The following is a 288,358-nucleotide window of genomic DNA, read 5'->3' on the forward strand; positions in this document are numbered from 1 at the left end:
CTGTGTTGTCATTTTGGGTGAACATTTGAAACAATCCTGTGTTCCCATTTCTTCAGCTTGTGGCCTTCAACTGCTTTTCTCAACTAGAAACTTAGAAGAGGACCCGAGTCTGCACATAAATCATTGTCATACAAAAGCAATGCAATCAATGAGAAAATTTTGTACAAAATAGTAACAGAACTGGTGTAATGCACAGCCTGGTCTCCTTGAGCACACATTACATCACTTTAAATGGAAGGCTCTGCCAGGGAGCAGGTGCACTCACCTATCGACTTTTAGGGTGTGCTAGCATGTCCACCAAACATACAGTACTAACTGAACCTGGGTATTTCTTGTCACTGAGGTGGGCCTCTCCTCTGACCACCTGCTCCCCAGCATATAGATCAGTGCCTCCTAGGCCCCTTTCTAGGAACCAGTTCTGAACTCTCGGCCCATTCCTCCCTCCCCACTGTGACCAACTCAGCCATCTCTGTGGAACTCGTGACAGCAGTCTTCACAAGTCTTGCCCCAGGCGCCTTTATTTAAACAAGTATATCCCGTAAGAAGATCAACATAGGAGCCCCAAAGTGTCTGAAGACCCTTCCTAAAGTAGCATGTAGAATCATAGAACAGTAGGGTTGTAAGATGCCAATAATTTGAAGACTATTGCAGCAGATCTGCTTGCATATCATTCATAGATGCACACAGTTATGGGGCTCTTATGAAACTCTGAGCAAACAAGTACAATCCCATGATGAATTCACGCTTGCCTATACATAACAGTAACATCAAATGGTGCCTTGCATATCTGAAACAATTCCCAAGCAACTTGTATTCAAAAGTATACTGCCTTTGAAAGAGAAGGGACAACACAGCCATTGTGGCCAGTAGCCATCCATGGGCTTATCCACCATGAATTGGTCTCTTTTAAAGACATCCAAGTCGATGGCCATCAGTGCCTTTTGTGGGGGCAAATTTTATATGCGCTGTGTGAAGAAGGTTATTTCAGTGTCTGAGATGGGTTAAGCACAGTTAACATTTCTCCTTTGTTGTAGAACCTTTTGAGGGCTTTAACTTTGCATGCACCAAAGTCTTTACGAGCAATATCTCCTGTAGATTAAATTAATCCTCTCGCCTCCTCTCTGAGCCTTATGACTAGAGGTTTAGATTACAACCTGAAGCACATTCCAATTCAGTCTCTGTTTGAGGGGTTTTTTTTTTTGTTTTTTAAGGGGGGAGAAAAAACAAAGACCCCTTATTTGAGCTAGTGCATGCCCTCTGCAAGAGAATGCGACTGGTATAACTTGCATAACAAAGGAGCACAATGTGCACACTGTGTTAGCAGGGTGCAATTTAATCCATACTTGCTTTAGGCATGAGTGTTGCTGGCACACCGTCCTTGGCCCTTGCAGCACACAGGAGCTCCTTTGATTGTGTCCTGCAAGGCAGCCCCATCTATAGAATGAAAAGGGCTGCAGGTGGATTTGCCAGCAGTCCTGCTGTGATTCACATCAGCAGTAAATGATGGGATTAGAGGAAATGTTCCATAATAGTGTACTGACAGGGAGAGCTGATTGAGGGCATACTAAGGATCAGGGTAAGTGACATCATTTCTCCAGCGGGAGTAATGTTAAGATTTCCCTGTAATTTGGTTTTGATAACATAAGGGGGGGCGGGTTGGTGGGAAGGGAAGTTATTCTAACAAAAGGGAATGTGCACTGCTGGGCCCAGTTCAAGGTGCTTGTATTAGGGCCCTGAATGACTCAGGTCACAACTATCTGAAAAAGCTACCTCTCCTCAGGCCTTTTCAGCTCTTGGTAGTTCCACTGCCCTCAGAAGCTGGGTAGTCATTCTGGCATAGCTGTCAACTTTTCCCTTTTCTTGCGAGGAATCCTATTCGGAATAAGGGAATTTCCCTTTAAAAAGGGGGAAACGTTGACAGCTATGCGTCCTGGGAGAGGGCATTCTCTGTGGCAGCCCCTAAGTTGTAGCACTCACTTCACACAGGCAACTTCAATATACAGTTTTGGGCAAATGTTGAAGATGCTCCTCTTTAGCCTTTGACACCTGAGATGTATATTTACAAGGCCCACTATTTTTCTGGTTTGGGGTTTTTTTATTGTAATTTTTAAAACTGTAATTTGATTTTTTAAAAAAATTAATTGTAAGTTTAAAAATTGCTTTAAAAACCAATTGAGTGACTTCAAGGGCACAGTCTCAGAAGAGCAGGATGTTGGATGAGATCCAGCAGGGTTGATCTTAGAAACATGGAATTGTAGAGTTGGAAGGGACCGTGAGGGTCATCTAGTCCAACCCCCTGCAATTCAGGGATCTCTTTGCCCAATGTGGGGCTCGAACCCACAACCCTGAAATTAAGAGTCTCATGCTCTACTGACTGAGCTATCCTGCTGCATCGTCTTACGCTGCACCACAAAGTGCAGACTTCCATGAGTATGTGAAACTGAGGGCGGTGGGGTTTGACTGTGCAGAATGCAATTACTTGACTTACTGACCAGTTCAGAAACATTTTTTACCCTTCTCAATACTGGGATATTGCCTTTTTAAAAGCATCACCCCCTCCTTTCCTGATTGCAGCTGACCAACAGTTAAACAGAGTCACATTTAAAACTGAGCAGCCTTCTCGCCTGGCAAATGTGTGAACAGAATGTGAAGGCTCTGAGACAAATTCTCTCTCATTTCAAGAACACTTCATTACAATCATACCAAATTCAAAGGGATGAGAACAGAGATAGCGTTCAATTTGACTGAGCTGATTAGTGTCAAGGCATCCCCCCAAAAAGTTCAAAGGCATCATTTGTCCAGGGCCTGCGATAAAACTTTGAAGGGAGGTTTTGAAAAGCCAAAGAAAGAATCCTCTCAGCTTCCATCCGGCAGATAAAAAGGGGATTACAGGCCCTTGCTGTCCTTTGAACCTTAAAAAGTCCTGCTGGCAAACAGAATAAGACAGGGTTCAGAATAATCTGCCGCTAAAAGCTGTTGCTTCGCTGACTTCATTTCACTTCTTCAAAATTTATCTACTCATTTGCAGTTTTTCAAAAGGGCTTCACAAGCAAAAGTTACCAAAGCGGTGCACGAAAAAATAAGACAAAATACGAAAAGTTTGCAAACTCAGTAAACGAAAAGCAACGAAACCTTTTAGCGAATGGTGCTCCATAAAAGGACTAGGTCCCACTTCCAGGAAAGTCTTCTTGCTAATCTCATAACGGTCCTGATCCCAAAGTATCTGAATGCAGCAGATGCAATGCTTTAATGGACCTGTGCGTGGGTTGGTGTGGATGGGCAAATGATGTGCCCACAAGTAGTAGGAGAATACACATTTCCTTCTGCATTAACAGATCAGCATAAAGAATAAGAATTGATATCTTTGTTCTCCCCCCCCCCAAAAAAAATACTATGCAGCTGTCCACAAATGCAGCCTACCCATGCCCACATACTAAGACCTTTTCCTGATGATCAAGTTAACAGTGAAAACGCCTAGACATCTGGTTGGTCATTGTGATAACAGGAGGCTGACCTTTAATCTGATTCAGCAGGACTGATCCAACCAGATGCCTATGGGAAGCCTTGCAATCAGGACAGGAATGTTACATCTCTCTCCTCACTTCTGATTCCCAGTATCTGGCACTCGTAAGCATACTACCTCTGGCACTACATTTACTCAATGGTTGAGTGATCCTCGTTTCCAAGTAAGTGGGTTTAGGTTTGCAGCCTAAAATAGGCATTGCAGCTTTAGAAACACCAGTATATAGAAAGCTGCCTTATATTGAGTCAGACCCTTGGTTCATTTAGCTGAATATTGTCTACACTGACTGGCAGCAGCTCTCCAGGATTTCAGGCAGGAGTCTCTCACAGCCCTAACTTGAGATGCCAGGGATTGAAGCTTCTGCATGAAAAGCCACTGAGCTATGACTCTTCCCTGTAACTAAAGCTTGAGGGCGTTGCTCATCCATTTCTTCTCTGGGAGTACTGGGCAAACCATGCCTGTCCTCATAGGCCTTCCAGGTCTACCTGCCTGGAATGGCTGTCTGCAGAAAGTAACTTGCATCCTTTTCCCCACATTGCAAAACAGATAAAGGAAGACTAAAATGCTCATATTTTCTCACTGGGAAAGTCCAGAAGCCAACAAATTGATGAGAAAGTAGAGCAATGTTAGACTTCTCTCCATTCCAAATAAGTCAGAAAAGAAGAAATCCATCAACAATAAATCTGTCTGCCAGATGATGTTTCCAAAGTATGTTGAACAAAGCTTGTTCTATTTATAGGCAATTGTCTTCATTAACCACCCTGTGTTTTCTCCACCCCTTTTCTTATTGTCAGCCATGCCGTCACTGCCTAGCGCATTCCCTTACAGTAGGTGCCGGTTCAAAAAGAAACATTGGATGAACTGGTCAATCAGTACCCAAATTACACGCAGTGTTGTTGCTTTTTTCCTCACAAGCTATGAGTTACAACATGTTACCTTTCCTTTCTGCAAAGACATAAGCGCACAGTGCAGATTACTCAGCTTCAGAAAAATTATATATAATTGTCCCCTCAGGCCTGGAAATCCTGAAAGATGCTGAAGCACACAAGAGCTTGCTCTTTGCAGAAACACCCAATTTAATTTCTCCCTGGAAATAACAGCTTTGATATACTTTTGTGCATCGTGTACCTGTGATCCTGGAAACTGACTCCAGGCTCCTACTGCAGTGACTGAAACATACTACCACCCAAGGAACGTTGATATTAGGCAGCCTCTGTAAATGCTGTATACAGTAATACTTGAAATCTAAAAGAAATAGCTAAAACCAAAAGTTACTGCTTTTAGCTAAGCCAAGGAAGCCAATTAGGATTCATGCATTTGCACCTTGCCAGCGCTGTCATTCACATACACACGCGCACACACACACAGAGAGAGAGAGAGACGTAAGTTTACTTCCAAGTAACCAGATACAGGATCCTAAGTACCAGGGTATACAACCGCAGCTGCAATTAGGATGCAATTCTGTACTGACAAGTCTCAATTGATTCTGTGGGACTTACTTCTGAGTAACCTATGTAGTATTGCACTGGCGAAAGGATTGCCAACAATGGCCCTACGGACCTAAAAAATTAATCAGGGAAATGGCTGTTAAAGTGATACAAATGTGCTTTAAATGTGTGGTGGGGGACGTGACATTTGACAGTATTAGAGTGCAATTCTCATCTATATATTTGTGTCATGGATGAAGAATGGCTCATGGATGAGTTCACCCCTTTGCTGAACCACCACTTGGTACATTCCACCTCAGTTCCAGCTGGAACTGATCAACAGCTTCCACAGACACCTGGGCTGGTGTTACAAGCAAAGGAGGGGCCAAAGTGCTGTTGCACAAACCTCTTGAGTGCATATAATGCCTGAATAAAGACCAGGGCTGTCTCAAGGCAGTTTGCTGCCTGAGGTGAAGGACAAGATGGCAGCCACCACTGTTCCACATACAGAAGCCGTTTGGAACAGCAGTAAAATCTTACTTCAGTCCTGGCAATGTGCTCCACTGTGCCTGAGGGCTACAGACCACATACAGCTCTGTCCTCCAACAGATGAGTATGAGTCAGGGGGCTCAGGACATGCAGTTTCCCCTGCCCCCCTTACCTCACGCTGTCTAATAGTAGGGCTGGTCCTGATAAAGAAGGAGCGTAGAGGATTTTGAGGCAACAGGGGAGAAAGTTGGAGAAAAGAAGTCTCAGCTGCCTGCTGCCAAGGTAAATAATACATCTTAAGTATATCATACAGATGTGATTCGATATCTCCTTCTGTTGGTTCAGTTTACTGCTTTTGTGGCCTGCCTTCTAGAATAGTGTAGAATGTTCTGGAGTAATATTTTTTTTCTTAACCAGGGGAGAGACAGAGAAGCACCACTGTAAGCAAAACAAAACAAAAAAGATGAACCTCCAGCGTGTTGAAAAATAGTTCTTGAAAATGTTGGCTTGAGGATGGTGAACTTTCCCTTGATTGAAAACCAAAAACTTACTATTTCCCCTGGGGAACAGCACTGCTCAAAACATGTCAAGCACAAATGAGGTTTTTCTGAACCTACATATAATTGCAGCCTTCCCTTTACCAGCATTTCCCTACATTGTGGGTGCAGGTGGGGAGTGAAGTGGAGTGGGGAGAGAGAGAGAGAGAGAGAGAGAGAGAGAGAGCTGTGGGGCTCTGTTGTTCTTTTCCACACAGTTACAATAAGGTAGGGAAACATCTGAAATAGGGTACATTTCCATCTGTGAACTGGACTCCGATAGCCATGTGTTCAGCATCCTTTCTGGGAGACATCTGCTTCTAACTAGCAACTGCTGGGAACTGCTGGTGAATATAACTGGCTTGCCCTTACTGTGAACTTCTCTTGGGCGCTGCATTGGCTACTAGCAGCAGATTACTGAGGTAGCAGACTGACTCCGTGGCTTTCATCTTTTTCTAGTTCTAGAGAGCCTTTTACTACCATGACTTTGGTACCAAGAAACCCCGGGGAAATCTGCTGAGGAAACTTTGACTATTGCAAAGAGCTGTGAGACAGGATGGAAAGGAGGTAGGGTGAGATCTAGTGATAGATTCTGGGCAATCAGCAAGGGTTTCTGATTCATGATTGTGTGAGGAAAAACAGCAACAACAAAAGAAACGACAGTAAGGCTCCCATCTAATCCTAAACTAGATTGTTAAAATGAAGAAATGAGAAGCTGTGAAGTCAGTTCTGCTTAGGGGTGGGTAAATTTGGATTTCTCTCATTTTGCCATCTTATGTTTAGTTCTCCACATTTCCACATCACTTTGCGATATTTATTTTTTAAAATTCCACATGAAAATCCATTAGCAACTTAATGCTAATATTACCAAACTATATGCAAATATTTTCCCTAATATAATGCATTTTTTTGCATGTTCTCTGTGTTTTTTTATGCATACTTGTACACACTTTTTATGCATACTTGTACACACTTTTTATGCATACTTGTACACACTTTTCCTACACACTGCTTGGCTGGGGAACTGCATTGCAAAATTTAAAGAAGTGCAAATTTTGAAAGATGGCTGAGTTCATGCGTTGCTTTTGGAATGTGCAGATTTGCTAGCTTCACCTTCAAATGTCAACTGAATTGAATTTCTCCTTTAGCCCTAGGTGTGGTACTGAATACAAAAAGGCACCCTTTTCGTTAATTCCGTGTTGCATGCCCTCCTCTCTCTGTATTTTGCACCTTACTCTGGCTGGAAGATTTTGGGGGTCAAGTAAAAAGACAAGATGGGGGTGCTGCAAGCTTGACATCTGCCCACTCCTGTCCTTGGATTTTTGCTGTCACCTTAACATGAACGGAGTGTGTCCTTAGAAGGCCCCCAGCCTTGTGCATTTCAGAGGGAGTTGGTTGTTGTCGCTGGGCAAGCTGCCTTTCAGTAAAGCCGTTCTACCATTACTGATCTTTCCACTGATGAAGGAACCTGGAACACATTGTGAAAACCAGTACAGTATTCTAATAAACACCTTCTCTGTGTTACCTGTTGGGGCAAGCCACAATACGGATTATCCTATCGTTTTCTGTAAAGTTGCTGCACATTTTCTGCTCAGCTTGGTGTGCCAAGAATGCTACAGGCTGACCTGGGCAGGTTTTTAAGAGACCTCTTGCTGCTTATTGCCACAGCTGGTTACATTAAGCCAGTGTGGTGTAATGGTTAGAGTGTTGGATTAGGACATGGGAGACCAGGGTTTGAATCCCCACTCAGCCATGAATTTCATTGGGTGACTTTGGGCCAGTCACCATCCTTTAGCCTAACCTACCTCACAGGGTTGTTACGAGGATGAACTGGGGAGGGAAGGGAACCATGTCCACCACCTTGAGCTCCTTGGAAGAAAAAGGTAGTATATAAATGCAATAAATAATAAATAAATAAAACTTATAATACTGGGGGTAGTGAAGGTATTATGGGTAATGGAATTGAGGCCAATGCTGGCTCTCCAAACCCTTCTGTCTTGCCCTAGGGCAGTGTTTCTTAACCTGTGGGTTGGACTACAATTCCCATCATTCCTAGCCAGCATAACCAGTGGTCAGGGATGATGGGAGTTGTAGTCCAACAACATCCGGGGGCCCACAGGTTGAGAACCTCTGCCCTAGGGGCTTTTGCTGCACCACACAGTGGGAACTCTGCAAGCTCCCTAGCTGTTTTCCCCTCACTGTAATGTGTCACCGAACCTCTTGCTTCCCTGGATGGAGAATGCAAGTCCCCACACTCCTCTCTGCTGCTAATAAGCAAAAACCACAAATGTAGGAGCTGCTGCCAATCAGTTTGGGCAATACTGAGCTAGAGGGAGCAATGTTCCGACTCAGAATTAATACCCTTCAACATTTCTCTGATGAAAATAGGGACATCCTAAGGAAAAGCGGGACATTACGGGATCAAATCAGAAACCAGGATGGCTTCTGTAAATCCAAGATTGTCCCTGGAAAATAGGGTCTGATGCCACTTCCTGTCTGTTCCTGTGGCCTCCTAGTGCCAATTACAGAATGTTTATTCATGCTATTAAAATAGATTCCGTTTTGATCGTATGTCCCTTTTGGATGGTGAATATTAGAAATGGAGAGAGCTGGGCTCGGAGTCTCCTTCTAGCTTTCATTATGCCTTTCATAACACTTCAATCAAACTGTGTTGCTCTCTGCTGTTGATTTAACCTTTGTTGGCGCTAAGAGCTTTAATTGGCTGCTCATTTGGCCCTTTTCTTAGAAGCTAATGCACCATTACTGGCGTAGGAAGAGGGGCTCTTTGCCAGGTTAAACAGTTGGGAGTTTTCAAAGTGACAAAGCATATTACCAATAGTTTGTGCTTTCCACACAAAGGGCCCCTTCATAGGTTATTCCCAGGGCCAAGAAGCAGCAAAAGACCTGGATGTCTCAGCAGCATGTTCACCTTGTTCTGCTGGTTGACACATCACTGATGTGGTCCAAAGGAAAGCAGAGCAATACTTTTGGCACCAGCTTGGCTGAAGAAGTCACCAGAAGTTGTATAAGGCACCATCCAAGCATCTTAGGGACTCCACTCTGGATTTGTGTAGGGTTTATTCCTTAGCCTTTTCTTCTCCCAAAGATATCCCACAAGGCAGCAGAGGTTTAGGATCAGAGCTTTCCTTGTCCTGGATGGGCTACCTTCCCAGGTTGACGAGCCCCATCTGCCTCTCACTTCCCTCTACAACATGTGCAGAAGCCACCTTCTTGACCGTTGAACCCACTATTGGAGCCTGTCTTTGCATATAGGAGAAGTCCCTAACTCACTAATGGCTTAAGACGCATCAGCTCCCCTCGCCTGGTTCAGCCAGCCAGTCGAAGCCGTTTCCCAGAGTGTGGTCGCTGTCACATGCTAACAGCTTCTAGAAGCCACAGGTGAGAGCTCAGTGCAGGGTGGGGACCAAAGGTGGGGAAACTGCCCTAGGAGGAGCATGACTACCCCTCCCCTAACACCCCATACACCCCAATCATGTGTGTGGATTTCATAGGAGCCATCTCCTAGGGGGCAAGGTCCCATAGATTATTTGAGGGGGCTGGAGGCCCCCAAAGTTCATGGGCATTGCCACTCAAATAGTGTCCGTGAGTGATCGCATCTTGTGATCCATTATGCAGGGTAGGGTTACCTGCTGCTCCCCAATATTTTATTCAAGTTGACACCCTTGGGGGACGTTAAATAATTCTCCCTTGTCCCCAAAAGGCAAATGAAGAATGTAAAGCCTTTGCAAAGAGTCATGACTCCTGCCTCTTTGCAAAAGTTTAACATACTTAGGGCCATTTACCCACCAAGAAACTTGCCTGGCTCCTTCAGCCGCTCAGAGATTGGGGTGGCAGGCCACAGTATTATTCTGCTCTGCAAGAGTTGCATATGTTCCACATGCCTCTGGAGCCCGACATCTCCCCATAGGAGAGAGACATGAATTGCCCTTTGGACGTTTAAATATCCGTTTTTCACTTTTCATTGCACTATCTGTAGGGCGAACCCATAATAAAGTGAGGAGAGAGTGAAGTGATGGATGATCCGCCACTCCAAATCCCTGCTGGCTTGTTTTCCGGAAGCAGATCTTTGCATTCTGAAATCCACTCCTGTTGAAACCAATGGGCACAAATTACCGTATTTTTCGCTCTATAAGATGCACCAGACCATAAGACACACCTAGTTTTTGGAGGAGGAAAACAAGAGAAAAATATTCTGAATCTCAGAAGCCAGAAGAGCAAGAGGGATCGCTGCGCAGTGAAAGCAGCAATCCCTCTTGCTGTTCTGGCTTCTGGGATAGCTGTGCAGGCTGCATTTGCTCCATAAGACGCATACACATTTCCCCTTACTTTTTAGGAGGGAAAAAGTGAGTCTTATAGAGCAAAAAATACCGTAGCTACGTAAGCTCCAGCCTTAATATAGTTGATGGGCCTGATCCTGGGGCCTCTTGTGTGAATGAAAGAAGCTTTGGCTCCAGCAGATGCAGCAACCTGCACTAGAATGCCTTGTTTGGGGGCTTACTGTTTGTGGAAATATTGCAAGGGGCAGGTTTGCCCCTGCCGAGCTCTCTGCAGGCATACAGAGACCCTCTGCAATGAGTGCACACAGATACAGTGGTACCTCAGGTTACAGACGCTTCAGGTTACAGACTCTGCTAACCCAGAAATAGTAACTGGGGTTACGAATTTTGCTTCAGGATGAGAACAGAAATTGCGTGGTGGTGGCGCGGCGGCAACGGGAGGCCCCATTAGCTAAAGTGATACCTCAGGTTAAGGACACTTTCAGGTTATGAACGGACCACCAGAATGAATTAAGTTCTTAACCTGAGGTACCACTGTACATATTCATGGAAGGGCAACTACAGAAGTTGCCCATGGTGCCAGATTTGGGGCAGCAGCATTTTCCTGCCTTGCCACTTACAGGCTGCCCTCCTCCCAGACTAGATATATGCACAGGAAGGCATACGTTGTTGTGCTGCTGCTGCTGCCACCATTGCCATTGAATAGGAGCAATTTGTCTCCAAGGTTGAAGCATAAAATTACCCAACATGCAGTAACACACATTGCATGCTGGTTGACTTTGTGCCCAGCTACCACTGGGCAAGGGATGCCGATCACTCCTATTCCAGAAGGGCAGCGACTGCACTGCACACCTTCCCGCCAAAAATAATGGCGAAGGAACAAGTGGCATAGATCACTTGCTTGCTCACTCCTGTTCGAGAGCATTGAGAGTGGAAGGACAGGAGCTAGTGGTGGCTTTTGCATAGGCTGGTAATGCATTCTCTTTCTTCCCTTGCCAGAGTGATAAAAACTCCAGGGTTCAGGCAAAGAGGTCCAAGAGGATCTCCTCTCCACCCCTCCAGGACAGCTTGCTGAAGAGTAGGGTCTTTGATCTTTGAGATCAAAATGTGGCATAACACTATTATAAAACCTTTATGGGAAGGTCATCCTCCCCTCAAGGCCCCCAGAATGCTCAACTTGGCTCCCACCCTTTTAAGTGAGTAATTCCACAATTGGGCGTCATGCCACAGTTAAGAACTGCAGCTAACTCCAAAGGAAGTTGGGTTTTTTCTGGGATTAGCTGTAGGTGTAACCTGTTATCCTTGTTTCACCAGCCTTTAGCCATCAATCAGCAGATGAGAGAGAGGCAGCCTTCATTGAAAAGGACTCATTTAAAACTGAAAATATGAACAGAGAGTGTCAGCTACTGCTTTGGTGTCTTCTTTTTTTTAAAAAAAAAAATAGATCACTTTAAAAGGGTAGGATCGCTTTCAGTGTGTTTATGTTTTGTTGTGCTTTTACTCTCTTTTGTATTTGTGTTGCATCTCTCCCCTCCCCCCCCGTAAATTACCTAAAGACTTTTCTCTGTATCGTGATGAACAAACAACAATAATAACAACAATGCATTGTAATTATTAATATGACCACTAATGGAAATACAATAAAATAATAATATTCATAATAATGTATATGGGTATATGTATATGGTGGTTCCCTCATTGCGAGAAGTGAAGTTACAGGGAACCAGACAGAGGGCCTTCTCAGTAGTGGCTCCCACCCTGTGGAACGCCCTCCCAGGAAATAAGCAGCTATATTATTTTTAAAAGACATCTGAAGGCAGCCCTGTTTAGGGAAGTTTTTAATATTTAATGCTGTATTGTTTTTAACACTCAATTGGGAGTCGCCCAGAGTGGCTGGGGAAACTCAGCCAGATGGGCGGGGTATAAATAATTTATTGTTGTTGTTGTTGTTGTTGTTGTTGTTGTTGTTGTTGTTGTTCATTCATTCTTGCTTACCTCCAGAAGGTTGTCCTTATTTGCCTGAACCTCTTACATACCCCACATTTTAATAGCTCTGTTGTACATTCCAAACATACTAGGTGAACATTTGCTCCTTTTAAAGATATAACATCAGAATATAAATGTCATAAATTGAAGGATATGAGGGAGACATCTAAAAGACATCTGCAAGCCTTCACAATCTCCCATCCTATCTTCTTCTGCCTTTAACACGCTTATTTGAATACAATTTTCCTGACTTTTCCTCTGAAATGCTGCATAATATATATAGAATCTTAGCTGTATCTCTCTGATACATCTTGAGATGTTTTTGATTCACAAGCAGAGAAACCCCTTTGCAAGTACTGCTGAGCTGCCTGACAGATTTAATTAATTTACTGACAAGGGCAAAGACAATCATTGTGTGTTGAGCAACTTAATGAAAGCTGGATTATGTGACTGCTCTCGGGTGGGTTATATTGATGCCTTTTGCACGGGGGCAAGTCAAGCAGGAGACCTTTGGCCCTGGAATCCCTCTTGGGGGGAATTCCTGGGGTTCTTCTGATAGCTGGAGAGGGGACAAGTAGTGACCTGAGCTCTTGCCTGAGGCCATCGCTTTGAAGAGACTGAACGTTTCACCCCTGTGTGAATCCAAAGGGAACTGGCCTCTGTTGGAAGGTCTCAGAGGGTAGCAGATCACTAGCACTGGCAGATTTGACTAACCAAGTTGACAGTGGCCACAAGAGGGTTTCCTCTCTCCCCTCCAGGATACGATGTGAGGGCTTTCTATTAACTTTACATCTTTCATAAATACACACACACGAACACACACACACACACACACACACACACACACACACAGTTATACAGTGGTACCTTGGTTCCTGGACGGCTTAGTTTACGAACAAATCGGCTACCAAACGCCACAAACCTGGAAGTAAGTGTTGCGAACGTTTTTCAGAAACTGAACACCCGTTTCGGCTGTCGTCATTGTTTCCGGAGCCAATCAGAAGCCGTGCCTTGGTTTGCGAACATTTTGGAAGTCAAACAAACTTCCAGAACGGATTGAGTTCGAGAACTACCACTGTATAGTTATATAGTTATAGATTTAGGGTAAACCCTAGAAATTAATAAATTCTAGGATTGTGATTATTTGGGGTGGGAAGGGAGAGATATAAGCTGAAGAAGAATTCCTGGCTAAGCTGGCCAAGCTGGGGCCATTGAGAGGCCATTGTGAGTTGCTATCAATGCAAGAAAACTCCCCACACCTGCTCTGAGGTGTGTACAAAGACAGGGTTTAAAAGGTTTGAGAGGTGATGTGCTGTGCCTATGAGGGGACAGAAAAAGGGTTTCCTGGGAGGAAGAAACAGGAAGAAGGGGTGGGATCCATCTTGGGGAAGGCTGGCAACAGGCAGCTTACACGGCTGCCTCTGGGAATGACTATGCCGTAAGATCTAGACTCCCTCCATGCAGACTGAAGGTGTAAACAGGTGAATAAACTGTATTTCTTAAAGCACGACAGTCTGTGCTGTGTCTTCTGTTCTCCAAAGTGACACAGACCCCCGTGTGTGTTTGTCTGGGACCCCATGGGCTCGTGCCACCCACCGCTTGGTGCAGAGAGGAGCAGGCACCCGGTTTTCGTAACAATATCATGCAAGAAGGAGCTAGTAATATGCTCTGTAAGGTTCATCCACCAAAACAAAACTTCCCTATTCAAGGTTGCCTTCAAATATGCCGCTGGTTGAAAATTAAGATAGGAATCTGAGCTGAAGGGGGTGTTGCTATGCTCGCTGTGGGCTGCTGTTGCAAACAGCCGGTGTTAATGATGCAATTGCGAGTCCTGTACAGTCTCCACTTAATTTCCTTCTGACGTTTCTGACCTTTCTGACTCCACACACACCAACACTTAAACTGCTTTACACTTTCTTACTCTTTAAGATGCCACAAGATAACCTTGCTTCTTCAGAAAAAGAAAAAAAAACACATTTAGGAGTTCATACGAACATTGACATCAACATAGAAAGCCTGTACAGCCAGTGCTATTTTTCTAGAAAAAGGGGAGCAGGAACTCACAATGGAAGGCCTCCCTTGTCCTCTTAGAATGGCAATGGCGCCCACCTGAGAGGTGCCAGAACTGAGTTTTCTGGCTGGGGGGGAAAAAGCTCTGTGTGCAGCGTCGCTTGGCTAGCATATAAAGCCATTGGGTAGAAGTGGGGAGCAGTGTGCCACAAATGGGGAGCAGGGACAGCAACACAAAGCAGGTTAACTTCCCCAGTCTCTGCTTTCAACAGAAACAGACACACTTTGTTCCCCAATCTCTGTATTCAAGGCACAGGATGTGATGGGAGTTGCAGCCCACCAAAGTAAAAAATGCAAGGATCCTTTCTTCACACCAAGAACACACCTTTTCAAACGCCTACTTTACTTACAGACATTATTTATTTCCCAAGCTCTGCATTGTTTGTGAAGAGTTTCTGGGAATTGTAACTCTTGTGAAGTATAAACCACAGTGCCTGGAATTCTTTGAGGGAAAGCATGTGTTATAAAGCAGGCTAAAATGTCTTGTTTCCAGCTTTTGGAGTGGTTCCATCAAACAGTAGACCACTGCCGTTCATGCATAGAATGAGTCACAGCATAAGACAACCTATAAAACATTTAACACCAGTTCAAGAGGATGGAAGGGCGTGCCTGCAAGCCACACCTGTGTATTATTTACCCAGACTTGTGTGGATTCCTCCCCCGCCCTGGTTTCACTTACAATTCAAAAGTATCCAGCAGGCAGGAAGGCTAAAGACATGGAGAGAACGAGCATCTCCAAGGCTGGCTTTGAACTTAGCAGCCCCTCTCCCTGTTCCCGCCCCCCTCCGGCACTATCAATAAGCAGCAGACATGTGCAGTTAAAAGAAGAAAGGTATAATTACCAGTCCCTCTCCCTATAATCTGTCTCTCTCAAGGTGCAATTGGTTTATACCTTGGTATGTAAATTACTGGTTAAAGACGTTTAAACTGGTCACATCAAAGATCTTGCCTAAAAAGAACATCAAAAGAGACTCTTTCAAAATTAGTACTAGAATGAGATGTTCCCTTTTAAAAGAAAAAAACAAACAAGGAAGGACTTGATCCCATGAGCTGCTTCCTGCTTGGGCAAGTAAAAATGCAGGGTAGAATATGCCTCCACAATGTGTGGGTCTCTGGACGTTGAACAGAGCCTACTAGCCACAAAATGTACTAGCTCGCCAAGGGGCTGATAAATGTCATATGTTTTCTGCCTTGCAAGGGAGGGTGAAATAATAGTGTTCCTTTGGAGAATTGAGACACGGCGGAGACTGTCATAGTTTTAAGAAATACAGCAGTATCTCGGGTTAAGTACTTAATTCGTTCCGGAGGTCCGTACTTAACCTGAAACTGTTCTTAACCTGAAGCACCACTTTAGCTAATGGGGCCTCCTGCTGCTGCCGCGCCGCCGGAGCAAGATTTCTGTTCTCATCCTGAAGCAAAGTTATTAACCTGAAGCACTATTTCTGGGCTAGCGGAGTCTGTAACCTGAAGCGTATGTAACCTGAAGCGTATGTAACCTGAGATACCACTGTATGGTTTATTCGCCTATTTGAACCTTCAGTCTGTGTGGAGGGAGTCCAGATCTTATAGCATGGTTATTCTGAGAGGGACTTGACATGGAGTCGATGGCATCTTCAGCCAGCCAGCCCAAGACAGATCCCAGCCTTTTTTCTTCTCTTCTTCTTCCCAGCACACCTTGCTCTAAAGACTCCATTTTCCTGTCATTGCAAACTCATACCCCATCACCATGGCAACCTCTGATTGCCCAGGCTCTCAGATGAGCCATCAACACCTTTTGTCATGTTAATGCCTCTATCCCAGGTGAGGCCCTGGCTTGGAAAGGAAGCTTAGCCTGTGCTTTTCCACTGGCTTCCAGTCTTCCCTTCAGTACTCCAAATAATCAAAATCATTTATCATTTATTAGTTTCTGTTGTTGCCACAATACATTTGCTGGACTGCAATGGTCTCATTGGGTCATAAATTGGCGTGGGGCTCGGTTGAAGGCTCTTGTGTGGATATACAAAGTCCTGAACAACTTGTGTCCAAGATACCTTACGGACTGCCTGGGCTCTTATATCCCATATTGATCAACAAGTGCTGCTGGTTGTCCTCCATATTGCAAAGGCCCAATCAGCCTTAACTAGAAGCTGGGCATTTAGTGCCTCTATCTCAATGCTGTTGAACACTCTTCTAGCCGAGATGCATATCCTCCCTTTTGACTTTCAGACAGCTCATGGAGATTTTTTAATGCCTACATGCAACTGTTTAAAACCTTTTGATCTACTGGTTATTTTAATTATTACTTTCTTCTGTTGTTAATGGCTGTTTCTTAATGGCACACAGCTTGTTGGACACCGCCCTGGTATAGTAGCTGCTTTGTGCGGTCAGACACCCCATTCGGGTGGATCTCCTCCTCCTCACCCAGGTGAGTGGAGAAGTTGTTGCTAGGAACAGTCCTGGGCACATGTTGGAATTCCTGCAATCAAATGGCCTGATTTATAAGTTTTGGGAAGTGATCTTTTACACTGGGATTTTTGTTGGCATCCGTCTGCCTCGGGAGACAATGGAGGAGTGCACCTTTGGGGTGAAATCAAACTGTTGGAAGATTATGGTGCCTGCTGTGGCTGTAGAGACCGATAGGGGAGAGACATGTTTTGCTGCAGCTGGGGCAGATGAAGGCATCCGGTTGTGCTGCTGCAGATGCACCATGGCGTTTCTTCTCTCTGTGCTCCTCCCAGCGGTCATTCCTCCTCTGGTCACTGGTGTGGATGTACAGCCGGACTTGTCTATCTCCAGGCCCTGCAGTCGTCTACAAGGGATTCCCACATGGCAGGGTTGATGTTGCCAGCCTTCATGTCATGTTTGCAGACATCTTTATAACGCAGAGCTGGTCTGCCTGGTGCCTGAAGCCAACTCTCTGTAGAGCACGTCCTCGGGGACCCTGCCATCTTCCATTCTGTGGAAACATCACTAAGTGGGCTTGTGAGATCACATCTTTCTTTGAGACTCTGTTCTGCTGTGTCTGCCAAATCTTCCTGACACAGTGCATGTGGAAGGCATTGAGGCGTCGCTCTTGACGGTTGTAAGTTGCTCATGTCTCACTTCCATAAAGCATTGTGCTCAACCCATAACCTTGGTAGACCTTCTTTCTTGGTATTAGACATTAGCATCACATTCCTTTGCAAGGCAGGAATTCCTCCTCCTCCTCCTCCTCTTCTTTACAATGCCATTATAGCTACTGTATGTCAGTTCAAGTACAGTGGTACCTCGGGTTAAGAACTTAATTCATTCTGGAGGTCTGTTCTTAACCTGAAACTGTTCTTAACCTGAGGTACCACTTTAGCTTACAGGACCTCCTGCTGCCGCCGCGCGATTTCTGTTCTCATCCTGAAGCAAAGTTCTTAACCCGAGGTACTATTTCTGGGTTAGCGGAGTCTGTAACCTGAAGCATCTGTAACCCAAAATACCATTGTATCTTGCTGCACCATCTCATTCCCCCCCCCCTTTTTAAATATAATTTTATTAGATTTTCTTTTTTACAATTTAGAATATTCATTTATACAACCTTAAAATATCAGTGACTTCCCTTCTTCTCTTTCAATGGTTTATTTTACATAGCATAAATCCCTGCATACATTTTATATAAACTAAACCATTCAGTATTCCATTATTACTTCTATCAAAATTTATTTACACTGTTGAATTTATCTTAATGCTGCCAACATTTTCAAGAGTACACAATTCCCCCCCCCATATATTCCGTAAACATTTTCCAATCCTCTTTAAACAAATATTTCCTTGTTCTCTTATTCTATACATTAGATCTGCAAGCTGCACATATTCCATCAGTTTAAGTTGCCATTCTTCTTTGGTTGGGACCGCGCTCGTTTTCCATTTTTGGAAACAAAACATGGGCCACCATAGTGGCATACATAAATAGCCTTTTTTTGACACCTGGGAATTTCCATCTGAATTATTCTCAGCAAAAAGGACTCTGGTTTTTTGTTGTTGTTTGTTTGGAAAGGTGCTTTTAAACATTTTTTTTTTCAATTTGTTTAAAATTATTTCCCAATACTCTTTTACCCTTTTACAGGTCCACCACATTTCTCATAACATTCAGAACTGGTGCCTGGGTTTGCTTGCATTCCTCTTCCCTCCTCTTCCCTTTTCCCTTTTGTGTCAGGTCTTTAAAAAAACATTGTAAGCCTGAGGGCCATGACTCTTATTATCTTCATCAATTCATAAGTCATGGTTGAGAGCTTTTCTTTCTGAAGAGTGTGGTAAAAATGCTCTGAATGAATGAATGTGTTACAAGGTTCGCATTCCAGTGAATTGTGTTCTCTGCTTTGATTATAATTACGTCTGCCAGCTTTAACTGGCTTATTAAGTGGTTTGAATCAACAAAGCTAATTTATCAGTCCCGATTTTAATTGGTTCAGCTGTGAATTAAGGACACAACCCTAATTTCCTAAGCCGTTTTTTTTTGTTTTTGTTTTTTTGGTCCGTTATTGAAGTTGGGCATGAAAAATAAAATCGTTAAGTGAATTTTCATTTGATTGCTGTTGGTATCATTTGACTGCTGTTGAATTATAAATGCTTTTGACACTTCATTCAGGATCTCAAAAATTATGCCTATTTGGGTATAATACAGTTTGATTTAAATTTAACCCATTAATGAAATAACCCATCATCTGAAAGGTAGGCAATTGATCAACTAAAATATTCTAGCTGAGTGACAGCTCCAGTTACACTTAATTGATTTTTTAAAAAATTAATTAAGGCACAACCCTTCAATTTAATTTAAGGAAACATAATGTAATGCCCGGTTCCCTCCAGCTAGTTTGTAACAAAAACATTTTTCTGTTTTAAACAGTTTTATTTTTATTATTATTCTGGGATTCAGGGTTTCCTGGCTTAGATCTAGGGAGTGGTTCATTTCTTTCATTGTCAGGTGCACTCCTGAGTAGGTATTAATCAGGGCAGGGAATAAAAAGCCTGCCTATAGGCAGGAATATATTTGTGTACTAATAATAGTTCTGGCATTACTTGACAAAAACCAGGGAGAGGAGAGGGATGGAAATCCAAGAGGAGCACAACTTCTCTGGCCCTCTATGCTTTAGACTCCCCCATTGCATATACATATTGTTAACTTTTCTGTATTTGGCACTGAAGTCAGACTTCCTTCTCCAGTAAATAATAAATAGGGGGTTTCTCCTTTCTAGTTGACAGTGGGTGAGAGTAGAAGGTAGATCTGGATCTACTGGTAATAGATCTATAGGCAATTTTCAGGAAATCAGCAAATATTTCTGATTCCAACTTAGCAACGCCCAAATTACTCCCTACCTCTTAATTATACTGCTGAAAGTGTTGGGGTCACTAAAAGTTAACTCAGTTCAGTCTTGGTACTCGGCATGAATTCTTGGACTTGGGATTCCTCAATTCTAATTTTGTCTTTTGCACCAAGCACTGTTCTAGTTAAATCAAAGAAACCGCAGAAGCCTCAAGTCTGACCACCCCTAATCTAAGCTATCTTGGTCCTATTCAGATGTCCAGTTCCTGTTGTGGGTGCCAGATTTAGTCGTTGGAGAAATCCGACGAAAATGGAGACAGGGACAGGAACTGTTGGGGTTCACTTATTTGTCCTATTCCCAGAATGGAAATCAATTCAGCTAAATTGGTTGAGCTGTGATTCCTGCATTGCAGTAGGCTGGACTAGATGGCACTTGAGGTTCCTTCCAAATCTACGGTTCAATGAATACAATTGGTATTTGCAGTGATGGTTGTTTTCCATCTGCAATTGATGCGGAATTGATTATTTCCTCCTCTTTGCAGTGTTTCATTTGCATTGAAATGAATGCTACAACAAAACAACGTAATACTAGCGCAATTAAAGATGTAGAATTCTGCCATAACAGATGAATAATGTTGTTTCTGTTGGAAGCTGAATTGCAGTGGAACAGAAACAGTGCTGCATGTGGTGAACATGGGTCAGAATAGAAATCAGTGCCCTAAGGCTAAGATAGCTCAGTCAGTAGAGCATAAGACACTTAGAGAGCCAGTGTGGTGTGGTGGTTAAGAGCGGTAGTCTCATAATCTGGGGAACCGGGTTCGCATCTCCGCTCCTCCACATGCAGCTGCTGGGTGACCTTGGGCTAGTCACACTTCTCTGAAGTCTTTCAGCCTCACTCACCTCACAGAGTGTTTGTTGTGGGGGAGGAAGGGAAAGGAGAATGTTAGCCGCTTTGAGACTCCTTAAAGGGAGTGAAAGGCGGGATATCAAATCCAAACACTTCTTCTCCTTCTTCTTCTTCTTCTTCTTCTTCTTCTTCTTCTTCTTCATCTTCTTCATCTCAGCGTTGTTGGTTTGAGCCCCATGTTGGGCAAAAGATTGCTGCATTGCAGGGCTTTGGACTAGATCAGGCACAGCCAAACTCTGCCCTCCAGATGTTTTGGGACTACAACTCTCATAATCTCTAGCTAACAGGACCAGTGGTCAGGGATGATGGGAGTTGTAGTCCCAAAACATCTGGAGGGCCAAGTTTGCCAATGCCTGGACTAGATGACCCTCATGGTCCCTTCGAGCTCAACAATTCTATGATTCTTGCATCCTTAGTGACAAATGTGCAAAGAAGCAAGTGAGAATAGTTGAGCTACATCCCATGAAAATAACAAAAGCCTTGGTTTAGCCTCTTGGCCATCTGCATGGTGCCACTTTGAAGGCATGAGAGCTTTCTCTGCAGGGATGGGGACCCTAGTTGAGCGAGGCAGACACCTGCACCCTTCAAACTGCTGCCGCACAGGCACCAGGTGTTATGCATGACATTCTCATCTGCATGTCCTTCAGTGTGGTTTCCCTTGGAAAATCTTACTCAAAAAAACAACAGGCCTCCTCATGCTTCTTTCACTTCCAGCCTGCAAAGAGAATTTGAGGAGGGAACAGTTGGTGCTTCCTTGTTCACGCAGCATGTTTCCCCCCTGAGGATGGGTGGGGAGGGCCTTCCCCTGTATCTGCATTGAGTAAATTAAAATCCGTCTTGATTTTAATTTCTGGAGACTTGGGAGGGAATGGGAGCCTTTCCAGCTGTGATGCCTTTCTAAAAGGATTAGGCCTTGAGCAAGCCTAGGGCTTTTTACTGCTCGGTGCGTTCCCTCGTTCAGACGTCCCAGGGCATGCACACGACCCAGCCAGTCTCTGTCCCACAAGAAAAGGCTCCTTCATAATTTCCTTTACGCTGGGGGGAGGAACTTGAGGAATCAGAGATGAGGTTTTGATGAGTGGAGCCATTCCCAACACTCCCCCCCACTCCTCCTGACTCTGCTCGCTCACCCTTAACCCATGTCAGGTGCCCGGCTGTAAAAAGAGCCAGGTCTGGTTTGAGGAAGGAATCTCAGCACCCAGTGCTTTTCTCCTCTATGCATGCCAACGCTTCACACTTACCAAAACAAAAGAGCTGCTGCCCATTTTTGCATTTGATCATTCCAGTATCACAGCCTTAGCACCACCACCCCATCCGTTCCTTGCACTAAAGCAAAGTAAAAATACCCGAGCTGCAGGATTCCCAATTCTGTGGTCTGTATATTATAAGCAAATTGGCACGGTTTCTCTTTACTTTGCACTAACTGATTCTGCAGTTTAAAATTGTTTTTTTAAATTAAATATTCAATAAAAACAAAAAATATTTTTTTAAAAATAACCACCAAAAATAATAATAATAAAAGATTTTATTTCGCTGGAACATCTAGCTTTGTATTGTCAGCTCTAATTGGTAGTGGCTTTCCAAGGTCTTTCGCACCCCTTGCTACATGACACTTTGAATGGGAGATGCTGGGGATTCAGCCTTCAGCCTTCTGCATGCCAAGCACACGTCCTAATTCTTATACCACCCGTATGGTGTGAAATGGCACGCTTAGTGTCCATGCACATGCATTTATACCTATTTGTAGTAGAGACGGGATTAGGGTTGCCAGGTCAGGAGCATCCCTGACCCTGAGATTTCAAAGCCCAAACTTTAGACCAGGCATAGGCAAACTCAGCCCTCCAGATGTTTTGGGACTACAACTCCCATCATCCCTAGCTACCAGGACCAGTGGTCAGGGATGATGGGAGTTGTAGTCCCAAACCATCTGGAGGGCTGAGTTTGCCTATGCCTGCCTTAGACCTAGGGGAGGCCCCATGTGATGTCACGGGAAGGTGACTGAAAGCAAGGCACTATCATCAGCACTGTCAGGTGCATGACATGTCTACCTTGGGACCAAGTTGAAAGGGAAGAATCTAATTTTGCAGATCTAGCCATGACTTGAGTTCAAACCATGGCAATGAGGGAGCGTCTTCCTTGTTCCCACAGCTTGAATTACCTCTGCAAAATTAGAGGGTGCTCCCAATGCATCCATTTCCATTTGTCCCCAACATTTACTGCTAGGAAGAGTCCCATGGATACAGGAGACAAAATTGCTTTGCTTAAGGATTGTCCACATTTGAGCATTATTTAACTGCTAATCCACCCCCTGCCCCCCCAATTCGGATTAGGCAGTAGCAGTCCACACCCGCATTTTTGTATTTGTATATGAGGAGCAACTTTGATCCTTCCTGTTCATACCAGTAGGCTTTGTCTTTTGTGTTTGTCGCTGCCTTCTAATCTGATTGTTCTATTATGCCTGTTAAATAACAATAGGCATGAGGACAGATAGCTGTGAGCGCATATTATTAATTTATTTATTTAGATCCACCCCAAAACATGTGCAAAACCATTGCAAAGTTGCATGTGCAAATCTGTGGGCTCAAAAGAGGGATCAGTTCAGGAGCAAACCAGAATTACCGTATTTTTTGCTCTATAGGACTCACTTTTTCCCTCCTAAAAAGTAAGGGGAAATGTGTGTGTGTCTTATGGAGCAAATGCAGGCTGTGCAGCTATCCCAGAAGCTAGAAAAGCAAGGGGGATCGCTGCTTTCGCTGCCCAGCGATCCCTCTTGCTGTTCTGGCTTCTGGGATTCAGAATATTTTTTTTTCTTGTTTTCCTCCTCCAAAAACTAGGTGTGTCTTATGGTCTGGTGCGAGCGAAAAATACGGTAGTTCACGATCACAGCCAGAAAGGAAAGCCTTGAGGAAGTAGTGGGCATAGAAGGGGGAGTGGCAGAAAGTGATGATGGATCCACTTACCCCAGAACTCCACAACAAGGTAGGCTCAGTCGGTAAAGCATGAGACTCTTAATCTCAGGGTTGTGGGTTCGAGCGCCACATTAGGCAAAAGATTCCTGCAATGCAGGAGTTGGATTAGGATCCTAGTGGTCCCTGCCAACTCTACAATTCTGTGGTTCTAAATCACCTGTGACCCGAGTGGGACAGTTTGGAGCCCAATTTCTCCCATCTTATTATTATCAGGTAAACCCAGGTTTTAAGAGAGGGCACTCAGATTGTGCTGTTTGAAGGTAATATCATGTGGACCACACAAAGTAAATGTGAATGCAAACAGCTGCAAACACACGGTAAACTCTGGTGTGGACACTGGACAACTTTTCTACTGGGGCAGCCTCTGTACTACAGCTATTTCTTTAAACTGAAAATTCAGATTTACATGTTCTGGTGGTGGTAGCCAGCACACAAGCTGTGTGAGAGAAGGATGATTTCAAAATTATAGCTGCGGAACAGGACGTCTGTGGATGATGGAGGCGTTAAACATAACAGACTTTTACTGTAGCCAGTAAAAGTCTAGTATTTCTTTAACTAGCACTCCCGTTGCCCTTAAGCATGCAAAAATATATACAGGTGCTTGCTTGATTTATATCCTTTCCAACAGGCTATTCGCAAAGCACATAAAGCTGAGCAGCTGTTTAAATCTTTGCAGGATCTTTGCCATTGTTCCCTTTAGCTTTGCAGCTGTATCAACTGATGGCAACAGAAGGGATTTTTAAAGATGTTAAAAAATGACCCCACTGAGAAAAAGCTTTACCAGTTGGAGGGCTTCAAAGCACTTCTAGAACGTAAAGAACAGCAACAGCTTTGAAAAGCTGCATGAATCATAATATTCCTCCACAATGTTATTACACACATATAATTTACTTCATTGCAGAAGAGCTTTGAATCCCCTTTCTCAGTAGCTGTTCCCAACGAGAGTCCGTCTAATGAAATCATGGTGCCAAGCAGGAAAACTTTTTTTGTACATACTTAAAGCATATGTCCATAAAGAAATGCAGTGAACTCAGCTGATTACCCTTTCCTGTAAACGCCGTTCATGGGAAAGACTGGCAGGACCAAGAAACTTCCCAATCCCTGAACTGTTTTGCCAGCAAGAGAAGCAGGTAGCAGGTAGGGTGAGCAGAAACTGGCTTGGTCTCCCTTTTGTGACTTTTTTCGGGAGCTCGAAATCACTAGGTGGTCCCACAACAACCGAGAGATAAATAGCAACTTCTGAACATCAAATATGCTGTTAGTAGGGGCAGAGGAGGATTCTGTTTTTAATGTATTTATACACAGAATTGGGTGATTCTGACCAGTCGAGCTAATAATATGCAAACAATACATATATGTATCAGGGAGTTATAATGACAGCTACACATACATATTTTAATACAGCTAGATGCATTGTTGTATCTGTTTATGTGTTGGCTGCTTGAGAAAACTTTATAGTGTCAATGCATATAAATATGGTATTTTTATTATTATTTTATTAGTTAACTTTGTATACCGCCTTGAGAAGCTGGTAACCATAGTAGCTAACGAGCTCATTGGCTTTTTTTGATGCTGCCGTTGAAGCCCAAGTTGCAAAAACCCATTTCCCCAATGTGCTGTATGGGAGATGATTTCTGGTGGGTGGGCTGCAAGCCATATTATTCAGATATTTGTTTTATATCATTATGGAAGGTTCAGCCTAATTTATATACAAGAGGTAGGACCCTCTAGCCTATGCCATTTAGGGCAGTTGCTCTACTCTCTTTGCCCAGTGTTTTTTCAAAGGCCATAATAAACCATAATGTAAACATCCACTCTGCAATAAACACCTTTTACCACTGCCTAGTATCAATTAATCTGATACAACTTATTTTATTGAGGGTTTTAGTGTGGCATAAAAGTTGTTAGTTCACCTGTATTCCCCAGAGGCTCCAATGGAAAGTGTTGCAACAATTTTCCTTCTGGATCTGACACTTAGGCATGGTATATAGGCTGCTGCAAAAATACATGTCCTTTCAAAGGACCTTGGAGACTTTTAAGAGCATGATCCAGCGGTTTAAAATGGAGAGATTTAAGCATTTGATGGATGATTATCCCACTGAAATCACTGGGATGTAAAACACACACGCAGACCCAGCAGCTTACATGCAATTCCAAGGTGACACTTACTGGGCCAGATCTGATTCGTTTAAGCAGCAACCTTAGTTTAAGGTTATCCTTCAGATTAATATATGATCTGCACAAAATTTGGTGGTCAGCAGCAACCCTAACCCCACTTACGTGAGAGCAAGACCCATTGAATTGAATGGAACTTAGAAGTAGACATGGTTAGAATTCATCCTTAACCATTTTTAGCCCGTTTCACCTGCTGTTTTATATGGTTGGGTTATTGAGAGTGCTGTTACTTCTCACTGCTGTTATTTTAAGATTCCTGCTATTGCTTTTATCGGTTGTGATATTGGTTTCATAATTTTAATAGATGACTTGCATGTTTTGATGTTGAGTGTTTCATTGTTTGCCCTTTTTCATGAAAAACTGCATTGAAGAGCCCTTTGCACCAAATGGCAATATTAAAAGTAAAGGACAGTTATATAAACGCCCTTCTGAGAACCCAACTGAGACAATAAGACAGGAGTGCTACAATAAGGCTCCTTCTTCCACATGGTGCTATTTGCCAAGAGTTGACTGGGCAAGCACAGACTGTGGGAGAGATTGCTCCCAGGTCTGTAGGTGTGCTCACACTTTCATGGGGACACATGTAGTCGCTAAAAGGCTCATTTCTGAGAATTCTCAATATTACTTTTAGGACATTTACTGGAAATGATTGCATACGCACAGAATTGCATTGACCTTGATGACTCTGCTTAGTCTGGATGATTAAAATCAGTATTAGTGTGCTTGCTCCAGAGGACCAGCAACAATGCTAGCACTGCAACCTAAATTAATAGGTGTGAATAAATGTAAACTGGGAAAAGATGCAATCCCCCATCTTACACCAGTGCTGACTAACACAATAAGAGCTTGCCTACCCACCACAGTGATACCTGGATTGCAGTGGTTCTCAACCTGTGGGTCCCCAGATGTTGTTGGACTACAACTCCCATCATCCCTGAGCTCTGGCCTTGATAGCTAGGGGTGATGGGAGTTGTAGTTCAACAACATCTGGGGACCCACAGGTTGAGAAAGGTGGGCTTAGAGGAAAGCCAAATCTCACACACCATTCTGGGGCATGTGCAGAGTTTCAACTGAATGGAGCTACTCAGTAACATAGTATGCTTACAATATTATGAAGACTTGGTTAGCATGTTGTGGGAGATTTTGCAGTCAAACCTAACAACCCATGTCTATGCTAGCTAGTAAATGTAGGTGTTAAGGACCAGAGCTGTAAATTGCTAGAGAAGGCTCAGCTTGGTCATGACCCATCAACCTCAGAGAGGGAGGACATAAAGTTTTATTTTTCTGTTCTCTCCCTCTCTTTTCTTCTTGAACCATGTAACTAACCAGACGTATTATGCTTGAGCTCCCATGCCCAGACTCCATGTTTAAAGATACTTTTTGTATTTTGTACTTAATAAGTTTTTACTTGTGTTGTTTCTGCTGCAGCATTGAACGATGCTTGTGCTCTGGAGGATAGGAATCAAACCAATGGCTTCAAGTTACAAGAAAGGCGATTCCTACTAAATATCAGGAAGAACTTTCTGACAATAAGATCCTTGTGGTCCCTTCTAACTCTACAGTTCTAAAATTCTATGATGCATGAGTGAGACCTTTGATTACTGTAAGTAAAGCATTTAAACTTACTTAAGTTTGTAGTCTATTCACTGCAAGAGGGATAGAGACGTGGGGAGCACATTGTGAGCACTTAATACTGGGACACTTAAAAGGTCTAACAACCTAGATGTCCTGCACTTTGCAAATGCTGCATATTTGAGTGCTGGGAGTTCTTTTGACTAGAGAGTGAGTCAAACACCACTCTTTTTGAATTCAAGCAGTCAGCCATTTTTTCTTTTGTGGCTTCCCACACATGTGGGGCTTCAGAATTAATTGGTATTCCCTAGTTATTTCCCAGCATATGTAGTATGAAGACCGTGGCTTGTTGCAAATGGACAGCTTGCTTATGCAGGCTGCTCATTCACACACAACCCCTTCCTCCCTGGACTGCATAGGAGACAACCTAGAGCTCTGGCTTAAGTTACATGCAAGCCACTGCTTGTTTCTCTCCAAACAAGCTGTGAGTGTCCGTTTGCACATAACACTAAGCCAATCATCTGATTTGTTTCCACCCTTGCATTGCATGGGGGTGGGGGCAGGAGCAAATGAACAGCATCTGTCAACATACTGCTCATTTGCAGTAAGTCCTTCAAAAATGGCTTTTTGTTGCATGTTAACCAAGCCAGTTTCAGTGATCTCTGTAAATCTGTACAGAATAAATGGCTAACGTAGTTATGGCATCCGAACAGCTGGAAGCATTTTTAAAGCTAGCAGATGACGGAGAAATCTTTTCAGAATACCATTTCCTTTTGAGTAAGACAACAAAACAATACATTAGCAAGGGATTTGACCATAGTTGCTATTTAGTTGGTGCATGTATATTTCATAGATAAAAATAATTTGAACTGACAAATCTTTTGTAACATTTGAAAGATCACAGCATATGGTCCTGAAGCAACCTTGCTAAAGTTAAGCAGGTTTCGGTCTGAGTTAATGCATGGGGAGAAGACCATCTGGGAACCTTCTGTATGCCAGCTTAAGCTCCATGGAAGAGAGGTGCATATAAACGTAGATTTTAAAAGAAACATAATAATAATAATAAATAAGCAACACCTATACACAAAGCACAACCAGCTGCAGAGCTAAACAGCAAACCAGTTGGATGGCACAAATGGTCTAATACTGAAGGCCTGATGCCACATGGTCTACACCATCTTCCACCAACTGGAAAGGGACTAGCCTAACCTTCCATACATGAGAGTATAGAGTTTGGGTGCTGCAGATGAAAAGGCCTTGCCCTGTATATTCATCATTTGTACTTCAGACTATAGTAGGAAGTAAAACAGAGCCCCACCTCTACCATCAAAGAACTCATTTTTTTTTCAGGTGCCATACATTCATGTGGAGGAACATCTCATAAATTGAAAACTATAGATGTAGAAATCTCAATAAAGAGTTGCTACTTTTTTCTAAGCCATGGCTTCTTTAATAAGCCATGACTTAACCACAGGTAGTCTCACATATGATCAAAGAAACCATGGTTTGCTTCTCCAAAGTTTGGTTTATTTTCCAGCTGTACTTGCCTTGTCTATGGGGTGAGGTGGTGAAGCAAACATGTGATGCCAAGGCAACTGAAACCACAAATTGTAAGTCAGCAGCAAACCACAGCTTCAGGCTGTGATTTGTTGGAAGTAAACAAACCAGAATCAAGCTACTTGTAAGGGTTCACACAAAACACTACACAATGGTTTGATCAATTGGTATTTAGAAAACCATGGTTTTATTATGATGTGCAAACCAGGCCCTAGTATATGGGCTCTTTTAATAACGGTTGACCTCGATCAACTTTCCTCCTTCCAACAGAGAATTACAGAAATTAATTTCTCCAAGAGCAAGGAAAAGCCCTGGGTTAATATTCCAGTAAGTGAGATAATTCATTTTCTTTATCTTTATTGTAACAATTCTTTATTGGCATCTTAATCCAGAGCAATTAGTTTAGAGTTTACTGTTCATAAAAATGTAATGCCTACAGGATGATGCAATCTGATGACTTTTCCACACTCGTGTGGTTAGAGCCAAACAAAATGCAAAACATTAATGTGTCAAATTACATCTTGGTTGCAGGAGTTAGTACTGGCACAGTGGTCGAAGCACACTCCTTAAATGTCTGATAAATGTCTGACTTTTTAATTAAAAACACAAAGGAAAGCAAAGATGGTTTAAGGATAGCACTATAACAACTGAAAAGTGTATCCTAAATTATTCTGCTAATTTTTTTTTATTATGCATTTTAAAATCCCAAGTTCTTTGGGAACAAAGACTGAGGTATCTTGAGTCTATTGTAGTTTTGCCTACTGGCTCCTGCTTCCAAGGTTTAAACAGCAGTTTGATACACAGACATCAGCAATAAATAATGCTTATCTTATGCTATGAAAACATTCACTTCCTGATTTTGTTATATCAACCTCTCCTTAAAGGTCAGGCCATTTTTGTTCCTCTTTTCTTCTGACTGGCTGGCAATTCTTCACTTCCCATTTGCAAATGTTACTTGCTTTCTGTTAGTTTAAAAATCATGGGTAAACAGACAAAAGAGGCTTCCAGTGTAATCACATAAGAGGTTTGTACCCTCCCAATGCATTCAGTGAACTCACAGAAGGGTGTGGGATAGTACGCATTGGGCACTTCTCCATGGGCAACCCACTGGCCATGCCCATTACAGCACATGCCATTAGAACCTACATAAGGCTGTCCCATGCTATTGGTAACCCTGGCCTATCAGCTGTCACGTGTTCATGTAAGGATACGTTTTCAAATAGGTTAACAGGAATGCAAAGCATACCTGTTTCAAAGCCTTGGCTATGACAATCTTTCTGTAATGAAAAAGCATCCTGCTCTTCAGGTACACCATGTATTTTACCCAAGCACTCGTGAGGATGCAGCAATGCAACCCACAAGAGTTCTGTGTACACCGTTGATGGTACATGCCCTTTTCAAAATTCTTCATCGGAATGTTTACTTTTCTTCTCTTGCTATTCAGAATCCATGAAGAACGTTTCAAAATCCTGATCCAAGTCTGAAACAAGGGCATCCACAAAATCTTCCACTGACGGACGTTTCTGAAGCATACCTAAGGGTGGGAGTGGAAACACAGGTCAGGGGGAAATGGCTTTCACAAGCAAGGCAGCCCTGAAGTGGAAGGAAATTGTGACGCGTCAAACCACTCCAATATAGCTGTCAAGAGCATCTGCCAAAAAACATGGAATCAGCTTATATGGGAATTGATTTAGAAACACCACATGATCAATCAGCACTTCACCACTCCCCTAAGTATGAAAGGAACAATGTTTCCATTTGGAAATGCCTACTTATCCAATAAATGTCCAGCAGATATGTACAGTATATCTAAACAATACACAGATATGAAGTCATGCCTCATGTTACATTTGCTTCATGTTACGTTTTTTCAGGTTGCGTCCCACAGCGACCCGGAAGTACCAGAAAGGGTTACTTCTGGGTTTTGCCGCTCGCACATGTGCAGTAGCACTAAATTGTGCTTTGCGCATGCGTACAAGCACCAAATTGCGCCGCGCACCTGGGCAGATACGGCGCTTCAGGTTGCGGGCTTTTCACGTTGCGCATGGGCCTCCAGAACGAATCCCGTTTGCAACCAGAGGTACCACTGTATATGAGAAAGCATAACCTATGTTTGTATTTACCTCTGTGGTTTTAAACAGCCATTGATGAATTTGTGTGTACGCTTTCTTTCCCAAAGGGAAAAAATATACAATTGAATTTAACATATGTATGCGTGTTTTTCATGTCATTTTAAGTGTCAGATTAGGAAATTTCCAATATTGTTTTGCACTGGACAAAGAAAACACTCTGTGGAAACTTGGCTCTTCTTTTAGGTAAATCACTCTCAGAAGTGCCAATGTAAATATAACCTTGCAATACCCTTTTATTGTAGTACAAAGACTTTATACTCCTAACATGCCTCCGTCTATTTGGTTTCCATTGGAATAAAAATAACAATACTTGCTGCATTTAGGAAAACTGAAATCTTTCACATGAGCCTTTTAATAAGTTTCTACAAGAGCCAACTGGTTTGATTAGGTATTTTTTGATGTACAGTTACAGTTCCCAAAAAAGAAACACCCAATCAGGGAAAGAAAGAGTCCAGATCTTGAGGCAATTTGAAGCGGTTACTATAAGAGTTCCTTGCTAGGATCTCAGCGCATCGTGATTTTAATTAAGCCTAAAATATGTACACTGCAAGTAAGAACAAGAATGCCCTTAAAGAAAGTTGATGAATAGTGCAGAAAAGGAAAAAGGAGAATTAAAATTTAGTCAGATCATATTTCATCATCAAAGGCAGTATAAGAAGCACCCTGAACATGGGCCATGCTTGCTACCTTGCCTTTCGGTAGAATAAAAAAAGTTAATACCTAGATGATTAAAAATATGGCATGCTTTAATACAGGCATTTAGTTATCTGAGGAGGAATATTAAGGGAGCCCGTATTTCTGAAACACAAATGAACTGCAATAAAAAAGACGGGGAGGGGAATGGACTTGTGAGATTTTTACAGAAGCCGGCTGCCTGCATCACCTATATGGCAGTGATGACTCTTTGGACCCCCTTCACTTTTGCAGTCTTGACAATAAATTTCCATTTGACACGGAATAAACAGTTTTATAAGGTTTCCAAATACTAGTTCTGCCCACAGCCATTCTCCCGCTTTCTCACAATAAGCCACTTCTCTCCTGCCCCTGAAACCACTGCTCATTGCTCCTTGTTTCTCTCTAGAAGAAAAAATCGGTAACAGAGTTTACAAACACAGCCAAAATGAGGACGTCTTGAGCCCTGTAGTATGTGTGGGACGAATGAGAGGGAAGTTGTGGTTTTTTAAAAAAAATGAATGAAATTTTTAAAAATTTAAAAATCATACTGAGTTCCAGGTTAAACAGCTAACTGCAGGTATATACTGTAGTATGTCATATTATTCGTATCAGTGATAAATTTATCAACATAATCATTTTACAATCCTATAACTGAACTGAATTAGTCTCTTGTCAGATATACTTAAATCAAACATTTTCTCCATCTTATCTTAATTGCAGCCTCCAGTTATCGAACTGCTGATAGCATAACATAGTTTTAACAACAGTCCCTTTGGGGAATTACAGGCAATCCTCATTTTGCACAGGGGCTATTACCCTTTCCAAAACATGAAATGGCCCAAGGCAAACACTTCCATTGTCTCAACAGAGAAACACTGACAGCAATGAACAGCCTGCACTATAGTCATATTTACGAAACACTCTCTTCAGTCTTACAAACTTAGGCTAATGTTACAAATTCATGATTTACCAGACACATAAAAAAATCCACACCCTCCAAGCCGACATTCCCACTGTTTGAAAACACAAGGATCAAATGACTACAGTAACGACAATAGTTCCTTAGGGACTATAATGTATGTGATATATACAGAATACATAGCTCTTGAGATCTAACAAAGGCAGCTGCTGTTTTTAAACCTGTGAATTTATTTTAGGCATAGGTCTGACTGTAATTTTGACTCAGTCCCTCCCAAGCCTGGGGCAACTATGGAAATTGCCTCCTTTGAAGTACTGCACCTTCCATATTACAGTACTAGGGTTAACCACACCTTTCCTAGCCTTCAAACACCAGCAATTGGAATACTGTAAATACCATGGCAAAATGTGGCTGTCCTGTTCCTTTCATTACTTCATAATGATTTTGGTTCCGTTAACTTGTTTCGTTAAGTTGGTGTTATAGCAACTTACAGCTAAGGCTGCAATTACCCATTACACCTGCAAATAATATTATCACATTGAAGTGACTATTCACTTAACGTCTAACATGACATTACTCAAAATTGTATTAATTCGCTTTATCAAAATATCGAGGACCAGTTAGGGGCCAGCCCCCATATTCAGCTTCCTCTAAAAGCAGATAGCTCCATTCATTCCTCAGCAAAGAAGAGTTTGAAGAACTAGATGGCTGTATCATGTGTGCCCTTTAGCAAATGCTATCTAAAAGAGTAGCGAAAAGGGCACAGTGGTAAAGAAATTTACTTTGCAGGGTTTTGCTTTTTTAAGTACAAGCAGTAGTCTTTGTCCAAATAAGTGTACTGGGGGGAAAACCAGTGTGACAATATTTTATATTACCTTGAACCATGAGCATGGGTTCTTTTCCTCCACCATGTGCTAGCATTTCTCTACGGTAACGTTCACCCATTGCCCTGAAGGAAAAGATGGTATTGTTATTACAGCCACCTGCAATCACAACCAGCTCAGATTCCTGTCACACCTGTCTCCGGATTCCTTGCAGATAACGATCTAATGAAGCCTGTCGCTTCAAACTCACATGTCCATTTCAGAAACGCACACTATAAATAAAGTTACACTGGAGCAAGCTAAGCTTGAAAGATTGGAGCTGTAACCAAAGCAATATCTATATCTCATATCATTTTGTTGGTGTTGCCACTCGCAACACATACACCACACAGTAAGCTTTCATTGTTGAATTGGGAAAGTGTGACACGTCTGTGTTATCTTTGCTTTACAGAATTGTAAGAAATTCAGAGGCTGAAATTTCACATTTCAGTACACAATCGTATCATTCACACTAAAATAGGCAGCAGAGAAAGGACCTGGACCAGTTCCAACATTAATAGTCATGTGGTTTTGATTTTAAACACTGAGATGTTACTCACTGACAGGAAGTTCTTTAAATGACAGCAACTTATCCCCTAGAAAAATCCAGGTTGAGTTAATGGGATTAAGAAGGAATGGATGATTGGCATGTGCATCACCACATGGGAACTGCATTTCTGTAAGCAGATAGGCATCCAAGCAGGTGCAGGTTTCCATGCTATGTCAAGGGTAAAGTCAGAGAATCCCAATCTACCTCCAGAGCTGGGAAAACATGCTGCTCCTAGCAGGAAGAGAGGCCCCTCGAACATGCTCTTCAGACTTCCTTCAAGCTTCTCAACTCCCTGCAGAATTCTCTACCTGCCTCAAACCTTCATTGATTTGAGGCATTTCCCATCCATTTGGGGATGTCTCCTCAACAAGTGTGCGCTGATGAGTTCTGATGTGGCGAGTTTAGCTGTGCAAAATATGTGTCTTTGTTAAATGAAGTGGAACAAGCCTGTTTCTTAAGAGTCCTAAAGGTCCACGGGTTAGAATGGCAATCTCCACACGGGACAAACTTCCTACAGTATTCACAACTGACTGTAATGGAGGCATGCAGCCTTTCAGTAGGTGCTGCTTTCGCGGCTGTAGTGCTGCAATGGCAGCCACCTATGAAAAGCACAAGCCTGAGAAGGAACGATGTATCACGTATGGCGGGGATGCAGGGAAATTAAAAAATTCTGGAGTAGTATTCACGAAGAATTAAAAAAGATGTTTAAAACATCATTCGAGAAAAAGCCAGAAGCGTTCCTATTAGGTATAGTCTCAATGGACATCCCTAATGACAAGAAAAAAGTGTTTTTATGTGCTACAGCTGCCGCCAGAATATTGATTGCTAAAAATTGGAAAGGGGACATGGTCCCCTCAATAAGGGAGTGGCAAAACAAACTCAGTGAGTATACAGAATTGGCCAAAATGTCAGCAGCTATTAGATTACAATCCAATCAGAAACTGAGGAAAGAATGGGAATGTGTAGAAGAATTTATGGCAAAAGATATTGATATGCACTGATGGAAGTTCGTAAATTTAAGGTTAAAATATGGAAAGATGGTTATTGGGGAATATGTAAACAATATGTATAACACAATATAAAAGTAATGAAAAACAAAAGAAGCCAAGCTTGGGTGGAGGGAAGTCACAAGGATAGGAATAAGGAAAATATATAAATGTGGAATGTCTTGTAAAGAAGGATAAACTGTGTAAATGAATGAAACAATGTAAAAAAAAGTTAAAAAAAAGAAAAGCACATGAGGCCTGTTCAGAAAACAATCAATCAAGCGTATTGAAAATGGTTTTATTTCACAATGGCAACTACCCAACCTTCTAGCGGAAGGCAATCCATAGCACTCTATTGTCATTAGCTGTTCTGAATCATGGACAATGGAGGGAGGTTTATTCTCTGGTGCTCCCCCATTCCATCATACTCTGCAAACGTCAGAACAAGAGGTACAAAAGGGTTCTGATGGGGAAGCAAACCTGGTGGCAGAGGTCTAAGCTGACATCTACCAAGAGTGCAAGTATGGTTCCCTGGTCATCCAGAAAATGCTCCTGCTCTGCTGTGCCCTGAATGTGTGCATACACTGGCTGAGGTTCCAGCCTGCTTTTCCTGCAGTCCTTACCTACTCATAAACACAGACAGGAAGCTGGAGAACCCAATGCATTTGCAATTCTTTAAAACAAACCACTCCTCTCATCTCTCCACATCTGACTTCTGCCGAGAATAAATTATCTTTGCTTTGCTGTGTTTTACCCCTGAATTTCAAAAAATGCTATCGCAAGTAAAAGAACCATGTTAAAGATGGAAACTGCGCAGCAACACGCCTTTATTTATTTATTTTTTTGTACCTGTCGAAGGGATCCTGTACGAAACATTGTTTCCAAACCATGGATGCGACAGCCCTGGACATGAGGTAGGAATAATACTTGGCCCCATAGCCCACAAGATGGTTGAATCTGAGTTGCCAAGCCTGTATGCGAGGGGAGGAAAAGAATAAACCCTGTCATCCTTCAGAAAGTTTGTTATGAAACTAAAGCATCAGTTTAAAAAATGTTATATTACCCTTAAGTCTTTTTTTAAAAAACAAAATGGCAACATCTCAGCTTTTCTAATCTTAAGAAACTATTATAAACAGTGCAAAAGGTACCGAAGAACAATTGGCTTGAGAACTGCAGGTGCATTTCATTATATCCATCATTGTTTCTTTTGGGGGATTAAAGAAAAACCACAGTTTACATGTTATAAGTGTCACTATGTTTTAGTTTCCATCTAGGTACATATAAGGTTGCACCTGGAAAAGGTAAGCCTGCAACAGTCTGCCAAAAACAAAATCACAGCAGAGACATGTCCTGTTTTCCAGAACATCTTCCCACATGTCAAAATACAGGCTCAGAGGTAGGCGAGATGCACACACAACATGCCATTTTTCATTGCTTTGTTTGTATATTTAAAACAGATTACCATCATCTGTAATTCTGCTGCTATTTGTCCATAAACTGTCAGGGATTTATGATTCATGCTTTGATTTTTTCCTCTAAGTACTGTTGTTAAATAGCACTGAGTGCTATGCTATTAAAATGAGTAATATCTCTCCTGGATTGTGACTTCGCAGAGTCCAGCAAAAAGGTTCATTGGCTTGCCCAAGTTTCCACAGAATCCAAGTGGAAACAAGGAAACTGGCACCCAAAAAATTGCACACAGGCTCCGGAGCTCTTTGAATCACTTAATGAGGAACAGAGACTGGAGTCGATTTTCAGAGATGACTGGTTAGAATTACTGTTGGCGTTTTCTTTTCATAAAAGCCAGAAAGGTAAGCCTGCAGCAGACCACCAGAAACAAAACAAAACAAAACAAAAACCAGATTGTCTCTCAAAGCATGTTGGGTATTGACAGAATTTTAAGGAGCCTGTTTTCAGCACATTTAGTAATGATTTATAATAAACCTTACTTGGCATTTATAAAGAACAAATTCATATATACATTTCAATGCACTTATTTGGTTTTATTTTAAATCCTGTTTGAAGCTAGCTGGGTTAGTATACTAGTCAATTCATTCAGCATTTATTTTTCTAAAACAGAATAGATATTTAATACATTATTATTTAGGTGATGTGAAGCACAATCCTATGTAGATTTAACTGGAAGCAAGTCTGATTCTATGCAGTGAAGCTTACTCCTAGGTAAGTATGCACAGGATTGTACATGCTAACAAGCTAGAACTCAGTGTCTCTCAAATAATTAATGGGAAAATGTATCTCTTTTCTTCCTACCAAGCAAAATTCATGCTCTGCCACAAAGGGACTAGATTATTCCTATAATTGTTTGCAGGTTATATGCTACACTAGAAGAAAAACATGTAATGAAAATGGTCCTGTAGCTTTTAAATTAAGTTACCAGACTTCAAGCTGTACCCTAATTCCCTCTAAACTAGATCTGAAAAGGAGTTAACCTTCAAGTCCGATTATTCTACATACAGTGAAGAAGTATTTTGGCAACAACATTTGAACTTAACACCCCCCCCCCAAAGAAACCACTCCCTTAGCTATAATCCACCACACAAAACACATTTAAAACATATTGGGAATATAGGCTGAATTAATAAAACATGTTGGTTTTTATTATAGTCTATTATAAGTCTTTCATCTGAGGATTTGAAGTTTCAGCTTGAAAGGTTTCAATGGAACCATTCTTTACATGCCCAGGATCTGAATTATTTCCAAACAGACATTCTTACCAAAGTGTGAAAGAATATAGATGTCTTCCCTACTATTTCAGATTTCTCTCTCTCTCTCTGTGCCTCTAAAAGAGGATTTTTCTGATCTTCTAGTGCAGTGGTTTTCAGCTAACTAGTTTGCAGGAACCCCTTTCAATATTGACTTGCCTGTGAGGAGCCTCAGCATATCTACACTCAAACAAGCATTGCAGAAGATTCTTGGGGAGGTGTATGCATGCTCAGTTAACATAGGACATTGGTTGAGTCATGTTATCACTCTGGATACACATTTTTTGAAGCTGGGCCCTTCTTATAAATTGACATTGATTTATGGGGGAACACCCTCCCATCCCTAATGTGGTGCTTCTCACTTAATGTGAGAGACTGTAGATTGTTATTAAAAGGCATTGGAAAGGAGTAGGAGTGCCACCTCCTTCTCTTCTGGGTTAGCTTCCTTTTTCTTGACTAACAATAGGACCACAGGTTTGCTGCTATATGCACTGACTGGAAAGACAGGAACTGATCAGCTCCATACTCCAGTTAAGAAGAAGAAGAAGAAGAAGAAGAAGAAGAAGAAGAAGAAGAAGAAGAAGAAGAAGGGAGTACCTATCAATTGCATTCCATTAGCAGTGGATCACTTCTGAAGTCCTGGCATTTGTGACTTCATCCAACTGATTCCAGACAAACGCATTCCCATGAGGAATCTTGATTGCAACCAAGCCCTCAGAATGATTTCAAGGGAAGAGCTTTTGGCTTGGTCCTTTGATTAATGTGAGACAACACCTGTTTCACTAGTGTGAAATATGAATGTGTTGCAAGCTGAGTCAGTTTGGGGCACCGTCAACAGTCAGAGTCTCCAGATGCACCACAGTGATATCGCACAAAACTGTTGTATTGCATGAAACTAGGTGTAGACATGGACACGGAGAGGATGGGGATCTTGCACGTCACAGCATCCTAAAGGCATTGTTTACCATCACAGAACTTTTTCATGCATGTACTTTTTTATTATAACCAGTCATTTAGAGTATGGCAGATTAATGCTGCAGGATTCACTTCCCTCACTACACAGCTGCAGGATATGATGCTAATGTCACCATGATTAGGCAGTCAAGAGCAAGCTGTTGAATCACATACTTGCTCCCACCTAGCTTAGCACTGAAAAGTCTATAGAGCTGAAGGAGGAAGTGTGAAAGAGTGGTGTTCTTCCCATTTCATACTTTAACTCTCATTTCAATTGCGGCTTATAATCCACATTTCTGTCACTGCACAATATGATCTTTTCAACTATAAAAATAACCCTCATGTTTCAAATTCCATTTGGGAACTCACCCAGCCTGCAGCTACATGCAAAACCTACACCTTACTGAAGGTCATGTTTCTAACTTGCAAGCAAGTTGATGAAGTCTTCAACTACATCAACTGCTCCAGTTAAATATGTAATAAGTCTTGAAAAAGCTGCAGGAAAACATTCCAAGAGTTTATTAAATCGTGATGTGCTCTATAGCATAGCCCAGAGGTTGTGATAACATGCCATTTGCAGGTCATGTTCCTTCCTGTTTTTTTCATATAGTATAAGAGACAGAAATAAAGGTGCATGACTGAGCTACAAAAATTAATACTTAAAGATGCCTGCTTCCCATCAACATACCATCAATCCACCAATGATTATCTTGTCTGAACGTTTTCCAAAAACCCCATACATGATTTTTATTAGAAAGGATGAAAAGCTAACTGCTCTCTTGTGGCCAAGAGTCTTAAATAAAACACACATTTGTTATATTCTAGGACTATAAAACATAATTATAAGTGCATTAATACAATACCCTACATTCAATTTAGCACACAAAAAAGCTTTGAGGCAAACTGCAGCCATATGCTATCTAAAGGGGTCAGTTAAACTTTAAAGCTGTAAGCAGTCTGAGTTAGTCAAATCTTGATGGAATTATGGAGCAAAATGTTGGAGATCACTACATCAAATTATGACCTAACATTTGCAAAAGCAGAGAGATTTTAAAGGGAAACTTTAGCTGAAGATAACATGGTAGAACTTAATACAGACCTACTTAGGGGCTGTGCTGAAAGTACTAATTGCTTTGCATGAGTCTTTTCAACTGTCAGAAAATGATGTTTGGTAATTTTCTGATTCCTTCAAGTGTATGCCTATTCAGGAAGCACTGCTCTCACTCAATTGGCTTGAGAATTTAGGGGAGGAGAGACTTGCCTGCTGTGATTTTAGAACCCCAAAGCCAATTATTTAAAAACAAACTTTTTTTAGCCAAACATGTTTGTGAAAGAGTTTGCTACCCTTCAAGTTATAGAGAATTAGTCTAGAATGAAAAAAATCTGTTAATTTCAGGTGATCCAGAATGCTTTTATATGGAAGCAAATCTTTATTCACATCAGTAGAATGTTTATTAATATGGACAGAATGGGGCTTAACTATTTAAGCTGGCAGGCAAATCAGAAGTAACAAGACTGTAAATCAGAAGCTATAATTTCTCCTAACATGACATTTCCCTATTGATCTTCATTCATAATGAAAACTTCAACAATATCCTTAAAGGGTGTCCTGGGTAATTACAAAAAAAGTTACTGTACCACATAAAGTATGGTTTAAAGAGAAAGGCTTTGCAATCGGGTGTATAGCCTCCTTCAGGATAATTAATTGTACGTCAAAACGTTTTGATGCATGAAAATGTTTTGGGGCTAGTTTACTGTTTTCATTAAGGAACAGGTAAAAAGGTACCCCTGCCCGTACGGGCCAGTCTTGACAGACTCTAGGGTTGTGCGCCCATCTCACTCAAGAGGCCGGGGGCCAGCGCTGTCCGGAGACACTTCTGGGTCACGTGGCCAGCGTGACATCGCTGCTCTGGCAAGCCAGAGCCGCACACGGAAACGCTGTTTACCTTCCCGCTAGTAAGCGGTCCCTATTTATCTACTTGCACCCGGGAGTGCTTTCGAACTGCTAGGTTGGCAGGCGCTGGGACTGAACAACGGGAGCGCACCCCGCCGCGGGGATTCGAACCGCTGACCTTTCGATCGGCAAGCCCTAGGAGCTGAGGCTTTTTACCCACAGCGCCACCCGGGTCCCCTAAGGAACAGGTAACATGATAGCAAATGTAAGGACAAGCATACCAGCATGTGCCAGCAACGTAATACTATTGTGAAGCCTGTAGAATACTGTGGGTGATGTTGAATCAAGTTTTACTCAGAGTAGACCTTTTGAAGTTAATGGACATTAGCCACATTCATTAATTTCCATGGGTCTCTTCTGAATAAAACATAGTTCAATACCTCCCTGTGTTTTGCAATGCAGTGCCTGCAAAGGGATGGTCTGTTTTACTACATCTTGGGCTGTAAAGAGAATTGTATTTCATTAAAGGTAACCTGGCCCTGTTTGTGATGTACGGAAAAGGCATTCTAGCATAACAACTTGAGATGAATGCTTCAAACTCAATGAAATTCATGAATGCCATGCTTCAGAAAGCAGGAATGAACAAGATGAATCAGACCAGAGATACATGCCTTAGGCAAGTGAACTAATAAAGCAAATGCTGTAAAAGCAAGTTAAGTTACAAGTAAATAAATGATAAAAGCCACGGTTGCTGGCAAGGGCCGCTTTCCCAAGCCAAAAGATGGCAATCTGGTAGAAAGTGAAGCAAAACCTATCCACTGAACTACCTACCCACCCAGAGTGAAAATGTCCTTGAGTCTCCTAGAATCCCACCCTGTACAACATTCCATTAGACTAGACAACAAGAAAACTGCTTCCTGGTCTCGGATTGGGGGTGGGGGGGGGACTTAAGGTTGCCTCTGATGCTATCACTCTCTTTGTGTGAATGTATGGGCAAACGGCATTATTAAGTTATTGCAACATTTTATAATCCCCTGTGGGTCATCCTGTTCTGTATGTTTATGAAGTGGTAAAGATTTTGTGATTAGGTTGCTCATTCTCCCTGAGAGTCTTCTTGGTAACTCAAAGAAGCTTACATGTTTAATGAGGTACCTTCTCTTAGCTATTTTATAAGCCAAAGGTGGCGATAAGCGCAGAATATCTTAAATAATGCCTTGTTTTCCTGTAGGGAAAGCAATCTACTCACTGGGATTGTTTCTAGCCACGGTGGCCATATGGTACAAGAGTAGGGGAGGGCTGCTGCCTTCATGCCCTGGTTCACAAAAGCATGGGGTTGGCCATTGCAGGAGAGAGGATGCTGGACTAGACGGGCCTTTGTTCTGTTCCAGCAAGGCCCTCCTAACATTTTTATGTCCTCTTGGTCATAGACAGTGGATTTAAGCCTCCATTTAAGCCTTATGGGAGAATGGGTCATCAGCAACCGCCTCAAATACATATGGCCCCAAGTATTATTTTCCATTTTCTGCTAACTTGCAAAATTGCCTTTTAACAGTGCAAACCTATGCATAGTGTTGGACTATGACCTGGGGGGGGGGGGGACTAGGGTTCAAATCCCCCCCTCAGCCATGAAGCTCATGGGGTGACCTTGAGCCAGTCACTGCTTCTCAGCCTAACCTACCCCACAGGATTGATGTGGAGATTAAATGGGGATGGATGGTCCAAGAATGCCACCTTGAACTCCTTAGTGAAAAGGTGAGATATAAATGCAATCAATAATTACATAAATAATTTAAGTCCAACTCTAATGTGAACGTATGTGAACTGTGCACACACAGGTAAGTGTGTACAGTTGCAGCTTAAAATAATACAGGAAGGGGGTATTCTAAAGTCAGGAATAGGAAAGTAAAAAAACCAAACAAAAAAAGCACCCTGAGATTTTGAAAAGTGAGTCAAACGAGAGATTAAAGTTTCAATTTATAACACTCATAAATAAACCCAGCAAGACAAGGGATATAAATATTTTTTGTAGTAGTTTATATTGGAGAAGAGGAAAGGAATTTCACATTCAATTAACCACTTAGGTGTTTCTGGAAAGATACCATATGGTCCTTGAATTATTAATTATAGCTTTTTAATGGATTATTGCATGTCAGGGCTGAAAGAGCAGTGGCTCTTGGGAACTGGAGTCTTCCCAAGGCATATCACATGGCCATAGTGCCCAGGAAGAGTGGCACGCTGGGACAAGGCAGAGGGTCCTTCCTTCCCAAGACCTTTTGCAGTTGCTGCGGCTACAAGTAAAGGAAGGAGAGGAGAGGTCACTTTGGTAGCTAGCATGGAGAGACTAGGAACTCTTCTGTAACCCAGATATTGATCCAGGTTAGCAAAAAGCATTGCAGGGAGTAGTCCAGGGATTCCTAAAAGTTAACGTCTCCTCGAAGGCACGCTTTTAAGTATCCTAGAAATTCATTTCCAAGCCAGGCTCTGGCAAAATCTAATCACATCCCTGGTCCTATATATGCTCACTGCTATATGCGGGTCAATGAGGTCTGCAGGCTTCAGAAGAAAGCTCCCAGATTGTATAGAATGCATATTGACTTGTGTCCAAACTCCCCATACATTATGGGGGAAGGCCATTCAGTCACACAGAAAGTAGAGGATGGGGACCCCAATTTTTTTCCACAGGCTGCAGACTTTGTGCCACACTACACAGGATCCCAGGAAATTCCAGCCACCCTGAGCGACTCTTGAGGGCAGGGGGATGTAGTCTGAAGGGGGAAGCCAGCAACCCCTCAATGTGTAAGCAAAATGCTACGTTATTACCAAAATGGCGCTGTGGGTTAATCCACAGAGCCTAGGGCTTGCCGATCAGAAGGTCGGCGGTTCGAATCCCCGCAACAGGGTGAGTTCCCATTGTTTGGTCCCAGCTCCTGCCAACCTAGCAGTTCGAAAGCACGTCAAAGTGCAAGTAGATAAATAGGTACTGCTCCAGCGGGAAGGTAAACGGTGTTTCCATGCGCTGCTCTAAGTCGCCAGAAGTGGCTTAGTCATGCTGGCCACATGACCCGGAAGCTGTACGCCGGCTCCCTTGGCCAATAAAGCGAGATGAGCGCCGCAACCCCAGAGTCGGTCACGACTGGACCTAATGGTCAGGGGTTCCTTTACCTTTACCTAAAGTAAAGGTAAAGGACCCCTGGGTGATTAAGTCCAGTCAAAATCCAGTCACACTATGGGGTGTGGCGCTCATCTCGCTTTTCAGGCCGAGGGAGCCAGCGTTTGTCCACAGCCAGCTTTCGGGGTCATGTGACCAGCATGACTAAACCACTTCTGGCACAACCCTATGACTAAAAAAGCACTAATGCTACAGTCATAAAGGGCTGAATTTCATGAGGTCAGTTTTTCCTTAAAAGCTTCAAGTGGTTTACAATTTGACAACTTCCAAACATTCTGCTTCAAGAACTGTGAATAGCTGGTGGGAAATGTTTCCTGAAAACTGTTGGCCTCACTTCAAAGGAAGATTGTTGGCTTAAGCTCTACTAAATTAATAGCTCCGGTTAGTCACAACTAACTTGCCCCATTGATTTCAATGGGACCTAAGTGGGATTCAGTTTTCTTGTGATCATTATCTGTAGCTTTTCTGTTCAAATGAAGAAATGAAAGGGCTTCTCTTTAAAAAAAAAAAAAGAAGCAATCCAAGATTCATGAGCTGGTTTTCAAAGTACTAACTTTGTTATGGTTTTGAAATGAATGCTGAGTTTATGAAACCACCTTTATAAAACAATAACCAGAGACTATTTACAGAAAAATCCACAAAGGGTTTGTTACATATTCATTTAATTTTCCTCTTCCTACACGCAGTCTCGTAAAACCTGGTTTTACAGTGTACTTTAAGATGACCCAGTTGAAAGTTAATCCAAGGGTATACAATTTGTATAAACAAATGGGTTTTCCACTTTGGCTGAAGCAGCAAGTTACAAGCATTCCAAAACTAAAGGATGTTTTCACAAGCGTCTCTAAAATCTGAATTTTTGAATTTTCTGGGTTTGCAAATTGAATGAAAGAGCCACACTGACCACAACATATATTTTTAATATATATACTTAAAAATGACCCACTTCTGCTTTCTGTACAACATTATAAAAACACTCAGAAGTTCTTCAATGCATATTTAAACTGTCTGTAGCCTCACTTGTGTAAAATGCACGCAGGCTAATGATTACATTATACCCTTTAGGAAATTGAAAAAGAAGTAACAGCCAAACATTTTGAAGTAGTCTCAATATTTTTTCTATGCTTTGCAGTAAGCCTAAACTATGCCTGGGGTCCAGACAGCTACCTTAGGTGCATCCAAGTCACTGGTCTTATTCAAGGACGTTTTTACTTGCCCCTCCTATTTTGAATGTTAGACTCCTCACCTCAAGCTATATTATTCAACATCTTTATCAACGACTTGGATGATGGACTCAAGGGCATCCTGATCAAATTTGCAGATGACACCAAACTGGGAGGGGTGGCTAACACTCCAGAGGACAGGATCACACTTCAAAACGACCTTGACAGATTAGAGAACTGGGCCAAAACAAACAAGATGAATTTTAACAGGGAGAAATGTAAAGTATTGCACTTGGGCAAAAAAAATGAGAGGCACAAATACAAGATGGGTGACACCCGGCTTGAGAGCAGTACATGTGAAAAGGATCTAGGAGTCTTGGTTGACCACAAACTTGACATGAGTCAACAGTGTGACGCGGCAGCTAAAAAAGCCAATGCAATTCTGGGCTGCATCAATAGGAGTATAGCGTCTAGATCAAGGGAAGTTATAGTGCCACTGTATTCTGCTCTGGTCAGACCTCACCTGGAGTACTGTGTCCAGTTCTGGGCACCACAGTTCAAGAAGGACATTGACAAACTGGAACGTGTCCAGAGGAGGGCAACCAAAATGGTCAAAGGCCTGGAAACGATGCCTTATGAGGAACGGCTAAGGGAGCTGGGCATGTTTTGCCTGGAGAAGAGGAGGTTAAGGGGTGATATGATAGCCATGTTCAAATATATAAAAGGATTTCACATAGAGGAAGGAGAAAGGTTGTTTTCTGCTGCTCCAGAGAAGCGGACACGGAGCAATGGATCCAAACTACAAGAAAGAAGATTCCACCTAGACATTAGGAAGAACTTCCTGACAGTAAGAGCTGTTCGACAGTGGAATTTGCTGCCAAGGAGTGTGGTGGAGTCTCCTTCTTTGGAGGTCTTTAAGCAGAGGCTTGACAACCATATGTCAGGAGTGCTCTGATGGTGTTTCCTGCTTGGCAGGGGGTTGGACTCGATGACCCTTGTGGTCTCTTCCAACTCTATGATTCTATGATTCTATTACTAGTGGCATTTATTTCACTTGCTAATTGCTTCCCATGAGTCATCCCAAAGCAATTTACAATATAATAACAGATATAAAACAGTTCCACAGATAAAAAACTTTTTAAAATGATAACATAAAATCATTTGGGTGGCAGTCAACTAATTGTTACTCAGAAATTAATGAACATGACTAAGTCCATTAACCTTCGTTTTCTTTTAAAATATCAATCCGCATGAAATATGGTACTCACAGTATTAGGAACATACGGCAATCCATAGAATTTCTCTTGTGTTTCCTTCAAAATCTCTGTGGTTGACTTCTCTAGAGGATGTTTCCCATGGTATATTTGGTCCAAGACAGCATAAAAGATCTAGATAGATAATATATATATATACTGAGCTGTGGCTCACTCTTGCTATTCAGCATGTGGTTAACAAATTCAGACATGCAGCAGAAGAAAAGAGATTAAAATACATGCATTCGCTTGCTTTTCTTTATGAGAGTAATATAGAATAACATTCAGAATAATACTAATTTTATTATTATTTGTACCTTGCCCACCTGACTGAGTTGCCCCAACCATCTGGGCGTCTTCCAAATATATAGGTAAAAGGTAAAGGACCCCTGGAGGGTTAAGTCCAGTCAAGGGCAACTATGGGGTTGTGGCACTCATCTCACTTTCAGGCAGAGGGAGCTGGCATTTGTCCACAGACAGTTTTCCAGGTCATGTGACCAGCATGGCTAAACTTCTACTGGCGCACCGAGGACCGTGATGAGTGCCAGAGTGCATGGAAATGCCATTTACCTTCCCACCGCAGTAGTACCTATTTATCTACTTGCACTGGTGTACTATTGAACTGCTAAGTTGGCAGGACCAGGGACCAAGCAACGGGAGCTCACCCCGTGGCGGGGATTCGAACCACCGACCTTCTGATCAGCAAGCCCAAGAGGCTCAGTGGTTTAGACCACAGTGCCACCCGCAACACACACACACACACACACACACAAATAAAGAAAGTCCCTGGCATCTCCGAAAGACCTCTGTCTGTAAACTTGGACAGCTACTACCAATCAGCATAGATAACACTGAGCTAGAAGGTGATCTGATTCTGCCCAATAAACCTTCCTACGATGTTCCCCTTCTCAAGTCTTGGGTATGCACAAAAATCCTGCTTTTTCAAAAGGAAGCCGCCATACATCCATAGGACTTCAGCCTGATCCTTAAAAGATACCATACTGTTGCATCGGGTAGGTATGCACATGTGTCTTATAGACTCTTGTATTACAAAAGCGTCCTCCACACAGCCCTCAGGATCTTTATTTCTGCACAGCTGTTACAAAAGGATACCTGAGCAAATCTAAGGCTTCCACTTCTTCCATCAGTACTAATTTCTAGCTAAATACCTGGAGTTAATAGGACCAAGTCAGGGAGACAGGAAAGCAGAGGAGAAATCAAGCACTATGCTGGATCCACCAGCATATTTTTGCAGTGTTATTTGAGCAGCAGCTAATATATTGAAGGCACGCTGGGACATATGGCTGGTTTCTAGCCAAATTTTGATTGAGGCCATCATTGATGTGCTATTTATAAAGAAACATTGCAGAAACCGGGGGGGGGGGGGTGTTACTCCATTTTTTGCTTTTGACATCTTAATAACTGGTCTTATCAATCAAAGCCTAGAGTAAAGTTATAAAGAATCAAATTATAATTAATTTGAGTCATGAATGGTTGCTGTACATTAAAAATATACTGTCTTTTTTTTTTTTTAACAGGGTGGCAGTCATTGTCCCCACTGCAGTCTTTGTGGGAGTGGCAAGATGTGGATTCCAAACCATGAGAAGAACATCTTCATGAAAAACCAAACCCCAGTATTGTACCACATAAATTCCCATGGAAAACTATAGTGGTGGGGAGAATTCCTTTCCAGGTCCTTTTCAAACTAGTCTTAGAACATAAAGACAGGGTTCTGGTGTCCTCCCAGTACTGCCACAATCTCTCATCCCACAAAAGAGCTCGCACAAGAAATTTGGATGGAAAGTAACATTTTGTAAGATAGTGTATCTAAAATGAAACGAGAGGATTGATTCACCAGAGTTACCGACTTTCAGGTCTCATGTGCTTCTCTTTCCCAATTAAGGCAACATGGCTGAAAAATGCTTAATACTGATTGAATTGCACCAAGGTATTTCTTGGCACAAAGAACCACCGATTTATCAGCCCTGTGCTCTGTGGAACTTGGCACAGAACATTATAACATGACCTTGCCACCCACTTATCTCTCATCTGGTGAGAGGCCTGTAAAAACTCAATTACTATGAAGCTCTACAACTTTTATAGATATGCCAGTACTTTTGCCTGGAGGCTCCCTTATTCTGCTTTTTGGCGGAGCAAAAATTAAATTACTTCAGATTGCAGGAGGGTTATTCTATTTTGGACCACCTCATCTGTTTGTTTGTTTTTTAAAAGATCCTTGCACCTAAAAATATAACCCATGAGGGAGAGAGCTGGACTGTGTGCAATGAGGGTTTAAATGCAACTATCCATGTGAAACAGTACAGTTCAGAAAAGACTCTAGCGATATGTGAAAGAAGAACTAAGAGCCTCTACCCTAGATTTGGAATTCCAAATATTCCCAGTCAAACTGTGGGTTTGGAGAGAACTGAAGGGGAAAGAGCTAAGAATTTAAAGTTATAATTATCTAAGCCTTGATATCCTGTAGAGGCTTGGAGGAGACAGACATTTAACCACAATTATGTTTCAGACTGTCCTTGTTCTTTGTGGAATGAGGTGGGTGACCTATGCATAACTCTTAGTCACCCTGCAATTTCCAAAAGCAAGCTTGGTGTTGGAGAAATTGCTATGACTGCCAAGGGAGAGAAAAGTGACTGCTATTACAGCTCTTGATGTCATGACAGAAGGGCTCAGAATGTTCCAGGATGGTATATTTTTTAAGCGGCAAACCTGAGAAAAGACAGGATGGTTTTCTCCATCACTGGGACCTTATGATCCACTCAGAGATCCCCCTACCAATCTCAGTTCAGATAGCATACTGCAAGGGCACAAGAAAAGCACTCTATGTACTTGCTCTCCACTTGTTTCATTCATTCATTCATTCATTCATTCATTCATTCATTCATATATATTCTTCAAGCACTGTATCTCATGTTAAGGGAAATAAATGAAAAGGGAGATACCAGGTGATTTTCTTACCCAATAAGCTAGAAGTTCTAATTATTTTGTTCACTGATTAATCTCCCCAAAAAGAGCTCTTTTAATAATCTGAGAGCCATAAACAAACCAAATGCATTTTCATTAAAATAAACACAACTGAAAGCTTTATTCAGTATTTTCTTAGAGATGAACTTCCTTGGGGAAGATTTTTTATGATTAAGCCAATATGTTATGTGCGTAAATTACCTAAAATAGAATCAGTTCTCATTTAGAATGTTCAAATGCATTTCCTCTTTAGAATAAATTAGATTTGGGTTCATAAATAAATAAATACATTTACATACTAGATTAGCTCGTGATTTCCCCTGAAATGCATTTATTTGTTATAGATTTGTTCTGGCTTATGCATTTATCAGAGTCTTTAGAAATAAGCATGTAAACATTTCTAACGGATTATGTTGCTTCTGTTAGAATGATTAGTTTTTGGAAAAGCACATGGCAACTTATGAACCATTCAAGTCCATTGCCAGAATGAAAACTTGGCTTGCATGCTCTTGTTCTGCATATTTATATTTTAGGCTGACAGTTTCCAGTGCCTTTTATTTAATGGATCCACACGAAAAAAGCTGCAACACCATGCACGCTTAATTTGCAGACGTCCCACTGAAGTTAGAGGGACTTTTATTATAATTATATATATTTTATATCATATATATATATATATATATATATATATATATACACACACACACACACACACACACAAAATTAACCAAGAAAAAAGAAGAAACAAAAAACAAAGAAACACAATTTGGCTTTGATAAGGCCCCACATTATTTGGCCTTATCCTCCAATCCAGAGGTCACAAGCAAGACATTTAGATTCAGGAACCCACTATAATCTATCATAAGGAAGCAGGAACAATCATTCTATCTGTGCACCAAATCTAGAGATCAAAGGCACATCATGGGGCTAGTGCAGATGTAATGCTGGCTCTTTGTTACCCATGACCAAGAAAAGTGGGAGGCAGCTATCCTCCCATCTTCTCTTCATTCCCACTCTGCCTTAACTAGAGTTCAGATAAATATTGGCACTGACCTTCAACCAGTTCACACTAACCAAGTTTGCCCTTAAACTCGGATCTGAACCCCAGTTTAAACTGCAGTTTCAGATCCTGATTAAAAGGAAACCTAGTTCAGCACTAGCACTAGAGGCAAGTTAAGGCAGAGGGGAATTCACGCTAGTGCTTGGAAGATGTGCTTCTGAAGCTGGCTGTCTCTTTTTTAATTGAAGTCAAGAAGAAACCAGAGTTAAAATCCACATCATTCCACAGAAGTAGGTTTTCACTGGCTGCTGCACAATGTAGAAATCTCTTTCCCTACAGAGTTCCCTGAACTTTTTCTAACAGCATTGCAGACTTTAAAAAGCTTAGATTGACTTTTGACTGTCAAGCTTTAGCTTTAAGAAAAGTTTATTTGGATATGTATTACTTTCAAACTGCAACTCATTCTACACTTAAGAGTCGATGACATTAAAATCCCATAAAGTTTTTAAGTAATTCATTTTAAGTATTCAACAGTTGTACAAATGTACCAAAGAATCTGCATCACTGAGTCATAACTTTAAAATGATGCTGTGCTAATCTTAAGATCTTTCACAACTTCATAGTAAGGTTAAAATCACATAGAAGCAAACAACATACCTGAAGCTGCATGTCGGCAGCAGCACAAACTTTCTTAGATTCGCAGAGTCTTGACACCATATGTTTGGGCAATGGCTTGAAAAATAATAAAAAAAAGAAGATGGGGAGATGGAAATCTTTTAAACAATTTTTAAATAGACTCAACGAACAGACAAAGTAACAGTCACGTGCAAGTAAAATGTGTATTTAATTGTATGCTGGAAAAGAACATGGCTCAGGGCTCTCTGTTGTTTCTACCACCTATTTCGCATCTTGATTGTTTAATGAAAGGACACTTGGCTTGGCTTTCCTTGCTGCCTTCTAGTCTGGAGAAGGTAAATGGTTGTGCAAGTAAAAACATAGCCAGGTGCTCGCTTAGGACCTGGAGAAGAAGTAGCAATAGTTGGATCAGCATGTCACACAAAATATCTTCTTCCAGCGGAGGAGAAGAAAAGTTAAGGTTTTCCTCTTCTCACAGAAGAGAATAAAACCAGCAGAAAAAGCAGGTAAGAAGAAATGGAATCTCTGCTCCAGATTTTTTGGGGGATGAAGAGGTAGGAAAAACACAAAGGAGAAAGGAAAGGAGAAATTCAAAGGGGAAACTTGAGATCAAAGGCAGATGGGGGGAAAGAGAGAATCCCTGTCTGCTTTGGGCAAAGGCAGACAGGGGCAGAACTGAAAGAGAAGCTACAGGAAATCGATCACATCACATGTTCCTTACTTGGGCAAACCATAAGACACAACCCATCATGTGGATATATTGCATGCCAGCCAGGGAAAGTCTAGTTCTCTTCTTGTTACAAATCTATACCACGTCAAGAGACACAGACAGGTAAACTATTCCAGGCAAACAAACACTCCGGTTTATGATAGGAGAAAGTATCTATTGTTAGCTATGAGGAGAAAGGTAAGAAGAAAGATGCTTCATTTGATATAGCTTCTCACCTTAAAAAAATGGAGCGAGAATAAAATAAATTAGAAGTCTGAAGACAAAACTATATGCTACTAACAACACTGTATATCTTTTTGTCCAGTTTCCCCCTCTCCTCTATAATATAGCCTATCTCCTGGGATCATCCTGATATGTGTTTACCTGGCCCTAACAACATGAAGGAACAGATTAAGTTTTTCTACACAATATACAGCGAAGTGCGAAGACTGAACACGGAATGCTTCTTACTAATTTATACTTGTGCCCTGAATGTCAGTGTGACCAAATCCTTCAACTTGTTAAAGAGCCTCTGTAGCTTCAAAAATGAAATACAGATGTCTGGCATTTACAAACAGCTCTTCAATCATGCCTGAAGCTTTACAGTTGAAGTGTTTAAGAATTGTTCTATCAAAGAATTGTTGCTATTACAAAATAGCAACATGGTCAGGTTCTGTTCTAATTATGACATCTAGAAAAACTACTCATGTAAGTAGAACAAAAGCAGCTGCATCAAAGTTATTGAGAACCAATGAAAACATTATCAGCAAATTAGATGGAAGTGAAAATGGGCAAGAAATGCTCCTAAACTGAAATGCTTCCCATGGTAGTTAACCACACAAGATCTATAATTTTCCCATCCAGAAAATAGCAGTATAGTTTTGAAAACTTAAGAATATCCCGTGTGCAAAGCTGTAATTTAAATTGCACCATTTAAACAGCAGACAATTATTCCACACTGTAGTACAACTGCTATTCTGGGACTTAGCCCCCAGACATGGACCCCTTGATTAGAATGATTTCTAAATGAGAAAAAAGCAGATCTCTTTCCCCACTCCCTCCCACCCAAAAAAAACCCCGGTAAAGAATACAAACATAAACATATAACAGACATAAATGTTAGACCACACACAGGCCTAATCAGCACCATTGCAGATAAAAGCAAGACAGGTGGACCCAAGGCTTTCCTCTTCTTAATAATGAAAGAAATGTTAAACTGAAAATATAACTTAACTCTCTGAAGCTGGTAATTGCTACTTTGCCAGTTAATCCTTTACTCCTCTGAGCTCCAAAGCTGTATCCCAGGTGGCATCTAATGCTTAAAGGTGGGGGGGGGGGGGAGAGAGATAAGAGGCTCAAAGAACACTGCATCAGCTCATCCTAGGATTCCCCCTAGACCACATCTGTATAACACAAGATGAGCAGAAGCTGTGGATGAGTGGTTCTGCCTATTCTGGAAGGCAGGAAAATTTAATATGATAGTGAGAGGGGCAAGTCCAGAAAGCCCACCTTTAGGCTGAGCAAAGCAGCCACCTCTGGAGGCCTAAGCTGAGGGTGTGTGGGGACTGCTGCCATTGCCTGCCTCCCAGGGCATTTCTTCTACTTCCCTCTACTGGAGAAAAACTGTAGGTGGGATTCATCTAAGAAGCCCCATCAGCGGAAGTCCTGAGCAAGGACTTCCACTTGCACAACAGGGTTTTCCCCTCTCCCCCTGGCTCACGGGGGGTGGGAGAATCCCCAGAACATGAGGGGAGACGAGGGCAGAGTGTTCCATCCGGCAAACGGAAATGCCTGCACAGACTGAATGTTCCCAAGGGTGCAATGCTGAATCCCCACCCTTTGTGTGCCGCACTAAGAAAAGCTTACAAAAGGAACCATTTAATTAAATGAATAAATCTGCTGGCCACTGCTGGAAACCACGTGTTAGCTTGTTGGGTCTATAGTCTGACTTGGCAAGGCTCTTCTTATGTTCTAAACCAGGAATGATGAAGCCAGATGTTAGTGGACTACAACTTGCATCAGTCCCAGGCATCATGGCTACTGGACAAGGATGCTGGGAGTTGTAATACTGTGACCTCTATAAGGATACAGCTTCCCCATTCCTGAACAAAACTTCCTTCTTCCCAGTCATGACCCATCACAGCCACTAAACACCTGAGAAAGGGTCCCCATTTACGCATTCAATATACTCAGTTGTTGGGTTTTGTATTTTTTTTAAAAAAAGAAGTCTACGGTACAAAATATAAACATTTAAAAACTTGGCAGGAGGGAATGGTTTTATTTTATAGGGCTCTAATTTTTAACACAGTTACAGCCAAATTGGCTCTTCTAGTATAACTTTACTTTTTCTGCAGTTTTATACTTTGGCTGTTTCAAATCACATCAAACAGAAACTGAGCCTCAGAGCTGTCAAGTGGTATCCTGTTTTAAACAGAACAAAATAGCAGAACCCTGCTAATTGGTATTTTGGTAAACCACAATCCCACAAATCCTCGCTGAAATGGAAATCCAGGTTTGCAGTTCAGTGAAGCATAGAGCAGGAAGCCCTTTGTTGTCAGGGAATGAGAAACACTACTAACCATGCACCTCTCTGGGATAGTAGAGGGGTGAAAGCATCCCTCCTGGCGCAGTTAAAGCACCACTGCAGGTAACAGAACAAGGGAGCACAACACATATTTCCCCTCTGAAGCGGGGGGGGGGGGGAGTCCCAGGCCCAGGCTCAAATGTGGCTCTCTAGGCATCTTCATCCAGCCCTCAAGACTCTAACTGAGACATACCTCTTTCTTAGGCCTCAGCCCTCACTAGGCTTGCTCTACACCCTTGTAGACTGTTCCTGCCTGCCTGGAATGTGTCTTCAAACTTTTCCTTGCCTGGTTGGAGAGATGTGTGTGTGTGTGTGTGTGTGTGTGTGTGTGTGTGTGTAAATCTCTGCTTTTGGCCTGACCAGAATATACAAAGGTAAGAGTCAACTTCATCGCTGGCAAATTACAAATTAATGTGTCCCTGGGGCCAGATAACTTTCACCTAACTGTCTTTGAATCATTGAAATGTGAACTTGCTGAACTTGCTGTTTGTTTTTTAAAAAATGCAACTTATTAAAATTAGCCATCTTGCCAAATGATTAGAGGGCAACCAACTGGACACTATTTTTTTTTTTTTTTAAAGATAGTATCTGGAACCTATGGCCTGCTAGCCCAGAGGTAGTCAATGTGGTGCACTCCTGGTGTTGCTGAACTACAACTCCCATTATCCCTGACCACTGACCATGCTGGCTGAGGCCAATGGGAGCTGCAGTCCAGCAACATCTGGAGTGCACCACATAGGCTAGCCCAGGGTAGCCATTCTTCTGCCTCAGGTAAATGGATTATTAAAGCTAGCATTATTAAACCCTTGCTGAGAATTAATCCACATGGTTTCTGCAAAGGGTACTCCTGCCTCAGCAACCTTTTATAATTCTTTAAAAATGTCAACCTGTGACAACATATCACTATTTCTAACCGACAGCTCAGATGGCAAATGCCAACATGACTATAGCCAAAACAGGGCTACTGAAGAACAAAGGGAGAGGGGAGTTATCCGCATGCTCAGGGGAACCTTGAGATAAGCAGAAGTACAAAAGTTCTTTTTCAAAAAAACAAAAAACCTAAAGGCATCTTCCCAAACATTACAGTGGAGACTAGCCTTACTTTATAGCCACAGTCTCTTGAGAATTGGCTGGAAAATGAAAGGGGAGAGGAGGAATGGGAACAGCCAATGAAGAGGACATGGCCACAGAAGTCATGGGACTTCAAAACACTGCCAGTTGCTGGTGGGCAGGAGAAGGCTATTTGATAGAGACTGCAAAGAGTGCAGAGGGGATAAAGAGAGGAGAGGAAGATGAGTGGCTATTTCTATGTCTTTTCCAGAGACTCAGTTAGGAATTGTTTGTGTGTGTGTGTGAGAGAGAGAGAGAGAGAGAGAGAGAGAGAAATAAACAAACAGAGGTGGATGGAGATGTGAGGTCATGATGATTTTTAGGTCATCAGCACCTAACATAATCAATCAGTCAATCTCTCTCTCTCTCTCTCTCTTAAACACCCACACCCACACCCACACACCCCTGCCTATCCACCCCATTCCCTCTTCATTTTCTCTTCCTTTCTCACAAAGAAAGTAACTGGGAAAACATATTTTAATGATATATGTTGTTGTTGTTGTTTAGTCATTTAGTTGTGTCTGACTCTTCGTGACCCCATGGACCAGAGCACGCCAGGCACCCCTGCCTTCCACTGACTCCAGCAGTTTGGTCAAACTCATGCTGGTAGCTTCGAGAACACTGTCCAACCATCTCGTCCTCTGTCGTCCCCTTCTCCTTGTGCCCTCCATCATTTCCAACATCAGGGTCTTTTCCAGGGAGTCTTCTCTTCTCATGAGGTGGCCAAAGTATTGGAGCCTCAGCTTCAAGATCTGTTCTTCCAGTGAGCACTCAGGGCTGATTTCCTTAAGAATGGAGAGGTTTGATCTTCTTGCAGTCCATGGGACTCTCAAGAGTCTCCTCCAGCACCATAATTCAAAAGCATCAATTCTTCAGCGATCAGCCTTCTTTATGGTCCAGCTCTCACTTCCATATATCGCTACTGGGAAAACCATAGCTTTAACTATACAGACCTTTGTTGGCATGTCTCTGCTTTTTAAGATGCTGTCTAGATTCCACTAAATCAGTGAATGTTCAAAAGGCACCAGACTTTTCTGGTTAAAACCTAGCCTCAGTTTTTTGTTCTATAACAAAAAAATGCTTGGTGAAAGCTTTTTGCTTACGTTTTACTAAAGCTGATATAATTGAGAGTGCCAAGTCAAAGCAACAGTTCTCTGAGAGAATCAAATATGGCTAAGAAAGAGAGTAGAATCTGGTCCACCTTCTAAGCACATGAAAACAAGCTTCCTCCAGACAAAAAATGTCACAACCAGTTATTAACATAGCAAACAACAGGTCTGCTCTCAAACTCCGATTGCTCATATTTGTATTCAAAATTACAGGAAATAAAGCATTTGTTATCGAACCCTTTAAAACCAATCCCCCTTTAAAAAAGAAAAATAGACAGCTGAGTCAAAAATAATTTTTAAGCTATTCAGAAAGGTGAAAGAAATGCACATTCAGAAACATGACAGCAAAACAGTCGTTTAGGCTCAAGTCCTAATCCCACATTACATTTTATCCTGTCTGCAAGGATGAATTAAAGCTGACTCAATTACTTCCTGGTACACAATGATTCTATGCCAAACGGCCTCCATCACAAAACAGGCCAGGAATATTTAAGGAATGGGGCGCACAGTGCCTGGCTCCAAATTTGTGAGCTAAAAGGAGACAAGGTTTGTAAAGTATCTGGAAAATAGAAGTAGTATATTATACCCTTAAGGCTGCAATCTGAGGCACACTTACCAGAAAGTAAATCCCACTGGATTAGTGGGACTTACTTCCAAGAAAGCGTTCTTAGGATTGCATTGTAAGTATCTTTCTTAAATGTATTTCTCCCTTAAGCCCACATCATTCTATAAATCAGTTCCACAAGGCTAGACAACAGAGCTGACTAAAAAGAAACAAAAGCATCTTTTAAAAGTCAGTATTAAATGTTGAGGTGCCCATGATATTTTCAACTCTGCAAAATAAAATTAAACAAATAAATTCATTGAAATGCACTGGGAGCAACCATCCCAACCGCAACTTTCTATCACCAAGGAATTGCGTGTTACTGATTCTTCTAAGTGATGGCAGCTCCTTGTTAAACACTGAATATCCTGAATTCCCACTGCTGTTTGACAGATTTGTAAGCTCTTAGTTCTTTGAAGAATCATGTAGCACACTTAGGACTTCAATACAATTTTATTGTTCTAGCCAAAGGCCATGACAAACCTGCAGCAACAGTACCAATAAAACAATACGGATCATGCAGTCATAATATGAGCCAACATCCATGATGTAACAGAGGAGTTACCAGAGACACCAACAAACTCAAATCCAGCTTGATATCAAATTAAACCTCTGAATCACCACAACAATTTATAGCAATCCTATCTAACTCAGTCAGGGACTGGCTAGATGAAAAGATGTGGTGAGAGGCACTAGCTGGGGGACCCTCAAGAGAAACCCCAGAGGAGGAAGGCTCAGAACCAGGAGATTGGTGGTGGGATGCTGAGAAAAGGTCAGAGGAGAAGATGGGGAGCAGGGGCTGGATGCTGAAGGGGCAACAGGGTTTAGTGAGCAGAAAGAGCCTGGGACAGGGAGCAGAGAAGGGAGCAGAGAAGGGGAGTCAACAGGCTGCTGAAGAATCCAGGGAGTCTCCCTCTCCTGCCGCACCAGGCTCCCCTCCCTGCTGGTCTCCAAGAACATGCAGAATAATGAGGAGAGCAGAACAGAGGCGTGCAGGCGCAGTTTGAGACTGCTTGGGAAACATCTGAGAGAGGAGGAGTCTTAGAAAGTGTGGAAAACTAAGGCTGCTTCGTAGAGCAAGACCTACTAAGAAGTGTCACTGGGGTTGTATGCCATTTCCTTGAATAAAGAGTTAACTTCACTGACAATGGAGCCCTGCGTCTTTTGTGCTGACCTGCATCTGACTCTAGCCCTGACACTCCCTTTTCCTCAGCATCCCTTTCTGCATTGGGCCTCACAGAGGGGAAGGGAAGGAAAGCCAGGAATTAGGCTTTGGAAACAGCAGCCGTAGTAGTAGTAGTAGTAGTAGTAGTAGTAGTAATAATAATAATAATAATAATAATTTATTATTTGTACCCCACCCATCTGGCTGGGTTTCCCCAGCCACTCTGGGCGGCTTCCACAGAAACCAAAAATACACTAAAATATCACACATTAAAAACTTCCCTGAACAGGGCTGCCTTAAGATGTCTTCTGAATGTCAGGTAGTTGTTTATTGCTTTGACATCTGATGGGAGGGCGTTCCACAGGGTGGGCGCCACTACCGAGAAGGCCCTCTGCCTGGTTCCCTGTAGCTTTGCTTCTCACAATGAGGGAACCGCCAGAAGGCCCTCGGCGCTGGACCTCAGTGTCTGGGCAGAACGATGGGGGTGGAGACGCTCCTTCAGGTATACTGGGCCGAGGCCGTTTAGGGTTTTAAAAGTCAACACCAGCACTTTGAATTGTGCTCGGAAACGTGTTCAGGCAGATTCCTGGAAACCTTTACAATCCTTCCAGGTCAGGGGGGCAATGGACCACTTGAGGAGGAAGATGCACTGGAGTAGGTTTTCTCCAACCTGCCGCCCTCCAGATGTTCCAAACCACAGCTCCCATTAGCCCTATCCAGTACCAATGGAAATTGCTGTTCAAAACGCCTGAAGGGCACCAGATTGGGGAAGGCTGCCCAAAAGCTTGAGGACACCCCACAGCACTTAGGACTTAATATTTCCAAAGGCTCAAAAATTAAGTTTTTAAAAATAAAAATAAAAATGGCAGTCTCAACCATTTTGTTTCCATCACTCAGTTACTTATGGGAAGATACATAAAGGGGGGCATGAGGTATGAGTCTCATGACAAAATATTTCTCCACCTAGCTTCATACATCTGAATCTATTCTGTTTCCCGCCCCCCCCAAAAAACCCCCCAACAACCCAAAACTCTTATGTTATTTACAATCAGCCTGCTTTTTAGTTATCCTACCTGACCCGTTTTATAGTGCCTTGCAAATTGGTTCACCACTCGATAATCATTTGCAAAATACTCCATCAAGATAGAGGGAACTTCAGCAAAGTCTGTAGAACATCTTGTCCCTATAGAAAAGAAGCAGAAGCATTAACATGCAGGTAGCCATAAAGTTTACATAAATTCTTCTGTCTTCCCCCAAGTTCCTCTTAGCTTTCCATCTGCACTTTTGATGAACTGTGGTAAATCATTCATTAAGTAAATATTTCATTTCTGTAATGTTATTGTACATACTGGCAGAAAAGCTAAATTATAATCCTACATGTTTTACTGCAAATCACAAAGTAAATACAATATTTGAACAGCTGGGTGAGGCACCCTATAAAGCTATGGCTCACACCCTTTATAAACTTAAACCAGGCTACAGCCAATCTGGCCCCACTTTAAACACTAAATCCTTAATTGTCGTTACTTTATACCTAATTACAATAAAAATATCAAACTGTGCTTAAAAATTTAATCCCATTTACAAATATTATCATCCCATCTGTCTGATGAGCTAGCACAATTAATGTCCATATTTGCTTTCCTTTATTGTTCAAGTATCAGTCACTGAAGAGCAGCTTGTTTTGGGGGGGCAGTTACCTCAAGACACCTTATGGTGAAATAACAATTTACAATTAAAAAATTAAGTCCTCATATCTACTCTCTTCTCCCTTGTGATCAGTGGGCTTCAAGCTTTTATAGATTGTCACTTTCTGGAGCTACAAATATTTGCATATTACTATTCCTTGTATGGCAGGGGGTAGGGAACTAGATCCAGCTGGTTGATCAAGTCATGTAACATAAGGTGACATCATATAACATAAGGTGATTCAAAACTCAAGCTGCAATGGAAAATTCAATCTGGGTATGAAAAGGACCTTCCTTTGAAGTTGCAGCATGTTCAGACCACAGCTGAAAGGAAGAACCTTTGCATCCTTGGCATGAATTCAAGCCGAGGTTCAAAAGAAGGTTTTTCCTGCAACTGGCGCCTATGAGAAAGGTGGGTGTGATTTGCCCAAAGCCACTTGGCAAGCCAGCCTCCAAAACCTGGCAAGCCTAATTAGGCCTGCGGGCTGGAGGTTCCCCACCACTTTGTACGCAACCTGGACTTCTTTCCTCAAATGTTACCAAATGGGGGGTCTTGCATTTTTGCAGCGCTCAAACCACAACATGTTGCGATGTTTTGTTTCCTTTGTTGCTAGCAGATCCATTGTGGTCTGGGAGGCTGTGTGGAACATGAGTGTCATGAACATCTACTGAATAGTGCCAGTTGCGGGGGGGGGGGGGGGATGCAGTGTACATTTCTCACTCCTAGCGCTTCTTCATGAAGCTTGTAGTTAAGCTATAAAATTTGATCCCACAGGAGGTGGTGGTGGCCACCAACTTGGATGGCTTCAAAAGATGATTGGACAAATTAATGGACGATAAGGCTTATAGTGGTGACTAGCCATGATGGGACTAGGGACGTGGGTGGCGCTGCGGGTTAAACCACAGAACCTAGGACTTGCCGATCAGAAGGTCGGCAGTTCGAATCCCCGTGATGAGGTGAGCTCCCGTTCCTCAGTCCCTGCTCCTGCCAACCTAGCAGTTCGAAAGCACGTCAAAGTGCAAGTAGATAAATAGGTACTGCTCCGGCGGGAAGGTAAACAGCATTTCCGTGCGCTGCTCTGGTTTGCCAGAAGCGGCTTAGTCATGCTGGCCACATGACCCAGAAGCTGTATGCCGGCTCCCTCAGCCAGTAAAGTGAGATGAGTGGTGCAACCCCAGCGTTGTCTGCAACTGGACCTAATGGTCAGGGGTCCCTTTACCTTTTTTAGCCATGATGGCTATGTTCTACTTCCACTGTCAGAGGTAGTATGCCTCTGAATACCAGCCGCTGGGAATCGCAGGTGGGCAGAGTTCTATTCTGCACTTGCAGGCTTCCGACAAACACCTGGTTGGCCACTGTGAGAACAGGATGCTGGACTAGATGGGCCACTGACATGTCCCAGCAAGCTCTTCTTATGTTCCCCCACCCCTTGCACTGGATGAGAACTAGTTTAACTATATCATTTAAAGGTGGATAGGAGGAGGAAGAAGCGAAGTAACAGTGAAACTGAGAAATCACAAAGGGTCTGCAGGAAGGTTAAGCACAACAGAATTGGGGGAGGGAGCTTCTGCAACATACCAACATTCCTAGCTCACCACTTCCTACTGATCTAAAAGATTTAACGATCTATTAAATTAAATTCAGAACTATTTTGATGCTAGCAAAATCACCCTTGACATGGATGCTACTGGAATGGAAACTGAATCTGCTCCCTGCCTCTGCTCACTACTCCACCTATCAAGAATTAAGTCTGTTCCTGCATAGTACCATCCTCGTTTCTGCTCCTTATTCACACAAAGTATGATGGGCAGTTGGGAAAAGGCTTATATGTAATATACAGAAGATAATTTGGAGTAGTTTTTAAAGGCAAGTAAGTAAATTGCTCTCAGCTGCCTTAAAGATAAGACTAAAACCTCTACTTGCAGTACAACCAGATACACCATGTGCAAACTATGAAAGGGTTGCATGTAAAAAATGAAGTACTTGTTTGAACTTTAACCAGTAAGCTTACCAGTGACATGTTGGTATCGAGTCCTTCCCAGCATAGAATGCATGGCATGTCCCATTTCATGGAAGAGATTCTCCATCATCCCAGGAGTAAGCAATGTTGGCGAACTACTAGTGGAATGGGGCAAACTTAGCATAAGGACAACAACAGGAAGCTGGTATTCTCCATTTTCTTTTAGCCTGCCTCCACGTATTGTAAAGTGGCAATCCTATAAATATATATTTAGATCAGAAAAAACACTCTTTTTCATCAGTACTTCACCATACTAATATAATTTAAGACATCAGCACAGTTTCAAGCGGTCTCAGAATCTGCTTACAATTATAGAATTGTCTGAAATCAAGCTGTTGCACCGTACCGGAACAGATGGAGTGGCTAAGCAAAGTGAAGCCCTTTGGTTTAACTTGATTGTTTGGCATTCTGCTTATAAGTTTGTTTATCAGTTTATTTTAAATGTGGCAATTCAGTTGAACATGGAGATACCAGGACCAAATTGGGTGCATGCTTTCAGGGCATAATTCCGCTTTTGAAGCTGAAATACCAACTCAACCCTTTGAAGATTTTCCATGATCTCCCTCCACTAGCAGCCCCCTAGTTCCCTTTTCTACACCCCTTACAAAGATCTCCTGACCAGAGATGTGTTTGGAAGGGCACAGCAGGCTGCAGGGTCATATTTTGAGGAGAAGAAAAAAGGCTCATAGCGTTTGTAATGTTAGGGAATTGTTACCTGATAAGGCTTGTCTGGTCTTTGAAAAAAATCACAATAGATGTATCCCAATAATCCTTCTTGTTCATGGAAAACTGCCTAAAATAAAACAGGAAAGTACTAAGTGAAAGGCCCAATAACCGATGATGTGCTACTGTAGGCTTTATGGGGGGAACATTCCAAATCTGACCATTTTATATGATTTTACAATTTTTTCCCTCTTTGTTGTAGAATTCAAACTACTACTAGGCGATTCAAGTCCCATTCACAAGATTACTAAAGGTTTTAATATACAAGTTCTACCCCTTATCCAAATGGATGACTCATGAAGCAATACAAAAATAACCAATACCTTTTAAAGCAATATTTGAGTTTTAAATCTGTTTCACACTACATATATCACAATTAAGCAATATGAGCAAAGATCTAATAGGAAGCAGTTATGAAATATGAGACAGGAATAGTTTATCCACTTTACAGATGTTTGATGAATGACAGCTCCTGCTGTTACTTGGACTTTGAAGTATAAGTGAGAAAGATGACCCACTAGCAAGCATTAAGAAAAGGAAATAAAAAGAAGTGAGAAAGCCAGCATGCCCTGGACCTGATAAAACTGCTTTTAAATCTTTTCTTAGACACAGTACTGATTTTATGTCACATTTTCCTACATGAATGTTTTAGATTTTGGAAATACCGTAGAGAAAAGAAAAGCAGGATACAAGTTCAAGCATTAAGAAATAAATTAAAGTTGTAAATATTTAATTTGTTTTGCAAATTTGTTTTCCCATGATCTCCTTTAAAGTTTGTTCCAACTCAGAATCTGAGGTTGGTTGTTGCCCATGAAAGCTCATGCCATTTTGCAATAAAAAGCTTATTAAAAGTTAGTCTCAATGTGCCATCAAACACATTTTCTTTTGAAGTTTGTGCAGCTCATTCTTAGGTCTTGGCTCTTTCAACTTTACGAAATTGTTGCCTGTAGCCATTTTCAAGCTGCTTCCTTAAACATATTTGTAAAATGCAAGGAGGGAGATGTTGCACCAGAACTGAGCCCTTCCTCAGTGGCCTTGGGCAAATATTTATCTCAGTCATCACTGGGCACCAAGGAGAAGGGAACTGCAGTCAGTTCAAGCTTGAAAACTCACACCCAACAGCCCAGAATCCTCCTGGCCCAGGAAATCAGATATTACCAAATGTCCAATTGTTTACTGCCATCTGACCCAAAATTCCCAGAAATGCTGCCCTTCCTTGATCTAGGCAAGTTCTAGATAGTGCCACCAGAATCCACCTCTTCATTTTGCTGTCTGTTCCCTCCCTTTGGCCTAGAAGCCTGACATATTTCTCCTTTAAAATCGAAACAAGAGAGATATACTTAAGCGCCAACTTGGGTACAAACAAAATAAAGCCTTTTTGCATTTATAGGTGCTATACAAAATGATTGTCAACGTTAACAAAGACGATGCAGGAATTAAAAACAAATAGCTATGAATTGCCCTACAAGGTGTTTTTCGGTGTAATTCAGAAAACTTCTTTTCTAAGCATCTTGTGCCTTGCTTAACAGTGAACTAGATTTACACAAGGGACCTGAAAGTCAGGACTTTGAATTCTTACCAGTTTGCGAACATCCTCACACCACACCTCTCCCTTCACGGTCTGTTCAGCATAAAGAGAGATCCCTAAGAGTTTATTGAACAAGATGTTCAGGCCTTCCATACATGCTCCAAGAGAGAAAAAGGGGCAATACAGGCTGGGTTCAATATTATACCTAAAACATACAAAATGGAAGGAAATGAATTGTGAATACATACAACATTGTCCCAATTTAAACAGTTTATATCACGCAATCCACAATTAAATGCATTAAAACATCACACTTGCTAGAAATAGGGCATCTACTTGGTTCAACACTTAGGCAGAAACATGGTCTCATTCACGTGGCATGCAAAGGCAAACCTTAACTTAGCATGTCAACACAAACATGTAGATTCAAAAAATGAGCTTGCAGCTGCTTTGCTTGTCCCGGTCCCTTTTGCTGCTGAGTAGCCCTAAGCTATGCCAAAGTTTGGCTTAGCAGGTCATCCAAACCAGGAGACATGGCTAAGCTCTCTCCTTACTAACCGCAAGCTGTAGCCAATGTTTGTTCTTCACCCTAGAAGGTGGCCTACAAATATTTTCAATAAATAGATCAGGTGGATTGCACATGTAGCAACACAATTTTATTTTTCCTAGATAAGGCAAACGATTCCTGTGTTCTGGGGTTCAGCTACAATATTTGATCCTAGCTACAGTATTTTACGATCGTGAAGCTGAGGCTCCAATACTTTGGCCACCTCATGAGAAGAGAAGACTCCCTGGAAAAGACCCTGATGTTGGGAAAGATGGAGGGCACAAGGAGAAGGGGACGACAGAGGATGAGATGGTTGTACAGTGTTCTTAAAGCTACCAGCATGAGTTTAACCAAACTGCGGGAGGCAGTGGAAGACAGGAGTGCCTGGCGTGCTCTGGTCCATGGGGTCACGAAGAGTCGGACACGACTAAACGACTAAACAACAACAACACAGTATTTTACATTAGGAAAATGACTTTTAAAAAAGCCAGCCAATATCATAGTGTGGATATACACATCTATAACGTGACCACACATGGAATACCGTATACAGTTCCAGTTGCCTAAAATAAAAAGGGTATTGTAGAGATGGGAAACTTTCAGAAAAATGCAGCCAAATGTTCAAGGATTTTGAGCAAGTCCCCTATACAGAAATGCATTGTGGCTTTGTTCCACTTCCACTTTTGAAGGTAGTATGCTTCTGTGTACCACTTGCGAAGGTTTGCAAGTGGAGAGAGTGCTGTTGCACTCAGATTTTACTTGTGGGCTTCCCAGAGGCATTCGGCTGGCCATCATGAGAACAGAACGCTCTGCTAGATGGGCCTTTGGTCAGATCCAATAGGGCTCTTCTTGCACTCTTATGCTAGCAGAGAGGAGTAAAACAGTCCAGACAGGTGAGTTCAAAGTAAACCATTAACTATGGCTCACCATAACCCACAAATTGAGCCAATGAATACATGTAACAATAGCCCCCCCCCCAAAAAAAATTCTATGCTGCTAGTACTCAAAAAAGGCACAGTAATTAAGTGCTATGAAGTGCAGCAAACAAACAAATGAAAGTAAGGAGACTGCCCCACCATTCAATGAATTATCTCAAGCATTTTTGTTTTTTTAAAATCAAGCAACAACTGATTGTGATGCAACCTGAATTGTACACAGGATACAGCTAAAGTATACACAGTTTGCTGACAGTTTTTCTTGCTCATAAATATAAACATATTTCATACACCAGGTTCCTTCCAACTCCTTGGTCTCTAGAGGCAAAGCCTGATATGTTACATCAGGATTGCCATTGTAATAAGAGGTCCCCCCCCCATAAGACATTTCACAAGAAGGTAAATGTAGGATTGAGAAAGCACAATAAATGTACTAACAAAGTTGATAAAATGATAGCGGGCACTGGGTTCTTTATTTGATGTGAAATCCTGTTTTAGATTAAAAGGATGAGTTATGGGAAGAAATCCAATGGCCTTAATCATACAGCATTTGATTTACTAGTATTTTGAAAGGCAAGACACCAAGCCAGCTGCTTTAAACATGAAGTTAAATGGTACAATGAGGTGTTCATTATTCTTCATGAACAGCACGATTCAAATTGAAAAGAAAGTACTGCTAAAGAGCAATAGATGTAGTGTGCCATTGTAAACAATTATTTCTAAGCCTAGATGGCTTCATTCAGTCCAAATAAAATGAAGGAGTATAAAACGGCATTCATTTAAGTTGTACATTTGGAAAGAAGTTAAGACTCTTGTGTATTATGGCTGTCATCAACTTTATTCAAAATCTTTTTGATAGACCTAGTAATTAAAGGAAGGATTATATTTACTCAATATCATTAATCACTGAACATTCAGAACTGTAGCTATCACACGGGGAAATAATGTCTTGCAGCATTCCATAACCATAACATATGCCAATTAAAGGGGGAAATATAATATAATTACCCCTATATAAAACAAATCTTGGTTTTTTTGTTTGTTTGATTGTTGAGCATTTTGAGATTTTGTTTTAACAACCAAAACACTGGAACACATTAGCCAAAGAAATGACTCATTTAAATCATTTCTAGCATTAACTGCATGCCAGACAACAATACTTACAGACTTACAGCTTAGTCCTAAATAGGTGTAATCATTTATTTCTCATATTCTGCATGTCTATGCTTTCTCCAAGTTGCTCAGGGCAGTGTACATGGGATTACCCATTTTACGTTCCCAACAACCCTGTGGCATAACGCAGAGTAAGAAGCAGCAATTGGCTTAATACCACCCACGGAGTTCTATGGCTAAGGGGTGTTTTGAATCAAGTCTTCCCAATCCAAGACCAACACTATATCTGCCTCACATGCTGGCTCTCCTAGGTGATGAGTACTTCAGATTGCAGTCCTGAACAGTTATTTGAAGAAAGAGACAAACATGGATTTAAAACTTTCAGATTGTGTGTGTGTGTGTGTATGTGTATGTGTATGTGGATATGTGTGTATGTGGTGGTAGTTCTGCCCACGACTGGCATGCACCCCCCCCCCACATGAGGTTTGACCAAGATGAAATGTAGTCCTTGGGCAAAAAATCAATCAATCAATCAATCCTCACCCTTGAGCTAAACAAAACATACTCCCCCTCAAGAATACCACTGTAGTGTACTTGATTAGGATTTTAATATGTACTAACCTTGGATTAATTTGGATAAGGAAATATGATACTGGGAAGATACTAGGTAAGTGATAGGCATTATCAGGTTTTTGAAAACTGAATTGAGTGTATAATTACCAGTCCCTTTTTATATATGATATGCAGAATAATTGAACTACTGTTCTCCATGCTTACATATCTTGAACGCATTACATAAAAAAATGTATACATAAACAAAATGTGTTTTGTAAGCCCTCAAGTGATTGGTCTTCCTACTGTCAACTCAGATTCACTGGATTATATTTGATCTCGCCAGCTTCCTAGTTGCAGCCCTGTCTAATAAAAAGAAATGAACAAATTCCATATGGTTGACTGCCAGTATGATCCAGAGCAATGAAAGTTGGAAGAAGACAAAGGAAAAAGCTGGTTGGCAATTAAGGGTTAAAAGCAGTGAGCCAAATTACAAATATATGTAGCAATACATTTCTATTTCGTAATGTATTGGTATTGTTTTAGTGTGCAAGGCTGGATGTGATGTTTTGTTTTTATCATGATTTCAGTGATGGGGGTTTGTGGGTTTTTTTGTACAAATGACGGCCCTTGACACATTTCAGAATTTGATATCCAGTGTTTCAAACACGCACTGACGTATTCGTCATGTCTGTATAAATGATATGACTACAAAAACATATAGTCAACACAAATGCCACATCACAGACAAAACATCATTTTAAATGACATATATCTAATCATAAAATGAAAACTATTGCTGTTCTCTGACGGCAAAGTTAAGAGGCAGCTCATCTTTCCAAAAGAAAATTTGACAAAGCTATGCAAAAAAGGTGGCAAACTGATGTAGGAGCTCCCCCTGGTGTTTACAAACAGAAATGTTACTATTAATAGGCCTGAACACAAAATCCTGCTGTACATGTGGGAGGGCCTCAGGCTGTGGGACACACCTGCCCCCCCCCCCTTCATCTGTGCCCCCTGCAACCCTGAAAATTGGCTCCAAGGAATCAAGATGCCTTCCACCTTAGTTTTAGGGGAGCTGACGATGGTGGGAGGTGAGCTGGTAGACTTGCCCAGGGCAAACACAAGTGCTTTCTGCTTATGTAGTGGAATCTTTAAATCACATTGTTAATAATAAACATTAAAAGCACCAGTAAAATCAGGGCCGAGGATATTACGGAAATATATTTCATTATGCACAGTCTCAAACCACTGATTACATGGCAGATTCTTATATAGGGTATTTGAGGTTTTAAACTAACAGAAATGGTATTGACATTCAAACTATTGCAAATGACTATTCATAACAGGAACGGGAACATGTACTGAGACACTAGAGGCAGCCCCCTGTTTACACACGTTCAATTTGCGTGCAACTGAACCTGGAAGTGACCCGGAAATATCATAAAGATGCCGCTAAAAAGTTACTAAACGGGCAGAACGGGGGTGGAATGGAGTGTATGCAGGCTTTTTCAATGGGTTTCAATTATATGTGATTTCACCAATGTGCACAGTGTCACCGCACAATTTTATTTCCTAGAAATATGCTTACGTAGTCTTTGCCATTATATTATTGCTGAATAACTATGTTCACTGACTGTAATGTGTCTGTTATGATGTAAGATGATAAACTAACCACAATATTATTTTATTGCAATAGCATAAGGTATCACAATGCCTCTCTTTAAAGATCAACTGAGGAAATGAATTAATTAGGAATAATTATTGACATGTACATGGTACATGTGTGTTTTGCTGGCTTCAGTGTGATTTTAAAAAAATGTATGTTCAGTATTTATAATGAATATTATCTGGGAAGACACGGGCACATTTTACTTTGGGAGGATTCAGTTACGTATATCAAATAAAAAATCCAACAGATAGCAGAGGGGTTTAAATACTTTTCCCCCCAGAACACACATGGTTTTGGAGAAAGGTGACCAATACAAATAGATTCCTAGCCATACCCTCCTCCACAGAAAGAAAACTACAACCTGGTAGTTATCTCAGCTCTTATACAAAAAATATATACATTGAAAAGTTGTGGCTGGCTGCAATGCAAGCTCAAACAAAAACACACATTTCAAAACAATACAAAAAGGTAAAGAAACAGTGATTTGCTACAGGTATATGATAACTATAGCAGAACTTTTAACAACTAAAAACGAAGTATTACAATGCAAATAAAGTGCTAGATACACCAGTTGCAGAAGAAGGCCATAACACTGACCTCTCAGCACGTAGGACACCACTGTGGTATGGATGATCCCAAGGCATCAATTTCTGAAAATTAAAGCATTCACGTTTTCAAACACATAACACAAATCAAACGAAACAAGTCAGATACAACAGCTTTCTTTCCACAGCAGAATTTCTGTAATGACTGTTTTCACAGAGGTTTAGGTGCGATCTTACCTGCCCTGTACACAACCTGACTATTCGGCTTATGCACGGTGCATGGAAATACAATAAGTTCTGGCCATGTTGTTTTTCGAACGTATATATCACTTCATTGGCAGTGTTAAGGTTTTACATAAAAGTGTATCAACAATAACACAACAAGAAAACAAACAAAAATAAAGTCCAAAGCAAGAATTAAGCAAATAATCCAGCTAAGCACGCTGCTAACATCCTAATATTTTAGCAAGCCAAACGCCCCTTGAAAAATTATGGTTTCCACCTGCTATCAAAAGATGAAGAAGGATGTTAGCAGGTGAGCTTCTCTAGGTACAGAGTTCCTTAACTGGGTGCTAACACTGAAAAGGCCCTACGTCTTATAGCCACCCCTGTAACAAATGAAAAATATGTGACTAAACACCAAGCCAATAACTGGAAGCACATGATACCTGTGTTTCAGTGATGGCAAGGGCTATCAATGACATCAAAGGCAAAATTCAAGATGTTTTTTTTTTAAACAATCATCTCTTTAGTACAGTAACTCAAACCACACATCTCCTCCCACATGCATCCGCTCTAAAAGAGGCATGTTCAGTTAAGTATCTCCAGTTTTCTGGAGCGAGGAGAAATACAAAGAAATGACGATCAGGAAAGAATTTACCTACCACTTCTGTGTATTTTACAAAGGAAAGCACAGATTTAACACATCTACATCATTTACAGATGATATGACTGCATCAAAGTACAAAGCAGCAAGTGAAAAGTGGCGCTAAGTGAACTTGCCTTGAGCATTCAGGAGGCAGCTAGAAGATTTAAATATAATCAAATAATGTGATCTAAGACTTAAAAGCCTTCAAGATGTCCACTTGTATTTATCCAACCAAACTTCATTGAGGGGCATTTGAGGTCCCAAATTATACATTGGGAGGCAGAACTATTAGAATAATCATGCAGCAACCCAGTTATTGGAAAGACCGTGGTTTCTGAACAAAAATACTGGAGCCTGCCAACACACAGGCGAGACACATGCAGTTTTTCAAATCTGGCCTCTGCCTTTCCAAGCTTGCAAAAACTAATTGAACAAAATGTTTGACATACTCAAGAGAAGACATTACATTTTCCATCTTAAGTTTTGGCTACCACATAAATCACTGTGTTTAAACCAATATCTTCTTTTAAGTGGTTCGTTTCCCTTAGAGAAAAGAGCCTTGAAACCCAACACCGTTATAATACAAAGCCAAGAGAAAGAGAAAGCTTAGATTACGTCAACATAATTCTGAAATTATAGAAAGTATTTTCTCAAACTAGCATTCAACTCATTCAAGTTGAGGAAAAGTAAATGCAAAATATAACTTACTGGTTTTATAGGATTTAGTTTCATTTTCATGCCTTTCATCATTTCAAAATCCTTTAGAGTACTGAAAAACAATTTCACCATAATATTTTGTTAAAGTGCTTTTCAAAAGACTTTGTAGTATAATACAATTACTAGACAATCATTTGTCCATTTTGCAAATAAAAGTATCTTTCACACAAGCAAACGAACAAAATGTGCCATAAAGATTTGTGATTCTTCTCTGCTTTTTTAGAATAGGTTTTTCAGTAAGGGATAATACTTTCCAATATACAGAAAATATTTGGCTGGTTTCCCTCTTTACATCACTGTAAAGGACCTTTTGGCTGGCAGTGAGACATCTACCATTCAGAATATTTTTACAATTACATTGTGACCTTAATCTGTAGTTGATTAGATATAATCCTTTCAATAATTTTGCAGAATTAAGATGGGAGAATTAATTATGAAATCCAAGTGTATTTTTTATTGATTCTACTAGTAATGTTACAAGATTTTTACCTTGCAGCAAGGCAAATTTGTTCTCCTTTTAAATCTTATTAAAAAATAAACTCACCGACTGAATAACTTATCTGAAAGCTTCTCAAGAAATTGCATTACTTTCTCTAAAAAACAGAATGGAAGAAATATTGGTACAGTAGGCAGAAAGAACACTTAAGAAATAACTTATATACAGCTGTAAACTTTCATCTAGCTTAAAGTAATCTTCTAAACAATTCATAATTCAGAAGTGAATTAAGTCATAGTTTTAAAAAAAGGCTGAATGTAGTGGTTATCTGTTTTATTTACTAAAGAAGCCATTAAGCAAAATTAAACCTGAAATTTCTGACTCTCTGGAGACATTAGTGTAGGTTCATTTCCAGCCCTACAAGAACTACAGTAGGTCATAGCTGAATAAACAGAACTGACTAGTGCAAGGTTTCTGGTTTCCTAATCTTAAAACTGATTGATAATAATTAAATTGTAATGCAGAAGTTTGAGTATTCAACTTTATTACGGCTGAGAAACCTGTGGACCAACAGATATTGTTTGACTCCAACTCCCATTAGTCACAGCAAGGATGGCCTGGGTTGGTGAGAGATGATAAGAATTGTAGTCTCAAAACGTCTGAAGGGCCACAGGTTCCCCATGCAAAGTTCACTGGAACTTTGAAACAATGCGAATATATTGAATAAGGAAGTTCTCTATTAGCAGCAAATAATAAATACTCATGGATGGTCAACATAACTAAAATAACAAGCAGCAACATTTCTTTAACACAACAATTTCACTGAGACATCATTCTATGCAGTGTATTTCGTATGTAATATATTTAAAACATTCTGACACTGCATAAATTAGTCTTTGACTGCAATTTCATGTTCCTTGGGAGAGTGTGCCAGGACCAGAGGATTCTCTGATGTCCCCTTTCAGAGGATGGAGAGAAACAAAGGTCCACCTTTGGAGACAGAGATCCAACCTCGTACGCCTCCCCCATGAGGCTGTGAAAAGGTCCACATAGTGCCCCTTGGGTGTTGGGAGAGGGGCATGCCAGGGAAGGCTGTAGATCCACAGGATCCAAAGGCATCCCACTGATCCAAAGGCATTCCCTGAAACAGAGCTAGTGTTATTTCCCTCCCATTCGAATCAATATGAGAGAAACTGTTTCCAGGGGAAGGGGAAATTGAACACGAAGGAAAATGCTCCCCTCCCACTTTTCTCTCCTCCCATGTACTACTAATCTCTTGTAACAATCTGCACAGCCTGCATTTATCCTGGCATAATTCACAATTAGCATTACCTGGAGTTTTGGCCATTGTCCCCTGAAGAGCCCGATGAGCAAATGTATCATATCCTACTAATTGGGCCAGAAGGTTTCTGCTGGTAAGAAGTTCCTCTAAACAGTGTAATTGCTGAGCATTTGGGTACAGGAAAACCTTGTAGGCAACTTCACGTACCTAAGGTTAATTCAAAAGAAAAGCAATATATGGAAAACTACAATAGCAAAATGCAGAAATTGATGAAAAGACATTTATATTACAGTGGTACCTCGGGTTAAGAACTTAATTCGTTCCGGAGGTCCGTTCTTAACCTGAAACTGTTCTTAACCTGAAGCACCACTTTAGCTAATGGGGCCTCCCGCTGCCGCCGCGCCACCGGAGCACGATTTTTGTTCTCATCCTGAAGCAAAGTTCTTAACACGAGGTACTATTTCTGGGTTAGCAGAGTCTGTAACCTGAAGCGTATGTAACCTGAAGCATATGTAACCTGAGGTACCACTGTATACAGTATCACCCATTTGCAAATGAAGGGAAGAGACAATAGGAATATTCACTTCTTCCCTAACTGGTGAATTTCTGAATCCCTTTCCCCGGTCATTAGATGGAGCATTAAAAAAGATAGCATTTGCAAATTTAGTCATCACACGTATGGCTTAGGTGTGGGGTATACAGTTAAAAGACCTCCATGCAGACAAATGGATATAGTTGAAGGTTTTCTTCCATCTCATGTACTTAAAGAACCTAGTTGAAAGTTGGAAGATCCCAGACAGACAAAAAGAAGTCTTCTTTACATAGCACATACTATGGAATTGTAGTGATGGTCCCCAACTTGGATTGTTGGGTTTTCCCAGTGTGAAAAGAACTTTTCAGCTCCCTGCCTTGCTTGCTTGGCAAGGCCCACTCAGCATATCGGCTCCAGAAGGCTAGGGATGCTGGCACAAGACCTCACAGGAACAAGGATGACTCCAAGAGTTCTCATGAGAGCATCCTAGAACCGATGTGCCAAGAGGGCCTTGCTTGCATTTAACTTGTGGATTTCAACCAAATGGCCTTCAACCACATAGGGTTGAACTAACATGAGTTAAACGCTTGTAAGATGTGATCGTGCTGTATATGGTGCTGTAACGTACTTCATGTATACATACCAGATCATCAGGACTATCAGCACTGAGACCACTGATTTGGGCATAATTGCCTTCAACTGCAAAATGATGCCGAATGTGTTCTGGTAAAATGTGCTTGTCAACCTTGTTTGGAAGATGAGATCCTATGAGAAATTCATTACACAAATCCAATATTTTGACATTGAGATTTACTGCTCTCCTTCGCTGCAAATGAGAAATAAACAGAGTAATAAATATTTCTTTAAAATATAGTTTCTGTTCACATCTTAAAAAGCTTTAGTTGAGATTCCTGCACTGCATTGGTTCAGCAATCTGTGGGAATATTCCCATGCACACATATTCCTTATGAAATTAAGATGTTTTAAAAACTAAGACCATAGTAACTTAGCTGTAGAAATTAATACCATGCCATTAAGGGTAAGGATCATTGTAATCTGTAAATCTTGATTATGGTGGTTAATCAGCATATTATGCTTGGGATAAGGGCTTAGTTTCTAGAAGGCTCAGCCAATAGCCTTTCTTATAATGGAAATAACTTACCTTTTCTTCATCCAAATGAATACCACTGATCTCAAAATCAAACATGAAAAGTTCTGCTACTCGCCTGAAATAATAAAATCACATTAACTCCAGGACATGTACTGTTATAGACTCATCCCTTTTACAGATATATATTACATTTTGCAGATTATTATGTTGCAGACCAAGTTCTAATTTGTCAATGCAGGGAACTATCAATATAATTTATTCATTATTTAATATAATTTCTATCCCACTTTTCACCACAGGGCCCCAGAGCGTGTTACAATTATTAAAATGCGTAAAAAAGATTCAAAAGCAATAGAAATTCAATTTTTAAAAAAATCCTCCATCACTATTTCTGTACAGGCAAATTGCCCTGAAATATCCAAATGACCTGGAGGCAGAGGAAGATTTTCAGCTGGCACTGAAAAATGGATGGTATCAGTCCCAGCCATGCCTTAGGGGAGGATATTCCACAAACTGAGTGTGGCATACAGGAAATATTGAAAATCAATAACAATGACAAACCAGCTGACTTCGCAGTCAAGTCAGCAGAATCATGAACTATGCAATTTACTCACTAATTGCCTGGTGCTGATGAAAACAAATAATAACATGGATCCAAGCTCACAGCAATGGAACATCTTTTTTAAAAAATGAAAATAGCTTTCCATATGGCATATGTACAAAACAATCCTAACCATGTGCTCCCAGAAGTAAGTCCTGTTGAATTCAATGGTGCCTACTCCCAGGTAAGCAGGGTTAGGATTGCAGTCTCATGGAACTAAGTGTCATAGGGTGTTGCTACATTGATTAAATAAACTAGATACAGACAACCTTCATGTACACAAGGAAGACAAATATTTGCATTGTTTAATTCCTTCTAACAATAAATATTATCATGTTTTGCTTGCAAACTTTTTTGTGGCACACTGACCATAAGTCTGATATAGCTCTGAGGCCTTAGACAAAAAAAGTCAAAAGGAATTTAAGATGACCATGATAATTGGGGTGTTAGGGTTACCAACCCTGACCAAACCATGGAGTTTTAAAATTTCCAGAGGAAAGCACAGAATTTTACAAAAGTCCCTTCAGTTTCAGAGTAGCGAGTAGATTCTGGATTGAGGAATGTAGATGGAAGCATGGTAAGTCTATCAAAGGACAAGTCTGGATATATTGGATCTATATTTCAAAGCATGAAATGGCACTTGTATCCATAGGTTACCTAGACCACTAACAAAATGTTTTCCATAGTTAAAGACTGGAATTAGACTCACAAATATGGTATACTATGAAAATAATTTCTCCGTGTTTTGAACTACCTATATTGTAATAAGGTATGTAGAACATTAAATAGCCAACATTCTGAGTATCATGAAGAAATATCTACTGAAACAAAATTAAAAATGCGTACCTTGTTTCTGGATCAAGGGACGCCATTACACCTTTATCAGCCAACAACTTTCTTAGACTTTGGCACAAATCTACATCTGTATTTAATCTAGAAATACAGAAGATTAAAGGATCAGTTGCTACTAATACAATTATTTCACAGTACAGTAACAAAAACATTTTTAGGTTTACTATTTCTGCAGAATTTTTCTGTCGTGTCTTTTAAACTGTCAGGTTGTTTTCAGACACCATAGAATGTTAACATCACCATAATCAGTGAAGTGTAGATGAGAGCAACAGATCAGTCAACAAGTACTTATTCACAACACAACAATGAAAGTAAGTAGCGTATTAAGATTGCTGCAGCCATAAAAAGAACTAACAGGCAGCAAAAAACCCCAACCCCAACCCGTGTAACAGGGGCCTTGCTGGGTGTAAAGGTTTTGCTCTCCAGCAGTCATTTTTGGGGAGGCAGCCTTTCCCCTGCACCATGCAAGGCTATTTTAGCAAGAGACATTATAATAAGTGGCTCCTCCCAATAAACACTTCCCATCTTAGAATTGTGGCATGTAGAGTTGGAAGGGACCCTGAGGATCATCTAGTCCAACCCGCTGCAATGCAGCTCTCCCATATGGGGATCAAACCTGCAACCTTAGCATTATCAGCACCACACTCTAAGCAACTGAGCCATCCAGATGTTAGGCCTGAACTTCTCATTCAAACAACTGCTCAGTACTACTTCTTTTCTTTTTTTAATTTCATGCTTAAATCAATAAGCATTTTGGAGCTAATTAAATAATTGGGGTTTTTTTTAAAATGGAACTCTTGGATTTCATTTTTCTTAAATGACCACTCATGTAACATGGACCATTGCTTTCCCCACCAATAGGATGGTGTCCTTCTACTGGTATGGAGAGAACATAGAAAAATATAAAACATTGTAAAAGCACAATATCTCAATTATAATTAGTAACGCTATTAGATGTCAATCTGGAAACAGCCCTAGTGGTTAGGAAACATGTATTTAGAATTAGAGTATCAGGGCTGTAATTACTATAAACTAAAAAATATTTTTACCTGATTTCTTAATTGGAAGAAAGATTCTCCTTGTTTCCATAAAGACTTTAGAACACATAGGAAAACAAAACACCTTGTTGTCTACTGTTCATAGCAGCATTCAATAAACAGATAAACGGTAACATAATGAATAAAACATACTTTTCTACCATAGTGCCAATGCTTCTGCAGGCTTCCTCAGCAGCCTCTCTGAAAGCAAAATCTGGATGGGCAATTTTCACAAAGTCAGCCTAAAGCAGTAGAAAAAAAGAAACCATAATAGTGATAGGGAAATGTTTATTTTGATATTTAAAGAAAAGTTAGAAATTCAAACTTAAATTGCCATGTGAATCTTTTTTCATAAGAGCATCTTGTGTTTCATAGCAGTACAATCTATTGATACTATTAAACATGGCATTTTCCTCACACAGCCTCAGGAAAAAGCACATTTAAATTATTTTCATACACAGATGAACATGAGAGGAGGAAAGTCTTTGTACCACCCTGCTTGAGGATCAGCCACATGTCTATTCTACTGTCTGTATACGTAATGGGACGCCATAATTAGCAGTGGGTTACCAAAACATGCAAAACAAATACGTGCACAATCTAACACAACGGCATAATCCCCAGTAAATAAATTACTGCCTAAAAGCAATGTACTAACAAGCCCAATGGTCACTATATTGGGCACTACATTTTAAAAAAGAAATCAAGGAGTTAGAGCAACAGGCTTGTCTGTTTTAGCAGGAAATCTCATTTAGTTTCATTGTTAATTATAACTTTGATATAGTTCCCATTGCATTTGACAAAATTTACGAAACTGGAATCTACAAGTGCGTTAATTCACAAATGGCAATTTCAAAGTTTCAAAAGTATCTTACCAGATCTGCTACTCTACACAAAGCATCTGAGAGCTGATCAAAGATCATGACTATCTCCTTCCCAGGCGGTGTAGTACATGCTTTTTGTACTAGTCGTTCTGTTTCTTGCAGTGATTTTTCTTGAGCTTCTTGAAATCCTTCTGGACAACTCAACTCTGGTACACCAAACAGACCCTAAAACACAGAGAACAGGTCCCATATAAATAATAAATACACTACAACTTTTCCTGTTTCACAGCAATGCTATAAATTATAAACCCGCTTTTTACATTTAAGCTGTATTTGTAAAAAGACATGAAGTGTTTCAGCACACTTGATTTAATCACCAATTCCACAACACAGCAATTATGTTTTTATTTGGGTGCCCGAAGTAGATTCCTAAATTAATATTACAGCATCTTGTGTTTATGGTACAAGTGGGAATCACTGGTATGATTTTCAACAAAATGTTGTTGCTTGGGATGCTGTTACTCAGTTCAGCTGGTGAGCCATGCCGCCTTTTAGGGTGCTCCATTAACCCCATCCCATAGGCAGTCAGCATCCTGTATCACCTGAGCTTATTCAGTTATAGTGATGTTTTGGGGCTCCCCCCATAGGTTTATATATGCATGTGTCTGCAACATATGCGTTCATGTGTCATATATATGTGCAAGTGTCTATGATGTACATTATACATACAGAGTGGTACCTCAGATCTCGAACGTAATCTGTTCTGGAAGACCATTCGTCTTCCGAAACGTTTGAAAACCAAGGCACATCTTCCCATTGGTTGTAACAGCTTCTTGCACTCAGCAGAAGTCACGTCGCACGTTCAAGTTCCCCAAAAAATGTTTGAAAATGGAAGCATTTACTTCTGGGTTTTCAGTGTTCGAGAACCAAATGGTACAACAACAGAGGCATTCAGGAACCGAGGTACCATTGTACACACATTTACATCTGCACGCATACACAAAACCTCAGTATTTACCCAAGCCTGCAGATTTTTCTCTCTGGAGTGTGGGGAAATTCAGTGAAGACCCCAGACACTGTGAACCAGTGTGGTGTAGTAGTTAAGGTGTTTTGGCTGCATAAGGAACTACACTGAGAACTGAAAAACAGAGTACTGTATAGGATAACTTGGAAACTGAGATGCAGTATATACATTAGTGATCTCTTACACCAGGTTACCATAACTTGCTAAACACTTTCCCAAAGAAACAAAACTCTTGAATGGTCACTAATTTCCAAATTCCACTATTAAGCCTAACGTTGTTGCCTTTTATGGATTGTTCCTGTGTTTTACTGACAACTCTCGCTGGCTTTTCAGGTCAACCATAGGGCTGTGCTATGTGACACATTGATGATCCAGGATTAGTTCAGAGTTAAAATTCAGCTCACCCAAAACTAACAGTGGGTACATGGAATTTACTGAACCCTTATGCCAGTGCTGCAACTTAGCAGAACAAGGAGTGTGCAGGTATGCTTTAAGAATGCACAACAAGCAAAGAGCTTGTAAAGTTTATCTTAGCATAAAGCGACAGTGGTGAAAAAAGGTCCTGCTGGATTTCTAGCTGTCTGAGCTACTATGCCATGAAGCTCTATGGGGTGAAGGTGTTCCTAACCCCACAATTCAAATCAAGGACTATTCTGTGGGGAAAGTCAGTGAAGACCCCAGACACTGTGAACCAGTGTGGTGTAGTAGTTAAGGTGTTTTATTCAAACCTGAGGCACTTTGGGTCAGATCTCCACTCCGCCACAAAACTTAGGCCAGCTGCTTAACCCACCTCACAGGGCTGTTTTATTTATTTAGGAGCGGTAGTGGATATAAACCACTTTTTAAAAACCTTTAAGTGGCACACAATAATGCAAAACAATTATGCACAGGTATGAAACAACACACAGACAAACCGCTGTGGTGAGGATAAAGGGATGGGTGGTTGCAGCTATCTATTCCTTTTGGAAGCAGGCAGAAATAAAAATAAAATCCTGGCCGTGCACAGCCTTCGCATCGCTTGCTCCGGAGTCTTGGCACCGAAAAGAGGTTCTGGGGCTCAGAACAAGCCTTTCTCTCTCCGACCCCGTCAGGGGGTCGCCCCAGCCTCCCCGGCCCAGGCAGCCTCTCACCGTTTTCTTCCCCAGCTCCCGCCGGTGCTGCTGCTGAGCGTTAAAGGCAGCGCCCACCGGGGACCAGCTGGTGCTGACCCATCTCTGGGGAGCGGAGCCGCCGGCCCGGCCGGGCGGGCCCCACCTCAGGCCGGTCGCGGCAGACCGCGCCACACGACCGCAGCCGGCCAGCATGGCGGCCCCGGCCGGCCTCCCCGCCTGCCTGCTCGGCCTGTACTCTTTTCTTGAGAGGGAAATGCTCCCTTCGCTACACGCCGACCAGGCCGCTAGAGTGCCTCGGCCTCGCTTGTTCCTGGTTCCGGCGGTGACCTCTTACGCGGCCGGGCCGTGAGGAGGAGCTTCGTCGCCTCCCCTCTCGCGTCCTGGAGGCAGACATTCGCCCCGGTGTGGCGGCAAGAGGGATTTCCGAGCCAGGTGGCGTTTCGGCTTTCCGTGCTTATGTTTTCAATTATCCTTATCCTCCGAGGCGGCGCCGGGCAGCTGAAGGAGATGATGGTAAAGATGATGATGCGCCGGCTCTACTTAGTTTTTGAACGGTGTTTTAATAGGAAAAGCGAATGAACTAGTAAATAATGCAAGCAAGCAAGAATCCTTACAAAAAGGGGGTTGCAACTTTTCACGCTGCTCTAGTGTTGCAAGGCATTTTGTTTGCTGCCTTTTTTTCTTCCTTTTTTTCACCCGAAAGAATATTTAAAAACGACGCCCCATCCTTGCACCTTGCATGGACGACATTATTTACAGCTCTACCACTTTTAGGTGTAAATACTACACCCGAGCCACAGATTGCTGTGCAGATTTCATCTGAAGTGGGAATCTTTCTGAGACGAATGGGCAGCCCAGGCCCCATATATAAATATAAAATGGCCTCCCCCTCGCCGCCCAGGAAAAGGCCTGAGTGAAGATCATTCTACATCCACAAGGGGGTGGGGGAAGAATAAAGTCCCACATCTGGATCTGCTGCCCCTGCAGATCCTGCTGCCTGAAGCGGTTGCTTCACCTTGTCTCATGTGTGGATCGGACCTGCTGATGGGTTTTACACCCCAGAAATGTGAATTCGGTGGAGTGGTATAGTGGTTAGAGCGTGGGATTCAGAGGGAGAGCAGGCAGCTTCAAATTCAGTCATGTAACTTGCTGGCTGCCTCTGGGCCAGTCACACTCTCTCGCATGCTTCCTCAGGAGCTCTGGGCAACATTGAAGCATTTCTCCTCCTGAGAGGAAGCATGGGGTGTAATAAATAAGGGTACTGTACTGTGTATTACTAAATAAATGAATTAAATAAATTCGGATAGCAGTCTTATTGCCCTTCACTCAAATTTGGCATCAAGGAATATTCCTCTCCCCTCTGTCTGTCTCACACATTTAGAATTCCAGTGTAATGTGAAATAAATTTTTATACCCCAAAAGATAAGACACTAAATAGGTAAAAGTATGCTTTATTGCAGGCAAACATTGTCCATTGTTCAGAAACATTGTAGCATGTTAGAGAAAATGCCAATTACAGCACCAACCATAACAGGGAACCTGAATTTGCTTGGCTCGTCACCACTGCAAAACAGAAAACCCAAGTTCTACAGACTAAGTGGGAACTTGAGAGGGTGGGGAGTGGCAGAAATAGGATAAATTTCTTCAGGTCCTGATGCAGCATCTAGCAATCAAGTTCAGTGCATCTTGGCACAGGCATACAAAAGTAGGTTGTACAATTTAATCCAGGTCTAGCTATTCTGGCAAAAAGTATAGGATCTTAATCTCCTCATTTAAAACAAACAAACAGCAACACCCCCTTATCCCAGGGTAAGATAATTCTCCACATTTGTGATTCTGAGGGTTACATATGGTGTTGCAGACAGAATTTTGCATAAATTGAGATATGGACTAGTTGGCCTAGTTTTCAGATTTATTTTTCAAAACCAACAAAACCGCTCCTGGGAATATCTATAAAATGTTTAGCATCAAGGACTATGTCACTGACCAGGAGCTATTAATATGCTCTTGTGAGCTTTGTTGCCATACAAATCTCGATGTGAGAAATAACTAATAGTATGTATAATTGGCATCACATTAGAAACAAAACAGATCACAAACCAAGAAGTGGTATAGGCGCTGCTGTCTCTGAGGTACTAAATATAAGGAAGCCTGTGAAGGTTGTGTCATCATCAGGGTCTGCAAACAAACCATTAGAAGTCCCATGGGTCTGCAGCCAGATCTGATCACCTTTCTGCAGCTCCAAGATGGTCGCTCCTGAGGCCTGGTCTTCACCACTCTGGTAGCTGTCTGCGGTGTGGAGCATCCTGTTCCCATTTTTAATCAGAGCTACCTTAACGTTCCTTGAATAGACAGTGATGTGGTAGGTGAAGTAATAGACACCAGGAATCTGGCAGGTGAATACCCCAGTGGCTGTGTTATAATGGTTTAAACCGTTATACATCACTTTGTCAAATTTGATGGGAACGTTGAGAGGAGGAAACTTAGTGGTGAGACCTACACTGAAGGCACTTCTCGGGATGACTGGGGTACTACCAAGTTTCCCCTTTTCTCCCCTGTCTCCCTTCCATCCCCTTTCTCCCTGGATTCCTCTACTGCCCTTTGGACCCGGGCCTCCCACCTCTCCTTTTGGACCAGTGGGGCCAATTGGTCCAACGGGACCCCTTAAGCCTATTTCGCCTTGGACTCCAATTTCACCTTTAAGTCCTTTTGGGCCAATGGGCCCAATGTCCCCTTTTGTCCCCTTTTGTCCTTGCAGTCCTAGCTCACCCTTTTGACCTTTATCACCCACGGGACCAGGAATTCCCTTAGGGCCAAATTTCCCAGGCCAGCCTCTTGACCCTTTATTTCCTTTGTTCCCTTTCTCTTCAACTCTGCCATCAGCTCCTAAAAGCAAAGGAGAAAGAGAGAGAGAGAGAGATTTCTTTTATTTAAAAGAATGGTTTAATTATCTAGTGTCAGGTTGTTAGGAGCATATGTGCAAGATAACAGGAAAAGGCATTCATCATTCTTGTATTATCTAACACTGCGTTGATAGGAGATGAGAAGGTCAAGGACGGCCTTGGAATTTTCAGAGCACGAGAGAAAGTGTTGTGGGAGAAAAGAGATTTTCCAGAGCTGCAATTTAGCTGTCATTTGGGATATATATATATCCAAACATATAGAAAATGGGAGGATTCCAGACTACACTTTAATTATGATGTGCTCAGTGAAGTGCTTAAGACATACGGTGGGAGACAGTGACCTCTATCCTCCAATAGTGGCACTTTTTAATTCACTTGACATTACTGCAAATTAAATGCCCCCCCCCCCCATTAGGTAGGTTTGCATTAAAATCTTAGCTGAACCTCATCCCTAACCCATGAAGATTCAGCTGCATTTATCCATATCCCCTCAGGAGCAGGTAACAAGCTAAAATGTTTTTCAGCGAAACCACTTTTTGCTCTCACCTGAATCTCCCTTTTCTCCGTTTATGCCATCTGTGCCTGACTTTCCAGGATGTCCTGGTTCACCTAGCCGCAGAAAAAGGCAGTGTCAGTTCTGTTAAGTATTTCATTCTAAAAAAGGTGATGTTTAAGCTTTCTGCTTTTGGACTGCAAAAATGACCTCACATCCTGCAACAACATACAATTCTGTTCCATCAGGGAGAAATGGAATGCACAAAATCCAAGGCAGTGCAAGATAATGTTCCTGCAAGCAGTACCACTGGTTATTGCTTGCACAGGTACAGCCATCTTGAGTAGGTGCATTATATCACCTGTTCATATTTTTTACTGATCGATTCTAAGTTAATGGTTGGGTGACTTTGGTCTTCTGTCATTAGCCAAATACTGCTTTCCCATCTCTCACCAGTGTGGTGTAGTGGTTAAGAGCGGTGGACTCCTAATCTGGGGAACCGGGTTCGCGTCTCCACTCCTCCACATGCAGCTGCTGGGTGACCTTGGGCCAGTCACACTTCTTTGAAGTCTCTCAGCCCCACTCACCCCACAGAGTGTTTGTTGTGGGGGAGGAAGGGAAAGGAGAATGTTAGCCGCTTTGAGACTCCTTAAAGGGAGTGAAAGGCGGGATATCAAATCCAAACTCTTCTACTTCTTCTTCACCTGAGAGATGCTCACAGCAGGCTCTCATCGGGGAAGGGGATAAAACTTCTTCCATTCATTAACTCCCAACCACATAATTGTACTACGCATAGTACTGCACAGCCACAACTCCTGACAACCCATCAGCATTGGTTGCAGACACAAACATTAACCTCACGCCCAAAGTAGCCTTGAAGATCACCGTAAACTCAATTGTTACAGTGAATCAGTGGCTCTGCTCTCCTCTACCTCAGCATATTTTGTATAACTTGCTCATGGGGTTCTCGTGATGACAACACGTGTGATACCTGTGTCTCCTTTTTCACCCTTTGGTCCATCGCGTCCATCACGTCCTGGTATGCCGTTGTGTCCAGGGTTCCCAGGGATCCCAGGAAACCTTTCATTGCAACTGTTCTGCCTTTGTATTTCTTCTGTGCTGACTGCAACAGCTAGCAGAATAATCCAGAGTTTCATGCTATCTAATTTCAGCTGAAGGAATCAATATATTTAAAAGCAAAAAACCAACATAAAACAACCAGTGAATAGCATGCTTTGCAAAATAAATACTATGTTTTAATCATAAAGTTGTTGTGCATCTTCATCTTGTTTTAAATGCATTTGAGAGTTCCTAACACATGCTGTCAATTGGGCACAAGGTTATATAGTGTGTATGTGGGGGGGGGGGTAAAATTCATTTAGATAACAGAGGAGGTTACTGTGAACATACAAAGTTGTATTATACTGAGTTGGACCATTAGTCCAGCTAGTCCGGTGCTCCGTACTCTGTATAGCAGGAGCTCAGAGATCTCAAGAGAAGGAATCAGGGTTTTTTTTTGGGGGGGGGGAGGGGGAGAAATAGAGATGCCTGCATACAAAGTCTGTACTTTGTCACCGAACAAGTCCTTATAGGTTGCTGTAGTCCATAATTCATTTAGGTTAGTAAGACTTCCTATGGGAAGTATATAAACCCCTTAATCAAGAGCTAATTTTAGCAGCAAGCAAATATTGTAAGAGAATACAATTTAATAATGAACTGGTGGGGGGCGAGTGCCAATGCTTTTTTCCTAAAATTACATTTGTTCAGTTTGTCACTGCTCATCTCATTTGCCTATGGCTCAGAGCATATTTCTCATTGTTCTCAGTTGCTTTTCCATCCAGAAAGCTGGTAGGGCCAGGCTACCTTTGCTCCAGAGGCAGAACTTGGATCCTGTTCTCCAAGTGCTTGGATCCTGTTCTCCAGGTGACCAGAGGGAGCCTTCTCAGTGGTGGCACCCCTGTATAGAAATCCATCCTCAGGGAGGCCTACCTTGTCATCTTTTGGGCATCAGCCAAATATCTTGTTATTTTCAGGAATTTTACTCTCTCTGATTTAATGTGTTGTGGTTATGTCTTAATAGTTTATTTTACTTGTTTTATACTGAAAACCGCCCAGTGAGGCTCAGATAAAGGCCACTTAGGGCTGGGAAAACCTCCCCCCCCCCCCATTTGAAAAGTTGCTGCTAGTCCATAGACAATTCCTGAGTTGGGGGGACCAATAGTCTCACTCAGTATACGACAGCCCCTTTGTCCCTAACATACATGGAATATTTTTCCTAACAGGAGACTTTAGGTTCAACCTCTACATATTTGCTCAACTACTCCCCAGGCATAGTTTGCACCCAAGTCTTACCTTTTCCGCCACTGCCTATCAGGATATGTTTTTGGGTATCTTGTGCTTAACACTCAGGCACTGTATGTGAAGCTAAAGCAAGGGCAGCTGGGGAGTAGGTTACTAAGTTCTCAAAGCTGTTATCCAGTTTTCAGATACGCTCAATGATTAATATGGAGGCAGGTGCCAAGATATTTATGTGGAATGATTCCAGCACTTAAATATTAATCACCAGTGTACAGTGTTTTGTCAGTTTTCCACTTGAACCCCCAAAGTCCGTTCTTGTTAACTGCACAGAGCTTTACCATGGTGTCATCTGCACTATGCATTTAAAGCAGTATCACATGACTTTAAACAGTCATGACTCCCCCGCCAAAGAATTCTGGGAACTGTAGTTTGTTGAGGGTGCTGATAGTTGTTAGGAGACCACTATTCACCTTAACAGAGCTACAATTCCCAGAATTCCCTCTGAAGAGGGATTAGTGTTAAACCACTCTGAGAACTGTAGCACTGTGAGGGGAATGGGGTCTTCCAACAACTCTCAGCACCTTTAACAAACTACAATTCCCAGGATTCTTTGAGGGAAGTTTTTTTTTTTAAGGGTCTTCTTTTAAGATTGAAAAATCCCTGCCCCACTTTCAAATAATGCATCCCCTCAACGTCTCCCATTAATAATATCACCTTACTGTATTTTACTCATCCCATGAATAGTTTGCTTCTAACAATGGAACCTTTGGACAATAAGTGGTTTAATAATTTTTGGAAGCTTCCTAGAATTAGAGAATTGTAGAGTTGGAAGGGACTGTGAGGGTCGTCTAGTCCAACCCCCTGCAATGCAGGAATTTTGCAATTGGGAGAGGAATAATTTAGTGGATTGAGGCGATTTCTTTTAGAATAATAGAATTGTAGAGTTGGAAGGAACCCTAGGGGTCATTAGTCAAACCCCAGCCATGCAGGAATCTTAACTAAAGCATCAGATGGCCATCTAACCTTTGCTTAAAAACCTCCTTGGAAGGAGAGTTTTGGATATTTATGGTGTGACTACGGGGCTGTCAAGAGAATTGTGATGGAAACAGGAGTGGAAAATGCCGGTGTTCACTGATTTGTCCCACATCCGGAACTGCAATCAAGTCTTGTGAATGTGGTCAGTATTCACTGTTGTTTTCAGCCCAGAAACTATGAGTAACGGTACGTAATTGATCGAGGTTTCCAATTTGCATTGCATTTACTCTTCATTAAAATAATTTGTGTGGGAATAAAGTAATGATTAGGCAATTGTGTAACATTTCCCCAGAATGGCCGGCGAGAGAAATTATGTACCGGTAGTTTTTGCCAGAAGCCAAAGTGCAGCAGAGAAGCAAGTGTTATAGGTGAGCAACACAGAGTGGAATGGAAACCAGTGTCTTCTTGCATCCCTATCTGTAGACCAAATAAACTGAACTACTGCTATATTGAGGTCATTTTCTGTCTTACAGGGAACTCTGCAAACAAAACTCCCTCCAGCATGAAGTTCCACGGAGCATTTCTTGTAGAATGGAATTCTCTTCCAGGTTTGTCTTACTGGCCAGCTCTGGGACAAACTAAATGATACGTTAAATAAATGTTCACATTTGCATTTTTCCGATCTTACACGTTTTTCTATATTAGCCTCAGGCAAGCCCAGCATCAAAACATTTTCCAGGTGACTTTCCCTCCCTGCATCCCTGACTGTTATTTGCCCTGGGAGGGAAACTGCTATGGACATAAATAACAGTTTCATTATGAAGTATGTATGAACAGGGGGTGCGGGTGAAGCTTTTTGGTTAGAAAAATGGCATGGGGACTGCCTGCCCCTTCCATCCGCTCACAATATAATCCTGGTCTTTGGGGGAAGGGGGATGAAATGTTATCATGTTTTTGACTTATATGAACCATTTAGTTGCTTTCTTGGAATTTCAAATTTACTTGTTTCTGCAGTACCAAACCCTTCTAGCTATCATAATGCACAGCCAAGTGGTCCATGTGTTCTTTCTGAATGTATCTTTAGCCAGCAATTGTGTCTACTTACATTTGCATGAGACATTCGGGCAACTGTACCCACCCACAGATAGACATATGCATGTTTTTGGCTTGTGCACAAACATCACATACAGTGACTGAGAAAGCAGCCAACCTTTCCACCTTTCTCAATTTGCCCTCTCTTAGAAAACGAGTAAAAGATGCAATCCTATTTACAGAAGCGGCAGCAGCAACACCTGTTGGTATCTGCCTTGGATCCAAATTGATCTTACGTATGTTTAGTTTTTTTAAGCTGTTTTTATCTGTTTCTTTAAAAAATGTTATATGTGCAATAACTTTAATTTTTTAATATATGTTATTGTAAATTCCTTTGGGATAACTCATGCAAAATGAGAAGTTACGCAAGCTAAATGTTAACTAGATGTTGCGGGGGGGGGGGGAGCCTTAGGTTCGTAGAGCAAGATTATAAATAGACAAAATAAACAAAACAAATGATATTTTGCTGTCAGATAATGTTCAAATATTTAAAGCTCACATACAATATTTTATATGCTATGAACAAGTCACAAACATTGAAACTGTACAGTTGAAATTATGTAAGACACAGCTGAGAAATGTTAAGTTATGCACGTTCTTAATCAAAACATATAAAGTTAGAGCAAGGTACAAGGAATGTACGTTTGTAGATTCATTCCCAGAAGATATTTTTTAAAAAGATATAAAACATACAGAATGCAAATAAATCTGGCAACAAATGATACAGCAAACAACATATGAAGGTAAAGAGATCCTATACATTATACCTTTAGCTGTCAACAGCCAAGTAATATTTTTTTATGAAGCCAGGAATTCTGGCTTGAAACATATGTAGCAGCGCAGAGCTGTTAAGATGCATAAGAACATATACAGAAGGCGGGGAACTGTTAGAGAACACTTGTCAAAATATACAAGCAAGTTGAACAAGCAGGCCTAATATTTATCAACAAAGTTAAATCACAGAATCATTCAGAAGGTGTCTTCAATATGCAAATATACATTGAGAAAGAAAAGGCAGTCAACAGAAATATACCATTTATTTATGGCTAAGGTCCTTTGGCTCAAACTCCAAGCTAAAATCTACAATATATTTAAAAAGTAAAAAGAATGCCCCGCGCAAAAAAATGTGAAAAATTTCAGTTAAGCTCCTTCACTTTTGTATATTGAAACACAAGCCACTGTAAAACCTAGATTATTTATTTGCTAAAAGATGCTAGCAGCAAGCCAGAGAATTAAGAGTTTGGCGCTAGTTTAGTCCAGTAGAAACAAGAAAAAGTGTGCTTTGAGGGTTATTTGCACAAATGCTGCGCTTTAGCATTATGAGGAACTTCATAATCAGTGGTCATATGAGAACATGACAAAAAAACAAACACTTACAAGCATTGCAGTAGAAATTAACAGCAGTTCGGTTTAGACTGGGGTGGGGGTGTTATGCAAATTTAAACTCAACTATGTTATTTAATTTGATGAAGCTCAAGGTCAGCTTGTGGTGACCTGCAAAAACAATACTGTATTCTTAAAGCCCACTTCCCTACAGACCCAGGCCAGGAACTAAAGGCAATGATGGAGGAGCTTGTGGTCTTCCAAATATTGTTAGACCCCAAGTTCCATCAGCCTCAACCAGCATGGCCAATGGGCAGGGAAGATGGAGAGTTTGGAGTCCAGCACCATTGTGGAGGGTGAGAGATTCCCCACCTCTGATCTATTTTGGTCCTGTACAGTGGTACCTCAGGTTAAGTACTTAATTCATTCCGGAGGTCCGTTCTTAACCTGAAACTGTTCTTAACCTGAAGCACCACTTTAGCTAATGGGGCCTCCTGCTGCCGCCGCTCCGCCAGAGCCCGATTTCTGTTCTCATCCTGAAGCAAAGTTCTTAACCTGAAGCACTATTTCTGGGTTAGCGGAGCCTGTAACCTGAAGCGTATGTAACCTGAGGTACCACTTTATTTCATAAATAGCAGGTCTCTAGGGTGAAATTGGAAAAACAACTTTTGACCCAGTTGCAGATGTCTGCTGTGATAAATCAGTTCTTAAAAAGAAATAGTGTAAAACGGGAAAAAGCCAACTGAGTGAGATCAAGCCTTTGGACTGGTCTGAAATGGCTCTTTGGATTTTGGGCTGCGCAATTTAGCAAACCCATTCCGCTAGCAGTAGCCAGTGTGAAAACTTCCACTAGCACAATGAGGATTCCCTCCTTCCCCAAATCTGCTCTGAAGGGTCAGGAAACACCCCTACCAACAGTGTGGAGGGGGAGGGGATATTGTTCCATTGGGCAAGCAAAGATGCTTGCTGTGACAGAACAATCTCCTTAGTGCTCCATTGAACTCCACCCACTGAATTTCCAGGATAATTTGAGAGCATGTTTAATCACAACCCCAGAGTCGTTCGCGACTCAACTTAATTGTCAGGGGTCCCTTTACCTTTACCTTAAGCCCAATCTATTCTTCCAGCCTTCGTATTTTCCAAAATCAAAACATTCTAAACAAAGTTATTAATATTAAAGCAGCCCCACAGCCTTAATATGCTGCAACCACTACCACCTTCACGCAAAGCAAAATTTGGCTGCAAAAAGGGGTCAAGGTGAAGAGGTTTGTTAAATAAAGCGGCTTTGGTGTGCAAGGTACTGTACACAACATTGTTCCTGAGTAACCTGAATAATGATAAACATTTCCCTCTCTTTGTAATGTTTTGAGTTTCCTGAAGGGAGTAACATCAGTGCATCTACAAGCAAATCCAAAGCATTCTGCTCCATTCCAGTGCTAAAACAGCAGTGTTCCCTGGGCACAATTCTGCAGATATGAGGGCAATGAGTGTCAGCTATAGCGGTCCATTCTCATCCTTCTGTCTCCTATCAAGCTGCCATAATGAAGGTACACTTGTCAGCCAGGCAATTTGTGTCAGTGGGAGGGTCAAACGTATCTAGCAACACCTGGAGAATCTCCTGGGCGTCTATTCCCTGCTGTTGTAGAAGCTAGGGTCATTCAATGCAGTGAAATAAGGGGAGAGTCAAGTCAGACAAGAGGAAATACTTCTTCACAGTGCATTCTCAAGCTGGGGAATTCCCTTCCACCAGCAGTACTGAGGGCTGCCAACATGGCTGGCTTAAAAAGGGGGATTAGACACATTCATGGAGGATAAAGCTATCAATGGTTGCTAGTTGCAATGGATACAATACATCCAGTATCAGAGGTGGTATGCCTCTGGGTACCAGTTGCTATTGCATTTATGTCCAGCTTGTGAGCTTCCCATAGTCATCTGGTTGGCCACTGTGAAAAGCAAGGTGCCTGACTAGAGAAGCTGCCTAATGCAGCAAAGCTCTTTTTATGCTCCATAGGCCAGGAAGGGCCTATGCAGAAGCATTGATGCAAATTGCCTGGTTCTGGCAGAGAGCAGACAACAGCAGCAGCAGCAGCACTTCAACAGGAGCAGAGAATAGACCTTGGCGACCACCGTTCTATTTACCCTGCTTTCTATACCCACAGGGTCACAGGACTACAGCACTGAACAACAGTCTGAACAAATTCTTTGTTATCACGGCATAGGCACCTAGACTATGGCAGACACAGCCATGTGAGTGGGTCCATCCAGCTTTCTCAAGTTTCTGGTCGTGCAATGATAAATGTGAAAAGGTTTTAAAACTGTAATCAACCCTGGTGCAGGCACAGTGGCCAAAACAGAACCACTGAAAAACTAGAGAGAGGTGGCAGCATGCTTGAGGAAGCTCTGGGGTAAGGAGAAGTACCCAAAATAGATTTTTTAAACTCATAAACCTAAGGGGACAACACCGCTGAGAAACAGCCCATTGAGGACTGAGCAGTAGCTGCAGAGTGCTGTCAGTTGGAAAAGAAAACTGGAAAACTGGAGGTTGGGAGGAGGGAATGGCTGGCTAACACCCTCCAGCTACAATAGAAGAATGCATTGCAATGTTTTGCTGCTTGTTCCAGTTGTTGAAAATAATTTTATGCCACATTTTCAGAGTGAATGGAACAATATAATGTAATAATAATAATAATTTATTATTTATACCCCACCCATCTGGGGAAGGGAGGCTGTGCCTTCAAAAATCAACTTGCAAAGCAGGTGACTACAAATCAGGTGGGCTATCAAGACAGTTGTTTTTGTCTCAGCTGAAATGCTTTTTTAAAAATACTTTAACAACCGCTATGACTAAAATGCCAGTCTGTAATTCCATATATCCAGTTCTCAACTATTTCATTTGGGGACAGGAAAAGAATATTATTGAAATGCAAGCAATGAGGTTCACAGCATGCTGGGCAATCCAGTTTAGCATCAGTGTCTTTTTACAATCATTGCTAAGCTATGTACAGAAGGCATATCTAACATGACAGTCTTCGATGTGCTACTTCCACTTGCCTGTTAATAAAAGATCCATTTTCAAAAAGATGGAAAATGCAGGTACAAGATCTTAATTTACCCAGTGCCATGCCAAAAATTTATCCAGTATCAAAGGCAGATCTAAGGAAGTATGACTGGTATGGCTGCCCTGGGCACGGAGTTTCTGGACCACTGTAGCAGGTGTCGCAACTATAAAGTCCATCGGAAAGCAAGAGGCAGGGGGTGCAGGATTTTGGACTCACACAGGGTGCCACTAAAATTTGAGATGCCCAGGTCCGTGACTGCCTGACAGTTTCTGTTGTGCTTATCTTACTTTTGAACTAATCAAGGGGTGTTTGCAAGTGCCCTTTCGTTCATCCTACAAATCATCTCTCCAATGGTTTGCACTCTGCAGCCCTCCCAGATGCCTGCGCTTCAATTAAACAATCTTTTTTTAACAACACACACCCTTGCCAAACACCTGAGTCTCACTGAATTCAATGCATGTGTTTTAAGCATTCCCATTGAAATTAATGGGGTTTAAAGGTGACACACTTTTGCCAGAGTCTATATGCTCTATGTGCTGGTGGCAGGGAGCAAGAGAGAGAAAAGTGGAAGTTAATAAATCGCCTACTCCTAACCACATCTACCGAGAGGTAAGGTCAACTGATTTACTTTCTAGTAAATATGCTTAGGATGTCAGCCAAAGGCTTTATATTTCACCCTGTAGTTAAATAACCTTGGCTGTAGCCCATTGTCCTTCATATATTTTAACAAATTTACCCCCTTTCTCTTCCCCCGCCCCAAGTTGTATTCACAGTAAAAATAAATAACTTTTAAAAATCCTGAATCAACCTTCATTATCAGATAAAGTTCTGGACATCAACATAACTGGCAATTGGATAGACTGGATATCTTTTGAAAAACAACCTTTGAAATAGAACTGTCCCACTACTGAGTCGATAATACTTAGGCTAAAGTTGCATTAATATACAACTACTGAGATAGGGAAATAGTAGTGTGTGCCATAAACTTCAATTTATAACAGCTTTCTCGGGTAGAATATTCTGTAAATGCTGTATTAAAAGCAGCTTCATATTCACAGAACAAAGCAAAGCAAAACAAGAAAACATAATTTTAATAAGCCATAAACCGGCCACATTTGACCTGAGTTTTGATCAAAGTTCATTTCTGATGCCATTAAATGTTCCCTTGTGTGGAATCATTGTGGCTGCAAAGAAACAATCCCTGAACGACCCTCTTGGCTTGGCTGCTGTAGGCAAGAATAATGAAATCAACAGCATTTTGGAGATATTCTGAAGGTTTTTCTAGGAGCCACAGAAACCAGCTGGAATGATTCTATATTGACTGCAGGGGTGGGGAACCTGTGGCCCTCCAGATGTTATTAGACTCCCAACATCCACCAGCCCCAACCAGAATGGCCAGTGGTCAGGGATTGTGGGTGCTGAAGTCCAGCAACCACTCAAGGACTAGAGATTCTCTGCCCGATTTATAGGAGAGTGACAAAAATCTCCCTTGAGTTAACAACTGGATTTCTGTTTCTCTTATTCATTAGTTGCATTGGCGCCATTACGAACAGAGAACACTTCAGTTTCTCATAGTGTAAAAAGCAGGCATACTGGAAAGCACAGAGGCAATTTTCACAGGCTAAAACAGCAGCAGGTAACAAAATAAAACAAAACCAGTTTCTTGAAGTGCATTCAATGCATGCAGCAAAGTACCGCTTTTCATAAGGATCCACCCAAGATGCATTGGGCTCTTCCTTCGTCATTTGCAACAGCACGTAAAAATGCATGTTTATCTATTTATGTCACCAAGTGAACATTTTCTCCCATTTTTGCCAGGAAGATGCTAAGGCCTTGCAGGAAGTCCTACTCCTACTTGGTTAAATTAACAAGAAATAAGGACAGTGAAATAAGAGAAATAGGAAGGACGGAGGCTCAGCAGTTCTTGCAGTGGCAGCTAACCTGATCCCAGAGATCCATACGCCTGCTTGGTGCTCACACAGAAGATGGTACCTCTTTTTTTCCACATGCTGCGCCAGTGGGAGGTGGTTGGATACTATCCTTCCTATTTCTAAATTTGGCCATGAATTTATTATTAAGACAGGCAAAATGACCTAAGATATTTAAACCATTCCTTTGGTGCAAGTACAACAAGCCTGCACCACCGTTCAAGAGTAGCAGCAATTCTGCCCTTGCGACCAAGTGGTGGGTTTCTCATTCAGCAATGTTTATTGACACAAGTCAACATTTGCTTCACATCAAGCCACAGCCTTCTCCACTAAACCGCCGGCAAGTCCTTCTCACTGAAGCAGAGGAAGATCAGGACTCCTTCCCTCCAGAGTTTTCCGGCTGGACCAACCAATTCTTTGACGGCAAGTGGCTCTTCCTTCGCCTTGTAACCTTCTATAGTCCAGGGATCTTCCAGCCACTCATTTCTTGAATGGGGTCAGCTTGTTAAAAGTGTGCCAAAAAATAGAGGGCTTCCGTTTCGGTTCTGCCAGGGCAAAGACCTGCTGTTGTGGGATGCTAGTGGGCACGGTGATGTGACGCTGGTGGATAGGATGTAAACTCTGGTGAGGGGGCGGCATCGGGCACCCACTGTATCCGACACCTGTAGAAAGAAAGTATTGACACCAGGGGTGAGACTTTTGTGGGGACAAAGACTGGGGTGGTGTAAAGTTTGCACAAAGAGGTTTGTTTCTGCACCCAAGCTATTGCAAATGTCCACAGTCATACACACAGTCGTACACACAGGTAGATAAATGGTACATGCAAAACGCCACAGTTACAGCCAGCAGACAGCATTGCGATTCCAGGCACAGAAAGCATGGGAACTGCTGTCACCTGGATCTATAATTGTCTGGTCCATGGGCTACCACCTTCCCCACCATGCCCAAGGACAGGCAGGACTCCTCACGAGAAGGAGAAAAGCTTCTTGTGTGAATTAGCCTTTGGTCGGGGTGGGGGTAGCGAAAGAGTCACCTTTCATCTTTCCGTGTCTTGACTTCCGTGCATTTTGCATGGCTTGTTTCTTTTGGTTTTCTGAGATCTCCATTCCTACAATGGAAAAACAAGCCATGTACTTTTAAACACGTCTCAGGTTTTTGACTGCAGGGAAAATAATTTCAGGGTAAAATGTCACACAGGAACGGTTCAGTTTAATGGTGCATTCAAAGGAGAACCTCAGCAGTACAGCACATGCTCTGCATAAAGAAGATTCGAAGTTCAACCCCTGGCATCTCCAGGAGGGTCTGGAACAGATACCTGCCTGAAAACTGGGCGAGCCACTGGCAGTCAGCTGAGAGCCAACCTTTCTGACCTTTGGATCCCAAGATGTTGTTAAGCTACAATTCCCATTGTCCGCTGGCCATGCTGACTGAGGACAATGGGAGTTGTAATCTAACGATTATCTGTGTGGCACCAGTTTGGATGTAGAACAGTAGAAGGTGGCTTTAGAGGAATTTTAGAGCCTGAGACAATAATGAGCTAGCTGGACCAACTGTCTGAGTAAGTAAAAGGTCTCTTCCATTGTTCATATTCAGGAGGTGCAAGGTTTAATTCCCAGCACCAATTTTTAATAAGAGATATGGCAGGATGGGGATTCTGGAAATCACAGTCCAGTTAGCTTAGCGTCTGTCCTGGGAAAACTGGTGGGAAATATTGTTGAAATAAAATAGCCAAGCATATAGAAGGGTAAGCCTTGTTGAAGCAGAACCAGCATGGCTTCTGTAAGGGAAAGTCCTTTCTTATTAGCCTATTAAGAGTTATTTACGAGTGTTAACAAGCATAAGATAAAGGTGATCCAGCTGATATATTGTATTGGACTTTCAAAAAGCTCTGGACAAAGTGAGTTCCCTGAGACTGCAGTCAGCTTTGTAAGCTGTAGGTTGGATGTGGACCTTATCCGGATAACAGAAACTGTACCTTGTAAAAGTATCTCAATTTAAAATAAAACTACTGATATCATAATTCCGTTACACAAATTTATCGTTCAACCAAATTCGGAATATTGCAGAGCTGGAAAAGGTGGTGGTAGTGGGGGGAGGGAGAGCAAATAATAATAATAATTTATTATTTATACCCTGCCCATCTGGCTGGGTCTCCCAGCCACCCTGGGTGGCTTCCAACAAAGTATTAAAATACAGTGGTCTGTTAAACATTAAAAACTTCCCTAAACAGGGCTGCCTTCAGATGTCTTCTAAAAGCCTGGTAATTGTTCTTCTCTTTGACATCTGGTGGGAGGGCATTCCACAGGGCGGGTGCCACTACCAAGAATGCCCTCTGCCTGGTTCCCTGTAACTTGGCTTCTCGCAGTGAGGGAACCGCCAGAAGGCCCTCGGCGCTGGACCTCAGTAGAACGATGGGGGTGGAGACGCTCCTTCAGGTATACTGGACTGAGGCCATTTAGGGCTTTAAAGGTCAGCACCAACACTTTGAATTGTGCTCAGAAACATCCAAAGTAGCATTTGGAGTCCAAGATTTCAGTTGGGAATGAGGTTTTAGTCCATATTTTATTTAGCCTCCCTACTGTTTGGCGACGTATCCAAACCCCATGAATGAGAGGCAGGTTAAAGACTGTGTCATGTGCTCAAAAATCCTATACAAGGTGTGGGATTGTGAATGACAGCTGCAGGCAGAGAATGTTGTAGAAGCAGCCATGACTGTAGGGGCAGGTGCTACTTTTCAGCAAACCATCCATCAGTGAGGCTGAAAATGTGAATGACTGTTGGAAAGTAACACCTATTAGTGAGGTTGTCGCTAATTCATGTGCTGCTTTGTGTTTGTGTCTACAACTTCAGAGTTTGTTAAATGGCACTGCTGGCTTGTTGAGATAACCCACCAGAACTCAAAAGCTTCTATTTTGCAGCAAATTCCATTTATGAGGCTGGCAGTTGGTTTTGTAGGACCCACCTCTTTTGCTGAATTTACACTGTTCTGTTTAGAACCATGTTATTCATTCTTGTAACAGTTTTAATGTTGTAACTCACACCGGACCTTATGGTGAAGGGAGAGTAAAAAATACTGTACGTCAATCAATCCATCCCCACCCACCCCTAACTCCCCCAAGCCAGCTTCCCACTGCTCAGTTCCAGTGGTAACTGTGAATCAGTAAACTTGCTTATACAGCTGAACCAGGGTTTCCACAAAGCACAGAAATAAGAGAAGTCAACGGAAGACAATACTTGCCCATTTCTTTGTCTTCTTGCACTCGCCTCCTCTCATTTGCAAAGGCCTCCAGCCACCTCTTCTTGTCCCCTGGCTTTTTCCCACAAAATAGATGGACTTCTTCTGTGGCACTATTTACAATTTTGAAAGCATTTTTGACATTGATATTGAAGTCCTTTTCTCTACCGTCCTCAATGTCCAGCACTTCAAACTCATCCATGTCCACCCGGCCCTTGTAGTACAGCATGTCCCTTCTCAAGAGATCTTTCTTACAGAACACAAGCTGGTGGTCAAAGAGAAAGAAAGTCCTTTGCTGGCTCTTGCCTTGCTTGGAGATTTTGGTCAGCTCTCCTGAGTGGATTAGTTCTGAGCTTCTGCCTAAAATGTCTTGCCCCTGAAAATGTTTGCAGCAAACAAACAAAAAGTTACGAACTCAATAAACTAAAAGCAACAAAACAATTGCTACAATTAATATTCCATAATATGTCTGGGTCACTTCAGGGAAAGCCGCCTTAAAAATGTCCTCAAAAGCCACCTAAATATCAAGAGGCTACATGCTTGTCTAATTTCAGTTGGTAACTAATTCCAGGTGGCTGGAGCTTCAACACTAAAAGCCCAGTTTCTAAAGCACATCGCTGGGGTATGTGATATTTTTCAGCAGTGCTCCATCTGAGGATCACAGTTGCTGGACGGAGATATATTGGCATTTTTTGCATATGGATATCTCTGGACTCTTTGGTCACAACAGAATTAAGCATGCCTATGTTCCCTGATAACTAGGTTTAAGCAAACTCAGTTCCAGGTTGGGTGGGGCTGTCTTACTCATGTCTTCTCAGTTTCATGCATAGGATTCAATGACTACAAAATAACATAACCTAAAATTATGGAGCAAAGTATTTTCAGTAGTTGCCCCATTGATGTAGAATTGCCCTCTCCCTGGAGACTAGTTCGGCCCCATCAATTGCTCTCTTTTGAAAAAATGGTATAGAAAAACTTTTCTATACCATTGGGCATTTTTGAGTGTGACGGTTCTGTTCACTGAGATGCTGCTTTGAGAATCCATAAGCTGCTGTTTGTGATTCGTTTTAGTGTGTTGATTGACCAACTGGGTTTATCCGTTATACTTTTTGTTCCTATTAGTTCTGTTTTGTGCCGTAAACCACTTTTTGACCAATTGTTAAAGAAACAAGCATAAAAAAGTCTGACATTATCTGGTGGGTAATAGGTTAGCCACCCCGTCTGTCTTAAGTCCCATTGATTATAATGGATGTATTCTAATCCCAAGACTGGACTTTTGAGATGAAAACCTCCTGGAAGTGCACCCTTACCTCCCAGTTGACAATGGACACTTGCCAGCGGGCCATCTTGTCTATGCTTTCTAGCCTTCGCTTGCGTTCATTGATCAGGCAGGCTACGTTCTTCATGGCTTCATATGCTGCCTTTATATCATTATAGTCGCTGCAAAATGAAGGCAGGCATGGGTCAGTCATTTTATCCTCTTTGAACTCGGCTTGTGATAGCCATGCAGCTAGACATCAGCAGAAACGAGAGCGCCAGGCCACAAGGGTTTGGGTACGATTCAGAAAAGCAGCACTCATGTCATGATACAGTGAGCATTAAGGTGCATGGAATTCAAGCCCAGTATAAATAGCATCATTTTACTTCTGACTTTTCCCAACCACAGTACAGGCTTATGCTGGCATGGTCCTTAAGCGTAGCTATGCTAACCAAGGTTTGCTGATAAACCAGGATTTCAAATGCCATGTGTGCCCTCGCTCTATTTCTCTAAGTGTTAAGAGGATAAAAAAATCTGTTAACCTTTGGGCTTGAGCATACCCCTCCTCTGAGTTAATAATGCAATCATTACCCTAGGTTTAAGCTTTGTGTGATATAAAGGTTGAGGCCATAAGAAACTGTCTGAAAACATTTGTTAAATGAAAGTTTACACACACACACACACACAGAGAGAGAGAGAGAGAGAGAGAGAGAGAGAGAGAGAAGCATGTGGGGAATGGTAGGGGGGTGACAAGCAGGAGCAGGGTATACTTTGGATTAACAACTAGAGTTAATAGGAACTGTAGTCCAAAGCATTGGGAGGGCACCAGGCTGGCAAAAGCTTATATATATATATATATATATATATATATATATATATATATATACACACACACACACACACACACACACTCTGTATATATTCCGAGAGTATGCAAATGAACCACTCCATTAGAGAGAGAGACCTGGCCTATTTTCTTCATGATGCTAGGATCACCCTTTTCATGGAGATTTCTAAGACATTAATGAATAAATACTGGAGAAGCAGAAGGAGGAGAAAGTTGAGGACGGAGGCAGACAACAAAGGAGCTCCCGCCCCCACAACAGTCCTGTTCAGCTGAATCAGGAGCAGGCTGGGAGGAAAAATAGAGCTAATGAAAGGGATTACTTTACTGAAAGAGAGTGTGGCATCAGCAGTGTGACTTCCTGGACTGATTGCACATAAACCAAAACTTTATGGGATCACATGCTTAATTGCCTCAGTGTCCAGACCCCTCCACATTAATTTTAGGTTTCAGAGCAGGTTTTTGCTGACCATCTCCCCTTGCTGGCCACCACACATCAACATCAATTGTGTGATACACATTCTTACAGCTGAGGCAGTGCAGCCCTGTCACTGGACTTTTATCATATCTGCATGTACAGAGGGTATCATTAGTTTGAAAGTGCTAAAAGCAGTTATTGCTGTCATGTTGGGTTTCCATATGCAGACAGACAGAGATGCGGAATCTCTCAAGGACACAATCAGCCTCCTGGGTTCCTGGGAGAGGACTGTACCACCTCAGCAAATGTCGTCCTGCACTTACATTTCAGTTACACCCACACCGAGTTCAGAGATGGGAAAACCACAACATGACCATTACAATCGTTGTCTGTAAGCCCAGACAACAGCCTACAGACAATGCACAGCTTGCATCTTCCCCTGATTTGTTTCAGAAAGCTAATATGTGCTCGGTCAGATTATTATTCAGACATCCAGTGCAGTGTTGTCTACTCTGATTGGCAGCCCCACTGAGCTACTGTCACTCCATATATGTAGTGCCTTTTAAACTCACAGCAACCTTGCAAGTTTTTACAGGGTTCAGCTGTCCTCATATTATCCAGGCTCACAGAAGCACTTTTATTGTGAAAATGTTAAACTAAAAGCACACAAAAATCCTGCCCAAGACAGTGACGAATAAACCCTACCCTAAAGGAAATGCATGCAGATACTGGCCATAAATATATAACTGAAGGCCATAATTAACTACATGAGTGTTTGTCTACTACATTTAATCTTATCCCCTTGCAATTCTGTAAAATCATGTTCCTCTTTATTTGACTACTTATATATTCTACACTAAGAATAGGGGAACTTGTACTAGACATACAGGGCAAAAAACATATCCTAACCGATAAGGTTATGAGTCATAAACTACTTAAAACAGAAAACTTGCACTTAAAAATAGCCAATCCCATTGACTTCATGTGGGCTAAGAAAAACTGAAGTGATTTGTGGCTGAAGGATGCTGTGTCAGGGAATTATGTTGAATAAAGTAGACATGGCCAGTTAATATGCTGAAGCTACTCATCAACACAATTTAACCACTTCTGTCCACTCGTGAAGTGCAGAAGCAGTATTGGCCTTCTTCCAATGTCACTGATAGCTCATATTTGAAAAGGATATACAAATCTGAGCTAACGTTTATGGAAATAGAGTAACAGAACTGGAAGGAACCTCAAAATTCATCTGTTTAGTCCAAGGAAATACAACTACTACATTACTAAAGGTAGCAATAAAGTAGCTTAAAAACATCTAATTAAGGACAGTCCACCACCTAGCAAGGCGGTCTGTTCTACTCTTGGAACAACTTGTGTTGCCAGAACTAGTTCTTCCATAGTTTAGCCTAAAGCAGGGACCACCAATGTGGTACACCTTCCAGATGTTGTAGGCTACAACTCTCATCATCCTTGACTACTGGATATGCTGCCTGGGGCTGATGGACGTTGTAGTCCACAACATCTAGAGGACACCTCATTTGCTACCCCTGATCTAAATCCTTCTTATAATTTCAGCCCATTGGTTTTGGTCCTCCTCTCTGGAGCAAAAACAACCACCTCAAAATTAGTTCACCATCTATGTGAAAGCCTTTTAATCCTCTCTTTTCCAGGCTAAAGGGAATGAACTAAGCAGAATGAGAGGGAGGTAGTTGCTGTAGGTTAGTTTGGAAGTGAGTTTGGGGAGGTCCCCTTGGCAAAAACATAATGTTCGCCTTACCTATGTTCCTGAGTGGTGTACTTGAGCAATTCTGCAAGCTGCAGGGGATATTTACAGATTTTCTGAACAGGCGTGAGAAGGAAACCATCAATGGCGATGTCAATCATTTGCTGAAGCAGGCGACAAGCCTCAAAGAAGTGGCGGTACTTGCCCTGCTTCATCAGGTTAGACATCTCAATGCAGGCACTGGGATGATTGTTGCAGTACTCAGAGTAGATAGCAAAGCCTTCTTGCTAAAATGGGATGGGGGAGAAAATAAAAGCAAAACTGTGGTTAAAATATCAAGGAAGGGATTGGCATGCCCACTCCTGTAGCCATCCCCTTTTCCAATTGCTCCCTTCCATATGCCTTGAAACTGCTCAGAGTTGCTTGCCTTAAGTGCTGAATTTAAACAGCTGCAAATGCAAACCTTATTTCCAAGAAACAATTGGGAGCCCATGTCTTAGGAGGGCACTCCCAGTTGTTCCTTTGCAACATAATTTACATTCAGTGCTCTTCAAAAACAGCACCGAAAGCAAGCCCAGATACAACTGATGTCACATGACAGCAGGTGATTGACAGGCGAGTGGACTCGGTCACTGGTCAAGAGTGGCCTGCAGAAGAGTAGCCGCTTTTTGATCCAGCCTGCCAGACAAAAGTGGTTCCACATGCCTGACCTAAACCATCACAAAGATTTCTCAGTGAATGTAGGAACAAGACTCATGGTCTTTAGGACAGACTCAGTGGCAGATTTCTCAGATTTCTGCAGCAACAGTTTCTCCCAAATATGCCACAGAGTGCACCTGCATACCACTGCTTCACACTACACATTTCCCAATGCCATCAGGCATCTGGGGTGGTTCATATGAGAACGTGGGAGTGGGGTGGAATAAAAAAAAAATGGCCAGACCTCAAAAGGAGCTGAGAATTTAGCATATTTCCATATCACTGATTTGAGGTGATAGGAGGCTGAAAGCTTAATCCGTTTGGTGTTCTCATCCATTTTCCAATCACAGCCCCTTCCTCTGTAAAGATCTTACATAGGAACAGAAAACTAAGTTTGAGACTTATCATAGCTGTTCCAGAAGGAACTATCATGTGTGATGTTGACATCTGTAACAGTATGTGAAGGAATCAACAACGCCTGTTTGGATGGTGGTATTGTAAAACTGAGGATCTGCCTTATGGTAGAGGCAGGGAATCTCTCTATTTCTTTGCTATGAAGGGCAACTGAACAATGAGAGAAGTGAATGGAAGGTGATGCTGCAGCTGATGGAGAGTTGATACAGGGTCAGTGGTAAGCATAACCAAAGCATTAAGGGGATGGAGTTTGCAGCACTGCAGGTTTGTATAATATGTTCTCTCACTCTCTTATGCTACCCTATCTCTCCCCCCACCCCACCCTACCCCACACACCCCATATCTGTATGTATAATTGGGCTATGGGTACATGCAATCTATGGGCCTTAAAGGATTATCCTAGCATTTAATTCTGTAGTGTTATCACACTGTTAGCTGCCCTGGCTCACATGACTGCATTTCTGGCATAACATTCATTAGCTAATCAACTTAATGCAGTAGAATTACCCAACTTACATGCTGAAGAAAGCAGGATCCTATTTCACTCAAATGGGGCTCTTCTTTGTTGTATTGCCTCTCTAGATCCTTCAAGAACTTTCTTTGGAATTTGTAAATGTCTTCAATATTTCCAAATATGGTGCTCAGTTGGGCCCCAGTGAACATTCCTGTATGTTTCCGACACTGCCGAATGTACCCCTGGAAATGACAGAGCAGGACTCTTTGGTTTGTCAAAGATGAAGAGATTGAAAATAAAATGTTGCATCAAATAATCAAGCTTGGTAGTCAACAAAGGAAAGTTTCATCTTAAGACTTCCTTGTCTCTCCCTTGCAACCCTTATTCATGAGGAGCAATAACCCAAACCCAAGCTGCATGGTCTGAATTCCAGTACAAAATAGAACCAATCTGACTGTAAGACCAGAGCACTCACTCGCAGAGAAATCCTATAGATAAGCCATCATTTTGCCATTCAGCCAAAGCAAATAAGTGCCCCAAGAAAGCAGCTAAACAGTTAACAACACTCAGCTGCCAGGGAGCTGCACAAAATTTCCCAGGCCAAGAAAGTGAAGTACTGCAGCAACCCAAGAAATGCGGCATATGCCCACCTTAAGTTTTGTGAAGGCAAAGTTCGGCACCATAGCCCAGAGGTAGAGCGTCTGCTTTGCAGAAAGGGTTAGGAAAGTTCCCTGCCTGAATCCCTGGATATCCGCTGCTAGTCAGAACAGACAATACTGAGCTAGATGGACCAGGAGCCTAGCATCCTATGGTCCCCAATAAACAGAGCTGTTCCCCCCCCCCCCAAGCAACTCCTCTCCAGCATTTTGCAGCTTACTTCACAGATGTCCTTGAGATGTTTGATATAGATCCGCTCCGTGTTCATTATTTCCTGAATCACGTTTGTTCTCATCTGATCCTTGTTTTCAGCAATTTTTTGGCGGTGCTTCACAGGGTCTGCATTGGGTTCTTCGTCTTGGAGGCCGCCACCGTTTTCTGCAAGTTCTTCCTGGTTGACCCGCAGCTGGAAACATAAGAAAGGAGAAAGCAACTGAGTTGAGGAAGCACAGCTGAGTTGAAGAGCCCTCCAGAAGGTTGTGGGACCTCCAGAAGAGATGCGGTGGAGCGGGGTGGGCACCAAGCCCTCCTGGCACAACCCTGGAGATAATCCTTTGTGCCTATGCTACCTAGTATGGCTCAAAGCTCCATACAGTTGGAGAGGGACCACAGTTCAGTGGTAGAGTCCAGGCTTTGCATGAAGAAGGTCCCAGGGAGACTCCCTGGCATTCTGCTTTTAAAAAGCGAGCAGGTGATGAAAAGTATTCTGGAAATCCTGGAGAGCAACCATTGCCTCTCAAGTGAGACAATATCAGGCTAGATGGGCAAATAATCTGATTTGGCACAAGGCAGCCTCCTTATATTCTGCGGAAAAGCCCCACTGAAATTAACTGGGATTTCTCAGCATTTAGCTTACCCATATTATGTAGTCAAGCGAGTCCTAAGAACCAACTTAGAAGAGAGTCTTATGCAACACAGATTAACTTGGCGAGTTACCGTTTACAAGCCTGGCTCTGCTCAGCTTGGTGTAGTTATTATTACAGTGAACAGGGTTCCCTGAGAAGAATTTCATCATTTAAACCAGTGGCGGAAATGAGGCCCTCCAGATGTTCCTGGACTATAAGTTCCTGATCCTTGGCCATGCTAGCTGGGGATGATGAGAGTTGGAATCCTACCACATCTGGAGGGCCACATGTTCCCCCTCCCTGATGTAAGCTCTGGGCAAGGAAGTCCTTTCTTTTAGGTGCAGCACACTCCTCTTACAGGAAATGCATCGGACTGGACTTTCTCCAATGTAATAGGAGGAAAAATAGGTAGAGGTTTTAAATCACTGCCATCTAAAAATGAGCATTAAGAGATTGCGTGGGAATGGGCAGTATCAAACAAATGATCCGAAGAGCAGTTTCCAATTAATATCAACCTATCATTTATAGAAAGCCCTTTCAACCTTTGCACCGACTCTGTTGGTCTTTACAATAGGCTTTTTAAAGTGATACATTATTTATGCCTTAAGTTAAAAAAGAAATAGCCCCAAGAATAGGAAGCGTGGAATGCTGAGTGGCTGCGTATTGAGCTGGCACAGAAGAAACTGTGCTGCCCATTTCAAAAGATTGCTGTGGGGGAAGACAGGAGTTTGTTTCGGCCTTTGTCTGACTGAAAACATGGTTAACTCTTACTGCGGTTGTTATAAGAAGAGTGTGATGTACTCAGGGGACCTCAAGACTGCAGTGTGTGCAAACATGTGACACTTTGTGGAATAGAACCGCATAGTTGTTAATGCAGGGAGACTGGTGTGTGTTTCTCACACTGGCAAAAATTGGGCAATTCAGTAAAGGTTTTTTACAGGCCGCATGGAGGAAGGGCGATACCAGTCTGAAACTACTGACTCATGACCCTTTCTTCTTCTTTTACCCATTTATATCGTTACAGAAACAGAAGTACGATGCAGACTCACACATCTCAATGCCAGACATGAAGCCTGATCCCATGCTGCCTTCTGGGGATTTGGAGCACGGTGTCATCAATATGTGGATAACACTCAGCTCCCTCTCTCACTCCAGTTCATGTGAATCAGGAGAGGCAGTTCAGGTGCTGAACAAGGGTCTGGAGGCAGCAATGGGCAGGATGAAGGCCAATGAACAAAGCTAAATCCTGACAAGACAGAGGTCCAGTGGGTCAATGGTGCTAGATTCAGGAACTGGGACTTTGGGCCTGTTCTAGACAGGGTAACACTCCCCTTGAGAGAGCAAGTACATAGCTTAGGAGTAATCCTTAATTCTATGCTGTTTCTAGAGGCTCAGGTGGCCTTATTTTTAACTGAAACTGAATATGTATGTTGCATTTCATTGTAGCAAAGAACGCATGACCTGAAAAGTGGAATACAAATCTCTTCTTAAAACAGGAATCAGATTCCTATATTCTTATAATCGCTTTTAAGGACAGAGAAATAAAATGCTCTATGTGAATTTCTTCCTCCAGCTTTGGCTGGGTCCCCCTGTAGTCACAGTGCGATTTGTATAGCAAAAGCAATGACTGTAACCTGCAAGAAAAAGGAAGGAGAGGAGGAGGACATTCTGGACAGCAGTGATTCTAACAGTTTGACGTAGATGAAGTTGGAAAATTAGGACTGAAAATAATCACTGCAATCTACGTGTTGCAGTGGGAAAGGAAGTACTAGTAAACTTGAGCAATGCACCAGCCGCCCAAGACCACAATATTGCGTAAAGAGGTGGTTCAGTAGTTTCCGGAAGAAGAATAAAATAACGTGAGTTCTTGCTTCACTCACCCTGACGAAGCTTGCCGGAAACCAGGCTTCCTTCTCCTCATTTCTGCCCCACCACCAATCCTTGTTGGAAGCCTCAAGGACTTGGATGACGTCCCCAGCTTTGAAGGCCAATTCCTGGTCGTCCATGGTCACGTGATCCCAGAGTGCCTCTGCATAGACCATGCTCCCATCGCTTATCAGCTGAAACAGAAACGTTTTGTGAAGGGCAAGGTTTCTGTAGGGATGGCCAAAGACAAATGCTTTAAGTAACTATGTGTAGATGCAAGAAGCACCTGCAGCAACAGAGATATCAAGCCACTTTTCTGAAGCTTCTAGGTATTATCCATGGAGATGGTCAAAATGGTGAAAGATAAACAGTTTGTAATTTGGAAGTTCTCCAAAAAGAAGAGGAGCTGATTATGGGCCCACAGATCTGATTCTTTGTCCAAGAAACTCAAAACAGTGGACCTTCGGGGGGAAATCGTGCAACAAAGTCATCGCCTCATTTACCTCATTAATGGCTAGCTGCTCCCCTCCGGGCTGCAAGTACCTAGGGCTGGCTTGGCAGAGGTCCTCATAGCTGTAATCCTCCTCGCTACCATTATCATCCACTAAGGCAGAAGATTCGGTACCTCCATCAGTAGCACCTGGCAGGGACAGTGAAATATTGATAAATTATGTACAGTCAAAGCCCATCTCTGTGACTTTTTAAATTAAAAACATTCATACTAATAAAAAGACATGGAGCCTGATTTACAACTTCTCACATCCACTTGAATAAACCATAAAGTATCTGTCTGAAGGGAAATGTTAGAGCAGAGAAAAATCTGAACATACAGTAAGAGAAAATCCACGTATTATACAGAGCCAATGAGGCTTGCAGTTGAAACTCTGGAGTGCTCCTTGTTTAGTGTTCCAGCAAGCCATGCCTTCTGTCATGATACTCCATTCCATTCCATTCCACTTCCCTGTCCGTTTTCCAGTCCTCTACACTACCTACACTTGGATAATGTGTTCTACATTACTATGTAGGACAAGCTGGTGGAATTGCCCCTACCTAAAGTGTGGAACAGTCCAGAATTTTACCTGCTCTGTCTATCACGTCATTTTTGTACCACTCAGACATGGCAACTGGGCTGGATCCCTTTATATCATGCAGACTGACAAATTAAAAAAACCCACAATTTTTTCCCTCCTAAACAGAAGTGGGTCTCTGTTTAATTTGTGCATTTAAAGCTTTTGTGGATGACTTTTCTACCCAACACAGCATGGAACATTTAGAATGGGTGAAAACCATTATAGCCTATGTTTTATCAAACACAATTTCTGACATCAAATGTAATTGACCTGTAGATAGGACTCTGAAAACAAAGTTGCTATATTTACCTTTGTTGTCCATGAAAACCATTCAAGAAAAACAATTAAATATATATGTATTCCACCTAAAAGCCAACTACAGCTAAAACAATCCATTATCAAAAGCAGCCATGGCATTATATGAAGAAGCCAACACTAATGAAACCTCAAAACTAACACCCTTCCAGGGTAATTAGTGACAGACACCTGCCCATGCAGGAAGTCGGGAAGATAATATGCTTCGAACCAGACCATTGCCATAGTGCTGTGGTAGAGAAGGTAGAACTTGTTTATTTTCATTTATTATTATATTTATATCCCACCTCCTCCAAGGAGCTTAAGGTGGTGATAACTTGGTTCTCCCCGTCCCTATTTTTTCTTCACAACAACATTGTGATGTAGGTTAGGCTGAGAGACTTATAACTGCCCAAGGTCAATGCTGAGCTCCGTGGCTAAATGGGGAATTAAACCCTGTCCTTCCAGGTCCTAGTTCAACACTCTAACCACCACACCCCACTTGCTTTTGCAGGACCAACAGAGCTGTACAGAGGTGTAAGCACTGTAAAGGCTTCCAGCTGGGAAAGGGTGGTGGTTAACCCAAATGTAGAAATACATAGACGTACCAAGCAGAGATATGGATATGGTTGACTGCAAGTAGCTTAGAGAACTCTTACTCTTTTCCTCAAGGGATGGAGGAATGTGACTTTTTAAATCACATTATCATAATACAGTGGAATCTTGGGTTGCAGACGTAATCCGTGATGGAGGCACGTCCACAACCCGCAGCATTCGTAACCTGCAGCACCATGTCTGCGCACGCGTGTGATGCGATTTGGCGCTTCTGCGCATGCACAAAGTGTGATGTAGTGCTTCTGAGCATGCGCAAGCGGCGAAACCCGGAGGTAACCCTTTCTGGTACTTCCAGGTTTCCCGCGGTCCGCAACCTAAAAATACGTAACCCAAAGTGTTTGTAACCCGAGGTACCACTGTATATAGGATTTTGGTAATCCCAATAAGAAGAGTTCTTGCCTTCTCCTAGCATGCAATTGTGCAAATCCTAGCAGACAACTGTGTAATGACTGAGTACAATCTGACTTGCTAGATCATGTACCACAAGAAGCACAGGTAGCTGGACTTCAAGGAAAGCTAAGGCCAGGAGCAGAGGGCCTGAGAGCCAGGCCTGTATTACCTGCCTTGCTATAACTATATGGATACTGGCTCTCAGACTCAATAGTCTAAGAACAGCCTTTACCAAGCAGTGTCCTCCATATGCTTGGCCTACAACTTCCACTGTCCCTGACCACTGGCTAATGGGAGTTGTAGTCCACAACATCTGGAGGCTGGCAAAGTCTGGTGTAGAGGCAAAACCACACCAAACCAAAGAAGAGCTTAGTACTGACTATGTTAGAGTGGCAGTTATATGGGTATGCCAAAAAGTTGGCCACTAGGTTCTCATGATGACACAGCATTAGAAAAAAGGGTGTTCTATGCACCCATATTATCCACGTCCTGGTTTTAGAACTTGAAAAATGCAAACTTTTTCAAGGCTTTGCCTTTTTTTTTTTTTAAGGGAAACCTAATTTTCCAACTTAAACAGTGAGCTGATTTACCTTCTAGACCTCATTGCTTATGAAGGCAAGTCTGTCTATTCTGATCAACACTATTTCTTAATTTCAAACTTTATTTAAAATGCACTATCTAAATCTCCAACTATATCATAACAGTATTGCTAAATTTCCCTTTTAGGAAATATTCCCAAAATACAGTATTGCAAACATAAACGAAGGTTGAACAATTTATACAAGAATGCACATTTTTACAATGCAATTTTTACAATGTTTTTACAAAACCACTCTCATAAATATCTGTAAAGAACACACAGCCTAAGGTTGCATTTGGAAAGATTCATCCCCCACTCTTAATTTTTTAAAGCCACAGTAAATTGTGAATACTTATATGCAGATATTTTAAAAGGAAGCACCTATTAAAAACAACCAACGGGGAGTTGAGTCTTCCTTTGCAATATGTAAGCTTGGATTCTGTATAGCTAGTTTTTTCATCTCTTGTTCTTTGTAGCCATTTCTCTATTGTTTACTGCCTGGAGTAAGCAATGCAGACATGAATGAGCAATTCTTATCTCTCTAATGGAATGTCAAAAATCCAAAAGTCGATGTAGTACTTAATCTTATTCTTCCTGTGCTGGTCCAACTGCTAGTCTTGCTAGTATAAGCATTATTTTAAAAGCAAGTCAAGCCCCATGATTATAACAGTTTAAAACATAAAATGCCATAGAAAATAAATGGAGCTTATCTCCTACTCAAACATACCTATCTGAAGGCTTTCCAGGCTCCAAAACCGGGCCATTTCCCCTCTGGCTACCATCCTGGCATCCAAAAAAAAAAGACCATACACAATGCACAGCTTGGTTTTTAATCTGTAAGTCTTAGTCCTTTTAAAAAATAATAATCACGGAGGACCAGGGAGAGGCTGCAATCGACTGGAAATGCAGAAACAGCTTATTCATCGCTTTGAGCTTCTGTTTCTGCAGTTCAGGACAGAGAGCTACTTGGAAACTGACAGCTCACTCCCTGTTCAGCGTAGCTGTGAGTTTGTTGGCATCATGGGGTACCCTTAGGGAGGAAGTTATAAAAAAGAAACACCTGCCCCAGCGGACACACAGCTCTCATGCACATACTGCATGCACAGCCAGCTCAGGACTTAAGTGCCTATAGTGCAGATTTATTCTTGTTATTCTCAATTAGGCTTCTGCTGTGCATTCAAATCTATCCCTCCTGCTGTTTCGTTTGTTTTTTTAACTCCAAGGTTCCTTTGCAAATTGCTGGAGTCTTCTCTCTCCCCCCTCCCCCACTACGTGTAAAAATAAATAAAATAAAATGCATCACTTGGTGCAAATCGTGCAGCCAGAACATTATGTCAGAATGTAAATGGCAAATGCTAAATTCGCAGGTACTCCCTGTAGGTGGTTATATGGCACTGTGCTTGCTTTGTGTGCATGCTCTCTCTCAAGACTGGCCTTCAAGAACCAGGCTCCCTTTCCTCTTGCCTCCTTGGGATGCCTGACAAGCTGAGTGCTGTGGGTCAAGGGTGTCATCAAATCTGCAGTGCCAGCCGGCCTGAATACTATCAGCTGACCCCACAGGCCAAACCCTCTCCAGTTTTTAAAGGCCTTTCCTCTGAGCTTTGTTCTCAACCATTTTCTGCTTACTCTCCTGCTCCCTTTTCTGATCCACTGTTTCAATATTCGAGGTTGCTTCCTTATATCGTGGCCTAAGTACAGCAGCTAGAAATGTACCAGGGGGAAGGCACCTCCCGAGTAGGTCTCCTGGTTTGTCTCCAGGTAGGTCTAGTCAGAGCCAGGCCCAGGAGCTAGAGCTATAATCCAACATGAGCTAAGACCGGATGCTGCAAGCATAGCTACCCCACAAAAGAGAGATGCACCAATAGGGAAGCAGCTTTTGTACCAGCAAAGGTCTCTTCCACCCACCCAGATTATAGACAGATTCTCTGATAATAGTGCAGTCAGGTCATTTTATTTATCTTTATTTAACAAGATGTATATTCCACTTTTTTTAAAAAAACCTATGCTGTTTAGATAAAATAGTATAAAAGATTCATTAAAGATAGTGATAAAAACATATATTTAAAAGAGCAGTCATTCATTTTCACACACACACACACACACACACACACACAATCAACAGTTAAATATACTTAATGACATGTCTGAATAGGCTAGCTTAAACTTTTAGTAGTTGTCCAAAACAGTACAATGAAGGCGCCTAATAAGCCACACTACAATAGACAGCTCGATGGAAATGTCAGAAAAAGACCAATTAAACAGCACAGAATGGGAGCATATAAAGTAGCAGCTAACTACTAAGAAAAATTCAAGAGCTGAGTAACAGCACCAAGGGAGTTTAAAATGTTGGACGGAAAGTGTTTGCACCAGAATCATTTAAGTAAGCACCAGGCAAGCACCCTTAGGGAGAGACTCCGAAGGCAAGGCGCTACAAGGAGTAGGCCTCTTTCCACCTTGGCTTACTTCAGATAATGTTCATCATTCATCTTATTAAAAAAACTTCCCCCTGAAATCAGTTACATAACTGCTGTTGGGAGAGGGGTGGGGTAAAGAGAGTTGTATGGCTCCAAGAAGCAACCACAAGAACTGAACTGCTAAATGAGCCTTGCTGGCTCTTCTGAAAGGAGGAGCTGAGGTTTTCTCAGTTCCAGCTTGAGGGGTGCCAAAAGCCTACGAAACCAATTTAAGCACAGACTACAGGAGGGCAGGTGGGAAACGTGCATATGCTGCGGACAAGTGGTGCTATAACAAAACCACCGCAACCACTTCGAGAATGTTACATCTGCATACACCAGCAAGCACAGGAACTATTTCTGCATCCTGTTGACTTACATGTTAGCTACAGCATGGCTGTTCTGTGGCATACAAGAGATGGGGTGGCAGGGAAAGAGATAGGACTCTATACCAGCCCCAGAGCTGAAATGTCAGCTTTCACACAGCTGAGTCAAGCAGACCTCAACGCATCAGAATGTGGCACATTTCTGTAAAGAGCTGTTCCTCAGCACGGGGAACAGCAACACCAGTGCAACATGCAGGGTCTTGACTTGTATCTTTCCAGTGCTTGTACTGTGCCCATCCGGCATAGGTAAAGGTAAAGGTACCCCTGCCCGTTCAGGCCAGTCTTGCTAGACTCTAGGGTTGTGCACTCATTTCACTCTAGAGGCCGGGAGCCAGCGCTGTCCGCAGACACTTCCGGGTCACGTGGCCAGCGTGACAAGCTGCATCTGGCGAGCCAGCGCAGCACACGGAACGCCGTTTACCTTCCCGCTAGTAAGCGGTCCCTATTTATCTACTTGTACCCGGGGGTGCTTTCGAACTGCTAGGTTGGCAGGCGCTGGGACCGAGCGACGGGAGAGCACCCCGCCGCGGGGATTCGAACCGCCGACCATGCGATCGGCAAGTCCTAGGCGCTGAGGTTTTACCCACAGCGCCACCCGCGTCCCTTCATAAAAACCTCAGAATGAAGAAGAGCCATAGTTCGTCCTGTTTTCCAAGAAATCAATGCAATTACAGGCAACCATGATGTACCCTCCCCCCAACTTGCCCTTTTGAGCATGTTTGAGGATGCTGACATAAACTTTTAGAAGACATCTGAAGGCAGCCCTGTTTAGGGAAGTTTTTTATGTTTGATCTTTTATTGCTTGATTATTAATAATAATATTCTGTTGGGAGCCGCCCAGAGTGGCTTATTATTATTATTATCATCATCACCTGTTTCTGGAGGGACCATGCTGGTGCTGATATCATATATTGGTACAATAAGATTTTAAGAAACAGCCTTTTTAGAGAAATTAATGTATATATTATGGGTTTCTTGAGGTCAGAGTAAAAAAAACAAGTTCATCTCAGTGTGGCTTAACTTTATTATGCATGTAAACAAGACAGAACATGGTCAAACTCCACCTCCTGCATATAAATGGATTTCGTTAATACAATAAGACTTGTATATAGTCTTGCTGATCCCTTCCCTAACGCAATAAGGGAACTTAGTTAAAGCTGACGGTTTTATAATAGTGCACTGGTACACATATAAATTCTCTGTTTATGTAACGGTCAGTTGTATGATTTATAGATGATGGTGCATTTGTTACTACTATTACTGTACTATTTTCTTAGTCTGTTTTTGTTATAGGCACAGATATGTATTAAGTTATGTCTGAGCACATAATCTCTGTAATGTGTTTAAAAGAATTTGATGTTTGTGACTATATATTAAAATCCAATAAAAAGCATTTAAAAAGAAGAAGAGTCCTAGATCAGTAGTAGAGCATCTGCTGTGCATGCAGAAAGTCTCAGGTCCAATCTCCAGGGGGCTGGGAGAGACTCCTGTTTGAAATTCTGGAGAGCTGCTGCCAGTCAGTGCAGACAATACTGAGCTAGATGGACCAATGGTCTGACTCAGTATAAGGCAGCTTCCTATATTCCTAATATGTGTGGCTTGCCCTTTTTATTTTTCTGCATTTGGGATTGCCTATTAAAAAATAAATACCGTATATACTCGAGTATAAGCCGACCCAAATATAAGCCGAGGCACATAATTTTAGGACAAAAAATTGGGAAAACTTATTGACTCGAGTATAAGCTGGTTCACCACACCACAAACCTGGTGGTGGCAGCAGCAGAGGGGGAAGAACAAGCAGCCCCAAAGGGCTGCTTTTGGGCTGGTCGCTCCTCCTCCGTCGCTGCAGACAGGGGCAAAGGTGGAGGAAGGAGCAGCCCAAAAGGGCTCCTTTTGGGCTGCTCGTTCCTATTCCACTGCCGCCAACAGCGGCAAAGGCGGCGGAGGAGGAAGGAGCAGCTGCTCGTGCCGCCGCCTCTGCCGCTCACAAGAGCAGACATAGGAGCCCGGTTGGGAGAGGCACAGTGCAGTGCAGCACCGCTCCCAGCCGCAGCTCCTGTGCCTGCCCTTGCAAGATGCGAGTAGCGGCGGAGGGACGAGCGGTGAGAAAGGGCTCCTTTCTCGCCACTCGTCCCTCCGCAGCCACTCGCCTCACTTGAGTATAAGCCGAGGTAGGTTTTTTCAGCATAAAAAATATGCTGAAAAGGTCAGCTTATATTCGAGTATATACGGTAATATCTGGTACTGAAAGAGCGTTCCACTCATCCATAAAGCGCATTCAATACCAGCCTGACGCATTTCTATGACTGGCAAAACTCTGGTCTTGTTTCTTTTTCAGAGACAATGCAGCTCAGTTATTTAGCTGAGACATTTCCAGGCCCCACATCCTTACACTATTGACCAGCTCAAAAGACCCAGACCCTGGAGGCCCCTGCTGCACACAAACAGCACCAAACAGCCACAGAAGTCACATGGCTTCCTGAAAGCCGCTGGCTGTAATGGAAAACAAGAAGCCAGGCATTAAATGAAAGTCTCTACCCTTCTTGCTGATAAGAATCTGCCTTTCTCTGTCATTTGAAAGCGGCTGCCCAGTCATGAAGATACCGCCATCTGTCCTTCTGTATCAGCAGACATGAGCACATAGAAAGAGCCCTGCTGGACCAGACTGAGAATTCACCCAGTATCCTGATCCCAACAGCGGCCAGTTAAATGCCTCTAGGAAGCAGGGAACAGAGGAAACAGCCCTCTGTTCAACTTCAACTTCAAGTTGCTTGCATCCCCAGAATCTGGTATTCAGAGGGATACTGCTACTGAAATATGTTTCACTTAACTATCATGGCTGTTGAGAAACTTCTCCTCCATTAGTTTGTCTAAATGCCCTTTAAAGCAGCCATCCCCAACCCTATGCCCTCCTGATACCATCAGACTGTTAGGATATTTCCGTTCCACCTTAAAAGGGAGCAGGATGTTTGTGCCACAGCCTGCGTATTTCCTGTTTCACAGGATGTTTCTGTTGTGTCTTTGCTTTCGTTTCTCACTCTCTCGGTGCCGGAACACTGAAGCAGGCAGTCATGTTTTTCTTTGTTCTGATCAACGCAGAAATAAACTTGTAAATAATGCTCTCCTGAGTGCATCTTTCGCTGTGCATTATCTGCTGATAGAGTGTGCACGGCTCTGGAATGTGGCAAGCTATTTCTGGAGCTCGTGTCGCTAATTGCTGATACTGCGTGTCTACGGGAAATCAATGGACGTCCGGAGATGACGTGGAGTCATGATGGACTTTGTCTCCCTGGCAGTATCCCAACACAGACTCTGAATATTCATTGGTCCCAACCAGGCAAGGAGGATGGGTGATGTGGTCCAAAAGCAAGTGGAACACAATACAGTGGTACCTCGGTTTCTGAGCGTCTTGGAAGCTGAACATTCCAGTTTTCGGATGCCAAAAACTCAGACGTAAAGGCTTCTGTTTTTTGAACATGCGTCGGAAGTCGAACAGCTACTGCTGCGTCCCGTCCCCCCCAATTTTCTCCATTGACTTTGCAGGCCTCCCTTTGCGCATCAGTTGTCAAATGTTTCGGAAGTCAGTCTTCCAGAACAGATTGCATTCGACAACTGAGGCACCACTGTACTAGGTTAGAAAAGTCATCCTTATCCCAAGAAACGGCTGGCTTGCTTGATAAACACAGCTGGAGAACAAAAAGCATACGCCTGCTTCATTCACAGACTGATACATCAAGGGACCATCCCATTCAAACATCTGAAAACCAAGGCATAATTCTGCACACAGCTGGGCCTCTTAAATTTCATTGCATTGGTGAGATTTAAGCCATGCAGAAGATTCAAGATCAAGTTGCCAAACAAAAGCATGACTTTATTCAAGTCCTTAAGGAACAAGACCTGATGTCCAAGACATAACACACCTCATCCTCACTGTTGGGCAATGGTGGGGTTTAAATCTCTGTGTGGTCTTTTTCTGTGGGAAGTGGCTAACCCCATTATAAGCCTCACAGTGATGATATTAGGGTTTTGCATGGGGGAAAATGAAGAATTTCAGTGTAACAACTGCTATGACGGTTTTCTCATTTTTAAGCTTCACAACAACCCTGTGGGAGAAGTTAAACTTGCTTTATTGCGATATTTGCTTTACTGCACTGGAACTGAACCCAAAGTATCTCTGAGGTATGCCTGTATTATTTTAACCAAAATACACTAAAACCAACACCATAAACCAGGGATCAGAAAACTTTTTCAGCAGGGGGCCGGTCCACTGTCCCTCAGACCTTGTGGGGGGCCGGACTATATTTTGAAGGGGGAAAATGAACGAATTCCTATGCCCCACAAATAACCCAGAGATGCATTTTAAATAAAAGCACACATTCTACTCATGTAAAAACACACTGATTCCCGGACTGTCTGTGGGCTGGATTTAGAAGGCGATTGGGCCGGATCCGGCCCTTAGTTTGCCTACCCATGCCATAAACCACGAAAAAGAATAACCGTACAGGATACAGATGACCCAAATTTTAAGAACCATAAATCAGGTAATATAAAGCAAACATAAATCCAAATGGAAGGCTAATCTGCCAGAGTAGATGGGGCTGGGCAGGCCTTCTTTGGGAGAGAGTTCAGCAATCTGGGTGCCACCACCGATTAGAGCAATCATTGAATAACTTGCAAGTTTATTTTCCATTGGCCTCCTGTGAAACTCACCATTGGATGCTCTCATTTGCCGCTTACATCCAACTCTATCCAGACCGATGGGTGTACTTTGAGAAAAGGTAAAGGGACGGAATCTGGCTGAGACAGCTTTATAAGGAGGAACCTGATGTGCTGGTACCGGAGGGCGTGCAACTGGCTGAAGAAAAAGAGGAAAACAAGGAAAGCTTGTTACAAAAGAAATCTACCTGGAAGTCCAACCAAGTTGTGCAGAAAACACAGTTTAGAAATGAAGTAGTTTACATAGGCAAAAGAAAAGTGTTCTCAGCACTATACAGTACTGCAGTAAATCAACATTAGGATTCCATGTAATTGTAAACGTCCATCATTCCTTCTATTTCTGATGTTTGGGGGTGAGTGTTGTTGCTTATGCAAAGCAGTGGCTGGGGCAGTCAGATGAGTGGGGTAAAAATAAAATTAATATCATCATCATAATCTGTCTCAGCAGGCTTTGGGGAAACCACGAGGTTTGCAGAAGCAATGCCTTCTCTCCCCCCAGCAAAAATCAACAACCCATTTTAGGGGAAATAAACCCTAAGGGGTTTACAGCCCAATGTGTGCTGAGCATGCTCAGGGGGCATAGAATACTAACTAGGGAAGTATTCTACGGGAAGAACAAAAAACCAGGGGTGTGTGTGAATGGAATGCAATGGCGTATTACAGAGGACAGAATGGCTGGCTGACTCAGTTAACCAGCACTCAGAGCTAAGGCATTACAATTGAAAAAGCTCTTTCCCTGGTGACCACCTGCAGGTGATGGCGAAACTTGAACAAGCTGCCTATAGAGGTTTAGCGAAGTTGGAAGGGAAAAGGTCTCTGGGTTTTTATTATGGGCCCCTCTATCTTTCTCCCTATATTAAAAAGTACTGATTAGGTTTATAGATGCACTTTTAAGTAACACATTCCATGCAACTGATTCTCTAAGTGTTTAATGTAAGCACTTTGATTATTTTCTTATATTATATAATATAATATGATGATATAATAAAATAAATGCTGTTCTTTACCTTTCCCCCTTACTTGATTGCACTTTCTAAAGTGTTTGTTCCCAGTCACACTTTACATTAAAAACCTTCACACTAAGCTCTATTTGCTACTCTCTTCTTCACATTTTCACAGCCTTTCAAGCACATATTCCGTCTCAGAAGGCTATACTAGTTATCAAAACTTAAATGCTGCCTCTCTGGAAACCTTAATTGACCCTCCAGCATGAAACAAGGATTCTTATAGAACAGAGTTTTCCCTGCATCAAATTCCCAAGCAAATAAAATAAAGGTCAACAAGGGTTTTGCTTTGGGTTTTCTGACACTCTGCTGGAGCTTGTGTGTTTCCTCCTGATTTCTCTTAAATAAATATATCATCTTAACAAAAATCTCCCTCAAGCAATTCTTTGATTGCTCTGTTTTATTATTGATGTTTAAATGCATCATATATAGTGATTCATATAAATCACTTTCAATTCTCTTATCTAACCAAACAGTTCAATTTAAAAAACAAACTAATACCAGTTTTCTACCGGTCTTACTTTCAAGAAAAAGCTAATTTATTGCTTGTTGTGAATTTGTTTATACTTAGGATATTACCAAGTGTTTCACTTAAACTCTTCTTTAATTAATACATTTGTGCTGAACAAAATCCAAGCTTTGAGAATTGATTCCTCTTCTTAGCATCAGTAATAATAAGAATATACCTACCTTCAAAGTGGTCCGGTACCTTTGAATTTGTCTCCAGAATTTCAGCAAAGTATAATTTTACAAGAAGATTAAGTTTTAAAAGTGCCAGTACAACTGGCAGACTTGCTGAATGCTATCCAATGAGAACAAAATATGGGTGATACCTATATAAGAGGGTTTATCCACATTTACGTTTCGCCCCATTCTTTCCAGGAATGAAGGTCCACGCTTTAATGCTCCGATTTATTTTACCTTGACCTGCAAAAACCTGCTCTTTAAAGCTGATTCGTAGCAAATGTCAATTCGGGTTTACCACAGATTGGCGTTTGTGCCTATTGAGCTTTAAAGAGTGGGGGGTTTTTTGCATGAAAAGCTCTGGGGAGGGTGTGTGTGCTCAGATATAGAGCTTTAAATCACAGACCATGCCCGGAAAGAGAAGAGAAAGTTAAGTGTGGATAAGCCCAGAGTCAGACTCAGAATAGACTATGCTGTTAGGAACAGTACCTCTGGATAGCATCCTATGTGGAGGAGAAATCACAAGTGTGAAGAATTTCCCCCTTAAATACACTGCAGAAAATCTGGATTAGGGAGGAAAGCAAATGTCTCGCCTTGCTGGAAAGCTTATTAAACAAAAAAACAAAAAACAGTGAAACAACATTCCCGGAACATCCATAGTAAAAAGACTCAAATTCTGGTAATCTTTTCGCGACAATCTGGTGATGAGAATTATTGTAAAGTATGAAGCCAAAGACCCATCACAAGAGAATTAATAAATGCCAAAGTGAAAATTCCTGGATGCCATGCAAAGGCCTTTCTAAAACAAAACTTTTTTTCATAAAGGAAGAACAAGACAATTTTTTATTTTTAGAATATTTGAAGGCTAATGGCACATCTGAAGCTCTCCGCATATATAAGATGTGTGTTAGAAACCCATTCATTTTCACAAAAGAAACGATACAGCTCTCTATCGTGGTTTAAATTAGTGAGAAGGCTGTATCTTTGTATGAATGTTTCCTTTTCCCACTGTTAAAGAGCTTCCCAGCAGGAGGCGTTGTGCTAAAAGGAAATGGAAATGTCTATATGTCAGAACACTTGATAAATAAAAATAGGGTACATTCTTTTTAAAGTTTCCAGAATGTTAGAAAATGAAATTTCAGTTAATTCTGTTCAAACTTCATTCATTTACAAATTATATTTTGTATAACTTGAACCAAAGTCATTAGTACAGCAAAACAGGCTCCTTGTTAAAGAGTCACAACCCAACTATCTACAGACCATCTTTTAAGAGAAGTATTAAGTTTATAGCTTTAAAAGATGGATCAAAATACACATTTATACTGTGGTAGTCATGGACTACCTATTCATTTTCCACAAAGAAAGGGCAAATTTAGATGTTGCTTTTTTCCAAGACAGAGGCAGATATGGGACTTGTGCTTCTGTACAATCTCTAAAAATGTTACAGTATTCAAATTTAGCTAGGTCAATGTCACTTTGAATAGCGTGTAACATTCTTTGCTGGTATGCAGAGATATAATTGCAGCTATATCTGGGGAGAAATAACCTAAGAGCTAATTCATGTCTCAGGCCCAGTTCACACAACCATCTCAGCCTGTGCATGAAAAAGCTAGCCCACACTGAATTCCTGTCCACTTCTGATTGTGCCATGGGATGAAGGAAGCTTTTTGGCATACTTCTGCAAGCTATCCTAAGTGTCGGTTAGTGGTAAAGAGTCTGAAAAGCTGAATCAGGACAGAGCTAGGCCCACAGTGGTATATGAACACAACTGGACCAGAAGTCAAGATGAGTCAAATTTCACATATGTTACTGCTCCTTTCTGCAACATGTCACCTAGTACTAACTCCAGAGACAGGTACGGTAGTTATGTTAGCTTGCTGTAGCAAAAAGAATGAAGGTATTTAAGGTATTTGACATTGTATTGAAGATCAATACATTTATTGTGGCATATGTTTCTGTAGAGTCCATCAGATACATGCATCTTCAGCTGATTGGTCAGGACTCACTAGTGGATCATGGCGTGATCTAAGGTGGGCTCTACAAATATACCATAACAAAATGAAGAAATGGGTCCCTGGGTACATGCATGGTGGATCTGGGTCTGTAAATGTGGATTTGGGTATGTAAATGTTGAAGTCTGCTACATCAGAGTCTTAGGATTGTTTTTTAGATTTTACTGTTGTGTTGTCTGTCACTTTGTTTTTTCTTCTGAATGAATAGCAAAAAAATAAATGAATTGGTAGGTTGTTAGTACTCAGGGGCGATATATGCCTGCATGGTTATAGGATCCTTTTATGTATCATTCTGTTCACAAAAGTTTATACCACAATAAATGTGTTAAGTCTTTAAGGTGCCACAAGCCTTGTAGTCACTAGATACAAGGCACTATCTCTAACACTCTGGTTTATAGGAGAATCCCTTAATAACTCTATTGCACATTTCCCTAAGGTTGTTGGGCAAATGCCAGAATTAGTGCCCATAAATATTTCTAAACTAATACACACTTTCAAAGGCCTAAGAAACACAATTAATACACATTAATACTGAAATTTATATGCAACAACAACCTGTATTGTTGATTACATAGGTCATACTTAGATATACACAGAGATATAAATATTTCTAAGCCTCAAGTATCAGCATCCAGAAAGGAGGAAAGTTAGTGTACACCACAAAGGAACAATCATCCATTGAGAAGTATTAATTAGTCTGATGTCATGCTTTTTAGAAGAATGATGGTGATTTGGGATAAGCAGAAGGAAGGAAAAGGAGGTGTCCACTAATTCTAACTTGAAGGTTACAGGCAAGGAAGGAGGAGGAGGATCTTTTGATTGTGCATTTTGTGTCTTACTTGTGTAAGGAGGTCTGTTATTTCTTCTGTTTGGTTCTCATAGAAAGTGGCCCCACCAATGACAGAGATGGGTCTTCTTTTGTGCGCTCTTTGACTGGCTACCATACAGGTTCCCGGCGCAGCAGAAGGCGATCCGGGCTCAGTGTCAGCATCCACACAATCCATTTTCTGAGACTCCATAGCAACGGAATCTTCTGGTATTGAGAAACTCCTAATTGCCAACTGGCCGTAATCTGAAAGGGGCCGAGGGCGGGATCTTTTTCCAGAGCCCCATCTTCTGGGTGTGATCTTTTGAGTGTCTGTTCTTTCTTCATCCTGGTATGGGGCCTTCTTCCAGTGATCATCAGTAACAACCTTTTTTAAACGTGAACAGGTCAAATAAACCAAAAGCACTTAAAAGACGTAATAAGCTATATCCTTCACATGGTACAACACAGCCTTCCCCAATCCGGTTCCCTCCAGACATTTGGAGCTATTTATTTGTTCAAGTGATTAGCTGCCCTTCATCCCAGGATGCCATACAGTGGCATATAATGGAGCCACACAAACAATAATTGGAAAGTTAAAACCCCACACAAAGAATTGTTCATAAGCTAGAAACATAGGAATTAGCTGTATACAAACTCAGACCATTGGTCCGCCTAGCTCAGTAGTCCACCAGCTTGCACAAAGGACTAAGCCAAACCATGGTTTATTGCAAATGAACAAATATGGGGCTCCCAGACAGATCACAGTTGCTCTGCTGCTCCTCTGTTGCTCTGCTGCTATGAGCTAAGCCATTGTTTGGCTTTGTGTTATGCCCCAACTCATCGTTTATCCCACTCTAGATAAACCATGAGCTGTTGCCAAGGGAGCATCACCTGTTGGACAGTGCCTTCAGAGAGTTCGGTCTCCTGGGAAAGGGTAGCTGCCTGCATCTCCCTAACCGACGCAGTTGCCACAGATGCTCTCATTGCTTGCACTAGGCAACAAGGTGGAAGTTAACTCGCGACTATGATGCTGTGAGCAGAAAGCAAAGGGCTGCTACATTGCCCTCTAGTTCAGAACTGCAGCAAAACTGCCCGCAATGAAACCTAAGCACAAGGTTAAATCTTGAACGGTCTGAAGGTGATTTCCTTCAGAGAAAGAGAGATCAGATACAGCTCCCATTGTTTGTTTCCACAATGAAAGTGGGTCAAACATACACATAAAATTCCAATGTAAATGAAGGCGGAGACATTACTGTCCAGATCGAGACAAAAGAAAGAAGTGCATACATACAAGGGAATCTACCAGTAAACTGGTAGAAGTAAAAGCGTCGATGCATCCCAGTGTCTGAAGTTACTATTATTTTGCAATTACTATTTAACGCTGACGTTTGTCGCTTTGAAGGGTGCCATTACAGAAAATGAGAAGTAGACTCCCACTCATTTCACAGTTTTGCAGATAATTTACTTCTCCTTCCCAGAGCATTAATACCTTGATCATCCACAAATTATTCTGTGACGGCTACTATACTAAGGAGACTTTCTCTTTTTTCTTTTTGTACTAACCACACCAGATCCCCTGGACTGCAACCCTCGGTATTAGTTGCAAAGTAAATATTTTTCATGTTATCCTAAAAGTTTAACAATTAAAAACAAAACTGCAATATTTACTATAATAGGAAGCTGCTCCTCTCGCAAGACAGCAATGCTTGCAGCATTCTATATGGCAGAAGCGGGATGGAAGCCAGAAGAAGACAGCTCTCACCTTCACTACCTTGGGCAATGGAATAAAAACCCAGGTACAAGACATCAGGCAACATCCTGACCCTACAGGCTGGCCCAGCCCCACCCAAAGTACAATACTTAACTTGGCCATTTCATCAAATCTTTATCAGCTTATGAACTATCCATTTCTCTAAGGTGTAACATCTTACAACCTCTGTGATCAACAACATTGCCCCTACTTTATAGCCCTGATATTGGTATGCCAGTAAGATTTATTAAATTCTGGCTTAATTCACTTTGTCTTATTTTTGACTTGCAACATGCTGGGATTGGAAAAATGGGTAAACTAGCAGATATAAACCACAGCTTCCATTCTGTGTTGAAATGAGTTTTAAATTAAGATTCTACGTGGACCGTAATTGGAAAAGAATTAATTTTGGTCAGTCACCTGAGCTTCCTACACCTCCCCATAGCATCTTATTATGCCATATATTCCATCAACAGTATTTTCATGACTAAATCAGTCTCACCCAACCTGAGGCTCTCCAGATTTTTTGAACTACAATTTCCACCATCCCTGCCAACTGGCCATGCTGGCTGAAGCTGAGATGCATAGTCCAAAAACATCTGGGGTGCACCAGGTTGGGAAAGAGTGGCATAAATATTTAGAAGATCAGAAACAAAGTGAAATACTTTGCACTAAACAATACAGTAAACAGTGACAGTGAGTAGCTGCACATATAGCAACTAAAGGTGTGTTTTTTAAAATCACAACTACCAAGGCTGCAATCCTAAGCACACTTGCAAAAGAGTAAGCCCTACTGAATAGTGGGACTTACTTCTGAGTAAACATGTGCTATACGCTGCCTAAGCCTGTGCATGTTTACATATAAGCCCCACTATGTTCAAAAAACTATGTTCAAAACTGCAGGCAAGCGCATTTACTCAGAAGTAAGTCCTTCATTCCGGAGTGTTAAAACATTCAAGATAGTGAAAAGCTGACTGGAGACATTCTTGTACCATCTTTAATTCATTTCATAAAGAAGTTACTCAGACTCAATATTTTTGTCGTATAAATCCATATTGCTGTCTAAAATCAGAGTAACCCTACTGAATTTAAACAGAGTTGCACATTGCTTCACACCAGTTAAGGGCTTGCCCTTACAATTATATACCCAGGCAGGAAAATCATATACGAAACCATCAACTTACTTTGTCATTGGACACAGACATAAGAGCCCCGCACACACATTGGGACATCAAAGAGTTGACTAAAGTCATTCTTCTGTCGTTCCCATTTAATTTCACAAATGAGCTGGAAAGACAAGCACAACTCACAGCGTAGCTTAGCCAGGCAAAGTGTTCATTTCCATGACCTTGTACCTTAAAACCAGGGAAAGGACACGTCACATGTCCTCTTTTTGTGTGCTATTTATTATTGCCCTGTCTTAAGCAATAAAACCTGGTGAACAATCAGAAGAGATTATAACCTGCCCACTCTGCCCAAACCACAGAAGTAGAGAACAGCCTGTTCTGAGTTGGCTGCGCAGAAGTCCAACTTTCTTTGATTTCTGTATTTTACTCAGAAACATTTGTATATTGCTCAGTGTAGGGACATAGAATCCTGTGCCCTCCAGACATTGTTGGACTACAACTCCCATTGGCCATGCTGGCTGGCGCTGATAGAAACTGTAGCCCAAATCTGGACAGGACAAGGGTTCCATATCCCTGCACTAAACTTAGTGGCTACAAGACTGAGTTAAGAAATAAGGGAACCCCCATCTGAATTTTTCCTCTGCCATGAACTCACTGGGTGGTTTCGGGCATGCCACTCTCAACAGCTGCCAGCCACAATGGTTGTGTTCTACTTCCACTGTTGGAGGTGGTATGCCTCTGAATGCCACTCACTGGGAATCACAAGATACATATGCACGCATGTATTTTTTTTTCAAAAGGAGAAAGTGTACATTGGCTAGGACTCCGTTTGTGCTAAGGCTCCCCTGACAAAAGGCCTATAAGATACATTCAGCACCAAAGTCCTACAGTATAGGAGAGGAATTATCTGAGAGCATGTGCAAAGTGCATTCCAGTCACTACTGAAAGCTTATCCACCTTTCCTCCCAAATTTACAGCTAAAGAAGCAGGCTTACAGGGCATACAGCATGACTCTCACACAGACCTGAATTCTACCATCTCTCTTTATAAGAGATTAAAGATCCACTCAACCTTCTTTGCCAGCCAAACTGTAGAATCAGAGAACATGCCCATGTGCAGAAAAATCCACTTTAGGTTTCTCCCCTTCTTTCAAGGGGCCCATCACAAAAGCGCTTCCTCCGGCAGGCAATTTATTCATTCAATCCCCCCCATCCATTTTCTCCATGTCATACATAATTTTATAAAATGCTATCATGTCACCCCCTCATTTGCCTTTTCCCTAAAATAAAAAGCTCCAAATGGTGCAACCTTTCCTCATTGGGGAGTTGCTCCATCCCCTCGATCATTTGGGTTATTAATCATTTGGGTTATTCTGAACCTCTCCCCAACTCTGCAATAACTTTTTGAAGTGAGCCAACCAGAACCGCACACAGCATTCCAAATGCAGTCACACCATAGATGTTGGTATTTTGATTATTGCTAGTTTTATTTTCAATTCCTTTCCCAACGATCCCTAGCATGGGATTTGCCTTTCACAGCTGCCCCACCCTGGGTTGACAGCTAAAGGGAGTTGGGAGCCCAACACATCTGGAGGCCAGAGGTTCTCCATCCCTTGGAGAAGCCTCTCTCAACCTTGGGTCCTCATGTGTTGCTGGACTACAACTCCCATCAGCCCTGACCATGGATTAGCCTCTGCTAGGTAGGAATGAGGGCTTGTAGTGCGACAACAACTTGGGGAACCAAGGTGAGAAAGGCTGTCATGGAGAATTAAGCTATCAGTGGCTACTAGTATACTCCACCTGGCAACAGCATTCTAAGGTTCTTAGGCAGGGAATTGCCAACCTGAGATGCTTTTACATGGAGATACCAGGGATTTAAAAATGGACCTTGAATGATCTGAGAGAGTTCTATCTGTGGCAATGCCATTGCCAGATGCTGCAGGCATTCAGCAGTAAACATGTGTTGAGTCAACCAGTCCCAAGTGCTGAATAAGGGAGTTACAGGCATACATGTATGATCAAAAGATCCTGCAAAGAGTTCAAAGTTTTAAAGTCCTGAAGAACTGAAAGGTAATAGCTGTGAGGTGACAGAATACAGTCTGCCCACAGCTGGCTTTCTAACCTCGCAGAAGTCACTTAAGTCTATCACCAAAAATTGCGCAAGAAAACTTAAAATACCACTTACTTTCCTTTTAATTCCTACCCGCAAGAGAGAGAAAGGAATACTCAGTGTACATGCAGAGTTCTAATGTGTACCATTCATGTGTGTACAAAAGCAAATTGGAAAATGAAACACGTTCCTCAATGCTAGATTGGCTAATCTTTCGAATATACTTCCTCCATTGTGCAAGAAGAATCGGCAACTTACACAGGGCTTCATTTTAAAAGGAAATTCCTGCTGAAAGGGTCTAAAAGTAGAGAAAAAGAACAGCAAGAGGTAGGATATTTGGAAAGGGTTTTTTTAACAAAGAAATTAAGATTGAATGTATATGTAATTATGCATAACCTGAAAATAATTTTATAGAACCACAGCCTATGATCAAAGCAAACTGGCTCCCACCCACCTTCCCAGTGCCAAGCTTAGGATATTTTCACACCTGAAGTGAAAGAACAAAATTATCCATGCATCTCCCCAACCCATTGTCCACCTGCTGTAGAGCTAATACACACATAGAAAGAGATGGGAATCAGGTAGCAAAAAAAAATAGCACTCTCCCTATTAAGTCTACAGCCTGCTCCTCCCTCTTGAGACTTTATATAACTGCCAAAATTCTGCTCGCCTAAGTAACTAGTAAGAAAAAAATCAATGAACACTTGCTTAATTCCAGATACGCACTACCTGCTATGATGAAACAGAATACCACTGCTAATTCTGTGCCTGTAGCTGGTCAAGAAAAGAACAATGTTTTGCAGGTATAGCCTACCCTGACATACATCACATCAAAGATATTATTTCTATGGTAAGCCTTACAGAGACATCATCCTTATCTTCAGCAGTTCAACCCCACCAGGACCCTTAAATCTTAACTCATCTTATTAGGGAAAATTGTCAACTGACATCTTGTAGCCATTACCTTGACAAGTTTTTGTGGCCAAATCCGCTCGGCTCCAACTTCTGCTTCCAAACTATAAATGCTAAGTTCTTGCTGCTGGTATTAAGCTGAATTAAAAGTGTTTCATGGTTATACACGTAACTGGCATCTTCTCCATCTGACTGTGGCTAGGTGGTCATCAGAGTCCTTTAGGTGATTTTCTTTTTAAAGCCAGGATCACATCCACCAGCGTTTTTCACGGCACAGCAAAGTGTCAACATATTTTGCATTCTTAGACAAGGCTAAGTCCCAGGCTAGGTCCAAATTACCTGCACACGGCCTCTTTAGGCTCTTCCAAAACAGGACTTTTATGCTTTGGAATACCAGTTGCAACTGAGGAAGAGTGGGGTTGTGCTCAGCTTCCCACAGGCATCTGGTTGGCCACTGTGGGAACAGAGTGCTGGACTAGATGGGCCTTTGGTCTTTTCCAGCTTCAGGGCTCTGCTCTCCTTATGACTTCCCATATCATCATCTCCCTTTATTGCCTACTTCTCTGGGTTCTCCTGCTCAAGTTAGCTTGTCACTGACCACTTCCCTTTTCAGCTTGCGCTCATTCCAGTTCCCATGCCCATTTCGTTGGCGTTTCTTGGGTGATAGCTGTGCCAAGGAATGCAAAGTTCTTAACATCCAAGCTGGCTAAGGCAGTTTGCGAGAAAAGAACAATGCTATCATTAATGGCCCAAAGAAGGTTTCCCACCCTCCTTTGCTTTGGATACTTCTCTAATCTCCTGAGACTGGAACTTCGTTATTACATTAATGCCTTTAATGTTTCATTTCAGTTTGATGAGAACAAAGAATGGATAGAATGATTCATAACCCAAGTTGCAGCAGTGGCCTTGCCTCCCAATCTCAAGTTGTTGCTATGAGAACAGTTGCTTATTATGCCTTTAAAAAATGCTTTTTAGATAGTAGGCAAATTATTTGATGATAGCTGTTGAAATCTTTCCCACTTTACTAAAATATTCAAAGCTGTTCCACCACCCCCAGCCAACATAATCTAAAGTTGCAATCTTGAGAACAGGTACTGCGGGATATGATTCCTCTTTTTGAAATCAGTGGATTTATTTCTATATGGATATGGTTTTTAGTTTTTAGACTGTTGCTTACAGTAGTATTAAGTGCTCACACAGGTATGCCAACTACGTATTGTTCAAAACGTATGATTGGTCTAAAAAAGATACAATTGTCCACATCATGTAACAGAATAGTAACGGGAATAGTATAGCAGTTATAGATATACGTCATGTTTCATAAGTTCATAAGCATGACAACTGGGGCAGGGGGCAGAGATTTTCTATCTCCTGGTAACATAGGGGCAACTTTCTGGAAAACATAACCGTTGGGTTTTCTAGTGGTTCAGAAACCGAAATAATAAACCCAAATAAGCCAATACACTACAGTGGTACCTCAGGTTACATATGCTTCAGGTTACATACGCTTCAGGTTACAGGCGCCGCTAATCCAGAAATAATACCTCGGGTTAAGAACTTTGCTTCAGGATGAGAACAGAAATCGTGCTCCAGCGGCGCGGCAGCAGCAGGAGGCCCCATTAACTAAAGTGGCGTTTCAGGCTAAGAACAGTTTCAGGTTAAGTACAGACCTCCGGAACAAATTAAGTACTTAACCCGAGGTACCACTGTATTTCAAATTCTCAAAATGAAATAGAAAGATTCAAGACCTATCCTATTATTTATTTTATTTTAACTATGTATATTGTACCTTTTAGGACAAAGTCCTAGCCAGTTACACATTCATTTACAAAGTACATACTAGAAAGGTAAATGTTTCCTGTGTAAATTTTTACTTCTCTTTTTGTAGAAGTAAACGCCCAATTGTGGGATGATAAACAAACAGAAGCATGGTGGCCATTAATAAGGTTATGTTCTTGCTACCATATCACAATAGTACCTGGATTTTTTTGCTGCTGATGTTGTGAGCTGCAATCCTGCAACCCCAGAGTCATCCAACGAAGCTGTATGGTGGTGGGTGGGGGTTCAGGACAAACAAAATGGAGTACTTCTTCACATAGCCCACAATCAAATGATGGAATTTGCTTCCAGACAATGTAGCAATAGCCACTGACTTGGACAGCTTTCAAATGGAAGCAGACACATTTGTGGAGGATAAGGCTCTCAATGACTCTTCCATCTAGATTTCACCAGTGGGGAAGCAGCAAAAGGAGGGAAGGAACTAAAATTCTTTCTCCAATCTTTGACTGTAATTCTGAGAACTAAATAAACTACGCCTGATCCGACCCATCCAATAGGATTTTAGGTAGTTAAAAAAATAAAAATAAAACTGAGCAGCTATTCCAGATGCTTCATATCAAGTTATGGGGAGTTTCAAAATTCCACACTGGAGTCTCAAATTACAAAAGCAAAGCATGATGTTGCGCATATCTAAGGGAGTTTTCTGGATGGCTGATAAAACTCCAAACTGAAAATCAAACCTGTCAAATATGCATGGCAAGTTCTACTCTAAAGCATCTCACCACTAGATGGCAGGTTGAGAACACAGACAGACTGTTTCAAAGGACCCTGGTACAATATGGAAGAAAATGTGCAGTGTTGTTTTCATTTACCTTGGTTTTCCTATCCATTTCAAAGCATGACTTCACATGTTCACCAAGTATGAGAACTGCATAATAATCCAGCAGCCTCAAAAGGCTGCAACTTAAGTCTTCTGCATTTTCCTGTGCCAACATAGGTCTTCTTTTGGTACTTTGCTTCAGAATCAGGAGCACGACTTACAAGCTTTCATTCAAACGTTACTAGCTCTCAGGAAGGCAGAACATGCAAACTCTCTTCCAGTCAATTAAGCTACAATATAGTGGTACCTCTGGTTAAGAACTTAATTCGTTCCGGAGGTCCGTTCTTAACCTGAAACTGTTCTTAACCTGAAGCACCAATTTAGCTAATGGGGTCTCCCGCTGCTGCCGCGCCGCCACCGCACGATTTCTGTTCTCATCCTGAAACAAAGTTCTTAACCTGAGGTACTATTTCTGGGTTGGCGGAGTCTGTAACCTGAAGCGTATGTAACCCGAGGTACCACTGTATCAGTAAAGATGCAGACTTACAACCCAAATATTTGGTACAGAGCAGGTTCTGGGTCACAGCAAAGCATGGGGGGGGGGGGAGAATGTGAAGCCATATTACAATGTGTTGAACCACCAAGTGCATTTCTGTCTATTTGCTAGCTAAGTCTTGTACACAGCCCACTCCTGACCCTGCTACTTGCTATCCTTTTTGGCTGTAGGTGCCAGGGACTGAAATTTGGACCTACTGGATGCAAACTGAGATTCCTGCATTGCAGGGGGTTGGACTAGATGACCCCTGGGGCATCTTCCAAATCTATAATTCTATTATTCTATCACTGCACTATGCCCAAGCAAAACGCCCTGCCGCTGCCCTCATGACAACCTCCTCCCCAGGTCGCCTTCCCTGCTCCCACCATTGCACCCATGCAGCTGTGAGGAAGGGGTCAGATCCACAGCCTGAAGCAAATGGCTTCACCTCGCCTAATGCAGGCGCCTCCCCTGTGCCCAAGGGACTATATTTACATACTTAGTTTTTATTTTATTTTTTAGTTTTAGTCTCTACCTCCATTGTTCTGCCCGGACACTGAAGTCCAGTGCCGAGGGCCTTCTGGCAGTTTCCTCCTTGCGAGAAGCCAAGTTACAGGGAACTAGGCAGAGGGCCTTCTTGGTAGTGGCACCCGCCCTGTGGAACGCCCTCCCTCCAGATGTCAAGGAGAAGAACTACCACCAGACTTTTAGAAGACATCTGAAGGCAGCCTTGTTTAGGGAAGCTTTTAATGTTTAATGTTGTTGTTGTTTAGTTGTGTTCGACTCTTCGTGACCCCATGGACCAGAGCACGCCAGGTACTTCTGTCTTCCAATAGGTTATTGTATTTTAGTGTTCTGTATTTTAGAGTGGCTGGGGAAACCCAGCCAGATGGGCGGGGTATAAATAAATTAGTAGTAGTAGTAGTAGTAGTAGTATTTCATTTTATTATCACATTTATTTCCCTTGCTTCCTCAAGGAGCTCAAGGTGATGTATGTACATAGTTCTCTCCTTATTTATCTTTACAACAACCCTGTAGAGTAGGTTAGGCTAAGAGGCAGTGACTTAACCCAAGATCGCCTGCTGGGCTTCATGGCTGAGTGGGGACTTGTAATCCTGGTCTCCCAGGTACTGCTCCACACCACACTGGCTCTCTTCACATAAATGTTCTTATGCAGATCTCTACCGTTTATTCCAGTGACAGAATCTGTGTAGGATTTGCAGTGCATTTTGAAGCTTTATTACTTAACAGCCAGAACTATTCTGACATTCTTTCATCCTTCCATACAGTGGAGCAGTTTGCAAGAGGTGAAATATGGACTGTTTTTATTCCTCTTTGCCTGCCACCATGTGATTCAGCTATTGTGCTAGAGGTGGCTTTTCCCTTCGCACATCTGCAATATAACATTTTAGATACATGTTGTTCCAAAAGAATAAAAGTATCTAACCAGTTACAGCTAAGTATTACAAAATACAGTACAGGAGGTCCAAGAGATGGAAAACACTGGGTGGTATTAGACTTAAGTTTTACTCACAGCAGACACATTGAAATTAATGGACCTAATTTAGTTATGTTCATTAATTTCAGTGGGTCATCTCTGAGTAAAGCTGAGTTGAATCCTACCTTTCAGATTCTATAAAAGTGGCCACAGAATGTTTGGGGAAGGAATGTGATTTGTAGAATTAATGAAGTTATGCGAAACTACAACATAAAAAATTAAGCTAATAGAAGTAGCCTGAGAAAGTGAAACACGCACACACACACACGTTTTGGTTTTACTAACTGCTACTTACAGCAAGTAGGTGAGTCTTGCTGAGCCACAACATTTCTGCATTATTTTTACACCATTCCTTTCACTCGTAGCAAGTTTTAGCCTAAATTGTATTTAGAAGTATGTATCATAGATGCACTGGGAAGGTTTGACATAGACCTTCAGAACACCAACAGCTGCTTTATATTTACACCAGAAAGAGATATAGGAATTTTACCTAATTAACCTCCTTGCAATATTGCAATGATGTAACTGCCGGTATACGTTGCAAGTTAAGAAACAGGAAGCAAAATAAGAAAAAGCATGGAACCTGAGTGCAGCAGAAAGCCACAGAGAAGTGGTTCCTTCCCTGCTGCTCCACAAATTCTGTTCTCAGCTTTTGCTAAAGATATAGCACTTCTGTGGCTCAATATCTCACACAATTACAGGTATATTTGTGCTGTTGGGATGCGCGGGGAATTTAACACACTGATGTATTTACTTAACATAGTTCTGCTCCCAAAATTTACTTCTTTTAAATATTCCAGGAATGGAATTCCCTAACAGGGTGAGTGTTGGGGGAAGAATACCTTTGGCCCTCCAGATGTTGTTGGGCTACAACTTCCATCACTCCTATTGGCCATGCTGGGTGGGGTGATGGGAGTTAGATTCCAACATCTGGATGGCCACAGGTTAGCCACTCCTGGTATATGGTGTCAAAGGCCAATGAGCATATGAAAAGAGAGATAGGGGTTGGTGGACAAGATAAATGGAACAAGGTTCTATTGCAGGACACTTAAATCCTTTCTGGATCGAAGTTCTAACCGACCCACCAAAAGTTTTGAACTTTCTTTTAAGTTATTCTCTGCAAACCAACAGGACTAGACGTCTGCATGTTATGTGCATATCTTAACAACTATAATAATGACTGCTACGACATTCAAGCGCTATACAGAACAGGGCTATTGAGACAAGGATTACAGATGAGGAATACATCTGAAATGGTTAATAAAGTGGAAATCAATCCATGGGGTCACTCTTAATTACTGGAATCATATGTCACCCACAGCTGCCAATTCATAAACAGAGCTCAGTAAAGAATGGATTCTTTTTGAAATATGCCCCTAACTGCGCCTTTAAATAATGTACCAACACATACCACCGTTCAAACATGGTGGAACTGCAACAACCTGTTAAGATCTGTGTATGCAGCTCCTGTCATGGTGAAGCCTTCTGTATAATTTTAGCATGCTTGGGAGTGACTTCAAGGTCCCTTAACTGTTTAGCACAATGGCCACTACCATGTGGCTCACACTAAGTGTCTTTTGACAAGGCTCCAGCCATGGGACTCACCTAGCTGGATCCTGCTTGGTCTTGATCCTGTCACAAGGTGGTAAGGTTGCAAATTGCAACGGTGCTGCCCTCAAAAATGTACACAAGCCATCTCCCTTCCATGGCTTTCTTTATTAATGTGCACAGGAGGGCAAACTACTCCAGTTTCACCTTCGAAATGGAATTGTTTACACACTTCTTTGCACACTTACTTACTTCTGAGTAAATATGCAGAGAATATAACTGCAAGAGTGGTTAAAACATACACACAAGTTATCTAAGCCCCCTGACATTACATGAGTAGTAGTAAATACTTAGTTAACCCCAGAAGTGGAGTATCACTCCTTCCTTACAGGCACGGGGCTTGCTTTCCTCCTTACCTCCTCCTTCTTTTCATCAACACTCACAGCTAAATTGAGACTCAGCTGAGAGTGGCTGCTGATGCCACTGTCTTCATTTGTGTCGTCAAAGAACACAGCTTGCACCGAATCCTGGAAGCAAACAGGGCTCTTCCCTAGCTTGGCAGAAGGCCCATCCCCTCTTCCCTCGCTTTCCACGGAGCTGAGTGACAAGGTGCTGTTCCTGTCAGGACAACGGAAATCCATATTGCACTTGAGGTTTTCGGCACAAGGGCTCTGAGGCTTGGGGATGGCGGGTCTGGCAGGGGTGGCAGGATGCTCAGTGCTGCTGTATGTAAACGGGCGAGAACTTCTTGGCTCATCAGAGTCTCCGTAAAACACTTCATTCGCGATTGTCCCAACATCCTGAAGTGGAGGCGGCGAAGACACCGAATCTGGAAGGTCACAGGACGACATCCTGAGGCCGCTGCCTTCGAAGGTTAATGTATTAGCCGCAACATTGTCATCCTCAGAACTCTGGACACTCGATGTGGACACGGTAGAGTCTGGGCTGCTCCTGGGAGGTGCACACCTCCGCCTGTCTTTCTCAGTGTTGCTGGAAACCCGACGTGAGTAATCATCATGCAGCCGACTGTTTGATCTAGTCCTCTGGTTCGGCTCATTAGAAGATGGGATTTCGTTCCTGGGACCGTCTTTCTTCAACGCAACGTCAGCAACGTTGCTGACAAGTTTCAAAACTCTGTCGAAATCCTTCGCCCTGATTGGGCTCTTCCAGCGTTTCGACTGGCGCTCCGAGTTCCTGCTGGCTTTGTCAGAGTCCGCTGAAGAAATACTTGTTGTTCTCTGTGGAGTCTGCTTTTCGTTCACTACTTTGAGGTCGGTGAGGTTTGAGGTCGACTTCCTTTTGAATGAGCTCTTTTTCAGGAAGTTCAGGTTATCTGTGCTTTTGCTCCTCCGGTAGATGACTTTGCTGCTTTCAGAATCTTTCACTACTATTTCGCAAATCTGGGCCTCCTGTATGACAGGGGATACCGTCCTGGTAGCATCCTGATGGCCCTGGATTTTATCAGTGTCTAATAAATTTATACGGCCAATCCCATAGGCACGCCTGATGCTGCGTGACCTGCGAGTGTTCCTCAGGAAGGAATCATCGCCTTCCTCCCCGTCAGAATGATCAGAAACAAAAGCATTGTCTGTTGTGCTTTGCGAGTCATGTAGTGGCCCTGAATAAGAATACCTGTTTGTTTGAACTCTCACCAACGTATTGTTTGGGACACGCTTTCTGATATTATTCTCCAACACGCTATCATTTAAGGTGTCAGAGTCTTCCTTGGCTGGCATTCCTTGGAGAACGGAGGATTTTAACTTCTTGAAAGATCCTATTTTCCTAATGGAAGACAGGGCATTCCATGTTGAGGGGTTCCCCATGACTATCAGAGAACGAGGCCTTTCCACATTGGAGCCAGATCTTTTCTGAGGAGTGGAGAAAAAGTGCATGAGTTTGGAAGGGCTGACTTTATCATCCTGGCCTTCATTTTCATAGCCGTGACTTGTGCCACCACTCTGACCTAAAGAGGTATTGCAGTGCTTCGATTCCTTAGTATCCATCACCATACAGGTAACAGAGGTGCCGTTTCCACAGCCATTCTGATACGTTGTCATATTTTCTGCGTAAGCATCGGGATATATGGGGTTATATCTCACATCCAAAACCTTGTCTCCTTCATTCTCACCAAACCAAAGCTTTTCTTCAGTGGTGCATCTTTTGGGGTTGTTGTTTTCACATCTGTGGTGTGGATTTAGTTCTCCAGTAGTCTGCACTGCCTGCACCAAGAAAACAAAGCCAGCATTTAGCATGTTTTTTCTCCATAGAAAAAAAGGATTCTTTTGTGTAAAATGCAAGGATTTCTTAAACAAGGCTCTCTCGTGGAATTGAGAAATACTTTTTGAGGACACAAACATTATCTGAGTTATTAATTATACCTCGGGTTACAGCCGCTTCAGGTTGCGTTTTTTCGGGTTGCAGACCACCGAAATCTGGAAGTACCGGAACAGGTTATTTCCGGGTTTCGTCAGTCGTGCATGCGCAGAAGCGCTAAATTGCGCTTTGCATAGAAGCGCCAAAATGCAACCCGCACATGCGCAGACGTGGGTTGCAAATGTGCATCCCACACGGATCACGTTCTCAACCCGAGCGTCCACTGTATTATAAGGGGGGCATTTGCTCTGCAGGCTTGGGATACTGATATTAGAAAGAATCCAAAGGGCCAAAAGAGGGTCCATCAATGGAATTTTTCCATGGATCAGGATCCAGCTCAAGTTCCCATTGGATTTCCTTCACGCTGCTGTATCAATGGGGCCTAATTCTGTAGTCAGTTTTTCCTAGGAGACCTATTTCTCAGGATTCCTGTCTCTGCCCCGCAGCACTCTTTGCAGTATTTCTCCAAAAGCACCTGATGAAGGGTCCTGTGCCTGCCAAAAAGATGTTTGGGACTCTGACCACTGGGACTTGTTGAAAGGAGAAGATAAAGAATCCTAAAATAAAAATAATAACATAAATTTAACTAACACGTTCAGAATTCAGAGCTTAATAAATATTAAAGGGAGTGAAAAATATGAAACATGCCTCAGCCCACATACACAAGTAACAAATTAAGCTTCTGTGTGGATTACTGGAAATTCAAAACACCCAATAAGTTTTTCAGTCTAGTTTTAATTTCTCCCTTAGAAGAAAAATACATTGCATAAGCATTATCTAGTACACGCTTCCTAGAAATTCCTAGAACCCTCCTCCTCAAGCTTACCCCAGCCTTGTTAAGTCCATCTTTTCCTTATGTAGGAGTTTTATTTTCTTTTATTTAAAACTTGTGCCACAGTAGGAATAGTGGGAGTTTAAGTGTGGGCTCCCAGGAGATGTTTTAACAACTCTTGCAATTCCATCCTCCCCTGTTACCCTATTCCCATATTCACAGCTTAAGTGATCATACTGCATAAAGGGTAATTCACATGCTTGAACATAAATATTTACAAAGAGCTGCTTTAAATGGGGTTAGAACAATTTTTCAAATAACTTTAGAGGGAGTTCAGAACAAGGATTCCCATCTCAGCATCCCTTTAGTTCTTATATTTAAAAGTAAAAATGGGGGGAAGGGAATTGGGGGGCTGGATTAAGTCAAGGACTCTCACAGAAAAATATGACAATTGTTTTTAAATGTGCAATCCTAGACACCCTAGGGAGTAAGCTCCATTGAAAACAGTGGGGCTGACTTCTGAATAAACATGTCTAAAGTTGTGCTGCAAAGTCATATTGCCCCCAGAATATATATATATAAAGAACAGTACAGACAGGAAGTGGGTAAGTTAGCGCTTAAGATGCTGCATTATAATACAAATCAGTACCTGTTTAATTGTACACACTTCTTTTTTTAAAAAAACCACTATGGGAAGAAAATGCAGAGGGGAAAAATGCACATAACAATTGCCACTGAAGAGGATGATTTTTAAAAATGCTTTCAAGGAATCGCTTCCCTCACTGGCCTGCAAGTCTGCCTAGTCTTTCCCCCTCTCCCTCTTAGCTTTCCGAAGTTTCAGACTTCCATTTCCAATGGGGCACCTGCTAGGCTCTGGTTTTCTTTCTAATCCGAGGAAAGGAAGAAAAAAAGAGAGTCCCCAACAGAGCAGATGTGCTCCTATAGCTAAGGAAGCCGGGGAAAGCCATGCGCTCGCCGTCCCTCCCTCCCTCCCTCCCTCCGGCAGCTGCGGTTACCTGGCAAGGAGGACTGGACTAAACTTTTCCGCCTGCACGCCGGACAGCAGATCACAGCCAGGATCGAGAGGAGGAGGAGCTGGATCACCTCTGATCCTCTAAAGGTAGCCTCTCCCCACCCCCTTACACCGGAGGGGAGAAGAGGACGGAGAAATGAATGTGGAGCAGCGGCAGAAACCTCCCACATAAACACGCCTCCTAGTCGCTGTGGTGGCGGCGGCTGCCTCCCCACCCCCACCCCTGGTATAGGAGGCTAATCTGCTCCCAAGCATCACTATGGCAGCAACCGGAACAGAGAGAGGGAGGGAGGGAGGGGAGAGGGAGAGGAAAGACCTTAGTAGCAAGCTGGGCAATGAGGGCAGGGACCTGACTAGTATTGGCAGGGTTGGGGTGCCCGGCTAGCCTAAGCGCACAGGATGGGGCGCCAAAGGGGCGCAAAAACACAACTACCACCACCTACGGTGCATTTACACGGGTAGCTGCTGCGAAGATCAATAAAAGGCCAACTGCACTGGTGTGGAAAATAAATGCCCACAAAATTTTGTCCTCGCTCAAGGAGCCACGTTACCAAAGTCGCCCCTGGGGACCCCCTCTCGCCCAGGGATCTGCGGATAGGCCCTTAGCGGGCTGCCTTTGTTTTACTAAAAAAAAAATCCTTCCAGTAGCACCTTAGAGACCAACTAAGTTTGTTACTGGTATGAGCTTTCGTGTGCGTGCACACTTCTTAAGTTTCCTGGAAATCTACCGAGGACCCTGAGTTTGGTGCAAAAGGATTATTAACCGAGGAACTTGTTTTTAGCACCAGGGCTGAACAGAGCTCGCCCCCCTTCAGCACCAAAGTCCACTCCGAGTTTACCCCAGCAGCAGCTGTAAAAACAACTTTGCGTTTTTATACTACCCATATAACCGATGACTCTGGCCGGTTTGCAGACTATTAAAGGTCCAACGCAGCACGCATGACGCGAACCTATACCAGTCACTTTAGAAGTCCTGTCCCGTGGACGTGAATGGGACTTAAAACTCCCTGACATAGGAGGGCAGCCTTAAAACGCTATCTTAAACGCCACCACTAAAACCAATTATAAATCCATCAAGTGGAGTGGTGGTGTCAGAAAACCTTGCCCGGTCTATCGCATCTCTATTCTTTCCCATCAATTCCCCACCCCCTCGTGGTGAGAGAAATTACCCTTGTCTCCTCAGTGAAAGAGGAGCTGATGCCCGTCCTGTGGCCCCTTCACCCTAGAGGCACAGTCCATGCTCCTTTATCTATAAAGATACAACGAAAGTTGACCCGGAGGGGAGGGCTGGGGGCACGGGATAAAATAATCACGCATCTCACTTAAAACAGGGTGATTTACATTTGGGCAAACACTCATTAAGTGCCCCTCCCCCCCCCCGCCTTTCTTCCGACTCTGCCAGAGACAAAGGGAGGCTGTTTGGCTCTCCGTTTGGATTTCATTATCAATTGAACAGCCGATAACAAGAGTAGCAGCCCAGCCAATATAAATGACAAAAAGTGAACCAGGACAGCCAGCTTTCTCCCTGGTGGGGGTCGGGGAACGGTGCTTTGTTTTGTTTTTAAGATACCCTCAGAATCTAGCAACATTAGAAACATTGCAAGATTTTATTTTAAATCATATCGAAAATGAATTTTGCAAAGCTTCTTTAAAAATAATATTAAAAACTCAAGAGTGTTGTGTGGTTCATATTACCCTGCAAAATTGCTACACCTAAAAAAAAAATCTTTTGAAAAAGCAGCAGCCTAAGGGTGCAATCCTATACCCACTTACCTAAGAGTAAGCTTCACTGAAATTAATGGAATTTACTTCTGTGGAGACTTGTATAGGATTGCACTTTGAAAAAATAACCCCCCTGTAAAATCTTGCCCTTATCGCAGTTCCTGCTGAGTCAATTCAAGCTGGTTGTGGCTTAAGAAATAGCCACATTGGAGGAAGAGGAAACTGAAGATATTTTAACATATAAATTACCTGCTGTTAATTGCCCATGTACTGTCAACTGCACAACTGAGAACTTTGTGTTCTCATTTGCAGAAATGTTTTACTTAAAACCTGAAAATTAAATAGCCTGTTCTGAGTTCTAAAATTTCACATGTTCTAATGCAGTGGCTCTCATATCCCCACCCCGACCAACCACTTGATAATCACAAAGGATCTAGCCTATCCAATGGCAGGCAACTGATAGGTTTTTATACCTGTTTTAGCAATTGTCATATTATAGTATTTTCTGCATCACAATATGAATTCTATGAAATAAAATATAAGAAATAAAAGAACCAATAATGTACAGTTCAAAACCATTATGTGTATTTAATGCAACTGATGTGTTGTGTACGATGACAAATCCACAGACATGCTGCAGGACAACTTGAATGAAGTTCATGGACCCCTGGTGGTCCACAGACCACAGTTTGGGAACCCCTGTTCTAAAGGGTAGTCGAGACATTGGTGAATATGCAAAGTTTCTATACAAGTACATGGTGGGGAGTCTTGCTCATGCATGTTGAAACTGCCTTCTCATTACACACATTCAGGATAACTTCAGAAACAATATATATTGTATATACATATATCATACATACAATCAATTTGTGCAGGCTAGCTCAGTTGGTTAGAGAGTGGTGCTGATAACACTAAGGTTGCAGGTTCAAGGTAAGGGACAGCAGCACAGTCCTGCATTGCAGGGGATTGGACTAGATTATCCTCAGGATCCCTTCTATTCTATGATTCAGGCTCTGTACATGCTATTGGGAACCTGGAATATACTTGGGAATCAGCACTCTGAAACCCTGTCTCTTTCCTCGGTAGTGTTAACTACAGTGCCAGATTACACATGCATTAACATAATCGTTTACTGTAGTTTGCTTTCAAACCAGAGATTGAAACCAATTTCAGATCTTGGTTTCAGTCTCTGATTTTAGAAGCAAACTATGGTTAGTGGTAACCATGGTTATAATGGTTCAAATTTAAGTTGAAGCTAACCAGGGGAGGGGACAGGAGAAGCAGAGGAAGGTGTGAGTCTATGAGCACCAGCCATCATCAAACCATGGTTTGACAACTGGACACAGGTTGCAGGACTGCACATACCCTTCTTCCACCTCTCCCTTCTGGGATGGGAATTTCTGTTAGCCACTGTTTAACTCAGGCTAGGCATTATATTGATAGTGATGACTACCAGTAGGGGTTGAAATTAGGATTCAAATCCTGGTTGCAAAAACCCTAATTTGAACCATGGGGAACTGCTGATCATCTGTGGTGAAGACCGATGGCATCTCCTTAAGCGGGAGGCAGGGAAGGAATGTGTGATACCCCTGACAGCTCACAACTGCTTAAGCATGGTTAAGTAATGTCAGGAGGGTTATGCAAGCATTGCACCTAAGCAATGGAGGTACAAGAAACTGAACAATCACTTTTTGTAGGTTGTTCTAAAAAGCTGCAGTTCATTCTTATTATTTGCAACCTGTTCTTTTGTCCCCAGCTGAACAATAACATATGTAATTCAATAAACCCTTCTGCAAACATCATAAAGTGTGGGAGAATCAAGTGCAGACATTAAAAAACAGAACAAGTTTGGAGAACAAAATCCTGATTGGTAAAGGGCAAAGGAGCTGTTAGTGTGTGTTAATGATGGTCTCTGGTATTTATAGCAACAAAAAGAAAGGCATGTTTTAAAATTTTAAATCTCTGATTTAAAGAAGGTTTAATATGCATGTGACAAGGAGTGAAGAGGATTACAAACTGAAGCAGTGTGTGAAATGATTACAGAAAGGTGACGGGAAACAAGTTATACTGAAGGGGGGATTCTGTCTAAAAGAAGAAAAAATAATTTTAAAAATGCAAATGTGTTTTGATATTAGCAATTCATATTAATCCCTAGCACCGTAAATACTTTATATAGCACTTCTAATTTGCAATGTACTGTTTAGCTTTTATTGTGTTCACCTTTCAAAAACCTGTGCAATAAATCTTTATTATTCCCCATTTCACAGCGAGAGACCAGAGTCTGACAGACAGTAATTTACCAAAAGGCTATATATCTGTGGTAGAGCAGAAATATACATAAATCTGCTTGAACGGTTCACGCGGGTGACGGGCTGAGAAGGAGCAGAAAATGGTGGCGGCTGTGGCAGTTTCGGAGGGCGGTGCCAAGATGGCGGAGGCTGGGGCCTTGGCCGGAGGAGGGATGGCGGTGGTCAACGGGGCTGGCAACGATGTCGGGGATGGCGTCCCCAAGAGTGAAGGCGAACAGCCAAACCAGAACGAGAAAAGGAAGGAGAAAAGTTCCAAGCGTGGAGGAGGGAGTCGCTTTGAGCCCTATGCCAGCCCTTCGAAAAGATACCAAGCCTTCCTTACCAACATCCCCTTTGATGTGAAGTGGCAGTACCTCAAAGATCTAGTCAAAGAGAACGTTGGTGAGGTAACATACATGGAGCTCTTAATGGACGCCGAAGGAAAGTCAAGGGGATGTGCTGTTGTCAAGTCCAAAATGGAAGAGAGCATGAAGAAGGCTGTGGAGGTTCTCAACAAGCACAGCCTCAGCGGGCGGCCCTTGAAAGTGAAGGAGGATCCTGATGGAGAGCATGTGAGGAGAGCCGTATCGAAGGCCATGGCCGCATTTTTGTGAGAAATCTTCCTTTTGATTTCATGTGGAAAATGCTGAAAGACAAGTTCAATGAGTGTGGCCACGTCATGTATGCAGACATCAAAATGGAGAACGGCAAGTCCAAAGGGTTCGGCGTGGTCCGATTTGAATCCCTGGAAGTCGCCGAAAGAGCCTGCCGTATGATGAATGGGATCCAGCTTCGTGGCAGGGAGACAGACGTACAGATTGACAGGAATGCCGAAATTTTGTTTTTTGGCACAGACGTTTTTAAATATGAAGGGAGAGCGCTTGGGGTTTGTACTTTCTTGTTGGGATTTTTAAAAAAATTTGGATGTGAAGATGGTAAGACAACTCAGTTGCTTTTTGGAGTAATTTTAGTTCCTTTTTTAAAATAAGATTTGTTTTCCCCCCCATTTTACTGTCCTGGGTTTTTGTTTTTGAATTGAAACTGTGTTTTAACATGAACAATCTGGTTCTATGTAGTGGTGTCGCATTACACTATGTCTTTGGTAAATAAACGCCAGTGGCGGGTGGCTATCAAGTCTTGTTCCCACCCTTTCCCTGGTTAGAGAAACTCTTTGGAAAGACTCTCTGAAGAAAGAAGGTAGTGCTGATAACTCTGTATCTGTTTCTCCTATGGGAAATATTCCACCTGGGAACTTCTGTGAATGTCTGAAAAGTTTTTTTTTTTGGGGGGGGGGTTTCTTGGAAAATGTACAACTAGACCATGAGTCGAACCAAAACCACATGTCTTGTATGAAGTCGATGTCTATATTAAAAGTGTTCTCTTGTGGATTACAAAGGGGGGGGGGGGAATCTGCTTCAACCGGCTCAATAATCCCAGTCTTTCACATTATTCCACTCTGAACAGTAAACTGCCTCCCTTCCCTACAGCTTTCTTACCACTTTTTCATCTTTTCTTCCATTTGCATATTTGCATTTGCTCTGTGCACTTTCACCTAAGTTTCTTCAACGAACTTCAGTATTCTTCTTCTCTCTTTGGGAGCCCATATGTGACGGAGAAAAAATGGGATACCAAACCGACAGTAGGTATGCTAAGAATCACGACCTCTGGATGAATATAATTGATTCAGGGTTTGATAACAGTCCTCAAGCTCCAGACGTTTGCAGAAAAATAGGTTTGGGGTCAGAAAATGCCCACTCGGGGAGAAAACTTCAGGACTTTCCCTCAGTACTTGGTTTCACGCCACAGCTGAGAATGTCCAGGCCCACTCTCAACATTCTTGAAACAGGTAACAGAGGCCACTCTCACGTCTCCAAGGAGAATGGAATAAAAACAGCCCCAGCTGGTGAGATTGTTCTGGAGTTGATCTGCCACAAAGCTGATTTATGCCTTCCTCACTTCTGAATTTACTTGCAAGGAAGCTACCTAGCCTGCTGTGAAGATCAACAGTTTGGAGTCTGTCCCATAAAATGAAATGAGATGACACTGAGGGGTTGGGGATGAGAAACAGAATGAAGATGTTTGGATAAGGGAGAAGATGGAAAAGGAGACAGGTGGTGAAGTATGCTGAACTGGGCAAAATGGAGTGCGGGAACATGACTGTGGGCAAGAGAATTCCTGTGAAAGTGCCTCCTCACATATGGTTTATTAAAGCAAGCTAGCTTCATGAACCACAGTATAAAAACGTCTCCTTTCAGTAAACCACGGATTTGCAACCCATGGCCCTTCAGATATCGACTCCAGCTCCATGCATCCACTTTCCCCATCCTTGCAGTAAGCCATAGTTAAGACTAATCACAGTTTGTTTGGTTTTGCACATAAAGCTAAGCAGCAGCTAGTTAAAAACAGAAATGAAGACTTCTGATCTTGTCTATGCTTATTTTGCGATTAAAACATTTTTTGCTATGTCCTAATGCAGTCATTAAAAGCAGATATTTTTCATAACCCCATCTCTTAAAGAGCCACCTGTTCAATTCTGGAGGAATTGGTAAATGTGAAAAATGAGTTAATAATCAGCCTTTATGAAATTGCCTGATTGCCCTTTTAAATTGAAAGAAGTGTGTAAAAAGAACTTACTAACTCTTTGCTAAAGATCCCCAAATGTGCTCTCAATTAACAACATCCATGAAGTCAAGGTTAGAAACTAACTAGTCCCCGAGAACTAATGGTTGAAGTGCAATGGAGATTTTATCCTTTTTCAGTACCATGCTTCTTCATATTTGCAGAGAGCTTATTGCACCCCACTCCGCTTGGCACAGAGCTGCAATTTAGGTTGGGGAACAAAGGCCTTGTGGAGTGACACAGTCTGAGAAACAGGACCTCTGTGTACCAGGTTACCATTATATTCTGTCAGAGCTGCTCTTACCCACCCACCTTCACCCGTGCAGCTGCATGCAACTTAATGGTGGATTCAGCCTTTCAGTCTGGAAGAAAGCTATTTATACCCTCCTTGAGCTTGCTTGTGACACTATTATTGTTCTCCCATCCTCAACAGGCATTATTCAGGCAGCCTGACATGAAGAAACGGTCCATACTACAGAAGAGCAGTTTCTAATAAATAGATCATTGTGTCTCAAATATAAAGAAAACTTCCTGTTTCTAATTAAGCAGACTGCAACTCTACCTTTCTTTCCTTTTTTTTTTTTTGTCTCAACTTATGACTTAATGCTTAAAAACAGGGAAGAGAAACCATGCATGTAAAAGAAGAAAAGAAACAGATAAATGGAAGTGGTCGAGTTTCTTCAAATTTTAATCTCACAGATTGGTTTTCCATAACCGGGTTTTAAAAGCAATTATGGCTAATAGGTTTCATGCTAAACGAAAAGCATTTTCAGGTTATGGGGAATCATGTTACAGATGGAAAGAGATAGAAAGAACAATAGTAACTGGCTCTTTCTGATTTACATGGAGTTTTGGTCTAATCTAGCAAAGTTATATTTCTAAGTATTTGTTTTAGTTTTAAACTTGTCCTATCCCAGGAGACGGGAAACAATGTTCCAAGTGAAGGAAGAGGGGGCATATAAGGCAGGTTCCTATCTTGAACGCCCACAGCCTTTTATTCTAAGTGTTCCTCCTTACCACTCTTTGCCAACCTGGCGCTCTCCAGATGTTTGGGACTTCACAAATATTTTTGTAGTCCAAAACATCTGGGGGCACCAGACTGGCAAAAGTTGCACTATACAATGTATGTGTGGAATTATTTGTAAACTCCCCACATTTTGAAGGTAGAGCTGTGGGTTAAATCACAGAGCCTAGGACTTGTCAATCAGAAAGCCGGTGGTTTGAATCCCTGCGACGGGGTGAGCTCCCGTTGCTCGGTCCCTGCTCTTGCCAACCTAGCAGTTCGAAAGCACGTCAAAGTGCAAGTAGATAAATAGGTACTGCTCTGGCGGGAAGGTAAACGGCGTTTCTGTGCGCTGCTCTGGTTCGCCAGAAGCGGCTTAGTCATGCTGGCCACATGACCCGGAAGCTGTATGCCGGCTCCCTCGGCCAATAAAGCGAGATGAGCGCCACAACCCCAGAGTCGGTCATGACTGAACCTAATGGTCAGGGATCCCTTTAATTTACCTATCTTTTGTCCAGCAAACACATCTCTTAGGTTGTATACACACTATATACATTCAGCATGGTCTGGTTGGTCATTATGAGAACAGGATGATGGACTAGATGAGCCATTGGCCTGATCCAGTAGGCTATTCCTATGTTCTTACCTTTACACCACATTTGAAACATATTCATTCCCTCAATGAATTCTGGGCACTGTAGTTTAGCCCTCCAGAGGTACGATTCCCAGAAACCCTTAGCAAACTACAGCACATCATTCTTTGAGTGAAAGAATGTTTCAAATGTGTTTTAAAGGTATAGCATGTATGTAGCCTAAATGAGCCATTCTTATGCTTAACTAACAAATTATTCTCTAACTCAGCCTTTCCCAGGCTGACATTCTCCAGGTGCTGTTGCACGACACCTCACATCATCCCTGACCTTTAGTCATAATGGTTGGAGCTGATGAGAGTTGCAGTCTGAAAGGCTGCTCAAAATTGCATACAAATGTGTGCTTGCTGAAAGATTTGCAGTTTCTTTTCATGCAATATTGCAGCAAGAGAAGAACATTGCAGCAACACAAGCATTTTGCAACATCATAACTGCTCTTGTTGCATGATGCAACAAAAATACCCCAATGAATTTGGCAAGAAGCTGGTTACCTTAGCTGCCTCTGCGGTTGCTATGTTGAAAGGCTCTGGACAATTAGATGTGTACGAAAAGACACAGCAAAAGTTAAATCCCACCAAAATCATGTGCTTAACTGTGCACTTTGAGTTCCATTTACAGATGCAGGGATACTTTCAACTGGGTTTATATTTCATCTATTTTCCTTGACATGAGCTTTGTCACTGGATGGGGCAGCCCCTGCAGGCGGAGTAGCTCTAGTCATGCATAGTAGCTCCTACCATGTCCATCATCTCTCCCTCTAAGCCTCTTCGGCTTATGCAAAGGTAACAGGAAATGTAAGAGTTTCACACTGCTTGTTGCCCTGTATCTCCATCTGGTGTAAAACAGCTTTTATAGTGCAATCCTGAGCATGTGCTACTCAGAGGTAAGTCCCACAAGTTCAATGAGACTTACTTCCTGGTCAGTGAGCATGCGACTGCAACCTAACAGAGAGATGGACAAGCTGTGACCCTGTATCAGGATCATGTGCAGCAGTCCCCTCAGCATGGAATATGAAAAATAACTTTTTTTTTTTGCACAAGATGGAAATGCAGAGGAACAGGAAGTGTGACACAGTCACATTAAAGTCTGACAAACGGAACATTTCCTGTTCCCTTTGCCCCATTTTAACATTCAAAGCCATTCACAACAAGGAAGACTTGAAAATTTCAACCAGTAGTTTCTCTCCTCTGTTATGGAAGTTTCCAGCCTTTCAAGTTTCAATGAGTCTTTACTACCTTGACTTGTCTGTTGAGAAACCCCTTCATGAGGATAGTGGTGCAACGGGGTTACACTCTTCCAGTCTTTCCCAACCTTGGGTCCCCATAAGTTGATTCACGACAACTCCTATGAGTCCCAGCCAGATGACCCCAATGGTCAGGAATGATGGGAATTGTAGTCCAACATCATCTGGGGACCTAAGGTTGGGAAAGACTACTCTAGTCTTAAAGTATTACCAGAATACACACACTGGATTTAATGGTCTTGGGGGCAGCACTTTAGATGGTAATTAATATGTGTTACTTCACGTAATATGGTTTTACAGGGGAAGGGATCTTCAGATAGTAATGTGTATGCCAGGACTCTTGCTCATTCTATGGACTTGGGGTGGTATTCAATTAAGTTTTGCTCAGAGGAGCCAATGAAAATAATGAACTTAGTCATGCTCATTAATTTCAGTGGGTCTACGCTAAGTAAAACTTAGTTGAATACCACACCAAGTCTGTAGAATGAGCAAGAGTGCTGGCTTACCTTATTTTTAAGTCATACACATTACTATCTAAAGATCCCTCTCCCTGTAAAACCATATTAAGTGAAGTAACACAAAATACCTGTCCCAAAGACCTATCCTGCTGGTACTACTATCTTAGACAGGGATAGCCAACATAGGGCCCTAAATAGGTCACTGCACTACAACACCCTAACCCCAGTTAGCATGGGTTATGGGCCAGAGACTATGGCATATGAGGTCCAACAACATCTGGAGGTCACCATTGGGTATCCCTGGTCTAGGGAGTGCACTCAGTTCATGGAAGGCCCAGAACAGGCCTGTTTGGCCTTACTATAGCTATGTACATATTGAGCTTGCACCGTACGTGAACCTACATATCAGGGAAGATACATCTCCAGCAAGCTTGTCCACCACTCCTTCTCACTGAGGAATCTCTCATGAGCTTCCAAGGAACCTGGTGTTTCCCAGAACAGTGCTGGAAAACCATTACTCCATTCTATGTTCATTAACTATTGTTTTTTTAAAAAGACTAAAATCTCTTTTGTACAATGATCTGAAATGGTTTAAATGTCAATCTCATTAAAACTCTCTTTGATGTCCCAATGACTAATTCAGCACATATTTCTCAAGCGTTCAACATTGTGAGATTAATCCCACACTTGCATTTTTAAAAAGGCTTCTCTGCTTAGCTTCTCTAGCTTTGCAGATGCTCCATCTCACGCCTCTGATTTCTCACAGACTCTACATGGCCAGCCACTGTGCCATGGCTGTGCCAATGTTACGTTGCCATAGTAGAGTTGCAACCTAATGCACTCCAAGCAGCAAAGAAGAAAGCAAGACAATGCCAATGTGAAGAAGAAACAATGCAGCAATACTGCCCACCAATCCACACTACTACTAGTGACTCTACCATTGTCCACCACTCATGACATTGCCCTCTACTCACACCAAGCAGGGAAGGCAGAAATACCTATGTAACACCTAGGTTGCACCATGGTTAGGTATGACACTTGGTGTCAACAGAACCCATTCTCTATTTCCTCCCATACACATGGGATGCCCTCAGAAGAAAAGAGTCAATAAGGGCTCACCCTACCACAAGACTCCTGTGTCCTAGGCATTAGGAGAAAAGCAACCACAGGTTCCAGGGCTCTCCTCTGATGGGGGTTCAAATTCCTTGGTATCCCCTGGGATACCCCTTTAAATGCAGGGATGCAGAATCTTAGACTCAGGGGTCAAATGTGCCTCTGCACACCTCTCTATCAGACCCTCAAGAGTCTCCCCAAGCCCCACCCCTTACCTTCAGGCCCCACCCCTGCTCTGTGTCCTCCTTGATTGTTTTTGCCTGACTGGTATATGTCTTGAACTCTGGTGCTGCCTCTAGCTTGTCTGGATTTATTTATTTTATACTCCACCCTTCTCTCAGTGCAGGGCAGCTCACAGCATAAATTAAGGCAAATGCAAACCACACACAGACACAGGCAGGCAGGCACACACACACACACACAGTATAAATATTAAAACAAATGGTAACCCTGTTATAAACAGCACTGAAAACACATTAAACCATTTAGAAGCGCATGCGCGCACACACAAAGCACAACACCCTCAGAAGACCCTGCTGCAACAGCCAGCTTGGTGGCCAAAGGCCTGTTGGAACAGAAACGTATTTGCCTGCTGGCAAAAGGAAAGCAGAGAGGTGGAAGGGAGTTCCACAATCTGGGAGAAGCCACCGAAAAGGTCCTCTCAGATGGAGAGAGTTATATGTATAGGCAACGCAGTGTAGAAAGATAAGCATCACCTGCATTGCACCACTCATTTTTACACCTGGCCCCACCCTCCACTGGCGTGTGGCCCTGTGGACATTTCTGCCACAGAATGTAACCCTTGGGCTTAAAAACATGTACCACCCCTGCTTTGGTCAGGAAAATAGCTAGGACCAAAGGAAGGAGTGCCAATTTATCCACAACAAGGTCCCTACAACATCAAGAATGCAGAGAGGGAGCCCATGGCAGTTCAGTACCCGAGGTGAAATGCCCCACTGGGCACAAACTCCATAAGGAGACTCCTCCGCCAGGAAGCGGTGGGGAGATCTATTCCCAATCCCCCCTCCCCTCCTACCTGCCAGCGGGGCTTTGTATGGGCTCCTCCATTCAGAAGAAGCTGGTGCAAAGCTCCATCACACTGCTGGACACTGCTGGGCAGGGGGTGGGTAGGAGATCTCCTGCCTAGTGGCAAAGCTGAGTGGCAGAGTGCCTCCCCTCTCACCGACTCAGCAGGAGGGGAGGCATTCTGCATAGCTTTGTCACCAGTCCCTCTCTGCCTCCAAAGGCTGGGGGAACCAGCGGTAACTCTGGGCAGCGAAACAGGATGACACCGCTCCGGGAGGGTGACGTCTGCAGAGGCCACCTCACCCAGCCTCACGGGTGGGCCAGCTCTGAGAATGTGCACAGATGTCTTTTGTAACATTTCACACAATAGGTATATGTTGGTGTCTATGTTTAGGGAACAACCATTTAGCCAGGGGGAGTGGAAAAGAGCCACTTGGACAGGGAAGAGTACACATTACAAAAGCAAGCTCACAGAAGGAAACACATCCAGCCACTTAGCAATGCAGTAGGACAGAGCAATGCAGTGTAAAAGGAGAGGTGTGGATCTGATTCCCGCACAGTCAGTCAGCCTACAAGGGCTGTGATGATGGAAAGCCCAGTGCCCTCCTCCTCCTATTGTGAGTTTCCCACAGTGAAGACGCTGGACAGTCATCAACAGGACAAAAACACAGCGGACACTGGCACAAGCTTTTATTGAACAGTTTCAGTGTTGAAGGGAGTTCTGACAGCATCCTAGCAACGTGGGGTTGCTACTGGCTATAGGACTCCTGCCACTCTGTGTGACACGACGGGCAGTAGAGCAACAAGGGCAGCTCAGTGCATCCCCATCAAGGGTGCTACTGCCCCTACTGCATTTCTGTCTGTCATGTGCTTCTGAGAGGCACAGGAGCCCAGGGATACTTAAAAGGCAGCAACCCCACGTAGGAACACAGGTTTCCCACTGGTTGCTGCTGCTGGAGGCCTGGTGTTCTGCACTGGTAGCGGTAAGAAACATCCTTTCCCCTGTGCGTGTTCAGTGGCTACTTGGTGGCCTGTGGAGAGACAAGACAGACATGGGCGTAGGAACAAATAACGAATAGCTATTGCAACAGATGAATGAGTGGGTGCTCATTTGGCAAATGCATCTTCAAGAAGGAGTGCGGTATCTCTGTGCTCTTCTGCTCCACATTCCCCAGCCCCCATTCTCCTATTGGCACCCCCACCACCACAGCTATCAGTGGGCTGCATGGAATGCTAGTCCTGCTGAGAGCAGACTCACCGAAATTAATGGGCATGACTCACTTAGTTCCATTAATTTCAACGGGTCTACAGAGTAGGACTTCATTGGCTACACCTCAGATTTTGGAAATTCAGCCTGCTGGAGGAGACAATATAGCAACTGAGCCAATACTCACCCATGAAATATAATGAGCTGCACTGGTACCCCCTTCTCCAGTGACAGCTTTTTCTGCTCCATGTGCCCTGGCTCTGATCCTGTAAGGAAGAAAGAGTCGTGAGTGATTGGCCAACAATTCCATTAAGAAGAAGGGAGTGCATGGTGTTCACTGCCAATGTGTTCCCCACAACCCACCCTAACCCATGTAAGTTGTATTCCCTGGGTTGTGGCTAGCAGCCCCCTCTCCCATGTCCCCACAGCACTTATATGCCTTGCGTCCCTTTGAGCAAGAAAGGCTTGTTAAACCAGTGCAGTTTCCCCACATTGCAAGGCAAAGGGTATGGGAGGAGACACTCTGATCCATGTCTGAGTGCTCGGCATACTTTAAAGCGAGGAGAGGGAGATGGAAGAAGTTCAGGAAACTGGCAAGTCCCTCTTGCTTACCTGTATGGAGCAGCCGGTCCTTGCAGTCACTGTTGCGGCAGAATTGCAATTCCATAGGGTATCTGCATCGTGTCCTGCAGCAGTACACCTGCAAGGGTCCTGAGATGTGACAAACATTATCCATTTGCCCCTCCTATATTTGCTGTTGACCATGACTGTTTGCACAACTAGCAAAGTGTTCCTTCTTGCAGAGTACTCCCTTCCGCTGGAGTTCTCCATCCAAAGAATTCCTCCTTGTGCGCTTTCATAACTGCAGTTCTGAAGACATGGGACTTTCTGCTGCGCAGAGTGATACAGCCTCATGACATATAGGCTGATCTGCGATCTGTTGCTGGGAATTATATGTAAACTCCCGGTGCTGTATTTGGCTCCTGAGATGGTTGGAATATTATCCTTTATTGACTGTGATGCAAAAGCAGTATGGGTGGGAGTCACCTAACCAGGCCCATCAGCAGGAGCTTTGATGTGCACAGGTGCTAAGCATGCATGTGTGCATGTGAGCACACCCACCGACCCATTCTCTGCATTGGCAGTAAAAGGCATTTAGCTATGTTTTAATAGGCACAACTGGCACTGTAACCTTTGTTAGGACCTTAATAGCAAGTACTTGTAAAACCTGTTTTCGGATAGAAAGGAAAGCCTGATTCATCTCATTCTAAACGTACAGGTGCTCCCACCCCACCTTTTCAGCTCTATGTGCCACAGGAGTGCCTTACACACGGTGGATCCAACATTTGCTCCAAGGAAATGAACCAGAGCCATTGAGAAGCAATGCTTGGCAGATTGTGCCTCTTGTCAGATCTGGGTAACTTTTCACAGCACAGGCGAGGCTTGTATAAAAAGGCTTTCATTATAAAACAGTGGGAAAAATCTTTTTCACAGACTGTATTGGAAGCATTGCTGCTTTTCCCACGAAAGAGTAGAAGCCCGGCAAATAGGAGAGTAAAAAGTGGACCATTGTAACAAGCGGCCCCAGATGACAGAGACATTATTCCAAAAGCATCAAGCCAAGAAAAATATGCTTAATATGTTCAAAAGCCCTTTGCAATTTAGGGGTTTAGGTATTACAATTGAGTAGTCAGCCCAGGTGGCAGATCAACACTTCCAATCACTTATATTGCAGCTCAACAAGTCACACTAAATAGTCGCCTCAGCAGTCTATATTCATAATGCTCTGACATTTGGAATTATGAATGCTGCTGAGGAACAGTATGTCCATAGTCCTAGTAAATTTATGCTTTGGGAAATAATTACATTTCAGCACCATGCTGTAGTCTTTCCAAATGCCTGCTGTACCAAAGTCTAAAGGTAAATGGAACTTAGAGAAAGTTTTACATACCCTCCAGTATATAACACTGTGTTAATTTGCTCTTGGGGTTGTCAGGGAACTAGCATATAGTTTTACTAATTCCCAGATGTGGGTAGTTGCAGCTTTCTTTGCTTGGATGCAGGTCGTTTTAGCTTTCTGGGTTGCAAACCAGTAATCCTAAAAACAAGTTTTCCCCTGTAAAATGTTGCAACCTAGAAACCCAACATGTTCCGCATTAAGTAGCATGGGATAAATAGAGCAACACTGATAATGCCACACAGAGTAGTCACTCACATTAGGACTAGTAGTATGTCACAAGTAATTTTTTTTAATGACTTTGCATGATATGCATTCCCTACGACACACAATCAGGATGAAGGGCAGTATATAAATTTAATAAATAATAAAGATAATAATAGGCAATTTAGCAACTGGGTTTTTATTCCGCTATGGCGGGTTCATGCAGAGAAAAGTCCAACCGGCTACAAAGCAAACTCCTATTCACATGGAGGAAGCCTAAAAGGCCATTAACTGTTAATAACTCATTCTTGAATTGCCCCCCTTAAAAATCAAATTGCCCCCCTGTGGGGTGTGTACCCAATGTTGCCATACAATCACATTTACAATTCATGCTTTATTCATTTAGATGTTAAAATGAGATATGAATGTATTGTCAAAGCAACCCATCTATTTACACAAAACAAAAATATTAATATTTAACAATATACAGGGCAAAAGAAAATTAATATTTTACAATAAGTTGGTTCCATTAGCTACTGCCATCCCAAATAGATTATTGGCTAATAGGAAAAAGTTGCTTCCCACATACTCATGTATGGAAACTAGTGTTTGCTCTAATCTTACAGTAAAAAGATTGAGGCAAGCCTTTCCTTGTTACTAAGAGCCTCCGCTGTTTATACAAACTTCCACTTATATCCTTGACTTCTTTTAAGCCGCAGCTCAGCAAATCTAACTTCATATGGATAAAAAGGACTAGTTGTTAGACTAGCCAACTGAAGCTTCAGCCACCCTTTAATTTTCTCTCATTTCCAGCTCCCATCCCTACCCCTGCCACAGTGAACGCACCTTTTCAATAAAAATCCATCATTTGACATAGCTCATTCCACACTGCACTCTATTTTCATAATTCGTAGGTGGATCCTACAAACATAACTGTGCATAACTTCACATTCCTACAACAGGTAAGTCTTGATTCATTTATTTTATCACATTCATTTATTTTATCACATTTGTATGCCACCAATCAGTGCAATTAAACTCACCCGCCATATCTACCTGTCACCTAAAGACTATTCTCTACCCCGGTTAACATGGAGGTTTACAAAATTTGTGCAGAGTCTGGAGAAAGCGGCTTGAGAGAGGATTTTCTCCCTCTTGTATAGCTCTAATATTGCTGCAACACCAAGCAGCAAAACAATCTTCTTCTAGAGGAGCTTCAGAATACAACACCCCAGTACCACTTCTGGACCGATTAAAGTAAGTGGGGTGGTTGCAATTCACTTTACTGCTTTGTTTTCCTGCAAGTGAAACAGTGCATCTGTTTTTTAAGAACTATTTCGTAATGCTGACCTTTTAAACATTCCAGTCTCCAACTTTCAAATGTGGAATAAGGGAGCAAATTCTGGCAGTATCCAAGTTCCCTTGACTTAAGTTGGGCACAAAACTGAGAGCACTTTGTGTGGTAATTGTGCTTGTTTCCTGCAGCAAATATCCAAACATCATAGGGAAATATAAGCACCTGTTAAAATACTCTTGGCCAGACATCAGCGACCCTAAAGCAAGAAAGAAATTCAAGCATTTGAGGCAGAGTTGGGAAACCTTTTTCAGCTCAAGGGCCACACTCCCTTTTGGGAGCCAGATTCCAACAGTGGGTGGAGCTAGGGGAAAAAGTGGATGGAGCAGTGAATATAAGATTTACCTTTGAGCAGTAGGCTAGTTCTTACACACACACACACACACACACACACACACCTCTATCCTCCATGCAGACAAGCAACAGTCATCATCATCAGAGTTCAAGGACATATTCCAACCAGACAAAAGCACTCACAGGGGATGTGACACAAGGCTGGAGAGTGGTGTGGCATGGGAAGAGTCGCTAGGGACAGATAGAGAAGGCTAGAGGACCACATTTGGGCCACTAAACTGAGGTCCCCTTCCCCTGATTTAAGGACGGTCATTCACACTCTACATGTGCATTGTAAGAAATACCACACTGGTATTTATCTCTGTAGCAGATACTACCGCTGCATGAAATAACAGTTGATTTGCTTTGTGTGTTTTTTAAGGCATGAAGTTATTATCATGGTGACTCCTGTGCAAATTTTAAAAGATGTCAGTTTAGCAGACATTGGACAAGAACAGTGGTACCTCTGGATGCGAACGGTATCCATTCCGGAGCCCCATTCACATCCTGAAGCGAACTCAACCCGCGTCCACGCTTCTGCGCAAGTCGTGATTCGCCACTTCCACGCATGCGCGTGACGTCATTTTGAGCATCTGCGCATGCGTGAGCAGCGAAACCCAGAAATAACACGCTCCATTACTTCTGGGTCACCGCGGAGCGCAACCCGAAAATATTCATCCTGAAGCATATTTAACCTGAGGTATGACTGTACAGTGGTACCTCGGGTTACAAACGCTTCAGGTTACAGACGCTTTAGGTTACAAACTCCGCTAACCCAGAAATAGTACTTCAGGTTAAGAACTTTGCTTCAGGATGAGAACAGAAATTGCGCGGTGGCGGTGCGGCGGCAGCAGGAGGCCCCATTAGCTAAAGTGGTGCTTCAGGTTAAGAACAGTTTCTTAACCCGAGGTACCACTGTAATGAGTGAACTTGCATTAAACCAGTCCTGAGTTCAATCCACACATACACTTTTTCACAACATTAAAGGAAATGAATTTGGGGGGCTGCTACTGCCATTTTTCCTCCTTAGAATTGGATGTGAGCTTTTAAGAGCTACCAACTGGGCATCATTTAGCAGAAGCTCTCCCCATCACTGCATACCCATGCTGGGAGAAAGGTTCATCAGTAGGAATTATCATGCGGCTGTCAAAAGGCAAAAGAGCCTTCTCCATACCGGGTGAGCAATTATATATTGCACATGATATTGTTGGATCACGTACATGCACTCAACACACATGTGTGGAGAATCCCAGGCTCAGAGTCAAATGTGGCCCTCTAGGGCTTTCTGTCTGGCCCCTGGGACTCATCCCAGGTCACACTGCTTTCCAGGCCAAGCCCCCTCCTCCCATGCTGCAGTGGCCCAGCACTATATCCTCCCTGAGTGCTTTTGCCGGCTGGAATATGTCCTTGCACTGTGGTTCTGCCTCTTGCTTGGCTGGCTGGAGGACAGAGAGATGTGTGTGGGAAGTGACAGTGCATGCAGGAGCCTCTGACTTTTGCACCACACAACCAGAGCATCCAGGAAGCTGAAACTTGGCATATATGAAGCCGTTCTGCACACATAGCCCAAGAGTCGCCTACTGCCAGGAAAGCCTGAAAGGGAGACATTTGCAAGCCTCTCCCTAGAAACAGCGGCAAGAATGATAACTCCAAAGCATGCCCCCGCCCCGAAAGCAGAACTTTGGCACATGTAAAAACAAAACAAAACCCAAACCCCACACTGCTAAAAAAAGAAAGAAATTAAAACAGAACGACTGAGAAGGAAATAGTAAAGCTCTGAAACTCATTAAGTTATGCTCTACATAACATTTTTTAAATCTTCAAGACAGCAGTGGAGTGAAAGTCTACTGATTTCCTCAGGACATGGAAGTATCTCACAGCTGCAAAATGAACCCTTCTCCACTGGGAGCACAAATTTTGTTTTGTTTGGCTTCTGATCATTAAATGCTCGCCGTTGCCTGGGTATTCACTGGCTGAAACTTACAAGGTGATGAGGACACAGGAGTCGAGAGCCTGTCGTTTCTAGCAGTAGCCCTGCGTAGATGTGAAACCTGAGTTAATGCGTAACACATTAGTGCAAACCGGTGTATTAGATCACCAAGTTAAATATATACTTACAAAATCGCAACATCCAAAACAAACAAAGGCGAAGCCCAGCATAATTTAGGATTCTATTTCATAAATTATTATTTTTACGCTAGTATCACGTACGAGAGGACAGAACACATTGTTGTACACATTAAATTAAATCCACAGGAAAGGAGGGGTGAACCAATCAATTCATTTAATTAAAGGGATTTGTTGCCTCCAGATGCCTAGTTAAATATTATGCAAGTTGTGAGTGGCTCAGGCAGGGATGGGATTATCTACTAATTATGAAGAGCTACATAGAGAATATAAGAAGCTGCCTTCTAGACTACTTGTCCACCTAGCCCAGTAAAGCCTACTCAGACTGGGAATGGCTTTCTAGGATCTTAGGCAAAAAAGTATTTCCCACAACTTGCTACCATATCCTTTTATCTGGTAATGCTAGAGATTGAACCATGGACCTTCTCCACTTGCGCTCTGGCATTGTTGCTGTAGCAGTGTGAATGAGCTGGTAAAATTGCTTAGTTGGAGAGGAATTACAAGAGATCCTAGCCAGGTGCATTTTCAGTCAACCCTTCCAAAAGAACTCCACAGACACCTGAGAATTAAGGCCACCCAACTATTAGACCAGTTTGAATGGGCCAACCAGTCTCTTAAGTGATGATGGGGGAAACAGTAGTAACCCAAACAAACTGAGGAGACATTGCCTTGCCTCTTGCTACCTTTTCTCATGGTTGTGTGACAACACTAGCGAAGATTCTAACTGGGGAGAATGTTTTAGCATGAGACCACTAAAGATTTTCTTACTGTTGCTTTGATGGGTTGTTTTCTATCTACAGTTGGAACAAAGTACTAAGTCTACCATTAACAGACCAAGGAGCCAGAATACCAAAGGACATGATGTCGAAGTGGTTGGTTTCCTCTACAAAGGGCTGACTTCTCTCTGGGACATGCAGATTAAGGAGGTGAAATGATGAGATATATTTCCTAAAGCAGATGGGAATCGGTTCCACAAACTCATTCATTCGATGAAGAAATAAATATAGAAGTTTAACTTCTAAGAGGAGAAGTAACCTTTGTTAGGATTTCATTAGATAATGAAATGGCATCAAGATAACACTCCAAGCATTGATTAAATACTAACATTTACTGAATCCAGGAATTTAGGGTGTCTAGCATCCACAAACTCATGACACTATGTTCTACTTCCACTTCTGAATATCGGTTCCTGAAAACCGCAGGACGGGAAAGTGCTGTTATGCTCAGATGCTGAATTAGATGGGACCCCACCCAGCAGGCTCTTCTTGTGTTCCTATATGGTAACTGCATCTTTCATCCTGACAAACAAGTCTTCTTGGAGGGCAATGATTTTATATGGTCTTTTTATTTTAACAAGACAACTGTCCTACAGTTTCAGTTCTGAATATTAGAACACTTACTTCCTAACAGAATCATAGACTTTGGTTTTCTTGTGATACATGATAGTATGGTTTATGGAATGGTAGCATGGCTAGGGAATGGAAAATGCAGCTTATTTTTATAGGTTTGGACCTGTTCCGGCTCATGGTTTTGACAAATAAAGGAATGGGACCTGACGATCCTTGTTCTCCAATATTCCAACACCTATTTGCTCCTCTCTACCTGGCTTGCAACTGCTTACATGTGCTATTTTCATTTTTCCTAGATACATCTGATTATGTGCAATGTGCTGCTCTCCCATTTTTAATAACATCCTTTATCTTCTCATCTTAACAGCTGTGGGATTTAACTGCTGAGACAGATGAAAGATAAACACTTGGGGGATGCTGCAGAAATATTTAGGCAAGGAAGCAAAGTACTCCCCCTCCAAGGACTTTAAAAGAAGGCTAAAATCCTAATTGGAATAGCTTTAACTATGAAACCCTCTACTCCTCAAATTTACTGGGTAATTTTTTTAATTAAGGCAACAACTTGTAATAACAACAAATGTTCTTGTCACTTATTCTGTATGACAACAAGCAGTTGTGGAGAGCTAAGCCTAGCCTTCCTTTTTATAAACAGAGTAGTCTAGCCGTATCTGATAGCACTACTTAGATGACTGAGTGAGGAAGGCAAGACTTTGGCCCACTGTTGTGGAGCCTTGTCTTAACAAAAGGCTCTCTATCTATTACATGCCACCAAGAGACCAATTTGAGGCTCTCTGTGGACAAAGTAGTGTCTGATAACAGCCTACAAAAAGAATATTTCTTCTCAGAAGTACCTGCAAACACAGTACAGACAATCCTCTTTGGGAGCTAGCCCAGGTTGGGGTGTGTCCAAAAGAGTCTTAGACACTGGTTTGAACAAAAAAGGTTTGTCTGGTTTTAAAAGACATACATTTAAAGCACAGACATCCTGCAAAGAACATGGGAACTCTAGTTTACTTTTCAAAGCTACAATTCCCAGAACCTTTAGCAAACTACAGCTCCCACAATTCTTGGAGGAGGGGGAATAATGTGCTTTAAATGTATGGTGTGTAAGTAGTCCGGTGCAGTGCTGTTTTTACTAGTATGGTTTTAATAGATTTTATATATGTATGTAGTTTTAATTCCATCAATGCTTAATTGTTTTTTAATGAATTTTTTCTAGGTTTTTAGCAGTTCTTATTTTCATCTGTAAGCCACCTTGAGTCCCATTTGAGAAAAAAGGTGGATAATAATAATAATAATAATAATAATAATAATAATAATAATAACAGCAGCCCAATACTAAACACTGAAGGGGAAGTATTGTAGTTACATTCACATTTATGCTTAACTTTAATCATAAACTATTTAAGAGTACTTGTCACAACAAATGAGCAAAGTTCAGTAGATGTTACAAACGTTTGTATGTCTGTACACTTAAGAAGTAAAAAATATTCCTTCTTTGCTGTGTGCAAACATTTTTGGGGACTTAAGAGTTTTCTCACAAAGCTACAACAGTAGCCTCAGGAATAAGATCTGAAAATTTTCTCAATAGAGATCAGTTCACAACACTGCACACTGCTGTCAAACATAGTATTCTATTAGTACGGTTGGCACCCTCTTATAACCCTTCATTAGTTTGCACCTTAAAATCCATAGAAAGGTTCCCCCTTTCATTAACACCACCATTACTCTGGAAGCTAGAATGTGGCTGAATGGAAAGAATTAATGCTCCAAGATATTGGGTTTCTCACTGGTAGCCCTTGGCCCTCTGAGGCCAATTTAACTAATAGCCTAATAATTATTTACTCAAGTAAGCATTAACCACCTTATGTCATGGTGCTTCTAAACAGCAAGAAAGTAAGCACTCTTTCTATGCACTCTCTTTTCTATGCTGGGAAAGATGACCAGTTGCTTTTTCTATCACAGCATGGAGTAGGCTTGCAGATTCTGCGGAACTCAATTACACAGAGACAGAGGACAGATGACAGACACCCTCCTAGACTTTGGTGGGGAACACATGCCACCCATCCACCAGGTGCTGCTGGACTCAAACTCCCACCATCCATGACTATTTGTCATGTTGGCTGGGACTGATGTAAGCTGGAGTCCAGGAATACCTGGAGGGTCATAAGTTCCCCACCCCTGACCCAGACTACTCTTCGATCTCACTCCTGTATGTGAAATTTGCTGTTACTGCCTGCCTGCCAGGTCATCCAAGGCCACTTCTCAGGCAGTTTTGTGTCTGATGGGTCACTACTACCATTCTCTGTTGGCAGCTGAAGCACAAGACACCAGTTTCTACAGTTTCTTGACAGGTCTCTGCAAATAAAAGGCAATCTGCACATGCTCAGAGGCACTTTTGTCTTTTTGAAAGCTTGTTTATTATTGCAAAGGAATTTTACACATGCTCTGAGGCATTCCATCTTAGATGCCAATATTTTTGTAAACAAAAGGTGGCTATCCCACACAGGTGACAAGTTTCCAGAGGTCAGGATGACTCTTTTGTCAATAGTATGTGCTGTTGGCTCACAAATCATATCTGGCATGCTTCTAGAAAGGACTGGATTCTGGAGTTTTCTGGGAGACCGTAGTAATTAGCATGATTAACATTGCTCTTCGTTACTTCTCTAATAAATTAGTGAGCGCTTCAAATACCTGAACAATATCGATGTAGTTTCCTATATCCTATATAAGTTTTAGTAAGCTCTAGAAACCTGTGGGGCTAAACTGAAAATGGAAGATACCTGCTGCAGAATTTGGGTCATCATATACAATGCAAAACTCCACTTATGCAAAACTGCAGAAAATCTGTTTATGCATCAGTTCCAGGAAAATTATGCTTACCTTGAGGTCACATTGCAAGATTTGCAGAAGCTATTGTTTTTCCTCCCTAGTCAAAACAGAACTTTCAAGGCAATACTGTGCTCTCATCAAGCGAGGCATGTAATACTTGGTAATGATGCACGTATTTTCCTCCCTAAACTGGCGCTGCTTGCCAGCTAGAACAACTTCGTGCAGATAAGGTGGCACTTTTTGTATTGCACAGACCATCTGTTCCAATCTGCCTTTCATTAACACTCATACTCACTTGTAAGCGGCATATCATTCAGTGATAGACAATCTTTCTTAACTACAATGGAACTCATTAAGGGAGCTCTGGCTAATGCAAACACCTTTCGGGAAGTATACATGTGCAGAAGAGTAGTATTTTTGTACATTAAGCAGTGTCAAACCTCTGCACGTTCCTAGCACAAACCTATATTTTCATCTTTTAGTATTTAAAAATAAAGCTGTCAATCAAAGAAAGATCATTTACTTGTTCAGGCATCTCGCCTTTTAGACTACAGTTCTATTTTTCGCACAAACTTTTATGGGAGTAAGCTCCATTTCATTAAAGTGCAGCGTCAACATGCATAGGTTTGTACCGTTAATCAAGGTTTGAAGCCCTAATTTAAAGACATTCACACTTTAAAAGTCCTCACTTGGACACAATTCAATGACTACTAGCCATGATGGTTATGTTTTACCTTTTTCGAGAAAAGTACTAAGATGCATAAATATTGTTTTGGGGGGAAATATAAAATATTTTCAGAGGATAACATTGTTTTAAACTATATATCAACTATATGGGGTTTGACCACAATTCAATGTAGATAGACTCTCTGTGCCCTTACTTCTGCTAAAAGACTGATATTAATTCACTTGAAAGATAATACCATGGTCCCCTTCAATCAATGAACAGAAGACATGACAACTCTGGCAACATACAACAGATTGCTTTTAGACACAGATTGTGTATGGATAAATATAATTATATTTGGAATCTATTTATAAAAAGTATAATGTCTTGTTAATACTTTTACATTTTTACATTTAATGGGGAAACTGCTGATTACTTATATACCCATATACTCTATTTTATCACAATTTCAATTCTTTGTTTCTTCTTTCTTTTCTTTCCCATTCCTCTCTCACTGATTGAATACACACACATCCCTCCACTGTCAGAGGCAATATGCCTCTGAATACCAGTTTCTGGGAATCACAAGTAGGTAAAGTGCTATTTCACATAGGTGCTGCTTGTAGGCTTCCCATGGGCAACTGGTTGGCCAAGAACAAGATGATCTTGGAGTAGAAAGGTCTTTGGTCTGACCTCCTTATGTTCCCCTAATGTCAATGCAAGCAGCCTTTCAGCATTAAATCTGAAAATACAGTGGAAGCTCGGGTTGCGGACCGAGAAACGTCTGCAACCCGCATCGTTCATAACCTGCAGCACTGCGTCTGCGCATGCACGTGACATTATTTGGCGCTTCTGCGCATGCGTGAGCAGCGAAACCCGGAAGTAACCCTTTCTGGTACTTCTGGGTTTCCCGCGGTCCATAACCTGAAAATGCATAACCCAAAGCGTCTGTAACCTGAGGTACCACTGTATGTTGTCAACATTGTACTAAACACCCAAAACAGTACTAAAACAACATAGTTTGAATGATTCACAATGAAAATTTGAGTTAGCTTTATCTACGTTTTTGTAAACCACGCTTCTCATTGCATGTTGCGTTGTACGGATTGTGACAGCAAGATCCTTTTAACTGTGGAGGCCAGTGTTTGAACAGCTAGTGATTATGTACACTAGTACAGCAGGACACAAAACTATTACACAGCATTAAAGTGGGCAAAGAGAAAAGGAAAAGAGCTGGAAACAATTCATCTACATGACATCTTCCCCAGCTCTGTTGGTGGGACTCTCTGTGACTGACATATAGAAAAGTAGTCTGCATTAGCTGTTTTGCATTTGGTTTGCACCTGAATGTGCTGTTGATAACTGTTAATAGTCCGTACCATGCTGTGTCCTTTCTACTGTATCAAAACTTTCTCAATAAAAGAAAAGTTATCCCCTATCAGATACCTTCATACAATGTCTGTCATGCATGTTTGGGCCTACATCTTAGAGCAGGAGTCCCCCACAAGCTGCCCAAGAAGAGAGAGAGAGAGAGAGAGAGAGAGAGAGAGACCAGATTTAATTCTGTGAAATGGGTATTTTATAGCGCCCACAAGAGTTTATTAGATGTACTCAACCATTCTTTCTCCACTTTTTCTTTTTTTTAACTCTACATGGACAAGTCAACCCATACAACATTTCCTGCTAGAAGACACCTAACTCCTTATAGTGGGGTAAACTAGAGTTCCCCAGGATTCTTTGGGGGCAAGTCATATGCCTAAAATGAGCTTTAAATGTATGCTGTTGGATGGAATGTTAAGAACCGATGTTCATATATGGTATATACATATGGGAAAATATTTTGTGCTTGTTTGCTTGTTTGTTTAAATCATAGCTTTATGGCGCTGAAATGGTTCATACCTGCCCAACTTAGTAATTAATTGAACCACAGCCCTGAAGGACAGGAAATCTTGTGAACGTGCTGTCTGTATCTGACATCAGATGTAGGAGGACGCCTACTTCTCAGATGGACTTGGCATGTTTCTACTGCTGCATATGAATGATATTTCAGGCTGTACTGGGCGGCAAAAGACAAAGTAGTTCTCTATATTTTTCAGGGTTCTTCTCTTTTCTCTGATCAGTGAGAATGGGTAGAACAGTAAAAAAATTACTTAGCAGAGGTATAGGCCATAGGGAGCATCTGTTGAGTCGGTAGAGCATGAGACTCTTAATCTCAGGGTCGTAGATTTGAGCCTCACATTGGGTAAAATATTCCTCCATTGCAGACTGGGAATAGATGATGCTTCCAACTCTACAATTCTATGTCTATGTCTATATCTATGTCTATGCTTTGAATGCAGAGGGTCCCAGCTTCACTCCCCAGCATCTTCAGGTGAGCATGAGAGAAAACTCTGTCAAATCCTGGAGAGCCAACTGCCAGCCAGTGCAGGCAGTACTGAGCTAGATTACCCAATGGTCTGTCACCATATGAGGCAGCTTCATATGTTCCTATGATGGTTCCCATGGGATAAAAGAGAAAAGGTGACCTGTGACTCTCTGGGTATTTTTAAGACTGCACCTCACATGGGAAAGTATAGGCAGAACATTGATGCTCTTTTAAAAATATATATACAGTGCTACATTTTCTTTTTAATTATTGCCAGAATCAGAATATAAAGAAGTCTGAAGTGTAGAAAAGCTGCCAGAAGCTCATTTTTATTTTAGGGAAACCAGTGTGAATTTTGCATTAGGCGTTTTAAAAAAGAGTTGAAAACAATCCCACACGCACAAGCTTTTGTTTTATAAGCTGAAGCATTCATTCGAAGCTAGGTGGGGACCTTTTAAAAACACTACAAGGAGCCGGATATACACGGCTTGAGCCATTAAAATGTTATTAAAGGCAGCAGGGTCCAATTTAGTTCTCAACGAAATGCCTGACACAGCTGGGCAGTGGCGGTTCAGTGGAGTCAAGCAAAAAAGGTAGGGAAAAGTGATCCCTTATTACTGCATTGTGTGCTGATTCAGGTGTTACTCGTAGGTGTGACAGGTTGATTAATCTTACAAAAATTGGACTTTTGTCACCTTATGCTGACAGATCAACGATTAGAATATGTTTCTGTGTATGAATAACCACACAGATTGCTAAGATCAATTAAACCTCAACACCACAGTATTTAAGAGTTTGTCTGTACCAGTGCTTTTTTTGAACGTGCAGCACAATCCTGTGCATATTTGTTGGAGAATTTTTTTAACCAATAAGCAGTTGATCATTTTTATTTATTTTAAAATTTAATTTAAAAGCAAGTCACACTCTGTCCAGTGGAACTTACTATCCAGTGTGTATGTTTACAACTGTAGGCCTAATTCCCCTTTTCTTCCTGTTTCTATGGTGGGTCTGCACCAATGTCTAGTGTTGCATTTTGTCCCAGTAGAATCATAGAAACATAGTGTTGGAAGTGACCCTGTGGATTATCTAGTCCAACACCCTGTAATACAGGAATATGCACCCACATGGGGATCAAACCCGTGACCTTGGCATTGTCAGCACTATGCCCTAACCAGCTGAGCTACCCGGCAAGTCAATTACCTAAGCATTCCAGCCCTGGTCTCTACACATTTTCCTTATATGTGCAGGCCACCTCTTGGCCAAGAGCTATTTTTTTGAGATGTTAGTTCTTTGGAAAATAAAACCATACATCTAATGTTAGCACAGAGATAAAGGGTTGTATCTGATTATTCCTATGGAGGAAAGTCAAGTGTTGAGAACAATGTTGTGATAGCCATGAGCATCAACAGGATTATCCTAAGGGAGAGCAAACAATGCCCCCTCTTCCTGTACTCAAGGGACACAGTGACATTATTCTGAGACACAAGTCAGATTCATAGGAGAGGAGAGGGAACACAGCTTCTTGGTTAGGAGGAGAGAAAGCTTCCTCACCTTGAGGCCATGTTCATGTTTAGAGAAACAGGGGCTGAGGTGATTTGAAAAGCAGGCCTGATTTGTAAACAGGCTCTCTCCCCTCCCAGTTATTAAATAATGAGCAGTAATGAACTGCTCTTCATCTTATAAAGGTGTGGTGATCTCTAACTTTTCACCCATCCATCGCTTACAAGAACTGTTGTGTGTGAAGACTAGTCCTGAGTCTATCTGATCCTAGATGTACAAGGCAGGTGTTGTTTGGCTAGCGATAAACCTGAATTAGAATCTTAGGGCTTATCCACACTTACCTTTCCTCCAAACCACATCCTGCATTTCCAAGCACTCTGTTTTTCACTCTAGAGCTTTCCCTGTGAAAACCTGCTCTTTACCTCTTGAATCGGAGCAAATGGCAATCTGCGGAGAACCTGAATTGCCATTCGTTGCGGTTTGAACAGGGGATTTGGGGGGACGGGACTCTGGGGTTAAAATAAAGAGTGCTGAGACACAAAGCTTTACAGTGTGGACTGTGCCTGGAATAACTGAGGGAATGTACGAGTTGAGTACTTCTTGGAACATATTCTGTAGCAAGCAGAGGCAAGGAATATCTATGCTACTGGAGAAAGTTCTAACTACACCTCATTACGCAATCCCCAAGCCTCTTCTTGTCTGTCTTTCACAGAGGCTGATACTGGGAATTTCTGTTCTTCACCGGGAATGAAGAAGCCCTTGTGGTAACATGTAGGCTGCCTCACCCCTCACTCCCCCCTCCCCACTAATACCTTATTCATGTCAACCAGGGGTGGGGAATTTGTGGCCCTCCAGATGCTGTTGAGGCTACAGCTCCCATAATCTCTGACCATTTGCCATAATGGCAGTGGCTGATGGGAACTCGAGTCCAACAACGTCTGAAGAATCATAGGTTTCCCACCCCTGATCTAAATGAATACTCCTGGCAAAATCTTTTTCTGCACAAAATTAGTATCCTAATTATTTCAGTAAGGCAAATAGATTCAAGCCAAATATAAATCAATAGGTAAGGTCTTAAACACAGTAATGTATCTCCTCGGCAGCACATTTCTCCAGGCTCTGATAAAGTGAAAAGGTAGTACATTATGGAGCATAACGAATGCACCCAGCTTTGGTTGTTGATAGAAAGGGAAAAGAAACTGGGCCCAAGTTGAAAGCTACATTGCTCACAGGATTTCTGAAATCCTGAATAAACTGGATGCAAGAATTACAGTAGACCCAAACAGCCTAACATTGTATAGCCTGCCAACAATTGCACAGGAGATCACCTAAGGTCTAACTGGCCCTGGCAGGTTTGCTGGAGTTATACTTTCACATGGATAAACTGTTCCTGAACAATTTCTACAAAGCAAGCTTTCATTTACCATCATGCCTTATGCCAACTAACATATGTGAAACCACTAAAATTTCAAAATAATGCTCTGTGGTCTCTGTCATGATGTCTTTTAAGGAACCACGGTAGAAAGCAGGAGAGGTGAGAAGTAATCTGGAGGCCCAACCTCTGTCTCTAAGAGGTCTCTAAGAGAAAGGCGAGAGAACATCTCCTGCCAATTTCATCAGGCCTCTATTTTGTTTGTTTGTTTGTTTAATTAGTTGTATACTGCAACTTCATTTTTAAAATATCAAAGTGGTTTACAATAATTATACATGCACACACACTAAAAGCCACATAAAATTAAAAACCTAGGATCTGTGGCAAGGAGCCACTGTGTCCTTCACAAGAGAACTACCCAAAAGCACATGAGCACTGTCTGCCCCATCACTCAATTCCTCTTATGTGGGGAGACTGACCATGGAGAAATAATACTGCAATTTGTAGAATTAGCTGGGAACATTTACCAGTCTTGCCCTGCTAGCTGTTCTGTTTTATTGGGAGCAGGACCAATTAAAAATCATGAGGGTCTTGCACCAAAAGATATTCTGGCACCCCTTACCTCCAACATGCCATACACTTGAGAGAAACAGGGTCAAATACATTATCCCTGCTCCCAACTTGCATATGTTCCTGTTAGTGTCAGCAAGGGCCTATACAAATTGAACTGTACATATAGCGCACATGTGCTGGAAAAGCAGGATGCCTGGTTGCATGGATTACATCTCAAGCTTTTAATAAAGATTTTCAGTTATTTCTTGGGACACATGAGCCCTGGTTAATGGTACAGAGGCTGCATATGCACTTTACATTTAAAGTACATTCCCACCCCCATTCCTGGAAACTGTAGTCCACCCCTCACAGAGCTACAGTGACAACCCTTAGCAAACTACAGTCCCAGAGCAGTGTGTCCCTTAAATGTATGATGTGTACCTGATCTAAACAGAGCGCTCAGCTAAGAGCTGTGAAGTTAACTTGGGGAAGAAGGAAGGAGCAGACAGGTCGGTGGGAGGAGTTAGAGGGATAGAAGGGAGACTACTGAATGGATCTGCCCTGTTTTAAAACTCAGCAACATGTTTAAGCAATGTTCTTATGTTCCCCTATACTTTGTTGTTTCATCAGCCAATCCATTCTCCCCACTTCACTAATTTAACACCACATGAAACATGACTGTCAAAGGAGAAGTGGGAATACTGGGCATGTACATTATCAGTAATTGCCTAACACACAGGTGGTGTGTTCAGTTTTTATCAAGTAGGTACAGTACATACAGATAATCCACATCATAAATATTCAGTCATCCAAATCCTATGTTATTCATGATGATAAAATTTGCACAAATCGCTTTCCGCCCATTCATCCTATGGCCATGAAATCAAGGTATTCTTGAGTAAATAACACGTAATTGAACATGCCATTTAGTTTTTTTAGAAGTTACTAGAGACATTGCACCCTAATCCTGAATACATTAACTAAACACCTTGACTGCCGCGGATTCATTAACACTGGAGGAGTTTGTGTGTGTGTCAAATTGTTACTCCCAAATAAGTGAGTACTGTACTGTAATGGCATTGTAGCCACAGGCACCCAGACATACATACAAATCCATATTCCTCGTATATCCATAAATTCCGAACTTTGGAAGATTTCAAACTGCATCAATGATCAAAATTAAGCATCTGGACCCGAATACACCACTGCAAGCTAAGTCTGCTTCAGTCTTTTAAAACCTCTTTCCGGTTTGTTGGCTTGTTTTTTAAATAAAACTTGTATTTGTTGTAAAGATTCAGCACCCGCACAACACACCTTCCCTCGAGCCCTGCTAACTGAGCACACGAAGACTTGCTTTCCAGTGAGCGCCCTCGGGCTTTCAGTTTTTCTCCATCTCCGCTGTAGATGCAGCACCAAGCACAAGCACACTATTGCAACAGAACTTTTAAAAAGCTCTACGCGTTTGGGTGCAAAAGCACCCGGCTGATGCAGCTTGATCGCCACACTCAAACCACGACTCGTGCCACCGTGAGCCCACTTCGCCTTTTAAACGGCTGCAACACACTTCCAGAGAACAGCAAAAAAAAGTTAGAGGTGGGCAAACACCACAGTCCTCTCTTACCTGTCTGTGGAGAAGGCAGGGAAAACCCCAGGCACCTGCAAGTTCCTCACAGCAATACGGAACGGATCCCGAATTATTTCCTCCCCAGCAGCATATCAATAAAAGTTACTGTTTCAGCCTCTCCTCTCCCCCGCAAGCCCTAAACCACCAGCTAAGCTTTCGGGTCCTGTGACTAATATTTACCCTTCCTAAGCCTGGGCGAAGTGCAGTCGGTATCTCGAGCTTTTTAAATGGATTCTGAGTACGGAGTGCACCTCGCTGTTTCCAGCAGCCAGTCTCCTCCGCCAATCAGCGGCCTCGGAGCCGACCTCTCCTCCCTCTTTCGCTCCCAGTCCTGCCTCCCTCGCCTCGCTCCACCGTAGGCGGCGGCAGGACTGGGAACGGAGTGTGAAAGCACGAAACGAGCACGCTTCTCAATTTTGTTGTCCTCCCTCTGCCATCTTAAGACTTGCAGCCTTCTTTCCTTCAGGAATCATAGACCCAGTTCCCGTAATTTGTTGGCATAGTAACCACCCCTGGGTTGTTTTGGTTCCCCTCGCCTTCTTCTTTTTGTATGAACACGATGGAAAGGAAGAACGCCTCGGCCTGTAGCAGTCTGTAGCTACATGCAAAACATAATGAAATAAAAGGCACAATTCTGAGAACTGCAGGAGGCTAGGCCATGCCAACCCTCCCAATTATTTTCTGTGGGGACAAGGGATCCTGAGGTGTCTTCACATTCTTCTCTGCCCCAGCATAATGAGGGGGCAGAGGAGATAGACATAGAGAACCCCACATCCCTATCCGGGAATCGGAGAGGCCATTACTTCCCCAAATTCCAGAATCATGCCAAATATTTTAATTATTTTTGCCTTTCTTTACAGGCACACCTTCCTACTTCAGAATACCAATACCAATTGTATTGTTTATAGGCCACCACAACCCAAAACTCAGAAGTTGGCAGAACATCCAATACAATTACAACGTCGTCAATATTCCCCTTACCAATTTTTATTTTTCTCATGAAGGGAAGGGTAGGTTCTAAGAAATAATAATAATCCTCCCCACAGGGAAACTTTGGGCTCTGAAATTTCAGCGGTACCCTGTGCGACACTAAAATTCAGCCCCCCCCCCCCACCTCTCACTCTCTGTTTTACATCATTGTTGTGGTACGTCATGTGGAGCTGGCACCCAGTGCGGCTGAACTGGTCATGCCAGCCCAAAATCACTTCTCCCCACTCTCTACAAGTGTTGTATTTTAAACTAAGAAATGTTGGGTCATATCCAGTGGTGGCTTTGTCTTACTGCAAAGTGCTTCCACTCAAGCACTTTTTGCTCATCCTTCCTGCCTACAGAAGCCCACTGCACCATATCCCATATTGTTTCAGTGGGTCTCCCTGCCCTCAGGAGGAGCTTTTCATGGAGTGGGGTTCAGCAGGTAAGAAGTATCAGTGAAAATTGGGCGCCTACATGGTGCAAGTAGAAGTGCTTTCTGTGAAGGCAAAGCCACCATTGAACACAGCCCACTAAGTATAAACTTTAGAAACAGACTACAAAAGAAAACAGAATAAGCACCAGCAGATAAAACCAAGTTCATCAGCCAAATTCATCTGATTCAGAGATGAATACATGTCAACTCTTAAAATGTCATGCTGAAATAAGTTTTAATCATGAAAACCAAGTTTGTGCAAAAGTATAATGAAATTTGGAACCCATTTATACAAAATACAGCAGGTTAACATTTGTAATTGTTACCTGTTAACAATTGTTATTGTGATACATAGCTGTCAACGTTTCTCTTTTTTTAAGGGAAATTCCCTTATTCCAAATAGGATTCCTTGCAAGAAAAGGGAAAAGTTGACAACTATGTTGTGATGGAATATAGCCTTTTTCCTTTTTCTTCACTTTAAAGCACTTTGTGTTGGATTTAAATTTAAAAGAGAAAGTCAAATTTGTTGCCTGTGCTTTTCCAAAATCACCATTATACTCACAGTCAAGATGAAAAGTGGATTTATCCTTTCCCCCCACACAGGTTCCTCCTGAGGGTGGCTTGATTTATTCCCCATAGCATGGTCTTTTTTCCTAATCCACGCTGGTGAATGTAAGTATGAAAGCGGATATGTGTGCATGTATGCGGCTGTTCTTCTCAACTAGTTAATGTGAAGATCAGAATGTGATCTTATACATACTTTTTTAGCTGCTTAGGAAGACTGTGTCCCTAACCTCTTTGCATTCATACTCAGAATTTAGTCATATTTGGCCCAAGTGCAATATAATTTGCAAATCTAAATAGGGTAATCTCCTGCACCTATTGTGGGGTGGTGCCCACAATTTTTTGTGATGACTCTGGATGCTAAAAACAGTCAATTCAGTTTTGGAATAGTGCCACATGAACTCAGTCATTCAGGGTAATATTCTTAAACCCTATTTTGTTTAACAGATTTCTGCCAATCTCCACAAATGACTTCAAGTGTGTAACAAACCATTGAATCCTTGTGGATGCAGAGAGGACAGGTCTCAAAAATGGACAACAAAAAATATGTATAATGGGACCTTTTTTTCCTTGAGCAAAAAAAGCAAGCAGATTAGTTTCTTTTCAATGGCAGGATGTCTGGTGGATACAACAGCATTTACAACAACAGAGTACATTTTCCTGGATTAAAATGGGCAGCATACTCTTATGCCCACTATAGACCTGTTCTCCCCTTCCCTCCAGGTATTGACTCAACATGAGGGAGGGGGAAAGGGGTGGTGTTTGCTAATCTGCATATTCTCATATCCAGAACTTTTTCTCAGCTGGAACTGACCAGAACTCAGTTCCGGCACATCTCAGGTGGGCACCATTGCCATTATAAGGGAACAATGGAGGCATTCATGGTGAGTTCCGGCACCTCTTTTTCTAGAAAAACAGCACTGCTCATATTTCTTTTGCTGGGACCCATCTTCCCTGCTGCCTTCCCTCCATTTAAACTTATTTTTTAATATAGTTTACTTTGGTTACTGCAGCTTTTGCCAACCTTGGCCTCCCCATTTTGGCAAAGACTGCCTTATAAGGTGATTGGGCACACCACTAAGTGTACTGTTGGCACAACCCCATCCTCCACCCATCTTAAGTGACCAAGAGGCAGCTATTCATATAAACTAGCATATGCAAATATGTGCCATTGGAACTTTATGGTACCCAGCAACACCCCTGCTTCTGGGATTTTCTAGTTACTTGGGCTGGGGCTGGGCTGAACATGAAGAATCCTGGCATATTCATATGGGATGATGTTTCAGCCCATATATGGGCAGCCTCCACGCTGCACAGGGTTTTCCTGGCATGTATTGAGGCACCTTATGGGCATAGAATCCACTTGCATTATAATGTGCAGTCACCTATAAAGATGATTCAAATACGAAGAGTATTACTTTTTTGCGTGACATACATCCGGCGCTTGTGCGGCACACCCTCAGGAAACACGGGGGTACAGGTAGGGTGCCATCAGAGGCATAAAGCACAAATGATGCAAATCTCTGCAGTTCATTCTGGATACTCATTTGTGCTGCTAAGCATCTCAGCTAGTCAGAACATTCTGTCCACCCTGCAATAACCATTTCCTTTTTCTCTCTCATTAAGCCTTCCTCTCACCAAATGTAAGTATTTGAAGAAAAGTTGCCAGCTCCTGTTTGACGCATCCATCTGTCATGCAGATATGTGAGCACTTCCAAGGAATGAAGGGCTAAAATTATACTGCTGCTAGATCACTTTCAGATTCGGATTAAAGCCATTTGCCTTTGTAAAAGGTGTCAAGTGTGTTTGATGATGCGAATGGGTGTAATTACATGCTGGTGGTCACTGCAGGTAGAAGCAGTTGTTGAAAGGTGGTGTAGCTGGTCGAAGTCTGAGCTGTGAGTCTGGAATCCCTCTTTATTATGTGGGCATTAGACAGTGGTAGGAAAGCCACTATCTCTCAGACCCAATCTACCCCTTCCATCCACAATATGGGGATAATATAGGCCTACCTTGCAGAGTTGTAACAATAATTTTTAAGATAATGTATGTGAAGCGCTTTAAATATTTCAAGTGGTATGCTAGTATCATTATAACAACTTCATAATCTTCCTTTAGTCCACCATTTATTAGGTAGGCATGATCTAAGCAGTTAAACAGTTTTGAGTTCCATTGAGGTCAAGGAAAAAGACTAGGAACTAGTGTAAGGTAAAGGTAAAGGTACCCCTGACCATTAGGTCCAGACGAGGACGACTCTGGGGTTGTGGCGCTCATCTCGCTCTATAGGCCAAGGGAGCCAGCGTTTGTCCGCAGACAGCTTCCGGGTCTTGTGGACAGCATGACTAAGCCGCTTCTGGCGAACCAGAGCAGCGCACGGAAATGCTGTTTACCTTCCTGCCAGAGCCAGGTACCTACTTATCTACTTGCACTTGACGCGCTTTCGAACTGCTAGGTGGGCAGGAGCTGGGACCGAACAACGGGAGCTCACCCCTTCGCGGGGATTTGAACCGCTGACCTTCTGATCGGCAAGCCCTAGGCTCTGTGGTTTAGACCACAGCACCACCCGCATCCCCAGGAACTGGTGTAGCTAGTGGCTAAAAGATCAACTTAGGAATCAGGAGCTGCTTCTTTGCAACTCAGCCTGTTCCATGAATTTATTTCAGGCAGTCATTGCGCAGGTGCAAATTACAGTGCATGCGCAGATTAGAACTTCAGTGAATTGGAGTTTGGTGTAGGGAAACAAATTAGGTTTCGAGTGAATATATCCCCACCCTCTCCCTGGTTTGTACAGCAATGCAAGAATGTGAGTTGAAATGCAGCAGGTGAGAGAGGGCAACCGCACTGCGTTTTGAGCCGCTAAAGTGTACATAGCCCAAGTGAGACAACAAATGCAACTCCTCTGACTCGTATTTTATAAGATACTACTAGGTCTGCTTAACATACCATTCCTAGTGAAAAATACATACCGGGAATGCGCTCAATGTTAGTTTTGCTTATCTAGAGCAGGTTTCAACCAAAATATTGTACTTGTGGATGTTTACTTTCTTCTTATGAGCACCTATGGGCATAGCCAAGGGGGGCAGGGAGGGGCAGCTGCCTCTCCATCAATAAACATCAATAAAAATACATAGCTAACTGAGGTTCTGCCTCCATCCTAACAAAAGCCCTGCCCCCCCCAAAAAAAAATCCTGGCTTCACTCATGTGAGCACCAAATAATAAAATATCAGTAAGAATCTACAGACTAGTTGTGGAAACCTTTCATGAAATCTGGTGAGGAAAGATGTTTGTACGTATATCTATAGGTTCTAAAATTTACAGCTTGCAGGACTGAATCAAACTCCTTTTTAAATAGAAAAACTTTATCTTATAAACATATTGCAATAAGTTAGAATACATTCAGTATTTAAATATAAGATTTAACATATCTTGAGTACTTGCAGGACCGAATCAATTCTTATAAAATCCCAAGAGGCCAAAAATATTGCAAGCGCCATCCTTCCATGTTGTTCTTATTGAATGTTGGGCATTGCTTTGGGGGCCTTTGGGCCAAAAACCATAGTAAACACAAACAATATTCACAGTGCAACCATGTCAAACTTTCCCCACTTTCACATTTTGCCTAGTTAATAGAAGGGCGGTACAAAAGTGAATTGCAAAAGCAGCACATGCCTATAGGCTGTATGGTTCTGTGCCTCTGCCAATTAAAAAACATGCTTGAGGGGTTGCTAAACTCAGGTCAGGGGAGTTGATGACACTCAGGCAATTAAGCTATTACTTTCTGATTACAATGTCCTCACTGTGTTTAGATTCACTACCAGGCTCAAACACTTTTATGGAGGTTCAAATGACTGATGGCCAGAATGATGGTCTGTCCTACGATTTCTTGTTATTTTATATTACGTTTTGTGCCAAGTTGTTAATGTTTCTTGAAAGTTTAAACCTTTTCGGTTGACTAATAAACTAAACTAAACCAAGACTGAAAATTGTATATGTCGTGAGTAAAACACTTTTATGAGCTTAATCTTAGCACTGAAATTAATGGGGCTTTGGTTTTAAAAAAAAAAAACCCTAAACATTTTTTAAATACACTAGCTAGTGCTTATAAGCAGCTGCCCAAAGAAGCATGTCCAAATAGGAAAGGTAGACCTAAATGGACAGTCTTATTTGCATTGTCATGAATTCAAGCAAGCAACCTATTTGGTCAAAGCTCACAGAACATGGCTGATGGTGTTTCTTAGGCTCTTTTGTATTAAGGAACAAAACACGTAAAAGATTTCCTGGCTACTCCTAGCTCTTTTATTTAATGGTTATATTAGCATAGTGGATTAATTCTCATATGGTTTCTATACCTTTTCAACAAGTGCGTCAGAACTATAATTAACATTTTATCAGGTCAAAGCAAATATAAATCCCACATCACTAATAGCCAAAGAGAAAAGCCAAGGAGAAAAGAATGATGTATGGACAGCCAGACCAAGACAATACTAACACTGAGTATGAAAAAAGAGGGGGGATATATGAATGCAATTAAAAGTAATGGCTGCAATCCAGATCCCCATATGCTTCCATGCTGGCTTTCCCAAATGGTGCTCTGGGAGCCCCCAGGGCTCTTCCCCATTCTGTTGCCAGCAAAGAGGAAGTCTGTCTTGCAGGCATGGGGATGCTTATTTGGATTGTGGCCAATGCCTTTAATATCTGAACAATGGTTTCATCAATCCAAACTGCACACTTAGAACCAGATTAATCAAAAACATTTTACCATGTAGTTTGAAGTGGATGGGATTTAAACATATGCTAAGTGCTTGGTGAATCACAGATATAGAAATTAATGGGAATATTTATCAGACACAAACCCACATAAAGTCTTGGGAATGTATGAATTCTGCTTTATAAATCTTCTAAATAATGTTGCCTTATAGATCCTGCAGGCTGCATAAAGTCCAAATATATGCGTCCCTCTACAATGGGCTGGGAAAACCCAGCCAGATGGGTGGGGTATAAATTATTATTATTATTATTATTATTATTATTATTATTAACACCTCCCAATACGTAGGTAATTAGTCCACTGGTATCACAGCTAGTCCCATATAAGGAAGTCACACATCAGATAGTTAACTCTTTATTGACAAGAGAAACACAGCAGCTTCCACAGTGCTTCAGATAAACAAAGTGCTTCTATCCTCTAGGCATCACTCCACAGGTCTGGGCCCTATGCAGCAGTTGCAGCGGCAGAGGGTCCCTCACCTCCTCCGGCTTTTATACCATCCTCTGATGGGTTGCGTACCCACAACTTTAGACTTCCCTTTTCCTGCCCCTCCTGGTTCTAGGAGACAATGGGGAAGTAGAAGGTGGGAAATCTACTGACCTGTCCCTCGCTTAAACCAACTCTCCTTCTTCCACCACATCCTCCACCTTGGACTGCCCTGACTCTCCTACCTGCACTGGCTCCTGCATCAAACCCCATAAATTACCGGACCCTTCTCCTGGGTCACTGTCTAGGTCCCTTGCCTCCACCACACAAATGTCAAAGCCCTGCCAGTCTCTGACAACTGGCATTCAAAGCCCAATCCTACATTCAGCATGAGGCCCCCTCCATGCCAGGAAGCTCCTCACTGCAGTGGTCAACAGGTGGACACATGTCCTCTCTTGTCCTTCCGCCCCACATCTTATAAAAGTCTGCTATTGGCACATGGGTGGGTAAGTGAGACCTCACACACAGAGCAGGGAGAGAGGCAGGAAGAGACACCAATGTCCCCTATGTGGAATCCACAGAGGAATGGCAGCAGTGTTGTGGCTGGAGGAGTGGGCAGCAGTGAGGTGGTATTGTGCCCATGACAACTGTTCTACCATGACTTTAACTCTACAAATACAGTACGAAATACAGCAATAAAACTGAGAAGATTAAACTATTCAACAAGGTAAAAGAATCCCATAATTGAAAGTGTCAGGGCAAATTTTTAAAAAGTTTTAACCTGGCACCAGAAATAATACAATATTGGTGCCAGGCATCTCTCTCATAGGAGGGCATTTCACATTTAAATGTTAAAAAGAATGGAACACTGCAGGAACCTGCAGCTCAAATCACACGTGTCTGAGTAGAAACCCTGCAATTTCTGCTTTTGGAAAGCAGGTAGCCTCACTTCAGCAGAGGCTTAAGGCATGTGCATTCCGTTTTAGTTTGTGATTTATTTAACTTAATGTGTTAACACTCCCTTTTCCATGGCATGAATCCAATGAAGAAGGCAATTGCCTACCAAAGTTTACACACCTCAAGAACAAACAAGCTCCCTTTAAAGTGTGTTGTCCCCCCCACTGTGGTTCACTTCCTCCTATTATGGCTTAACACCAGCTCTTCTGGATCATATCCCATGAAAGAGTTAACTGCTATACGGGCACAACTTTGCACCACTCAGCAACCAACTGTGAAATGGCTTCAGGCCACAGTTCTGCAAATGAGAACATATTCTGATGATGTAATGCTTGTAACTTGATAACCTGCTGCCAGGAAGGTTTGCTCCTAGCATTTTCTGGGCAACAAAGGGAGCCAAACCTGTTCCTCCCAGACTTCTTTGTGCAGCTTCAAGTAAGGTTGGTTGCATCAGTATTTGAAGAAAAACAGTTATTTGCCCCAGGAATCTTAAATTTCTTAAGTACAAGCACAATCATTCTTATTTTATTTTATTTTATGCGTGTGCCACCAACAAAACAACACTGTCATTATTATACCTGGCAGTAATTAAGTGCCAACAGAGAATACTTCAGCGGAGGATAAAAAGAGTTCACCCAAAATGTGAAAATGAAAATGCCAACATTACAAATGTTCAGCTCTTTCATCTCACACTTTCCACTTTCATGGGGAGAGATGTCCTCATCCTAAGTTTCTTATTCCTGTCAATAAATTTAGTGCTGAAATAGATAATTTTAATGACCTGTTGCAGTCATTCTAGTCTTAGGTATTTAGGGGCGGTTGTATTTTCATTTTAAGGAAAGATTGTTACTCATGTGACCTAAATGGCACAATCCACCATGCTCTCTTCTATTATTTGCAACTTCTATTAATTTTAATGATGCTTGCGCAGAACATAACAATTAATTTTAATTGCTACTTCTGCTGTTTTACTTTTCTAATGTTTTACACATTTACTTGTTTCCACTGTATTATTTTACGCCAACCTGAGAGTTTCTACTGAAGGGTAGCATGGGAACGTCCTGAATAAATAAGCAACACAGGATAAATGAGTTAATTACACTTTACATTGTTCTTGAAACTAGCAAATGGGCCTTCATACCTAATTTAGCACTGTTCTGTAAAATCACTGAACACTCTAAACTTTCTAAAGTCAACATGAGAATGCTGATCTTGTTCACGTTTACTTGGATGTTCTACCATGTTTAATAGGGCTTACTTCCAAGTAAATGTTTGTAAAATTGCCATCCGGGTTAAATATGTAGTAGCTGAGGCATTCAGAAAACGTCTGCCTTCCATGCCACTTGCCAATGCAGGCAAGCAGCATAGGAAGATCTCTGCTGAATCAGACCAAAGGACCATTTCATCCAACATCCTGTTCACATGATGACCAACCTCATGTCTATGAGAAGCCTGCAAGCAGGACCTGAGTGCAACAGTGCTCTCTCCACTTGTGATTCCCAGCAACTGGTGTTCAGAGATACACGGAGGGACACGTGTTCCCAGGGACTCCGTGGTGGTGAGAGAAAAGAGAGAAGGCGTTAGCACTGCTAGTGAGCACAGTCATCAAACAGGACCTGATGATAGCATCCAAACAGCAGAACCCGTGTTTACTTTGGCTTGCTAAAGGCTTAAGGGCAAAGTCTGAAGGGTGCTTTAAAAAACACCTCTGCAACCCCCACTCTAGCAATGCAACTGTGTTAATAATTAAATAACTGTACCCAAGAGCTGCTTTGGGAAGCACCTATTTTATTTTATTTTGCTACCTTTTTAAATGGTATATGCAATTGTTGAACAAGCGGCTGCTTTTCACTTCTAAATAGAAGCTGCAAAATACCCGTTTTGGCGGGGGTGTTGCGGGAGAAATTCTGTAATGTAAAAGGCTCCCTGGAGTGTGTGTTTCTGACCACGGGCCGCTTCTCTGCATGATCTGTGCAGAGGAACTCATTGTACCCTCCCCGTGCTCTTGCAGGAACCCTTTTCATGAAAATTAAACCACCCAATGCCTTGCCACTGCAGTGGAGCAAGGAGAGCGGCCACAACACTATAGTACAAAGCTGCATATAGACAAAGGGTTTGCAATCGCTGGAATCTCCTGTTAAAAAATATCCAGCAGGAGATGTGAAAGACCACTCTCTTTGTCTGAGATCTTGAGGAGCCTCTGCCCATCAGGTACTGGGATAGACGGAAAAGCAGGTACTGGGCAAGAGCCTAGTAGAAGAAGAAGAAGAAGAGTTTGGATTTGATATCCCGCCTTTCACTCCCTTTAAGGAGTCTCAAAGCGGTTAACATTCTCCTTTCCCTTCCTCCCCCACAACAAACACTCTTGTGAGGTGAGTGGGGCTGAGAGACTTCAAGGAAGTGTGACTGGCCCAAGGTCACCCAGCAGCTGCATGTGGAGGAGCAGAGACGCGAACCCGGTTCCCCAGATTACAAGACTACCACTCTCAACCACTAGACCACACTGGCTCTCATGTCGGATGTGAGAGAGCCTTTAGGATTCCATCTGAAAATACTACATGCATTAGGGCCATCTTGAAGGATTTAAACCTTTAAAGAAATGAAAGTCACCCAAATCCTGGAAATTACCTAGCTGCTCCATTTGACTTGGTTTGCCTGTGAAAGTCAAGTTTTAGCTAAGAATTACATGTAAGTTTCATCCTAGAGATTCGATTTGCTAATGGAATGTGAGAGTTGTCTAGACTCTTCACAAGAGAAAATCCCCTTTTATTCTTCTGGAACATTCATGCTCTGGGGCTCTTGCCCAGTTGGCCTTAGAAGTGGTAGGACCTGTTTGTGTTTCGTTTCGCTGGTGGGTTGTAATATCTTCTTTTGCCAGTAAGTCCGTACTGTGACTGAAACCAGCCACCGCAAAGCTGCTTTTTTCAGATTGTGTGGTTTGCCAGGCAGAACCTGCTGTGATCCATTATTACCTTATGAGGGCCGTATCATTTGTTTAAAAATGTTCTTCCTTACTAGGATTCTTCCCAAACTGGGGCCAAACCATAGGCCCTTTCAAATGGCTCAAGCAGAAGATTCAAGCATTTCTGTGATGGAAGCTAAAAAAAATTTTGGGGGGTGGTCTCCTTCTCGGTGAGAAGGGCTCATCTTCAGTATCCACAAAAGCAGGACCCAAGTGAATTGAGATACATCCCAAAATGAGACATGCGTCAATCAGAATGCACTCCCAGGTGAGTCCCATGACCTGCACTTCACTCTCGTCCCCCCCTCCCAAGTGATTTTTTCGGGTCTAGATCCTGCATGGCCCTGAAAAAGTGCAGTTTTCAGGGCAAGAATGCAGCACAGACTGGCAGTGGCAACTTCTGGGTAATCTCAATAGTGCTGAAAAGCAAAGGCAATACTGTGGAGGGGGAACAAGCAAAGTGGCACAGCGGCAGAAAGAAGGGGCTAATGTAGACATGGATCTACTGGATCAGATGTGCTATGTTGTAGGGGGCCTTCACTGCAAAGGGACACAGAGATTTTGGGTCAATGCAGAACATATATTTGTAAGACTGAGGCTGAACAAATTGTATGAATGTACATGTATCTGGGAGGTTAGACTTATACAAACAGTAATGTAAAGATGAGATGGTTGGATGGTGTTCTCGAGGCTACCAGCATGGGTTTGACCAGACTGCGGGAGGCAGTGGAGGACAGGGGTGCCTGGCGTGCTCTGGTCCATGGGGTCACGAAGAGTCGGACACGACTAAACAACTACAACAATGTAAATTTGCTATTCCCCGCCCCACAATGAGAGTCATGTTCAAGAGTGTATCACTACTACAGGTCCCTATCACTTTAACAGGACTGACACCAGTAGAGAATTTTAAATAGGGAACGAATAATCATTTCCTACAAATTCCAAATAGTTTTTTATTCCCTTTTTAGCTTTCTTTGTATTTAATTCAAAAATTATTTTTTGCCCATCCATTCGAAATACGTCTATGCTGCTTTTCAATGCACGTTTACAAAGCGGTGTACAAAAATAATGAAAATTCAACTAAAATGATTTTTAAATATAAATACTACTGTCTGATTCAACTAATATTACAATTGCCCTTCAGTGGAGCTTCCAGGGCAGTTTACAGAATCAGGATAGACTATTATAATGAATATCACCACTGAAATATTTATTTTGCAGATTATTTCAACACCCTCACTTCACCAAGCACTAGTAGTAAATATATTGGTATGACCATAGCATTGAAGGAACAGAAGTACTTTGCATAATTCACATTCCATGTTTTGCAAATACTTATTTGATAGCAAGGTAGTCAGATGGGGACATGGCATTCTCTGTGGAGAACCCTCATCTTGGGAATTCAAAAGCCAACTTAGTCCATCACAGATCTGTTCTGTGGATTCTTCAGCTTCCTACGTGGTGTACTTTTATGAGTGGTACAACAACCTCAGGCTATGCAAGTGTCATAGACACATAAACTTTTGAGGAACTCCTAAAGTATCGGTTTAAATTACTCTTCTTGCTCAATCTTGAAGGATGGATTTGTCTTGAAAGTTAATGTGCAAAAAGAAGAGTTTGGATTTGATATCCCGCTTTATCACTACCCTAAGGAGTCTCAAAGCGGCTAACATTCTCCTTTCCCTTCCTCCCCCACAACAAACACTCTGTGAGGTGAGTGGGGCTGAGAGACTTCAAAGAAGTGTGACTAGCCCAAGGTCACCCAGCAGCTGCATGTGGAGGAGCAGGGAATCGAACCTGGTTCACCAGAGTACGAGTCCACTGCTCTTAACCACTACACCACACTGAATGAAAACTCTACCGTTTGCTGATCAGGCTTCTATTGTATTCCGCACTTTGTGAATTTGTATTAAGAAGGTAAGAGGAGCCTGATGGATCAGGCCAATGGCCCACCTAGTCCAGCCCCCTCTTCTCACAGTGGCCAATCAGAAGCCTGTGGAAAGCTTGCAAGCAGGATTCGAGCGACAGATCACTCTCTCCTCCTATTGAAAAGCAGTCTAGAAATTATTGTAAAAATCAATCAATCAATAGAAGAAATGGCTTTTGGAATTTAATGTGAAGAAAGCTGAGGTATGATTCACAAGGCTGCAGTCTAGTAGTGAGTAAACCCCATTGCACACTGTAAGATTTGTGAGAAGACATGGATAGGAATGCACTGCTAAAGGCTTCATTTGTCTAAAGACAAGTTCATCCAAAGTAGGGGGGGGGGGGACTTCAGATGTGAGGATCTCTGCTGGTCCTCAAAACTCTCCCCAGGCCCCACCCCGCACTGGTGCAGCTTCTCACCCCAAGTGGTGTTGCCTGGCTAGAATGGATAGCTGAACTCGATTAATGCTTCTTGCATCTTTAAAGAATGTACACTCTTGAGCAAAAGCAGAGTGTGGACAGTTTGGTCCTCCTGATTACAGCCATTGAGATTCCTCCCTTGAGCTCAGCTCTGCTTGGCACAGCCGTGGAAGGCAGCCAATAATATTAATCTTGCATGCCCTCCTTGCTTGTCAGCAGAGCATTCTAGCTATGTACATGCAGCACATTAGTAGCCTGACCATCTGGAAAGTCATGCCAGGAGCAGTGGAAGGTGGATGGGTAAGCACTAATACATGGCTAATAGCTCTGCACATGATACACGTTTTGCTGAGATGTTGTGTGGGTGTTGATGCCCCATCAAGCATACCAAAATAACTGCAGACAAAGAGAATTGCAGAGACATTTCTCTCTCCAAACAGACAGCATGCATACACTTTGATCAGGCTTTTCGGGGGCACAAAAGCTGCTGCAGAAGTAAATATTCATTTGAAGAAATATTTTTGAGAAAGTGAAAGAAGGCTAAATGAAAAGCACAATTAATGTGAAATCACAGCGAACACTAGAAAGATGCCTAATCAAAAGTGGGAAAGTTGCATTGACCACTGACTTCTCCCGAAACCTGCCTTTTTTGTGTTCCCCTGGAATTTGACTTTGGACCATGACCTGGCCTGGCCTTTCTGATTGTCCTTGTGATTGGCTTTGGGACAGCTGGCTTCAAGGTCACATGAAACAGGACAATATGCAGAGGGTCCCTGGTTTAATCCTTGACATTTCTAGTTAAATATCAAGCAATAAGTGATGTCAAACCCCTGAGCCATGGAGACAACCTGTTGCCAGTCAGAATAGATAAATTCTAGTAGATAGACAAATAGTTTGCATTACTGTATCTATTTAATTTATATATCTGAAGGGTTTTCACTCTTCAGCCAAAAAGGCTCCCACTGCAGCATATGTTAAGATCATAACAAGAAGATGGTCCCTGCCTGCCAGGTTGCAACCTAGCTCACTCTTTATCCTAAGAACCCAGAGAGGGGCAGAAGCAATTAAAATCTGAATAGTTCCAATACTATCAAAAGAACAAATAAAAAAAAACCATGACAAATCCTCAAGATTGCCATCTATAAAAATAGTTTGGAGCCACACATGGACTCATTTATGGGACTGATGTCCAACGAAAGCCTGAACTATTTTAAGACTTTAACTGGTGCTGAAATGACAAAAAAAGAGAAAAAGATAACATATCTGAATGCCCAATATATCAAGCAGGCAAATATAATCCTGTATTTAAGTGTAATGTATATCATCATCTGTCAGCAAAGTCCTTCTGTGTTGTACACACCAAAGAACCAGTGGATCCAAATTTGACATGAAAATGGCAATATGCATAAGCCAGTAGAACAACATTTTTCAATCTACCTGGGCACTCTGCTGCTGAACATGAAGTGCCCATACTTGTGCAAAAGAATTTCAAAGGGACACTTCAGGGTGAGACTGCAAAATTACAATCAATCAAGAAGTTAAACTATTCATCTTGGCCTGAACAGAGAAGCAAGTTTTCCACTATAAATGTTAACTAAATTAGCAAAGCAATCACGCTTTCTTAAGGGGTCACTTTCTGTGTTTTGCATGCATTCTACCTCTGGTTCAATTGTCACTGTCTGTAATTCTTGCATTTCATTTTTCCCTGATCTCACTGCTTACCACTCCTACTGTTGCTTGCCACCATTTTTATACTTCTGATTGATTGTGGATCTGATTGGCTGTGTCGTCTAGGGAAGTTTATGCCAGAAAGTTCAGCCTTTAAGGAGTCAAACGATTCTGTATTGTTTTTAGAGCAACAGTCTAACATGGCTCAGCCTCTGGATATTATTATGTTATCAGAATTCTGTTAATAGAACTATCACTGTGGGTTTGCCTTAAGGTAATGCCTGGCCATAATCTTGGACTTGGCAATGGAATGTTAATAGCCTGAGATATTCAGGTGCTATCTCTCAATGGGAACTAATTGTTAGAAGATTGCTCCTTGATATGAACATACGAGCCCTGAGGGATCAGACCAAAGCCTTATTTTAGTCCAGCATTCTGCTTCCACAGTGGCCAACCAGATGCCTATGAGAAGCCCAAAAGCAAGAAATGGGTACAAAGGGACTCTGCTGCTAAGAATTCCCTAACGGAGGACCACTCTGCAGTGTGTGTGTGTGTGTGTGTGTGTGTGCACGCAATCAAAGAAGGTAGTAGGGCGGCCATAGGAACATAGGAAGCTGCCTTATACAGAATCAAAATATTGGTACACCTAGTCCCAGTATTGTTTATCTTACCTGGCAATGGCTCTTCAGAGTTTCATTCAGGGGCCTCTCCCAGCCCTATCTGTAGTGGTTGTGCCACACTGGCCCCAGAAAAAGAGTAAACTGTGAAGCTAACCTAAGACACACTGTTTGTGAAATTCTGTAAGCTTCTGAGTTACACAGAGCTCTTCTGCAGGGAACACATGATATGAGTAAATTGTGGATATTTATTTAAGTAAAGGCTAAAGGTAAAGGACCCCTGGCAGTTAAGTCCAGTCACAGACGACTATGGGGTTGCGGCGCTCATCTTGCTTTACAGGCCGAGGGAGCCGGCGTTTGTCTGCAGACAGTTTTTCTGGGTCATGTGGCCAGCATGACTAAGCCGCTTCTGGCACAACAGAGCATCGAAACCAGAAAAGTGCATGGAAACGCTGTTTACCTTCCCGCCAGAGCGGTACCTATTCATCTACTTGCACTTTTTTGGCATGCTTTCATAGAATCATAGAATCATAGAGTTGGAAGAGACCACAAGTGCCATCGAGTCCAACCCCCTGCCAAACAGGAAACACCATCAGAGCACTCCTGACATATGGTTGTCAAGCCTCTGCTTAAAGACCTCCAAAGAAGGAGACTCCACCACACTCCTTGGCAGCAAATTCCACTGTCGAACAGCTCTTACTGTCAGGAAGTTCTTCCTAATGTTTAGGTGGAATCTTCTTTCTTGTAGTTTGGATCCATTGCTCCGTGTCCGCTTCTCTGGAGCAGCAGAAAACAACCTTTCTCCCTCCTCCATGTGACATCCCTTCATATATTTGAACATGGCTATCATATCACCCCTTAACCTCCTCTTCTCCAGGCTAAACATGCCCAGCTCCCTTAGCCGTTCCTCATAAGGCATCGTTTCCAGGCCTTTGACCATTTTGGTTGCCCTCCTCTGGACCCGTTCCAGTTTGTCAGTGTCCTTCTTGAACTGTGGTGCCCAGAACTGGACACAGTACTCCAGGTGAGGTCTGACCAGAGCAGAATACAGTGGCACTATTACTTCCCTTGATCTAGATGCTATACTCCTATTGATGCAGCCCAGAATTGCATTGGCTTTTTTAGCTGCCGCGTCACACTGTTGGCTCATGTCAAGTTTGTGGTCAACCAAGACTCCTAGATCCTTTTCACATGTACTGCTCTCAAGCCAGGTGTCACCCATCTTGTATTTGTGCCTCTCATTTTTTTTGCCCAAGTGCAATACTTTACATTTCTCCCTGTTAAAGTTCATCTTGTTTGTTTTTGCCCAGTTCTCTAATCTGTCAAGGTTGTTTTGAAGTGTGATCCTGTCCTCTGGGGTGTTAGCCACCCCTCCCAGTTTGGTGTCATCTGCAAATTTGATCAGGATGCCCTTGAGTCCATCCTCCAAGTCGTTGATAAAGATGTTGAATAAGACCGGGCCCAAGACAGAACCCTGTGGCACCCCACTAGTCACTCTTCTCCAGGATGAAGAGGAACCATTGATGAGCACCCTTTGGGTCCGGTCAGTCAGCCAGTTACAAATCCACTGAGTGGTAGCATAGTCAAGACCGCATTTTACCAGCTTCTTTACAAGAATATCATGGGGCACCTTGTCAAATGCCTTGCTGAAATCAAGGTAGGCTACATCCACTGCGTTCCCTTCATCTACCAGGCTTGTAATTCTGTCATAAAACGAGATCAGGTTAGTCTGACATGACTTATTTCTCAGAAATCCATGCTGACTATTGGTGATCACAGCATTCCTTTCTAGGTGCTCACAGACTGTTTGCTTAATGATCTGCTCCAGAATCTTCCCTGGTATTGATGTCAGACTGACTGGGCGGTAATTATTTGGGTCCTCTCTTTTCCCCTTTTTGAAAATAGGGACAACATTTGCCCTCCTCCAGTCTGCCGGGACTTCGCCTGTTCTCCAGGAATTCTCAAAGATGACTGCCAGTGGTTCTGAGATCACATCTGCCAGTTCTTTTAATACTCTTGGATGCTGTTCATCTGGGCCTGGAGACTTGAATACATCTAAACTAGCCAAGTATTCTTGTACTATCTCCTTAGTTATTCTGGGCTGTGTTTTCTCTGCTGAATCATTTGCTCCAAATTCTTCAGGTCGGGCATTGTTTTCTTTATCGGAGAAGACTGAGGCAAAGAAGGCATTGAGGAGTTCGGCCCTTTCTGTGTCCCCTGTTTGCATTTCTCCATCTACTCCTCTGAGTGACCCCACTGTTTCTTTGTTCTTCCTTTTGCTACGAACATACCCATAAAAGCCTTTTTTGTTGCTTTTAACCTCTCTAGCAAGCCTGAGTTCATTCTGTGCCTTAGCTTTTCTGACTTTGTGTCTACATGTGGTGGCTATTTGTTTGAATTCCTCTTTGGTGGTTCCCCCCTTTTCCATTTTTTGTACACATCCTTTTTTAATTTTAACTCAGTTAGAAGTTCTTTAGATAGCCACCCTGGCTTCTTTAGGCACCTTCCATGTTCCGTCTCATTGGTATTGCCTGAAGTTGTGCTTTTACTATCTCCCTCTTAACAAACTCCCAGCCATCATGAACTCCCTTTCCTTTTAGTATTACTGTCCATGGGATCTCACCCAGCACTTCCCTAAGTTTTATGAAGTCGGCTTTCTTAAAGTTAAGAAATTGAGTCCTAGTATGCTTGGCTGCTCCTTTCCGCTGTATAGTAAACTTCAGAAGAGCATGATCACTCGCGCCTAATGATCCTTCCACTTCTACCCCACTAACCAGGTCATCAGCATTGGTTAGGACCAGATCTAAAATGGCTGTTCCTCTTGTTGCTTCTCCCACTTTCTGGACAATGAAGTTGTCTGCAAGGCCAGTGAGGAATCTGTTTGACCTTATGCTCTTGGCTGAGTTTGACATCCAACAAATATCCGGGTAACTGAAGTCCCCCATTACTACTATCTCCCTTCCTTTTGCATGCTTGGCCATCTGTTCCAGGAAGGCATCATCTATGTCCTCTGTTTGGCTTGGGGATCTATAGTAAGCTCCCACAATGAGGTCACTGTTATTCTTCTCTCCCTTAATTTTGACCCAAATGCTCTCACTTTGGCTTTGAGGTTCTAAATCTTGGATCTCTTCACAGGTATACACATCCCTGACATATAATGCCACTCCTCCTCCTTTTCTGTCTGGTCTGTTTCTCTGAAATAGATTGTATCCCTCCATTATTACATTCCAATCGTGGGACTTATCCCACCAGGTTTCAGTGATGCCTATTATGTCATATTTAGTTTGCTATACCAAGAGCTCAAGCTCATCTTGTTTATTTCCCATGCTTTGCACATTAGTGTACAGACACTGAAGTCCATTAATCATTCCCCCGTGTCTCTTATTTAAGGATTTTTTCCTCCCACCACTAGGTCTGCGTGCTGTTTGCTCCATTTGGTCTATGACATTTGGATGATCATCTTCATCAGTTGATAGACTCCTACCTTCAGGAGCACTGTCTCCCTCCCCCACATTAGTCAGTTTAAAGCCCTCCTGATGAGATTTCTGAGATGTTTGGCAAAAACATTCCTCCCAACCGTTGTGAGGTGCAGCCCATCACTTGCCAGAAGTCCGTCTTCCAGAAACTGCAGTCCGTGATCGAAGAATCCAAACCATTCCTGTTTACACCATTTGCGAAGCCAGCTGTTCACTTCCACTATTTTTCCCTCTCTCCCTGGGCCACGTCGTTCAACTGGGAGGACAGATGAGATGACAATTTGTGCATTTAATTTCTTCAATTTCCTGCCCAGAGCCTCGTAGTCTCTTTTGATCTTCTGGAGGCTATTGCAAGCAGTGTCATTGGTTCCCACATGAACCAAGAGGAAGGGGTATTTGTCAGTGGGTTTTATGATTCCTTGCAGTCGTTCAGTTACATCTTGGATCTTAGCCCCGGGGAGACAGCACACTTCCCAAGACATCTTGTCAGGCCCACAGATGACTGCTTCTGTTCCCCTCAGTAGGGAATCCCCTATCACCACTACATGCCTCCTCTTAGGTTTGGTCGGGGTTCTTCCATGAGCTGTCCATTCCAAGGTCGCCTGCACATTCCCTGAGGACCGACTTTGCTGCTCGTCTTCATATACCTGATCGACTGTAATGAGGGAGAGATCCTCAAATGGAGTCTGCTCTTCGTCTTCCATGTTAGGGGAGAGGACCTCAAAACGATTGTGTATTTCTAAACAATCAGAGCAAACCCTGGGCCTCCTACTTCTTTCGATCTGCTAGGCTACCTATTATTAATTAGTGTGATAAGTGTGTATGGTGTAATATTGTATAACATAAGCAAAGGATAACTCCTGCTGCGAGGAGTACACAATCTAGCCTAAAGCCAGCATAGTGAAACACAGTTCACACTTGCTGCTCATCATAGAAATGTACTGAACACATATTCACTCATGTTATAGTTTGCTCCGTGTTTACTTTCCATTTTATTATTTCCTTCTGAGGGGTACCCGATTACACTGTTTGCTTATGCAGTTCTTTTATCACCTTTAAATGACGAAAGGTGAGTTCAAACAACATGAGACATACTTCAGTGTGAATGGCTAGCGCATGCTGTTTAATCCCTGGTGGTTTTAAAAGCTGCCTTTTGTCAGAACTTGTTAGTACACAGGCCACCAATCAGATGCCCAAGCCATACATGCAAGTCACTGTACATATACCCAAGTAACAGGAAGTCAGTATGCTTGAGGGAAACTGTATACAGTACAGTCAGTGATCTCCTGCACTGCTCTACCTAGAGACTAGGGCATCTTTAAGTACTGTAAGTAAAGGTAAAGGAACACCTGACCATTAGGTCTAGTCGCCGTACTACCCTGCTCTGCAGCTGTTGGGAAGGAAGCTGTATTGCAGTGGGCAAACTACAATCCCCACCATTTTTTTTTGTAGAAAAATTAAATTGGTTTTAAAACTTACATAAATTTACAGCAATTGCGGTATTTGTAAGTTGGGCACTGCTGCTTTGCTGCTCTCCCAGCTATTGCGGTGGTAGCAACTTTTAGTCTGAGCAACATAGACTTGCAATTTCAAGAGTATGCTACATTTTCTCTAATTCTTCTGTTTCTTTCAAATTTTCTATTTTGTTATATATTTTTTAAAAATACTGCAAATCTCCAGATCTTAATGCGAGTTATTTTATTCTCATCATACCCTGATCTAAAAGGCAGCATATATCTTACAAAGACAAACTCATTAAAACATTTCTGCTTTCTTAAGCGCTATATTTCATTAGTAGGAAACTTCAGACTTGTTTTACAAATGTGTCTTGATGTTTGCATGAAAGGAAACATCTAACCTACAGACTGAGTGAAATATAATTTATAGGAAGCCTGGGGCACTTTGATGGGATGACTCTCCCCACTGGAAGAATTATTAGTGTGGGATAACCTTGTTTGCTCTAGATCTGTTGAAATGCACATTTATGGCAATGAAGTCAGTTCAGATGGAGGCAGGGCCTGATCCTCAAAGAGTGGTATAAATAATCTCCAGACTTTGCCACACATCTGGCTGTACTCACCAACGGAGCAAAAGTGAGTAGGGAGCCACTTCACACTGCACAAAAAAGAAAAACACTGTTTCCTTAGGGCAGAACCACACATTTAAATATGGTTCTATGACTTTCCCCAAAGAATCATGGGAATGGTAGTTTCCCCTCACAGTGCTACAATTCCCAGCACCCGTAACAAACTCCAGTTCCCAGAATACTTTGGGGGGAAAGTCCTGTGTTTTAAATGTGCATTGGCTGTGCCTCAAATGTATCCAGTGGATCTTTGGAGTCCCATCTTGCAGAACAAGTTCTAAACTGCCACAAAAAATAATTTAAAACAACTATTTTGTAAGACAAAACGTTTCATTTTCCTCTGTGGTTGCTTTAAAAAAGCTGAGTGGGTAGCTGCTAAAGCAATGTATTGAGGCCCAAGTTAACTTTATCTTTATCAGCAAACATTACATACAGTATCGTGTACATGGTACATAATTTGTGATTAAATCACATTCTGGTACAGAATTCCCCTCCCAGTGTAAAACTGGCTGTAACAGTATCAGCTAGAAAGTAAATATACCAACCCGAAGGCTAAATAATGCACTATATTTGGAAAGAGCATTGCCCTCAGTAGCATTTTTGCTTCAGTGTTATTCATATGGTACACTAGGAATTCTGAAGTATTCCCAGGACCATGTACAGAACCCTCAGATAAACTCCTTGGTCCCATCTACATGAGGTGATTAATTTTTTATTGAGTTTTGAAGGGGTTGGTTACAGGAGGGGGAGCTTGCCTGTTGTTGTTGTTTTGAGAGCTGCTTTCTTTGTGTCTATTTTATTGGGAGTGGGGAGTATGGGTATTCTGAGCACCACAGGTTTTTCTTCCATAAAATTGATATTTTGTAGTGTCTGTGACTGTATCTTAGAAATCCACGTGTTCCTCAAAATGGTTGAGGACCCCTGTTGTATTTAAAACAAACATAAACACACGCATACAATATAGTGGTACCACGTGTTAAGTACTTAATTCATTCCGGAGGTCCGTTCTTAACCTGAAACTGTTCTTAACCTGAAGCACCACTTTAGCTAATGGGGCCTACTGCAGCTGCTGCGCCGCCGGAGCACGATTTCTGTTCTCATCCTGGAGCAAAGCTCTTAACCTGAGGTACTATTTCTGGGTTAGTGGAGTCTGTAACCTGAAGCGTATGTAACCTGAGGTACCACTGTAATGTTAAAGAATAACATTCCCTTCTGAAAAATAAATCACAGCTTCCTGCTACCCAATTGCCTATCTAGCTCAGCCCATGAAAAAACAGAAAAAAAATCTGTCCCCTGAGACTCCTCTGGCTTGGCAATGAAAGCACATGCCTCAAGGGGAAGTAACAGAGAGCAGGATATTGGTGGAGGGGATTGTAGGGTAGTAAGCTGGGGAAGGAATAGTGACCCCTGCAGTTGCTTCTCCTCTCCAAATTACACCCTGACACTCCGGGATCAAATCAGAAGCTGGGATAGATTTTGTAATTCCAGGACTGTCCCTGGAAAATAGGGACACTTGGAGGATATGCTCACTCTGCCTAATGGTAGGACTGGCTCCGGCACAACATTAAAATTGAGAGGAATAAAACCAGTAAAAATAAGTAAAAAATACAATAATTTGAATTTCCTGGACAAATAAAGAGAGTTTAACAAGGTGCCAAAATGAAAACAGGGTTGACACCAAGACGCTGTAGATCTTCCATAATTCCTCCAACCCCAGAACACCACCTGAAAGTTATCCATTTTGACAAAGCTTCCACCCACATCACACAAGATAGATGCAGAAGGACTGATGAAAGAAACAGTCACCGTGCCCTTTGCTCTGAGGAAATTTTTTTTTTAAGGGAACAGGCTAACAAAGTCTTTGCCCCTAGTGAGAATTCAGATAATTTTAGTACAGAAGAGCCTATTATATTATTCTATAGCATACTTGACATAATCAATTCATTCCTGCCTACTGCTTATTTCAGTAAAGGGCTTTATTGAATAGTGGCATACTGGGTGTTGTGAATAGAAAATTTGTTTTTTAAGATCCTCACCGCTAAAACAGGCACAGAGAAAGATCAAACATGGGAACAGAGGAATTAATGCGCCAGCGCTCTGAGGGAGAATCTAGTAGGCCCCTTTCATCCCACAAAAGACAGCACTTCCCACTTTGTACTTCAAATGCGGAATGACCTTCATGGCTTTCTTTCTTTTTCTTTCTGGAATCCTTCTAGTGAGAGAAGTACTCCTCATCTTGGTAGATCTTATCTATACACACTCATTTCAATCACTGTCACCCATACCTTCAGATGCCAAATGCCACGCGCCAATCCCTCTATATCAAAAACCTTGTGCCTCTCGCAAGTTCCTTAGGCCTGCTTATCCTTTGCAATAAAATACACTTTGCCAATGACAAGTTTAATAAAGTATGTAATTTCAAGGCAATTTACATTAATTCAAGGTAATTGAACATAATTTTGAAAAACTACAAAATGGCTTAATTGAAGGTAAAGAGCAATTAATTGTGTTCAATAAGCATTTCCAATAGTGGCTGGTATGGTGGAACAATGCCATGGAGCTGTACTCCCCACACTAGCTTCGCTGCACCTTTGGTGGCGCTGAGGTGGGGCTGCATGGACATATTAGCGGAAGCGCAGCCCTGACCTTGCCACTGCCCTGCCTCATCCACGTACTATCTAGGTGAGCAGTGGTGACACTGGCATTGGGAGGGTTGCTCCACAGTGATGCCTCACCACATCAATCCCTACTGATTATTTCTAGGGAAGCTCACATGAAAGAAGGAAGCTTTCTTTCAAAGCCAAAGTACAGTGGTGCCTCGCAAGACGAAATTAATTCGTTCTGCGAGTTTTTTCGTCTTGTGAATTTTTTCGTCTTGCGAAGCACCACTGTGCATTGACTGTTTCCTATAGGAATGCATTGACGGTTTTAAGAAAAAGGCGCAAGACGTTTTTGTCTTGCGAAGCAAGCCCATAGGGAAATTCGTCTTGCGAAGCAACTCAAAAAACAAAAAACTCTTTCGTCTTGCGAGTTTTTCGTCTTGCAAGGCATTCGTCTTGCGAGGTACCACTGTAGTATAATCAGCTCAAAGTACTTTTGAATGAACCAGATTACTTATATCCATTTTAATATGGCTTCTGGATGGGGTTTAGGATGGAAGCTGCTTCAGATTGCAGTCCAATGCCCTGATTATGCTGGGCTGTGGGGTTGTGTGTTGGACTGAGTGGAGGCTATCCTCTACTCACTTCTACTGGTCTCCTGCCAGCTCAAACTTCCTCCTTCTGCTTGCCAAATGAGTGGGTGGGTGAAAGGTCCACTGATACCATCCATCCTTGTATCCTTCTGGAGTATTTGCAGAGACTGAATATGGGTGGGTAGGAGGCACCTTAATTTTCCAGTGCTTCTGCTCCTGTTTCACAGGACACCTCCAGAATGTAGTACCATACTGGGAAACTGCTCCTCCACATGGGAACTTTCATATGGGTGTGTTATTTCTTATCACATGGAGAGACTAGGTAGATTCTCTAGGTGATGACTATGCAGCACACTGCATTTGATCCCATGGTTGATCTTGCTCTTCAAAAGGAATGTTTTCATGCCAGTAGCTGTTGCTGCCAGCCGAAAGAGAATGTCATGGAAACTTTGGCATAGAAACTACCTAGCAAAGTCAGTTCCACCCATACACATTATAGCAGCGCCATGAAGAAGTCATCACACAAATGCCGTTTCTCAGCTTCCCAAGCCTAACTGAGGAAATGTGAGAGCAGGGGCAACGGATCTCTTTCCCCAATGCAATAACTTCACACAACCATACCATACCTGCTGCACAATGTAAGCACTTCAAGGAGTTCCACTAAATTACTGAGCTTGAGGGCTTGTTGATATTTTCCACTTGAGAAAGCAGGCTTGATAGAGCAAAGTCAGACCACTTTATTGCCGGAAAATGTAGTTCAGCTTTCCAATGAGGCGTGTCAACTGCAGGTTCAGTTCAGGCTTATGAACTGAAAGAAAGCTTATGGCTTGAAGTATGTTATGTTTAGCATTCTATTAAATTCGCCACTCCCTTTTTAATTCTTATAAAATAACATGTCATACCTGGGGAAAATCCATGGGCTGTTATACCTCAGGCCATTCAGTTCCATCCTTCCTTGATTTCCCTGTCTACCTCCTTTGTATCCTCTCTTCCCAGATCCTACACACTTCTTCCTCCCACAGTACTTCCTCTATAGTACTAAGAACAGATAAGCTCACTCAGCAGGGATGCAATTATGATGTCACCTGTAAATCATCAATGAACCCTGCTGGCGGTGATGTGCATATGGCATCCTTGGTCACCATTGTAAGTTAATATTGAGCATTCACTCTGTCATTTCCTCTGCTTTTGGACTGGAAGCTGCATTAAACTGGCCCATCCAACTCAGTATTGATTCCTTCCAGCTCTACCTGAAGATGTCAGAGAGGGAAACAAGGACCTCCTGCATGCAAAACTTATTGCTCTAGGTCTGAGCCACACCCCTTCCCACATGTTCAGCAGTTGACAACTGCAGCACCGACTTGCATGTCTGAATCAGCCAACACAGATCAAACTCTGCAAAAATAACATGCGGATTATTTCAAGTACAGCACTCTTCTGTTGAATTTGTCCATACAGGGAGATGCAAAACATCAAATATGAACTTGAATGATGTATACACCTGTTTGAACTGACCCTAAAGCTCCATTTTTGCTGGATTCTAGGGGTAGTTAAGGTAGAACTCCAATTAGTGCTGGATTTACGCATAAACTAAATAAACTACAGTTTTTAGGGCATCAGATTACGCAAGGCCTCTAAAGAATATTTTTTAAATGTTACGTTTTAGTTAGATTTAGTTTTTAGTTGCATCCTCACTTATTTGCGCATATAAAACTTTATTGTTTCTATTTTCATTGTCCTTTCTGTTAGATTAATACACTTTTTTGTATTGCTTATGGGCCTCTTAAACTAGACATAGTTTAGAGCCTCAACATGTCTTAACTTGGCCTGGCTCTGGTGCATATCCATCTCCTATATATGACAAGCACTACAGTTTTTAAAATATTAGTCCGCTGCTGCATTTATGAAGGGGAGAGGCCAGAGGCTAGTGTAGTGGGGGCAATACATGCTTTTAGGGCAGAAGTTTCCAGGCATTTCCAGCTAAAAGGGACCCCAGTAGTAAGATTGGGCTTTGCAGTGCATTTCTACATGCAAGCCAGAAGTATCTCCTCCCCTTGCATGCTGTTCTGGGGGTTCTCAGGACCTCCTCCCAGAAGCAGTTTGGGTGAGACATGATTCCTCCACCCTCACTGCAACTCTTTGACATACGGTAGGTCATAAAATACTAAATAGGCAACCAGCTTGAAGTCTTGTTGAGCAATTCAGACAAACCCATGTGCACACTCACCAGTGTAACCTGGGCTGTAGGGATGCACACAGTAGATGTAGCCCAGGAGATACTGTTAAATATTCTGATTTTGATTAAAGAATCTGACAATTTGCAAAAGGCACCTAGGAAACACAGCACAGTTTTGCAACTCAGAATAATCCACATGCCCCCAGGTAGGTTTTTCAAAACCTTTTGAAGAAAGGCTGGCTCAAACACAGCAGTGAAAAGCCCAAAATGGAAATGTATTTGCACTTCATTTAAATTTGAAAAAAAGGCAATTATATTCCTTCCGCTGTGTGTCAGATTGTTAAGAATCTCGCTGTTCTGCTTTGGAAGGAAGCCTACAAAAAAGAATGTTATTGACATTAATCCACATTTAATGAAGTAGCATGATGGTTATATAACCATTGCCAGTTTCATAAAGGTTCCAATTTAGAAGCACACAGAACTTTATGATCATGTTCTGCTCCATCTTAATAGATGGTATCAGTGGCAACTGACAACTATTGCAAACAACTAGGCACTGCTATTTTTGTCTGTGCTTACAACTGTAGCTAGATACACAAAGCTGTGAGAATTCAGTCCTTTCAAGTTCTCCCTATTAAAAAGCAAGCTCCTTTTACACTGGGGGATTGTGCCTGCCAGATCCCAGGTACTCTGGGTCCACCATAAAACAATGTGAATCGGTTACAGAAGTTTGGGGGGTACACAACAGCAAGAATTGGTGTCTGAATGGTGCCGCAAGACTTTTAAAAGTCTTGTGTCTAGTGCCATTTGGACTCTTGTTTCAAGCAGCAAAGCATCTAGGGCCAATGCTGATTTCAGGAAGGGATTGACAACTGTAATCACTTTCCAAAGCCTACTACTGCCCTTGGTCATCCCCTCCCCAACATAGAAGAGAATTTTGGCTCAGCTAATGCCTTGGACAAGAAACTTGGTCAGCCTGTGGAAAAGACATAGAGATTTCTTCTTTCAGAAGAGGCAAGTATAGTTCTGTCCAGCAGTAGCACAAGGCTCCTTCCCATTACTACAGACAAGTTACTAATCTTGTCTAAGTGTAGAGGGATGGTAGAGATCATTGGCAGACAACATATTTACATGCTTATCCTCCCAAGTTCAGTCCCTAGTTTCTTCACCTACAAGGAGCTGAGATAGGAGGATAGGAGGAGAGAAGGTATCTGAACCATGGGTTGCAGATGGATTGGAAATCCCTGGAAAAGAGGGAAGATGGCCTGCATTAATCATGATGCTGAAGGATGCAGATATAACATGAATGCACAGCTAAAGTGGATAATAAATAAAGTGGAATTTTGCACCATAAGAAGAGCCATTTTGTGTCAAACCAAAAGCCTCTCTAGTCCAGCACTCTGTTCCTAGAGTGGTCAACCAGATGCCTCTGGAAAGCTCACAAGCAGAACATGTTCTCCAGGTACTGGTATACAGACTCATGATGTTGGCATTCAGAAGTATCCTGGAGGTAGCATACAGTCATCATCGTGACCAATAGCCATTGATAGCCTTATGCTCCATGATTTTGTCTAATTTCCTTTTAAAGCCATCCAAGTCAGCAACCATCACTACAGTTTGTGGTCACAAATTCCATAGTGTATACTCATTGTGAAGAAGAGCTTCCTTTTGTCTCTCCTGTACTTCTTTTCTCAGCTTCCTTGACTGGCCCTGGGCTCTAGTGTTGGAAGAGGGAGAAAATATTCTCTCCAACAGACCACCTTGTGGGGGGCCGGACTATATTTTGAAAAAATATAATAAAAAATGAACTAATTCCTATGCCCCACAAATAACCTAGAGATGCATTTTAAATAAAAGGACACATTCTACTCATGTAAAAACATGAGTAGGGCCGTCCGCGGGCCAAATTTAGAAGGCGATCAGGCCAGATCCGGCCCCCGGGTCTTAGTTTGCCTACCCGTGCTCTTAACAATGAGATCAGCTACATTACATTTGTACTACCCTTTGGTACAACAGCAAGAAAAGGACAGCAATACTATTATAAGAGTTTTAAAAGTTTAATGTGGTGCCTCTGGAGAATTTGCACAGGTAAGTGCACTTGACAGTGTAATGAGCACAATTAAAGGATGGGATGGGAGTGGAGGAATCTATTACAATGGGGCTGTTATGTGGACAGCAGTCAATTCATCAGCTCTCACTCAGTTTCCTTGGCAAGCCATTTGAGGTGAGTGACTCATTCCAGCAATGTATTCAAGAGACAACCAAAAACTCTTTACAAATGAAAATATGCAGCCCCACGGCAGCTTGTTATTATTTCCACACTGGTGGATCATGCTTCCAAAACTGTCTTTTTAAAAAATGCACATAAAAAAGCAGAATTAGGCATGTTGGGCCATAGGCAAAAAAACCCAACAACTCCCAAATCCACAGCTAAGCGATACCTTCACTTTTATTAGGAGGAACAACCAAAATGTTACAAAAATGTGGCATGATTTCAAGGTAAGGAAACATCAGGAAAACGGGATAAAGTGTCATCTAAATGCAGCAATGGAGTATATGAGAATCTCTGAAGTAGATTAAAACAAGTAGATTAGAAACTTTCCTTTCCCCTTGACCTTTCTTATTATTTGCGACATATCCAGCAAGGCGGGATAGATTTCTTCCATCACCTCCAGCATCAGGACCAAAGTGAGAACTGGGTATAATGAAATTTTCCAGACTTTTTTCTGTCCATTTCCTATCCTATTCAAGTGAGCAGTTAACATGTTTGCATTACATTTAACACTGAAGCCTGCATTTATTTCAATGGAGCCCTGTCATGAAAACTGACATTCAGAGCTCCCATTATTTCCAGTGAGATAAGGTTCCATTGTTTCCAATGGGCATTACTGTAATGTGTTTTAGTATGTGTGGGTTTCTGAACAACATGTTTTAGAGAGGGCAGTGTGAAAAGAGTAGGTGGGTGGGCTTCAGTTTATTGAGAAAGGACACAGGATGGGTCAGAGGAGCAAAGGAACCAGGTGATGCATGTACACCAGGGATAAAGGGTAAAGGGACCCCTGACCATTAGGTCCAGTCGTGACCGACTCTGGGGTTGCGGCACTCATCTCGCTTTTTTGGCCGAGGGAGCTTCCAGTACAGCTTCCAGGTCATGTGGCCAGCATGACTAAGACACTTCTGGCGAACCAGAGCAGCGCACGGAAACGCCGTTTACCTTCCCGCCAGAGCGGTACCTATTTATCTACTTGCACTTTGACGTGCTTTCGAACAACTAGGTTGGCGGGAGCAGGGACCGAGCAACGGGAGCTCACCATGTCGCGGGGATTCGAACCGCCGACCTTCTGATCGGCAAGCCCTAGGCTCTGTGGTTTAACCCACAGCGCCACCCGTGTCCCTGTACACCAGGGATACACTGCAACATTTTGTTGCAGAGCTCTGCTTCTTAAACATTGTTCCTTGTTTCCTTTGAAGTTGGTTTAATAACCTTGCTTGGGCTGAGGTTGGTAACCATAGTTTCCAAGTTTGCATGAAACAATAAATCAATGCATAATTGTCCAAGCCAGGCCAATGATTTACCAGAGCCAGGCACCAGAAAACAGGGACCATCCCTGGTAAATAGGGGTGGTTAGAGCATATGAGATATAATCTGTGATATATGCTCCAACTGCCTATTTACCAGGACATAGATACCTTCAGTGCATTTTTTTAAAAAGCAACAAAACCGGGCCAGTACTGACACATTCCTACCAGGTTTAAGGCAAATATTGCTCTGCAAGATTAAAACTTAATACCTTTCAAATACCCAGCAAATCCCACAAAATCCATTGCTAGGCATAACAAGCATACTTTTGAGTCATTTCATAAATTATTTTCCCCCCCCTTAACCTGCTGTGAATTGAAGGACCTATACAACCAGAACGTATACAACAGTGTATAAAACTCTTAAAAGCCAGGTAGATGTGTATACAATTCCCGTCTCTATTCTATTTGGAATATGCACTCTGCAAAAAAAAAGAAGCTTCAGTTGCCAAGACATAATGTAGGTGGGCTGCATTATCTCTCCTACCAAGGGAGGATAATTAACAAAGCAATGAAGAATGAACTATGAAAACTTTTTTTGGAACGCCTGTTAAAAGAGACTTGTCAGAATAGCGGAAGGTGTTTTCATTTGGGCTCACTCAAAGACTATCAAGGGCAAGAATTTTAATGGGATAAAAAGCCAGCAAGGGAAAAGCTTTGGAGAGGGAAATGAAGGTGTTGCTCACAGCAGATAAACCTTGTAATATCTTGGATAAGAACCCAAGAGTCTGAATGTTTATTGAAAGTCTATTCCTAGTTTTCTGAGTGGTTGGGGGTTTAGACTCTTTTTAATATTGTATCTGAAATTCTTGTAACCTGCCCTGGGAACTTGAGTTGAAAGGCAGGTGAAATTATTATTATTATTATTATTATTATTATTATTATTATTATTATTATTACTATTATTATTAAACCTCTGCCATAGTCCAAAGGACAAGACGAACTCCATCACGGTTAAGTGACTGTAACAGTTCCATTATGCTAGTTGCTGGTACACCACTGACAGAACACAATTAATTCTCTCCAGTGCAACATTCTGTGTCCTGGTTTGCAGTCTGTTATTTGGAAACTAATAAAAACTGAAAGCTCAAAATAAGAGATTCTGTTCTCCTAGACACTTAAATGTTTCAAATTAAGTTATCTCCCCCGCCACAAGTTCCCACACCATTCTTCAGCAGTTTCCTGAGCAATTAACTGTGGGATGTTTTGAGATGTGTTTGAAACAACATGGACACAGATTCCAAACTTAATCTGCCTCAGGTACCAAAGCTAACAAACTTCGTTTGTTAAGAGGGAAGGTTTGTTTGTTTGTTTGTTTTTCAAACTGCTGAGCATGTTCTAAAGGGACTTTTAAAAAATCACAGCAACCTATATAAAGCAGCGTTTCTCAAATCTGACCACCAGGGATTTTTTTTTAAAAAAAAATACTTTTGAGGACATTTCATGTCTTCCAAACTTTAGAAGATGAAAATAGGATGTGTGCAACACCTTCATTCTTACACCCTTCCCCTGCATTATTTTTATTTATTTATTTATTACATATATACTACTTTATATATGTAGTATATAAAGAGGAACAGCCATTTTAGATCTGGTCCTAACCAATGTTGATGACCTGGTTAGTGGGGTAGAAGTGGAAGGATCATTAGGCGCGAGTGATCATGTTCTTCTGAAGTTTACTATACAGCGGAAAGGAGCAGCCAAGCATACTAGGACTCAATTTCTTGACTTTAAGAAAGCCGACTTCATAAAACTTAGGGAAGTGCTGGGTGAGATCCCATGGACAGTAATACTAAAAGGAAAGGGAGTTCATGATGGCTGGGAGTTTGTTAAGAGGGAGATAGTAAAAGCACAACTTCAGGCAATACCAATGAGACGGAAACATGGAAGGTGCCTAAAGAAGCCAGGGTGGCTATCTAAAGAACTTTTAACTGAGCTAAGATTAAAAAAGGATGTGTACAAAAAATGGAAAAGGGGGGAAACCACCAAAGAGGAATTCAAACAAATAGCCAGCACGTGTAGACACAAAGTCAGAAAAGCTAAAGCACAGAATGAACTCAGGCTTGCTAGAGAGGTTAAAAGCAACAAAAAAGGCTTTTATGGGTATGTTTGTAGCAAAAGGAAGAACAAAAAAACAGTGGGGCCACTCAGAGGAGAAGATGGTGAAATGCAAACAGGGGACACAGAAAGGGCTAAACTCCTCAATGCCTTCTTTGCCTCAGTCTTCTCCGATAAAGAAAACAATGCCCGACCTGAAGAATTTGGAGCAAATGATTCAGCAGAGGAAACACAGCCCAGAATAACTAAGGAGATAGTACAAGAATACTTGGCTAGTTTAGATGTATTCAAGTCTCCAGGGCCAGATGAACTGCATCCAAGAGTATTAAAAGAACTGGCAGATGTGATCTCAGAACCACTGGCAGTCATCTTTGAGAATTCCTGTAGAACAGGCAAAGTCCCGGCAGACTGGAGGAGGGCAAATGTTGTCCCTATTTTCAAAAAGGGGAAAAGAGAGGACCCAAATAATTACCGCCCAGTCAGTCTGACATCAATACCAGGGAAGATTCTGGAGCAGATCATTAAGCAAACAGTCTGTGAGCACCTAGAAAGGAATGCTGTGATCACCAATAGTCAGCATGGATTTCTGAAAAATAAGTCATGTCAGACTAACCTGATCTCGTTTTTTGACAAAATTACAAGCCAACCCCCTGCCAAGCAGGAAACACCATCAGAGCACTCCTGACATATGGTTGTCAAGCCTCTGCTTAAAGACCTCCAAAGAAGGAGACTCCACCACACTCCTTGGCAGCAAATTCCACTGTTGAACAGCTCTTACTGTCAGGAAGTTCTTCCTAATGTTTAGGTGGAATCTTCTTTCTTGTAGTTTGGATCCATTGCTCCGTGTCCGCTTCTCTGGAGCAGCAGAAAACAACCTTTCTCCCTCCTCTATGTGACATCCTTTTATATATTTGAACATGGCTATCATATCACCCCTTAACCTCCTCTTCTCCAGGCTAAACATGCCCAGGTCCCTTAGCCGTTCCTCATAAGGCATCGTTTCCATGCCTTTGACCATTTTGGTTGCCCTCCTCTGGACACGTTCCAGTTTGTCAGTGTCCTTCTTGAACTGTGGTGCCCAGAACTGGACACAGTACTCCAGGTGAGGTCTGACCAGAGCAGAATACAGTGGCACTATAACTTCCCTTGATCTAGATGCTATACTCCTATTGATGCAGCCCAGAATTGCATTGGCTTTTTTAGCTGCCGCGTCACACTGTTGGCTCATGTCAAGTTTGTGGTCAACCAAGACTCCTAGATCCTTTTCACATGTACTGCTCTCAAGCCAGGTGTCACCCATCTGTGTGACCTGAATTAGCTGTCACACAGAACATAAGAAGAGCTTGCTGGATCAGGCCAAGTGATCCTTGTTCCCACAGTGGCCAACCAGATGCCTATGGGAAGCCCACAAAAAGGATCTGAGTCCAACAGCAACTGGAATTCAGAGGCATATTGCCTCCAATAGTGGAGGCAGATACATTGCCATTGTGGCTAGTAGCCACTGATAATTCTCAATAAGCACAACCAATGCTGTCATTTCCATGGGATGTTCTTACGTAATCATGCTGCTATATCTAAAAATCAGGTGAATTTTTCCAAGCACTTTTTTTTTTTGGTAGAGTGTGTGAGTGAGACAGTGAGTGAGAGACAGAGAGTCTGTGTCTGTGGCCCCATGTGAAGAAGGCAGTCAGATAGCTGAATTGCATTTTTTTTGAAAACTAGAAAACAGCCTGTTTTCACTCCCCTCAATGAATGAGTGTTGTTTGTCACAGTGTTAAAAGGTCAACACAGCCAATAAATATCCCTGAGTGCTACCACTATGTCCTTTGTGATCATGAGGGACAATTTAGAAAATGCATGAATAGCTGGAGAGCTCTCTCAGGGTCAATGGAAGATGTTGTCGAGGGAAGACAACCAAAAGGAATTGCACTGAATAAATCCCATGCATATTGAACCCTGAGGAACACTTTGCAAGCACCCTGCCTGTCCATGGTGCTTGCATCGATTTCTATGGTGGAAAGCAAATGGGACTGTAACCCAAATACCCTTGCGGAAGGGGCATAACATATCCCTCCACCCCTGATGCTGTGAGTATTGGTGTCTGTTGCAGTGTCAGGACCCCCCCCCCCCAGCCCCACTTCCGAGCTTATTCTTGTTGGCAAACCCTTCGCTCACCTGCCTCACAAGTCAATGACGCTCATTGTCTTCTAGGGCAGACAATTGCCATAAGCCACAGATATATTAATCTGCCATACTTTCATCTGAGAAATGTCAAACATATGGTAGCTGGTGATTGTATTTACTCAATGAATAAATTCATTTGTGGCATTTAAAATAAAAATACAGCACCCACTGCAATGTCATATCTACTGCATAATTTTATATTCTCCCCAGAACATGTTTCCAAATAAACATCTGTGGTACTTTAACGCCGCTGCCCCCCACTGTTCGACAGTACGGTGCAGAAACCAGGCCTGTTTCAAAAATCTAATCCCAATCTGTTGTTCTTCCTGGGCAGAGGGAAAAAGAAAGGCACTTCTTCAAGCAACAGCCAATAAAACCTTCTGGCTTTAGAAACATTGTACCAATGTCACAAGTGTGGGAGCGTATTTGTTCATACCAGCACGAACTGGCTCTGTGGCAGTCCAGCCATCACGAAACAGTTGGAACGGACAAGCTGGCTGGGATCTTAATTGGGGCTCTGAACTCCTCCAGCCACCAACACCCCAATGCACCAGATTACTTAACCCAGTTATACTGTAAACAGAGGAGACAGAAGTGCATGAGGGATTAGGCTCCAGTGAGCTTTTAGCCACAACGCAGCAACCCTGCCCCTTCAGTAAATGTTTGGATGGCTCCAGAATTTCAAAGCAGTGGACAATGCAGGCCACTGGGGCAGAGAGGACGTCTCTTTGATGCTGTGCTAACAGGGTAGCCTTGATGCCGCTCAATCTAATCCATTTTGATTAATGCCACCAAATGAGTTTTCCTGACATCTGTGATTCCCCACCCAAACCCCATGGGAGGGGGATGATTGAGGAGGGCGGGTTATGATCCCATCACAGCAAACACCTCCAAGACTGCTACAGCAAAGAGTTAATAGCTTCCCCAAACAAATAAGATGGGACCCCCTTACACTTCCCCCCTTCCTTAATTAACTCCTCCCTGGGTTGCTTCTGGTCCCATTTGCACCCCTCTGTTCCAAAACAAAAGAAGTGCTCTCTGTCTGGTTTGGGCTTACGTAACCATGCTCCTCCGTGCAAGGCAGGTCACAGCTTTCTCACACTGGCTGAGAGTATTTGGAGAATGATTGATCTGAACATAAAAAAACAACAAACCACCATGCCTTTTGGTCCATTTTGCAAGTAAGTGGCCACTCGGACTGGCAGTGGCTAGGAAAAGTCTGAACATAGGAAACACAGGAACACAGGAAACTGCCTTATACCGATTCAAACCTTTGATGCATCTAGCTCAGAATTGCTGATATTAACTGGTAGTCGCTCTCCAGTCAGCCCTATCTGAGATATCACAGATTGAACCTGGAATCCTCTGCAGGCTGTACTCTGAGCTACGACCCTTCTGGGTTCCCCAAAATGTTAGGCAGAGCTCCTTCCATGGGATCCTTTTTTAAGCGGAAGACTTCAGGGGTTAGACTTGCGCCTTCAGCATCCATCCACGCAAAGCATATTCTCTGGCACTCAGCTAACCCTAACACAGACTGCAGCTCAGTTCAGTCACTGGTGAGCCAACAGGACGAGTTATAGACATTGATGTGCTTGCCTATGTTTCAGTTGCTAGAGCACATGTTATATTTACAACATGAATGCCACCCAAATGGGCATTGTGCATGTTTTGTAAAAACATTTGTTTGGTTGGTTTATTATTCCATTTATATCCCTCCATTTAGATTCCACTGATATCTTGCAAAATGCCTCTTATCCTGTGAGCTAGGTCACACCTAAAGACAGGAGGAATTGGCCCAAGGTTAACTGGTGAGCTTCACTGCTGCATGAGCAATTAAACCCTCATCTCCCAAGCAAAGGTTCAGCCAGCTGCATCTACCAGCACTGCCACAGGAGCAAACAGGTAGCTTTTACTATTACCCCTGCTGTCTGTGGAGTCCAAACCACCAGTTCCACTGGTGCTAAGTATTAAAGGCCTTGGGGCATTGGCTCATGGCAATATTGGCTTAAACTCTGCAGATACTAATTTCTATGTACAGATGTCTCAGAGCAATTTTAAGACAGTGGGTGGCTGACTTCTCCCCAGAAATCTGTTTTGCAGTATGCCCAGCTGCACTGAAAAGACCCGACGTGTGGGTCCTGCTAACAATGTCCACGACCCCTTGGCCTGACAGAAACCAGAATTTTTGAAATCTACATTTGTCAACCTTATACAGTTGTGGAGACAGAAGAGGATGGGATATAAAATGTAAAGAGGTGGAGTATGGGGAGAATTGAACTACAACTCAGTGATGGAACAAATGCTTTGCATGCAGAACTTCCCCAATGCAATCTTTGGTATCCCAAGTTAAATGGATCCCACAGAATCATAGAGCTGGAAGTCCATCCCCCTGCAATGCAGGAATCTAAACCAAAGCATCCCTGATTGGTGGTCATCCACCTGTCAGAAAGTCCTTCCTGGTGTTTAGTCAGAGGGTCATACAAAAGAACTCTGCCTGAGAGGAGCCGCCACTCAGAGAGCTTAGCACAAGATGGACAATTGGCCTGGCTTGGTGTAAAGTAGCTTCTCATGTTCCTAGTAAATGGGGCAGGGGTGAAACCTTGAGCCCTGCATTGCAGGAAGTTGGCCTAGATGACCCTCAGGATCCCTTCCAACTCTGCAGTTCTCTGATTCTAGGATTCTTCCATTGCAGCCTACTCTCTTTCCCACTGCAGTCTTCGAATCTTACCATTCATACAGAGTAGGACTCACAATAAATGCTTGTCAGGAGAATGCATCCCTTTTGGAAGTGGAATTATTGAGTCCATGAACCCTGCTTGGAGAGACAGCCCATTCAATTATAAAGTCTGCCCAACCACCAGCAGCACACTTCATTCTCTCCCTTAACATGTAAGAGCTTTATTTACAAACTGCTTTTAAAAAAAGAACCACTGAAAAGCCCCAGAGAAACCAGGGATTTATTTCTCCCCCTAACAAATGTAGAAGAACCAGTTATAAAACTTGCCAGTCACCCTATTGTGCTTCTAGTAAAGCGCTTGCTATTTTTATTACTTCCTGCGATAAGCCTGCCAAGCTGGCCTGACCAGGCCACTAATGTGGCCCCAGGTTTGTCTACCAGAGCCAGAGAAGAGAATCAACAAGTGAGAGCTGCAGGACTTTCGGTGATCTCAGAGGATTGTATTGTTCAGCCATCATAATAGCACAATGCAGCACTCCAAAGAGCTTTGAGCACAATTGCAACATTAAGTGCTTTCATAAGTCATGATGGGATTCATCTTCTTTTCCAGGGGTGAGGAACATTCATTGTGGGGTGTAAGGCCTTGTATTCTTTTAGGGGTAGGTAAAGGTAAAGGCAAAGGACCCCTGGACGGTTAAGTCCAGTCAAAGGCAATTATGGGGTGTGCCACTCATCTCTGTGGTGCTCATCTCGCTTCAGGCCGAGGGAGCTGGCATTTGTCCACAGATAGCTTTCCGGGTCATGTGGCCAGCATGACTAAACTGCTTCTAGCGCAACAGGACACCGTGGCGAGTGCCAGAGTGCACGGAAACGCAATTGACCTTACAGTCACAGCGGTACCTATTTATCTACTTGCACTGGTATGCTTTTAAACTGCTAGGATGGCAGGAGCTAGGACACAGCAATGGGAGCTCACCCCGTTGTATGGATTCAAACTGCCAACCTTCCAGTCGGCAAGCCCAAGAGGCTCTGCGGTTTAAACCACTGCGCCACCTGCATTTGGGGGCTACATGCAAGTGAGCCCACCTACTCACCACTTTCTGCCATCCCTGCACTCTCCCCTCCTCCAATACAGAAATTCAGATGGCTTTAAATTACTTGGCAGGAGTGCCAGCTTGGCCCTGTGACCCTGGGTGCCTAGGGCCATGGGTGCCATACGGCATGCATGGCCCTGGCACTGAAATTTGTGGGTGCCCATCCCCTTCATAGGGAATTTTGTGGGTGCTCGAGCACATAGGTCCCCAGGGAGTTGGCACCTATGTTGCTTGGCAACAGCATGCCCACAGATGTTCTCAGCCAATTCCCAGCTGCAATTTGGGAGAAGGGTTCAAGGCATGCTTTGAGAGCCACTGTGGTGTAACAGTTAAAGTGTATTGAACTAGGTGCCTGGGACACCAGGGTTCAAATCCCTACTCAGCTATACAGCTCACTGGGTGACCTTGGGCCATTCACCGCAGCTCAGCTTAATCATCCCCACAGTGTTATTATTATGAGGATAAAATAGGGTGGCAGGGAGAATGGCATGCAACGCTTTGAGCTCCTTGGAGGAAAAGTAGAATACAAATGTAATTTAAAAATATATGAGATGCTTTGCATGCATGAAACCCCTGGTATTTCTAATTAATATGTATTTTCTGGCAGAACTGAGAAAGACCTCGGCCTGAAACTCTGGCTAGCTGCTTCCAGTCAGCTCAGTCAGTAGAGCATGGGACTCTTAGTCTCAGGGTTGTGCTACTTTAGGAAGAAAAACAGTGTTTTATTCTGATATCAGATGCTATTCTCTCACTATTACTATGCAGATCCATTTGTCCTAGCTTTAGTTTTACAGACGTCTCAAGGATCTACAGGACAGGGCAGTTAAATTCACCGAATATGCTGCAATTCCAACCAGGATGAAGCTATGCTGTTTAGTGCGCATTTATAAATGTTTGTACTTAATTGCATTTGTGGTGGCACCACCTTGCATAAAAGAAAGGTACTTTGGAAAGCCACTGGTAGCTGATATAGTTATTGATTCTCAGGGAAACAGAATGTGTTTCGATCTGTCAAACCTGCAATCTTCATTGTGAATATTGATCCTCCTCTGCAGCAGTCTCATCTAATGCTTTGCACTGAAACAATGGTTCCCATTACTCAGGATAAGTGCCAGCAACACTTTCTTCAAAAAAAACCGCTAAGCTGAGCACATTTGCAAGGAAGAATGAGGCAGTGGGGACTCAAAGCTACAGGTGGCCTTCTAAGTTGAAGCCCGCTGCCTCCAGCACCCCACAAGATCAACCTGCTTTGTTGCATACACAGTAATAATAATAATAATAATAATAATAATAATAATAATAATAATTTATTATTTATACCACACCCATCTGGCTGAGTTTCCCCAGCCACTCTGGGCGGCTCCCAATCAAGTGTTAAAAACAATACAGCATTAAATATTAAAAACTTCCCTAAACAGGGCTGCCTTCAGATGTCTTTTAAAGATAGGATAGCTGCTTATTTCCTTCACATCTGAAGGGAGGGTGTTCCACAGGGTGGGCGCCACTACTGAGAAGGCCCTCTGTCTGGTTCCCTGTAACGTCACTTCTCGCAATGAGGGAACCGCCAGAAGGCCCTCGGCGCTGGATCTCAGTGTCCGGGCTGAACGATGGGGGTGGAGACGCTCCTTCAGGTATACAGGACCAAGGCCATTTAGGGCTTTAGAGGTCAGCACCAACACTTTGAATTGTGCTTGGAAACATACTGGGAGCCAATGCAGATCTCTCAGGACCAGTGTTATGTGGTACCGGCGGCCACTCCCAGTCACCAGTCTAGTTGCCTCATTCAGTAAGTGGATATTACCTTCTAACATATATTTTACTTTCATTTTTCTCCCAGTCCTACTCACACCAGCCAGCTTTTCCGCTAGAGCAATATCCCACACTTTGTACCACTAACCTCAGCCATGAATCTCACTGTGTGAACCTGTGCAGCCCCTGGTTCTCAGCCTAACTTACCCCGCAGCCCCAGATAAATAAAGCATTGGGGAAAGGAAGTTGGAAGGGTTTTCTAAACTAAACTCTGCCAGTGCTGTTCCAAACCTTACTGCCCCCTCCCTACAGAGTCTTTTGGAGTCATCGGTAGCTGGACATCTCCACTGAATCCAAGAGCATGGCAATAATTTCTAATGACTTTCAACAATGACATCAGCCTGCGTGGAAATTGCTCAGGAAGGAGAATGAGGTCATTGGCGGGAATGTAGGAAGTGATCTTATACTAGGCTAGACTATTTGCCCATCTAGTCCTTCAACATGCACTTTGCGTACTCTACCATCATGGAGGAAAACTTGAAGACTGAGATGATACAACATAACTATAGAGATGGTTTGGGATAGTTTCTTAAAGGATGTGTCATTCTTGAAATTGGACTTTTGATATAGCACACCCAACCCTGCTTTGAGCATTCAGTAGCCGACACCCACTGGCCCCTTCTAAACCTGTTACATTACAAAAATTCCCATCGATACTAATAAGGCTATGTGCCAGTATGTGTCTCTATTTGCCAGCATCAGAGCCTTGTCTCAGAAGGGGAAAAATTGACTTGAATGTCAAGGTTTATTATCTTCATAGGAGGAAAATACTTGCAACAAAAAAGAGCTGTTCTAGATGGACCTCCTCCATGCCAGCATTGAGAAGTGAACAATTCCAACCCAGTGAGTCATTTTTCCTCCCCTTTCAAATACAAAGGGATATTTTTTAAGCAGTTTCACCCCAGATTAATGCCAAAAAAATGCCTTGCCTAGGAACTGCGAGGAAGCCTATATTCTCAAGATGCCCTAACTCCAGCAGCTGTTAGTGCCTTTGCTACAATTCTAATTATTTACACAGCGCCATCTGTAGTCATGACATTTTGCAGAGGATAAGAGGACAGGGCTCTGCCCCAAGGAGCTTACAATATAACATTCCAACACAGGGCTGACAATGAAGGGAGGGAAAGCAGGGCTAAACTGGGACGCATTATGCAGTTGTTGCAGCTGCACATGCTCCGACTGCAATCTAAGCCAACCTATGGACTGGGCTGGGTAGGGGGGTTGGACTAGGCGAAGGTGTCCCTCTGCCCAGCCCTGCTGGCCAGTGCTTGTCTCTGCCAGCACGAAGCGTCCCATTCTGCCCACCTTGGGGTCCCTCCCAGCTCCACAATTCTATGATTCTATGTGATCTGGTTACCTGGCGGAACTTACACTAGCAGTAAGGGCCATGTAAGTCAAATTGTACAGTATATTAAAAGCTTTTTGTTGTCCCTCTGCCAGGCTCAGGCAGACTCAGCTGGCAGCAGCCCCACTCCTGAGAGGGGATTTAAATGGGAGAACTTATGCCAAAGGAAGATCTAGGGAAACGCAAAGCTTATACTGGCTTTACGTAACTCGACATTAATTTCCACCGGCTTCCTATAGTTAGGATTGCTCTGTACATTTGTAGCCAATACAGCAGTTCGGGGTTTTGTTTTTCATTGTTTTAAACTGCCCTCTGGTTTAGTAACAGAGTTTGTAGTCTGTGGCATGCAGCTTAATTTTTAATTCCTTTCCATTTGTTGCCATGTGCCATGTTAATTGTTTGTGCAAGATCAACTTGCATTCAGTGGTGATGAGTAATGGCTGTAGATTAATACTCAGCTGCAAATATATTCAGATGCAAAAAGAAAAAGAAAAAAGGAAGCCACTGTTGTTTTCAGAAAATCTCTCCCCCTTCTTGCCAAATGGTTTTGAGGTGACATATTGAAGGGAGTCAGGACACATTTCTTTTCTGATGCGCTGTGATGAAAATAAATGCCATTCACATCCTATGAAGCACTACGATTTCACCGCACCAAGCAATAAGAATACATGGAAAATGCAACAGAAATTAAAAAATACCGTTCAATTTCTTGCAGAAAAGCTACCTGAAATTCTGAAGTGTGGGCTTTTCTCTGAAAGAAGTCTGAAATGCAGTTTTCAGTCTGAGATACTGTTACCACCATGTTATGTTGATGGTACCTACAGATCCTTTTAATTAAAAGCCTTGGGTGCATGCTACAAATCTTTATAGTGTCTACAGATGATAAAGATCCAATATCCACAGTCAGGTGAATATCTCTTAGACCAACCAAAACGTCCCAAAATAGTGAGAAAGCATTTGAATTTTTCCAGAACTTTCCCTCAGGCTAGATGTAAAACAAAGCAGGGGTTGATGAGTTAGGGTTCCCTAGGAGGAGGAGTTAAACTACTCTGAGAAGAATGGGAGCCTTCTAACAACTCTCAGCACCCTTAACAAACCACAGCTCCCAGAATTATTTGTAGGAAGTCATGACTATATCATAGTGCTTTAAATGTATGGCATTGAATATGGCCTTAATGTCAAAGTCATGGAGTCTACACCACAGTCTTATGATGGCGTATGGGAGGAGATAAAAGACTTAAATAGTTTTGGCTCCACTTGGAGAGGTTCTGGAGAAGTTAAAAGCTTGCTCCTTCATAGGTTTCATTTGGATGTCACAGAAAGCCAAACTACAGTTTATTCCAGGACAACGTGTTGGCTCCCAGAAAGGATTTCACACCCACTTTGCTTCTCCCTGGTCCTTTTAGTACAGTGTGGCAATGCAGCTAAGCCAAAATTTCAACAGGATCATAGTTAAGAACTCTCCTTAACCACAACCTGTAAGCATAGGAAAAACCCTGGCTACCATGATGTGCAAACCAGGGTCAAAGTTTGCAATGTTTTGGTTTGTCCTAATGGCCTGACAGTGGATTTTGGATTTACTTACCATGAACCAACACAGCTTACTTTGCCTAACAAACCCCTTAATCCTTCTTTTACACTCAAGTCTTCCTATGCTTTCAGTGTTGTGATCAATGGTGCTGATCGCTGGGTTAGTTCTTAAACAGCTGAAGGGCACCAGGGAAAATGTGTGGAGATACAAAAAGTAGAATACACTGGTTCCTCAGGTTACATATGCTTCAGGTTACACACGCTTCAGGTTACAGACTCCGCTAACCCAGAAATAGTACCTCGGGTTAAGAACTTTGCTTCAGGATGAGAACAGAAATTGTGCTCCGGCGGTGTGGCAGCTGCAGGAGGCCCCATTAGCTAAAGTGGTGCTTCAGGTTAAGAAGAGTTTCAGGTTAAGAATGGACCTCCGGAACGAATTAAGTACTTAACCCGAGGTACCACTGTATAGTTTATGCTGCTGATGCAACTTCATAAGAGAAGGGACTGGGTATTCCTGAGGCCAAAACCCCAAGATAGGGCACCGCTAAATAAAGGAGCCACCATCCCACATAAAATCAGCCAGAAGGAAATGTCAGCATATTGAATGGAAACCAAAAGTGAAGCCACAGTACATGGGCATCTGGAAATGGACTGAATGCTAGTTTTATCACTTCTTGTGCCAACTGACTTGCAAAACAGAGGGTGGAAGATCTGGTTTGCCAACTGGGAGGAAAAGTGCAGTGAAAATTTTCATAGTTTTATCTGGGGGTTTTTATCTGTTGGTTTGAAGCACCTGCAGTCTCAAAGTATAAGGCTCTTAACTAGAGTGTTGCATCTTGACAAAGACATAATTAACATACTGCCAGGGTGGTTCTCTTCCCACCCCCCTTGCGAAGTTGTGGTGAACTAGAATAAAGTACAATGGAAAATCTTGGCATATGCTTTATTTTAAAAATGTGCTTCCTGGTTGCGAGGCAACGGAAACGTAAAATTATTTTTGAAAAATTGAAACATGCTGTCTTGTTAATTGGGAACATAAGCTGCCCGGAAAGTGCAGTTTTGGATGTGATGCTTCCTGTGTCATTTGCATGCAATTCTTTTTTTCTGGCTGTGTTTTCTTCTGACCTCTAGTGGTACAAATAACAATTGCAGCATCAAATGCCCAGTTTTTAGGATCTCTTTACCTTTACCTGTGTCAATTACTCACACTTAAAAAGCGGTATGTGTGCTTAACCTGGTGGTGTTTATTAGTGGGGTGGGGCTATTAATCTGCTTGGATCCCAATCCAAAACTTGCTCTCAGGTCAAATTGGGGTCCTGCACTCACAATAGCCCACTGGCTGCTCTTTGCCCCTGAAAGTGCTGCTTGCCGTAAAACAGCACTTTGTAGAGCTATTTATACTAAACAGGGGCAAGAAAACCAGTACTATGCTGGGCCCTGATTCAGATGAGGAGCAAATTCTGAATTGGATCCTATTTTTCTTCAAAATAAATGCTGCCAGGTTAAGCACACTTAAACAACCAACCAACCACAGAAAACATGAATAATGGTCACGTGTAGTTTTGCCCATTAAAACTGTGGCCTTTATTACTTATCTGTGAATTTACAGCTTGAGTTTGGGAACACTTTGGCAGCAATCCAGAAAGACACCAGGAGCGTGGCCTCTTCATATGGGTACTCACTGTCAGATGCGAAGGGTTGAGAGGATGACTCAGAAGATGTAGCCACAACAAGAACACGTTTAGCTGCTTGGGTGTGTGGGCAGTGATTTGAATGGGGGAGCATCCTGCCTTTTATATCAACAGAGGCATATTAAGTAGGACTGGGCAACAATTTGACAGGGTGTCATTCAAAGACTGAAAACTGGGAATTGTTATTTATTAATATACCACTGTTACTCTATTTTGATTTTCTCAGCCACCAAAATATCTTGGGCTGCCTCCAGCAGAACAACTCCTATGCAGCTACCATGGAACTTTTAGATGATGAAGAGAAGGTAGAATGTACCCCACTAAGAGGGGAAGATGAGTAATGGCAGGCCTGTTGTTTTTAAAGAAAAGATTGCCTGTTGTAGTTGTTGTTGTTGTTATTATTATTCACTATCACCAATTTTATTGATTGATTGATTGATTGTTACATACATGTCCCACCTTTCCTCCAAGGAGTTCAAGGTAGCATACACATGATTCTCCCTCTTCCCTTTTTAGCCTCACAACAACCCTGTGAGGTAGGATAGAATGAAAGACAGTGACTGGCCCATGGTCAGCCAGTGAGCTTCATGGCCCAATAGAGCAGGCATAGGCAAACTCGGCCCTCCAGACGTTTTGGGACTACAACTCCCATCATCCCTAGCTAACAGGATCAGTGGTCAGGGGCAATGGGAATTGTAGTCTCAAAACATCTGGAGGGCTGAGTTTGCCTATGCCTGCGGTAGAGATTTGAACCCCAGTCTTCCATGTCCTGGCCTTTTACTCTTAACTAACTTACTCTTAACTAACTATCTAAAGGGTATAACAGCAGGGGTTTTAATTAGATCAAAAGCAAATATTCTTGCTTTGGTAATAAGTTAACTTTCCAAAGCCTGAATATTGAACATCTCTGGATAAGTTTCCATGGGATATCACAGTTCAGGGGGACTAACTATTCCTTTTGAGCCCATCACAGTTTATGGTAGATATTGACCCACTACTTTTCCAGGGCAATTTATGAAGCTCAGTGTGACCTGCTGGGCCTCGCTACTGGCAAAGGCCACCAAATAAATATGTCGCAGAACAGGGCTGCCAACTTGAATGAAATATTGAGCAGACCCAGGTAAGCCTCACCCCGCATAATCAATCACAAGATGTGGCACATGCACACCATTTGAATGGCAATGCCCACCAACTTTGCGCAAGCCTGGCCCCCTCAAATATTTTATGAGGAGGGGGGCAAAGGGACCTCGGCCCTTAAGAGCTGGCTCCTATGTTGCAGAATGTTTCTCTGAAATAGCAGATTGCAGAAAAAGATCATTATAGGTAAAGAAGCTATATTTGGGGCAGCTTGCTCACCTTGACTGATCATTTCATCACAGAACCTAAGCTTGAAATCCCCTGATCTGGAGAGATACCCTTCTCTCCATCTATCTGACTCAGTGGTGTATCATTTGACAGAGGAACAAACCACTACATGTAAGCTGTGCTGTGTTGCTGCAAAAGATGATTAATCATCTCAGATGCAAGCAAATTGGCTACATCTCTGTTAATTGGGCTGTGGCGTTTCTGTGGCAGAAAATGGATAAAATCTATGTCTTGATTCAACATAGGCTCTCACCCGAACACATATTTACACGGTTCATTATCCTGAGATAATAGGCCCCTTAACTCACTTCAGTCTCTGATCTGTTTACACAACCTGCAGGTTAATCAAAAGCTGAAGGAAGTAGAAGGGAAGGGAAGGAAGGCCTGGATAATGAGATGTCCTTGACTTCCCTGGTACCGCAAAAATGCCTTGGTCATCATCTCAGCCATTATTTAGATTTATAGTTCATCAGACCCAAAGGGGTCAATGCAAGTAACATTATTTAGAGAGCAAAAGAAAATGGTGTGATTTCATGTGCAGATGAGACAATAAAATAAACCTTAGATTGGGTACAAATGAACACAGCAACATAGGAAACTGGCTGATTCAAAGTCAAATAATTGGGTCCAACTTTCTGAGTGTAAAGCAGATGCTCAACCACGGAGCTATGGTTCTAAATGTTAAATCTTGCAGAAGAAAAAGATGGATAGGAAAGACCCGTGTGATTGCCACCCACCCACATGGTTGCTGCACTGACTTCATGTATCAGCCTCCCCAAATCTTAAGCTTTTCACTTGAGGCTAGAGTGGTCAGAAAGGGGGCATGCATCACCAAAAGAGAGGACAAAAGAGGGCAGGTGTTTCCATAAAATTTGCATATGCTAATTTATATGTATATATGCAAATGTAGAAATAATTACTAGAAAACAGAAAAACAATACATCTCGCAATATCCAGAAGGTAATGGTGGATAGGCAGCTTCAAGGTCCCTTCTACTTTCTCTTCGTAACAATTCTTAATCTTTAAGCTTGGGCTTGGACCAAACAGCCCCTCAGAAGGACCATCATCCTTCCAAGCTGAAGTGCTTTCCTGAATACCTTCCTTATTTATTTAGGATATTTATTGCCTGCTCTTCATCACAGAAGTAATCTGAGAGTGGGCTACAGCAGGAATGGCCAAGACAATTAAGTAAAGCCACCAATAAAAACTACAAAACAATAAATAATAACCATACACAATGCAGCCATCAGAATCAGCAGAACTCAGTAATTCAAGAGGCTCACACAAAGGTCCAGGGAAACATGAAATCCTACCTAAATGGAGGTATGTTGTGTATCTCCAACAGTAGAGAAACTTTTCTGCAGCGGCTCCCCCAGTCTAAATGGCCTCCCCAAAGAGACAGGACATAACGGCTGACATTACCAGTTTTCCTCCACCAGGTTAAGGCATTTCTATTTGCCCAGGCAAATGGAAGGGAATGAATCCTACTGTCCAAAGGCAAAAGGAACATCTCATTGCCATGCTCACTTTTGCATCTAGCCCCACCCACTCCTTACATGCAGCCCCCAGAAGGCTCCCACTGGGAAATGCGGTCCTCAGACTGACAAAGTGTTATCCACTGCTGCTTTAAGGTATCGTACCGTTAGCCCTGAGAAATACTGGAAAATTGAGAGAAAACAATGTCCTCTTAGCTCACAAAAGAATGAGAGGCGGCACTAACGCTTACTAGCCTGTAACACTCTTCAGTATCTCTACTGCACTCAGTTTACATTAAGTCCCCATTCAAAATATTTCCCTGTCCTATTTGCCTATAACACTAGTAACACTTGTTAGCATCCGTCTGTCCTGAGAGACAATGGAGTGCACCTCTAGGAGTGAAATTGAAGCACTGTGTTAGCAGCACCAAAGTGACTTTCCTGGGATGCAAACCTGGGCAGCATGCGTGGTGGTCCTGGGCTGCCCAGACAACAAGACCGCTGTTGCAGATTTGGTCCAAAGGAAAGCAGAGCAATATGTTTGGAACCAGCTTGGCTGCAGGAGTTGCTGGAAGGAGGGATACAAGGTGCCATCCAATTGTCTCAGGGGCTCCAGATTTGTGTTGGGTTTACCCCTTAGCCTTTTCTTCTCTGGAAGATATCTTGCAAGGCAGCAGAGGTTTAGGATCAGAGTTTCCTTCTCCTATATGGCTACCTTTCCAGGTGAGCAAGCCCCATCTGTCCCTCACTTCCCTTTACAGCACGTGTAGACACTGTCTTATTGGCTGTTGGACCCACCATTGGTCTTGCCCGCTCTATCCACCAGAGACTATCTTCCCATGCAGGGGAAGTCACTGAGGGTTTAAGACCCATTGGTTACCCTAGTAATTATCCTAGTAACAAACACTACGACATTCCTGGCATCACATGGTGTATTACCTAGCTAAGCACTTTTAAACTGGTTTGTTTTTAGTGCAGAAAGGTCCGTACTTAGTGGTAGAGCATCTCCCTTGTATGCAGAAAGTCCGTGGTTCAATCCTCAGCATCTCCAGGTATCCTCAACCTGAAACCCTGGAGAGAAGCTGCCAGTCAGTGTAGGCAATACTGAACTAGGTGGGCCAATGGTCTGACTTGGTATAAAGCAGCTTCCTATGTTCCTAATTCGTCCACTGTGATCCATGAGACCTCAGCTATCATGGCAAACATTTTTGGGTTATATTGTTGCCCGGTCACCACTAATCCATGTAGCTGTTCTGGTTTTCTGTTAACATTCATCTCTGAATTGGTCCAAAAGAAGTTAATTTGACACCATCTGCCATTCTTCCTGGTGTCTTCTGTGCTGTGAGTAATTTAATTTGTTCTGTTCTCTGTTTCCCCCACATTTTTCAAAGCAAGCTATTTGTTCCAGAATTTCAAAGTGCAACAATGCATCTGTAACAATTTACAGAACTCTGCCATGCAAAACTGACCTTCTCAGAAGCTTCTATTGGAGTTACCCAATAATTCCCTCCCCTATGAAAATCAATTACTTTTGAAGTTACTTGTGCTTTCTTCTGAAATTTGAACCAACGATCCCTTCAATTCATGTCATATAATAGATACCAAAATTATTGCAGGCATCAAACAAAGCAGTTTCAGCCAGTAGCAGGAGAATGGCAAATGTTACTACAGAAAGAAGAAAGAGCATTTCAAGAGCACTAAGCAAAATGTTTTAGAAGTTCCTACAAGGATGTATTTGGACAGAAGGCTTCCTGAGAACCCAGCGGATGCTGCTCTGAACTTCATAGGTATGCATGCTGATACATACAACCTAGGAAGCTGTTGCATCCCCCACAGTGGCTTCTTAGCACTTCCAGAATAAAGCTTTTGTCCTTTATAGATCTCTACAGCCTTGTTGACATCCCTGGTCTTGGCCTTTGCTCTTTGTATCACCCTAAACTCACAAAGGTATTCTGATTGTCTCAACACTTTGTCAGGGGACGGGTCATAGTGCAGTGCTAAAGGGTGTGGAAAAAACATCCATGTTTGGTCTCTGGCATCTCCAGGCAGGGCTGGAAAAGACTCCAGCCGGAAACCCTAGAAAACCACATTGATCAATGGTCTGATTCAGTATAAGGCAGATTTCTACTTTCCTAGGACTCCATCATTTCTCTCCTGCTGTCCACGATCCTCAGAATTCATTCCCCACAACACCTATCTGACAACACCTCTCTTTTACTTCAAATCTCTGATTAAGGCCCACTTTTTCTGTGAGGGTTTGACAGCTTCTTCTTCTTCTTCTTCTTCTTCTTCTTCTTCTTCTTCTTCTTCTTCTTCTTCTTCATCTTGCTGTGCTTCCTGAAGCTCAGGGCAGCAAACAGTTCCACAATTTTAAAATGAAAACATTCTAGAATAGTTAAAATATTCCAAGAACAATGAAAGTTAAGAACAACCAAGAGCAGTTACAGTTTAATGCATTTTAAAAGGCATTGATTGCAGTAAAAAGTATTATTCCATCCTGTGATCCTGGAGTTGTACTCCAAATGCCTGGGTAAAAAACAGGGATGTTTTCAAATTCCTCCTGAGAGTTAATTATGATGGAGACAGACAGGCCACACTAGAGAGGGTCTTTCACAAATGGAGAGCCACCACTGAAAAGGCCCTGCTATGGGTCAGCTTCAACCAGAGAGCTCCCAGTGGAGGCGGCACCAACAAGGCCTCACCAGCCAGTTGAAGGGTCTGAGGTGGCTGTACTAGTCCTCACCTGCAACTGAAATTAAGCTTAGGTGTGTGCAAGTGCATCTGCTTGCAAATGACTACCTTGTGAACACTGCCTCTCTCTTCCATCCCTCTCATTGCCTTCCCACGCACAATCAACATTTAGATACTAAACTGTCAGGGGATGGGAATTCCCTTTTTTCTTTTGTGACCCCACAAGTGTAAAGTGCCATGCACAGTCATGGTGCAATACACAAACACAACATTTTAAACTGGGCTTCCCAAATTTATTTGTCCCTCACGCTCAAGAGACTAAAATGACAAGAGAAAACACACATGCCCACAGTCACCATATTATGCTCACATAAGTCTCACAGGGGCCATGACACGTTAGATAGCTTGGAGAAACAGAAATTTCCTGAGTAGGGTACAAGGCTGGCAGAAAAGACAGGGACTTTGCCACAAGGTGGAGCTTCCACCACAATTCTGCAAAGTGGAATGGGTTCCAAAAGAGCAAAGTGTCTGCAGCATAGTCCAACAGTTGTGACTTCTTACCATTTTGTTATGTCATGAGCTTTTGTGTACACAGTGGGAAGAAGTTTTAAGTTCCGGCACTATTTATTCTCTCAGAGCTTGTGCAGTTTTAAGGGATGCTTTAATCACAGCGAAGGCCAACCAGGTCCTTCACTTAATGAGCATTTGTGACCTGCTTCAAACTCTGGTTAAGAATCCTGACTAATATGGATGGATACTGGATAAGCAGGGAACCTGGCTTGTTCACTGGGATGTGCCAACATATCCCTTAACCACAGTTATGGTGGGAGAAGAAATTCACACTGGTGAGGGTCTGGATGGACAGTATGTCTGTGATCTTGCAGCTCTGGGTTCCATTGATGGAAGAAAGGTCGGATATAAATTTAAGAAAATAAATAAAAATATGTAGTGAAGGAAATCAGCCCTGAGTGCTCACTGGAAGGACAGATCCTGAAGCTGAAACTCCAATACTTTGGCCACCTCATGAGAAGACTCCCTGGAAAAGACCCTGATGTTGGGAAAGATGGAGGGCACAAAGAGAAGGGGATGACAGAGGACGAGATGGTTGGACAGTGTTCTCGAAGCTACCAGCATGAGTTTGACCAAACTGCGGGAGGCAGTGGAAGACAGGAGTGCCTGGCGTGCTCTGGTCCATGGGGTCACGAAGAGTCGGACACAACTAAACGACTAAACAAGAAGTGAAGGAAACTCCCTCAAAACTTTGCCATCATCCCTTACCTCTTATTAGTTGGTACTGAATCGGATCTGCAATGAATTCCTCCTACTGCCCTCCCAAAAATGCATTGCTGTTTTTTCTACATACTGTCTGTGTTTTATCTGGAAGGTAGTCTACAGATCTTGGGTTTAGGTTGTGTGGTAGAATGAGGCTGTTTCACATGTATCTCTCATAGTTATGAATTGAGTACAGTAAGTACAATGAAATAGTTATATTGCCTCAGGATTTTTGCTTATAAGTGATGTATGTACAGGGAAGCATAGTTTCTAGTTGTGCATGAAGTATTGAATACTGGTCATAAAAAGATGGCGGCACAAGTAACGTTGCTTAAGGCTTTATATGGAGGTATTAATGCAAAAGAGAAAGGATCTCAAACTCAATGCGACCTTGTATCAGTTTCAAGGTTGTCAACATCACTTGCTGTGTTGTACAATATCCATTGTCCTTATAAAACAATAAAAAGGACACCACAAAGATTTCTGCATTATTCTTATTAGCATGGTTATGTTTTGGAATGTAATTAGTTTTTGTGTAACATTTTCCACGACATTGAAAGAATGGGATGTTTTACTCCAATGGTCTCTTTGGTCTTGATTTGAAAAGCACATTATTCTGTTTACAGCTTGTTCCCTTTTAAAGGACACTGATGAATGGCTTTTGTGTGACCCACCATAGGCCCATTCAGATTAACGTTTAACTAGGAAATGCCTGTTCAAGTAAAAAAGGACAATAATCTTCACTTTCATATCAATAAAAAGTAAGGCAAAAAATTATATTAAAAGGAAAAACCCTGGAAGCTACAGGCAGTATTGGATAAAAGAGTGAACTTTGTTTTACACCATACTCATTCACGACACACAGAAAATTACAGCAGATGAAAGCTATTTGCCATTGACTGGGTGATGAAAGTTCAGCTCTGACTTTGCTGAAAAGTGAAGTCCGGCCACTGATGTGACACATGCAGCTTTCTCCAGGCTTCTGTAGCTTGCGTGGCAGATGTGCCTACTAGCAAACTGCAAGGTACTTCTGCTTCAGTTTTTTTCCTGTCCAACCAAGCTATGTTTCCTCATCTCCCAGCTACATCTGTACTATGGTCTGGGTGCCATATTTTAAGAAGGACATTACCAAACTCGAGTTTTTCTGGAAGAGGCTTGCCAGAATTGGGTATCTGTATTGGATATTGAGGGACACGGGTGGCGCTGTGGGTTAAATCACAGAGCCTAGGGCTTGCCGATCAGAAGGTTGGCAGTTCGAATCCCCGCAATGGGGTGAGCTCCCATTGCTTGGTCCCTGCTCCTGCCAACCTAGCAGTTCGAAAGCACATCAAAGTGCAAGTAGATAAATAGGTACTGCTTCAGCAGGAAGGTAAACGGCGTTTCTGTGCACTGCTCTGGTTCGCCAGAAGTCATGCTGGCCACATGACCCGGAAGCTGTACACCGGCTCCCTCGGCCAATAAAGTGAGATGAGCGCCGCAACCCCAGAGTCGGCCACGACTGGACCTAATGGTCAGGGGTCCCTTTACTTTTATGTGTGGAGTCCAAAGCAGAACAATGGAAAGAACTGGGTATGCTTAAGCTGTAGAAGAGTAAGGGGAGACATAATAGCAGTTTCCAGGTATCTGAAGGGCTGTCAATTAAAGCACACTGCTACCCTGCAAATAATCCTGAGCTTTAAAAGTATCCAGGTCAGGCTTGGACTTCATTGGTTAACTGTCAGCTTGGCCTTGCCTATTGGGCTCTTATCTGTCTAGACTGTAATTCCAATGCCAGCTGATCACCATTAGGTTTCAGTACCACAGTTTCATGTCTCCAGCTGACTCCAAGGCTGCCTATGAGCCAGCATCACAACACCTGTGTTTGAGACCAGGCCTGTAAGTGCACATCATAACAAGGACTGGAGAAGGTGACAGGCCCATTTTATGCTTCAGATGGAGATTTAAAAGCCGATGTGAGATGGCAACTCTCCCTCATGCTTCAGACAGGCTGGTCACCCTAGAATCATAGAATCATAGAGTTGGAAGAGACCACAAGGGCCATCGAGTCCAACCCCCTGCCAAGCAGGAAACACCATCAGAGCACTCCTGACATATGGTTGTCAAGCCTCTGCTTAAAGACCTCCAAAGAAGGAGACTCCACCACACTCCTTGGCAGCAAATTCCACTGTTGAACAGCTCTTACTGTCAGGAAGTTCTTCCTAATGTTTAAGTGGAATCTTCTTTCTTGTAGTTTGGATCCATTGCTCTCTTTTTGTTCATTTGTTTAAGAGCTGCATTTACATTTAAGCATTACCAATGACTGCACAAAGTATGCCTTAGTGAGAAGCAATAAGAGGAGCATTTAGGAGCAGAGCAGAGCTCTGCATATAGTGCTATAAAGATAATAGCTATTCTTATAGAACTATCCTAACCATGCCTATTCACAAGTGAGTCTTCTTCAATGGGGCTTACTCCCACGCAAGCAAGGTTAGGACTGCAGCCTTTGGGATCTGCCAAATCTACACAACTCTATTATGTTCAGCATTAAGGGATGGGCATTAAAACAGTTAAGGGGCAGAAACGGCTCGAGAGAGTTTGGTAAGGAATAAGTTGCTCCCTTGTTCTCTTTTCCTTTCATAGCTGGTGCTTTTGTTTCCAGGACAGGATGCAAGCCTTTCCACCTTTTATTACAACCTGCTGCTGCATCAGTCTTAAACAATAGGCTTTAAAAGGCGTAACTTCTCATTCCTAACGGTTCTAACTGTCAAACACAGAGAGAGAGACTGCTTTGACACCAGGCACTGCATATATTTAAAAGCTGGCAACAAATTCGTATTACGCTCCAATTGCCTATCAGGCAGAGGATCTGCTTTGTCTATTTCACAGGAACGAAGAGTGATGTTATTTTGGCAAGGCATTTCAGGATTTATGCCAGGAGAACCGTCATCAAGTAAGATAACATATATAAGCAGCCTCAAAAGCAGCCAGTGTTCAAGGCCATCAACACCAAGGCTATGAGCACATTGTCGGCTTACAACACAGCTAGGTTGTTCTTTTTCTCAATTTGGATCAAAGCTGGTTTGGGGAGAAATGCATCAAAGCACAGTGTTTCATAAGAAACGACAGGATAGGTGTGGATCGCGGCTAATATCACGTGTACACCAATTCCCAAACTGAGAGCACTAGGATGCAGAGTAAACACAGTTGTGTACACAGCCCAAGACACTAAGAGTGCCACTTGCAGCTGCTCAAACTGCTGCCTGTTTGATTTACTCATCATTTACCATGCCTTTTGCACTTGTGTTTAACTCTGAAATACAGGTTGAGCCAGAAGTCTAGGACTAGAACTCTAGATTTAGTGGTCACCTGTCCTCAGCAGTGTGTAGTCGCTTGGGTGCCTGGTGTGGGGGGGTGTCCTGCAGCTGGGGGCGGGATGAGCCTCTATGGGGGCGGGGTGATCCACGCCCATGGGGGTGGGGTGAACCTCTCCGACGCTTAGAGCCTCTCCTCGGCCTCCACCTAAGCTATAGGGCAGCTGAGGGAGAGGCAGTAGGCAGACGCAAGTCCCACGCTGCCGTTTCAGGCAGTGCAGAACCTGCAGGCACCTACGTCACCACGTCACTCCTAAAAAGTTTCATGAGCCCAATTTTTTAAAAAAAGTCATTTTGTCACACCACACCCCCAGTGATGACACCAGGGGTGGACCGCGCCCCCCTTCCTCTGCCACTGCTTGTCCTGCCCCAACCTTCAGTTGCTTCATATCTTGTGGCGGATGGGGTGGGGTGCTCCTGCTAATTCTATTGAGTGAGGCCTTGGAAGTCTTCCCCAAAGCTCTTGTGTTGGGGCTCTAATTAATAGATGAGTGGCAGCATAGCAGGCTAAGCGATCCTAATACTTCAATATGCTGGGGAAACAGAAATACACCACTGCTACACTGACAGCCTATCAGGACAGTTCTGGCACAATGTGTGTCGTCATGGCACATTCTGGGTTGCTTCCAAGGAGTGCCAAGGAGAATGTTCCATTGGTGCAAAGATTTCTCCCTGCTCAACGGAATGTTTTCCCTCTCCCCTCCCCTTGATGCCACAGAAGATCCTATGGCAGGAATGGAATAGAAGGTGTTTTTGCTTTAAATGTAAAACAAATGAACAGAAAAGTCCATCAGGCTGCAATTATTGTTGGAAGTGCCACTGCAGATAGTGTGACTTAAGGGTTATTTTTGTTAGTTACAGTTACAGTCAACTAGCTGGGGGGGAGCAGGTGGAGGTGTTGCTCATCAAACCATGCAGAGTGGCATGATGCTTGCCAGTGTGGCACTGTGCCCTGATTGGCTGTATAGTTCTGAAGGAGTTTTCCTCTGCATGTTTGGTTGAATGCTTCCTTGTTATGTACAAAACCTGATGTAAGAAAGACAAAGACCCTCTGCTCCTTTCTCCCTCAAATTATACACAGTTTTTCTTCAGGTTCTTCAGTAATATGTAACCAGGATTTATTTTCTTTCTGAACTCAGACTGTGTTATTTGCAAACAATTGTAGGCACACTTACTAGGGAGTAATGCCCAGTGTCCACAGTGGGACTTCCAGAGGACACGTTTGGTTTACTTAACTATTTTCGTTGAGAATACAAAGAGAAAGGTGTAAAGCTTGTCTGTTTTGCTGCAATGTTTGAGAAATGTATGATCATGTGGTCAATTTTTTTCACTGCTTCCTAGCGCATTGCATGGAATCTGCTGCATCATGATTGCTAGGTTATAGCTGACAGAATGGCACAGTATGGTAGAGGCGGGGGAATCCAAGCACTTCTATTAATTTAAAGCTCTTCTTGTTGAAATTTCTATTCTCTCGAGGTAGATATTGACACATGCACACTCTCGATCAAAACTGACAGCAGGTTCCACAATCAATCGCAAAGTGACCAGAACACTGAAATAGGTAACAATGCAGTCCTAAACATGACTAGTCAAAAGCAATTTCTACTGAATTCAATTAGGCTTACACCCAATGAAGTGGGGTTAGGATTGCAGCCTAAGGCACTATTCCATATTTGGTTTAACTTGTGCATTCTTGTTGCCTAAACAAACCACATCCATATTTAACATCAGCACTGATGCCTACAACTAAAAGCCACAACTATGACCCACTGCATGTACTAAGCTGTGTACAAACAAGAATAGACAGTCATTGCTCTCAGCAGTATGTTCTCCCAGAATAAAAGTGACAGAGAACACAAATTCACCAGGAATCTCTCCTATACAGTTCCCAGTTGAAATAAAAGTGGGGTGGAGGGTAGTTGTCTAGTAGTGTAGATGCGTGTTTGAGCTCAAAGAGATTGTTGCTGACTGGTCTCCTGCATAAAGTAGGTTAAAAGTTATTTAGTGTGTTCAGTCATATATTTTAAAACATTTATAGCCATAGATGCACTAATATTCATTTATTTAATGAGAGTACTTTTAGCTTGCACTTCATCATATGATCCCAGAGGGGGTACATGCAATTAAAAACACTAAGAGCTGTTCCAGTGCATCAAAAAGAGCTGGTAAAAACAAAACAAACTCAATTTCAATGCAAAACATTATTACAATTACGGGGGGGGGGGGGGACCTACAGCGCACACGAGTGACCAAGAAACGGCAAACAAATGGGTACGTCTTTACCTGATGCTAAAACCCAAAATATTCCCCTTTCCACTGTATTACCAAGAGCTGGCTGACTCAATCTACAAAAGAATATTGGCTTCACTTAACACTCCCACTTACAATGTATTTCATGCTAATTGCATACAGAGTACGACATGATGCACATATTTGTTGTGGGTTATGCCAAAATATTATTCGTCAGGCATGCATTATGTTATTCCTGAAATAGGTTTTCAACCACAGTTTTTAGGTAGCAGAAATTCTACTTTCTAGTGGAAAGCAATATCATAGAGTACTGGATAGAAACAAAGCAATTTAAAAAATGAAATGCAACGAAGACATTTATTTAAAATCCTTTCCTTTGCAATGTAGCGAAGCCGGACCATATTACCCATGTATTCCAGACAGCTCCTCTCTATTAACCTTTTGAAATGGCAGTCCAAAACCACAGCCTCCATTCTGCTTTGCACAGTGAAAAGACCCCCTTTTCTGGTTTGTACTATCATTTCCTAAGACGGAAACCCGCCCATATGGGGCATCTGACGTTAGGAGCTTGGAAAAACAGGCTTCAGAAGTAAGCAGACAATGTTAGGTCACTTTTTTCACATTTCTGGCTTTTGCAAATTGGAGGGCTCTTTTCATCTTCCATTTCAAGGGAGACAGTTGTGGCCTGTTGCTTTGTTTAAACCACATGAATAAGTCCCATCCTCCGCAAAGGAAAAACCAGACCACTCAGACAATTTCCCAAAACAAAGTGCATACAATCCTTTCCTGCAAACCAGAACATTATTCTCGAACGGGCAACCTTCCGCTGTGATCCACTTCAGCCTAGCTGTAAATACCAATGCTGGAAAATGACCTTTTCTTACAAGCCCTTCTGCTCTCTGCCTACCTTTTTGGAGCTTACCTTCCACGCGATGGAGGGGCAGGCTGCCAAGGTGAAGGTAACTTTCTCTGTCACCACATTGAATGTGACGCGAAACATGATGGCTCATACTCATGTGGTCCCGAGACCCAGGTCAGGGAAAAAAGACAGCAACACTTGTCTCCCCTGCTCCAGAGCAGGCTGGCTGCGCACTCCTGCCACACTGCACTCACGCATTCGGCAACCCCCTAACCTATTGATCGAAGCAGGAGCCTCAGAGTGCTGTGTAGGCCCCACTATTCCTCAGCAGCCTTTCTTCGTGTGTGTGTGTGTGTGTGTGTGTGAACTAATCAGATTAGCTGGTTTTACCAGTCTGAGTGGAGACTAACAGGTTAGCCAAACAGTTTGCATGGGGGAAGGGAGGAGAGATCCGAGTACAGAAATCAAACTGGTGCATTTATTAAAGCAGGGGAAAACAGACCTCCTTTGAGAATCGCTCCTTTGTCTCTCCTCTCAGTGTTGACACAGAGCCATGACATGCATTGTACATTTACACACGCTCTGTGGGGAGCTGGGCTTCTCTATGGGCCTTGTCTCAAAATCTGAGCGGCTGCTCAGCGCTACCGAAGTCTACTGAGGGGTGACCTTTTTTCTCATGGGATCTGGCTCTTGAAGGTAGGGAAGGGCACCTGTCAATTTGGGTTTCTCTTATGTTTCTCATTTTCTCAGTCTTGAGTTCTCTACATTTTCACTTCAGTTTGTGATTAAAAAAAAAAGAAAAGTCCTCATGAGAATCCAGTGAATTTCTCCTAATGTTTACTTGCAATTTTGCCTAATACACATATTTTAGCAAAGTGAATTCCTCTAATATATATATAATATACACATTTTTGCAAAGTGATTTCCTCTAATATAATGCATTTTAATGTTATTTTCACTAAAATAAGCATGTTTGTTTGTTTACATCCATACTCCAGCTTTTGTCCAAGGAGCTCAGGGAAATGTACACATTTTCACCCCCTCTTCATTTTATACTCACACTCTCTTGTGAGGTAGCTTAGACTGAAAGATAGTGACTGGCCCAAGGTCACCCAGTGGGTTTCTTAGTTGTATGGTGATTTGGACCATGGTCTGTCAGGTTCTACTCCAGGACTGTAACCACTACGTCATACAGGGTCTTACACACACTTCACCCCAGTATATTCAGGTTTGTACACTACTTGGTTGGAGAATAGCATTGCAAAATTCAGAGAAGTGTGAATTTCAAAGGATGGCTGCATTTCAGTTCAATAACTGTTTTGGAAAGTGTGAATTAGGTAGGTTCACCTTTGAATGTGAACCGGATGAAATTTCTTTCCCCTCCCTCCTTACTGGTGACCTTTAATCTCGGACCTTGGGCACTTGCACAAATAAATCTGTGTTAATATAGTGAGAATGAGAAACTCTCTCTCTGCAGTAATATTGGTAATGCCATGGGATTAGTTCTGTTCAGTGCTACAAAGCATTATTCACAGCTGGTAAAAATGCACATGAGAATATCTAATTGACACTCACTCCAGGCATTGACCCCCTCACATATCATTTGTGGAAAACTTACAATCATTCCTTAGATAACGTGTTAGAATATAATTATACTGATAACAACATGCATTTTGCCCAAGTAGTTAACCTAGTCAGACAATGACTTTTAAACATGCATTGTATTGTGGACCATTAATCTGGTTTCCATTATTCTTTTTAAACCAACACATCTACTTTCATTAGGGATGTGGCTAAGAGACTTAGTAAGGAAAAAGAAATTATTTGGTTCTAATCTCACCTCTGCCACATGGGCCTTTTTGGCTGAACAGCACAGAAATTTTTAAAAATGTAACTTTAATAATGATCTCACTAAGTGCCCTTTGTCAAGCCACCACCCTCTCAGCTTCAGTCCTCTTAATCTATAGCATAGGAATAATAATACTAATTAACAATATCCAAGTTGCAGTGAGGATTACAAAATATTGCATGTAATATTTAAATACCCCAAAGCCCTGGATAAATGCTAAGGATTATTATTTTTCAGTGGCTTTCAAATTATATCCATATTATATTATTAATGCACACGTCTTCCCTTAAATAATCCTTGGAACTACTGTTTTACCCCTTGAGGAGCTACAATTCCCAACACCCTCAAACTACAGTTCCAAGGATTCTTTAGAGGAAGCCACGTGCTCTAAATGGGCTACCTTCCCAGGTTGATAAGCCCCATCTGCCCCTCACTTCCCTCTACAGCATGTGCAGAAACCGCCTTCTTGACCATGGGACCCACTATTGGTCTTGTCCACTCAATCCACCAGTGCTTCCAAAACAGAGGAGGGTGCAGGACAAGTTGTAGCCTCAGCAGAGTCCAAGGGCCAGATAGATGGGCTTGGAGGGCCACATTTGGCTCCCAGGCCTGTGGTTCTGCGGCCCTGTTTAAGACAGCTGCAGGTTACTATTTTATTATGCATCTTATTTATACACAGGCAAGCCTGTAGTTTACAGAAGGCACCAACTCTTTCATCATCCTCTCCTTACTCTTTGCCTTCTATGCTCACCTGTCCTACTCTATCCCTCTGAAGATGGTATAATAAGGCTCTCCGGCTGTTTCCAGCCTTGCGAGGAGTCCACCTGTCAGGTTTTCTGGGCTGCCTGCAAGGGAGATTTTCCTTGCTGCATCTCCCAGCACGCTGGAACCGAAATAGCAGCTGAACACCCTGGGATGCCACAGTAATAGCTGAATGTGTCTTGCTGAATATCCTTTGCCCATCCGTATGGATTAAGCTACGCTGTTTTTGTCATTGCATGTTTAAGTACGGCTCCCAAAGTCTCCCTCCCTCAAGCAGTTTAATCTTTGAGAAATCAATTTGGATTAGCACAGAAATGTAGAACAAGGTTACCAAGTAGGGGAAACCCACTAACCCATTTTCAAAGCAAATTTTCAGAAATAACGTAAGATACAAGGAGCAAGTCAATCCCCGAAGGGAAAGCTGAATGTCATAGGTTGCAGCCAGATCTCCCATGTATAAAGCTTCCTTTTCTTGAGTCATTTCCTTATCATCCTCCCTTCCAGGAGCCATTGTGGGGTAATGGTTAGTTTGTTGGGCTAGGACCTGGGAGACCAGGGAGACCATTGCTCAGCAATGAAGTGCACAGGGTGACCTTGGGCCAGTCACCATCTCTCAGCCTAACTTACCTTACTGTGTTGTTGTGAGGGTAGAATGGATAGGTGGGAGAACCACGTATGCCACCCTGAGCTCCTTGGAGAAAAGGTAGGATAGAAACGTAATACATAATTAAATAAACATTCATCAGTTGAGGAACTAACAGGAAGTGCTGTGACAGACAGTCTACAGAAAGTTAATGCCATGCAACTGATCTGCTCCTCTTTAAGGTAAGCTGGCTGGGGCTGATGAGATCTGTAGCCCAAAACAACTGGAGGGCAGAGGTTGGCAAAGGCAGGACTAGAGGTTCCAAAAAGATTGCAAATAGGTGTGGTGGAAGAGGGAGCCCCTGCTTCATTCCTTTGTGCCACCACTGGTCACCAGTTCAAATAGTTAGCACTCACCACTGCTTCCGATTACTTGTAAAGGTATGGCTCTGGAGTTATTTGTATATTTCCCAAACCCATTTTTTCTCCAAGAAGTCTTGTTAGGAACCCTCATTTCAATCTATAAAACTTTTCTTTTTTATGTCAAGTGCAAGAATTCACAAGATGCTGCTATTATAATTAAATAATAATAATAATAATAATAATAATAATAATAATATCATAATCATCCCCTGAGGGGACTCAAGGCAGTTTACAGATAAAAACAGGAAGAGCTAAAAACATAGAAAAACTACGGTAATCATTAAAATCCAATTAAACATGGATAAAATAAAAACTATATACATATATAAAATCATGGTACCTTCCAGGTATTGTTGGACTCTAGCTCCTATCAGCCACAACCAGGTGAGAAGAGTTGTAGTCCAGCAACATCTGGAAGATGACAGGTCACGAACCTCTACACTAATGCAATCACCCTGTTTGACTCAACCACCCTCTGTTCTTTCCAGGCTTGGGTATCAACATTAATCCTGAAGCCTTCCACAAATCTGGAGGTACCCCCAAAGCCAGTATGCTTTTCAAGAAGTTCATTAGGTAAAGGATCGGCAGGTCTCTCTCTCCCTCTTTAATAGAAATCCCCCACAAAACCATCTGGCCTCACAGATTTCTAATTCTTGAGCTTTTTAATCACCTGAGATACCTCCTCCATGGAGCCTTCTTTGCTCAAAAGAAGTCTGTGCTACACTGTGATCTGACAGACTCCCACTCTATTTAGCTGTCGCTCAACAGCTTCAGCTACAGGCTTATCTGTAGCACATAAAGAGATACAGCAGACGGCAAATCAATGGCAGATGTCTTTAGTCCATAGATATGGTCCCCCATTTCGTTCCTAATGCAGGTTATTTTGGCCTTATTCATGTCATCAGACATGTCGCCACTTCACCCTTTCTACACATGTTCTGATCGACATGTGTGCTTATGCTCACAGAATTCACAGCGTATTGTGTCAAACTAGTGTCTGAAATGTTGTCATGTTAACACAGTTTGGGCAGGGCGGGGGATATTCCATGAAAACCACAGGAAACTTACAGTGCATAAGTCAGGTGATTTTCTGAGACTGGAAACAATTTTTTTTCTAGAACCAATATGAGCACTAAACTTCCACAAGATTTCAAGAAGCAGATTTTTCATCGAGAGGGGAAATTCCACAAAATGCAAAACTGGTAAGGAAACGTTGGGAAGATGGAATAAAGTGATGTTTGAGTGCAACTGTTGTGTAAGACAGCTTCATACGTTCATATACTTGGAGAGATAACATAAAGAAAATTCAAGTCTGAATTGCTAGAATCAATACTCTACTGTGAGCAAATCCTGCTGTAACTCCAAAGCATACATAACCCTAAACCAGCAAAAGCTGGTCAATTAAAGTTATTACTTTATCCCCTTAGTATAGTCTCTGAGATCAACAAAGCAGCTACTTCCTCTGCCAATCCAACCAACTGTTCTGCACCCAGGAGGCCAGTCAGATTCTCAGATAATGTTCTGATTAATTACATTCTTGAGTGTGCAGTCCTAACTCTCTGAAATCAACAGATGTAGCACCAGCCTTTGATTTAGGTAGATAAAGACTTCAGCAGCGAGCTGTTACTTTTCATATACCTGATGCAACACATTTCAACTGCTAAATGTATGGTAGGGATAGAAGCTTTAAAACAAAATCATGGTGGCCTATGGTTGGAAACTCCTAAGCACTAGAAGGGAAATACTGAATGAACTTCCTAAAGCAATAGTCATGGCACTTGGGAGCATTTCATCCTAAAAGGCTTGGTTAACATCTTTTCCTTTGAAAGTTACCGTTTCTTTCCTACTGTTGCATCTACTGCCCCAAGACAGCAGGAAGCTGACTTCAAAAAGTAAAGGTAAAGGTAAAGGGACCCCTGACCGTTAAGTCCAGTCGCGGACGACTCTGGGGTTGCAGCGTTCATCTCACTTTACTGGCCGAGGGAGCCGGCGCTTGTCCACAGACAGCTTCCGGGTCACGTGGCCAGAGCAGCGCACGGAAACCTTCCCACTGGAGTGGTACCTATTTATCTACTTGCACTCTGACATGCTTTTGAACTGCTAGGTTGGCAGGAGCTGGGACCGAAGAACGGGAGGTCACACCGTCACGGGGATTCGAACCACCGACCTTCTGATCGGCAAGCCCTAGGCTCTGTATATTCTCAATAGCAAAAGCATGCCTGTGTGAGTGCAGGGGTTATGCTCATCTGTCATGCTTAGTTTTCAGTGCACTGGAAGAATCAAGGTCATAGTAGCACAGCCAATCTAGTCTCTGGTACAAATGCTTGTAAGTTGACCTGGCAGCCACCTGGTGCAGCCAGCGCACATGTTTGCTCTTGCTGGGTTGCTCTGTACCGAGAAGAGAATTTCCCACAAGATTTGAGGGCTTCCCCAGAAGCATTATGAGAGTAACTGAGAAGGATTTTGCCTTGCTAGATTTTGGAAAAAGAGAACCTCGTCACAGTGATTCAGAAAAGGGGACTCCCTGCTCTCTGTGCCAGTACTTGGACAGCAAACATCATCATGTCTTTAGGAGCAAGAAGCAAGAGAGAAGCATGTGCTACAACCAGCAATTACCCACCACTGTTCGGATGTGGACACCCATCTCACTTCATTCAGCAAAGTTCCTCAGAGCAGGGACCTCGAAGATTCAAAGGTTTGGTAGGTACATCATGTGGGAGGTGTGGTCTTCAGGGCCGGGACAGCTATTAGGCAGGGTGAGGCTGCCATCTCAGGCAGCGAGAGGCCCCAAGGCAGTGCTCCCATGGGTGCCCTGCCTGCCCCACTACTGACAGAGAAGCAGTGCTGGTATCGGTGCTGATTTTGGGTGAGATTGCAACAATTTCCGTCAAGATCTCACTGAAGTCATGCATGACATCTTGTGCAATATTAGTGTGATCTCACCCCAAATCAGAGGCGGGTCAGGACTTCCCCCAAGCAGTGAAACAGGAGAAACTCCCCCGATGGTCTTCCACGCTTGCCCCAAGCTATTTAAGGCTGACTTCAATCTGGTATCCTCCAAGTGTTTTGGACTACAACTTCCATCAGCCCCAGTTAGCACAGCTAAGTTGGTGAAGGCTTGCCTAGGGTTTTAAAGGTTAGAACTAGCACTTTAAATTGGGTTCAAAATTTACTTTTCGTTTGCAAATTCAGTGAAACCTATTTAATAGTTAATCTGCTGGACAATTTTGCTGTACTATACAGTGCAAGTGCCATAGTTCTTCTCTATTAACATATGAAAACAATATACGTGTAGTCTGATGCCACCTATGATTACTCTGAAGCAAACATTAGAAGCAGAAATGCCACAGCTCAGTGGCAGAACATCTGTTTTACATGCAGGCACTCCAAGGTGCAATCTCCAGCATCTTCAGGTAGGCCTAAGAATGACTCCTGCTTGAAACTTGAGAAAGATGCTGTTGGTCAGTTTAGAGTCAGATAATACTAAGCTAGCTGGATTAATGGTCTGGCTCAGTATGAGGCAGCATCCTATGTGGCTAAACATATCTCACTCATTTCAAAAGTAAAAGGTAACCATGTGGTCTATAAGTAAAAAAACAGCAACCCCAAAATCCATATTAGGACAATACCTCTGTTAGGACCACCCAATTATCACGAAGTGGTATGCAATATTTTGAGTTCTCCAGAAGTACCGTATTTTTCGCTTTATAGGACGCACTTATTCCCCTCCAAAAATGAAGGGGAAATGTGTGTGCGTCATATGGAGCGAATGCAGGCTTCAGGCAGCTATCCGCAAGCCTTCTGAGCACAGCAGGAGTTCCCGCTGGGCTCCAAAGGCTTGCAGATAGCAGCCTGAAGCCAGGGGAGCACAGTGGATAGCGCCCGAAGGCTTGCGGATAGCACCCTGTTCTGGGGGCTGGGATGGAAAAATATTTTTCCCCCTTTATTTCCCCCCCCCCAAAAAAAACTAGGTGTGCCCTATGGTCCGGTGCGCCCTATGGAGCGAAAAATACAGTATTTATCAGGCTAGATGGTAAGCAAAGCAAATTTCGAAGAGGGGAGTTAGCTGATGGTTTGCCGATTTCAGTGGTGCTTACATAGCATTTAGCTCACATTACAGAGCATACTGTCTAGATTTGTGTGATGCATCTCTCTTACTGTACTCCCCTTGCACTCTACCCTCCCTCCACCAGCCTGTCTGAATATGAAAGCCGATCAAAGCCCATATGCTAGGGTTTAACAGCTAAATGAAGTGAGAAAAACCTTCAATTAGCTGAACATGATTTCATCTCAGAAGGCAAAATATTTCTTTCCTTGAGCTTAAAACTAGCAAAAGCTAATTCAACATACATTATGCATTACAATTAAACTTTAGACGAACATTACTATCAGCAAAATGAATAGGGAAAAAATAATTGAATCAGTAAAACTAATAAGGGGGGGGATGGGGAAAACTAACATTAATACAGTCAATTGACTTAGTTGATATACGTCCTGAGCTGAGCCCATAGAAAGAGGAATGAATGGCTTCCCTTTAATTTGTTTGTGATCCTCAGTTCAAAAGTGCAGATGGAGTGTAGGAAACATAGAAGGCAAAGGGTGGGCAAGCAGGGCTGATGGGGGTCTCCATCCATGGTTAAAAAAAAAAAAGATCCATCCCTCCCACAAACTTCTGAAATTGCTGTTGGGCAAGGGAAATCACTAGTATCAAAGAACAGAAGGATACTGTTGGATCTTGAAGTTCAAGTTGCTAAAGGCATGTAAGAGCATTAACAATCATCATAGAATTGTAGAGTTGGAAGGGGCCCTGAGGGTCATCACGTCCAATACCCTGAAATGCAGGAATCCCGACTAAAACATCCAAGACAGATGGCCAGCCAACCTCTGCTCAGAAATCTCCAATGAAGGGGAATCCACAACCTCCCAGTTTAATTTGTTCCCTCAACACAAGCCGAGGGAACAAATTGCAGATAATGGGATATAACACCCCCTACTTTAAATTACCGTATTTTTCGCTCTATAAGACGCACCAGACCATAAGACGCACCTAGTTTTTGGAGGAGGAAAACAAGAAAAAAAAAATTCTGAATCTCAGAAGCCAGAACAGCAAGAGGGATCGCTGCGTGGGGAAAGCAGTAATCCCTCTTGCTGTTCTGGCTTCTGGGATAGCTACGCAGCCTACATTCGCTCCATAAGACGCACACACATTTCCCCTTACTTTTCAGGAGGGAAAAAGTGAGTCCTATAGAGCAAAAAATACGGTAATTAGAATTTGTTTAAATGATGACTTTCTGAAGCACACAACTTTTTAAAAAATGTTTTTATTAAGGATTTTCTTGTTGTGAAGCAACACAACTTTTTAAGTTCAATCCAAACTATCAGCACCAGTAAGACTGGGGGAGAAAGAGTTGTACATCCATCCTCACCCCTTGACCCGCTTGTTTTGTTTTTTAATTTTCATTGCATGGACTCATGTTCATGAGGGCTAAGCCCCTTTGGTTTGACAGCCTGAACAGTGTGCTGACACATGTCAGGTGTTTTTTGTCTGCAAATATTTAACCAGATGCAGGCTCTAATTCAGCTTCCCTGTCTCCTAGCATCTGTGCACTGAGCCATCTGCTTTCATGCAAAGGGGTTGTTGTTGTTGTTATTGTTGTTGTTGTTGTTGTGTGAATTGTCACAGCTAATAGAGTCAAGCAAAAATTCAGACAGATTTCTAAAAGTTTACTAATTAAACTCTGGATTCATCTTGAAAAGTAGTTGAAGTTTGAGTAAAACAAAACAAAAAAGGTCAAATCCTTATTACTATTTCATTAATCATCATAAAAGAGGAGCATTTCACAACTTGGGAAGAAGGAAATTAGGTGTTTTAAATGGATACTAGGACTCCAAATAAGCAACAGAATACGTTTTTTGAATAATCAATATTATCCTTTCTTAATATTGAAATATGATTTTAATAATCATATTTCAGTTAACACCATTCATTTTCATCTAAGACCTGCTCTGTATGTGTGTTTTTAAAACTGGTTACTAACTAGGTTTTAAAAGTTCCTGATTTCAGGATTACGACCATTTTATCAAGAAATTGATTATTTATATTATACATTGTAGTGAGAAAGCAAGAGAAAACAGAAACCCACACTCATTGCTGTGGGTGCTCTGGTGCTATGTATTTTATTCATTTACCATAATTCTAAAAGAATTAAAGTAGCTTTGAAAAAATACACAAACACACATAATGAAAAAATGTCCTGTATTTTTCTTTTGTACTGTTGAATGAAAATTGTACTACTGTTTTCTTCTTTTCTTTCTGTTCTTTTATTTCATGTAGTATGTTTTTGTATTAGCAATGTAAAAGCTTTAAAATATCTAATAAAAGGTTAAAAAAGGTTCCTGATTTCTAATTGCTATGATCAGACTCCAGAGGAAGATACAGATGAGCAATATTGCTTGCACAACAGAAAACCATTTTCATTACCGCAGAGAGCATCACAGTATTTATATACTAAACAATCTACTAAATCTCTTACATCCCATTTACTCTCCACCTGTCTCTCAGACTGAACAGCCATACTTGTAAGTAACACATAGAGCAATTTGCTTGCCTTTCCTTGGCAATCAGAGCATGTTTAATCAGGGGAAGAGGAGAGCAAAACATATGCTAGATTAAGTAAATAAGAGGGAGATGTATTTGTGCTGAACAAATATTTGCTTTGACTCTCTGGGTAGCGACTGCATCATTTACCATGCTATCTGTTCTGAATAAACTAGGGGAATGCCTGTTGATATGATGAGTCAGGTTTGGTGTGTTTGGAGGAAGGGCATGTATATGGCAGCAAGCATATTGTTGAACAGAACACTGAGATCTTACATCCCTCACTGGGCCCTTGTTACTAGTCAACAGTAACTTGTCACTTGTCACCTTGTTACTTGTAAATAAATAAACAACTATCGGACTTTTAGAAGACATCTGAAGGCAGCCCTGTTTAGGAAAGCTTTTAATATTTGATGAATCATTGTATTTTAATATTCTGCTGGAAGCCGCCCAGAGTGGCTGGGGAAACCCAGCCAGATGGGTGGGGTATAAATAATAAATTATTATTATTATTACTTTTAGTTTTGGCAACAGGACTCTGAGACCTCTTACACCTCCTTTCCAAAGCAAGAGCTTACTAGGCTTTGGAAAGGAGGCAGGAGGCAACAGCTTGGCACCCTGTGCAGGGAAACTGGTCACGCTGCCTCTAAATCCACCTTTGGGACCAGTGAGGGGTAGGGCTTTGGGAGAGTCTGAGGACTGGACAGAGGTGCCTGGAAGGCTACATTTGGCTCCAAGGCCTGAGGTTTGCCACCCTTGAATTAGCATGCAAAATCTTTCTGAAGGTGTGCATGGCAGGTGAGATTAAAAAAAAGGGAAGCCCTGTGAAATCCAATCTTTATCTGCAATTGAGGTTACCTATATTTGAAATATAATCAAATATTGAGGGCAATCATTCACTACTAAAATGTATGTTTGTGTGGCAGATAAATTCTGAACAATATGATATTCATTCTTCCAAACAGGAAGCTTTTTTAAAGAAAAAACTCATTGTAGGCTATACAATCTACAATTGACACATTTGAAGCTGGGGTGCGGTGGGAGAAACCTGTCAGAAAGCCAGAATTTAGCAATTAGCACTGAAAGAAAGTTTTTAATAGCTTGGAACAAAAGTCTTGTGTCACAACACTGCTCTACAGCCTGGTGCAGCAGAAAGTGACTTTAAGGATGCAAAACAAAATCCCCTCTTTTAATGGCTGGCTCACTAAAAGAGGCATTTGTGTATATTTGTCTTGCTTAAGAAGTACTGATGTAAAGAGGCACCCAATGGTGAACTGATCAGCCATGACAGTAAAACCCAAGCTAATGGAAAATACTTCCCAATATTACTGCAGAACTTTAATAGTGTAGTCAGAAGTAAACCCCATTGTGTCCACTGATGCTTACTTTCCCGTAACTGTATTTAGGGCTGCAGCCTTACAGGACGTCTCCTTCGAAATTGTTGGTAATTTATTTACAGCTTGCAATGTAATGTAAGAACATAAGATGAGGTTGCTGGATCAAGCCATTGGCCCATCTAGCCAAGCATCCTGTTCTCACACTGGTCACCAGATGCTTGTAGGAAGTCTGCAAGCAGGGCATGAGTGCAACAGCACTCTGCCCATCTGCAGTTCCCCACAACTGGTATTCTGAGGCATAAAAGGGCATTTTTGACCTTGAGAAGAAGTTGGAACCTTCAGCTAGGAGCATAAGTATTTCACAGTGGAGCACCAAGATTGGCGCTTATAACTGAATATGAATACACATCATTCTGCGAGTGGAGCATGGTGGGAAGAACCTTGGGACTATGGGCAGTTGGTATTTTGGAGTGGAATTCAGCCACAAATTCAGGTTGTGCAGTTATAGCTGATTGACAGGTCTTGCACAACAAATCCACTTCCCTCAAAAGATCAGACCTTTTGAAGTGAAGAAAATGACGGGGAAATTTACTGGGAAGTGCAGGATGTAAATATTAGCAGTGACAATTTGTCTGTCTGTCTGTCTCTGCTTTCTATCACCAAGGTAAGTAGCTAGGCCTGCAACATAGAAACAGCACAAGGCCTCGAACATTGACAGTTACACTCTGACATCAACAGAGGCCATGAAAATCTTTTTCAAAGCATGAAATTTAGACAGCCCTATACACAGCATTTCTCCACAGATAGGTTTGTAGTTTCCTCTGTGTGTAGTAAAATGACACCCATCACATCCAGAGGGGTTGTTTTCTGTTGCTTCTTGTCCTCCCAAAGGCAGCCGTGGTGCTACCCTGAGTGAGCGAACAGCAAAATGAGGGATCAGGTGAGTGAGTAGATAAGTCAGTAGCTTCAGAGCTAGTGCTGGGCTATTTGGCACCCAAGGGGAGGCTAACCACTTGCACCAATAATGTTCTCCTTGCAACCCTAGGGATAATACTTGTTTTGACACAGCAGCCATGTACCTCCCTGCAAACAAATCAGGACAACTGTTCAATGAACAGGTTGAATGGAAGTGCCCTTATACCAGGCATACTCAGTTCAAATCCACAAAGCATACTTGGTGATCCCTGTAAGGTAGCTTAGTATAAGATTTATGCCAGTTGCTTGCCTCTCAAAACTAACCTACTTCAAAGATAGGGCTGTTGTGAAGATAACATTGTGAAGGAACCAACTCCTAGGGGCTGTTGGGGTTTCGGCCCCCACAATATAATATTTGAGGGGGCTGGGCCTGTGCGAAGTTGATGGGCATTCCCATTCAAATGGGGTGCGTGCACTGCATCATGTGATTAATTATGTGGGGCGGGACTTACCTGCACCCCCATAATATTTTATTCAAATTGGTACCCCTGACACCAATAGCCTTGGTATTACCAGGAGCACAAATCCATAGTGTTCACTTATCAGGATATGATGCCTATGGCTTTCTCAGTCCATGTGATTCTGCATCACAGCTGCACAAGAGAAAAAGCAGATACTGGGCACAGAAGATAGCAGTCTGTGGTCAGTTTTTCAATTTGCTTTGTATATGGTACGATGTAAATACCATGCTACTGCACTTTTGGGTTATTAGTAATGTTCATTAAATCTATAGAGATCAGCTGGAGATTAATCTATTAAAACAGTTAGCAACATTGCCAGTGAAAAGGAATGCCACACAGCTGTGGCACCAAGGTGTGTGTGTGTGGGGGGGGGGGGGGAGTTAACCTTAAAGAGCAACAAACACATGGCCCCTCCAGAGGACCTTTATTATTCAGCATCCATCCTGATTTGCTTGCACAATGCTTATGCGGTGGTTACACTATGTTTGATACTTATTGAGCATTCATTCCAATTTATTCAGCAAAGAACATTCATCCTGAATTCACCTTGATTTGCTTGCAGGTGTTTCGCATTAATCACTCATTCATCCTATGCTTTTCAGTCCATTTACCTATCACTTTCCAAACTGCAAAATGTCTGGTTATTTATGGAATGGGAAACAATGGTGGTGGGGGAAGGACACCAAGAACAAAGGGATGTTTCTGACCAAACCACAAAGCTCAACATCCAGGGGCAACAAAGTGCAACACCAGAATAGTTTTTGTATTACCAAAGGTATCCTGCCTCGGTTCCCAGGCTTAAACACAGCTGTGAAACTTGAGCTTTGCTGCTACAGAGATGCAGGATAAACAATGCCCCATAAATAAGGAGGGGAGGGGACCACTATGGGAATGAGCAGATCTGTCAGTTTTGGTTTCTCTCAGTTTCTCTTTCTCATTTTGCCAACCTTAAGTTTAATTTTCCATACTACCACATCACTTAGCATTTTTTTAAGTCCTCATGAATATTCATCAGCACTTTACTGCAAATTTCTTCTAATATGCATTTTTCTGTTCAATTTTGCCGCATATAAACAATTTTGCAAAGCAACATGCCGTAATATGAAGCATTTTTGTATGTTATTTTCAGCTCTACATAATGCATTTTCAGCACACTTTAGTATATGCATTTTTGTACATATTACTTAGCTGGAGAAATGCATCGCAAAATCTGGAGAAGTGTGAATTTTGAAGGGTGATTATGTTTCAGCTTGCACCTTGTTTTGAAAAGTGTAAATAAGGTAGGCTCATCTAGAAAACAAGTCTCCTTCACACAGAATGGTTACTTTACATAGGATGGTACTCTGTTTGAAGGGCTCTGTCCAGTCCAAATCCCATTTAAAGTTAAAGAACCACAATTTTAAGCTGGACAGCAGACTGTGCAGGCACACAACCACCAGTAAAGCTCTGTATTACATTCTATTTAAAGTGAAGTAATTATTTCTCAATTAGCACCTACAGACATAAATGAATACAAGCTGGTCGTTGTTGTTTTGCAAATCTGCCCCCTCCTTTGCCCTTTCTTTTTTTCATGGTTTAGTGGTCCCCCTTAGAACCTGAAGAATTAAAAACCAATCGCTCTTTGTACTCTTAAAAAAATAATAATAATAATTTACACACACAGAGAGACACTGGGATTATTCTCTTTTTTCATTTAACTAGGTCTCATTTTGTTTTCCTGAAAATCAGTTGAAGATTTTCTTTTCCTGAAAATCATTTTGTTTTCCTGAAAATCAGTTGAAGATTTGTTTCACATTGCACAATAAGATTTCTTACCTTATGGCTACTGATGTTTGTAATGGGTTGCGTCGCTTTCCATCAAAACTGCTTCAAGATGCTTTTTGTTTTGCAGAGATGGACGGCGCCAATGTTCTGATTACTTTGTAATGTAAAAAGCACAGAAGAGCAGGTGCTTTGGACTAGCTGGCCTGTGGACATGATAATTAGACATCCCTTTGGCAGCCTAACCCCCTGCACGCCACACAAACAGGCCTCAGCAGGGTTCAAGTAAATTAAAAGCATTCACTAGGCCTTTTCATATATAAATAACTTAGCATAACTATATATTTCTTCTAAACATTATCCTCTTCCTTTGGGCACTGAATCATTAAAATGCAAGATATCTGAGGACATAGATCTATTCTATTTCCCTTTAATATATATATATTGCAGGAGTTGGTCTAGATGACCCTTGGGGTGCCTTTCAACTCTACAACTCTATGTGTATATATTTATTAGCACTGTTACACTGATTTTTTTATTTTTTGCTATTGTATGTTTTTCTCACGGCTTTTGCTAATTTTGTGCTGCTTTTATATAATGATTCTTTTACTTCTATTATTGTATTTGTATTATATATTTTTCATGTGTGAGATGCCCAGAGGTGACAGATGATTGGGCAGGATAAACATGTCGAAATAAAATAAAACAAACAGGATTCAACAGGGTGGAACGTGAGACTACTGCAGAAGGGCATAAAGTGGCAGAAGCCTAAGCAAAATGTAGTCAAAAAAATTGTCACTCAAGCTTTTGTGTGGTTTGTTGTGCAAATGTGGAACTGGAAGATAATGTCTATTCCATTCAGCCCATGTTTACTCTGTGAGATCTCTCCCATCCCAAGTGCATGTGTATGGATTTGGGCTGCTAATGTTTCCCACTGAATCCTCACCTCATAGCCTCCTGTGGTCTGAGCTTAATTGGTTCATGAGTTAGCTCTCTGATCACAGAGCAGCATTGCACTTGTAGTGAATCAATCTATGTTCCTACATAGGAACATAGGGAGCTGTCTTATATCAGCTGTCAGCCCATTGGTCCATTGTATACAATGAGTAGCAGCAGCTCTCCAGGGCTTCATACAAGGGTCTCTCCCAGTCGTACCTGGAGTCTGAAGCTGAGACCGTCTGTGTGCAAAGTAGATGCTCCACCACCAAGCTATGACCCCTTTTCCAATAGCCTGTACCTCAGAACATGGACCATCTAGTCCAGCATCCTTTTCTCACAGGGGCCAACCAGATATGTACCTGTGGGAAACCAGAAAACGACCTGAGCATAAGAGCATTCTCCCCGCCTGACATTTCCAGCAACTGGTATTCAGAAGCATTGGTACCTCTGACCTACTGGCAAGTGCACATGATTGTGGTGGCTGCTAGTGCTAGTGTTTGAGAGAGGGACTTCCCATCTGTGACCGCTTGTTTCTGTACAACTATACAACTACAGCTCATGTGCCACAAAATCCTTGTCCGGTATCAAGCACGTTTTCTAAAGAAAAATACCAAATTACTAAATAGAGGTAATATAAAACTTAGCAGGTAACCCTGCCCCACAAACTTTTTTGCCCTGCCAGGAAAATCAGCAAGTAGAGAGGCTGTCCCTCGCCCCTTCGTCCTCTATCAGAAAAATCTGGCTACATGATCAACCACAGTAGGTTCGCACTGGAGAATAGAGCTTTGAATACTTAGGAGGAGCAAACACTACACAATATCCTTGGAACAATATTGTCACCCAGGCAGAGAGAGGCAATTGCACCAGATGACCGGGGGCAGCACTGAAGAGCCCACCCAGCCATATCTCCCGAGCCATTCCTTTCCATTAGAGATCAGAGCTGTGTGGTCTGCCATACAAGCCTGCTGCCCTCAGGTGCACCAAAGGGCACTTAGGTCACATCTGCACCATACATTTCACACACATTTAAAACACATGGCTTCCCCCCGCCTCCAGAGAATCCTGGGAACTGCAGTTTGTTAAGGATGCTGGGAATTATAGTTCTGCCATAGGTAAAACTGCAGCTTCCAAGATTCTTCAGGGAAAAGTCATGTACTTTAAACGTTTGGTATGGATGCTTCTCATATCCCGTTGCCGAAGCAACATTCAATCACCAGTCCAATCAGTTTCTGCACACATGAAATGGTTTGCTCCTGCCTCAGGCAGAACATTGTCTTGGGCAAGCCCTGACAAATCCATGGTGTGGTTCACAGGGGGAGCCCTGACGATGCCCATCTACATTTGACAGGAAGGCCAGCAGAGGACAGGATGGCTGGGATGCAGGGCAAGCATGCACAGTCCCACTCTCTCAAACATTGTTTGAGAAGCCTAGGACAGCTTCTGAGCAGGACCCAGATTCTGCCATCGTACTGCCTAGGAGCGGAAGCAGGTATATCAGGCACAGAGCCCAGCATAGTATTTGCAAGATTGCAAATGGTCCACGGAGACTGGATTAGAAGGGGTCCACGGAGACTGGATTAGAAGGAACAAGCTTTGCTTACCCGTGGCTGCTTGCAAACGACATATTGCACGAAAACGACAGTGGCCAGATCTCTTCCACGATGACTCTGTGACTCTTCTCAGCTTCCTTTTCCTGCTGGTTTCAACCTTAGCTGATCCCACTCCCTCATTCAACCATTTCTAAATCACTTCAGCTCCTGCACACATTACACACAGTATGGCCACCCCCCGTGGCAGGTTTAGTGGGCTTTTCATTTTTGAAACCTGCCGATTAAACAGCATGGTCCCCTAAACACAATGCTTCTAAATGAAGGCAGGGACATGCAAGGGGGAAAATGGCCCCCCATCCTCTTCCCTAATTAGTTAAGCAGGAAGATTGAGCTGAAGGCCGAAAAAATATGACTTGTAAACTAACACAGCCAACAGCTCTTTAGGACTCTCTCGGCCTACTAACAGCTCTCTGGTGATATCCCTTGAAGAGGTTGGTTGCGTTTTGGAGGGAAATTCTCTTAACATTTCCTAAGGGTTTTTGAGAAGTTTTTGAGAGAACCGCCTTTTGGTTGTGCCCGTTTGGGAACCTGACAGAAAGTTAACTGAGTGGAGGCCCAGGCCATTTCAAAGGCCTCCGTTGCCACAGCAACCGGCCCCCTCCCCCACCCAGCACCACCAGGGCTCCTTGCCATGTGAGCTTTGCTTTTAATGGCTTGGAGGGGTGCTCAAGTCACCCACCAGCACAGCTCACAGTCCTTTGTACACGCTGTCTGTCACTGGTCTGGTGAATTTCTTGCATCACCAAGGCTTCTTGTGCCATTGTATGCAAATGATGCCTCTTGGGAGAAGAAAGTACCCCTAAAGGGGACACCCATTACAAAACCAGCATCCTGAAAAGTCGAAAAACCATACCTACCTCTGGCAGGATCCTTCATGCTACAAAGCTGATGATGAGCCTTAAAGCATCCTCTGAGTGTTGCACAAAAACCTCAGGAGGGACCTGCTCCTCCTCTCTCTCTCTCTCTCTCTCTCTCTCTCTCTCTCTCTGTGTGTGTGTGTGTGTGTGTATCTCCAAAACAGATTCTGGTGGGAGTGCCTCAAAACCAGATTCAAACTTGCCGGCCTAGCACACTCTAAAGCCAACACCATTAACTACAGAATTTAGAAAAGAGAAACAGAAGCAAACTGAAATCCTGATTCCCCTCCCCTTTTCTCTTGCCCTTCCTATTCTGAGCCAATACCAATGCATTGAAAAGGTGGGGCTTGCCTTTTATTCCCATTAATCCCCTAACAATAAGAAATCAGAGAGGGGTTTAGAATTTTAAAAGACGGAGGCTTTTGAGAGGCACTGTCAACGATCATGCTAAACAGAGAAAGCAAGGTCTTGGATCTCTTTATGCTAAGTAACCAACACTGGTGGCTGGCAGGAAAAGAAAGCTGGCTAACTGCTGCATGTCCTCAGCTTTTACAAGTGTGAGGAATTTATCTTAATGTTCAAAGACCAAAAGATAAGCTTTCCCCGCCCCCCACTGTGCTTGCATCATATACACAAGGGGTTGCTAATGCTGTGTCCAAATGTTGGCTCATCTCTGGTGCTTCAGAGGTTGCTGGAATGCCAACTTCCTTCAACTCCAGCCAGCATGACCGTTGACTAACTGAAGTCACTCCACCAAAAGCCTAAAGCTCCAATGATGAGCCACTCCAGACATATACCAACATGCATATGGTGGGTTGCAGTAGCAGCTCCCCTCCCAATACAAGTCTTTAAGGCTAGGATGAGAGGTCTGTAGCCTTTGATGTGACTTTGATTCCCATCTGCTCCAGCCAGCAATGCCAATAGAGGGAATAAGGCTTGTAGGCCAGCAACATCTGGAGGGCACTAGGAGTAATGGTTAGAGTGTTGGACTATGACCTAGGAGACCAGGGTTTGAACTCAGCCATGATGGTGACCTTGGGCCAGCAACCATCTCTTAGCCTAACCTACCTCACAGGGTTGTTGTGAGGAGGAAATGGGGAGGAAGAAAAAACATATACACCACCTTGAGATCCTTGGAAAATAAAGGTGGCATATAAAGGAAAGGAAATAAATAAATATGCCATTATTTACAGATGACAGACCTCGATTAAAAATAACCATGAGAAGGGAAAGCAGGGGCTTTGAAGTGATCAATCAGCACTGGGCACTTGGACAAGCTGGTTACTGTCTTTTCCACCGTGGTGAGATATATGGTTTTCTATTTCTGATTTCATTCTTTTATTTGCTGTGCTTTTTGTTTTATTGCATGTTTTAATTGAGAATGTTTTAATGCCCCAATGGAATGCTATTGTGCATTTTTATTATTGGTCAAATAGTTCTAAACAGCTTAGAAGCTATTTTGGCATATAGGTGTTCTACAAATTAATAAGAGATAAGAATTGTTTACATTAGAGTAATTGGTTACTGGAGAGCCAGTGTGGTGTAGTGGTTAAGAGCGGTAGTCACGTAATCTGGGTAACCGGGTTCGCGTCTCCGCTCCTCCACATGCAGCTGCTGGGTGACCTTGGGCCAGTCACACTTCTTTGAAGTCTCTCAGCCCCACTCACCTCACAGAGTGTTTGTTGTGGGGGAGGAAGGGAAAGGAGAATGTTAGCCGCTTTGAGACTCCTGAAGGGGAGTGAAAGGCGGGGTATCAAATCCAAACTCTTCTTCTTCTGGTTGAAATGTAATTGTCATACTCAAAATTAACAGACTTGTTGCTTAAGTTAATTGATTTCAGTCAACTCTGAGTATGACTAATTGGGGCATCAACTATTATTTCTAAATTTGCAACTCTCTATATAAATTAGTAGATTCTATGCAAATATGTGTCCCTTTTTTTTTAGTGGTGTAGACAGTGCTTTTTCTCTTAAAAAATGTTTAGGGGTACTCTCATTTTCCTACTCACATTGAAATACTGCCCCTCAATGAGGCCAAACTTAGATTCACAAAATGTTTAGGGGTATACGTACCCCTGCGTCCCCCCAGAAAAAAAGCACTGGGTGTAGATAAATGCAGTTAGCAGCAACTTGGTAGAGAAGTATTAAAAGCCACAAAGAACTCTGCTAGCCAAACAGGGAAACAAGAAAGATGACTGCTTTAATATGTTTTGTATCAGCTTGACTCAATAGTAAAGGGTCCCAGAAACACTGGCTGCTGTCCATATGAAAACACTGCAACCTGCTTAAGAACAACTGAACTGTAGTAAGGAGAAAAAAAGCCAGGAGGTTTGTTTGAGGTCTCCTCAGACTGCACCTCCTTTATTGAGTATGTTCTGCTCTGCTCATTGTCCTCGCTTTGTTGCATCCACTCTGCTTGTTCTGTTTCTCCTTGTGTGTTCCCGAAAAGAAAAAGGAAAAAAGTGGGGGTGGAGAGAGACAATGCAGTGAATGTCTTGGAGAGAGAGGTCAAGCCTTCTTAAGCAGCTGAAGCCTGAGAGATTTTGTCTTTGATTCCCAACTGGGGCACAAAAGCATCAGACTGCTCCCTCTCCAGTGACACTCCCACTGGCACTTTCACACTCTGCGAAACAAAACCAAAGAAATAAAAGGCTGTGGTGAAACAGCCAGTTGTTTAGTTTAGGGTTGGCAACTTCCAGCCTTTTTGCATCTTGAGGTTCATTTATATGCTTACACCCATGCTTCCAAGCAGTGATAAGTTCCAAGGGTGCACTAGGTATAAGGGAGAAATTTAGTGTCGTTTGCACTATAATGAGAACCTCTGTCATTTGCAGCTTCCAAAACAATATACAAACAGATTTACCCTTCAGAAGTCATACTTCTCCAAAACCTGCAGTGCAATTCTCCACCCCCCAAAAAAAAAGTGTACAAAAAAGCATATATGCTGAGAAAATGTGCCTGAACATTAATATATTGGTGAAAATATCAAAATACATTGTATTAGGGGAAATTCTTTGCAATGTGTGCTAAAATACAGACAAATTTTCATGTGGGTTTTTGTGGGTTTTTAAAAGTCACAAACTGATGTGGAAATGTGGTGAACCAAACTTTACATTGGAAAAACAAACTCAGAAAAGTCAAAATGGGATTGAAGGGTGCATGGTTGCTGTGTCCCCAAACTACCCTCCATGAGTGGCCTTGCAAGGCTCGGGAGGGTGGGTCAAAAAGGGTGCAACAGCCACATGCCCCTCAGGTGCATGGCCTGCCATGTCCCCACAACGCATCCCCCCAGCAGCCTTGCAAGGCTGGGTTCTGGGCAGGGTGCTGCCACCTGGAGCCCAGCCAGTTAACAGTACTTGGGTGTGAAGCAAGTGTCCCCATGCCAGCACCCCCAACACAGCCCAGCCCATGGTCCTTTCCATGAACATTGGTTCTTCCAATGCTGGGAGAGGAGCACTGGGACAGGCCTGTGGGGTGCTTCGCACCCCCTCCAAAATCCATGCCCAGCACCATGGCCCCTTCTGGCACCCCCCTTACTATGCCACTGGCTGGGATTGGTGGTTAAGCGCTCTCCCCACTAACCACTACAGTTTGTGGTTGGTTTGCACTGTCTCCCCAAGTCAAGGTTTGGTTTAGCATGTTTTGTGAACTAGCTCAATGTGGCTTAGTTCCGAGACGATCACAGTCTTGAGAGGATGAAAAGTCACTAAATAAGAAGTTCGGTTTTTCTCAGGTGAACACTGCTCCTTAAAACACAGAGTGACTTGCAACACAGGACAGCCCTGGGGACACAACCGTTCAGTTCATCCATTGCAAAACCAACACAGGCAGCTAATTCACTGCCTATCTCTTGAAAGGGACTTGAGGCTTTGAAGCTGGCATCACCTGTCCATGATGTTGACAGCCATTCATCTGAGCCCACGGAACCACTTTGAAGTCTTCTTATGCCTCTGTTCACAAAAAAGCCCTTGTAGAGGAAAGAGAAGGGATCACAAAACGTGTTTTCTGTGGGTGTCCACATAAATATTTAACAGCAGTGCTCATTTCTTACCCCTTTATATTTCAGTTTGCTCACCAATATCCATCCCATCATCTAGGAATAGAAGCATTATGACAGGTTGTTGCCCCGGTTTTGTTGCTGCAGGTTGTTCTACTTAAGCTGTGTTTGTGTGTGATATTTGTTTTCAGATAGCTGGTACCGTCACTCTTTGCTAAGTAAAGTGCTATAAATACATAGAACCCTAATGAAACATTCATAAGTATATAGCTGTTTTGATAATAATACCTGTTAGGAAAGCAAGATATGGTGAAACTCTACAGTTTTTTTAAAACAACACAAATCCAGCCAGAGTTATGAAGGTGTTTGCTGATGGAACCTCATTGCTATCACTCCAGCCAGGAAATCTGTGCTGGTGTTCATTGTGGCATAACTTGTGCCACTAAGGTTCTTTGCAGTCCAAGTCTATACAGTATGTTGACTCAGAAAACCCAAGGATTTCATTTATAGAGTCCCAGTCTCTGTAGCACTGCTACCAAAGGACCTTCAAGTCAGGAGCTTCCTAAAGCAAAACATTTTGGCAGCTGAAGAAGGCAAAAGAGAAACATTTTGCTTGACGAATTTAATATCTGTTATGTAAGTCACTGTAATAAATGTGTAGTTTTAGTGATTAACTACATCCTTCCATGATCTGGAGCAAACTTTTTCTCACTCTTTCCAAAAACACATTAAACTACAATATCAGACTGTCAAAACTACACAAATACAGTGATACCTTGGTTTACAACCATAATCCATTCTGGAGGTCTGGTTGTAAACCAAAACAGGTTGTAACCCAAGGCACACTTGTGCCAGTGGGGCCTCCAAAAAAAAATTGGTTGTAATCCAAAAAAAAAGGGTTGCAAATCCAAAAAAAGGGACACACACTTCAGCGTTTGACGTGGTTGTAATCCAAAACGGTTGTAATCCAAAACAGTTGCAAACCAAAGTACCACTGTATACAGTAGTATGTAGAATGCATTCATCTGAACAGAGTCGTATTTTACCAACAATATATACTTATATCCGTTTTTCCAAAAGTCAAGGGCATTGTTCACTCATATTTTTTAAAAAAATCTTTTTGTCTTCCATCTCCTCAGTATAACATCACTTAACTTGGCTAACTGTCCTATATGCCATACTTTACTTATCTTCACACATTAAAATTTTCCCAATTCTTAGCTATAACAAGCTTGGCAGCTGTAAGAAATCAGTGCAGGATATTCTTTCATTTTAATGACAATACTTTTGAACTCATCACACACACACACCAATGCCACAGAACGGCACTCTTTCAGGGCCTTTTGGGGGGTAGGATGGGGCCCCCAACGTTTATTTTATACTAGTGCCAATGATATCTCCCCACAATGGGATGGGAATAGTTTTGCATCAATGTTGTAGCAGTGCAGTGGACATTTCAGGTGTGGGGAAGAAGCCGTTCTGCTCCCCGACAGGGAATGGAACTAAAAAGAAAAAGAATTACAGCCTAGGTGTGCTTCAGGGCCTCAAATGCAACAAAGAAGGAATCCTCCCCCTTTGCAAGCCAAAATTTCAAAAGCATCCCAGGGTCACTCAAATTTTCTAGATATGATCACAACAGGGTAATGAATGCAGGATTTATGCTTGAACAAAGAGGCTACTCTACACATAGGAAACGTTATTATTCTGAGAAAAAGGGGTGTTTCACTTTCCATGTTTCTTTTTGTGGCTTAGATCCAGCCCCATGTTATGAACCTTTCAACATTACTCCATACAAGACAATACTCCACTTGTAGAGAGATGTCCGTGTAGCTCTCCTCCTATGAATTAAGAATTTCCTCTTATTTCCCCCTCCCTCCCTTAGTGACTGAACTGCACATGGAAGCCTTATTAACAGAATGCAGCCACACCGATCTGTCTCTGTACCAGAAACCACTGATTTATTGTCCATACAGTTTTATTATTTACAGCAACCTTGCCCGGACCTGCTGCCCTCCAGATGTTGTTTTATTCCAGGTCCCACCATCTCTGACCACTGACCTTGATGGCTGGGGGGTGATGGGAGCTGGAGTTCAGCAATATCTGGAAGGCACCAGGCAGAGGGAAAGCTGATCCAGACCATATTTTGCTTTGCACCTTTATTAAGGTAAAGGGACCCCTGACCATTAGGTCCAGTCGTGACCAACTCTGGGGTTGCGGCGCTCATCTCGCTTTACTGGCAGAGGGAGCTGGCGTACAGCTTCCGGGTCATGTGGCCAGCATAACTAAGCCGCTTCTGGCAAACCAGAGCAGCACATGGAAACGCCGTTTACCTTCCCGCTGGAGCGGTACCTATTTATCTACTTGCACTTTGACATGCTTTCAAACTGCTAGTTTGGCAGGAGCAGGGACCGAACAACAGGAGCTCACCCCGTCGCGGGGATTCGAACCACCGACCTTCTGATCGGACAGTCCTAGGCTCTGTGGTATAACCCAGAGTGCCACCCGCGTCCCTTGCACCTTTATTACTATCCCACTAATACCTCCATCTGATAGACATGGAGCAGGGGATAAGATACAGTTCATGGTCATATGTAAGGAATATCTGCCAGAAGTAGCAGTGGCGTGTTTGGGAGGATACTTGGGCAAGATGCTCTCCATATATGTATGCTTACAATCACTGTTTGAGCAGATGGAATAAGATGAGGGTAGGTCCGTAGACCCCATGGCTTGCAAAGTTAGCTTTAAAAAGGAACTAGTTCTAGTTAGCATGCATCCAAAAAGGAACTAATTCCAGTTCACATTTGTTTCTTTACAAAATGAACTCATTTGATTCACATTCAATTCACAGTTCAATTCAAGTTCATCCAAATGATCCTCCGCATTCAGACGGTTACATGCTGCTGTGATGGAGTATAGATTATATCAAGAAGACCTCAAAACATACACAGAGAATGGAATGCAAAGTGTCTGATTTACTTTCCAGCAATGATCACTTTAAGCCTGAAAGGTCCAAGAGTCTAACTGCGTAAAATGCAAGAGAGCTAGACGATGAACTTGAAATTGCTCATAATACCACCCTGAACTAATTCATTCCAAATACTGGAAGTCATACTGCCGTGCCACACTGACAATATTTCTGAGAATGCAGTATTTCTAACACATACATCAGGTAAACAATGTGGTCTGGCTCTTAACTAGGCTTCTGGTGGAAGAAGCGTCCCATGAGCAAAGTTCCACTCACAGGATGTTCCCATCAGCAGAATGGGAGAAGGAGACGTTTACTGATTTATTCTCGTGCCAAGCAGAAAACAACAACAACAACAACAACTTTATTATTTATACCCCGCCCATCAGGGATATCCAGTAGACCAGCTTGAGGGTTAGCAATGGATATTAGCAAAAATTACCTCTCCCCTGCCTTCTGCTAGTGGGATCCTCTTCTGCATCTTGTTCCCAGCCATTAAAGGAAGGAGCCTTGCCATTCATAGCTGCCTAGTTAGGATCCAAGCCTATGTGTTCTGAGATGTGCTAGAAATAAAAGCAGCAATGAAGTACGCACAGGTGGTAGGTAGCGTGACAAAATTTGCAGAAAAAGCAAAGGAAAAGAACAGCAACCACATTTGTTGCTCCCTAACCTCCATTTGCCTTATGGAAAAATCAGAGGACGCCCTCATAACCTTTGTTTTTCTAGCCTGGTTAAACAAAATGTGATTAGACACATCTATTCAGCAGTCCTAACCAGACTGACAAGACTCTGATGAATGAGAATGGCCTCAAGCATAGCACCCTTTCTTTTCATTGTCTGTGACTTCCCACATAAGCTGTCTTTCATGCCCTAATTCTCTATGCTGGCCCACAAGCATTTTGGGCTGGAGTATTTTGACAAGTTAATGAAATTTGTTGTGCACTGGGGTAACCTGGACCTAGCTGAAACCACCCACCAAATTATACAATGCTGTCAATGTCACCCCTTTGGCAGGGTCTGATGGTTGTGCTACCCGGATGGAGTAATTTTGGCCTTACGCGGACATTTCACCAGTTTGATTACATTTGTGTGACTCTTTCTGTTGGTCTTTTATTCTCGCTTTTCCCAGGACATGAATGACCTAGACCATTTAACAAATTGCGGAACACAAAACAATTCTACCTTGCATTTAGCAAGTTCACATCTTCATGATGGGAGCTGGATGATTCTGGGAGATCTTAAGAGGATGATTGTTAATTTTTTTAATTTTTTTAATTTTAATTCCCCATTCCTTATTCTGAGCAGGAGTCAACTGAACTGACAGCTGAATTTCAGAGCAATGAGATGGTATCTTCCATTGCACATGAATACAGGGCAGGCCAAGTGGGCGATACTCTGTCACCCAACACATTGCCACCCCTTGCCCAACACCACATGTCTCAGCACCATTGCAGCAGATGCTGCAATGCATGCATCATGTGAGCTGAGAAATGCAATAAATGCCTCCTCAAGTACGTGGCCTGGGCTGGCTGTATTTCTGGCATGCCACTCATTTAGGGGCCATTTCCAATGTCACTTTCTGTGATTCTTTGGAAGAAGGCAGCTAGCAAGTACAGACAGCCACTGCCTCTGGCCAGTAACAAGCAAGTACCACTGGGGCACCTCCGCCCCCAGAAGGATGGGACTTACGCAGGGGGCTCAGCAGAACAGCCACTGCTGCTGCAGCCTCTCTGCTTGCCGCCCGAGTCAGCCACCTTTCTTTGTCTAGTGATAGAGCTGGTCCTGCAAAAGGCTTCATTGGCTACTGCAATACATGCAGGGTGTGTGTTGCTTTGGTGCTGCATGGGAAGAGCTTGTTGCTTTACCTGATCTTGAGTACAGTGATTCACATTGTGCTTACTGAGACTGATCTCTTGCATGCCCCACCTTGTCCCTGCTCAAACACAGCTCATGCTATGAAATAGGCAGGTCAAACATGATCTAAAACAGGGGTCTGCAACCTTTAAGACAAAAAAGAGCCACTTGGACCCGTTTCCGAAGAAAAAAAAAATGGGAGCCACAAAACTCGTCATTATAAAAATAACTTTTTTGTCACTTTTTTATTATTTCTTTGTTTGCCCCCTCAGAATTACTCCTCCTCATAGAAATAAACGTTAAATTAACAAGTTACCTTTTTGTGTGTGTGTGTTCTTCACTCCCCTTCAAAACAGTGACCAGCGTACACGCCCCCTTTCAATGCACTGACCAGCGTACATGCCCCTTGCAATGTAGCGGGCAGGCGGGAAGGTGACATTGGGACAGTGCGTGACTAATGCACACACCGCCCCCATGCGACGTCACAGCCAGTACAGCGCCCGCCACAGTGGGGAGTGTCGGGGGGCACAATGCGCCTCCTCCCCTTGCTAGTATCCGCCCCGGAGCCACGGCAAAGGTGTAAAAGAGCCACATGCGGCTCCAGAGCCGCGGGTTGCAGACCCCTGGTCTAAAAGAACAAAAATAGTATATTAACTGTAGGAGAATATGGGAAATGAGCTCCCCCCCCCCACCAGTACCCATCAACTCTGATACAGCTTTCATCCAAAAGATGTCAGGCTTATTACCATAATATATGTTTTGTGCCCAGGAGATGAAAGTCTGGCAGGAAAAAATAAAAAACCAAACCAAACAGCTGCTAGCAAGAAAATCTTATGATCAAAATGTGTTTATTTTTTAATTTAATTTTTTATTTTAAGTCTGAATGATTCATCATGTTTTTGTAAACTCCAGATGAGCTCTTAATTCAAAGCACATGGAGATGTTAGGAGCTGAGCTATCATGAGTTCCATGAACAGAAGCTAAGCTTAGAGTTAGTAGCACTTAAGCTACGATTTAAGGGCACCTAATTGTTGGACTGTGGCCAGAATCTTAATAATATAAAACACTTCTACTTCTGCTTTCTTCTTTTTCTTTTTTTTCTGGTTAGTTAATTGTATTTACATCCTGAATTAAAGTCTCTGCAAAATGAAGCCATTTGTAGATCTCGCAGGAGCCTAAACTTGCTTAGAACAAACTATTCAAGTTATTCTTCATCATCAGGAGGGATTCCCAGCTCTTCATCTGTCCACTGAGAAGCATCTGGATAAGGAAAGTGACCCAACACAACATCAGGATCATGCCAGAAGTTCCACAGGATCCAGAACTACATGAGCACACTGAGCACTTCCCCCTTTATCCGATGGGCAGGCGAAGGCTCTACATAGTGGCCGTACTGTAAGACACGCGCCTCTCCACTTGCACGCCGGACTCCCATAGTCGCGCCAGAACCGCTTTGGGCACATAGAATCTGGGCAGCCAAGCGCAACCTGCCGCCCATCCGCCACAGAGACCCCACCATCCTGACTGCCGCCGGCGAAGCCCTTCAACCCGCCACAATGTCACTCTCTGCTACTGGGTAGGCCCTCTACTTCTGTTTTCTTACTACCAAACCCCTCCCCTGGACTTTTGGATAGGGCTGCTACCAGCATTTCTTGAAAGAGGCTCTGTGACTTCGACACTTTCACGTATGCCTACCTGGACCTTAAGAGATCATCTTCTGAGGCCGTTTTCAGGTCCCACCACCAAATGAGGGATTTCTCAGTGGTGGCACCTTGCTTGTGGAAGGCTTACCTTGTGCCAACACTGTGGTCTTTTCAGTGTCGAGTGAAGACCTTTGTATTTTCCTAGACTTTCAGTGTGTGTGTTTAGATCATTTGTACTGATGCTGGTTTCACTCTGGTTTTATTCTGTTTCTGGTCTGCTTCTGTTTTAGATTTCAAGTTTATGTTTTATTGTTGTAACTATACAGTGGTACCCCGGGTTACATACGCTTCAGGTTACATACGCTTCAGGTTACAGACTCCGCTAACCCAGAAATAGTGCTTCAGGTTAAGAACTTTGCTTTAGGATGAGAACAGAAATTGTGCTCCGGCGGAGCGGCAGCAGCAGGAGGCCCCATTAGCTAAAGTGGTGCTTCAGGTTAGGAACAGTTTCAGGTTAAGGACAGACCTCCGGAACGAATTAAGTACTTAACCTGAGGTATCACTGTAGTTTTAAATCCTTACTTGTATACTAGGTGGTATACAACAAACATTGCAAAACAAATAAAGAGACACCTGATGTAACTGGACTTCTTGATAGGATTACTAAGTGTTGACAAAAGGTTGCCCACTTCAGTATTTTAGCAAGAGAAACCGTCTCTCATGTAGGTGGTCTCCTTCTCCACAGGATGCCATTCGCTGTCCATCACATGTCAAATGACAGCTACTTTGCACACAAAACAGCCAAAGCAGATGGCACATCCTATTCCCAGCACCGAGGAATGTGAGACAACAAATATCCTAGGACCACTTGCTTAATGACAGAGTACTTTTGAGCCAGCGCTGGTTAATTCCAACCATTTCCCCAAAGCAATGAATGGCAGCAAGCTCATCCAATCAGATGGCACTTCTGGGATTGTAAAAGGCTGAGGGAGGTTGCCCTTCCTCTTCACTGTTCCAGCATCTCCCTGAATTGCTTGTTAGACAATTGCTTGTCTGAGCTCACTGCTGTTAATCTGGACATTTCTAGGCCTGCAGAAGCCTTGACTGCACCAGCCTTGACTGATACCCAGATTAACAGCTGCCACTTTTGATGCATTGTGGGAGTGAAGGCTAGCACAGCGCTTTGCTTCTTTGCATGTTGTCAGGGTCATGCCCAGCAGAGAGGAATCTCCAGACGAAGAGGAATTGACTGCACCTGAGTTGCCAAGAAGTAGGAGGTAGAGCAAGTGATTTGAGCAGAGGCGGGCCAGCAGGAGGCAGGGGAGGACGTGGCGTATATCTGGCCTTGGGAGGGGTCAGAAGCCAGTCAAGTCAACTGACTCCAATGGCAAAGGATGAGTTGTGGAAGCTTGGACTGCTGTAAACCTGTTATTGAGAAATAAACCTCAGCTGTTATGTACTGAAGTTCTCACCCTGGGCCAGCAGGGCGATACTGTAGATAGTTTTCACTCAGGTCCACATATGCAAATAAGGGATTGAAAGTTACATTCAGTGATTGGATAGTTACAGAAAGTTGTTACAGTTGTGTTGTAGTGGAGCTCTATATAAGCAGGCTGGTTGAACCCTTCTGTTCAGTTCTGTTCTGACCTGTGAATAAACAAGAGCTGTTTGAAGAATCGCTGTGTCATCTGATATGTTCACCCACAACTTAACATCAGCTACTTAAACTGCCAGCGTTCCGTGTCTTGTGTGGGAGAAGTGCTAAACTTAACACATGTTATGCTGAGGCAGTTTGCAGCCACCACTGTCACTGCCCCTCAGCATTGTTTAGGAGCATCTCAAGCTCTGAGGTCCCAAACTTAGATCTCATAGTCTGGCCCTAATGCAGGTGTGCCAACTTGAATAAAATATTGGGGGGGGGATAAGCCCCACCCCACATAATCAAACACAAGACACAGCACACAAACCATCTGAATGACAATGCCCATCAGTTTATGGCAGGCAGCCCCCTCAAATATTTTAAGGTGGGGCAAAGGGACCTCAGCCCCTAGGGGTTGATGCATATGGCAAAACCAGGGGTGCTATTTACCAGTCGACATTAGAGTGAAGCTGGGATACCGGGTCCATGCTTTTAATTAGTGTCAGAAATGTCAGCTTCATTAGTCTTGTTCCGGACATTTCCCAATGTATCTTCATAAACCTATGCATTATAGCAATGAGCCTAACATTAGATTGTTTGCCAGACTTAGTTGGCTTGGCTTTGAGAGATATTGGGAAATGTCAGAATGCTTTCCTTCTAAAATGTTACCAATAATGGATAGAGCTCAACATTTATTCGGAGTTTCTCATGTTTACTCCACTGTATAAAGATATGATGCCCTTCGGTGGGAATCACATGTGCACTGGTTGGAAATTAGATACCAGCATCTTAAAACAAACAAACAAAAACACTACAAAACTGTGTGTGCATGTGTGTCACACAGGATAACATTTCATGCAGTTTACAAAATCGACTATAACCCACAAAAGCCTATGCCCTTAAAAAACAATAACTTGTTAGTTCTTAAGGGGGGCTAATTTGTAAGTCAACAAAGATTCTTCATTGCTTTTGCTGCAATAGACTGACCCAGGTAACCCTCTAGAAACAGATGATAACTGTCCTCCATAAATGTCTTGCAGTTTAACAAGATCTGCACAAAACAAAACAGTAGTTTAAAATACACACACTATCTTAGAGGAAAGCTTTGCGGGGGGGGGCACCCTTAGAAGTTGTATTTTATTACTGCCATCTTCTGGCAACAATAATAATTGCAGATTAATTAATACTATGGGGCGGGGAGGGGGAGCAGCGACGAGCTTAAATATAGGGCACACCCTCACGAGCTTAAATATAGGGCACACCCTCACGATGCTCATTTGGGAGCAGCTACACCCATGCAGCCCATATAGTCCCCCACAGGCCAAACACAGAGAGGACTTCAGTCTGAATCTGTTCCCTGCCTGCGTAATTGATGGAGACAACGGCAGGACCAGCGTGGGCAATTTGTGTAGGGCTGGGTGCCTGCTGCTCGTTCCTGCCTTTGAATGAGCTTTTCCAGTACTTCATATTGCAAACCAGGGACACCGGAGGCTTGTTCTAATAGCTGAAAATCCACGCAAAGCATTTTAAAATAACTTTCATCTCCACATATCTAGCAATTTGCTATATTTGAGGATGGAGTGGGATTCACAACGCTTAAAGAGAGTGAGCTGTGAAATCCCTGTGAAATGTTACCTCAGCCATGAACTCACTAAGTCGCCTTAGGCAAGCTGCTGTCTTGCAGGCTCAGCCCCCATCGGATCATATTACAACCAGGAACAGTCGGAGGCACCGTGCCACCAAATACCAGTTGCCTGGGAACAGCAGCAGGAGGGGGCTATGGACCTCATGCCCTGCCTCTCGACCTCCCAAAGGCATCATCATCATCATCATCATTAATTTTATTTCTATACCGCCCTATACCTGAAGGTCTCAGGGTGGTTCACATAAAGGATCACATACATAAAAATCAAAATACAAACGACAACCCAATAGAACCCCCCCTAAAAAGAGCCAGCATGTTAAAAAGGGTCAGGCAAAGGCCTGGTTAAAAAGGAATGTTAAAAAGGAACATAAACCTGGCGCCTAAAGGTGTATTGTGAAGGCACCAGGCGAACTTCACTGGGGAGAGCATTCCACAAACGGGGAGCCACTACAGAGAAGGCCTGTTCTTGTGGTGCCACCCTGCGGACCTCTCAAGGAAGAGGTACACAAAGAAGGGCCTCAGAAGATGATCTCAGGGTCTGGGTAGGTTCATATGGAAAGAGGCGGTCCCTGAGGTATTATGGTCCTGAGCAGTTTAAGGCTTTATAGGTCAAAACCAGCACTTTGAATTGGGCCCAGAAACTAATTTGTAGCCCGTGCAGTTGGACCAGGATCGGTGTAATATACTCAAACCGTCTTGCTCCGGTTAGCAACCTGGCCACTGAATTCTGCACCAGCTGAAGTTTCCGAACTGTCTTTAAAGGCTGCCCTACGTATAATGCATTGCAGTAATCTAACCTTGAGGTTACTAGAGCATAGACAACAGTAGTTAGGCTATCCCTGTCCAGATAAGGGCATAGCTGGGCTACCAACCGAAGCTGATGGAAGGCACTCCGGGCCACTGAGGCCACCTGAGCCTCAAGCGACAGCAAAGGCATCCAATTGGCCACTGTGAGAAACTGGATCCTGTTTTAGATAGGCCTTTGGTTTCATCCTGCGGGGCTCTTCTCCTCTGCAATACACTGTGCTACCTTCCAAGGCTGCTGCCAGGATTACTAAGACCACGTGAAGCCAGGGGTGGCTAACCTTTTTCAGCCTAAGGTTGCAGACCCTCCAAGAGTCCCTATTTTCCAGGGACAGTCCCTGATTTACAGAACCTGTCCCAGTTTCTGCTTTGATCCCAGAATGTCCCACTTTTCCTTAGAACGTCTCTGTTTTCGTCGGAGAAATGTTGGATGGTGTGGTAGGACATCCCTCTTTTCATTGGAGGGTATGGAGTTATGCACCTCTAGCTAAGGAGATAAGTAACTGTACAACTTTTAGAAGACATCTGAAGGCAGCCCTGTATAGGGAAGTTTTTAAAAATGTTTAATGTTTTATTATGTTTTTATATACGTTGGAAGCCACCTAGAATGGCTGGGGCAACCCAATCAGATGGCCAGGGTATAAATAATAAAATCATTGTTATTATGGAATAGGACGTCCCTATTTTTATGGGAGAAATCTTGGAGGGTATGAGGGTGGCATTCAAGGTTGGCCAAGTCTCAGTCCAAGCGCCATGTGCCAGCAGAGATTATGGGCCATATTGGTCATCAAACACTCACCTGCTCCCATGTGCACACACACGGCACTCAGTATACATACAGACAACACATGCCACATAAACTACACAGGTGTAAATATAGCACATGCATTCCTCGTGTATGCAGACCACATACATGCAGGCCCGCAAACACACACCAAACTCACTCCCCATAGTTCACACTTCTCCTCCTCCTCTCAGTCCAGCACCATGATGTGGCGATCACAGTGCGAGGCTTGGTGGAGAGGTTCAAATCTCTGAGGCTGGAGCTATGGTAAGCATAATTGTTGTCTCTGTCATAGAATCATAGAATTGTGGAGCTGGAAAGGACCCCAGTCCAACCCCCCTGCAATGCGGGAATCTCAACAGGCAGCCCCCACCCAATTAAAAACCACCCTTTCTGGTCCCTAAAGAGAAGATGCAGCCATTTCCTCCCCCATCACAGTGCTGCTCTGAGAAGAGAGGAACCTCTCCTTCCAGTCCAGTGCTGTAATGGGAAGGAAGATGGAGGCTAGTGGGCAAACTTTAGCTGTCTCATGGCCTGTGGGGTTTCCACTGCAGCTTTAAAAACTCCAAAGCATTATAGAAATGTTTCTGTGCATGTTTAGGAACCTAGGAAGCCTTATTCCAGTTCCTGTATACCTGAAGGAGCGTCTCCACCCCCACTGTTCAGCCTGGACACCGAGGTCCAGCACTGAGGCCTTCTGATAGTTTCCTCACTGCGAGAAGTGAGGTTACAGGGAACCAGGCAGAGGCCTTCTCTGTAGTCACACCTGCCCTTCCCATGTAGGAACCCCTTCCCATCAGATGTCAAGGAAATAAGCAACTACTTACTTTTAAAAGACATCTGAAGGCAGCCCTGTTTAGGGAAGTTTTTAATGCTCAATGCTGTATTGTGTTTTTAATATTCGGTTGGGAGCTGCTCAGAGTGGCTGGGGAAACCCAGCCAGATGGGTGGGGTATAAATAATAAATTACTACTACTACTACTACTACTACTACTACTACTACTACTACAGACTATTGGTCTATTTTGTTCACTATTGTCTACATCAGTGTTTCCCAAACTTGGGTCTCCCAGCTGTTCTTGGACTACAACTCCCATCATCCCAAGCTAGCAAGACCAGTGGTCAGGGATGATGGGAACTGTAGTCCAAAAACAGCTGGAGACCCAAATTTGGGAAACACTGGTCTACATGGACTGGAAGCAGGTCTCTGACTGGGGTCTTTCCCAGCCCTGCCTGAGGAACACCAGTGACCTGGGACCTCCTGCCTTCCCATAATGTGCTCTCCTGCTAAGCTATGGCCCTTCCGTTCCATTGCCCACTGCACCATATCCCATGCTGCAACTTCATTCTTTGGGGATGATTGACATTTTCCACCCAAACTCTTCACGCAGTCTCTCTCTATCGTGCTGGTGCAGATTTTTACTTTCCATGCCTGTTCTCATTGCTCTATCCCCTATGGGAGAGGTTTGCCGTCTCTCAAAACTGACCACTTTTGATTAAATTTAAGCTCGCCCTCCAGCTGTAACTCTCTTGGGCTAACCGTCCCTAATCAGTTTAGACAGGAACCATCTGTTAAACCCCTCGGTTACAGCGAAAATGCTAAAATCAAAGCACTAAGACCCAGTAGCACTGCTGCCTGTGAAGTGTTCTGTAAGAGCAGGGCATTGCACCACGAGAACGAGCTTCCCAGAAGTACCGAAGCACAAATTCTGAGAGGGGCACAAACTGTTTATCACCCTCATTTCATTCTACTTAGGACCTAGATCCTAGGTTCCCTTTTGGGGTGGAAATATATAACCTTCCTTAGCCTTCAGAATATAAAAACAAAATTTTAAGGAAGTGGGATTGTTTGCTTTGAGAAAATTATGATGGGAGCTGTGCTTAAAATGATGCCATAAGCAGATGGAGAGAGAGCGCATCTCTCTTTATTTCCAATAATGGTTGAACTTTTCCAGAAGCTGGTAGCCACTGCAGAAAGTTGGATCAGTTTCAGTCCCCGTTTGTTAAAGCCAGTTTGCTGAATTGCACTCAATGAATTGAACCTTGCATTCAGATTACTCAGTTGTGTGATTTCCAAGCAGACTCCCATCCCAGTAACGGACATACGTAGCTTCAGCAGAAAAACTGTCTAATGTTCCTTCAGACTGTTCTTAGAATCATAGAATCATAGAATCATAGAATCATAGAGTTGGAAGAGACCACAAGGGCCATCAAGTCCAACCCCTTGCCAAGCAGGAAACACCATCAGAGCACTCCTGACATATGGTTGTCAAGCCTCTGCTTAAAGACCTCCAAAGAAGGAGACTCCACCACACTCCTTGGCAGCAAATTCCACTGTCGAACAGCTCTTACTGTCAGGAAGTTCTTCTTAATGTTTAGGTAGAATCTTCTTTCTTGTAGTTTGGATCCATTGCTCCGTGTCCGCTTCTCTGGAGCAGCAGAAAACAACCTTTCTCCCTCCTCTATGTGACATCCTTTTATATATTTGAACATGGCTATCATATCACTCCTTAACCCCCTCTTCTCCAGGCTAAACATGCCCAGCTCCCTTAGCCGTTCCTCATAAGGCATCGTTTCCAGGCCTTTGACCATTTTGGTTGCCCTCCTCTGGACTTCTTTGCTCTTGGGGTTGCTGAATGCTGCTGATTGCTTGCAGGAGGATCAGCACACTTTTAGAAAATATGCAAGTAACTTCCTTTGGTTTTAGGATCTGAGTTTTCCTTCTCCTAAATGGGCAACCTTCCCATGCCGATGAGCCCCATCCACCCCTCATTTCCCACTGTGGCATGTGCAGAAACCGCCTACTTGAGACACCCAGAGGTGCATGCCATTGTCTCTTGAGACAGACAGATGCCAACAATAAGAAGCTTCCTTTGAATGACTTAAAGTTTAATTGGTTTACTCCTTACTTGCCTAGGGCATATGGAGGTAAATAAAGCCACCCACTCCTGGACAGACCAGCGAAGCAGTTAATCATAGAATTGTAGAGTTGGAAGGGACCCTGAAGTCATCTAGTCCAACCCCCTGCAATGCACAAATCCCAAATAAAGTGTCCATGACAGATGGCCATCTATCCTCTGCTTATAAACCTCCACAGAAGGAGAGTCCACCGCCTCTCATTGGAGTCTGTTCCACTGTTGAACAGCTGTTAATGTCAGAAAGTTCTTCCTGATGTTTAATCAGAATCTCTTTTCTTGCAACTTGAAGCCATTGGTTCAAGTCCTGCCCTCCAGAGCAGGAGAAAACAAGCTTGCACCATCTTCCATGTGACGGCCCTTTAGATATTTGAAGATGGCTATCACCATCTCCTCTCGGTTCCTCTTTTCCAGGCTAACATACCCAGCTCCTTCAACCATTCACCCCCATCCTCCCTTCCTCCTTATTGCAATCAGGATGGGCTAGACAGGAAGATGCAACTTACATGGGGAAGAAGGTGCAGCAGAGTTGATTCTGAGGTCCAGCTCCGAGGGCCTTCTGGCGGTTCCCTCATTGCGAGAAGCAAAGCTACAGGGAACCAGGCAGAGGGCCTTCTCGGTAGTGGCGCCGGCCCTGTGGAACGCCCTTCCATCAGATGTCAAAGCGATAAATAACTACCTGACATTTAGAAGACATCTTAAGGCAGCCCTGTTCAGGGAAGTTTTTAATCTGTGATATTTTACTGTATTTTTTGTTTCTATGGAAGCCGCCCAGAGTGGCTGGGGAAACCCAGCCAGATGGGCGGGGTACAAATAATAAATTATTATTATTATTATTATTATTATTATTATTATTATTATTATTCTCCCTGCATGTCTTTCTGCCTATCATAATTCCATTACCCCAGGCAGCAAAACAGAGAGCAGAGACAGCTCCAGTGTGTTCTGCTGCTGCTGCTGCTGCTGCTGCTACACCATCTCCTGAGCTCACTTTGCTTTAGCAGGTCTCCTCTTGGAGAGAAAGAGGGAGGAAGAGGAGAAAGTAAGGAGTTGGCACCAGCGCTCAGTGGGGAGGGGGACACACCCTACACACCGCAGGGAATTACCTCTCTGGTGTCTCCCCTTCTGGGGCACCACTGGAGACCAAGGATTGCACCCCGCTGTAAGTGGCAGGTAGATGGTGGAAGGACCCTGAAATATACTCAGAGTCGAGTGTGGATTTCATGCTCTTTATTCAGCTCATAGTAGTGAGGAATGGGAGTTCCCCCGAAATGTCTGCTTTATAGACATTATTTACAAAATGGGCCCCACGTGATTGGCTAATTCCGGGATTCTCCTGTAGGCCAATCAGGTTGTGGATTCACTTCCACCTGGAGTTGGATTGGATGGCTCCTGTGGACCAATCAGACTTCTGCATTCTGAATCCTATTGTTCTAGGACCAATCAGGCTGCTGTATTTTGGATCCTATTCAACTCAGTACATAACAGACCCCAAGAGGCAGGGAAGCAAAGACCTCCCGGGGTGAGAAGGAGGAAAGCTCCCAGGTGAGAGCTGGGAGGGTCTGTCATTTTTTGTGCAGACCAGGATTAAGAGCTACCTTTGACTAGAGAAAAAAAATCTGATTTTTTTGCAGTTTCCCCCTGAATTTTTGATACTCTGCTCCTGATTTCCCCCGTCTCTCCTTTTTTATGGTTATGAGAACCTGCATTTTATTATGGCTTTATTATTATTACATTTGTAGTTATATAATTGTTTTGATGCTTATGCTGACATTTGTGTTCTGTGTTGCAAACTGCCCTGTAGTCTTTTGAGGAAGCAAATATATATATAGAGAGAGATCTTTAATAAACAAACAAATTAAAGAGTGGAGGAGAAACTGCTCAGGGCTCTCTCTTTTTCTCCCTCCTCCCCCAGAGCAGAAAGCAAGGGAGAGGAGGAAGGGAAGTAAGATAAACCTTTCCAAGAAGAAAGCATCTGTAAGGAATGCCAGCACTTCCAGCATCCTCTCATTAAGGGTGGGGTGGAGCCCCCATGCATTTGCATTCACAACTCATCACTGAATGTTACAAAGAAGAGAGCAAGAGAAAAGGCTGCTCTTCCGCCTAACTTCCAGCCTGCAGAAAGAAGCATCTTTTCCACATCACTCGGTTGGCCTTGAACCAGTGCAACTTCAAATAGAGGCCTCCTTTAAATAAAGGACTGCCCTCTGTAAACTAGGGCACATGGGGTCACTCTACTGTCATGGATGCTTTAGTTGAGATTCCTCCATCGCAGGCGAAAGCATAGTGAGCCCCACAGGGTGCCTGGGAGGTAGGCAGTGGCTCGGATGCCCTGATTGCAGGGGGTTGAACTAGATAACTCTTGGGGTCCCTTCCAACTTTACAATTCTATGATTTTATACTCTTTAAGGGTACAATGGGCTGCCTGTGATCCTCTAGTAGCTTGCCAGATTCCAAATCACATCATCTCATTGGCCCTGCTGGTTGGGGGTTGATGGGAGCTAGACTTCAAGGACATTTTGAGGGTAACTGGTTTCCCCTACTGCTTCTAGAGAGACCGGATTTTGGAGTGACTATATTAAACAGTAGCACCGTTCATTCATTCATTCATTCAGATATCTGGATTTCCACCCCACCTTTTCTCAGATGAGCTCAAGCTGATGTACACACTTCTTGCCTCCCCTCCATTTTATTCTCACAACAACCCTGTGGAGTTGGTTAGGTCGAAAGATAGTGACTAGGTCAGCCAGTGGGCTTCATGGCTGAGTGCAGATTTGAACCCTGGTCTCTTGGCCCTTGACCAACACTCCAATACAGGGTGAGCTCCCTTTGCTCTGTCCCAGCTCCTGCCAACCTAGCAGTTCGAAAGCATACCAACGCGAGTAGATAAATAGGTACCGCTGTGGCGGGAAGGTAAATGGCGTTTTCATGCACTCTGGTTTCCACCACAGTGTTCCTTGCACCAGAAGTGGTTTAGCTATGCTGGCCACATGACTCAGAAAGCTGTCTTTGGACAAACGCCAGGTCCCTCGGCCTGAAAGCAAGATGAGCACCACAACCCCATAGTCACCTTTGACTGGACTTAACCATCAATGGGTCCTTTACCTTTTTTTACCTAATCACTACACCACGCTGCTTCTTTGTAAAAAAAAGTAAAACGGGGAAATAGCCTTAATGCGGGGTGGGGGAGTGTCAGTGCAATCTTGCAATTAAGTTAAGTAGAAGGCACATATTCATTTTTTCTGCTTAAAAGGTTTTGTTTTTCCCTATTGCCTTCTTGCTTGTGAACTGCCTGGGTTCTCTCAGGGCAGGGAGGGAGTTTGTGTTTTTTAATGGCCATGTTGCATGTATTCTACTTAGTAAAACACAGAATATATGTATATGTGTGTAATTAAAACTATTGGCGGAGGAAGAGTGGGGCAGGGGTAGCGCACAGCCCCTGGCAGCGTGATCCTAGTGGGGTTCCATCGTGGCTGCCCCCCCCGCCCGTGCTGGGCACCCCGCCCCCGCAGGCAGCGTACCCCACCCCCAGAACGCGTACCATGCCACTGCGGGTGGCGCACACCGCCCCCAGGACGTGCACCATGCCCCTTTGGGCACTGCGCCCCGCCCCCAGGACATGCGCCAGCCCCACCCCCGCCTGCTCTCCACCCCCAGTACCAGAGCATGAAGCTCCACCACTGACTAAAACCATGCTTCCTCAAGACACAGCAGTTTCTGCGCACCTTCACTCCAAGGAAACCAAAGCCTGGGTTAAGAGGCAGTGTGGCGTAATGGTCAGAGTGTTGGGCTAGGACCTGAGAGACCAGGGTTCAAATCTCCACTCAGCCATGAAGCTCACTGGGTGATCTTGGGCCAGTCACCATCTCTTAGGCTGAAATATACTCGGAGTCGAGAGTGGATTTCATGCTCTTTATTCAGTTCATAGTGGTGAGGAGGAATGGAAGTTCCCCCAGAATTTCTGCTTTATATACGCTATTTACACAATGGGCCCCACGTGGTTGGCTAATTCTGGGATTCTCCTGTCGGCCAATTAGGTGGCGGATTCACTTCCACCTTGAGCTGGATTGGGTGGCTCCTGTGGACCAATCAGACTGCTGCATTCTGGGTCCTATTGTTCTAGGACCAATCAGACTACTGCCATTTTGAATCCTATTGTTCTAGAACCAATCAGACTGCTGCATTTTGGATCCTATTGAACTCAGTACATAACATAGCCAAACCTACCTCACAGTATTGTTGTGAGGATGAAATGGGGAGGGGGACAACTGTGTACACCACCTTGAGATCATTGGAATATAAAGGTGGTATATACATGTAATCAAGAACTAAATAAAGCACCACTGGGGTCTCTCATCACTTGGCTGTTAGGATTGTGCACCACACTATGTCGTGTACACAGCCCAAATATATAGAGAGAGCAAAGTTCGCCTATGAAGTGGGTAATGGTAAAGTAAATGAGAAAGGCTGCCCAGGGCTCCCTTCTACTTCCACCCTGTATCACTGCACTCTTGACTCAACTGAGCTCACGTTGTTTGGCATCAACTGGATATCCAGGCCTGCAGACACTTCTCCAAAGCAGGGAGACAGATGGGTTATGTAAATAAGAACAACTCAAACGCAACAGATCTGTAGAGAGGAGTAGACAGAATTTCCCCTAGAGCTTCTGGAACTAATGGGCCGGTGACAATCATCACATAAAACTTACCAAGTGAGTTTTCAAACAGTACAGGAGAAAAGGGGAAAAAAGTAGCCAGGATGAAAGAAAAACACAGACTTGTTTTGAAATCCATGCCCTGTAAAATTCTACTAGATTTGTATCTTAATTATCTAGCTGTTTAGAAGTGTTAACAATTAAGGATCATTATAGCGTAGTTTCCCTTTTTGTAATACTGTAATACACAAATATTTTGCTTCTCTGGAAAGAGGGTGGCTGGTAAAACCTGGAATGCAAACTTTTTTTCTTTTTCAATAATCTTTATTCATGCATTCTCAACAGTAAATGCAGATAAACCATCTCACTCAAAGGAATAACCCTGTGCTTCCCCCTTCTCCCCATTCATCCCATACGTATATATCATTCACACAAGCTTTGTTCTTAATGCATTCTTAGCACAGTCCAGAGAATAGGCAGAGCTGGCATAACATTGCCAGGGTGTTATTCTGCATATGGACGCATATTGCCAGATCCATCCTCAGTCCCAAGCATGATCAAGCCAATGCTAGGACCCACAGGTTGATGCTGGTCTCCTTCTTTGGCTCAGAGTTGGAACGGGTCCCAAGGGTCATCTAGTCCAACCCCCTGCAACGCAGGAATTTCAACGAAAACATCCATGACAGATGGCCATTCATCCTAGGGATGGAGGGTGGGAAAAGCCATTGTCTGACAGGCAGCACAAAGTCTCTCTCCCATCACCAAGATGCCCTGGCTGGTGGTGGTGCAGCACTGTGTTCCATGTGCTCTAATGGATGAGCCACCACTGCTTGTTGGGATTCCTTATCGCTGGGAAGGCCTCAGGCAAACATGCTTAGAAGCTTCCTTCAGACCTTTGGGCTGTATGTGTGAAAGTGGAGGAGTCACGGGGGGGGGGGGGGGCAGGCATCTAGTGTAACAGGACATGTGGCCTCCTTGCCTGACATTGAAACCCAATTATCTGAGGAAATGAAAATGCACCGCACAATAACATGGTCAAATCATGCGTTGTGCTATGCTTCGTGTTAGTGGGGCATATCCTCTGACATTTCTCCGATGAAAATAGGGACGTCCCATTCCATAATGATTAGGGACCAGGTGGCACTGTGGGTTAAACCACAGAGCCTAGGACTTGCCGATCAGAAGGTCGGCGGTTCGAATCCCCGTGATGGGGTGAGCTCCCGTTGCTGGGTCCCTGCTCCTGCCAACCTAGCAGTTTGAAAGCATGTAGTGCAAGTAGATAAATAGGTACCGCTCCGGCAGGAAGGTAAACGGCGTTTCCGTGCGCTGCTCTGGTTCACCAGAAGCGGCTTAGTCATGCTGGCCACATGACCCAGAAGCTGTACGCCGGCTCCCTCGGCCAATAAAGCGAGATGGGCGCCGCAACCCCAGAGTCGGTCACGACTGGACCTAATGGTCAGGGGTCCCTTTAACTTTATTCCATAAAGATTATTTTACTATTCATACTCCGCCCATCTTATTGGGTTGTCCCAGCACTTTGGGCAGCTTCCAACATATATAAAAACATAATAAAACATTAAACTTTAAAACAAATTAAATTTTTTTTTTTAAACCTTCCCTATACAGGATCGCCTTCAGGCGGCTCAGGGGTTGAATAGCCAACATTTTCCCAATGAAAATAGGGACATCCTAAGGGAAAGCGCCCCTTCATGGATCACTGCCTTGCCGTGGCGAAGGAGCTTGAAGAACTCAGAGAAGCTATGAACTATGCCGAGCAGGGCACCCAAGATGAACAGGTCATAGTGGAGAGTTTTGACCAAACGTGATCCACCTGGAGTAGGAATCGGCAAGCCACTCCAGTATCCCTGCCAAGAAAACTCCATGGACAAAGACAACAGGTATATAAAAGTTATGATGCTGGAAGATGAGCCCCTCAGGTCGGAAGGCGTCCAACATGCTACTGGGGAAGAGCGGAGGACAAGTACAAGTAGATCCAGAGCTGATGAAGCGGCTGGGCCAAAGCCGAAAGGACGCTCAGTTGCGGATATGCATGGAAGCGAAAGGAAAGTCCAATGCTGTAAAGAAAAATATTGCATAGGAACCTGGAATGTAAGAACCATGAACCTGGGTAAGTTGGATGTGGTCAAAAATGAGATGGCAAGAATAAACACTGACATCCTGGGCATCAGTGAACTAAAATGGACGGGAATGGGCAAATTCAGTTCGGATGACTATCATATCTACTACTGTGGACAAGAAACCCATAAAAGAAATGGAGTGGCCCTCATAGTCAACAAAAGAGTGGCAAAAGCTGTACTGGGATGCAATCTCAAAAATGATAGAATGATCTCGATACGAATCCAAGGCAGACCTTTTAACATCACAGTAATCCAAGTTTATGCACCAACTACTGGTGCTGAAGAAACTGAAATTGACCAATTCTATGAAGACTTACAACAGCTTATAGAAGTGACACCAAAGAAGGATGTTCTTCTCATTATAGGGGATTGGAATGCTAAAGTAGGGAATCAAGAGATAAAAGGAACAACTGGCAAATTTGGTCTTGGAATTCAAAATGAAGCAGGGCAAAGGCTAATAGAGTTCTGTCAAGAGAACAAGCTGGTCATCACAAACACTCTTTTCCAACAACACAAGAGACGACTCTACACATGGACATCACCAGATGGGCAGCATCGAAATCAGATTGATTATATTCTCTGCAGCCAAAGATGGAGAAGCTCTATACAGTCAGCAAAAGCAAGACCTGGAGCTGACTGTGGCTCAGATCATCAGCTTCTTATAGCAAAATTCAAGCTTAAACTGAAGAAAGTAGGAAAAACCACTGGGCCGGTAAGATACAATCTAAACCAAATCCCTTATGAATACACAGTGGAAGTGAGGAACAGGTTTAAGGATTTAGAATTGCTGGACAGAGTGCCTGAAGAACTATGGATGGAGGCTCGAAACATTATACAGGAGGCAGCAATGAAAACCATCCCAATGAAAAGGAAATGCAAGAAAGCAAAGTGGTTGTCCAATGAGGCCTTACAAATAGCGGAGGAGAGAAGGCAAGCAAAATGCGAGGGAGATAGAGAAAGATACAGGAAATTGAATGCAGAATTCCAAAAAATAGCAAGGAGAGACAAGAAGGCCTTCTTAAATGAGCAATGCAAAGAAATAGAGGAAAACAACCGAATGGGAAGAACCAGAGATCTGTTCAAGAAAATTGGAGATATGAAAGGAACATTTCGTTCAAAGATTACCATAATAAAGGACAAAAGTGGTAAGGACCTAACAGAGGCAGAAGACATCAAGAAGAGGTGGCAAGAATACACAGAGGAATTATACCAGAAAGATATGGATGTCTCGTACACCCCAGGTAGTGTGGTTGCTGACCTTGAGCCAGACATCCTGGAGAGTGAAGTCAAATGGGCCTTAGAAAGCATTGCAAATAACAAGGCCAGTGGAAGTGATGGTATTCCAGCTGAACTATTTAAAATTTTAAAAGATGATGCTGTTAAGGTGCTACACTCAATATGCCAGCAAGTTTGGAAAACTCAGCAGTGGCCAGAAGATTGGAGAAGGTCAGTCTACATCCCAATCCCAAAGAAGGGCAGTGCTAAAGAATGCTCCAACTACCGCACAATTGCACTCATTTCACACGCTAGCAAGGTTATGCTTAAAATTCTTCAAGGAAGGCTCAAGCAGTATGTGGACCGAGAACTCCCAGAAGTGCAAGCTGGATTTAGAAGAGGCAGGGGAACCAGAGACCAAATTGCAAACATGCGCTGGATTATGGAGAAAGCTAGAGAGTTCCAGAAAGACATCTACTTCTGCTTCATTGACTATGCAAAAGCCTTTGACTGTGTCGATCACAGCAAACTATGGCAAGTTCTTAAAGAAATGGGAGTGCCTGATCACCTCATCTGTCTCCTGAGAAATCTCTATGTGGGACAAGAAGCTACAGTTAGAACTGGATATGGAACAACTGATTGGTTCAAAATTGGGAAAGGAGTACGACAAGGCTGTATTTTGTCTCCCTGCTTATTTAACTTATATGCAGAATTCATCATGCGAAAGGCTGGGCTGGATGAATCCCTAGCCGGAATTAAGATTGCTGGAAGAAATATCAACAGCCTCAGATATGCAGATGACACAACCTTGATGGCAGAAAGTGAGGAGGAATTAAAAAACCTTTTATTGAGGGTGAAAGAGGAGAGCGCAAAATATGGTCTGAAGCTCAACATCAAAAAAACGAAGATCATGGCCACTGGTTCCATCACCTCCTGGCAAATAGAAGGGGAGGAAATGGAAGCAGTGAGAGATTTTACTTTCTTGGGTTCCATGATCACTGCAGATGGTGACAGCAGCCACGAAATTAAGAGACGCCTGCTTCTTGGGAGGAAAGCAATGGCAAACCTAGATAGCATTCTAAAAAGTAGAGACATCACCTTGCCAACAAAGGTCCGTATAGTAAAAGCTATGGTTTTCCCAGTAGTGATGTATGGAAGTGAGAGCTGGACCATAAAGAAGGCTGATCGCCGAAGAATTGACGCTTTTGAATTATGGTGCTGGAGGAGACTCTTGAGAGTCCCATGGACTGCAAGAAGATCAAACGCATCCATTCTTAAGGAAATCAGCCCTGAGTGCTCACTGGAAGGACAGATCGTGAAGCTGAGGCTCCAATACTTTGGCCACCTCATGAGAAGAGAAGTCTCACTGGAAAAGACCCTGATGTTGGGAAAGATGGAGGGCACAAGGAGAAGGGAACGACAGAGGATGAGATGGTTAGACAGCGTTCTCGAAGCTACAAACATGAATCTGACCAAACTGCGGGTGGCAGTGGAAGACAGAAGTGCCTGGCGTGCTCTGGTCCATGGGGTCACAAAGAGTCGGACACGACTGAATGACTAAACAACAACAACAAGGGAAAGCGGGACATTCCGGGATCAAATCAGAAGCAGGAATGGCTTCCCTAAATCCAGAACCATCTATGGAAAATTAGGGACACTTGGAGGGTCTGCTGGGGTGAAGGGAGAGAATGTGAGCTCTGGTTTCTGGTAGTATCTAATCTCCGTTGGGATGTGTGGGAAAATCTAGAGGTAGGCCATCAATCTATAATGTCGTTCTGTTCATTGGTTCATCAGCAGCTGACACCTGTGAGAAAAGGGCCTGGTGTGTGTGTGTGTGTGTGAGAGAGAGAGAGAGAGAGAGAGAGAGAGAGAGAGAAATTTGAGAAAGTTGTCAGCCTGTGGTGCCTGACTGCTTCTTAACGGCTGACAGAGCATGTGACACTGCAGTGAGCTGACAAGCGGAGAGTACAGGGGAGATTAATTACTTCTAATGAGTAGCAATTTGGCTTTGTTGAAAAGCGGATTCTGGAGCTAGCTCATAAAATGAGAGATACTCCAGCCCAGATTCATTATGATTTGGTTCTCCTCAGTGAAAACTTATCCAATCTTTGGTCTCTCTCTTTCTCTCACAAACACACAAAAACACACTGCTAGGGAATTTTATCTGGCTGATTATATAAAACACAGTAGAGAAGGCAGTTGATTCCAGATTCAACTTGATTCCAGATTCAACAATCGACCAATCTGGCTGAAATTTGTTGTATCCTGGCTTTAGTTTCCTTTCTAGGATTGTCTCCTTGATTTATACAAATTAAAACGGTTGTTCTGGGTACTCATGAACTCCTTTACAGCAATGTAAATCAAGAGGAACCTCAGACCTTGCCGGGTCACGCTAGTAGTTAATGTTGCCTAGTCCCTGTCTTTAATACTGCTAGTAAATGCTTGAGGAAATACAACACAACACAAAACACTCCAAACACAACACTCGCAACACAAAACATTCCAAAATCTTCAACATACTGTATTTTGACAACATTGGAAGATCTGCTTTTCACTGGGAGGAACTTGTTCCTGTTTCCTCATTCAATATTAGCAACAGCTAATCTTCCCTCTTTACTCCCAAAGCTCTGTTTCAGTCTGTGGTTTATGAGAACAAAAGAACACATTTACACTGGAGTTCTTTATTTTTCACTTAAAAGTAATCAACCAGGGAGGGGGGTAATTGACTAGGAGGAGCAGGGCAGAGGAAGGGAGTTAACAGCCCTTTCCCTTTGCCGTTTCCCCCCAATCAAAGTTGCACCCGAAGCTCAAAACTGCCATTGCCCCCCTTAGGTGTAGTGTGGTGTAGTGGTTAAGAGCGGTAGACTTGTAATCTGGGGAACCGGGTTCGCGTCTCCGCTCCTCCACATGCAGCTGCTGGGTGACCTTGGGCCAGTCACACTTCTTTGAAGTCTCTCAGCCCCACTCACCTCACAGAGTGTTTGTTGTGGGGGAAGAAGGGAAAGGAGAATGTTAGCCAATTTGAGACTCCTTCGGGTAGTGATAAAGCGGGATATCAAATCCAAACTCTTCTAGGAATGCAAAACTGGTGTTTCTATTTCCCCCTCAGCTGCTCTCAACCCCAACAGCTTAGAGTGAAAAGAGATGAAATCCTTTGAATATGTTGCTGTGATCCAATCCACACATAGAGAGCCATGGGGAGAAAAGACAGCCAGTGTTCTGAACTGAAGCTCACCTCACTCTGTTCTTCTAGGAAAGAAAGCTGCGCTTGTGATCAGCTGAGCCTGATGCTCACAAGGAGATGAGGACTCACTGAATGGACCCGGGTGGGTGGTCTTGTAGAAGACAGAGGGAAAATCAGATTTTTGTATGTGTTTACTTGGGATTTTTAAGAGCATTCTTCAGTCAGGAAAGAAAGTTCAGGGCCGTCTTTAGCATATGTGCCACCAGGGTGCAAAGATCTGCCCAGCACCCCCAAATTAACTTTTATTGAGCTTTTTTTGGGGAGGTGGGAAGCCGAAATTGTTGACTTTTTCTTTGGGGGGGGGAATCACTCACCTGTAACAATGACGCAGCAGAAAACTGACTTGTTGGGAATATTTGACGCTACGGAGTAACAGATCGACGGAGGAGGGGGGCGGGGACTTTTGCTCCCCTTCTTTTCACTGCCACCGATCGAGAGGCGCCCCCCAGAATTCGGCGCCCGGGTGCCCCACACACCTGGATAAAGACAGCCCTGAGAAAGTTGGCAATCTTTTGTTCAAAGCAGGGACAGCCAATGTAGTACCTTCCAGATGATGTTGGACTACAACTCCCATCATCCTGAATCACTGGCTATGTAAGCTGGGAATCATGGGAGCTGTAGCCCAACAATATCTGTAGGCAAACTCTGGCTTAAACAATAATCCAAAATGGTTCATTATAATTTTGGTCTCCAGCGCTATCCAAAAGAAAAACAGTGCTCACCACAAAAAGTATTCATCGATACACGCTATTTTATTACCCACCTTTATGGTTTTTTCACCTGTTGAGTAAAAATGTTAGAAAGATACTAGATTACTAGCAAATCTTCTGTCTTTCATTATTATTTTAATAGATAAACGACATGTAAATATTAAACAAATTAAGATTGTCTTAAAAATAAACATGTGAATATGTGTAATGATTAATGTACCATGAAAAATCTTCAAAATGTGCCTTTCTCCATGTGCTGAGACCCATAATTGCTTGTTACACCTCTTCTGAATAGCAAAAGAGGTAAGATTAATTCCAGGGAAGGACCATTGTTTTAGGTTTCTTAGCACGTTAACGCTTATACATGTACTTCTGAATATTTTAAGACAGAAGATTTATTCTGTCTTGAAAAATCTTTGAGAAGTGGGTTGAAGCAGGACATGATGAATGTCGTCTAGAAACATTATTGATATTATCACACCTGTTAAAGACAGGATTAAACTTCAACTCAACTCAAATGGCCGTGAGAATCAGTCCTCGGAATTGAACTTCAAGACTTATTGCAAGACCTAAATCATTCCTGAAAGGTCACTTTCACAACTAAGTTACAAGCACATGGAAATACCCACTTAGTAACATTAAATAACTGATTAAAAAAACCACCCTTGTGTTTATCTAATAGCCATTGAAAAATGACATTCTCACAGATCCATTCATTAAAAACGTGCTGGTTGTGGGATAACCAGCCTCATATAACCAACATATGGTATTATCATATCACACAGGAAGCTGGAATTTGGAATACTCAGGGTTCTTTATACGGTGGTACCTTGGTTTACGAACTTAACCCGTTCTAGAAGTCTTAAACCAAAAACGTTCTTCAACTGAGGTGCGCTTTCCCTAATGAGGCCTCCCGCTGCCTGTGCCCTTCCACCATTCGGATTCCGTTCTTAAACTGAGGTAAGTTTGCAAACTGGGACACTACTTCCGGTTCTGCGGAGTTCGTAAACCGAATCGTTCGTAAACAGGACTTTTCTTAAACCGAGGTACCACTGTACCATGTTTACTAGAGAAGCATAAAAGTCTGATATTTTTTACCTTTCTGCCTCAAGATGTAATGAATGAAATCTGCTTCATAACAGCTGTCAGCCCAGGCCTGTGAGGTTTATTTTTTTTCATAGCGCAATCCAATGCATGGCTACTCAGTAATGCTCCCTGATTTCAAAAGGGTTTGCTCCTGGGTAAATGGATCTAAGTATGGCATCTCATATGGGACACGGGTGGCACTGTGGTCTAAACCACAGAGCCTAGGGCTTGCCGATCAGAATGTCGGTGGTTCAAATCCCCGCGAAGGGGTGAGCTCCCGTTGTTCAGTCCCAGCTCCTGCCCACCTAGCAGTTTGAAAGCACAGCAAAGTGCAAGTAGATAAATAGGTACCGTTCCGGCAGGAAGGTAAACGGCTTTTCCCTCCGCTGCTCTGGTTCATCAGAAGCGGCTTAGTCATGCTGGCCACATGACCCAGAAGATGTCTGTGGACAAACACCAGCTCCCTCGGCCTATAGAGCGAGATGAGCATGCAACCCCAGGGTTGTCCGCAACTGCACCTAACGGTCAGGGGTACCTTTACCTTTACCTATGGGGTCTCATGTACTTGAAGCATTCTCAGACTAGAGTGCAGGGAGGTGATTTACAGCAGCAGTCAGAAATGGGTAGTATTCAACCAAGTTTTTCTCTGAGTAGACCTAATGAAATGTATGGCCGTGACTAAGTTAGGTGCATTAATTTCAATAGATGTACTCGGAGTAAAAACTCAGTTGAAGACCACCTTGTATTTATTAGGACAAATATAAACGTTTTCTCAGGTGGTAAGCAGAGAAGAGGGAAAAAGGCACAGAAGCCAGACACCAAGAGTTACAGTTATTCTTAACTAGTGTTCAATTATTTATTATGTCAATCTTGTAAAATATTTAAACCCATTTCTTCAGTGATTAAAAAAAGGGGGGAAATCAGAGCACTGTTGCAGATAATGGATGAGATCCTTCTGCAAGGCACAGATGGAGCATTCCTTGCTTGCCTTCATTTCATTGGGCAGAGGGTGGAGGAGACGCATGAGCAGTGTTGCACTGAAACAGGGGTGTGCTATAAATAGCTTATGATAGAATTGCAAACCCAAATGAAAAATGAAAATATCTTTTAACTAGGAGAGGATTGGCCTAACTCTACATCACAATTAATTCTGCTCCAGCTTCCATTAGTGGCTGAGTAAGGAACTGGATGTCAGCATCAACTCCCTGCATGCTTGCTACCTTTGCAAAAGCATTCCATATTACCCCCTGTTCCTAAAAGCGTTGCTGTCATGCTACATAAATACATTTTTAAGAATTCTAGGCAGAGTTCTGCATTGAGAGCATGGTGCTAAAAACAGCCCCTCCTCCCAAGATGTTTTCATTACAGAAATAGGTGCAAGGCAATTGGATTCTGATCACCGGCATATATTCTGCCGGCAAACTCTACTGCTGGACGAATCGTAGGCAAGATGAGTACCTTAAGGATAAGTCTCACTCTTTATAAACTTGAGAGTTGCAGCTCCAAAGAGCTGGTTCATGGCTGAATTAAGCCATTCTGAGGGTCACCAACTCCATTCGCCTTTGTGACATTAATGCAAGGGTTTGTGATGGGGGCGTTTTCAGAGTAGACTGGCAGGCAGGAGATGTTCAAGCCTCTCCCTGCCTGCAGATTCTCACCTGCAAGTCCTCATCTCCTCCAAACAAATTTGAAGCGCTTTGCCCAACTAGGCCAGGAGCAGGGAACCCTTTTCAATCTGAGGGCTGAATTCTCATCTCTAGAACCTTCTACAGATTCAGCCTCCTAACCTTCCCCTCTAAGTCTCTCTTCTGTGATATATTGACACATGTGGGGTTGGGGCCACACATACTCATTTTTACATCCTTAAAATATCAATGACTTCCCTTCTTCTCTTTCCATGGTTCATCTTGCATAACAAAAACCCCTGCATATTTTTCATAAACTAAACCATTCAGTATTCCATTATTACATCCATCAAAACTTATTCACACTGTTGAATTTATCTTAACGCTGCCAGCATTTTCAGCTGCACACAGTTATTTCCCATATATTTAATAAACGTTTTCCAATCTCCTCTAAACATATGTTCTTCTTGCTCTCTTATTCTATATGTTAAGTCTGCAAGCTGCGCATATTCTGTCAACTTGGGTTGCCATTCTTCTTTGGTTGGGACCTCGCTTGTTTTCCATTTTTGGGCTAACAAAACACGGGCTGCAGTAGTAGCATACATAAATAACCTTTTTTGACACCTGGGAATTTCAGTCTGAATTATCCCCAACAGAAAGGACTCCAGGTTTTTTGGGAATTTACTTTTAAACATTTTTTAAAATTCATTATGGATCATTTCCCAATACTCTTTTACCCTTTTACAACTCCAAGTTATCATTTAGTTTGACTCTGACTTGCTTTTGAACTAGAAGAATTACCATGAGGAAATTTTGTGGGATAACGAACCACATATAACCAAGTCTAGATAATGCATGAAGGGTTTTAGACCATAGAGTAAGCTGTGCTGACAGAATTAGCTATGCCACTTCCTGTTATTTGGGAGGAAATAGGTAATCAAGTCTTTGCTCCCCCCCCCCCCCAGTCTACCTGTGAATTCAGCGTGTGAGGAGGTCTGAGCTGGTTGTTCCAGCTCAGTCACATAACTTTCACCAGCCTTTTTCATGTTCTTATACCATCAGTTTAGGAACTTTTAGCACTTTGTAACTAAGTTACATTTTATTGCCTGTGCGACTTTTTTGACTGATGTATGGAAAAGCATATGAATCTGACTTTTGGAGAGTTTGTAAGTAAATCATTTTTTAACTTGCCAGGCATGTGGTCTTTTCCTCTCCTGGGGGTAGAGGGGAACTTTGGAAGGAACTTTTAAAGGAGACAATTTTGGTACTCACTTGGAAAGGCGTATCTTAAAGGTTTACCAGCCTATATTTCCATGCTATACTTTGCTGCATATTTTGTGTTCAAAAAGAACAGGGACATCATTAGCGGATGGCCCGAGCCTTGGAACTTTTGGGTCCAGCACCTGCTTTGCAGAGGGTGGGGTGGGTTATTCAACAGCTATTTGTGCTCACGAGGTAGTTGAGCATAATGCCGCTTACTTCTAAATACAGAGGTATGTGATGCAAATAGGGATTGAAGGACGTGTCCGTTTTGTTTCTATCAGTTTCTGTTTTCTCCAGTCTTAAATTCACTTCTCCACATTTCTGCAGTAATTGGTGTGTGTGTTCATGTTTTGTTTTAAAAAACTCCTGAAAATTCATCAGCATTTTAGGGCAAAATTTTCGCAAGAAACACATTTTTGTATGTAGTTTTGACTAATTACACATTTTTGCAAGACGCTTTCCCTAATATATGCTTTTGCAAACACTGCTTGGTTGGAGAATAGAAAATAAGAGCAAATTTTGAAGGATGGCTGTGCTTCGGTTCTCATGTTGTTTTAGAAATTGTAATTTTTCCCCCATTCTGCTTTAAATGTGTACTGAATCAAATCTCTGCCCTATACCTAAGCGCGCATAACATGTTCTTCCTTTCACTTGGGGGGAAGGGGGAAAGTGCATGGGTTTTAAAATGTAAATCTGTCATTGTATGATGAAATTACTGCCCAGGGTCTTAGCATTCTATTTTATTATTATTTTTCATTTTAAATAAAAAGTGTTTTTATGAATGAAAAATAGTTGTAGAATCAATGTCTCTTTTTTTAGAAATTAAAAGGAAAAGAATGTGCTTTTCAGAAAGCTCATTCTTGGACCAGTGTAAATCTTCCTCTCCAGTACATGTAAAGTCTCTCATTAACAAGCTGAGCGTTACCATCAAGACACGACAGCAGCTGGCACTGAATCTGAGAATAGAATTATTCATTGCCATGGTTACCGGTACTGGAAATATTACCCTCTGCTATCACTGTAAACAAAGATCCTTTCAAGACAGTCTAAAAATCAGAGCAAAAACAATTAGTGGAAATTATACATTGTACAGGAGTGAAATTCACACATGCGGTAAGTGGCAGAGCTTTCTAATATGGGAAGGGAAGCGTTCTCCTGTGATCAAGCCACTAATCCAGGATTAAAGGAGGCCAACTTTTGGGAAGCTGAAATGCAAGTTCGACACAGATATTCATCTGATCAGTGGAACAGAAGCAAGCCTTTAAAAATATGAAGAAGCTTATGATGTAACGCAACGTCCTTAGAGAACAGAGCCTAGGATAAGAAGCATGTTTCTTTTTCCTCCTACAACGCACTGAGATTCAGCGGTAAAGAAATCTCAGGAGTGGAATAGGATTGGTCCTAGGATGACAGCGTTGATTTCTTTCAGAGCTGAAAACCTGCATGAATGTAAATGAACTGACACCTATGTAGCCTCAGCCCTCATCATCATCACCACCACCTCTTGCCAAAAACAGCAGCCGGAGATGAAATGATTGGCTTTACCTTTAGAAGTGTTACCACCCCGTGATAATTTATAGTATAGGGTCGAGGAACCTGTGGCCCTCTGAATGTTGCTGGACTACAACTCCCATCATCCCTGACCAATGGTAATCATAGGATCACAGAAACACAGATTTGTACAGTTGGAAGGGATCATGAGGGTCATCCAATCTTTCACTTAACATGGGGCTCAAACCCACAACCCTGAGGTTAAGAGCCTTGAGCTCTACCAACTGAGCTGGTAAATGCATCCCTCTGCAAAAGCTACTGGGTAGAATCATAGAATCGTAATGCTGGCTGCGGCTGATGGAAGCTGGAATCCAACAATATCTGGAAGGTCACAGGTTCTGTGTAGTTTACTGCCTAGAACTAGATTCCAAATTGCAGTACTCTGGAAGACAAGGAGTCAAGAGAAGGACTTTTCATCATCCATTGTGGTAACCTTCCATTGGTGTTAAGCTATGGCCTCACTTCCTGCTTGCGCTATCTGCCTCCGATCATGTCTGCCCGGTCCAAGGTTCCTCAGCCCTTGAATCCTGTCTGGACTCAGTTCTGCCCCAAAGCCAGACATGCCCTGAGCCCAAACTGCTCCTGAGACTGAGATCTCTATTGTGCCTGACAATATTCTTAGTCAAAGTCATCAGACAGTCCTTGGCATCAGCACAGTTTCCTTTCTCACAGGATTAATCAGCATTGGTTGAGGAAAGATTGAAAGTCAGAAGCGAATAAACTGAGAATGTCTTCCAGAACTGGACAGTGCTTTCGGAGTCTTTGAACCATAGCCCTAAAATAATCACACAGCTGAGTGTCTTGAGGTGATTGAAATGTTTGGGGGCTGTGGTTTACCAGCAGTCTTGAAAATATGGAGGATCCTATCAAACACATGCACACAACCTCTGTCAACCTTTTGCACAGATTCAGATAAGAGGCCACGATGCAAGACAAACAAAACCTGGCTCCTCTCACGCCTCTCCAGCAACATTTTTCTCATCTAACCTACTACTCCGCCTTCAGTACATGCTAACTATTCTGCTGAGAGGATGCAAAAGCACCATGTGTGCCAAGGGGTATGGTTTGGTCTTTCCTTGTAATGTTCATTTAGAGGGATACCAATGAACCACTCATCAAGGGATTTAAAAAAAATGCATGTAGTTTTTGTTGGTTGTAAGCTTTGATCAGAAAAGAGGCTTATAAATATTTTAAAATAAACAGCTCAAAGGGTGAGGCTGTGGAAGGGAGGTAAGTTTTTCTTTCTTCATCATCCACAGCCCAATTCTATGATAGCTGTCAACTGTCCCTTATTTGGCGGGAAACTCCCTTATCCCAGCGCCGTGTCCCGCTGCTGTCCCTTATCGATGATGTCTCTTAAATTTCCCAGGTTTCAAAGGAAGCAGCTCCTCTCCTCCCTCCCTGCCAGCCAGGGAGGAAGGAGGTTCCAACTGTGTTGCTTGGCTGCGTTGCTCACCCAATAAGGAGTCTAAGAACGAATGGGGGGTGGAGCTTGCATGCCTTGTGCCGATCAAATCGACCGCGTTGCCTGGGGACTTGCCTTTGCTCAGCGCTTCCCAGCGGAGAGGTGACGGTGGTTTTCCTTGCTGCATCCCCTTTGCCGGGTTGCTGCGCTGTGGGAAGCATCACTTGAGGCTTCATTTGGCTGCTGGGCTGGCTGGGCTTTCTGCCTTTGGCTCGGGAGTTGGTTGACTAAAATCCCTTATTTTGGCTGCTGGTCCCTTATTTTCAATGCTGCTGGTCCCTTATTTTCAAATCTGTAAGTTGACAGCTATGAATTCTATGCCTGTCTACTCAGTCCCATTGAGTTTAATGGATCCCAGGTAAGTGTGTATAGAAGTGCACTCTATAACAGAGGTGCTGCCTTGAGCCAAAGATGGGGGGGGCAACACCGTGTTGTGTGTCTTATGAGGAGGAGGTGCATTGTCAGGAAGAAGCCTTGCCCAGCTTCCGTGGCTGTGGCTCCTCCTCTCTCATGCTCAGGAGGAACCTACCTTTGATGCTGTGCCACGCTCAGCTCAGCAGTTCGGCCTCCTCTGCCCCCTCAATTTTGGAGGGACTGAGCCTCCTGCTAAAGAATATTGAGGGGACTGACGACACCTCTGCCCTCTAGGGTTGGAGCAGCTGCCCTATAAATGGTGTGTGTGTGTGTGTGTGTGTGTCTTTCTGTATTTAAAATACTGGCCCTTTATCAAAGCATATGACACAGAAAATACTAGCAGAGCAAAGCATTCCCCATAATTCAAAAGTAATTTAATTACCAATTTGGTTTCTCATGACATTAATTTCAGAACTGAATAATCCTTCTTCATGCAAATGTCAGCAACAGGAAGTCAAGTGGACTGCAAAACCCCAGGCGCCGTATCTATAAAACCAGGAGACAACTAACCCAGACTAATTCAATTAGAGTTTGGGGATTTCAGAAAATGTAGCTTTGCTGAAACTAGGTATTCTAGATTAATTGAATTCTACACGGAGCTAAACCGAGAAAGGCTAGTAGTGGAAAGTTTCTGGGTTTCTATACAAAATGTTGCAGTTCAGTTTAACAGAATGTTGGGAGTTCTAAGTTCAGATCATCGCTTTGCAAAGAAATCGCAGGGTGAGCTTAGTCAAGTCACCATTTCGCTATTTCAGTGCTCCATCCAAAAGATAACAGCAACATTGAGCTGTACAACAAGGTTGGTCTGAAATCAAACAAAATAAAAGCAAAGAAGAAGAAGAAGAAGAAGAAGAAGAAGAAGAAGAAGAAGAAGAAGAAGAAGAAGAAGAAGCGGCGATTGGATTTGATATCCCGCCTTTCACTCCCTTTAAGGAGTCTCAAAGCGGCTAACATTCTCCTTTCCCTTCCTCCCCCACAACAAACACTCTGTGAGGTGAGTGGGGCTGAGAGACTTCAAAGAAGTGTGACTAGCCCAAGGTCACCCAGCAGCTGCATGTGGAGGAGCGGGGAAGCGAACCCGGTTCACCAGATTACGAGACTACCGCTCTTAACCACTACACCACACTGGTGCATACACACCATATATTTTAAGTACATTTTTAAGCCTCCTGTCAAGATTCCTGGGGAATTGTAGTTTACTAATCACAGAGCTGTAATTCGCAACACCCTTAACACTTAAACTGTATTTTACTTTAAATGTACTTTAAATGTATGGTGTGAACACATCCACATCCACCCATTTGAACTCTTCTCAAGGGCTGAGTACAGACTCAGAATTCTTTGTGCTGATGCACTGACCTGGGTGTAGCTAATTACTGTAGACATTTTAAGGCCACAATAAACCTATTCAGCCCTCAGTTCTAAAAACAGCCACATCTCTCCCATTGAGAACTTCTGAAGCCACCCATAATAAAAACCTGCACAATGCAAAGAGCCTTGGCTTGCAGCTCTTGCTTTAGAGTCCAGTTCCAAAAGCTTTGGAAATTCCTCTATGCCCAGAGCATCAAAGCCAAAGGCCTTTGAATTCTGTTGGTGGCTTTAAGGATTTCATTGCTGCTGGAGCATACTATCATTCCCCCGCTTAGTAAAGTGTGTGCCCTGTGTGGGAGTGCACAGGACGCCAAGCTAGAGGTAAGGCATGGTTTCCTCAAGACATGCAACTCTGATGTATTCTAGGAAATCTTCATTGCTGAGTCAGTCTAGGCTCTCCCACAAAAAAAGAAAATCAGCCAAAGACTGCAAATGTGTGCTACCCTCATATTGTTTCTGAATGTCAGTATTAGAGGTCACTGGCTTTCAACCAGCATTTGCAAACCCCAATGTGCATCCCACTGAAAGCAGTGCAGGATAGGTCACATTTGAACCTGGCTGTGCATTTGGAAAGGAGTTCAGCTTAGGCCCCCTGTTATGTACTGTAGTTCTCACCCTGGGCCAGCAGGGGGATACTGTAGATAGTTATGCAAATGAAGGATCGAAAGTGACGTTCAGTGATTGGCTAGTTACAGAAAATGGTTACTGTTGCATTCTAGTGGAGCTCTATATAAGCAGGCTGACTGAGCGCCTCAGTTCAGTTCTGTTCCAGCTTACAAATAAAGAGCTGCTTTGGGAGAATCGCTGTGTCGTCTGATATGTTCGTCCACAACTTAACACCCCTGAGACCTGATCCAGCAAGTGATCTATGCATGTAAACAACTTTTTGCATATGGCAGAGGTTTTCAACCTTTTGGAGTCCATGACTCCCTTGACCAGCTACATTCGTTCTGCAGCACCCCTGTGGGGCTCAGAACAGTGGTGTAGCGTGGGGGGTGCAGGGGGGGCCGGCCGCACCGGGCGCAACATCTGGGGGGAGGGGCGCTCGCACTCGCAGCTCTCTGCCCCTACCTAGCTCACTCACTCTCTCTCACTGCAGTGCTGGCTGTGCGAATCCGATCCGAGCCGCCGGGTCGCCGCCCACTGTGGAGGGGAGGGTGCCAGGTGTGCGGTGCGGTGCGGTGCGGAGAGAGAGCGAGGGACTATCTGGGGGAGGGACAGTGCAGCGGGGGGGGGGCGCAAATTACTTGCCTTGCCCCGGGTTAGGGGGCGCAAATTACTTGCCTTGCCCCGGGTGCTGACAACCCACGCTACGCCACTGGCTCAGAAGCCCAGTTATATCACCCCTTGCCTGCCAAGCTGGCAGCCTCCCACCCTTTTTCAAACACCCTCCTTTGTGGAGTGCTCCCTCAGCCTCCTCTCCCCTCTTCTTAGGAGTCCTCCAGGCAGCCGCCACAGCCACCCCTGGTCTCTGAGCCACCTCAGCTCCTGGCAACCAGCACCCCCTGGCCAACCCCAGAGGCACCATTTGCTTAAGGAACTTGCAGACAGGGCTGCAGCAACAAGCGGCTGTGCAATCCTTTGGGAGGCAGAGATGCCAAAGGACATCAGATGATGGAGGGAAGGAAAGAAAGAAAGAGGGACAGAGGACAGTGTTGCCCATGGCAGCAGTGACTGTGGACCATTGGGACTGGTAGGGCAGAAGCCAGAGAAGCCAACAATAGATGGAGCAGAGCCAATGACAGGCAAAGCCAACACATTCTTATTTATTCCCCATCCTTCCCCTGCTAAGTTCCAGAATGGAAACACTGAGACGGAGGAGGAGGCAGCTGTCGACCAGATCCACAACTTCCTCAGCCAGATGAAAGGAGGCAGGCAGGTTTGGGTTGACTACCTTTCAGGGATGCTCTCTGTTATGTATTCAGTGGTCTGTGTTTGCCTGAGCTTGAGTCTGCACTAAGGAATCTGAGCCCCTGTGTTCTGATTCGATACATGATATCCAATCACAGAACATTTCAGAATTTGGGCCGCTGCCATTGGCCCTTAAACTCTGAGTTATGATTCGCAGCTTGGGAGTTTAGACAGCCAATCACATTGAGAGTGGGAGTGCTCCCAGCCTTCAGAAATGTATATAAGCAGTTGTTTTGCCCCTGTTGTCCAGTTATGTTAGTTCAAAAGTGGTTCTTCACTGTGTCTTGCTTTGTGGGAACGTACCTACACTTCACTCTCATTCAGTGGTTCCCAATTAGCTAAGTACTGCAACCCCCACCCCCGTTTTTCAAAAGCCAAGCCATGAACCCCATGTTTGAAAATGTTGATATCTCTGTGGTAGTTTTTGTAATGTGAATGGTGCCACCACACCTTCCAACATGTCCAGTGCAAACCTGGGCCATGCTCCTGCGTGAGTCACTTGACCCTTGCAAGAGCACAGTGCCCCAAAACTTGTGCCTTTGGGTGCTGTAATCTCACATGAGACACACATCCATCCACGATCTCGTGCATTTTGGGGTGCTGCGTTCTCACATGAGATAACAGCCATCCAAAGCAGGATTTCCTGGACAGTTGATGGGTTTGTGCCACGGACCCCTGGGTGGGTTACAAGGATCTTCTGGGGTCTGGGGACCACTAATTGGGAACCCCCGCTCTAGTTGCATCCAGCATTGCAAATTCTGCACTGGGATGAACTAGATGACTTCAAAGATCCCTTCCAACTTTATGGTTCTGTGAGTCTGAGAAAGAAAAAAAATGAGATGTATAAGCTAAAACCTGCAGGTGTAAAGAAGGCTGATAGTCATATCTAGGGTGGGGGGGACGGCCAAATATTTGATGGTAGGTTTCTAGTATGTCCGTTTCGGTTCTGTAGTCACTGAATGCTTGACCTACCTATGCTATGAAGCTGTTAGCTTAAAGGACTAGGTCCAGAACCTTCAGAAAATCTGTGGCAGAGACTCCAGGTTTCTGTCATCCCCACACATGATTGCATCAGCTCTTCTTCCCTTGGGAATCCCTTTAATTCATTTTAGGCCCCATAATGGAGGTGAGCAGGCGGCCAGGAAAAGCTGCACCTTACAGAATCAAAAGACTCCAGAGGCCACACAGAGCCTCCGTGAAGCACATTAATGGACTATCAGGATAAAACAAAGATGCTTGTGTTTTTTCATTTCAGTGTAACTGAAGTTGCTCTTGCATGAATTGACCAACTCCCAATGTATGAATGGTATGTGATGCACAAGCAAACTGTCCTTTGATGAACATATTTGATTTGAAACAGACCTTGATGGTTGCTGAAATCTTGGAGAAGCAGTATCTGACATGTCTAATGCAAATCACCAGCTTGGAGAAAACCAGATGTGACAAGATAAGGTTGAAACGAATTCCCAAAGGGAAAGGGGGAAGATTAGAAAGCTTGTTAAGAAACCTGCTACCATCTGGAAGGCAGTAAGAGACATAGATCGGTAGAAATTAGTCTTCCCAGGGGACAAAGCTAAGGTGCTTGCAGCTGCCCTAGCGTGATCAATTGGTGGTGAGTATCACATATACCTGCATGTTCCAGAGCAATTTTAGACTGTACTGTGAGTTAATTTTAAATTTATTAAGGTAACCGACGACACACAGAAACTAGATTATGTTTCCTTTTTAATCTGAATGTTGAGACAGAACAACACATTAACAAAATGGCGTCCCAGTTGAGTTTCCCCCTCACCTTATTTATATTGCAAGGATTATTTATATCCTGATGAAACAATAGAGTCAACATACATTGTTGCATCATCACATCATCTTCAGTTGGCCCTGGCCAGAAATTGCAATACCACTCTGGCAGTAGCACATAATCCTTGGGTTTACACACTTACTTGCCAACTATACATTTCTCAATGTGATAAGCATTTATACTCATCTATAATTCTGACGTTAATTATGCTGAATCATTTCCAATTTTCTGGAAAACCTAGAAATAAGAATGCAGGTCCTACACCAGCCGGCCCCAATCTAGTGCCCTTGGAAACCTTTCGAGCTATAACTTCTATCAGCCACAACCAGTATGGCCAATGGTCAAGAATGATGGAAGTTGCAGTCCAAATGATATGGAGGCTGCTAGTTCTGGGTAGGGTGTCCTACACAATTTCTCACATCTAACTCCCGTGTATTTCAGTGACCAATTTTTATTTATTTATCTGATCAGCTCACAATATCACAAAGCAATTTAACAATTAAAAATGTCAACATTTACAAGCAACCAAACTGAAAACTTTTGCAAGTGTTTGCTCCAACTGCAGATTTACTGTGCATCAGTAATGGAAAGAGAATCTTTTCTTCAATGGGTGGTCCACCCAGTGTCCCCAACTGACCTCCCTCCCTCTCC

At 42.8% G+C, this 288,358-nt stretch overlaps 4 protein-coding genes and 4 long non-coding RNA genes across 21 annotated transcripts; 5 read left to right on the forward strand and 3 right to left on the reverse strand.

The window, feature by feature from the left end:
* The first annotated feature begins 5,313 nt into the window (after nt 1–5,313).
* LOC310675899 lies at nt 5,314–11,779 on the forward strand. The gene is made up of 3 exons (XR_014510296.1): nt 5,314–5,721; nt 6,435–6,542; nt 11,588–11,779. It is a non-coding gene; the product is annotated as an uncharacterized lncRNA (long non-coding RNA).
* A 17,154-nt stretch (nt 11,780–28,933) lies between these two features.
* On the reverse strand, nt 28,934–80,113 carry MIPEP (mitochondrial intermediate peptidase). Of its 3 annotated transcripts, none has more exons than XM_083436435.1 (19): nt 79,694–80,113; nt 77,591–77,764; nt 76,869–76,957; nt 75,673–75,759; nt 74,277–74,340; nt 73,758–73,940; nt 72,633–72,789; nt 71,409–71,457; nt 70,856–70,916; nt 69,332–69,384; nt 63,967–64,120; nt 62,380–62,457; nt 61,656–61,860; nt 59,029–59,138; nt 50,696–50,770; nt 46,072–46,191; nt 35,753–35,874; nt 33,380–33,453; nt 28,934–30,312 (listed from the first exon to the last, which is right to left on the reverse strand). In XM_083436435.1, the coding sequence occupies exons 1-19, from the start codon at nt 79,865–79,867 to the stop codon at nt 30,215–30,217; spliced, it is 2,127 nt and encodes a 708-aa protein (XP_083292561.1). In that variant the 5' UTR covers nt 79,868–80,113; the 3' UTR covers nt 28,934–30,214. The 3 variants fall into 3 exon arrangements, 2 of the variants coding, with proteins under 2 accessions (XP_083292561.1, XP_083292562.1); XM_083436436.1 differs by lacking the exon at nt 79,694–80,113 and adding an exon at nt 79,478–79,646; XR_014510185.1 differs by lacking the exons at nt 28,934–30,312; nt 33,380–33,453; nt 35,753–35,874 and having other exon boundaries at nt 46,072–49,636; nt 49,756–50,770; nt 79,694–80,006.
* A 999-nt stretch (nt 80,114–81,112) lies between these two features.
* On the reverse strand, nt 81,113–87,578 carry LOC310675694 (uncharacterized protein). Its single transcript, XM_083436712.1, has 4 exons — nt 87,450–87,578; nt 84,063–84,243; nt 83,125–83,187; nt 81,113–82,561 (listed from the first exon to the last, which is right to left on the reverse strand). Exons 1-4 carry the CDS (start codon nt 87,462–87,464, stop codon nt 81,768–81,770), a joined length of 1,053 nt encoding a protein of 350 aa, XP_083292838.1. The 5' UTR covers nt 87,465–87,578; the 3' UTR covers nt 81,113–81,767.
* Nucleotides 86,434–93,861, forward strand: LOC310675862. The gene is made up of 3 exons (XR_014510254.1): nt 86,434–86,546; nt 87,587–93,454; nt 93,637–93,861. It is a non-coding gene; the product is annotated as an uncharacterized lncRNA (long non-coding RNA).
* Nucleotides 93,862–94,003: 142 nt separating this feature from the next.
* SPATA13 (spermatogenesis associated 13) lies at nt 94,004–194,509 on the reverse strand. 12 transcript variants are annotated; one of them, XR_014510172.1, is made up of 13 exons: nt 194,358–194,509; nt 133,663–135,465; nt 121,200–121,553; nt 116,655–116,799; nt 106,660–106,796; nt 106,171–106,350; nt 103,666–103,851; nt 102,851–103,030; nt 101,276–101,508; nt 98,292–98,421; nt 96,985–97,357; nt 94,642–94,854; nt 94,004–94,408 (listed from the first exon to the last, which is right to left on the reverse strand). XR_014510172.1 is itself a non-coding variant. In XM_083436121.1 (13 exons), the coding sequence occupies exons 1-13, from the start codon at nt 194,370–194,372 to the stop codon at nt 94,227–94,229; spliced, it is 3,993 nt and encodes a 1,330-aa protein (XP_083292247.1). In that variant the 5' UTR covers nt 194,373–194,509; the 3' UTR covers nt 94,004–94,226. The 12 variants fall into 12 exon arrangements, 10 of the variants coding, with proteins under 10 accessions (XP_083292247.1, XP_083292251.1, XP_083292252.1 ...); XR_014510173.1 differs by lacking the exon at nt 194,358–194,509 and adding an exon at nt 168,987–169,387; XM_083436121.1 differs by having other exon boundaries at nt 94,780–94,854.
* LOC310675842 lies at nt 143,375–144,594 on the forward strand. The gene is made up of 2 exons (XR_014510225.1): nt 143,375–143,765; nt 144,487–144,594. It is a non-coding gene; the product is annotated as an uncharacterized lncRNA (long non-coding RNA).
* A 14,024-nt stretch (nt 194,510–208,533) lies between the features above and the next one.
* LOC310676012 lies at nt 208,534–218,390 on the forward strand. The gene is made up of 5 exons (XR_014510350.1): nt 208,534–209,875; nt 211,093–211,284; nt 213,825–213,941; nt 216,403–216,594; nt 218,055–218,390. It is a non-coding gene; the product is annotated as an uncharacterized lncRNA (long non-coding RNA).
* A 4,501-nt stretch (nt 218,391–222,891) lies between these two features.
* LOC310675998 (uncharacterized protein) lies at nt 222,892–253,955 on the forward strand. The gene is made up of 4 exons (XM_083437252.1): nt 222,892–223,330; nt 232,952–233,176; nt 246,208–246,315; nt 253,105–253,955. The coding sequence occupies exons 1-4, from the start codon at nt 223,279–223,281 to the stop codon at nt 253,113–253,115; spliced, it is 396 nt and encodes a 131-aa protein (XP_083293378.1). The 5' UTR covers nt 222,892–223,278; the 3' UTR covers nt 253,116–253,955.
* The last annotated feature ends 34,403 nt before the right edge of the window (nt 253,956–288,358 follow it).

This window comes from Podarcis tiliguerta (assembly GCF_965153285.1).
Source record: "Podarcis tiliguerta genome assembly, chromosome: 4".
Taxonomy (NCBI): domain Eukaryota; kingdom Metazoa; phylum Chordata; class Lepidosauria; order Squamata; family Lacertidae; genus Podarcis; species Podarcis tiliguerta.

Coding starts and splice junctions, on each gene's coding strand:
- LOC310675998 (XM_083437252.1), top strand. CDS start 223,279: ATGTTATTTTGGCAAGGCATTTCAGGATTTATGCCAGGAGAACCGTCA. Junction 223,331..232,951: donor GCCAGGAGAACCGTCATCAA/GTAAGATAACAT, acceptor TTGCCTTGCTAG/ATTTTGGAAAAAGAGAACCT. Junction 233,177..246,207: donor CTCGAAGATTCAAAGGTTTG/GTAGGTACATCA, acceptor CATTATTTACAG/ATGACAGACCTCGATTAAAA.
- LOC310675694 (XM_083436712.1), bottom strand. Junction 83,188..84,062: donor GGGTGAAAAAGGAGACACAG/GTATCACACGTG, acceptor TTCTGCGGCTAG/GTGAACCAGGACATCCTGGA. Junction 82,562..83,124: donor CGGAGAAAAGGGAGATTCAG/GTGAGAGCAAAA, acceptor CTTTGCTTTTAG/GAGCTGATGGCAGAGTTGAA.
- MIPEP (XM_083436435.1), bottom strand. CDS start 79,867: ATGCTGGCCGGCTGCGGTCGTGTGGCGCGGTCTGCCGCGACCGGCCTG. Junction 71,458..72,632: donor GACAATGGCCAAAACTCCAG/GTAATGCTAATT, acceptor TCTGTTTTTTAG/AGAAAGTAATGCAATTTCTT. Junction 64,121..69,331: donor GGTGTCCTACGTGCTGAGAG/GTCAGTGTTATG, acceptor TGTATGTTTTAG/GTATAATATTGAACCCAGCC.
- SPATA13 (XM_083436121.1), bottom strand. Junction 101,509..102,850: donor GATCCTGCTTTCTTCAGCAT/GTAAGTTGGGTA, acceptor ATCCCATTTTAG/CAAGAAGGCTTTGCTATCTA. Junction 98,422..101,275: donor TACACCACTCAGGAACATAG/GTAAGGCGAACA, acceptor TTCATTTTGCAG/CGACTATAATGATATAAAGG.